We start from the raw sequence: 288,358 nt of genomic DNA, 5'->3' as shown, positions 1-288,358 counted from the left end.
CCTTCAGTGCGACCTGAACTCTTCTTTCAGCGAGATACTGAGAGAGATTTAATGACAGAGTCTGAGAGTGTTTTGACATGAAAGAGCCAAGAAAGCCATTTCACAGATAAACAGTCCAAAACATCCTCAGACTCTGTCTTCAGTCCAAATCCATCCACAGTCAAAGACAGCACAAGTCTAACATAATCACAGAGCGCCCCGTATAAATTAGTAAGCACTCACCCAAACTGTTAAACTCTGGTTGACATCTGTGAGCGTCGTTAAAGGCTCTGCATATAGACAGAAGAGCTTTTCTCTCTTTATGTGTTTACGCGGGGTGTTGGCATATGTACGTCTGTGTAAACAGACAAGACTACTCCAGTGTACATGCAACCAGGTCAGGAGGTCGCAATGAAAGTCACTTGTCAACAAGGAAAGACTTTTTATTTTCTTCTTTTTTTTCCAGGGGGTGATGGCGAAAGCGGACAAAAGAAACTGATCTGTGAAACACTCAAGTAATGAAGTATCTCTCACCGTGGCCTTTGTGCGGACCCTCACAATGGTCCGTGTGATATGGATCCCTCTCAGACGGGCAAAGTGGCCACCTATTGTGAGAGCTGAGCATACAGGATCTGAGGCGAGCCTCTACCCTCAATGCAGCCACAGTAATTATGATATAATTTTTCTTCAGGATTTCAGCAAGTCTTCTCACTTTACTCAAAGGGCCTGGAATTGGGCTGGAGTTAGGTGGTGAAAGCCCCGACCCTGGAGGGTGTCAGGATTTCACTGCGGCTCTCCAAAATCCCCAGCGGGGAGTTTCTCTGCAGTTTCGTCCTCATGCATTTTCCCAGACGTTTGGAAGCTCCCACACAGGTTCCTGATGCAGTTCACTCATTTTCATTCTCAGGTTGATTTTGTTCTAATGACAAGAATGAGGGTGAAAATATCCCCATCCTTTGGACATTAGTGGTATGTAATCAATCAGATCCTTGTCTGCCACAAAAAAAAAGATCGGTTGCTATAGATGCACAGGTTGCATTTCGTTAGGTCTCTACAGGTTTCAACAGCAAGACTTTTTAAGACCTTTTTTAGACCATAATGAATGGAATTGAAGACCAATGTCAAGTACAACAGATATGAAGGAATAGCAGAATCCCAGAATTACTCACACTGAAGAGGAGAGAATAACCCTTGAAAGCCCTGTGTTATCTCACAAACTACAGGCAGAGCCAGTATCTTCTCCATAGTTCTGTAGTTAGACGTTCCAAATCTGGTCTTGATTGTTGTTGTTGTTTTTTTTTCTTTTTAATCCCTTAACCCCTTTAACCCCTTAACCCTTTTCAACCCTTTAAATTCAATTTGAAAAACTGCACCCAAACATTTAACTTTTTCTATATACTTAAATAATTTTTTTACTATTGTTCTAATTATACTTTATTGAATTGTAACATGACTCAGAATGTCACCCTGCTTTTCACTACCTATTCTCAATGATTACTTGCTTAATCAAACTTTGGCCTAAAAGGGGAGTAGCACATAATAGATTTGTTCTTAACTCTTGTATTGTTTGTTAGCTACAGTTAGCTGAGCCATAAGTTAGACACTCAGAGCTTTGTTTTGTGTAGAGTACAGTCAGTGTTGGGGAGTAACGGAATACATGTAACGGCGTTACGTATTTAGAATACAAATTATGAGTAACTGTATTCCGTTACAGTTACAAATTAAATAGATGGTATTCAGAATACAGTTACATTGTTGAAATCAGTGGATTACATGACGGTACTTCTCTGTTTCACGAGTTTAATCACTGTCTCGTAAATCCACCGGAGGCAAAGCCCCCAGGAAGCAGCTGGAGACCAGGGCTGCCGTAAGAGCGCCCGGACCCCGGCGGCGTGAAGAAGCCTCACCGCTACCGGCTCGGGACCGTTACAGGCCCGGTACCGTGGCTCTGAGAGAGTTCCGTCGCTACCAGAAATCTACGGAGCTGCTGATCCGCAAGCTGCCCTTCCAGCGCCTGGTGAGAGAAGACCGACCTGCGCTTCCAGAGCTCCGCTGTCATGGCTCTGCAGGAGACCAGCGAGGCACGCCGGGTTCACACCGGACGCTGAAGCGACGCTAAAATAATATCACCCGTTGACCCAGTAGTATAAAAGCATATGGTCACTTGTTGCTCCAACATTAACTGCAACAGCGTCCCAATTTAATGTCATCCATCTTCAAGAACTTCTCCGCTGTTTGCTCCGTTCAATGTCGGGTGTTGAGGGTAAACTACGTATTCTCCGCCCCCCCCTCTCTTTTTATCTTTATGACCGCTTGTGTGTCTGTATGGAGGGGGGCATTTAATAATGTGATCGGTCAAATTGGTAAATTTAAAACTCCAGGACAACAGAAGGGGAATACAAACTATGGGATGCATGCTTTATCATTTATATCATATAAAATATGTCATCAATATCGTTTAAAATCTTTTTTCAGTTTGTTTCCTGGAGCGATACGCTCGCGTCAAGCGCAAAAAATAGACCCGACGCCGAAACGATCGCTGCACGGCGCGAGGCAGCCTTGGCGCAGGGGGGGTTCAGCCTCCGGTGGGACCGGCACAGAGGTGGGAGAGGATGGGAGCCGGACATCCAGCTGGCCCGCCGCATCTTGCGGAGAGAGAGTTTAAACTGCTGCTGCTCCACTGACTATAACGACGCCGCAATCATACACTTAAAAAATGCAATACAAACCGGAAGTATTCCAAGTATTCAGAATACGTTACTCAGATTAGTTAATGTAATGGAATACGTTACAGATTACATTTTTGTGCATGTATTCTGTATTCTGTAACGGAATACGTTTTGAAAGTATCCTTCCCAACACTGAGTACAGTCAGCTGTGAAAAACAAGAGCGTCCTGAATCCCCGGTGAGAACAGTTTCCATCTTGGCATCAGTGAGAAGTGGGTTTGAACTATTTCCCGACAGTTATTAACTTGTTGTTTGTTGAATTTGGATTTTTTTTTTGTATCTAAAGGTCAGTGTCACAGAGTCAGAAATCATATATTAGATAACATCATCTGGACTGAGTCATGCTTTTATTATCTGAAATCTTGGGGTAGAGCCTCAGAGATTTGGCCTGTGCCCAGTTCTCTCTTTCTGGGACAGTGGCAGAATTTCTACATTTATTGGCTCTAGAATGCACAATGTTTGGTGAATGAGACACATCATTTGTTTGCAAGCTCCCAAAAGTTTTTATTGACGCTACATTTCAAACAACAAGGGCTCCAACTGGCAAACATCATGTTCACAAAAAAGTTTTGATATACAAGTTCTTTATAGATCATCCAAGATAAGGAGATTCTGGGTTGAAACAATGCACTGGTAAAAATCTTAGGGAGCTGGCAAATTCAACTTTGGGTTACAACGGGGAATTTGAGAATTCAGTTGTAATATTACAAGAAAAAAAGTCTTAATAATACAGTATTTTAATGTGAATGTGTGAGAATGAAGTTATTTTTATTGAATAATTAATGATGTCAATATTGTTTGCAGCCTCTAATAGTTTTCCTACAGATGGGACGAAGTGGTTGAGCACTTGACTTGATGATCAACAGCATTAGTTAAGGCGAACTGTTGCAGTACGTCCCAGTCTGTTACAGATGTGTCAATATTTCTTTGTGATCAAACAAGCGACGGTGTGTTCCCAGAGGAAACATCAACTAAAAACAGACGACGCTCTCGTCCTTCATGCTCCAGGTATCAGACGCTCTAGCGTGCAAACAGCATCCAAACACTTTTCCTCTGCACAGATCTCTTCAGGTGATATGGTCAGCAAGTTCCACTACCGTGTTGACACCCATATGACCCGCCACCTGCAGCCAACAGGTTGTTCCTGCTGTTTACACAATAGGTCACGTCTGAGATGGAGTGATAGCAGAGACTCCGTGTCCTCCTGTCTCATCCAGTCCCTCCTGCTGCACAGGTAGACAAATGCATGACAACATGTCTATGCATTAAAACAGAGTCCCGTCAGGGTAAATATGGAGAAGCAGCCACAACTCAGTCCCAGCAGCCTCCCTGGGGGCCGTGTTCACCCAAAGCAGGTGGACTGCGGTGCGTACGATAGCAGGTCCCTGAGGTTTCACGTCAACAAGGAGAGCGACCGCGTATTGATCCCGTCCACAGCGAGAGATAAGCTGTCGCCACTGGTGAAGTAATTTCATGCTACAAGCAGCGTGTTAGAGGAGAGGCGTCCTGTCTGTGTGGACTGTTCATACACTGAGCCATTACACTGACAAAACAAGAGCTTGTTGTGAGCGGCAGCAGAGAGGGTGCTGTGTTCATGCATGAGTTTATTGGATCAGTCTGGGGAGATTTTTCTGTTTGTTAACAAATCCCATGAAAACCAAAACCACCAATGATCTCCTACTAACAAACATTGGGTATCCAGAGCCTGATGTATTTTATTCCTCTGTGTCATAGAACGGTGGGCGAGACGTCTCACACAAGCTCATTCAGGGATGTAAGACCTACAACACAACTAATAAAGCTACAACACAATTTCAAACACAACTACAAATGCAACACAATGGAAACACGATCACAAAGGTAATGAGGGACAATGGATGTTGACAATGAAAGGAGCAAACAGCAGTTACTCTCTGCCTTCAAGTGAGCTGTTGCTCGTAAAAAACCCAGTCAAACCAGTTTCCGCTTAAAATGTGATGCTTGTCTATTTGAGGAGAGCAAAAAAATGTGTGTAAAAGTCCGCAGCTGAAAGTAGTCCACTGAAAATGCACTGGTGTTCCTGTTTGAGTAACATTTACTCTATGGTAATCTGTGGTGTGTTTTAAGAACCCCTCAGGTTAAACTGGACTGAACTTGCAAATACTCATTATGAACTGGCATGAAGAAACTGACAATCCTAGCAACATCAACAACCCATAATGCACCACTGCTTTACTGTGATGTGCTGTAATGATACACGCCTGGTTTTGTGAGTTAATAACTCATCCTAGGTTATGATCTGCCCTCAACCCATTAAAAGATCATTTCAAGAATTTCAATTTCAGGAAGGATAATTATAAGAAAACTAGCACAGAATAGATATTAATCCGCAAGAGAAAGTAGTGCACTTCTGTTTGAGTAGTAAACTACAGTACCCAGCTATTTCTAAAATGGAAACTATATATTTGTGACCACTGGGACGCTCAGCAGGAGCCAATGAGCTTGAAGCTTGAAGTACAGAGAGGTATGGACTATCACATTATTGGTTTTGGTCTATTAAAAAATATAGAACAAGACCAGCCTTACCTTTTCAAACAGTTAGACAAGAAGCCTTTTTACGTCAGGTATCATACTGAAATCTCAGAGAAGAAGTGTTTCCTGTCCATGTTGAAAGTTGCTAAAACCCTACTGAATTACTTGACACATTGTTTCTATACAATATAAATGTATAAACTGGACAAAGTGGTCAAAGCATTAATCACCAGTAGTTTCAGTGAATGTTAGTTTTGGTTTCCATGCAGACCATCACTCAGTTATTCCCCAAGATGCTCTGACCATGTTTTCGGAGCCATAAAAAAGAGGCTGAGGTGAAGGAGGAGGTTTAGGTCTGATGACCAACTTTCCTGTACCTTGTTCCCCTCACTCATCGAGCTCATTGGGGCCAGTTTCCGTTGCAATGCTCAGCGAGCGCCTAAAAACTAAATCCACCCTGGATCAGATGTCATTTAAATTACAGCACAGTAGTAGGCGAAGTCAAAATAAAAGGTGGATTTGTAAGGAGACAAAGCAGAAATAGGTTTTAAGTTGTTTTGTTTCATGAAGCACAGTCTGTATCCTTTCTTTTTCATCCTACTTTTAACCAGCGGTGGAAAGTAACTCTGTCAATTTCTCAAATAGTTTACTTATGTACCAGTTGAGGCCCATGTACTTTATATTAATATGTACAAATGACTGGCTCAGTTGTTTTGAGGGGTTGTGTGCTGAAAATTTGGGAGCCTAAAAAATATGATGCATTTTGGAAGCTCAAACTACCCAGCAGTATATATAAAGTAGTTCAAATGAGCTCCACCTCAGTTAAATGAAACATGCAACTGAATGGAGCCGTCATATTGATCCAAAAACATCAGATAGAATAGTAAAACATTTTACTGCACTATAAGAACTCTTAAGCCGTTTTCAGACATGACCTGCTTGTGAAATCCTGGAGCAGCTGGGTTCAACTTTTACTATTGGTACCTTTACTTTAGTACGGTTTCAAATACAGGACCTTAGTGAATTATTTTTTAAGATTGGAATTAGTACTCTTAGTTCAGTACATATTAGTATCTGACTACTTCCTGTGTAATCAGTCTGCATTAGATAACACTGTCTGCTCGTCTCCTGTTGAGTCCAGTTTTTTCCCCTCATGGATTCTCAGCACACAAAGGGGAGTGACTGACAAAACCGGCGCAGGGAGAGTCAAAAATCCATCTATGGATTTCAGAGTCCTGTTGCTCGGCTACATCCCCCCCCTCCCTCCCCCCCTGTCCCCACTTCCACTCTCCTGCCCTGCCAAATCGATTCTGTGCAGGGACTATATTGACTCAGGTAAAGGGCTTGTGATCCAGCAGTCAATGTCTGCGTCGGCACAGTGGAGGGAGGGATGGAGACACAGAGAGAGTGGGCGGCATTAATGCACCCCCTCTTACTGGGGTCAGGGGACCAGTGTCTGAATGTACCTCTTCAATGCATACTAAAGTGCACATACACATGGATGCATACTTTATGTCTGTGATTGTGCGTGTGTATGTGTGTGTATGTGCGAATTGTGTGTGTGTGTGTGTGTGTGTGTGTGTGTGTGTGTGTGTGTGTGCGTGTGTGTGCGTGCGCATCAGGCATCTTTATATGAGCTAGAGAGGAAGGCCTGTGCCTCGGGGTGCTGAGGGGCAGACATCGATTATCAGGCTCTGTGGAGCCACTGGTCTGTCTCCGCCGCTGGGAGGAGGAAGGCTGGGGCGGGTTTGGCTGAGGAGCTTCTATGGCTGGGGGGGCTGCAGGGGAGAGACAGGCCAGGGGGGTTAAATGGTAATGACGGGTGAAAGGTGGGGGTCAGTTTGGGAGAGGTGGTGGGGGGTGGGAGTCTTCCTGCTCTTTTAATGATTAAAGGAGGATGTGACACCCTCCCTGGAGTCACACAAGCCAAGAATCCACCCTGAGGTGCTTTACTGCTACTGTCCTGATTAGAGCCACTGTTGTCACTGTGCTGATACGCTGTGAGACGCCTCCAGCCGAGCCTAGATGAAAGTCTCCATCACACCCGCAGAGACGCTTGTCTCGTTCATACCTTCCCAGGTTCCAGGGCTTTTAGCTTAGAAACAGGTATCAGCTGCCCTCCTCTGACTATACTTTACATGGACACCAATATTCTGATATTAACCAGATAAGGACAAAGTCTGAGTGAGACACTACCTTGTAAACAGCATTTTCTGATTCCATTAATCTGAATAAGATAGGTGTAGTATTCTGACCTCAGTCACATTATGATGAATCGCAACATCCTATTGGAGTTTTCACATGTGCGGCAGTTACCGGCTGCTTGATGCCATAATCAGCTCTGTAACATTTGAATATTGTATTTCTCTTGTTATTATTAAAATGTTGTCTTATTCAGAATAAATAGTTCCAATAATTGGAATGTTGCTTTCCATGTAAAATAGTCATCGTAGGTTACTTTCAAGTGCTGTAGCTAATACATTATGTGTTACTACGTTTTGACTCTCTTCCAATCCAATAAAGCTTAGATGAAATGTAAAATGTCTTTGCCAAACACAAGCAAGTCCAGTTGCCTGCTCCTCAGTAGTTTTGAAATCTTTTGTCAATTTGTTCAAAACCTGTTGCAGTAGCAGATAAGGAATGTAAATGAATTAGGAAATGTCCACTGTTTTACTATTATTTAGTTTTTAAGATGCCCAATTTTCTACCTAAGGCCAACTTGTTATATTATTTAAAATTTCCATATCACTTTAAACCACTTTAAAGATAACTGAAACATGACATTAAACGTTCCTCTTTTAAAAAACACCTTTTCCCCAGCAGATATTCACACATGTCACATTTGGGTGTAAAATATCAGCAAAGGCTGAATTCTGTTTAGCTGCTTCACTTTCAGAGTTGTTGCATTGTGCGTGCAGAACCATTGTTAATGTTGTTACTAAGTGCTTTTGGTTGTGGTTTGTCAAAATGTGAAAGAGAGGTCTCTCAGGTGACCAAAGCTTTAGTCTCATGCTGCTGCTGCTGCACCGCTCATCGTCGGGTGAAGCCTCCGTCCACCTCATCCCTCTTTCTCCTTCGTCTGAGCCTGTGTTCTGTGCAGCAGCGCCGGTCCCCCCGGTCCAGTCATGGTGCCAGCCTACCTCCACCAGCCCGGTGATCAATAGCGGCCCGACTGCCTTGTCTCCGCTCCCCCCCCCCCCCCCCATTGGCTGCTCTCCGGATCAGGCTGCTCTCTAACCCCTCAATGACTGGAGCCTCATTAAAAATACATCACATCCAAATTACATTGATCCCTTTTTTACTCTTTTCATTTACTTTCAAGGAATCTCTGCTCCCCGTGTTCTCATGTTCTGCTGAGTCATGACGTGGAACAGAAGAGAAGATCTCTTTTTTTTTCTTTCTTCTTTTGTTCTCTTTTCTCACTGCACCATTTTCTTCACATAAGGGCAACTTTCAAAATTGGAATAACTCGTGTTTGCCTGTAAGATGAAAGACAATCAACAGCTGATCAGTGAGTCATTTGTGTTTTTCCCACCACATACCCTGCACTTATTTGGATGTCCTCTGCATTCTTCTTCAAATTGTCGTTTCTCCATCTGATCTCGGTCGGCATTCCTCTGGGAGATAATAATGAGTATAGGTGAGGGCCGCCGGCTCACCTGGGGCCTGCGGGCGAGTCTGTGCAGGTCGCTCGTCTCCATTACGGCAGACAGCGGGCGGACCAACCACACTGTGTGATGTGCTGATACCCAACCTGCCTGCTGCACGCACACAGCCATTCCCTCTCATAATCTGAATCAAGCTTGTAATAGATGTTTCTCTATATCTGAGATTATTCTACAGTTTCAGCTAAAATATTTTCAGTTTAAGGTCGGTTTTCATCTGGTAATTATCTTTATTTTCCTCACTATGACCAAATTTGCAAAAAGTACCAATGACCTGATCCTACCAAAGAGCATTGTTTGTGTTTCTTACATAAGGAATCAACAGTTTCTTCATTAAGGAGGATGTCAATGTCAAAGGTTATCTCTGTGGTTCGGAGCAGAAGGAGCAAGAGTGATTACAAACTTCAAAACGACTTGTAATACGACCACTAATAAATGTAGCTCTTACTCCTGCATGATTTCAGTCCTTGCTGGTACATTAGCCCAGAGGAGCTGTGCCTCTGTTGCATAAGAAGTTTGAGGGAAGGAAGAAGAAGAAAAAAAACACCTTCCTCACAACCTGAGCTCTGCACTAATCCCACCTTTATCCTGTGTGCTGCAGGTAAGCCTGACCAAAGGTTATCTCTCACACAAAAATGTGGGGATTCCTCTTTTGTTTTCAAAGATTTAAGCAGCTGAGCTGATGGAAAACCCAGACCTAAGAATCCTAATGGATCTCATAGTAAACATATAATGTTGTTTCTCATGTGTTTTTTGTGAGTTCAAATGTAAAGTACAAAACTGCAGTTTCACATATTTCCAAAAGCCTAGGTTCAGTTTTCCAATATTCATTCCAATATTTTTAGATTCAATTGATTAATTTCAAGGACCGAAAGAATAAAATAATTCAATGTCTCTGCACCACAGCTCAGACTTCTGAAAATGTACAGGAATATATGTAAATAATTAAAGGAAAGTTGATTATAATAAGTACAATTTTAAAAAGAGAAAATACATCATAAGAAGTCATAACAAAAAAATATGAACCCTTTGATGTATCAAGGTTTCTGCTGTCATTGACATGGCATCTGAACAAATGTGAATTCAGTGAAATAGCAATAACAATCCTTCATAGTACATGAGTGCTCATAAGCATGGACAGCAAAACTCCCTGGGTGAAAGAACAATTCATAATTTCCCCAGGGTTTTGAAACTGTAAACCAGTTTACTTTGAGTGCTGTTGGGCAGACAAATCTTTATCATGTGATTCACTGACCAATCAGAGATGTGACCTAATCATTGATGGTAAAATGAGGAGCGAGTGGAAGAGATAGAGCTGCAGACAGTGACTTCAGGTGAGGTGGTGAGAGGAGGGGAGAGGAGGCTGCAGGGGGCTATGGACTAGCTCAGCAGAGGGAGCCCTTTCGTCTGTGTGTGTGTGTGTGTGTGTGTGTGTGTGTGTGTGTGTGTGTGTGTGTGTGTGTGTGTGTGTGCATGTGTTGCTCTCAATTTTTTTTCACATTTTCACAATTGTTAATCTTCAGAACAATTCCAAAATTAAGCTACCACAGCCGCAGGGATCCAGATCAGAACGTGTTCACATGGAGAAGTTGCAGCGTCACGACTGCACGATTCTTATTTCAAACAACTCGACCACAGGGATGCCTGAGGAATAAAAAACATCTCCCTTAGAGACACTACAAAGAGGGAACCTTTGACCAACCCTGAGCTTAACATGTAAAACACACACACTCATCACAAGTCTTTGACATGGCAAATACCAGTGGCCATGATGATCAAAAGTAATGGACTTTCGGTGTTTTCTGATCAGCGACTGAGGTTTTGTTTTTCATAAAGCTGCAGTCAGTATCTGAGTCTGGAGGTGTTCCAGAGTCAAGAAACCTGATCCACTCCCTTACATTTCTGCGTCTGCCAGAAACGACCTGTTCCCATGAGTTCAGAGAGGAAAAGGTCTTGGAACGTCACACTTAATATCACACGCTCAGGCTCACACACACTCACACACACACACACACACACACACACACACACACACACACACACACAAAGGGGCGGCTGCCGACCACAAACACTGGAGTAATCGTCAAGTCACCCAGTAGTTCTTGTTATCAGAAGTCTCAGCCCACACACCCTGTGACCCACACACACACACACACACACACACACACACACACACACACACACACTCCTACCTATTGCTCCCATCTCTTCCAAACTGCCACAATAATAAAAAAAAAAATTCCACTAATCTACACACTGTGGGAGGGGTCGCCTGGAGGTGACGAGGGGAGCGAGTTTCTATGGCGACAGTAATGAGCGAATGAGGTCGAGTGTAAGGACCCGGGGCTGCGATGCGCTTTGTGCCTTTCTTTGTCCCCTTAACAGTGGAAATTAAGGGACGCAGGAACAACAGGACTGAGTACACATGACCTAATGAGGGTCCAGTGTTGGCCAGGCCTCCAAGGGGGGGGGGGGGGAATGGGGAAGGGAGGGAGGCTCAGGGTAATGTGGGTTGGAGGTGGTGCAGAGAGGTGTACAGTAGAAGAGTCGGGGATTATAGGCTTTATGTCACTTTGGTGTTTGTTTTAACTCGCGGGGGCTTTTCGGTTAATTGTCTGATGTCCTTAATGTAGCTACATACAGTGATGCTCTAAATTGAAAAAGATATTTAAGTCTGTATAAAATCTGTATCCCACCATATATCCATTCAAACTTGTAAGTATTGGTAAATTTGAGAAACATAAAAGATTATTTTCTCCCATCAGAGCACTCAGAGCATGTTCCTGAGATGATATTATGATGAAGATGAAGAAGACAGAGAAGATTGCTAACCAGTTTATTGTGTGCAGGGGAGAAACACACAAACGTTGCACCCAGTCTAAAATGTAAACACACAGATCTCGCACTGGGTCTTAATGTGTTTAATTAGTGCTGTGTTTGTCCTATGTGTCCACCTGTCTGTCTGTCTACCTGTCTGTCTGCATGCATGTGGACAGGCAATTCGCAGGTGCCGGGTTATTGCACTTGGCTGCTCCCGACAACTTAATGAGATGTTTGATTTCCACGTCAGACTTCCTGCCCCACCAATGCTCGACTTTTAGCCCTTTGATATTTTGACTTCCCCTACTCGCCGCTCGAAACTCAAAACAAACACGCACACATCCACACGCATGTAACTACACAAACACAGCGCTGACCTCACATCACCTGCAACACACATTACTCATTTAATTCACTCAAGCATACACACAGAGGACAGGGCCAAAACATACACTTGCTTTTACTTTTTTCGACCGATTGCCTCGATAGTCTCTGCTCAAAGTGTATGAAACAGATCTGAGCAGGGTTAAGGCCTAAGATTCTTTTTAGTTTTGCTCCATGACAGTGAGACATCTGGTTTGTCATCACCTGCAGGCCACGAGGATGACCTACCCGAGAGACACGATACTTTCCACTCAGCAGTATCACTTACACCCACCGATGGCTATCTGGCCGTCAGACATGTCTGCTCTCTATCTCTGTGACATATGATGATAAAAGATGTCTTCTGATTCTCATGAAGCCGTGACCTCCCCGACGTATCCAGTCTGTTTGAATGTTTTGTGTAAAGGAGGAGAATGATTCCATGTCACTCATTAGAGCAGCACACAGCAGCCACTATTTATGTCTGAACCTCTGTTACAATGACTCTCTCTTCATATATATGTATATAGTGAGCATAAATAATGGCACCATAATATATCAACAGCAAACACTTTTTCAAAACCTGTTCAATGCAGGAATGTTGCAACTTCATTCTGATTTCCATGTAGAAGGTTCAGATGGGGGTACAAATGTTATCCCACCTTTATCCCAGAAACAGAGCTAGTTGCATGGAACACCATTTTTGCAAAACAAGAGCTAAAATTGTGAGACATGACGCCAATGCTGTTATGTTTGGGCATGTCTCCATGCGGCCGCCTCCAAAAAATTATGCTTTTTATTGTGTGTGTGACCAATCTAGTTAAAAAAATCTCTTCACTTTTCAGAAACAAGTTTTTCCAAAACATAACATAACATTAAAACGTATGATATGTAGATATTGCAAACAAAAGAAATGGTTAATTATTAATCATTATCATACCAAACATTTGTTACTAGGAGGGCGTTTCATTGATAGCCCTCCTGGTGCTGGCAGGTTGATGATGATTGATAACGATGGCTGATCGTCTTGTTGGCACTCAGTGGTGAATACATGGATCTAATCTAGGAGCCTGAGTTGTTTTCACTTGAATGTGTGACTTGATTGTAACACATATTGACAAAATAAAAGATTCTTGGTGCAATAGCAGCATTTCAGTATGATAACCATGTGGGAGGGAGCAGATAACAAGTCTCGGTCATATCAGGATTGTTATTATCTTCATGAGAGTCTGTCTCAAGGTTCGTCTTATCCCGATGTCAGGGACACCATGGCTCCTCCGAACACTTAACACAAAACAGTCAAATTCTTCGAGGCTTCCCAGCCAGAACTTTACTCAGGCATATAACAAATCGTACACAATATTAAAGGAGTTAGATTCAAGATGCATTAAGTCCCAAACTCCCTCATGCAGGTGCCCCCTCACTTCTCCAATTCCTTTTCTTTCCAGATGAAATCTTGCAACAGCTGCCTTTAACAGAGCTCTGTCCATAAGTAATGAAATATAAAGTCTCATAATATATCTGCAACAAAAATCTTTACGTAGTAGGCACATTTTTTATTGAAAGGTAAAGGTTACATTCCTCCACAAATAGATCAGACTTTTTTGAACATAGCTCTTTTTGTTCTTTATGATCGGTGAAGGCTCCAGGTCCGATTTTAGTGTTGGTTAAAGTTCAGCGTCCACTGCGGCTCTGGAACATGTTTCTCTCTTTTACACAAACAGAGCTCTCTCTATTTGTACTGACAGAGAATTTTCTAATTTCAGGTTCTCTGAGCACAAGCTGAAAGTACAACCGCATTACGACATCTAAATTCGAAAATGCATGCGAAACAAAAAGACCGTGTTTTTTACCCTCGCCAAACAAAAGCCTTTCTGTTTTACTGTAAATAGAGACACAAGGTCTTTTGCTGAATTATGTTGGGATGTAATGATGTGAAGCAGCCCGCTCTGAGTCAGGGTTTGTGCTGCAGTTAAAGTTAAGGAGAGAACCTCTGTCGTCTCATCTGTATTTTAACTTTTTCACACCAGACATTTTGGATGCAAAGTAGAGCAGCTACCTGGAATCAACCCATCATTCATTGTATTATAAACATGTGTTAAAATGTCTAGTGCAAAAATAAGCTTGTCACTCGTCTCAGCAGGGGGCTTTCACACCTTGTTTGGTCCGGACCTTCAGACTTTTTACTTGAGTTGAACCAAGTAACAGGTTTGAAGGTTTCCTTGGACCATAGTCCGGACCAACAGACCAAAGAAGGTGGTCTCGGTCTGGATCAAATTTAACTATTGTTGGGAAAGGTGGTGTGTGAAAAGATACTTCAGAAAAAGAAGCTGAAGCGGCAAGCATGATTGCTTGTATTCTTCTCCTCCGATGATATAATCTTGGAATTGAGGATGTGCATTTTGCTGGTAGGATTACCATTACAGTAACAACGAAATTGACGAATTGAACCAATTGTTCTATTTTCTCCATTCAAACAATTAGTAAGCTTTTTGTATTTGCACTCTATTAAAAAAAGTTGGGGAATACAACTGCAAAACTGAAAAGCTGCTGTCCTCAGACGCACATCTATCTACAAACCAATCAATGTTAAGTATAAGTAGTTGAAGTCCACGTATTTGAAGGTGACAGGATGCGAGTATGACATACAACAGTCTCCCTTAATTGCGATATGAAACAAAAACTACCACGATCAAATATAAACAATACAACAAGGACATGAATCTGGGTCCAGGCTGTGAAAATGTCCTTAAGTGTCACAAGAGCTGCAGAAGATCAGCTGGACGAAAATACAACACAGGTGACTACAGAAAACAGGAGGGGACACAACTGGCTGTAACACACACACTTCAACTCTTTGAAGAAAAAGATGGGTTTAGACTTTCTATTAAAAACAACTTTGAAAGTCATTTTGGTGGAATGTCTCTAATGGTTTTAATGCCCAAGGCATATTTTAGCTTTTTTTTTTTATTATCCAAAATTAACTTTTATCCTTCATTCTAATGTGAAAACTTTAGTCCACACAAATAGTTAGAGGAGAACATCTTTGTATCTGCTCCATCAGACTGGAAGTTGCCTGTAGAGCAAACAAACACAAACCAGCAACTGTGAGCACTCTGTGAACCCTTCAGGCTGTGTGTGTGTGTGCGTGTGTGTGTGTGTGTGTGTGTGTGTGCGTGTGTGTGTGTGTGTGTGTGTGTGTGTGTGTGTGTGTGTGTGTGTGTGTGTGTGTGTGTGTGTGTGTGTGTGTGTGTGTGTGTGTGTGTGTGGTCATGAGGTCATGCAGAAGATTATACATATGTAAGTAAAGAAGCAAAGGATTAAGAAGTGAAAAGGGAGACAAACTTTCTCTGGCACTGTGAATATTTGAGTAAACATGGAGCAAGTGTCAAAAAGAGTTCATCCTTGTGCATGTACACACACATGTACATGCACACGCACATGCACATGCACATGCACATGCACATGCGTATAAACATGTGCATGTGCATGTAAATGTGCAAGTGTGTGTGTTGGGAGGAGGAATCATACAGAGATGGCTCCTGCTGCTCTGGCTCCCTGGACACGTTCCCTCTGCCCTCATTAGATGGTTAACCAGTGTCCAGTCAGGCACACACAACACGGGCCCCTCCAACTGACCATCCGTCTCATCTCCAGAGACAGCAAACAAACCTCCCGGCAGCAGCGACCCACTGCTCCATGAGAACACCCGCTGCAGCTCAAAACAATCCAAGAGGACGAGTAAAAGGAATGAAAGGGCTGGGTTGTTGAGGAAACAGGCTGGGGGGGGGACGTTCAATCGATTCGCTACATATAACCGCATCTGACATGCATGTCGGTAGCTGCCTGCTAATTACGGCCCAAATCTACACTAGGAGGTTGTTGTGTCACCGGATCCCGGGAACAATCTCCTGATTGTTGTGTGAGAAGATTGGTCAGACAAGGGCCACCGACTTTCCCCACAATTATCCCCATTTAGCGGTTCTGCTTCAAGCTGCCTGGACGGAGAGGAGGGGGGGAAAAAAGGAGGAAGCGAAAGGAAAAATTTAAAAGCAAGGCAGAGACGGAGGAAAGAAAACGGTCCCATCAGCAAGGCACTATTTTGTTGACACCAAACTGTGGAAACTTGAACACGTTCGCAGCAATTAGTTTTTTTTTCTACTTTGCAGCAGCGGTTATTTTAAGGCTGAGCAATGGTCCTTGGCCTAATGAGCTCAGCTACCTCCCCCCACCTACCTACCCATCCAGTAGGGGCAGGAGGAGGCGGGGGGGTGCAAAAAGGGACGATTATGAATTGAGTTAATGAGCCTGGATTCGGGCGGGTGGGGAACGGACGGGGCAGGGGCAGCCTGAGAATTCACCCTCTCCCCCCTCTCTCTCTATCCCTTCCTTCCTCGACCCGTCTTCTCCTCCTGACCGAGTGGAGAGAAAAAAAATCTCCTGCAGGTGTTTTCAAAATGTGCTGATTCCCCGTGATGGATTCCTGTTGTTACAAGTAAGACGTGTCAGATTCTTCCGACGTGACAGTAAAGTGATGTGCTCGCCGCTTCCCTCAGATCTCAGCTTCGCCGCTGCTCTACCGGAACCTTTCCTGACCTCTGACGTGAATATGAGGATAGAAAAGTTTTGTGTTTGAAAAGCTCTGTTTGATGCAGATAGCTTCTTTCATAAAACTTGTTTATTGCTATATTTTTGGACACTATATTACAATCTAAATGAGGCATTCACATTTGGTTTACACCGTTTTGTCCTTTAGCTTTCCTGAGTCTGGTGGAATACAGGAACGGACAAGTTGTTGATATATGAGGTTTTGTTTGTTGTCTATTTTGGTTCCCCCCTATTGTTTCCAAATGGTCTGATCCTCCAGCTTATATGTTGCCTTTGTCTCATTTGTCAGGTCACTTGTTTGCGTTAATGTGCTTTGTTTAGCAGCATTTTTTAATAGAAATCTAATTGCTTGACCCCTTTGAATGGACCCATTTATTTACTCAATTTGCTTATTTTCATCTGTTTCGTACTGTATTTGGATATTTTTGGGTTAATAAAAATCACTTCTATTGAAAAGTAATCCTATACTCGTGAGTCCTTTGATTGCTTTGTCCCTGACAAGGTGAAAAGTCGAAACCAGCACCGAGGATATGAATAAATGTTTCTTCAGAAAGTGGGAAAACCTGACTTGTAAACTTTCAAATTCAGTGCTGTTTCCTCCCTGCATTATACAAAGGAGCAGTTCCAGCCATAGCTTCAGTTGTCATGGGCCCAGTTGTGGTCACAGAATCAGACCAGACTGTGTAAACTCACAGCAGCGAGCAGTCATATCATTCATTCTTATGGCAACAAAGTTGAGATTTCAAACGTTTCTTTAGTGACTGCCCACACAAACATCGCACCAATCAAATTACCAGCATTGGCATTGTCAGTCTGAAGCAAAACTTCATGCCCTGTGGAGAACACACGTGTCGGGGGGAGCTATCACTGCAGAAAAACACATTTCTTCTCAACTAAGGCTCTTTTATAATTGCATGAAGGTAAAAGACAAAATGGCTTCGATAACGTAATATTTTATCCTCTAAAATCCCTTCGATAAATTTTCTTCAGAGAGTGCCGCTTGCTCCTCCATCCCTTTCTTTCCCCCCCGTGCTTCTGTTAGAGCGAGGAGGTGAGCCTGTGGACACGGTGAACTCCGTGGCCGAGCTGAGCCGAGCCTGGATGGAGGTCAGTGGAAAAGGGGGAGGCTGTCAGAAGGACGGGAGGGGGGGGCGGAAGCGAGGCGAGGTGTGTTTGTGTTTGGCCTACTTAGACTGATTTCAGCCCCAGCAGCAGCCCCGTTGGAGCTCCCGCGCTTCGCCCACTGAGCTCGCCTCAACACCCCGACTTGATCACTCAACCATGTGACTCCGGCCCGGAGCCAAGAGGACCAGAGACAGACAGACGGGAGGGGGAGACGAGAGGGAAGACACAGACAGAGAGAGGCTTGATTCCACCAGCGGCAACATTGCTCGCATTTATCAATTTAATTTTCAATCTAATAGAGCCAAATTTGGTGGCTGGAGATGTGTATCAAACCACTTATCTGTACAATTTATCAAGGACCCTCAAAGGCTCGGCTTATTAGCTGAGCCCATGGGGATGACACAAGGTCAGGGCGATGGACAAAAAACCCTCTTTTTCTACTCGCCCCGTTTAAACCAGGCTGAACTTTTCCAGCGCAGATAATAGCAGACTGCTGATCTTCAGCTCTGTATCAAAAGGCGGCTGTTTCCCACACTGAGGCCTGTCTCTTTCCCAAAGACGACTCCGAACGCGCCGAGCAGATAGTCTCGATGTGTTCAATATTAGCCGTGCCGAGCTTATCACCATCGCATTCTGACACAGCTCCTCCCATTCATCCCCCCCTGTTTTCATTCTCCCAAACATGCACATTGTTTGCTGAAAAGAGAGAGAAAAAAAAGAGAAGTCAAACAAGAGAGCTCTGTGTGCACCATTCAGGCGCCGACTTCAGTAAGCACAGTGAGATAATAAAAAGAGCTCGGCTACATTGCTTTTTTATTTGCCGCGGCCCTGTTTGCTGAGTCACGCAAATTTTCAAACACCCTCACATGCTAAGACGTTACATAAACAGGAGCATTGTCCTAGATCCGTTCACCTCCGACTGTTGGGAGTTTTCTTGTTTTGATGCACCTCACTGTAGCTTTTTGTTCACAGAGACTCCGACGTGAGAGACAGACGGAGCAGGAGTGGCCCGCTGACATTTCACTGGCGACAGCAGCAACACACTGTGACCTTTCAGATCTGTGTCCTGCACGGAGGGGACACACGCTGCAGGGCCGGCACTGATGGTAGAGATAGTTCTGTGTGCGTGTGTGTGTGTGTGTGTGTTTATGTGGGACACTGAGGAGTAGACACAGCGATGTGTCCATGCGTGCGAGTCTGTCTCCATGCCAGCAGTGATCCAGAACCAGTGCCATCAGGGAGAATGGCACTGGAGTAAATATTACAAACACCGTGCTCACACCGTTTGGATTTTTTAAACTGATATTGATGCTTTTTACAGCTTATCTAATCGACGAAATATCAAGTGTAAATCATTTTTGGCCGAAGTGTCTCTCCCTGGAAATTAAAAAAATGCCTTGAGAATGCAGTGCTGAGAAACATTGCAAACACACACACACACACACACACACACACACACACACACACACACACACACGCACGACTTGTAAATTAGCTTGCTAAAGTTTTCTAGGCTTTCCAGTTTTGAGCGGTAACTCCAGTAGCAGCACACACACTTTCTTCAACAGGTGTCATATGAAGTATAAAGGGCTTCTCGCCTCTCGAGCTTCCTGACGGCCGAGACCACGGTCGTCCCGAGTGATTTGAACCGCCGGCACAGGAGGCTGATGCCAAGACAGACAGGCCTAAAACTTGTCTGAGGAACGCAGTGGTCTTGAGCCATTTGAACTGTTATCTCAGCCACCGGTTCAAATGTGTGAGAGAGAGAGAGCCGAGGGGTAGGAGAGACTGAGGGACGTCACTGAATGGAAGACAGCTTGGTGGTTCAGGGGTTTAGTTTGAGTATAGATTTGAAAATGAGCACAGCTTTCCGGATTCCCACTCACAAGCAGCCAACCTTTGATTAGAGGGTGTTAACCTTTAATTAAAACTATATATAGATGTCAGAAAGTATAGACGTCCCAATCATGTGACTCTGAGAATGCATTGGCCCTAAAAGTTCCGCCTCCTGTCTCCTTGGTATTGAGCCATTGATTAGCATTGTGTTTTATCTAAGGGAAAAGTTCAGTTGGGCCTTTGTGCATATGTCTGAGCAAAGTTCACTACCACACCACTGGCTAATACTGAGGCCTTAGAAAAGTGTGTAGGTTAGAAAAGATGTACTTCAACGACATTCAAAACAGGTATGATGAGTACAGTGATGATATTAGTATGGTCCTGTATGAAGCAGCCTTTCTGTGCAGAAGAGCTTCTGATGGTTAAATGTCTCATGTCTTTTTATCTCTCTCTCTATCTCTCTCTGAATGCACACTGTGTCAGTGTCACTGCCTTTGTTCTGTTCAGCAAACAGGTCAATACTGGTCAAACTGTCTTTCTCTGCTTAATGGTGACTGTATTTCCAAACATGTTCCTGTTGAAGCAGTTTATAATTAAGAATGGCTTTGGTTCCATACATTTCATTAAATGTATACATATACAATGTAAATACCCCCCCACACACACATTTCACTGTATTATGTTGTATATCTTTGCATGTAACAAATTAAAATCTGTTAATCCTGAATCCTGTTTAAAAGCAGATTGAGTTTCAGAGATCAGTTTTCCATATACAGATCATCCAAACAGAAAGATTGTCAAAACGAGGGTCATTGAAACGAGCCTCTGATCATGATCTCTGGTGAATACTATTTTATTATAATTGATAGATAAAACCATGTCTGAAATAAGAGTCTGTAAAGTGGAAGCTAATAATGATATTATAATAATAATAAATGCCGAGATTAAGTTATTAAATCCTTGTAGTGAACTTTCCCAAGCAACTCTCTCGCTATCATCTACGTCGTGTAGAGCATGAAGCACATTCTTAGAACCTTTGAACAGTCAGACCTTTGTAGTGTGGTTTAGGGACATTTAAGCATAGCTCCATGATACTGTTTGACTTATTGAATGGAGCCTTATTAGCACTTTAGCTTAAAATGGCTTCAGCCTCTCTGTTTCTTCCCCTAAATCCTTGTGCGGAGGTCTTCACTCCACTGGTTCCCACAGGCAAACAGAGGTTAATGTGTTGTTGAGCTCAAGCAGCACTCTCAGCAAAAATCTGACAGGAAATTCCCAACGACGATCTATTCCATCATTTTTTTGCTTCTTAACCACGAAATCCCTCATTTGACTCGAGGGAGGAGAGGAAGGAAACTGCCGCTGTGCCAAAACCGACAAGTGAATTAACTGATGGTTTCAGGTTTATATTTTTGTATTTTACCTGTGCCGCCACAAAAACAAGCTGCCACACAGATTGAAAGGGATAAGTCATACAAGCGCTTAAGAGCCATGCAATACTTCCTCATTCCGGCTATCATCATTAAATCCACGACTCGATCCTATCAGATATTTTCTTACACCTCTGAAATGTTTATTTAGATTTGGGTTCATGCAGACCAATCAGGCCTCTATTAAACCCATTTATTTCTGTCATTTGCTTTGATTAAAATAAATGCTTCTCTTGGGTGAGACAGGGGGGGGGGGGGGGGAATGATGGAGAAACATTTAACTCCCTGCTCTGAATGTGATGCTGATATGTGCTGGACAGGCCTCCACAAAAAGGTTATTGTGTGGCTTAATTGCGCCCAGTGGATTGTGACTGTGGTGGAGAGTGAGGTAAGGGTGCTGCCCGGATCGCGGCCCGGGCCGAGCCTCGCCCTGATGTTGCAACGGTTCCACAGCTGTCATCGCCTTATTGTCCCGCCAATTACCCATAATTACTCCTGGCAGCATCAGCGCCATTCAGCGACGCTAACAAAAGAAGCTACCTTTCGTGCCAGTTTGATCGGGGGAAGCCGAGAATGTTACAGTGTTGTCTGGAAACTCAGAGAGGAAGAGCACGCAGACGAGCTGCTTCAGAGGTCAGTGCTTTCGGAAGTCTTCGTAAAACTTCAGTATGAGAGATTTCTTCACTGCTCAGGCCGCACCTTTATGAAAGAAACGTCAACACCTCAGCATATCCATTCCATACCAGGCTCCAAGGTTATAACTTGATTCAGGATGTCCGCTTAACTTTTCAAATAATTGTTTTTAAGGCAGATTATTAGCCTGGATGGACCCAACAGACATGTTTGGATACGATGATGTAGACATTCACAATTGCTTGCTGATTGTGGTCGTGATGTAGCCTTCACTGATTCGTCAGGGTCCTATCACATGACCCCCTTGTGGATGAAAACAACCGACATTAGCCTTGGCTGCCAGTGTAGAATGCGACATGGATAATCCATTACAGCTGATGTGCAGTTAAATTCTGCATTTTACAGTGATGCAATAGTTTACATGCTTAAGAAAACTATTATACGACCGCCGGCACATGAATGAACATGGATTTCAAATGAAAGCAAAGAATTATGGATGTAGCCTTACAGACAACTGTAAACCCCCCTGCCTCACCCTCAACTACTGCTGAAAGATTGTGGTGCTCCCAATAAAGATATGAAGGCATCATTCTAAAAAGGTTAACGAAACAATTCTGATTTTGGATTTGAGTTCTTACAATAACCCATCAAAACTGTAACATTACAGAAAAATATCCTTTTATTGTGACACTCCTAGACATTATTGTCATTGATGCTTATGGCAAATCTATAAAGGATAAATAAATCATTTAATTGGTAATTATCTAAAGTTTGATTTATAAATTGAGTTTATTTACAGCTCTCTTCCTAATGAATAATACATGTGAATGTTTTTTATTAACAAGTCAATAATTTATTGAAAACCTTGTTAACACACAAACTTTTTCATATTATAGAGAAACACTTTAATTGACAATAGCACCAAACACAGTGAGAGATTATTGTTTTCAGTTCCTGTCTTTTTTCTGTTAATTACATTGATTAGTTAAAGGTAAATGTGACATCATGTCACTATTTGGATCTGTGATCATAAAACCCAGCTCCATGTACATCCTGTAATTATTAGTGCAGTGTAGCAATGTGGATAATTGGATCATAACTCAAGTAGTGCTGCAGGCTAGATATAAATCCTCCACTGGGGAGCTTATTGTGATACAACCTCCTGCAGATGTTTCTGCTCCTCTAGTTATCTTGCCTCTATCTGTCTGTCTGCTACTGGTTATCCAAACCATTACAGAGAGCCCAGACTGTTCCCATGCTGCGACTGATTTCACCGTCATTTTTTATCCACGAGTGTCTGGAACGAACTTTACAGCCACAGCTCCGTCGCTTAATCATGTTTTATGGCTCCTCTGACCCCCGCTGCCAAGAGGAGATGGCAGAACATGGCAGGCCGGGGCCTTAGACTAATAATTATAAACCAGCCCCCTCTGTCTGTTTAACAGACAGCCACTTCCTCCGATAATACACAAAGCTGGGACTGTAGCAGTGGCCATATAGAATGTACAGGGGGTAGAGTGAGATAATGAAAGTTTCTGCTCTTGAAGATACTTCACAGTTACAAAGTGAAACAAAATCCAAGTTCAAAAGATTCAATTTATTTATGCCTAAAGTACAGGGTTTTTGTCAATGTCACATTCAAATATGATGCGTCAAACTACATGTGATGAACTCACTTAAATGGAGAAAAAGGATATATACAGTTAATGAATAATCGGCTTGGATATGTCGTGCAAATTAAATTATTTTAAAGTTAAAATTGGACTTTTGAGTAAAGCTGAGCAAACACTCTGCGACTTAAGAAATGTTGTCGTTAAATTTCACCTCACAGTGTCTGACACGAAAACCCAAAACTCATGATTTACGTGCTCACACTATACGTTGCAACAGATCCCCGGTTCAAGGCTGTTTAGTCAAAGAAGTCCAGCTCTTAAGCCAATCTCCTACTATTGTGTTTTGTCATTTGTCTGAACATCATCCATCTCCAAATTTCAGTTACACATAAATATCTCAAGTTAGCTAACATTTGCTAACAGCCGCCATGAGCCGCTGGTCATACCAGACCAAGTAAGGCTCTAACTGAAAGATCTCGGAGTGTGTTGAATTGAGCAAAGCAGTGTTTTATTGCTCATAAATACAACCTTTCATTTGCAAGAAGAAGACTGTGTTATTTCTTCATTTGAAAGCAACATACGCACACTTTAATCTCCCTTCTCTGTGTTTATGTTGTTATGTCTACCCCCTTGTAATTCCCCTGAGTTCAGACACTTTGCGTATTTCACGCACAAGCTCAGGAAACGGTGGCACGACGAACAAGCAAGTTCTATGAAAGTCACAAGTGAATACGACCTTGTGGTGTGACTACATAACTTTTACACCACGCTGCGCCAGCGTCAATAGTCGAAGCCTCCAAACCACACAGCTCTCACTTCCAGGACGCACACTGTGAACTCACAACAACATCTCTTAACAATTAGTTTATTAAGAAGACAGAGCTTCATGAGATCCAATGTAAAGCGAGACCAAGGTCAGCTCCAGACCTGTTGCCGAGCGGGCAGCGCCGAAGCCAACACCCCCCCCAGGCAGGGTGGAGACTGTCTCGAGAAGGTGGGAACTTGCTGGGAACTGCCAACATTTTTAACTTGTCATGTAAGACTAACACACAGAGAACTGTGACTTCTGAGCTGATGTCATGTGTCCTGGACGGCCTCCTTGTTGCAATGACCTGGTGAATTTCATCGCATGCAATAAATTTGTCTTCCAATTTCTGCACAGTGGGCAAGTTCAGGTTTTACAAAGTGTTTGCACATCGGTACGTCTAAACAGACTGAAACACGGCCGCTTTGCTACTGAACGTGAGCCAAATCGGAGAGGACACAGCTGAAGTGACGCCTGCTGAAGCCCAAATCTATAAACTAGGAGACTTGAGCTCCACTCGGCTCCCACAGTCAGACTGAAGAGCCTTTTTATGATCTGTTTATGTTAGTCAAAGCAGAGGCCATTTTCCAGCCCCCCTTCATTTCGGTCCTATGTAACCCCCCCCCCCCCCCCCTCCATTTCAGAAATCAGGAAACTCTGAATCCAGCAGCGTGGGAACACAGAAACCAGCCCCAGCATTCGTGCAGTCAGACACCATCTCTCCTCCACGGCACGTCCCCCTGCGCTGTCCTCACCTGCAGCAATAACTTTGTCACGTCATAAAATAACAGTCGCTAAAATGAACCCCATTTCCACATACACGTTGGCCCGAGGTAGCGTGTGAGGAAACACCTCATGGCGTTTGAGTCAGACTCCATTCGCGAGTCGACTCCAGCCTTCCCCGTGTCTCTAGCACTTGGCGCCGGAGCCTGCACAGTAAACCAAGTCACATAACGGCTTCTTTGTACATGTTGCATGTATTTCTGGCCCTTTGGTGCCGTGATTACACAATGCGCATATTATTTTCATTCACATTATGCACGATGGAAAATGCTTTCATCTCAGGGGCAGACTTTTTTGCAGTGGCACTGCCCTCTCGGCCTCGGAGACGTAGAGCGGAGACCAGAGTCTGCGCCTGACACAAGTCACACTCAATCTGGACTGAGGGAAAGCAGCGGTGGCTGCAGGCGCTCTGCTCGGCCAGGCTCGTCCCAGCCCTGCCTGAGTTTTCCGTTCATTTAATTTACGTTTCCCCTCCAGTTTTATTCCCTGTTCTCACAGAGCTCAAGGGTGGCCTAGAGGTTAAAGGACAATTTAGCTAATATCCACACAGAACGTTCCACGTTCTTCGATTAAGTTTGTTTATTTTTACACTTCACTTGAATCCAATTCAAGCGCTTACATCTCCCCTGATTAATGAGATTTCAACGATCTGCCAAACAGCAATCTTCCAGCATTGCCTTATAGCTCAAAATGGCATCATTAAAGTGGAAGCTTTGCAGGCCGAGACTTAATTGAAAAAGCTCCAAGCTGCTTTTACGCCTGTAATTATGACATTTATACCCCCACCGCTACCTATTCCGCTTTTTTATTTTCTTCAAAATTTTTCCACCTCAATTTCCAGTTGCATCTTTAACTGGTGAAAGGAGCTCAAATTAAGCAGCCACAGTGGTAATCTGGTTCCTATTTCAGGACATAAAAGATCGAAAAGAAAAAAGAAAAGAGAAAAAGAACAGAGCGAGAAAGAGAGCGGGCCGCTGCCTGCCACCACTGAGACTCTAACCATTTCCATGTGCCTGTGTGTCTTTGCTAAATCCCTGAAACCCGCCTTCTCTTTTTTTTTCCGACCACGTCCCGCTGCTTCTTCCTCTCACTAAACAGATTTTAAAGAGCATGCATGGCAGTAGGAGGGACCCAACAAGGTGCAAGCACTTCAGGCAGCCAACCACGGCCGTCCTTCCCAGACTCGGCTGCTCTTTGCCTCACCTTATTGGCTGTGGCAGCTGCACAGATGTTCCCTCTTTAATGATTTTTGTAACCATTAAGTTAATAGTTGTTTATGGCAGTGAAATGCAGGAATGTGGGGGGGGGTGTGGAGGAAGGGGAGTGGGCTGATGGATAGGGAAGTAGGGGACTTTTGAGCGCAGGGGGTGTGTGATGATGGGATAAATATGAGGAGGGGGAACGGCAGACTTTGGGCCAACTGCGGTGGAGACTGTGGGCTGACGTTACAAGAGAGATGGAGACAGGGGCTTCACACATACTCTGTCATGTACATACATTCACACTTACACACAGCCACATGAATGCATGTACATCCTTAGTGGACCATCAAAGTCCTGAAGACAGAGACTCAGACAGAGAGGCTGGTACAAAGGGTAGTTAAGAGCTGTACTATATATATAGATATATATATCTATATATATATCCCTCTGGACAGATGGGCTATGATCTGATAGAAAAGAATAAGGAGGGAAAGTTGTAGTAATTTGATATAGTCTGATTCACCTGCAACAAAATATAAATAAGTCTTCTGCAACTTCAGTCGAAACATTCTAACACTTTTAACAAGTCTTTATTATTTATAAAAAATTATATACCTTTTCTTACATTTCTTCAACTGTAGCTCTGTGGCCTAGCTACCCTGCCTGTTAGCTTTTTGGTTGAGGTTAAGCCTGATACTAACATTAAAGAGTGTGAGCATTGGACATCTCGTCATTATCGCTTTAAAATAAATTCGACACCAAGCCTCTTTTTCTTATAAGGCGTCCTTATAAGTTTAGTCTACGTGTTTTTATTAATGGCTATTCGAAGTCAAAGTTTAAAAAACCCTTAGAGCATTTACCTCCACATGCCAATAACCAATTCACACACAAATTCCAATGCACAGTACAATGATTAAACCATCAGGGGTTCAGTATCTTACCCAAGAACACTGCATATATGAGTTTATGTGGACTGCAGGAAGACTATTGTTTAGGTTAACAAGGAAGGAAATAAATATTATTACCATTAGCAGACAATTTTATATAAATCATGTATGCACCATAGCAGGGTAAAAAGGCAGAGAGGTACGGATCAATTATCTGGGACAAAATTGATGGTTATGTAAAGAAAACAGAGACTCATTGTAGCCACTTTCTTTTTCTCTGTGTGTGTGTCGATGCTTTCATATAATCACTGCAGCACAGCACATATGTACTGCATTACTCGTCTCCCTCATGGTAACTTTCCCTCAGACTTCTGTTATCGTCCCACTTCCTCCTCCTGCTTATTTCCATTTATGTCTACCCAATCCGCACATCTGTCCATTCTGCAGGAGCCGCCAACATCCAAACAAGTTTCAGCGTCTAAACACAATTCTTAATGCCAATGTTCCCACTTAGCTACTGTGGATTTGTGCAGGGAATATTACTCAGCTTCATGCAGGACCAGGTACAACCCCAGTGTAGCTGGGTCACAATAAGTCCCAGGTGTCCCTCAGAATCTGGGTAGTGTTGTGCCGGCAGTGGCCGGGACGGCGGCTATAACTAACGATACTAACACAAACCGTCTGTCACGGCCATATAAACCGTTGCCCCTTGTTAAGAGGGGAAAATAAGGGATGGTGTTCCTATAGGGTCCCTCGAGGGGCTCTGTTGAGCGTGACATGGAGGGATCCAGTGGGTGGAGATCTCCGTAACCATCAATCTGTCCATTGGTCGTCTCTCTGGGGGAAGTCTTGAAATCTCCCATGAATGATTTGTGGAGACAAACCACAGGCACATGTGTGTGAGTCTCAGTGTTTGTTTGCTGATTTGGCAGTGTTTGCTTTGGAATCTGCCCCTTCTGAAGTAGCCTCCACATTCATTACTGGGTTATTCTTGACTCGCACAACTGCAAGAGATTAGCTGCAAACCTCCGCTCTCTGACCACGGAGTCAGTTTTTTACTCACATACATTTCACACACACCAAGTTTTACACTGACACTCTGATAAGGCATTTGAATGCAAAGCTTTGGGGTAACAACTAACTCAACCAAAATATTAATCAGTTTAGTTTATCAAATAATTGTGAGAAATAAAAGTCACAGTTGACCTCTTCAATTTATCTTTAATGGAATTGAGCATTTCAGCATCTTTTACTTATTCATTCAGACTTTGTGATTGAAAACTTCACACTGCGATAAACCTTATTCTCCACTGTCAAGCATCAAATGGCTTTGAATAACTCAGTGAACTGTGGAGCATTCAGCAGCTACACAGGCAGGAACTTCTCTAGAGGAAACCAAACTTGGTGGGAATATATCGGAAAAGGGTCAAAGGTCAAGGTTAACAAATACGGTCTAAAAAGCTTTCCAGGATAACACTGCAAATAACACGGATAAAGTCAAACTCTAAGGCTTATATTGATCTGAGAATGATCAATCATCAACCATATGATATATATCTCTCTTTAGATATCTCTGCTTACTATTGGACTACAGACAGGACCTTAAGCTTATATACAACAAAAAATTATTTATAATAATATGGTAGGATTGGCGTCAACATGACATTATGTTGACAGTTAATCATGTCATGCAACGAGTATGATTAGAGACACAATCTACAACCTGATTAGATTAAATTATCCTTCAGCAATCACTTGTCACTGTAACATGGAATTGTTACAGTGTAAAAAACTGATTGGGTAATATACAACGCGCGCGGAATAGGCCTATGCATTGCCCTCCGATGCTTTGAATCATTTTTGTGTCTGTGAGTGACACAGTAACTTTCTCTTTTCCCTCTTAAACTCTGCTATATAACCTTTGCTCCACGCGACTGCAACCTAAACCTCAATGTTTCAGTATAAACCTCCTCTCAACGCCTCGCTGCTCTCCCCATGCTACCTGTATGTATTGGCCTAATATCTCAGATTTAATGCTACACTTCACCTCCCAGTCTCACCTCCCGAACAGCTGAGCGTCTCGGCGGCTGCCTAATCCTCCAAAACTGTTTCTATCTGCAAGCGAGCCGCGTCCATCAACAGGAAATTAACCCCAGCCCCTCTGTAATGTGAAACAGCATCGGGCTCCATAACAGCAATACTCATTCACAAGTCTTACACACACACATGCGCGTTGTTAAAAATATGCCCTGACACCTGGGACTGGGGTGAGGATGAAGTCATCAACACACATGCAAGAGTTTGGATATGAAATCACACGCACACACACACACACACACACACACACACACACATGTACACACAAAGAGTTACGGCCAGCCACACGCAGGCGGTATTCCCACCACTAACTGGCTGCAGAGACAGCAGTGTTATGGCTTCATTGTGGGCAGACGCACAGCTGGGAATGTGGGACGTGCACGCCGGAATACCTGGCAAGGCAAAAAGTCTGGGAAAGGAATGCCGCATTGACAGGAAGCTATGGATTGGAAACTCTAGATACTGTTTGCATGTAGTGAGAAACAGAGGCCACTGTCGTCAAATGGGATTTCGTTTATGGCTAAAGGTATGGGAGTGTACTTTGATTGTGTGAGGTGGGGAGAGGGTGAGATAAGAACAGAAGTAACTGAAGAGACAGATATGTAGGTTTGATTATAGTGTGGCACCAGTGATGCCGGTAACGCGCTACTTAGTAACGCGTTACTCTAATCTGACCCCTTTTTTCAGTAACGAGTAATCTAAAGCGTTACTATTTCCAAACCAGTAATCAGATTAAAGTTACTCCTCCAAGTCACTGTTTACTATTTTGTCTACTTTTTGTTACTTTTATTGTCATCTACACGAACATGTGCACTTCTCGCTCTTACTCCGTCACTCGCACACATCAACACCACTTCACTTCCTCATTGACCCCCGATCCCCAACACAACCAGCCAATGAGGGCCTGACATCCCCAACACCGCCATCCTATTGGTCCAAACAGTCACATCTCCTACCCAGACCCCTTCACTGACCCTCAGGATATCGGACCGCTCCCTCAACACAGTGTTCTACTGAACATACGTCAAATCCAAACATAAACATAAACCCAGTCCGTTACAATATATTTTATTTTCTTCTTGCGTCTCTGGGAGTGAGGTCATGTAGCCTATGCGACAATTAAGTTGAATCACCCTCGTTTCGTGCCATAATAAACAAGATCCCTACTACTGTCAATGCCGGGCTGCCTCACAGAACAGCTTTTTGTAAAACCACTCCTTGCTTCTCTAATGCTGTGAACAACATTACATGTTCATAAAAACATGTTGAAAAGTTACATTTATAAACAATGTAGATCGTAAGTAGTAAGTTTTTACATTACAGTGTTAACAGTTAAAGATGTCAGGTCAAGAAAGATTGTCATTCTTTTATTTTTTATAAAAACAAGTATTTATGTTAAGTGAAGTCAAGAAAGACTTATGTTGAGGAGGCGGGGGTGTTGTCGGCAGCTGCTGAATGTAACTAATAAAGTAACTTGTAATCTAACTTAGTTACTTTTAAAATCAAGTAATCTGTAAAGTAACTCAATTACTTTTAAAATCAAGTAATCTGTTAAGTAACTAAGTAACTGTGGCAACACTGTGTGGCACAGACATGGTTTTTAGTTTTTAGAAATTAAATTTAATAAAAAGTCTTTATTGTCATTGTACAAGATAATACAACAGAATTCTGAATGCTACTTCTAATCAGTGCAAGAAGAAAAACGGACAAGTTACGACAGACATAAGCAATAGATATCCCAATAAATGATAATGAAAAACTGTAGTGTACTCGTGGCATTTTGTGTGTGACGAGTGGTTGTTGACAAGTCTCAGCTCTCAAATCATGTGGAAGGCAGAAAGAGGCAATGCTTCATAAAAATGTTTAGGTTTTGATGTTAGAGCGTTAGGTTGTTTACTACCAACGCAAGGAGGTCATTTTTTCACCCTTTTCATTTGTTTGCTGTATGGTTTATTTGTAAGGAAGATTACACAAAACCTACTGGACGAATTAGCACCGAACCTTTTGGACTGATGTGGTATGAGACAGGAAAGAAGCCATAACATTTTGGGTGGGGATCCAAGTTGTTTGCCTATTTTTATTTATTTATTCATTTTCACTGTTTTCCCATGAAATTACTCATGGGCAAATTTAGAGAACTAACATCTATGAGTGTGTGAAATTTGTTGCAGCTTGATTGAATTTAAAAGGACTGTTGGGGGTTTGCACGCTACTGTGTCCAATTCCAGTATTTTCCATTTTGTATTTATTCAGTCCTAACTTTTTGATTTGTTTTCTGCAAACAGTTTACAGTAAAAGCCAACAGCTGATTAGTGTAGTGCTGTAGTTTACCATCGCCAGGGCAACTGGTAAACAGAGGGAATGTAATCGCAAGATTATATTGTGATTGGTTAATGAATGAATGGTTATTATTGTTTTGTTTTCTTATTTGAGATTTTGATAGTATGTTGTTATTGTTTTACATTGCCGTAATTTCTGTTGTCATTAAATCCTCCAGAAAGTAAAGCCATGAAGACCGGCTGACTCACATCTGTCAGAATAAATCACCAGGTGTAACATAAGCATGAATAAAAAATGTACTTGGCTGATCCAAGTCCAGCTCAATCACACAGCAGGAAGGTGCATCATCAGTGTTGATAAGGTTTTATTAATGAGTGGGCGACTCCAGGGAGAGGATAAGTATGTTCTGATGTGTTTGTGATTAAAGCAATAAACCTCATGATAAAGATTTATAATGAGGCAGTTTGCACTTTGTTGATAACTTGAGTTCCGCCCTTCTCATACTGTGTGATGATGTTCATGTTAACTAACCTCCTGTTTATATTCTAGACATATTTAATCTGCTCCATCCAAAATATAAAATTATTTCCTCATGCGAGAACAGATTTTCTGCAGGACAGTCCCTCCAGACAATCCTTTGTAATGTGTGTCAAATCAAGTGATGAATGATTTCAAAAAGCAAAACAGACATAAAAAAGAAACTGATGATTAAATATGAACAAATATCCGTTATTCAAAATAGCTGCTTTCAATCATGCACTAAACACTGAACAGTTGCTTCAGACATTCTCATGTCAGCCGCGAATAAAAAAAAAAGTTTGAATGAGCCAATGTGACAGTACAGCAGGATTATGGCCAGAGTGAGTGAATTGAAGACATTTCTAACACGCGACATACAAAAAACATAAAATTTACAAACGATAGGAAAAAGCTGTTATACACGAAAAAGATGTCGACTTGGACAGACGACGAGATTCGAGAACTTTGATGAGGGCTTATGACAAAACAAAAACATGTGATTTCCGCAGAGGAACTTATTTGTGAGTCATTTGAGTTTTGATTACTCACTGTTTAAAACTTTAAATCAAAGCCAAAACCTTTTAATCTGTTTGTGATATCAGATGAAAAGTCAATGTATAAATATAATAATATTGTTGTACACCCATCACAACCTATAGGGCAATATAAAAGTGGCTGAAGTCCAACTCTTTTAACATCAGCTGATTAGAGCAGAACACAACAGATAAAAGTAGGAAGTGATTTCCGAGCTTGTGCAGCCGGATGACGTCTTAAAGTCTGAAGACCTTGAGTAAAGGTGGACCACAAACAAATGCTGAAAAAACACGTTCACACACAACATCTGAATCTGATTTATTTCCCAGCTACTGACTTAAGTCTGACACCAACCAACACATACATACCCGCCACCATCCTGAACCCTCTCACAGTGAAACGTCAACGATATCTCCAAACCCACAAAGAGTAATGTATCTGCAAATCCACTCTCCCCATAGCATGAAATTCCTCGGGATCATTAGTTAACCATAACCTCACAGTGGGTTTGAAAAATTCTTAAATCAAACAACCCCATCCCCTTAAATCCAGTTACAGCTAAAAAATAAATACATGTATATGGTGAACATGTAGGGAGCTGCACAGCTTGTGAATGTCGCAGATCCATGTGGAGCAGACTGGGTCGATTAGCGGCTGCTTTAAAGCTCGGCGCACTTCAAACAAAGGAGCAGTGAAGGAGCAGATGTGGCTGATTTATTAACACAACAAGGAAACAGCTAATGGTATCTCCACTTTATTTGTTTTGCCTAATTACAAGGGAGCAAAGTCCTCTGAATTGACGGCCGTGATAATACTGAGATGTCTGTCAGGTTTACTCTCCCAGAGCTGCCCGATAGTAAATGTGCCGTGGGGTTCAAAACAATGGCGGCAGTTTCTTGGTTTCAATGGGGTGTGCCACAGCTTCAGGTCAATGCGGTCAATGCAGTTCCATACTGTCCTTAGAGCACTTCTATTGTCTGTGGACAATACACTCAAATGGCTATAACACGGTCACTGAACCAAACACATCACACACATTCACACACAATACATTCATCGCTAAACAATAGGGCTGTATGGACTCCGATGAATATATATATATTCAATTTAGACAGAAACACAAGTCATGCAAAACATCTTATAAATAGATTGGTACAAAATTATCATTGACATTCATTGTTACCTAATGATGTTTCCGTATGAATTTGGTGATTCTTTGACTTCTCAGCTAGTGCAATTATAATCACTAAGCAATTTTTTTAACAGCATTATTCACTTCACCTCCTCAAAAAACAATTATGTCGCAAAAGCCAATTAGTGTAGTGTGCGAAACTCACCAGAGAAAGGTCCTAGCACTGATCCGATCTAGCAGGACCATCAAAATGGCAGCTGGTAAGCCTTTGGTAGTACTGGGAAGATGTACAGATGGGAATATAGAGAAGACATTTCAATTCCCCGAGCTATGGGCATCCCCACATGATCTTGTGGTCTTATTTGCGTTGCTCACGTGACAACTGCAAGTAAACACAAATTATCCTGCGACCAAACTTCAACAAGTAACGCAATGCGTAAATTCGCTTCGCATTTGGTGTAAATGCAGCATAGGTTTGAATGAGGATGCCCTCAGGGCTATTTAAAGCTGCATTTTCACCACATGAACTTTCCCCAGCAACTAGGAATTTTGCAATGGTGAAGATGCCTGATTGGTCAAGTATTCCAGTGTTAGTTTTCCTTAGTCTAGCATCTCAGGTGTTGAATGATGAATGATGAATGTGATTTTTAAGTAGTGCTCTTTTTCAATCACCAGCAGCACGATTTGGATCTCCTCTGTATTCATTATTGTTGTAGTGTTGCCAGATTTGTATAGCGTCATCGTTGTTGTATGGACTTCTGTTTCACCACCACCTGATGTAGTGGAAAGTTAAGTTTGGGCTTGAGGACTGCACTGTTTCTTCTTTTAGACAGAAAGCCCAGTTTTTCAAAGAAAGCAGCCAAAGACGTCTACACAGAGAGAAACCATTGAGTTGCATTATGGGAAGCACACATGGCTGTTGACTCATGCTAAAGGCTAAAGTTAAGGACCTCTTGCTTCTGCTGGACCAGTTAAATGAGTCATTACTCGATCATTGCTTGATCTTCCAGTCAATACTGCAAGATAAATGAAGATGGTGCAATTTCTCATCATTCCTTCATCACGATTTCTCCCAAGGACACTTTTCACCGTGTGAAGTGTTCCTCGAAAATGTCAAGACAATTTCTTCACAGCTCTTCCTGTATAAGCCATCAAACAGCCAGTCAAAGCAGGAGTCCACTTAAAGCCGCATGCTAGCCAGCAGTGTAACTGCATCCACCGCAAAAGATCATTTGGTGGAAAAACAAATTCTGGCCTCTGGTTAACAGAGGGATGTTTTCCATTAATCGGAGGAGTAAGAGGCAGCGCTCCCTGGCAGACATGAAATGGACCAACAACCCTTTGTGTGTGTGTATGGGAGGGACACTGGGAAGCAACTAGATGTATGCATGTTTCAGTAAGAGAGAACACGTGTGCAACATGTGATTGCGTGTTGTGGGTGGGGTGACGTGTAATCGTGCCTGTTCACAAAAGTCAATCAAATGTATCTGTTGTGTGTTTGTTTGCAACTATAATAGCTCAGTAAATGTCAGCCGCTGAAAATACAGCTTATTTTCTCAGTGCCACCCATACATTAGTCCTCAACTACCAGGCTCCACCCTAGTGTGTGTGTGTGTGTGTGTGTGTGTGTGTCGGTGTGTGTGTGTGTGTGTGGGTGGGTGGCTGTGTGTGTGTGAGAGAGAGAGCGAGAGCGAGAGAGAGAGAGAGAGAGAGAGAGAGAGAGAGAGAGAGAGAGAGAGAGAGCGTGAGAGAGAGAGAGAAAGAGAGAGACAGAGAGAGAGAGCATTAGAGAGAAAGGGGATGAGCACCATACAGAAGCCCCAGGGAGAAAAAGGGCGGCATCATGGGGTTGCGGGGGTAATTTTCATACCTGTCCCATGGGTAATGGTGCATGGATTTCATGGGGCCCCAAATAAGACTGTGAAAGGATTAAATGACCCTTCACTACTGTGGAGACAAGGAGAGAAAGAGGGAGAGTGAAAGAGAGATGGTGGAAGAGAGTGTGTGAATTCTTTTAGCAAAGGAAACAACAAATGAATATAAACCAGACCTGGAGTGCTGCAGTGCACACATTTAAATAAAATTAGTAAATAGTAGTTTACATCATGGTTTTTTGTCTGACATTAAAGACTAATTATTTGCACTGTGTTGCCAATTCTTTACCACAGTTTGAAAAGTCAACAGTCACTGATCATCAGAATATTTTAGGGGATGAGACACTTACAACAGACCCAGTTATATATCTCCTTAATAGCGAGAGAAAGTCCATGTGGTCTTAACTGCGATAATACAGATCTCTAATCAGTGGGCGGATATAGGATTCTTCTAATTCAGGGGTCATAAAGGGGCCACAATTTACACAGAGGGGCCAGTTATATGTACAACCTCTGTGCACTGTTCCTGATTCAGTGAGTTGCACATTTAGGTCGTTCCTTCTTACTGTCAGCTCTATAGCTTCGAGCAAAGCCACACAAAAATCCTTTTTATTGTTTTTGTTAGTAAGTACGTTTTTTTCAGTTGGGGCCAGTGCCTCCCTGGTGCCGCACCTGGATCCCCCCCCCCCCCCCCCCTGTAAATAATTGAGATGTAATATATAATTCAGTGTGTGTGTGTGTGTGTGTGTGTATGTGTGTCTAGAAGACATAGTAAAGGGCCCCTTGTCATTTACAGTATTTAGGAAAGAGAGACAGAAAGAGCGACTGAGGGGAAAAAGAAGGATCAGGCAGTTAGAGGATAGAGGGGTTGGAGAGCTTGAGGGTGAAAATTGCAGGAGCGGGATTATTGAAGATTACTGTGCAGAAGCAGGAGCAGGATGTGGGGGGGCGAGACGGAGAGAGTTGGCTTTCATCTGGTCACACAAGACAAAAGAGCTGCCAGTGACGAGCCCGTGAAGGTCCCCATGCAGACTCGCTGGATGGTTGATGGGGCGCTGGGGAAATGAAGTTTGTGTGAGGGGGGGCGGGCAAAGTGGTGAGCATGTGTCTTAAGTAATACCAGACTGATGAAAACCATTTTTAAAAATACAACTGATTCTTATGGATATGTAAAAGAGTTTTGAATACAGTGTTGCTCTAGTCCTGTCGCACATCGAGGCAAATAAAGGGAGATAGTTCTGACATTTCCAAAGCATTGACACAAAATGTCAGTGTTGTCTTCTCACACACACACACACACTCACAGACATAATGATGGAGTCAGAGGGGAGGGCTCTAAATAAGTGTTTGTAGTCTAACAGAAGCCTGTCTTTCTCGTGGCGGAGCGCAGGCAGACACTCTAATTACACCTCTGCACCACGCCACCACTGTCTTACTGTAGGGTTACCTCAGATGAAGGGTTTCTTTGTGTGTGTCGGTGTGCGTGTTTGTGTGGGAGAGTGTATGAAAGAGAGAAAAGCTGTGATGTAAAAAGGTGGAGATGAAGTCGGATAACCTTGGTTTGTGGTGTTTTTACCATTTCTCCATATATTTGCTTGTGCCACTTCTCAAAATCCACCTCCTTACGTCCAGGCATGAGTTACATTATATGTGTGTTTGTATGTGGGACAGTCAGGCTACATCCACACCATTACATTTCAGATACAAAACACATCATATGTGCTAAAAAAGGGTATAAGCAAGGTGTCCAAACAACTCCTGAGTTATGAACCACTAAAACAGAGAACTTTGGAAATCTGTGTTTTAGTCGGGACGGGCAGAAGAGGAGGCATTCAGAAATGATGATGCAGATGACGACTTTTACTTGGAAGGCAAACTGTCTCTGTTTCCATCTCTGGATTTCTTTGTTCAATTTTATTGTACAAGTTTGATAAAGAAAGGCTTTGTCTTCATTCAATGCAACAACAGTGCAGGCAAATGTAAACAGTGATTAGACAACATGGGCTATCAAACAATAAGACCATGCATAACAACATTAGTCAATTTTTTTCCCCCTAATGTGACATTTGAAAACATGATTAAATGCAGAGAAATTATACTTAAATTCACAGACCCAGGCGCCAACCCTCACCTGAATGTTCCGGAGACATCTTGCTGTTGTGAAAGCATCTGACTGACAATCTCCTACTGTTTTCTTCATGTGTGAAACTGTTTGAAACTGTCTAATACACATAAATACAACTGCACCTGGGTATTAAAAGGAATTTGAGATGGCACTCTCACTGGCTTATTTCCTGTTACGCCCCAAAACGCACCCATGAAAAATTGAGAGACTATGCACAACACTCCAGAACCATGCGCCCGGCTTCCCTTGTTTACTGCTGTGCCCTGAAGGAACCTGCTCCATGAGCTTTAAACCATGCGCCTCAATAGCTCAAATAGAGCCCTGAGCGTGTGGAGGGTTTACGCTGTGCTATACGCGTGTTTATATATCACTCACCAGCCTATCAGCTATTGCCATCTCTCACACTCATTCACTCACTCAACCAGGTCTGAGAGCAAGGGAGAGAGAGGCTGCCACCGTCATCTGTCTCCGTCTTCCGCTCAGCCGTATCTAATGACCGCTAAAGAGCCATCTGGACTACCTCAACGTACAGACCTTTACTCCCATTTCACCAGCCAGTGTTTACACGCTCCTATACTCGCAAATGTCCGTCTCCCTCCTTCTCCCAAAATTCAATCTTACGCGTCTGTTAATCTATGTCTAAGTGCATTTAAATGCTTTACACGCCCAAGCACAAGCACATGCACAGTTCAACGCATAACAATTAACTGCCATGTGCACGTGCGCAAATTGGACGTGTGCATGCACGCTAACGCATCCAGGCAAACCTGCTCTTTCACACGTGAATAGGAACAACATATAGTTATGACTATGAATATCATTACATCAACATAGGGCCCTATAGCAACCAATCGGACAGAGGTTAAATACAACGATTTCACAACTCTTCCTGGTCTCTCTGTCTTCTCTACCTCTTTCCACCCACCTCTCTCCCCTCCTCCCGACCGGTCGAGATAGATGGCCGTCCACACTGATCCGGTTCTGCTCGAGGTTTCTCCCCAATTATGGGAGTTTTATTTCCTTCCTAGGTCGCCTGAATTGAACTTGATTCCCAAAAGAGGGGGGAAAGACGTGGCAGTATTTTAATATAAATACTGAAAGGACCACACTTGGTTTCTGGATGCTTCACACATGTTTGAGTGCTGGCACCTACGCTTTTGGTCCCTACATTAGCCGATTTGATGCCACTTTGGGGGCAGAGGAAACAAGCTGCATGTGTAACACTGACAAAGTTCACCACATAATTATCTTGTAAGTTGAAATGGTGAATTAGCGATCAGTGAGTTATCAAACAACCACCAGATGTGGACCAACATTAGCATTCATCTAGACTACAGTAAGTTCTTTATTTAGCTCAGTTAGCTGAATGTCCAATACTCTTTCATAAGTATGTGTGCGTTTGTAGTCACAGCTCCACAGTGTACAGCTCAAGATGTAAAGTCACAGGTCTTTCAGAGTGCATAGAACTGAATCTATACACACAGGGTATGCATCGTCACTCTAACTTTGTCTGTTTGATGTAAATGTTTTTGCCGTTAAATGTCCAGCCAGCCATCATGTGATCTACTGTACATTTGCAGGCTTCACTTGACATGCGAGCTGGATATTATAGCCTTGTAGTTTTGACGAATAAACAGTGTACGTTTTGGTATGTGTGCCTTATAGAGGTAGAGAGCAGAGTAAATAGATGAGGTTGTAGGTTTTTCCCATTTTAGAATCAACAGAATGCTTTTTTCTCAAGCATCGAGCCTGTACATTAAACCAAACAAATAGGTCAAAGACCCTAAAATACTACAAAGAGAGCCAAGAGGAAATTTGCGGTGGTGTCATAATAATAAGAACCTAAAAACAAGATGAATGCAGATTTACACTGTTTGATGACTATAGCTACAATGGTCCTGACACTAAGAAATTACATAATGTGATGGGATATGTTGGACACCATGCCTTAATATGGATATTGAGTCAGTCTTCCTCAAACGTATCCTTGGTTTTAAGATACTAAAACTGAAAAGTTCAACTCTATTGGAATTTGCTTTGAGTAAAAAACATATGACTTTATAATAATGACATAAAATGCACCATGGCAGCAGACACCCATTCCTCCAGTTAGTCTCTGCCCTCAGGCCCGTTCTCATCTGTGATGGCCCTCTGTCTTGGGAGAGCTTCAAGCTGTCTCTCAGGTATCCTTCAGTTAAGACTTTAATCTCAGCCAGAAACTAGAGCCACACACAGCATTAATGGGCCATAATGGCTGACAAAAACACATGGAACAACCTGCAGGGGCTCCCTGGCTTTTCACAAGCCGCTAATTCCAGTGTCTCAGCCTCACCCTGGACCCATTCACCCTCTATCTCTCTTCATCTCTCCCTATCCATTCTTCCCCTTTCCCCTTCTCAGTAATATTCGGTCTTTCTCATTCCTCTGATCTTATTCTCTGTGTGTCTCTGCTGGCGTTGGGCAGGCCTGTCAGCAGTAGTTGATTCTATGGACGACTGCATACTTGTGTCTGACTGAAGCTTTGTTTTGGGACCTGCTGACCCCGCTACTTAACGGATTCTTCCAGTGTGTGTGTGTGTGTGTGTGTGTGTGTGTGTGTGTGTGTGTGTGTGTGTGTGTGTGTGTGGTGGGTGGGGGTGTGTCGGAACATCTTTGTGACTGTGTGTTGATTTACCTGTACACGTGTGTAAGCTTTGAATTTGTTTGTGTGTGGTTTTTTTCAAAGGGATGTAATCACATAACATAAATGTGTAAAAATGTATAAAGGATCAGTGGTGAAAAGTACATTGATATTTCAATTTTATGCTACTTAATACTTGCACACCACTCCACTTACACAATTGATAATGTAACAAGTTTGAATTACAGAACATGGATGTGGTTTCTGAGATTTAACAGCAGTGCTTGGCAGTGTTGCCAGATGAACGATAATTATCGTATTTAACCGAAAATGTTGCCCTCTGTATGATGTACAATCAGTGTTGCATGATGTACGACAATTTTATCATTTTGTGACACCTGCTATTATCAGCTGTGATCGGGATAGTAAAATATGGATCACGTGTGTGTAAACGTATCTTTTCTCACGTGACTTCTCTACAGCAAATAATGCATGTTGTGATGATTAATGTATATATGGACGTGAATATTTTAAGCATCTCTTCTCACATGACGTATTTTCATTCTCATTTAAAACACCAGGCAGAGTGGCAGTAACTCCACAGCCGAAGGCCTTCTGACAACAATTCCTTTTGTTGGCCTTTCTCTTGACTTAAGAGCTTTTCTCCTTCAGTAACCTGAACAGTTTATTATTCAGCGGCACAATGCGGGTGTGGCAAGGACTGCAGGAGTAGCAAGAGAGGCAGAGGAGGCTTTGGAAGGTGTGTTTGTTTGTTTGTTGTTGCTGACTTTAAAGCAGCTTGACCTCCCTTGTGCAGTCACCCAGGAGACTTTGTATTCATGGTCAACAGGAGTTTGTGTGTGTGTTTGTGTGGTTAGGATCTCTCATGTCACTACTTTGACGCAGGCAGTGAGGGTGGATCTATTGAACCTGATTTGCCTTTTCTGGGGTCAGGCAAACTCTTGCTTTAGTCAAAGAAAATCATGAAAAGCATCACTAAATATGTAATATTAACTAGAATGGCACTCAATAGAGCACATACTTCCGCCAAGAATCATCCCCTTAAAATTCCACAACAAACTAGGAAAAACCCTAAAATGGTCCTTTGTGGGGTTGAAAAATCAAGATACACATCAAACAAAAATATGCTTTGAAAATATTCTCAAAGAATATTAAACATATTATAGTTGAATGACAGTAGTTTGTTTCCTTCTGATATTCACAAGCTGAGTCACAGTTTTAAGTTACTACGTGACATCCTCATTACACGATTCAGGATGACACATCCTGTATCACGTCCTTGTAATTCATTCCCTCTTCCGTCTTCGTTTTTCCAGTGAAATATTATCATCAGATACTGTCTGAGTCATCTAACCACAGAAAGAAACGGAGCAAATGACAGGCTCCTGGAGCCAGGCAGCATGGGAGGTAGAGTGACAGTCTGGGGAAACCGTTGGCCACCATTGTGTTAAAGGAGACGCCAATTTGAAGCAAACAATGTTGACGACACTTCCATAGACAAACAGGCGTCAAGCCGTCACTCAGATGTGTGTGTGTGTGCGTTCGTGCGTGTATGTGATTGTGTCTATGTGTGTGCCAGTGTTTAACATTTGTTTTCTGTGTTTGCACTGTGTGCACTTACCTCTTTCCAGTTTTAATAGTTGAAGTTGACCATAATCTATTTTGATGACAAAGGGTCAAAGGTCATGCTCTGCAATAATGAAACTCAAACCATAAGTGGTCTGGTGCACACTTTTTGGTATATTAAACATTTAGGGAAATGGGAAATATGTCATATGTCATATAAGTGTGCCGAAATTGCTTTTTAATGTTACTTTTCATTTGAGGTGGACTATAAGTCTAACTTTAACGAACAGTTGAACTTGGTTACTTGGTGCAAACTTAGACTCTGCAGCTTCTGCATTTTTGACCAGACCACCTAACCCTAGTCAACGCAGAAAAGAAAATACCATACGTGTGATGGATTCAACTAAAAAACCTGTGCATTAGTATTTTCAACATGTATTCAAACAAAATTGAAATACATGAGTTAAAAATCAATTTTGTGTGGAGGAAGTATCTCATCTGAGGATGATCCTCTTAAATTGTCTGTAACATTTATCAAAGTCACCCCCTGAGCTTGATGGTACATGCCCTCCCTGGAAGTTTTCTCCAGTGTTTGACTCCCCGATAAGATCAATTAGTCACTGTCTTCTAGCAAAACCAAGCCTAAACAACGCCAGACCCCTCCGAGTCAAGTGGCCTCCCTGGCTTCCATCAACGTCACAGAGAATCTCCCCTTTTTCCTCCCCACTGAAGGAAACCCGGGTATGTCGGGGAAATGAGGTTCTAGGGTTTCATAAATTATGTTTGCCCTCCTTACATGGGGTGGGGGAGACGTGTGTGTGTGCCTGTATCGGTTCCTTGTGTGTAGCTGGACTCATTAGGAGGCCATATCAGAGGGTAGTCTCCCTCCTTGACTGAGAAACCCAGTGCTCCACCCGACCAATCACAACATGACCCTGGAGAGAACTGGTTTTAATCAGTGTGTGCCTGTGTAACTTAATACCTGTACAGTACTCTCTATTATAACTTGTCTTATTTCACTATGCCTCATAAACACATTTCAAAGTAAATTTTAAGTTTGATAGGTTAATAAAATTACATAATAATGAGAAAAAGAAAAGAGAAAAAATATAACAAATGAAAATAAATAAATTATAATAGTAATAATAATTAATGAATGGATTACTCAAACGAAATTAAAAAAAAAAAACTTAAAAAATAAGTCTTGGACCAGACGTTCACATTTCACTACTAAAGAAGAGACAGCTGAAAGATTCTTTGATTTTCAAAACCAAACTACTACAAAAGACAAACTGCATGAGCATCATTTAGGAAGGTTGGATAGATAACGTTTTTCACAGGCATTCTCCAGCCTCAGTTTTGACAAACCAACAAGTTTGTGCTCTACCTCTTCCAGGGGGTTATTCTGGCAAATACTGGACATCTATGAGTATTTTGATGGCCTCCATTCACCCGCCAGCATGACTCCTTCATGTATCGAGAAGCGGACTGTGGAGGACAAGACGAGATGGATACAACATGAAGATATCTGTTGTATGACACAGTCCAACTATTATACTGTATATAGCACATATATACAGTGCATGCAGATATCTTATCTTATTAACAAGGATCCTCTGAGGGCCTTAAAGCACAATCATATTTTTTTAATACAAAAATGAGGCTTCGAACTCTGACACTTACTTTGCTCAGAGTAAAATACATCTGTTAAAAACAAAATATATGTGTGTGTGTGTGTGTGTGTGTGTGTGTGTGTGTGTGTGTGTGTGTATGTGTGTGTAGAGATTCTACTTTCTGAGTAATTATAGTCAAATCTTCTTGTGTGGGTGTTTCATTCGTTCATCCATTGCTGAGACACAGCTGCTAACAGTAAGTGAACATAGCAGGAATGTGCGGATGAAGAGACAGTGCCCTCAGAAAGCTAACAGCCATTCAACATTCCCCTGACAACTCAGACCTTGGCACGACCATTTTGTTTCAATCCAATCTGGAGAAATCATTTGCGGGTCGAGCCATACTGCCGCAGCTTGATGTGCTGAACTGTTTGGAGCTATTTCTGACCAGACTCAAAATGTCCTCCCTCCCTGCGTCTGTGCCGCCCACGTGTGTATTTGGATGTGTGGTATAATCCTGATGAACCTCGGACTGGATACAGTGTTCTCTTGTTTCGCCACCTTAGTTAGCAAGAAACGTCTGCGTTCCTCTTCTTCATCCTTCTTCATTCTTTTTCTTTATTGCCCTCTTTCTATGCGCCTCTAGATCCTATTCTTGCTCGCTCCGTCCCTCTTTTTAGTCTCTCTTTACAGAACAGACTATAATCTTGGCCTCGGCTCCGCCATCTCCTCCTACCCTTCAATCTCATGCAGCCATAATTATGGCCGCACCAAGCAGAGAGACTTCTAAATCATTCAGAAATGGTTTGGCTTCCTGACTCCTTTATTTTTTTTCCCCTCCTCTCCATCTTAAAAGTATTGGGAGAGAAGCTCCATTTGGGCTCGTTCTGAAGGCTAAATTACAACTGTGCCGTTTGATATTTAATCTTGCACTATTTTGAGCACCTTATAAAAATAAGAAAAAAGAGGGGTTGACATCGCGGGAGGGGGAAATGTGGGTTCCAGGCCTCAAACTGACTTTTCTTAACTCTGAGTCCATCTGTCATTCAGTTTGAACTTCTCGACACGGCGCTTTCTGACAATGACTTTTAAGAGTTCAGTTCTTGAGAAGTAACTCTCCGGTGCTGCCGGCCACAAAACGGTTCCAAATATAGTTCCCAGCTCATGAAATCCTTAACTCTTTGAGTGCAAGGCTATTTTTGCCTCATGGTCCTTTCGATCACATCCTCATGGCCCAGGCACCACGTCGTTGCCACGTATTGAATTTCACTATAAGACTATGTTTACTGAAGAAGAAAGCTGAAATTTTTCTATTAAGTTATGAGTAGTGCTCTTTTAATAAGATTCTAAAAGGATTTACAACAGACATTTTACCACAATGCACTTATGAGCTGTGCCCCAAAATGTTAAGTCATGCCAATTCCAGTTTGGGAGAGATTTCAGAGAGATGTGAGACAATTGTTGACGCACAAAAAGAATGATGACGCACATTGACTTTAAGTTTCCATCAGCACATTTGTTTAAATAGTACAATGGCTAAAATCGATGTCCCCCTCCATCCTTTTAAATAACACAATTTTCTATGGTTAATGGGATACCATTTATTTTTTAAAGTCTGTTTTTCACATGTTATAAATCCCTTGAAAAGTTTGACCATGGCTAATTCCTGCTGTTGCTGATGTGAGAACGTCAACTCATTCAATATTTGATAGTTTTTCATTTTTCCTAAAGCACAAACATGTGCAATAATGTGTAATAAAACCTGTTCTGTGTGAAAGCCTTTTGTTAACAGACAAATCCGAGTTTCAGGCAAAAATGAGTTGACCTTTAAAACTAGTTCATGCCTGTGACAAAGTCTTGTCAAAACCCATAGTTGTGCTTGTTAATTGTTGGTTTCAACCATAGTATCACATTTAAGTTGTTGCTACCGGACACACTATCCTAGTTTGTGTTTTAACTTTCAGGGGACGAGGACATCGGTGTAAAGACACGTCCAAGTGATGTTCATGTTAGATGCTTTATTCTGAGTTGAGTTTAAGCTGACTTAACTGTTATTTAGTTTCTCTTCCATTTTCTGTTACACATGTAACATGGAACCAATTTTTGTAGAATAAACACTTGTTGTGACACTGTTTCTGAGCCAATCAGATTTCAACCAGTGACCCACTGGCCCTGCCCCTTGATCCACGCCTGGTTAACAGACATAATGCAATCTTAGTTTCGGGATAAATTGAGTTGACTTCTAAATGTCTACTTGATGAAATTAAAGGTTTACTGTACAATGTGATTGGTAATTTAGAAAAGTGATTTGTGGGATGTGCAAAACTAAAATATTACATGAAAGTAATTTGTAATTTGTTAAAGTGACAGAAAGAAAAGACGATAAAAAAAGAAGTAGAGACTTTTGTGCCTTCATCCTCATATTTCCCACCAAAGTAACGATCTGTTCTGTCTCCCTGGGAAAGGCCAGTGTACTCTGTGGCATGCACTTCACTTTGACCTGATAACCTGCAGAGAGGACAGACAGAGAGGAGGCTGGAGAGACAGCAAGGCAAGGAAACGACAGAGGCAGACAGAGGGGAGTGTGGTGGTGGTGGAAGTATGAGAAGAATAAAAAAAACAACATGAAAGAGAGGAAGGAAAGAGACAAAGGTGGTGGCGGCGGCGGGTGGATGACATGAAAAAGATCCTCCGTGTTTTCTATCGGAGCGTCCATCAATTTGTGATCTTCTGCAAATACATTTCATATAAGTTTATTTGCCCAGAGCGAATCCCTGCGATGGGAAGAAAAACAAAGTTCAAACGCCACTAATGTGATTACGTAGAGATCAGAGCGAAGATCATATCACTCCCCTCGCTTCGAAAAACACAGTCGCACCACGGACTCCACAAGCCCCCCCCTCACATATGACAGCCAAGAGCTAGACGCAGCAGTGTTCGGCGTCCTGAGAGCAGAGAACAAGGAAATCAGTGTGTTCCGATTGGATCAAAAGGAGGTGGTGCAGATGTGATTTATGTTTAAATGTGATGTACAAAGGAAGAATATGTCTGGTGGAGGATATTTCTTAACTTTTGTTGTTGAGCTCTTTTCAGACATGGAATCTACAACATACATGCTCACTCATTTTACAGGTCAGTTTCTGATTTCAGTATCCTGGATAAGCCCTTATCACATTTTTGAGAAACTTGATTTTAGTAGCTGGAGTTCCCGCATAATCCAAAGCCAACGTATAAAAACAACACAAACTTATGAGGATATTTGTATTCATCACTTATGCAGGGAAACAAATAACCAGATTTCTCAATGGTCCATGCAAACACCATCCTGAACATGATGGGCTACTGGGATAAGCCTCACAACTGAGATACCAGTGCATATGTAAGCCGAGTCACTGCCGGCTTTGTCAAAGTGATGGATTTTGGACCTTGATGTAAAGGTCTCTACTGTAGACACGCTGCTCAAACATGAAGAATGCTGCATTACCAATGGTTCTAAATCATATTTCTGCCATGGAAGGTTAATCAATGACCAGGGTGCGTGCAAGGATCTTTCACCCCTGCATGTCACTTAAGTCATTTAGTAAATAAAGTCGCCTATACTGTAGAAGTTTGCTGGACATTTGTATATAGTCTACCAGGAGTGAAGCATGAAAGTGAATCTTGATTTAGTGTTTTAAAAGGCGCTAGAAATTTGATTTCGAAATGTTATAAAAAGCTATGTATCACTTTTATTCAACAGGTGAAGCTGTAATGGTGAAATATTTGCTGCTATTAAATACAAAATAACTGCAATTTAACAACTCACATTTGACACAACATGTATGTATACAGAAGAATTTTTAAGGAACATTTTATAAAATTATAACCTTGCTCTTAAAGTTAAATGACTATATATACGCTCAAAGAGTTATTCTTACAGCCCATACATGTCACAAAGCAACTCCACTGAAAAGGAACAAAATCCACAGCTTTTGTTCTGCTCAAAAATGTGCGCTAACCTGCACTGAATTTGCCAGCTCTACAACGCCAACAGTGAAGTACGTCATCATTCCATGAACTACAATGGCACTCGGTATCGTGCGTACCTCTGTCAAGTCAAACAGCCCCTTGAGAAATCAATGAAAATGTTAAAAAACAGCCCGTCTTGCAATGTTAAAGAAAGTTAAAAAAAATCGGCCCACTCATCAATATTTGATGTGCATTGCTTCCTGACCCATATCACATCATCAATCAATCATCAATCAAATTTTATTTGTATATCCCATGTTCACAAATCACAATTCGTCTCATAGGGCTTTAACATGGTGTGACATCCTCTGTCCTTAACCCTCAGCAAGAGTAAGGAAAAACTACTAAACTACTAAAACTACTAAAAATACGTAGAAACCTCAGAGAGAGCCTATATGTCAAGCAGTCCTGCTGCAATCATAGTCTATGGTCAGCAGCCAGCAAGATCACGATCTACCATCAACATTCTTTGAGTGTTGTGATAATCTGTCCAGTAGTTTTTTGCATAATCTTGCTAACAGCTTGCACAATACATCCAAAAGTGAACCTCCTTGGTGGAGTTAATAACTTTTGACAGTATTTATTTGGTCAAGATTGACTTGAAACCAATCTAAACTCAAAAAGGTGAGAACGTCGCTCTACTTTTTTTGTTGCTGTTTAGTTAATATAGTGGCTTTTCGTTTAGACATGACTAAAAGTTAGTTTATAGTCTAAAGTTTTTATGTACAGTAGATAATTGAGACAATATTGCCATAGATGAATGAATGTGATATGTTTGGAATTTCCCCTGAAGTATTTTACGACAGTATATTATTAAGTCTTCACAGGGATAGGCTGCTGATCATATGCCTCATTCCTGTATTACACCACACACACGGCCACAGTCTCCCTGCACAATGACCCCCATTTACAGCGTCTGCCTGCTCTCCGTGTTCCGACCAGAGGGGCATTAACATCAAAAACGCCATCAAAGCTTCGGAGGGATTTCTATGGAGACGTGAGCTTTACGGTCTGACTCCCGCCAGGAGCTCCCTTCTTAGTTTCCTCACACCTCTGCGTGTCAAACCGAGCGAAGGCTGTAAGGAGAGCACGGGGGTGGGTGGGAGCAATGGGAGGGGTGCTGCATAGTCTTTATATTATATCAGTGTTCATTCATGAGTAAGAAGGGAGGAACGTGCCAGAAGTTGGCAGAAAACTGTTCAACTAGCTTCCATTCACTCCCCCGCTCTCACTCCCTCCTCCTGGATGGGAGACAGGCTGTGTTTATGGCCTCTGTTAGTGATTTAACAGGGTACGTGACCTTGGGGAAACCTGGATTGGAAACAATGTGGGGCAATGTGGAAAAAATCAAAACATAACTCCGGTAGAGCAACACTGTAGGTTATGTAAACACATCCTGCTCACACGGTCGGCGTAATTTATCGACGGTCAGGTACCGGTTATGTGTTTTTGGTGAGCACATGGCGGAGCTGCGGGAGGTACACCGTGTCGGGTTCGTTAGGTTGTAAATTTGGTATTGCGTGAAATCCTAGCATTAGGAAGCTGCATCTCAGAATTATGGGCTGAGAACAATGTGAACATTTTTAAAATTTGCAAAAGATCTGTGGGATTTTTTTGTTTTGTTTTTCAAAACTAACAAAGAGGTCTTGAATCCAGTGCACCCTGAGCAGCTGCCTCCCCATCCACTCACATCTGGATTCATTCACCCAAACATTTTCAATGGTTTGACTGTTCACACAGCTCCCTCCTATCTGAGGGCTTTAATGAATGGACAAATAAAAAGCAAGGCCACTTCTATCTCTGGGTGTATCCTCCCCGGTACAGGTGCACCAGGGTTAAGGCTGGGGGGGGGGGGGGGGACTGTCTGGATCTGCACATGGGTGGTGATGATAGAGCAGCTAGTGATAGTAACAGCTGAGTGTGTGTGTGCAGCCATTGCAGCACCTGCAGTCCCTCATCGCCTCCCATCTGACCCCTGGAGGACGGACGGCTGAGGCACCTGCACTTTGGCAGATAGCTCGGCTAAGGGGGGGGGGCTCTGACAGGGGCACAGTGACCGGGGAGGTGGGTATCAGGGGACAGAGGGAGAAGATGATGGGCGAGACACTGGACACATGGAGCCAGTTTGCCTCGCTAAAAGCTAGTGTCATGTCTGCAGCATCTCTGCCTTGTCATTATCTGCCCCTGCATGCCCTAATTTCAGCCTCAGTGGCTCCCTGGGACACCTATAATGATGGCAGGGCAGAGGGGAGGGCTGGTGCCAGTGGAACAGGCCCGGGGCGAGCAGCGGTGGTGACGCATTGCAGGAGGAGGAATGAGCACGCAACCGTAGCTGGACTTTTAAGACAGACGGGCAAATGAGAGGTTGCATGTGGCACACACACGCATGTAAACACGCAAACCGCCGCCTCCACTTCCAGTCACGTGGCAGATCCATAATTGGCTGAAGACCGTGTCCCTTCGCCTGCAGACCAGGACACCGAGGGCCTCTCTGGGGTTATGGAGAAAGGTGGAGATGCGTTTGTGTGTGTGTGTGTGTGTGTGTGTGTGTGTGCATGAGGTTCTGCACTGCTGAAGACTTAAGCGCTGTATTCCAGGACTAATTCAAAGCTCTGCTGATCCCAGCACCCTGCAGGCACTGCACTTTAATGTCAAGGGGGCACGGACGGTGCCTACGGTGCGCCGTGCAATTATCAAGCATGATGGGACACGGAGCGAGGAGAACATCTGGCTCTGGTGGACGGGGGCGGGACACAACTCCAGCCTCCCTCCCCTCCTCTTCTGCACAGGAGAGGCTTGCCTTTGATCTCCAGTTGGAGCTGTCTGCAGTGCCTCTCCAGATCAATCACGCCGACACGAGATTAGCTTAGCCATCAGTGTCATCGCAGCGTGGCGTGGTCGGCCATCTTGACGTCTAAACTGCACATTAAAGGCTCAACCCAAAGGTTTTCTGGGCTAGGGGTAAAAGCGGGTTGTGTGTTCACCTATTAACCTTGCTCCTGCAGAACACAGCCCCGCATGTCCCCGTCTACTCATATCTGTTTCCCCTGCTGCAGTGTACAGTCTGGAGTGCACTGCCCTGTCTCTGTTTATCATTTCTCCCACTGGCAGACAGACAGGCCGACTCCCAGATACTAAGTAGAGGGTTATACGTTAACTTCAAAGTTCCCTCCGCTGTAACCAATATTGGACATTTCTTACTGGGGGATAATGCACCGTCCAAATGGAAACAAACTGCTCAGCCCGTACAACAAAAGGCCATTTCTGCTTCACAGGCCCTTACTGTAATTAATTCAGATCTAATGATAGAACATATGGTGCAAGGTGAGTCACACAGACCATAACATAACATCTCACCCTCTTGTTTACACGGCTGATCTCTTATGTTCTTCCGGTGATTAGAGCTGTGAAAACATGCCGACGTAACAAATGACAGAGCTCCGCGCAGACATGTGTTCGCCATCTTGTCATGTTTAGGACGTTATAGAGCCATGTGACATCATAGTCCTGACTTGCGGGCACACTGTCCTTTGTCCAATTAGGGATGTTGTGGAGCAAGGTAATGGAAAACGGATGTGTTTTCCTGTATAAAAAAACAAAAGGGATTGCTTAATTGAAAAGTTAAACAAAATAGTTCAGTAAATCTCTGTGGCCTCTTTGAAAGAGAAGGTTTCGATCGACAGTAAGGAATCTATTGAATAAAATAAAAAAACAAACAAAAGGAAAAGGAAAACTTTGCGGCATCTGACAAAGCCTTTGTACTAAATAATCCCAAAAGCTATACAACCCGAAGCACTTTGCCTACATCATCTTGATGGAAACAAGAAATATATTTTTTAAAGTCCCACTTGGATGAGACATAAGGGTTTGTGTCCTATTACTTTGTTGTGTGCAAGTCAAATTGTATCCGATGAGGAAAGACACGTCTTCCTCTTTGTTCCCTTCGGTCCCCCCATGCCCATTACTAAATGCCATTACTTACAGATGTTACATGAAGATGTTTGGAGCTCTGTTGTTCACTTGAGTCCCTTTGTTAATGAAAAAAAAGAAAAAAGAATTGAATTATGTGATATTTCTTTTAAATGGATCCACTGGAAGCTTTTCAAAGCCTCTGTCTTGAGAAGACGTTTTCATTGGAGGCATCGATACGCCAATGAAATACCAAAAAAACATGGAGCGGCTATGAAGTCAAGAGAGAACATCCTGGTTGGTTTACATGCAGTGCTTTAATCCAAATCTTCTTGCTGACTTGCAGGATTTGTTGCTGAATGTCCTTTTCATACACCGACTTGTTTTCAAACACCAAACTTTTGATTTAAAGCCCTTAAATGCTCCGCTCTATAGTTTACTGTGTTCTAAGTGCCACAGATAGCATCTTTCACTTCTCTCTTTTTCTTTTCTAAATATGGGTTTGGGAGTTTCTCGGCTTTCAACAACTAGCTTGAGGCACGTTGAAAGACCATTTTCTTGCTGGCACTCCCTACCTGGAAATACACCTCAGAATAACATGCACAACAGCTAACATCATACTTCTCAGCAGCTAAAGGGAGGTGCAAGGCCTGCAGGTAAAGTGTTCAATAAAAACTTTATGAGAAAAACATTAATATGAATGCATTGTGTAAACATAAATACAATCAGCTCAAAAAGTGTTTCCAGGTTTATGACTCACACTGCAGCTAGCCGCCAAGTGGTGATCAAGACAATTTGGCTTCACTTTTGGGGAACTCTCCTTTCGTCCCTCTTCATATACAGTCATTGATCTTTCTCTAAAGGTTCCAGAAACAAAACATTTTAAAACTATTAATGTGATTGTTTTTTCATAATTACCTATTTATCTATATAAAACACTTTGAGGTCCCGTACCTGGCGTCTTCTGGATCTTCAATGTCCGACCCTCCCATAATTACACATTATGCACATTGTTATGATGCCACACGGCCTCTGTAATACTTGTAAATCATGTCATTACAACGTTTGAACAGAAGAGGTTAGGCCTAATTACACGCCTTCGGGGCAGCCAGAGGTGTTGGAGGCGCCGAGGTGAGCTTCAAGCCTGTTTATGTAACAGGGGAGAATGTGGGGAATGACAAAAGGCCTGCGACAGGAGAGGGGCGAGGGGATAGGTGGAATCTTCGCCATTCCAGGCATTGTTCTCCATCAGACCACAAGAACAGGCGCTGTGAAATGACAGACAGAGTTGGTCGGGCTGTAAAACATTGCGGTTTGTGTGTCACCAAGCTACTAATCAAACAGCGATTTAGCTCCACTGTCGCGCATTCTTTTAAAAAGTTATTTTTTGGGGCTCGTCCGTTTTTTTCCGCAGTCTGTTGTCTTATCATATCACTTCCTCCTCCACAGCACCAATATCTTGACTCTGACCTTATGTGCAATGAGTGAAAAGACAGAAAGGGTTCATGTGTGTGTGATGTGAGTTGTAACATACCTTCAACTCTAATCTAAGGCTTGTGTAAATAAAGTCTCAAAGCCTTGACCACCTCAGGCGCACTTGCACAGTATGGTCTTTGATCAAAAGCCACCTCGCTGCAGTGTTTTTCCAATAATAAAGCGCTGTTACATCACAGTAACTTTATGTTTTTCCTCTTATCTCTGAAGCCTCTCTTTCTTCCTCAAGATATATGATGTCTTCTCAACGTCATTGCCTCCAGACTCTGTCTCATTGTTCGAGGAAGTGGCACCGGACCAGGAGATATCTTCAGTACTTGTCTGGAAAGCATTCGTTCCTCCTCCAAGGAACTCAGCTGAACACTGGCGCACGATAAGCAGATAACAAATGTGATCTCCCCAAAAATGGAACATGTGTTATCATGCAGACAGACGGGGAGAGAGAGGGAAAGGATTGGTGGGTGTAGTGTACCAGTTTTCTATAGGTTAATCTGGAGACTGAACGTTTCTCACAGAACAAGTGTGGAATCCTACCGAGTAATATCAAGAGTTGACAGAGAGTTCAGCTAAAGGAGAAATATGAACTTCTGTTTCTCATGGTAACTCTCCGTCACACAGTCAGGACTCACTGGGACACTCGAAGAGAACGGAGCCATTGTTTGTCCAGTAGCACAGCACCTGCATTTTTCCCGATATGACAGGTCACAATGTCAGCTGAAGAAAAGACCTGTATCATGTTCAAGAATTATGTCAATACGTGTCAGTAAGGTCACACCTGCACAATGTATATGAATATGGCCACTGGTTACATTCAGATTGTTTTTTTTTCTGGATTCATTCAAAGTAGTTATGAACCAAATTTGGTGAAGATTAGTAAAACTTTATAGAGGGAATGGAAATCAGTTTTGTAGATTAAAATAATGTTGGGAATTATGGCTCTTTGAAGGCAGATGGATCTCATGGCTCCGTTTGATTCCGGCAGCCTTTCAAAAAACGTTTTTTTAAGGGCATGGGGGTAACTCGGTTTATCTGCAAAATAACCACTATGATAATGATTATAAAATAGATTTGAATCAGATTCAAACTAGATGTCCCACTGGTTTAGCAGCACTAAATTACTGGTATTGCCAGACCTTATGTCAATAATCTGCATTGTAATCATTACACAAGGTGAAGCCATATCCTTCTGCTTTGTCAGTGACTTTACTTTACTTTGAATTTACCTTCTGTATGAAATGTGTTTTGCAAATGAAGTTGCCCTGCCTTGAATGCAATTAATGCACGCTTGTGCTGAGCTACACACACACACACACACACACACACACACATAGAGCAGACACAAAGAGGACACGTGCGCTCTGGCATTATTCTGATGAAATTAAGGAGATTAACGTACGCCAGATAACTAGCCATCATTTCATGCAAATTACATTTATACAGTTTAACGTTATTTGAAACTTTCCTTATAGAAGGCAACCACGCAACCCTGGCACATTGCCACATCTCAAAATCAGCTCACAAATAAAGGAACGTCCTGAGTTTAAAAGGAACCACATCCACTTGCTGATTGTTTTAAATGGCTTCACATATACATAAAACAATCCCTTGAGAAACAATGGGACATTAATATTGGATATCAATGTAGTTCCCCCTCCCCCGTTCGCACTGTTCACATAAACTGTGTGTCACTGGTGTGGATCTTATTCATTTATGGCAGTGGATGAAATTTGGGCACACTGATAAAAAGAACGTCTCGCAGACAAGTATGACTCATTCGTATTCATACCAAAGAGCCGTTGAAAAGAATCGTCTCGTTTGCAAAAGTTACAACATTAGATGGAAATGAGTGTGGTCTAACAATGTGTTACAGCAAGTAATCTGGGAAAATGCTGCATTAATGAGGGATAGGGTGGGAAAAAACTTTATCCATGTTGTATAAAAAAACAGTGAGTCATAGCTATATTATAAAAATGTTAACTACAGAGATGTATCCTTATTTGTCCTTTATTAATTTCTTGAAATTTATATTTAAGTTATAATTAATCAATTCTTAAATTAAAACTTAAAACACAGTACTTATTTTCTAGATCACTGCAGTAAAAAGCTGCATTTCATTAGTTCAGACTTTTTGTCAGAGCTATTTCTAAGGTTTTCTTTTGTGTTAAAGATACATCTCTTTTATAAACACTCATCTCTTTAATGAAATGCAAAGTAACAGTTAAATCTAGTGTGTGTCATAAAAGGGATAAAAGGTTACATAGACCTCTAATTAACCAGTAAACATTGTGTGTCTCTCCAGGAAATCCTCTGCACTGGATACATCACTTGCTGTCTAGGAGTGTGGGGCAGCCCCTCTCCCTCACCAGGTCTCTGTCTCTAGAATCCAGCTCACTTACACTGGGGCCGGGTACAGCTCGGCTCGGCTTGGCTTGGTCCCTCTGAACCCAAGAGGACAGCTCCGGACCCCAGCGCACACACAAAGAATTCATTGAAAAGTAAAAAGGGAGGGAAGACAGTTTCTCAGGAGAGGGACAATGGGCGTTCTCCTCCATTTGGCTCACCCTTTTATCCTTGGACATCCACAAGGGACGTAATTGTTTGGACACTATGCGATATGGGGCAAAGCTTTAGAAGACGCATCGCTTTTAATTAACTGTTGGTAATGATCTCATTATTGGGGCCGAGTGGGCTCCCCGGCCCCAGCGCTGTGCACGGAGGTGAGTCTGGGGTCATCGTTCTGAAGGCCCCACACTAACTGACAAAACATTTGTAGGCAAAAGGAATTTGTTATGCCACTATGGTCACACTGTCAAAGTGGAACACTTCATACTGAAGAAAGAGGAAACGATCTGTTTTCTATTAGTTAAACAAACATGTGGATGTTATATTCTTCACAATGAGTTTTTTCTCTTATGTTATTTTCTGCACTCTGTTCTTTATGAAACTTTACACTGAGTTTAAAAAATGTAAACTCTGCAAGGCTTCCAAAGATAAACAGACCTGGTCAAAAGTTTACACACTACAATAAGAGACATGTATATTGTGGCAGTATTTGGATTTAAACTATTGCATATAGTCAAATCACTTTTTTAAACTCAAAAGGCTTATGGTGTATGTTGTGAATATATAACCCAAATCTAATAAGTGAAAGTATATAGAATCGTTTTTTAGTTGTTTTTCCCATAATCCATTTCATTCTGTTAGCTACGTTTGAGCCATCAAAGAGCTTCTGGCAGAGCTGTGGTCGCTTCTTGGTAGAAAATCAATGTAACTAAAATTTGTTGATTGAATTTCTTGTGCAGGCTCATTCAGCATAGGCCACAATTTCATCATGGCTGAGGTCAGGTGAGGAAATCCAAATGCCTACTATCCTGTTGGAAGATCCCAGTGAGATATTGATTCAACTTTACAGTTGATGATTTGACTTTGAAGGATTTTAAGATTATTGAATTTTTGATTGTCTGTCGTGATCATCAACAAACCTGAGTGAGCATTGTGCTGCCTTTACATCAAACACGATGCACAAATTGTGCGTCTCTTTACTCACTCAAGCTTGGCAAAAGGTTAATTTGTGTTTACTAAAGCTACTAGCCAAGGCAACGTCAGTAAACGAAACCAGCTAATATTTGCCCGTTCTCCGGAAGAGAAGAGAGGCTATAGTTGTTGCATTGCACTCATTGTGGAAAGGCGAGAAAACCAGTGCTGTTGTGTGTGGGTCCACAAGACCATCAGGAGGTACCATTCGAAGGGGATTTGTTGATATACGTGAGCGAGGGAAGCGGATGACACAAATTTTGCATCCATTTCATTGTGCCATTTGCGTAATTCATGTTCCCTGGCGCAAGTGAAATTTGTGTCTATTCAAATCTTCGCACTAACTTTCTATGTAATCTCATTGTGGCATCTTTCTTGCCATTTTGATGCTCAACTGGCGTGATGGGACTGTGACTTCTCGGTTTTAGATTTTTTTCCTGCGATTAAGTTGTAATTTCTCGGTAACAACCAGGGAGAGTAGAAGAGAGAAAGGGCAGAGTGTAAGATAGAAATAGATGAATGTAGGGGAGGAGAAATGGGGGATTTGCTGGAGGAGTGCACCAGGTCTTATGTGGAGGAATGATCGTCCCCCCCAGGGATGATCCTCAACTACTCCTAATCTTCGTACACACTGACCTACCAGCATTGGTATCGAGTTTGTGTGTGCTCTCACGTGATTGAACACACAAGTACATTCACATGCATCCCCATTCTTTTAAGACGGAGCAACATGGGGATTTTTAAAGTTTTTACACATCTGGTTCATGACCGTACCTCCAGGGTTTGTCCTCTTCTCATGGCTCCGTCTGTCTCACTGCAGAGAACCTTATCTGCCATCACAGAGGTAACACTGGTGGCTCTGTGCGCCCTCAGCCCTTTCATGGTCGGTGATGGGTTGCATAAAATCACATACTACTGAGGATCTCATTGTTTGCCTTTATGCCGTCGGGGAAGAGGAGAGTTGTGCTCGCAGAGAGAGCTTCTGCGTGTTTTGTCTGTTTCAGGGAAGCAGCCACACATCGAGACACAGACTTAATTATACGGTCCGTAATAAAGACCCAGCACAACACACCTGAACGTTTGATGGGTGTGGTGAAAACACTGAATCGATGGGTGGGGCCGCGCTTTATATACCGGCTCCAATTATGGGATAATGGTGTGTAACGTTTGCCTGTGTGCAAGTCTCTTTTGAGAATGGAGCAGCTGGGTGACATGTAGAAGTCATCACCCTTCACAAACATGTTCAAGTCCTCATCTGGTAATGCAGTGTCCCTGAAAAGTCAGTTAGCTGCATGGAGCTGGTCCCTGTCGCTTGTTGGTCGGGTACTTGACCGCATCAGCCAACAACTATCCATTGGACTGGTTTTCAAAGAATCTTTACACTTCAGTGGATGGATTGTCCTGGGGCAAAACTGCGATATTATAAATTTCCAATTTCAGTCTGACAACGAACGTTTGAAGGTTTATTGCAGCAGCAGAACAATGCTATAGTTTGGCGTCTTGGCTCTGACTTCATCACTCCCGTATATATTGTTACATAGACATAATGGGAGTGATGAGCAAATATTTATAACCCCACCTGTCGGAACCTACAGGCGGATGCTGGGATGGTGGGGGGGCTGAAGCAACTGGCGACAATACTGACTCAGCAGCGGTCGGCAATCAAAGGGGATAAACCTTCAAATTGGGAGGGTGTGTACTGGAGAGGATAGATGGGAGCAGTGCAGCTGGAGTTGGCTTCCTGAACTAGCTGGCAAGCATTACTCCATTAACTGTCTCGAGACTTTCCTCCAAGAAAAACAAATGTTGTTTTATCAGAGAACGGTTAGCGTTTGCCTGACAACTTTCACACCAGACTGGGCAAACTGAACCAAATCTGAAACCATCTGCGTCCATTTAAACTGAACCATACTCATTAGGTGTGAGGGCGGCTGTGTCCTGCTGAGTGTTTTTATGGTTAGTTATTTCTGGGCCTATCAGGTATTGAAGCAACCAGTGTTGGCTCACTTTGTGATGGTACAGCAAACCATACCTATGTAGTTAAACTACAGATTACACATGAATGCAATTCATGCAATTCCCGCTTTCCCCCTGTCAAAAAACGAGTTAAGCTTAATTGAAGCGCGCCCTTGTGGCCTAATTGTTATGGGATGGCTTTGGCTGCATGTTAGAGCCAAATTTGTTCCCCCATATCTGCCATCTAACGCCATTTTATCACATGAGGATTTGGTTTCCACTGAATTTTCGTTTTTCCATCATTTATCACGATTAGAAACTATGGATAAATATTCTGAATGTTAAAACCAGCAAAAATCCACATCAGCTCAACATCATAGAGAAGAAACATCTCTGCCAGAAGCCAAACTGTAAATACTTAAATGTTTATTCAGTTATTTTAATTGACCAGTACACATGTGTATCTGTTTCACTCTGACGTCTGGGTTGTTTGGTAGCCAACAAAGGAGCAATCTTGTAGTTATCAAAGCAAAGGGACTCCCCCTTCCTCTGACAAAACTGAAACAGCAACAATAAGTATCGTAACACAAAGTCTTGTTAAAAAGAGAATGCTCCTTTGTATTTCCCCAAAAATCCCAGGGAGTCGTGGCTGAAGGAACCAGGCGCTCCCAGCAGCAAATTTGCCAAATCTCATGTTTTATGTGTTCTCTCTGCGCTGCTCGGGGCTACAAGGCTAATTCAATCCAAGACATCGGATTACTCTAAAACTGCTTTTATCGCCCGCGTCTCAGAGTTTCTCCGTTTTTTTTGTGTGACAGGGATGAATACACACATTGTTTATTTTATTCATTATCTGGAGGTTTGCCAAGGAACCTATTAGAGCTAATAGACCATTCTGTGGCGCATTATAATATAAACAGAATGTTTTACATGCCCATAAAGACAAAATATGAACGCTCCTATAGTGAGGCTCTAACTGGATCCATACAGGCTGCAGCAACTCTAAACGCAGAGCAGGGGGAGATGCTGGAAGGCATGCTTCGACTTCTTAGGAGCTTCAAAGGGGGGGCGTTTCCTGGACTTTTTAAAGACTAAACACAGGGAGAGCACGCAACATGGCATGTGTGTGTGTGTATGTGTGTGTGTCTGTGTATGTTTAGAGTACCTCAGGCTCGGATATCGCACACTCGGACATTGCATGTCTGTGTATGTCGTGCGAGTGAATCCATCTGCGGTCTGATGAGTCGCTCGCCTCAATTCTAAGACCCCCTTTCTAAACATAGTGTGGTGGGCATCCTGTGTCAAGTGGTGCACTAGAGGAAGGAAAGAGGAAGAGTTCCTGATAAGACTGAGATAAAGGCTCCCGGGCTGAGCCGCTAACAGGGACTCAAAAATAAGTCTTTGCAGAATCCAAGGAACCACAATGGGAGGATGAGACAAGTCCATAAACAACTCTCCTCAAATCATCTCTCGTCTCCTCAAACGTGTTTCGCTCCTGCAACATCAAGTTTGATTTTCTTCTGCAGGTGCGGCGTGCGAGTGAGACAGGACTGTGCACAATATCAGTACATGTACATAAAAGCGTGTGTTCAGGATCTGGATGAACATGGCATCCTGGTTGAGGCCAAACTAATTTAAAAGACAATAGTGGATATATGTCCATGTGTATACAAGCAAAAACACAAACTATCGCGTTTAAAGCTTTGCCAAGTAGGATTTGCTGCAAGATTTCCATCCTCCTACAGGCATTTTCTCATTATACTACATATACATATTGGCTTTCATGAGTTTGATTGATACCCTTCTCACATCTGTCTGTAAGAAGCTACAGACAGATGAGCGGCCTCAATCTTCTCATCAAACTCTCAGCATGAGGTTCCCCAAAAGTGGAAATTCGATTAACCCAATATATTTTCAAGGTTCGTACTCTTTTCGCTATCTATCGGTTTTCACTGAAACATCTGGATATTTTTTAGAAAGACCCAACTGGTTCTAATCAGTTTCCTCTCCAACTTTACAGAAACCACACACTCAAAAGTAGTTTCTTTTCATTTCCTGCTGAGGGATCAACACGGTTTACAGTAAACAAGGTCAGAAAACGTTTGATAGAAAGCGGAGAGAGGACTGGGGAAGGGAATGCAAATAAGCTGTGAAAATAAGCAGCAGAAGAAAATAGATGAAAAGAAACAGTAAGTGTTGATGCTGTAAACAACCATAAATACAATAAAACAAGCCAGATTTTTAAAACTCCAATTTACTGAACATGGACAAATTCTAACCTTATGAGGCAGCTTCTTATATATATACACATTCAGTACATGTGTAACAAAACTAGCACACATTTTGACTTGTGCCTCTGGCCACCACCAATACTCACTCCTGTTTTGGTCTCCACCATCTCCTGCTAAAGATATTTGGCTCTGAAGTTGCTGTGGCTGAAAACAATAAACTGATGAAAGCAGCGAGAGTGAATAGAAACATACGAGTTTCAGGCTGTCAAATCAAAACAAGGAGCTGGGAGAAGCTAAAGTGTCAATATGAGTTGAGTGACTCACCACCTCCCCTGACATTTCTCAAATTACACATATTTATTTGACTCATTGTAAACATGAAATTATTGATTTAAATATATTTTTATATATTTATTCTTTGAATTATGATCACCAATTTGACTATTACCTATGCCAAGGAAGTAATGATTTTGTTTCGTCTCCCCATCTGTTTATTTGTTAGCAGGATTACACAATAACTACGATGATGGATTACTACAAAACTTGCTTTAAGGATGTGGAATGAGTGAGGGAAGGATCTTCAACATTGCAAGGTGGTTTTTTTTTAATTTTCATGGATCGTGCAGAAAAGAGGCATTCTTAGGAGATTCATATCTATGTGTGTGTGCGATTTGGTGCAGATCCAAATAAAAATCCAGATCTAGTGTGAATTTCAATGGGGTTTCATGTGGGGACTGTTGGGCCTTGGCCTTGACTGACATAATTGTTTTCCTGCTGCCTTCCTTGTCAAATATTTGAATTGTTAGATCACATATAGAAAACAAAGAAACATCAGAACCTTTCTCTAGTGAGGACAACTTCCCAGCAGGTCAGACAAACCTATGTTTCCAATTGTTTTATTGTTTCAGTTTCTTTTCCTGCAGGACAATAAAAATATCCAGTTTAAGGTCTTTACTCTCTCCTTCCAGAAACACCGATTGAAGCCTCTCCTGCTCAGTATCGCTTGCTGTGACCGCTCTGCGTGTGACAGGGGCAGCCACAACCAAACATGTAACAGACACACAACAAACGGGAACAAGAGGAAACAATTGTCCTCTCATGTCTGAGTGCGCCTTGAGGCCCTGTTTTCTTAAACGCTGGCCGCGTGTGCGCCAGCAGCCTTCATTTGATTACAGAGGGCATACAGGCTATATGTTCTGTTGGTTTCCTGGAGTTGTGATGCCTATTTGTGGATCGTTGTACAGCGAGTACAGATTTCCATTCAGATTAGGGCATTGATACAGTACAGGCAGGGGGGGATTTTTGAAGTTGTTTCTCGGAAGTGTGAGGTAAAGCTTTAACACCTCCGTTCCTCCTTGCAGCACACAAACACACATGTTCAAATATGAGAAGCAAGTGAGTGTGGCTCCTTCCTTTATCTTCCTGCTACTCCCTCCAGAAACAAAACTACTGGGAAGTGAGTTTGCTCATGTTTGTGTGTGTGTGCGCGTGTGTGTGCGTGTGTGTGTGTGCGTGCGTGTGGGGTGCTAATGGCTTTCACATTAGTTGATGAAGACATTAGTTTAAACATCTCACTGGGGGCTGTCAGTGAACAACATGAACACTGTTTACATAATGGACACACACACACACACACCACGTCCCACCCCAGACCCAGCAGTGCCTACACATCCACGACCACAGGCCCACCCTGAAAACACCACTCAGAGTCAAAGTGTAGGAATGGGCTTTAATTAACGCACAAACACACACACACTCACATCTTCAGCACACAAAAAAAGCCAAGCGGGCCTCCCTTCCTCCTGCACCACAGTAGCAGTGTTTGTACACAAGCTACTGTCTGCTGGTGGGAGCAGCTAATTGAACCGCCGCGCCCTCCTCTAAACACCCCTCGTCTTTCATTACACAGAACCGCTGGGAAGTCCACAGACAGCACGGTAAATATTTGCCCTCTATCTGTCTCTGTACTCCTCTGCTGACACGAGCAGAGGAATCCCATCATCCCATCACCCCCTACTTCTCCTTTTTCTTTCCCGTCCCTTCTCGTCTGCAAACACAGAATGAAAGCAGGGAGTCGGCAGGACAAACAAAACGCTGAGGGTAAACATTCAAAGAGCTGCTTGTTAAGCTTAAACACATGTCGCGCATCGCAGGCACGCACCCACTTACACAAACACACACAAACACACACACACAGATCATTGGGAATGCAGCAGCTGCTCTAAAATGCACATTTACAATTATTTACTTCATGAAGACATTGATTTATTTTCTGCTACTTTGCTCTTTTAAGTTTTTTTCTACATGTAAGTGATCCTTCAGCTGTTGTCTGGTAGTTACACTCAAAGCATTGGTTTGCAGTGATGGACAGTAACTAGGTACTTAACATGAATACCCTTTTAAAAGTCTTCACTTCACGAAAATATATTGACTTTAATATATGTTATTGGGGTTTAATTCATTAAATTAAAGCTGCCACACATACTACATAATCAGTTTTATCTTTACAGGCAGTGAAACAACTGGATGTTCTTTTGTTTTTGTTTTGTTTGCAGATTTTTTCCTTGTTAACTTATGACGCTAAAATAATATTAACAGCTTTTTACGTCTTAGAAACAATGTATTAGACAAGATGTAACACTGGCAAGACGGTGAGGTTTCCAGTGCATTTGTGACAATAAACATCAGAACTAAACTGAGAGTGAATCTCCTCTACTGGACGTGGCAAAGGGCTCAATTGCCTTTTTAGCTGATTAACCTGATATCTTTTTTTAAACTGCAAACTCCTGCTAATTTGGGTGTAAAATAAGTATTATGTACTTTTATGAGCGTGTTATTGTGTTCAGCTACTCTTTGGTTTTCTGACCCACATTTACTTTCTAACTTTGTGTCTAGTAGCATCAGGCGGCTGATATTTCCCTCATGATTCGGCACATAGGAAATCCCGGACCTACATCCATCAAGTGGCCACAAACACAACTCTGAGTTATTGCTAATTTCTCTCTACGTCTCCTTGACGTGTAAAACTGCGAGCGTTTGCCGTCAGTTTTGTGTTTACAGTCTGTTCCACTGCCCCAAATAGGAAAAAAAAATACTGCTGGTGTGTCCGAAAACGTGTGTCAGTTTGTCACCGAGTGCCTGTTCGCACAAAGCCATTATTCTCTTTCTACACTTGACCTTTAATCACTCACTGCATCTGCCATTTAAGCCGACATGTTGTTGACTATGTTTTAATGTGACTCTATGTTTAAGTGTCTGGGCCAACAGCTGCCTTTGAGAATAATAGATTTAAACCCTATAATGTTCATGTTTGGCACCTCAGGCTTTGACATCATCCCGCTCTGCTGGAATGGAAACAGTGAGCTTACGAGCAAAGTCACTGCCCTCTGCATGCCAACGCTTCCTATGGGCTGGACAACTGGCACGTACAGTATGTCATTCTCTAAATTGCTATTAATATAATTATCTAATGACACAGTACATGCAGGACTGGGATAGCCGCTTGGCTAACAGCAAAGACTGACGTCTGCAGACATCAAACTATATCTGTGCATTACAGCATAAGATCAACAGAGCCTATTCTGTGGATCTTGGCCCACAGGGAGACCCAAATCCCATAATGATTCATAATGTCAAGTAATGACACTTTTTAAACCTTAAATAAGGCCTCAACAAGTGAAATGGTCCAGGACTTTTCCACCCGTGATGGATCACAAAGAGCCTTCAGGCTACTCTCAAACTTTACTCTCCTTTTATCACTCATTCCGCACCACATGCAAAAATGTTCACCTCTCTGTCTCTGCCTATGTAAACGTCAGGGATCTATGTTTAGTGGCCATTATGAGCTGGCGCTGGAACACAGCCTGAAGGATGAAATGAATGGAGAAACTGAGGGAAGATGAGAGGTTTCTCCGGGGCTCAAATGACAGGCTGTGGGGACCAACAAAAGCCGTCCCAGACACTCCAAACAGTCTGCGAGTGGTGGCAGAGGGCGAGTGGTTGTCCACAGCTTGTGTGTGAGGATTTATACGTGTCACTGGACGGTAGTTTAGGTCGAAGAGACTCCAGAGTACGTATCTTAGAATCATGTTTATATCCCAATCTGATGTTTCCTATGTGTATTTCTCCAATTGTGCACTTACTTCAGCTGCAAATCACATAGAGCAGAGTGATGACTAGGGGGCATGAATGTTTGGTTTCAATGCGGATACTATCATTTAATAGGTGTAATATTTACTGCAGGTGTGGGCCTTAGGAATAGTAATATAACTTTAACTCCTAAAGCCACCCAGGCAGTTCATCAGCCAGAGGGTCAGCGTTGTTGGCTGTTACTTTTCCCATCTGTTATATTAACACTCTATACATCACCTTCTATCTCCATGCATTATTACGGAGTAGTAACATACAGAGTGCTGAGGTTACAGTGCTTCTTGCTGCTGTGAGTTTTGACTGACAGTCTGGTCATTTTGCACTGACCACAACTCAACAGCTAGTGCTAGAAGCGGCTAACACTGTACATGCTCTGTTGTATAATGTGGGACGACCACAGTGCTGAGTGAGGGGGATCTGCCAATGACCGGGCAGGAGTCAGAAAAACATGAATGAAATGTAACATCCAGTCCAAAGCCTTGTCTGCACTACTGCGGATATTATCCCCTCAGTTTGACTAAATATGTCCATCCAGACAAGCATGCCGGGCCAGTAGATGGCGATAAAGTCTACATCAACGATTCGTCAAATACCAGAGAAGAACGCCGTGGTCTCAGTAGTAGGCTACTGGACGAGACTGGATTGTTATATATGGAAATGTGGTGCAGTGTTGCTAACTTTATCTGCTAGCTAATTAGACTTAGCAGTGCTAACCAAACGTAGAGAAAACATTAAAAAGCGGCCATTGTTGTTGCTGTTTGTGGCTCAAGCTCATTACACAAAGCAACAGTGGGCATGTGTGAAGTAAAGCTGTCATCTTTCCCAAATGCTCGGTTGTGTGAACACAGATACACAGTTTTTTCAAAATCTGCTCTTTAAAATGCATTTTTTAAGATCTTAGATTTATTCACTTGAAAAAACATCATTTAATCTCTACTTCAAAAAAGTGAAAATTACAAAAAAATTAAAAATACAGTACAGTTGGCAAATCCAGTTCAACCCCCGAAACCACAACAGATCCACAAAGGCAGAGCTCCTGCTGTAAGTCAGCGTTTCTGAGTTGTCTCCCGAAGCAGTCAGAGAGTCCCGTTGAGCTGGTTGAAACCAGTTTCAGGGGCTAAATGACAGGTCTGGAGCCGCTGGAATTACACTGTTTGGTGGAAAGCTTCTGTTTCCAGAAAATGAAGGCAGAAACCAACTGTCATTGTTCAAAAAACCTTTGGGTTTGAAAAGGTGTGTCCAGAGCAAACGCGCCGTCAGGACTGTCTCGTCCCACTCTACCATTCAGATGGAACCTCCCATAATAAGCCAGCGGTCGCCCACAGTTATACCCTCACACCTGCAGTTTGTGAAGCGAGGGGAAAAAAGCAGGCCAAACTGTGATGCTCGCACTGACAACCATCTGTTTCCTCCCTCAGCTCCCCAGGTCACCAGGTGCTTCTTCCTATTTTCTTCGGTGCTGCTCGCAAACACTAATTACCACGGCAAAGCGTTCCCAGGCCAGGGTGACGTACACATCATCATGACAACAAGAGCCTCGGGCGGCGTAACACGGAGAACAACACGTGGGAGACTAAATGTGTCCAAACAGAGGTGTCAGAATTTTAAAAATGTTTGATAGAGTCTTTTACGAGCTCATAATGTAGCAGGGCACGTTGCAGTTCCAGGATCGTCAATGAGCAGCTTACGGAGAATGATGTCAGAGGTGTGACATTTGGAAAGAGAGAGCAGTGTTTAAACATCCACCCTGCTGAAATGTCCTCGGGTAAAACACTAAATCACTACAAGCAGCACTTACAATAGCTGATCCTGCAATGAAATCAGCCTGTTTCCATCACAGAGAGATCTGTCTAAAGACTGAAGTCTGAACCAGGGTCCGAACTAAGGTTCATGTCTTTGTTACATTTGATCCGATTAGATTTGGTTTCACAAAACGATTTAGGGAGCTGACGAAACATTTTGTATGACAGACATAACTCTGTGGGCTGGGTCCACCTAAACTTAACATTACTTGGCTTATAGACAAACGTGCGACTGACGTTGGCATTTTGTCAATTTTGCTGTCGTATTAACTGTTTTTTAAAATAAAGTGCAAACAAAATAATAGTCTTTCAACTTGAATTGAGTGAATAAACCAGTTTATTTTATACATTTTGTTGCCAATATCATATCATTATGGTATTATTACAGGTAAAATGAATCCTCGGTCGGGGGTGACGAAGACAGACAGGTCCTGATCTGCTTCTTTTTCTTCTTCTATTGTTTACTGCTTTCTAAAAGTATATATGTTCAGAGAATATCCGAACCATGGTTCAGTTTAATTTCATTTCAGTTGATTTCACCTCTTTTGGTGGGACTACATTTTGGTCTGGGCATAGTCCAAGGTACCATTCACACCTGTTACATGGGTTGAGACTAAACTCAACAGTCTGAAGGTCCGAGCAAAATAAAGTCGTTGTGAAAGCCCCCTAAGAGCAAAGGAACCATTCCATGGATCTGACAATCACTAAGCTCATCAAACCAGTTTTGAGTCTCCTTTTCAGGTTTCCTTTGTAGCCATGAGAAAGTTAACACAAAGCCTTTAACCCTAACATAAATAGGAATGTGTACTTTAGTCCTCTAGTTTGGTTCTTTTTCCACTCTTTCTTTGAGTCCTCTGTTCCTGGAACTATTGGGTTGAAAAGCAGCCTTACTGCAGATATGCATGTGACACCAAAAATCTGCATCTAACCAACATCTTACAATGAAATAGTAAAAGTTAAATCCCTGTTTTCAAATACTTTTGAAGTTCTATGATAAACATAACTCGATGTGATCTTTCAAAAGACACATTTATTTAATTCACAGAATGTTTGTATAGCACTTTGTATCCTAAACAAGGTTACAAATTGTTACACAAACTACATGGAAATAACAAGAAATACAAAGTAAAAGGCAAGCGGATGTTAGGGACACATTCAATTCAATTTATCATTTGATCCAAACAGAGAAAAGAGGTTTGATGCCTTCTGTCTGGATTACTGACCCCACCCTGTTTGATATGATGTCACACCACAGTGTGCTGCACATGCTGCACCACAGACAAGTCACATCCACTACAAGCCCAACCTCCGCCTCTGAGTTCGCACAGAGATCAAATATTTATTTACATGAGCAGATTTTATGATTACAACAGCTACACCCATTTATATGTCGCTGGTTAACTGTTGGACTGTTTGCTTTGCTCTATTCTGCTCGTGTCTGTTGGATATGGACGGACGGCGCATTTACTGAAACCCAAAACGACTTGCTCCAATTAAACACACAATTCGGCACAATTATACATAATTTGGTAGTAAATGAGGGAAAACACAGACGGGGCAGACACCATCTTGTGCAGACACCTCCCATACGCAGACAACGCCAGACTTTTAATGTGTATAAACCTGTGTGTGGGTGTGAGTCAGCGAGTGTGTGTGTCGGTGAGGGACAGAATCTCTGTATCACACTGTACACACTTGGGTTCATTTTGCCGAAGCACCCAAACATGCCAAATTGAACTCAGAACCTCGCAATTACACTTTGGTTTGGCGTCTGCGGTAACTAAATCGGGGTCCGGGAATTTACACAAAGCTTCCCCCGGCGTCTCACTGTGTGGTGCGTCCTTTCCTGAAGACTCATAAAGTTGAAAAACAAATTACACTTCCTCTCAGCACCTCTACTGAAGGCAAACACTAAACTGGAACTGCTGCTCAGGCACAAGTGGCTGCCAATGAGATAAATGATTGAGGGATGAAGACAGGAGGGACGCTTCAGTGCTGGTGACTCATCGGAGGACAGAAACTTTAAACTTCACAAGTAAAATGAATTGCCTTGTGAATATTGCAGCTGTATTTCTGATTGGGGAAATGAGGCAGAACTTACTGCAATGGGACAAGACAGTATCAACATAAACAGTGCAACAGGAACAAAAGAAAAATAGAACGAAAGTAAATATATTAGATTAGATTTGTGTGTGTAAGAGAAAGCAATTGGTTGTGTGGAATCCCTTTGTGTGTGTGTGTGTGTGTGTGTGTCTGTGTGTGTGTTTTACATCTATTGTTGTATCCTCGGTTTAATCAAGTTTGTTTGTTGTCTGTTTTTTATCGTATGTTAGTTATTACAGTTATACCGGTAATTTTGAGTACTTAATAGTTTAATGGTTTCCCCTCTTGAGCCTTCAGCCTGTATTTATATAGCTCTTTCTAGTCTTGAGGACCACTCACAGCACATTACAGTACATTTTTGTCATTCACAAATTTATACAGTTCATCGATATGCAGCACTTCTCATATGAGGGGCAATTTGAGGTGGAGTATCTTGCCCAAAGACACTTCGGCCTGCAGGATGGGGAAGACTGGGTTGTAACCGCCGACCTTCTGGTTGGGAGAGAGCCTGTTCTTGTGGGGAGAGGGATTAATTTTTCCACTATATACCTATCCCTATTCCAGACATCCTCCACCAGGAAGATACAGTTTTGAAATTGTGAATATTTAGATCTGAATTTGTCTTGGGAAGAAGCTGAGGACACAATGAGACCGTCACCTTTTCCATTTCTGTCTTTCCCTGTGATGTTTAAATGCGACATTGCCTCTCCAGGGATGTTGCAATATCTGTTTTTAGCAGGGGCCTTGATGCGCCTCTCCATCTAAACAACCCGGCACTCACTGCGCTGTGATGTGTCTGACTCAGACTTTTACTGCCGTCTTTGAACAGCCATGTTGGATATGCGTGTCACGTCTGGGAAAAAACACTGGCTTTTATCATCCGACAAAGAAAAACACATCCCCTTCAGATTTCTCTCTCGTTCTCAGCAGGAAGTCGAGTGGCGTTTGAAACTGTAACCAAACCTGCGTTTGCCCTTCCTCCTCTCGGCTACCCCAAACTTTGATGAGCGTAATTGGGAGTTGGTTCCATGGAAATGAAAAGGTAGGGCAGCCTCAATGATGTATAATCATCGTTCGCAATAAAAACAGAGAAGGACACAAACCAGGAAGGGGAGGGGGGGTGGTTAAAAACAGGGGAGGGAGACGGGGGAGTTTTCAGTCGGTGGAAAACTGAAAAAAAAAGGGGGGAGGGCAAAGCTGTAATGAAAAACAAGGCAACAAGTTTAAATGAGAAACTGGAGACGTCGGCATCTTTCTCTTCCTAATTTGCATCAATATCCTTGTTCCTGCCACTGTCTTCTACAGGACTCAGAGGGGAGGGGGGGGGGCAGAGGTCTGTAAAATCTACAACACTGTAGCTGGTAGGCTGCTCCAGGCTGTAACAGGATATCATAATGAGCCGGCCTCCTGCTGGGCTTTTCTTCCTGTCTCTGCTCCGCCTGACACAGTCTACCTGAAGCAAAGCACACGGCCGGCCTCTCTTTTTCTTTAAAGGCTACATTCATATCACTGTGTTTTCGTTTAAAAACATGTTTTAGGCTCTGTTTTAATCCGTACCAACACGACAGAACTAGCACATCACGCAACCACTCACATTCACTGGGCAAGTGCGTGGGTCGTTACACACTGGAATTGTTCTTAATTGTCGTCATTCTCGTCTCCTACATATGCAAGCAGTTGTATCATTGTAAAAGGAAGCATTTTACTGCACAACAGCTGAAAGCAAAGACAACATGGTCAACAACACTGGGAAATCATTATCAATGTTGCGTTGTACGCTGGTAGCCGAGGATATTGCTGGTTGTTTTCTCATGGAAAGGGGTCATGTGATAGGAGCCTGAAGGATCGGCGAAGGATTCGTCGCGAACTAAAAGACAATCAGCAAGCGGTTGAGAGTTTCTCAACATAATTTCAAAACAACTTCATTTCTGCAGTTTTCATACTAAAATACGGCCAGCAGCTTTAGCAAACGTGTCTGTTTAAGGGGTTTCAAACTCCATAGCAGCGTGGATCACTGGTGTATCTTTAGCTGAGGTTTTAATGTTCTAAAGCATAATAGCATGAACGTGGCATGAATCAGTTTTTTCCATTTTCTGATTGGCATTTTCATGTTTTCTTGTCAGATAAATTCATACATGCTCTTTAAGTCACAGTGGCAGGTTTTTTTATGTGAACACAAAGATACTTAACCTCGCATTTGTTTGTTCAAGTTGGTGAATAACTGTTGCTGGCAGGCTGAACATTATCCTCTCTTCTCTATTTTGTCTCTACTGCTCTGTTTACTCCCTCCCTGGCATTTTGTTCTCCGCTCCACAACAATGTGTGTTTAATTGTCTTTAATTGCATCTTGCTGACACAAAGCATTCATTTCCGAGATGTGCAGCCAGCGTTCCAAGAATAAAAAAAAGAAAAACACAGGTTGCACATGGTAGTCATCATGAGCATGTGAATGTGCAGCTACAGGTGAGTGTAGCTGTGTTGTTTACCTGCCAGTTTTACTGTGTGTAAAAGTAACCTATGCAGGGCTCCCAACACATCTGGAATCAAATCCTGCTGAGTGTTGGACTTACTCACACACAGCAGGAGCAGGGGACAAAGAGGAGGCCACGTCCAGTGAACAGCGAGCCTGTTCACTTCATTTTAATGCAGTTGTAGTGAAATTGGTTGCAGTTCACCCAGTGGGCAGTCATAAGTTAGTTCTCAATGAATTTGCGTGAATGGAGCTGAACAAAGTTTAAGTTTATAAACCCCTTGAGAGTCATTATCTGGGTTTAAATGGGTTCTTCACACAAAAAATATAATGCATCAGACAAATCTCAGGAGTGCATTCTCCCATGCATATTCACACCCACTATAGTTCCCCAATAATGACAAGATTTTGTTTTTGATTCTATATGTGAATTGATATTGATATGTCACTGTTTTCATGAAGGGAGGCTGATTTTACCCATAACCCAACACAATTCTGTTAATGCATGCTGATTGGTCAGTTGAGGAATTACGGCTGCTTGTAACAGGACTTCCTCAATGACACTCAGAGTCTAATGAAGCAGCTCATAGTGGTGTTAGAGCTAGGACTGGTGACATTGGAAAAGCAGACTCTACTTAACCGATGCATCCCTCCCCATTGTGTCCTTCAGCGTCACAGCCACTGGAACTGGCTTAAATCTGAGCTCCACCTTCCTCTCACTGACTGCCACAGTGTAGCTCCAAACATTTGTGAGTCTGGTTTCATTAAAGCGGCGTCTCCTCCCACAGCAGATGACAAGCAGTGAATTATGGGAGGCGCGCCGTTAATGATTTCCCACAGGTTGTCTTCTTGTGATGTCAGGTACTCTGATAAGATCACGAATTGATTACACTCTGATATTGACACAACAAGCTCTGTGTTACTGTTATAATGATGCAATTACTGTGATAGTGATCAGCAGGAAAGGTTCCAACCTCATGTTGTACTTACTAAATAGTTATTAAGCTGTCAGGGGAAAAAGGTGTGTCAGCCTTTCATACAAAGCGAAAGTCACAAGGTTAACTCACTTTCAAGGGTGAATCATATTCAGGCTGACAGAAAATCATTCCATTAATACACATTAAGTTATTAAAGTTATACGAATAATAACAAATGCATTTTATCCCAAAACTTGGTGGAAGGATGTGGTATGGGCCAGGGAAGAAACCATTATATCTTGGTCTGGATCAGTGTCTGGATCCAGGAAGTTGTTTCTCTCTCTCTTTAACACTGCAAGATAAGGCAAATTTTAGTTTTTTATTATGTGAATTTCTCAAGAAATATTTCTTTCATAAGGAGCTCTGCAGTAAGTATTTTATAAGTTAGCTTATTTTTCTTCAGTTGCTATTGGCTAACAAATATTCCTTTCACTTATGTCAGAGAATAGATTGTTTTCCTGTGCTTAATTGAAAAGGTTTGCATGAGTACATGATAAATGTATCTGATGCAATACATGTATATGCAGTATGGCATTGAAGTGGCCTATCAGCCTTGGTGTTCTCTGAGTGCCCTTCTAATTTTCTTTAGTTTTTTTCTGTGTGTAATGTTATCGTTTCAATGACTGTTTGCACGCGGCCCACCCAACCAGCAGACTTCAGACTTTATAACTTGTCGACATGGACAACGCCTTCCTTTTCTGCAGGAGCAGTTTCCTCCTCTTCTTCCTCTTTCTGCAGTTGCAGAGAGTGAGGAAACAGGGGAATGTATACTGTAAAGAGTGGGGGGTGGGGGCTGAATGGTCCTTTGCTTTATGAGAAGCAGGTATGGGAGCAGATTCTAGCGGTGATGTGTGTTGTAGCAAGCGGACAAGAGGAGCTGGTTGTTGTGGGGGGTGGTAAAGCTACCGTGAAGACAGATATGTAGGGGAATGAGTTTCATTAGCAGAGCACTCAGCGGGCCCCTGTCACTCAGGCCGCTACTGGGGCAGAAATACACAACTATTAAACGAGAGGCAGTCTAATTAATAGCACTCAGCACAAGGCATCTACACAATACAACACACTGATGGAAAACAAGCTTCAAAGGCTAAATCTGAATATGGACAACCATCCTTGATGGATTTCTACGAGGTAATGATCACCATAAATCATACAGCTGGAGTTTGGAGCTGCTGTCGCGAGGGTTAAAAACGATCCGGACGCAGAACAAAAACTTAAAGACATTGGTCATTTATAGTGAAATGTTAGATCATGCCGATACAGCTCTGCTGTTTGAGGGCGCTCTCAATAAATCAAAACAGGGTCGAGGATCCTGGTGGAGGAGTTATCCTCAAGGGTTCATAGTGAAGCCAGTTCATTCCATGTTGCACTTACTTGTGTGGCATTTGACAAGTTGAAAAGCTTGGAAGGTGCACTGGGTCGTTTCGGCTGGCGGTGCTAAGTACCGGTAACTAAGCATATTATAAAACCTCGGAAATGCTAACGCCAAGAAACAGATTTGAGAGCTATTGCGTTTGACTGAGATTGACTGACAGAAATAAATTGCTGCAAGCCAGACAACAAAGATTCCAGGTTCTTTCGTAAAGTCCTACCCCCAAAGAAGAGACTTTTTAGGGGATAAAAATATTTCCCTGGAACTTAATTCTAGACACTGGTCCCTGCAGTGGAAGCACACGGAGTCCCTGCAAAAGTTCATAGACCTGGAGAAGGTTCCCAAATTGAACATTTAGCTTTGAGTCGCATTTGATCTCCCTTGACCAGTATTAGAGCTAGGTTGGTATCCCAAAAGAAAAGACCAGGAGTTTCTCCACAGCTCCTGCTTCCAGTCCTGTAATTCTTGGGAGTGAAAATCCGCTGCAGTTCACAGACGGCAATCATATCCTCTTCTCTTGAAAAGGTGCGGTAATGACATCCTAAATGTGATTATAAACCAGCAGATCGTGTTCTCCGCAGGTCGTGAGAACCATCGTATCCCGGTCACGTCAGTGTGTCTCTGTCTCAAATCGAATTAAATGGAAACTGGTTGCAAAGGGAGCTCTCGCTGTCAGTCCGACCTGCAGCCCAGCGCCTTGGACCGCTGTGCAGCTGCATTTATCCTGCAACCGCTGTACCATTCAGCAGGAGAGTGCAGAAGCCTCACCGCAGCGAGAGGCCATGGGAACCGAGAGGGAATGTGGACAGAGATCCAGAATGTGGTTATGAATTTCATTCATTTGAGGCAATTTGCCTAAGCTCTCGTTTTGTGCGAATGAATTCTGCTGGAGGAGGAACTCGTGGACGTGAAGCGATGCTGCAGATGTTGACACACAGGAGACAAATTGTTTCTATGACCCCGAATCCAGGTGGGATTCATCTGTCTGGCAGTGAGATGCTACTTAATTTACACACAAGCAACCCTTCGCTTCCACTAATCTGTAATCAACCCATTTTACTAAACATGATCCTCACCCGGGGGATACGATGCAAAGTTGGACAGTTTTGCATCTGTGGTCAAACTAGCGTTGCTTCGCTTCAGGAGCAGAGAAAGGAAGAGAGCGAGGGAGGGAGGCCTGTCCGTCAGTCTTTCAGCACTAATCGCACCTCATCTGGTTCCTGTTTGCAGTTTTACAGGGCTGCTGCCATGTCCCCCCCCCCCCCCCTCAGCTCGCTCGTGATTTCACCACCACCTCTCACATATTCCCTTTGCATGCACAAACACACAAAAACTCACTTTAGGCTCGAGGGACACTACAACAGGACATAGTGCCGTCATGTCACACATATTAAACCTTGATGAGGATGATGCCGTCTTCATCGAGCTATGATGACATCAAACTTTTATGCTCCTTGTTGCAGCTGCACGTAATTGGACACAGCTTACAGGGTGAAATGACGTTTAGACAAAAGAGTGGCAGAGAAGGAAGGAAAGATGGCATTAGCAACATTAGCAGCTTCATCACTTAGGACGTTTTCAGCCATGAACCCCTGAAAACATCAACACAATGGGGTCCAGACTTTCACATAGATTCTTCGGCCAGACACGTTTACAACAACAGGGTTCGGGTGACATATTTTAACTTCTGACATATTTGTATTCTTTAATTTTTTCTCAGTTGTTTTCAGATTTACCTTAAGCCTCAGGGAACCCTCAAGCTTGCCTTGTATCATTGGTGACAAGGCCAAAACACTTAATAGAAAACACTAAAGACTGATATGCCTGTGTTCAGGAGCTCTCTGACGACCTACATACTGAACATCAAACATTTTTACTGAATGGATTTGGAGATTTTTCAAAGTAAAGTCCAACATTTTCACTGTGGAATAGATCATTTCAGGATTGTCACTGTAGAAAATAGATCATTTCAGGATACTTCCAATATACTTCACTAAATGCACAACTGAAGTTATGTCCCTAACATCCGCTGGTGGCCACCAACACCTGCTAACATCTACTTATAGTTAGTAACCTAAATTGTGCAGAAGACCTTCAAACATACAAGGGACATTCAACATCTTGGCCTATATTCTAAATCCATCTGTGGCTTCTTTAAAATGTCATCAACACACCCTTTCGCTTAAAGTGAATCCTCTCGAGAATCTTGTGCCGTATTCTCACATGGACTCACTCAAACATTCTCCTGAGTTTTTATTCGAGGGCCGGCAAGAGCCATACAACATACGGCCCCTCCGAACGAGAGGAGATTATCCTACGTTCAGTGCGTGTATGAGAGCAGCTCCAAGGAGGCAAAGTCCAGCCAGTTTCACTTGATCTTTACAGTAGGGTCTGTGCAAGAAGCACCAGAGGGGAAATCAGAGGAGTGGTCGTCATTGTGTTTGAAATTCACGGAGGTGACATCACGAGGCCTTGGTCACGATAACAGGGAAAAAGGACGATGAAAAATTCCTGGATGCTGTTGTGAGAACAGGCAGGTCTTGCCAACAGCGGATATTACTCTCTCTCTCTCTCACTCTCTCACACACTCACACACGCAAACTCACACACACACACACACAGGGGCACATTGTCATTCTCTCATTTCCATTTAGGCAGCACACCTACTCAGTGAATGATTAAGTGACCAAAATGCTAACACACACACCCAGCTGAATATTCTGACGTTACTCTAGTGAAGTTCATAAGCTCTGAGGTAATGTTTGCATGTGTTTGTACGGGCATATGTGCGCTTTTACACACACTTCTGTGTGTTCTTAACCTTTAATTTTTCCACGTTTGCAGATTCATCCTTGGTACTTTGACGAAACGACAAAGACTCCTGTTACAACTTGTGGAAATGTCACATTATGGTAAAGGCTCTTTCTTACACGTATGGGAGACTTCTGGCATTTACAAAGTTCTGCATTCACAAACCAGATTTAACACGACTTCTGCATCCCTGAAGCTTCTAGACTAGACTGTGTAGATTCTTCAGACTCAACACGGCTCAACTGTAAACTCAGCATTTTATTTTTATATGAGCAGATTCTCCCTGCAACGCCATATTAAAAGCAGAGGCAGTTAAATACGCTTTATGATTTTTTTTTGTTTTTTCCTCTGTGCCAGACTGAGGCTCTAACACGGCACCAGTTTGTTAGTCAGCCAGCTCACTGTGTTTATGGACTCATTAACAAGAACATCAGTGATGGTGTCAATCACTCATGGTTACATGGAGAGGCAGTGACTGGCTCAAAACAAGATGTGGGCTTGTGAATGGGGTTTTTTTTCTCTTTCATATGGGAACCTACACAGTCTATGATGGGAACCCAGTCAGGTTACTTGTGCACAGGAAAGATATTATATGGGTCATTTAGTACAGTTCCCAAAGAGTAGAACAGAAGAGTGTGTAAGCAGTGTGTAGCAGTGAGTTATTATTTTTCACTTTGATTATTTGTATTATTTTGAGATGTTAAAATGTAATGGGTCTTGTTTTCAGTCCTGTGTGCATTTGCATGTGTGTGTGTACGTGCGTGCGTGATGATTTAGCAATACATAGGTGGATTTTCACCAAACCTGATGGGCATATTAATTGGAAGTGTATTTTCAACTTATTAACTTTTGGAGCCAATTGGTCGAAGGTAAAGGTAAAATAAAAATATGGTCTTAGAAACATATAACCAAGGTATCTCCACAAATGATAAACAATGTAACTCTTATTTTGAAAAGGACCTTTTCTGGTTCTCTGTTTCTGGACGATAGACACTGTCTCTAGTAGTTTATGTAGATCAAAAAATCATGTACAATAAGTTTCAAATGATGTCATCATGTCATCACAATGAAGTAAAAAAATTACATCATATGGTGCAGTAATGTATTACTTTTGTAAACAATCAAATTAGAGACAAAATTTACATTTAATTAAATTAGAACGTAATTTGTCATCATTTTAATTATATGTGTATTGTTATATACAACCCATTACCCCTCTGATACTTTTCATTCTTTTTTTATTGTTAATGCAGGAATAATTTAAACATTTCAATAAATATACATTAAATATAAGCACATATACAACATATTCAAAAATATACACAACAGTGTAGGTGAGCCTCATTATGGTCGGAGCTGAAACTAGCCCAGATCCCATCAAAGCCAAGCCGTACCAGGCCAGGCCGGGCCTCCTGTCATCTGAAAGGGACAGGAGTTAAGCCAGTGCTTCCTGTCAGACTGCTGGGCTCTCAGGTTCCACCTCTGGTCTAAATTATGTCTGTCTGTCCCAGACTGCCACACTAACCCTCACCCCCTCTCTCCCTCTCATACACCATCATCCCCGTGCCCACAGCCCTCTCCCCCTGTCACGACTCCCCCGACGTGGGGTTTGAAAGAGTACCAGACACCCCGCTCGAGCGGAGACTTACAATTCACCTCAGTGGAGTTAAAATTACAGGGTTAAAATAAGCTCAAGATAGAACAGTTTTGGACTATTGCTATTTAAGATGAACAAATTATGGGTCTCAGTAATCATTGCCCCTCTCCATCGCCATGAACAGATTTCAACCTTTGAACAATAACTATACTGTAAAAGAAAACTGGGGACAAACCCACAGCCCTCATTCTGTGAAATAAGCTTCTTACCGCCTCTGATCAGGAAAACACTAGAAGAAACTAAATCTAAAAAAAGACTGTGGCTGCACCCATACTAATACTTTTTCATTTTAAAGTGTTATAGCTCCAAATCAGTTATAATCCCTTTCCATATTAACACACCTGAATACGTATATCACATGACCATTCACGCAGACTGGGCATGTGCGTGCCAACGTAAACAGGAAGGAGATTGTCTACTCCGGAGTTGGCTGCTTCTTCTGAGAAAGTATAAAGTATGAAAAGAAAGAGCAGGGATTTATTTTCTTGGACGGTGTTTCAACATTTTTGCTTCACCGCTGGTCGTCAAGTTGGGACTGATCAATTAATTTTTTCATAATTTTATGTTCTATTATATTGCCTTTTGACTTTCACATGTTCTCTTTTCTACCTTATTTTATGATCTGCTGCCATCACGAGTGACTTTCCCCAGCATGGGATCAATAAAGTTTATTTTATCATAAGAACCAATGAGGAGACCAATGAAAGTTTATTGCATCATATTTAAACCTTTCTGCCTGTCCATTCTAAAATGTTCCCTCTGAGTTTTAAAATGAGGCCGGCAGCATTTCCAAAGCTCTCCATTTTAAGGTGTCCATATTAATATATAATATATAAGTGTAGATGTAGCCTGTGACTGTCACGGATCCTCATTTGGCTTGGCCTACTGACACATCTGAGACCTCATGTTAACCAATGCTGAGCTTCAACTTGAACAGATTCAGTACCAGTATACATACTTAAGGAAAGGTTAACGATTTCTTATTTTCTTGCAGGAAATGAGATTAGAAGTTTGAGACTCTTGCATTTGTCCATTGAATTCAAAGCAACCTCCAGCAACTGCTTAGCTTCTCTTATGGCACAAAGACTAGAAACAGAGAGAATCAGAGTCCAGAGGAAAATAAATCTGCCCACCAAAACAATAATCAATAATTAACACTTAATATTGTGTTTGATTAATTGTGTAAAACTAACACACTGCAGTGTTACAAGAGGGTGATTAGGGAATCTACTGCTTGGTTGTAAGAAAATTCCAATTTCCAATCTCACTCTCAACAACAAACGGGTCCTTTAAAAGAGGCTTGAAAAATTCTGAACTAAACAAATAGTTTCCTCTGATTAAAATCAAATTGCTGATGATGAACTGATGTTTTTGAACACTAGCAGTCTGCACAATTCTCCTCAGTCAAAAGGAGGTTTCATTTTTTTTAATTCACTCCCACCACGGCCTTACCCCACCCCCCCCCCACCCCCACCCCCCTGACGCTGGCTGCAGACAGCAGAGGTCTGCCCAGTGTTGGGGGAGACAGCCTTAATCTGCTTCTCACTCTTAATGCTCCACAGATGAGGGACGCCACCGTGGCTTTAACCACACAGGATGTTCCTGGCTCCTGGGCTGAGCCGCGTCGTGTTAGGGAACAGTTGGGTGATACCGGGCTTTGAAAGGAGGAGAAGTGATGGGCGGAGGAGCAGGAGCTGCAGTAAAAAGCATTTTCCTGTACAACCCACAGGGGGATCGAAGGAGCAAAGACGGGGGAAGGAGAGGATTATCACAAAGATCTTTTCAGAAGGGGGGGTGGGCTTTTAATGTTAAAAAGGTTAGAGTGGTCACATAACCTCCCACACTGAGGAAGAGACCAAATGAATGCCAGAGATCCTGCTCCCAGCTCGCAGGTTATGGAATTATAAAGTTATGTTTAATTCAACATGTCTCACAGGAAATCAAAGTAAATAAAGTGACATTTGCATCAACCCGGGAGGATAAACACGGCTTGAGAGGGCCACAGATAAACAAGCGTGGCGGATGTCTTATCCTGGAAATCCAAATGGGTTTTAAATATCCATTCGTGCCTTGAACTTATGAATCTGGTTAGAGTGGGCTCCTCCCGGCCCCGGGGCAGAGGGGCCCTGCTAGATATGATCTTCAGTGTGGCCGCTGCGTGCACAGGGTGCGCTTTAAAAACAATGGCTCTTCTGAGAGGGCCCGTAAACATGTGCCTGGGACCTTGACCCCGGCAGTAAACAGTCCTTCCACCTGATGATGAATAGCAGAGCTCTGCGGGGCGCGGAGGGGAGGCCTGCTGCTCTCCCTCCGTCTCCCCCGCTTCTCTCCTGCCATACTCCCGACACGGCTAGAATAGGTCAGCTCTGAAATAACTTAACCTCTGCTTTTGAAATGTTTGTCACTGTAAATAATGCCCCAAAAAAGACCACAACCAGCTATTAAAAGGTTCCATAAAAAATAAATATCCCCTGTGTAGTTCTTCCTGGGACACAGAGCTCCACTGCTGAAAACAACATCAGTGAGCCGCACTGAGTGAAATGTTCCTTCATTAGCATAAACACACACTCACACAAAGTCGTTTATTTTGATTCAATCCCACATACACCGTCCTGCTGCCGGAAATACTCACAAGAGGGCCACATACGTATTAATCCACAGCTGAAAATAGTCCCTCACAAATGCTTGGATGTGAGTCATTTTTGCCCAGAAAAGTAGTGCCCAGATGTTTTAAGACTTTTTAAAACATATTTTAGAGATTGAATTAGGAAATTGATACCAGTAAAACATTATCCTCAGATCATGACTGGGAGCACTGACATGAAAATGAGTGTTTTCTTTTGTACCGCATACATGTTGGTCGTGGTCCATCACATGCTTGATTCATTTTGATTTGGATGCATATTTTGTGTTACCTCTGTCACTTTGCTCATCTCTTAGGTTCCATCCACACTGATGTGTTGTCGTTTGACCCTGCTACAGATGAGCATGGAGTCCACACTACTCCAGAGTTTTAGAGCCGCTAAAGTGGAACCCCGTTTTGGTTTGAAAACTCCGGGGCAGCATTATTATCTGGATTGACCCAAATGGAGTTGTTTGGAAACCATGACTTAGACACACATCCACTTGCTGATTGGGTCATTTCTGTCACGACGTTTGAAAACAAAAACTTAGTCATATGGATTTAGAACCAACTTATTGCCGCTGCTACTTGAATGAGAGATTTTTAATCAAACTGAGTCTGGGCCTTTTCTGGTTGAATACTGTTTAACTAAAATATAATTAGAAAAATCTCTAACTTATATTTAGTCAAATGAGGCCTTTATGACACAGCGATCTCCCACCACCACTCTTATACTCACTGTCTGATGGGGTTTATAGTGTTTTTTAACCTCCTGATTCCTGCTTTAGTGATGAGTGGACAGAGGAAGCCCCCCCTCCCCAGTTCAGAGGCGATCCCCAGAGACAAGCTCATGTATCGACATGTTTGGAAGTCGACTTCCCCCTTCTGTCCTCTGGAAAAGGGAGGCACCCTGGGGTTTTTAGTAGAGTGGTTTGTACATCTATTTGCCGTAGAGGGAAGCTTGTAAAGTCAGCCAGTGAGTGTAGAGCAATATTTGGTTTAGCTCAAAGATCAGTCGGAGATGACCTCTCAACTGTTCTTGTTTTCAATATGGAGGTGGTTGCCATAGTTACCAGAGCTCCAGAGGTTTTCATTTGAAAAGTTATGTCTGAAAAGTGAAACTCGTCTCCAGCTACAGAGGTGCACATCCTGCTGAGAGGCTCAAACACTGAGGTTAGGATGAGGTCACTTAACACTAAAACCACTGGCCACACCAAACCTGCCTAGACAAGCAGCCACAGCGCCACAGAGTAAAGAAACAAGCTGTCCTGCCTCCACCGCTCCTCCTCCTCTGGACGCAGGTCTGAGAGCTGCAGGGCTTTGGGAAGCTGCTTCACACACAGATGCAGGGACAGACAGGACAGATAAGCAGAGGCTCTGCTGTTTATCTCTGCTCAGCCCGGTTTACAAACAGGACACAGACTTGTAAGAGCACGGAGAGAACTGGTGCCGGCCTCTAGTCAACTCAGCCGACAGAACAAGTAAACTCTCCGGGTAGAGTTTATTTTCTTCTCCAATAAAAAGAAAACTGTCATTATTGAGAAAGCTTCTTTTTGATGGTAGAAAAACTTCGATGGCATCCGTCATCCACAAGAAAAAAATAGTTTTTATATGTTGTATAGTATGAAATGGTCAAAATGAAAAATATCAATTTTATAAGATTGTGAAACTTCTGCAACTTATTCCAAATGTTCGGTTTGTTTACTTTAAATTAAAGTAACTTATCTGAATAGAATATCAACACTTAATATTTTCAGATTCATATTATCTAGTGTGACATCATAGGAGCAAATGAATGATGTAAAATGAAAGGACAGGGAAACTGTGGAAACCTTTGCATCTTCATCATGGTTTCCTCTGTATTAATTTCAAACCCAGAGAAGTCTTACCTGAGATATGTTACGGTCTTCAAGTTAGAAAAGGAAACACAAACTTATACACTGCATGCTGGGAAGTATTCTTATAATTAGGAGGGCAGTCGGAGAGCACATATCTCTGCCATGGCTAAAATCCTGTATCTTGCAATGTTACAGTGAAAAGAAATTCCAGTATTCAGCCCCTTTAACGATTCACATTCAAAAGTGAATGAGTTCTTTCTGAGTCCACACAACACCTTTTCACCAAGTTTCTAAATATTTGGTTCATTAGCAGCTGACAAACCAACAGCAATGAAAACCCCCTTGGTGGAAGTGATTTCATGAATAGTTGGATCAGACCGATTTGACTGTGTTAGGAGAGTTAGCTGTGATGCTGATTTACAGGACACACACACTTTGACTCCCCAGAACCCAGAAGAGAAATGGTGGATGCCACGACTACAAAAACTACCCTAAAGAGAATCTAGTTCAAATCACTTCGAAATACTTATTTCAGGGCATACAGCAGAGCAAACCAAAATAAACAGACACTTAATTTACACACGAAGAAGAATAAGTACGGACAACTTAAAAAAAACGTAAACAAATAGGTTACATTAGAAAATGCCCAGTCATGGAGGGATAAGGTTAAAGTGCATTCATCGAAAACACAAAATAAAATCGACAGGTTGTTTGTTTGCTCCCGCAGGCCACAGGTTGCCTCGGGAGCAGCACCCCCGACGTTCCGAGATGAAGAATACAAAAGGGAATATATCCTGATGACTTTAACTTGAAGTTGTGGTGTAAATGATTATGAGGTCTGAAAGTTATGAACACAGCCAGAGAATCTCAGTTACCAGAAGTCACTCACCTCTGTTCAAGAGAGAGACTAAGTGGTTCCTTGGCACAGATATGGTTTTCTTTAAATGAAAAGAAAATATGAGCTGGCATGTTGAAGGAGTATCGATAGCAGTGATGGTAATGAAAGTGTCCAGCATGAGAGTTTAACCTCAGTTAACTCCTGTGCTTTTACTTTCTCTACTTAACATGCTGCATATGTTATATTGTTCACTTCCATATTTTAGTTATAGTGTGCATAATACTGACATTGTATATATCACAAAAAAGAGAAATAGGACTTATAAACAACGTAAGTCAATGCAAGAGAACATATAAACCCATGTAGAAACTTTTCAGATTTAGTTGACTGAAAAATAGTTTTTGTTTATGTGTAAATCCAGTAAATGGACTGGTACCTGAAAAGCTGTTTACATCAATATCAAATGATGAGGATCATAGGAGGAAGTATAATTAATTTGAAGTCTATGTACATACACTACTTTTAAAAAGGTAAGTGGTGTGTATTGATATATTCAAGTCATTCATTCATACAGTGCATCTATGTGCAGCACTATTGGCACAGCCATCAGGGGCAATTTAGGGATCAGTACCTATCCCAACACCTCGGCATGTGGAATGGGGGAGACTGGGAATCAAACCACCGGCCTTCAGGTTACAGGATGATCCGTTTATTGAGGGAAACTGTAGAATTTAAAACGGTGCTCAAATATGATTCATTTTAAGACAATATAGAAAGAAATTATATAGTTACCGCAGGTGGAAATTTGTTTGTGTCTTTATTCGTACTGACCATGTGTTCCTACATTCAGATCATGATGGAGAAGGTCCAACTGAGCATTTCCTGGTTTCTAGAATCTCTTCGTGATGTCATGGATGACATCTTTTCTACGGGAAGGTTTGGTTTTGTGACTTTCAAGCAGTTTAAGTATTGATATTGTTAATTTTCTTTTAAAGAGACATTAAGCAATGTGGAAGAGCTTCTGTATTTGTAAATGAAAATAAAAGATTGTCTGTGAAGGAAAGAATACTGTGTCAAACTGCCTGTTCATTATGGCTCAGGCTGAACATGTGACTTGAACACCTTACACAAGCAGATTAACTGTGTTGTTTCAGGGAAATGATGGCACATTGGCGCTTCCCTCCTGTTTGCCAGGTCCGGGCTTCCAGTTAGCCACAGCAATACCACAATCAACCAAAGGAGGCCTGTGTCTGAATTAACAAGAAGTCTGCTGAGCCATCTCTTCGACCCTCACGCTGGACTATCTCAAAAACAGTTTGACCTTATAGAGTATATGTTAGGATGATGATAATTGACTAATGGTTAACTGAGTCATGTGATCTGTGAAAACAAAGGAAATCAAAAAGGACCATTTGTATTTATATAATTTATATGTAAGGTTAAGTAGAAGATGAATCTTCATGCTGCTTTTTCCTTGATGGAGCGTGTATAAGATGATTTGTACTTTGTTTTTGAATTACATTGAATCTAAACTGAAACTAGAGCAACTTATAAAATCAAGTGTCTCAGCTCTGCTCTTCACCCTGTCAGTATATCTCTGGTCCAATCAGGTGTATGTGAGTGGGTTTCCCGGGGCAGCAGATCAGGATATGATGGGGCAAGCATTGACCCCTAAGTGTCTGGGCTACAGGGGGCAGGTTAAGGGCCTCATGTGCTGGATCACTGCCCTAAAGCATCCGGTCCTTCCTCAAGGGAACAGGACTGGACTGACAAGTGATGGTGATGCTGATCTTTGTATCATCCTGTTATGTTCCCTGTTCAACAAAACCCGCCTTCATTTATTTCTCAAACATTCTGCTACACTCTGCCAGGGCTTGAATCAAACAGTTCCTTTCTGGGGAGCCCTATTTTTCATCAGCACTAGTCCAGTTATAGATATGTCATATACATGTACATTTATAAAAGTATGTGCAGTGCAGTCAATGGCAGGGTTAATGTGACAACCATCCTCCTGTCATTACTACAGGCAGTTAATTCTGTCAATCACATTTCAAACAGCTAAATAACAACAACATAAGAATCAAGAAAGTGTCTGCTTCTCATTCACACTCCTTCAGGAACAATGCAGCACTTGAGCAACAGCTGTCTGCAGCTTGCAGCTCCCTCCCTGTCGTTGACTGTCACTGTCCCTTCACTTCCCTGACGTTTCACTTCTGTCTGTGGACTGCAACAACAAATAGAAGCCAAGAGCCAAGAGAAGAGAGAGGAGCCATGTTTCCCTGTTTTTCCACTCACTCCATTGCTGTCACTGCCAGCAGGCCTGGATGGCGGTGCTGGGCTCGCTGTAGTCTGTGCACTTATGGCATCACTCGTCGTTGTCATTGATTGTTTAGTGAATATAACCTGTCCAATGCTCGTTTCCATTTTCACATTCTGACTCATCTGTAAAGCGACCAAAATACAGAATAAAAACACTGCTAGTTTTTACAGTCCATTCAAAGCAAATCAGTGATGAGAAGTTCAGGTGCCTACGTAAACCTAGTGATGCATGGAGGACCACAGCAGTAATAGACACGGAATTGTGTTAATTATTAGAGGTAGATGTTCAGAAATGAAATGAAATGAGTGAATAAACACATAACATTGACGCATTTGCAATTTTTGTCTTCAGGAACCTTATTGTACGTAAAATAAAATGTAATCTGTGACACAAAATTGAAAAAAAATGTGCGCTGCCCCTAAACGTCTCAGGGAAGGCTTCTAGAGGAGTTTGTGTCCTTTTCAGGGGGAGCCGGGCTCCTCTTAGCTCCCCTGTAATTCGAACCCTGCTCATCGCCATAGTGTTAAACGCTCTATCTGAATCTCCCATGGTTAACGTCAACATTTTCCCAAGAACAAATTCCAGCATTTCACATTTTCGAGGAAACGTCATAAAGTGTTCCAGCAGTAAAATAATCACCCAGTGTTCTTTAGCATACAGCAGCTACTAAATGTCATATTCCTGAGGCCCAGCAGTCAACATGTGGTAGCTGCGTCCGTTAGCGAGCGCTCTTACATAAACCAACAGATAAATTCAGGATTTTTAATCTATTGCCTTTTCCCCTAACACGCTCCTTTGGCAGCGCAAAGTGAATCCATGTCAACGTACAGGCCAGAGCATTTCTCTCTGACGGAGGCCTGCACTTGACAAAGCCAGAATAAACATGATGAAGGAGTGGTTACATATGTATGTAGCCATGTAAATTCTAAGCCAACAGGAAACGACACAATACCTGCACCAATGCATGTAATACCAACTACAATCAGAACCAATAGGAAAAAGAACGGATACTCATTGTTTCATGAAGCTGCTTTAATCCAAAAATAACAAAATGTTAACATCACAATGCTAGAATACACTTAGCAACACTAATGATACGGTAGAATGAGTCTGAAATGTGGGACACAGTTTAAATCTTTGAATTTAACTTCCTATATCTGTGCAGGATTAGACTCTATCTCATAACCACATGTTATTTTAGACCATATTTCCTAACCTCTGATAGTGGTTGGAGCCTCGCTCACACACAGGCAGACTTCTCCGCTTTCAGCCCTGTAATCCCTGGGCTCTACACTTACAATGAGCAAGCCTCATCAGAGCCAGCCAGCGAGCATCAGGTCCCAAGGCTACGCTGCCGGCTCAAGGTGCAAAGCTCTGTCGGGATGAGAGAACTGGTCCGCCGCCAAAGTCCGAAAGCTTTTAGGGGGGGTCCTGTAGCCTGCATACAAGCTTCGGGGAGGCCTTGGTGTGTTTCAAGGACCTATCACCAATGACAGACTTTACGCTCAAGATTAATAAAGTAAAAAAGAAACACGAAAGGACCTGTTTAGAGAAAAGGGAAAAGGAGGAAAAGAACTCGGTAAAGGAGGCCAAGCTTCACTTTAAGTTCTCCGTGATGATGGTCTGGTCTGATCCATGAGGAGAGTGAGTTGTCGGTTTTCATGGAGAATGTGATGCTGTCACCTACACCAAGCACGCCAAGATGTAGACCGTGACCGTTTCAGCCGTGGTGTACGCTACGCTTCAGTGGCTGAACTCATTCACCAGCAGCTCAGTGACACATAATGTAATGTTTTCATGGAGAATTGTCAGCCTTCTTTTAAGGCCCAAGTTCAAAGCTTTTCAAAACAAAAGCTCTGGAATTCAGCTCGATACAAAGCATTGCTGCAACCAAACAAATGTTTTACTTTGAAGAAGAATTGCCAACAGGAATTTGTTGAATGGTATTGCCATGACTGAGATCTGCACCCGTTTGCGAATCCATCTGTGTCTTTGTCAGTTCGATATAGTGAAATAAACATTATCAGATTAAATGATTAGATTATCAATATGATCTGGTGGGACTTTTGACCTGTGGTTTGAGCCAGTCGCCGATCGCTGCTGTAGTTTATCCGAGGACTTAGAAGAAGACATGTTCAACACAGTCAAGAGCCCTCACTCACTGTTACTGGTCGTCTGCTTATATCATTTATATTGATATTGAACGAATCACATGTCCAAATAGCACACACGCCAAGAGTGAAGCTGATTAGATGAACGATATGCATTGCACAGACAGATCTTTGTGGATTAGTCAGTAGATGGACCATTAACTGTAAAAACCTTCACGGGTGGGAAGGCCTGTCAAGCTGTGAACGTCCTCACACGATGAAGTGCGATGCTCCATATACAGTCAAAAGAATTTTGGTGCTGGTTTCATGTTTTTGTTCCTTCGCCATCATATGCTCGCACACACATACACACAACAACTCCTACCACTCATGCACAGCACATGGCTCCATTCATGTCATGTTTGAGTGGATGAGTGGTTGGAGGGACTGTCAGTGGAAGGGAGACGACATTGTTCTGCCATCTGTCTTCCGGGGCCCTCAGCTGACAGGCAGGGGCCAGCGAGTGCCCTTGGCAGCCCAGCGAGGCCGACACGCGTCACCACCGTGAAGCTCCGGAGAAAGCCGACCTGCACCTTCAGTGACAGCTCGTCACTGAGGACTAGAACCCTGTGTGTGGGATGCCCACGGGCCTGTGGACGTGCACAAGTGTGTGTTCCTATCAGCCGTTTCATTTATCACCCTTTAACTCGGCTTTGCTGGAAATCCCTTCGTTTGGGAACATAACAAAACTTCTTTTCCTTTGCTATTTACACACGGTGACATTCAGCTTGAAGAAGCCCGGGCCGTCCTGTAAACATTCCCAACGTTATTATTTTTCATTTGGGGCAGATTTCTATCTAAATGTTAACAACACACTGGGGTAAATGTTTAGATGGCGGCGGGGGGAAGGGGGGGGGGACGTGCACTAAAGCCGTACTTTTATCCACTGAGAGGAAATGAATTAGCTAAATATTTAGATCATGTCTTATTCAGGCGGATGTCTGTCAGCACAGAGGACGGCTTGTCTCTGCCGTCATGCAGATTTGTCGATTGAAAATCCAAATTTTGATGTCTTTTGGACGAGGAGTTTTGTTTATTTTCTGGAATGTCTGTGTTTGTTTGTGACTGGGGGACTGGTAAACAGCCCTCAAGTATCAGTGGTATGATTTAGACCCTGACTACTTCACGCTGGGGCCTTGACGTAAGCTGCTTTTTATTATCAATTCATCATATTTCTTAATCAGAGGATTATTTATTCTATAAAATAGTAAAACCTGGAAAATGATAAATGGTCTGTATTTCAACAGCACTTTTCCAGTCTGGATGATCACTCAAAGCACTTTACAGCACACCATTCACTCGCTCACACACATGTGCAGCACTTTCTCTATCACACATCAGTCATATAGCAGTCAGGGGCAATTATTGGGTTCAGTGTCTTGCCCAAGGACACTTCGGCATGCAATATTTATCCATGGATCAAACCACCACCTTCTTGTTAGTGGGCAAGCCACTCCACCACCTGACGCACAGCCGCTTCTTACCCCCAACCTCACAGAACCTGAATCCTAGGGCTTGATATACAGGGCGATGCAGGTGTTGAACCCCCGCCAAACTTATCAAAGCCATTACAGTGAATGAAAATGATTGACTGTTTTAAAACAGAAGACTTAACAGAAAGACCTCAGCCGTTTTTCTTTTATCTGCCTTTTGAACTCAAACAGGACTTCTTGGATCACAAGGTTGTTTTCAGTCAAAACAGCAACTCCACACGTCGCCTGTAATCGCTTTTATCTTACACGAAGGCTGTTGAGTCCAAAACTGTGCAACCTTATCCGGATTTGTGTGATTCATCGCACGAAGGATATAAAGTAAAGAAAAAAGAGAAATCAGGGAGGCAGTGGGCTGCAGACACTACAGAACAACAGGCTCTTCACCTAATGCAACATCGACTGCAGGGAGTCCTACAACACCAAAATAAACTGGAACCTTTAGTCACAGGAACTTTTGCAAGGGACTTAAATGTTTCTGCAGAGCGTTGTTTATCTGCATTTCTATTGTGTTCTGAAGACCAGGTGACATTGGACAATTAGCCTCCTGACATATGAACAGCCAACAGCTACAACAAGCTGTTCAACCAATCTGACCAATCAGGCATCTTCTTCCCTTTAAGCCCCACCCAAAAGGTTCCTGTACTTTCCCCAGAGCAGGGGTTGAAAAGATTCCTGCAAAGGTTCCATGATCCCGAGGAAAGTTCCTTCAGTGAAAATGCAGCTAATGACACGTTGGGTTTATGTCACCTTTATGATAATGATGATGATGATACACAACAGAAAATATCCATGATTTCCACCTGTTAGACTCTGGATACATTTTCAGTTTGCATCATTGATGTCACCGCTAACTGCCTTGTTTCAAATTAAAGCTAGCGTAGGTAATCCTGGAAAAGTAAGCAAGAGACTTTGAAAAGAATGCAACTGATACAGCTCACCCCCTCCCATTGGCTCTTGTATCCAAGCTCCACCCCCAAAACACCTGAACGTGCGTCAACTGAAAACTGCTAGAGGCCGATTTGCTGAGTAGTTCGCTAACTTCTGAAACTTAGCTGTGTCACTTCGGCTGATGTTGGTTAGTGACAGACAGATACGCCAGCCAATCATATGGTCGCAAAGTGTTTATTACAGACCTGCAAGGGCCACAGACACTGGCTTTTTATTCAGACAACTATATTTATTGATAGCTATCGGAACGTGAAGAAGATTTCAACAAATAAAGTGCTTCAGAAAAAAATTACCAGCTCTTCCTTTAGAGCAAATCTGAGTGTGTGTGCTGAACCAGGGGGAAAGAGGGATCTGGTGAATCATGGTGGGGACATAGAGGGAAGAAACCCAAGAAAAGCATGAATGGATTTAGAAAGGTCTGGTAATACAGTGGGAGGTGAGCATCCATTACTGTGCTCAGGTGTTAACAGGTTCCATGTGTGCTTACACTTCATATATTGTTCCACACGCTGCTGCTGCTGTCACAGTGGATACGAGGCCAGAGAGGGAAGCAGGGGAGCAACACGGTGGCAGCACCTCGCACGTAGACCGCTGCGTGTTGTAAAAACCTGAAATGACGCCCCTGAGGAAGGAGAAGGTTGAGGCCTGTGAGGCGGAGGCAGCGGAGGTGAGAGTGACGTTGTGGTGGTGGTTTAAAAAATAGAAGATTTCAGCTGGAAATCGGCTTCAATAATAAAACTCCGCTGGGCAGAATGATAGGGGGTGTGGGGGGGGGGCAGCTTGGAGTCGCTTCAAAACAAATTGGGGCTCTTTTGATGGCGGCTGGTCGGCCAACTCATTAAATTTGCATGTGAATACAAACAAGTCGACCACCTAGTGCTGCTCAAAATGGCCGATGCTAATGACCGTGCCGCCGCCGCTGGCTCGGGCTATTGTGGAGGCCGAGCTGTGACTGCTGGATGTCCGAGAGACGGGGAGGAGGCCTGGCTACGACTGCAGACGCTGGCGTGTTAAGTGTGTGTGTGTGTGTGGGGGGGGGGGTGTGCATGTAATTAACGCACAAAGCAGCCAAACACAGAACAAAGTAGAAGTGTGCGTCCCCGTGTCTCCCAGAATGCAACTACTTTGGCCTCACATAAAAAAGAGATCACAACCAACAGCATTGGTCCTCGTGTGCGGCAGTTTCCTCACGTCTCTGCGGCCACCTGACACCCGGGGGTGAGCCAGCAGAGTGGAATCAGCCCAAAGAAAACAGCAGTCACATTAGGCGAGCCGAGCAGAGGACATTGTTATTATTACAAGGGTAATAGACCTGGGGGAGGCCCTGAGCATGGGCCACGCCGCGCTAATGCGGCCTGCCGTTAAGTGGCTCGCCGCTAATAGTGTTTTCCTGTCGTCCTAATGGAAAGAAACAAGGGTCACCGCTCAGCTCGACTTTAGAAGACTTCCAGGATGTCTTTCTCACTGTTACCACGGTGACAGGAAGGGGGGGAGTGTGGAGTGTGAACTTTTCAACCCAAAGCGTCCTTGTCTTGTTTTGTATGACGCACGCTGAGTCACATCACACACAGACTGCTGTCCTGTCAAGAGCTCTCCCGTATGTTTGTCTCCTGGATGTAAAAATGTAGAGTTTTACAAAGTCGTGAAGAATGAGTTCGACAGATTTGTGATTCCCATCTCTAAACAAACTGCCAGGACCGAACTGCTCCGCTTGTTGCTGTTTGCACACAAGTCCCAGTCTGCCATGTTGGGTGAAATACTTTGTTCTAATAATGGCTCTTGAGTTCTTCTACATTGTACAAGCATCACTGAGGCAATTCCATTTTGAATTGGGGGGGTTTGACGAATGTCGCAAAAAACTTGGAAACCAAAACTAAAGCAATCTGCACTGCCAGATACAACTCCAGGTGAACCAGCCCTTTAACAGCTAAAAAAAGTTTTATTTTTTGCATAGTGTAATAATGCCGTGAAAAGACCCAAATAAACAATGTACCAGTTTGTCTCATTTCCTGCCCCCCCACTTCTCTTCCCCCGTGACACAGAAGCTCACAGCCTCTTACTGACGACATTAATCTTTCACGACTGAGCACAATGGCATCATGTCATAAATTAGCAATTGCTGCACCTGATGGTAAATTTGTCATCCCCCACTACCTCACAAGAGGTTGATTTTCAGGCTGATACCAGCTTAAACCTTGAATTTTAAAACAGTTCAGGTTTTCAGCTCACGTCACACAAGCTGGAGGGAAAGTGTATTTATGTGGAATTATTTTCCGCAGCGTATTAATACAGATTTGGTGCTAGAGGGAGTATTTGGTGAGTTGTGAGATTTGAACAAGGTAAATTGTAGTGTGTGTTTGTTAATGGTAACAAAGGAAGATATGTCAGGTTTTGGATACGCACACTATTATGGAGTATGATTCATTGATGATTTTTTATGGGATTTATTGACAATGAGAATCATATGGAAGTTAATTTAAAACGGTCTGGAGGATAAAGTGATGACAATAATCTCAATATCAAAAAACAAAAATAGTTTTGAATGTAGTCAGATTTATAAAATGTTTTGCTATCAGAAGCCAGGCCTTAACATTGAAGGAAATTATGATATGCTCATCGATATCTACCGCTATTAAACATTTTATGATTTTATTGTTGGGCATATCACACAGCCTGAGCTACTCCAAAAAGAAATGTAGGAATTTAGAACCAAACAAACTAAGTATAATAATATTAAAATCCTTGTTTAGCGACGCCCAGCTTTGCACATGAGCGACGGAGCAGAAAACACCCAGTAGCGGGATTAGAGAAAAAATTAAATAAATAGTTACTACATCCAGGATAAATTAAGTAAGTGAGGTTGTGATGGGGAGAAAGGGTTATTTGATGCTAAAAGCTGTGACCTCTGGGGATGGTTCAAGAGCAACAGCTCACACACCAAGCTTTGAAACACCCCTGGTTGTAACATGATCTAAAACCATTCCATTGTTCATCGGTTGAGGTCAAAACGTTCAAAAAGCACAAGTGTGAATCATGAAATAAATAAAAAGTCACTTTTAATGGAAGTTTTTCTTTCACACTCACAATCAAGCTTATAGTCTGATCACAGAGAAATGTTGGACATTCACCCAGAACAAGACACACACACACACGCACCAGTCAGTTTTATCAGACAAAAATATATATATACATATATATATTTGAAATCTTTACAATAAGTCGAATCATGAAATGTACACAGAGGAGTGTGCACACCTACAGTCAAACACTGAATTGTTTTACTCCTCAAGTCCTTTTTTTGTACCCTGGTGTCAGTGTAAAATTCTTTTTTTAAGCAATGACAACTTTTTGTGTGTTTTTTTTTTACAAATGTGCAAATAAGACAGATTTGGAATCCTTCAGCGCTCAGTGTAAAAGTCCAGGATCCTCAGGAGCAGCAGTGGAGCTCGTCCTCCACCTCAGTCCTGCCCTCTCTCAAGCTTCAACACAGCTTCTCGCTGCTTCGCCTTTCATTTTCAAGTAAAGTGCTCCTCTAGCATAAAAAACCACGGCATGATATCAGTCTCGTATTTTTTCGCCACTGGTTAAAAAGGAAAAAAAACATAAACCCAAATGTCCAATGGACAAAAAACATGGGAATGTCTTTTGAAGGGGGAAAAGCCACCGATTGAGAGGCAGTCCTGTTTGGCTGTGGAGAGGTGACAGTCACCTGGTTCCCAGCAGGAAGTCATACAAACTCCAGTTTGCCATGGCCGCTGTACATCCCCCAGTGCACTAGAGAAAGGATCTTGTCGTTGCTCAGTTCGGCCTGTCGCATCTTGTCGCAGGTCAGGCAGCAGTTCTCGTGGCCCGTGACCGGCACCATGCACTCCAGGTCCAGCTTGGCCACGTGGCCCTTCTTGGTGTGGTGGCCATGGAAGCTGTAGTGGAGCCGCGACAGCATCTGTTGCCGCTGGTCCTGCAGCCGCTTGTTCTCGCTGCGCAGCATTCGCAACGCCAGCATGATGAGCAGCACCAGGATGAGGCCGCCGGCGATGGGCACGGCGATCACCGCCGCCCGGAACCACACCTCCTTGGCCGAGGCCAGCTCCTGGACCCGCGTCACCAGGTTCCTGTTGTTGCTGTCGGGCTGGAACCTGTCTGTGAACACAGAGATAAACATCTGTTCAGATACACGCTCATTCGCTAACAATGCTCCACAACATTAGAAACAGAGTCACTGCATGCGGCTGATTTCAGTGGAAGTCATTGTTTTTGCTGCTCATAGCTTAATGAGAAGGTTTCCCTGCTTCTGCTCTACAGTTAAACCAGAAACCACAAAGAGAGAGAGCAAATAAGAGAGAGAGCAAGAAAGTGAGAAAGGGCAGCAGGGGTAAAAACAAATGAGTCACCTTGTCCTGACTCGAGCGCCAGAAATTAATTTGAACTAATAAACTATAGTCTGCTCTGGTCGGGGTCACAACAGAAACCCCCCCAGGACAGCTCCCCTTCTCCTACATCTCTCTATGCACCCTTTCATAAGTCTGCGAGCTCGTGTTCCTGCCCATGATGCAGACTTGTCGGGGAATATTCGTTCTGCGAAGCACATTCCTACTCAGTGGGAAAATTACATGGTGCACACATAATAAAAAAAGAGCATATCTGATCTCTGTCCAAGTGCTTAAGGTAAACTGGCTTTTCCCTGCCTTCCCAGGCACAGAGCTGGATCCCATTAAAATTCAAATTGAAGTTTTGTAAAGCTGGGTATTAGCAAAAAAATAAGTTAGTGGGGGGCAAGGGTGGGCTGTATGTCCATAAACAGCAAAGTATTTGAAGAACCCTGCCGCTCAACTTATTGCTCCTGGAGCAGGAAAGAGGAAAATGGTGAATATTTGCTGAGGAGGAATCATTAAATCCCCCCAGAGAGGCAAATCATTTTAAAACCAGCTGAAGAGCATTTCATATTGCAGTTGCAGTGAAAAACAAACATCGCTGACAGCCAGTGATTCAGCCCATGCGTTCTCTTTTCTCTTTACCTGTCGAGTCCCTGGTGTGTGCCAGGTCGTGCAGGCCTCTGTAGTTGCACATGTCGTCGTGGCAACACTCCAGCGTCGTGGACAAGGCTCCGCTGAGGGCGTCCGCGACTCTCGAGCTGCTGCCGCCGCTGCACATGTCCACAGCGTTGGCGATGGGGTCTAAGCAGCCGTGGGTGAGCGGCGAGTTTGCATTGAGCGGGTCCAGGACCTTGGTGAAGCAGGCGTTCAGTTCCGATTTGCACATGTACCCGGTGGCTACGCAGTGCGGCGCGTCACAGTAACACCTTATCTCTCCTGGAAATGCAGAGAGGGTAAAAAAAGAGAACGGATTAGGGAAATGTAACACTCAAGTAAAAAGTTATAAACTTTAAAACTATAAAAACAATCTGAGACGTCCCACTGTGGACTGTGGAGTGGGACTGTCAGGATTGAGGCAGGTCATGTTCCCAAAATGGGAAACAGAGACCCTCAGAGATCCTTGTACAGGTTCATTAGATTACAGATATCAAGATGTTGAAGATTCTGCTCCATGTAGTTTTGATTCAGGGTTTAGTTTGCTCCCTGTTATATGCCTGTAGTTTTGTCTTGTCATCTTATCTATTTCCAGATTGCGTTTTACCAGACTCATTCTTATCTAATCCAGCCAACAAGTCTCCAGCTGGGTTCAGAAAGCCCTGGCTCTGCCTCTAGGTCCTGCAGTAACACAGAGATATCAGACCTGGTGGGAATATTTCACACTGCTGCACAAACTCTGAAACTCTCCCCTCATTGAGGAGCTTCTCCTGCTCCTTTTTGTCTGCATTATAAAACAGGAACTGCAAGCTCATAATTAGTGGTTTGTTTGCCAAAGTCAATTTCTTTTTTTTCCCGACCCAAATGGAAACTTGCTTACAAAGAGGGGGAGGAGGAGGAGGGGGGGGACCGGCAGCGGCACAGGAGTTTCCCCCCCAAAGCATTACTTGCGGTCAGGACTTGCCTCGGGGGAGTGGGGGGGTGAGCAGGGTGCGCTGAGGTCCCGTCTACACAGCTCCCGGCAACCTTATCATTATGGGCTGCCTGCTTTTACACGGGCCCACTCATTAGTTCATCCACAGTTTCTTATTTTAAATGAAAAACCAAATCCAGGCCAAGGATCTGCCCTGACAAATCCTAACTTAACATTTTCTTGAAAGAACTTATTTTGTTACCGTTGTGTCACAGGACAATAAAGTTGAATGTTGTGTGCTCCTTTAACATGACATGCAGTGATTATTTGTGAATGAAAATGGGTGTAAACAACAGCTTTACTATAAAGGCTCCCTTAGCAAAGAAATAAAGGAAGTCTTCTCTGGCTTTTCCAGTTCCTATTATGAAAACATGACGCTGACACTACAGCATGTTTGTTCTGAATGTTTCAGAAACACACTGGTGGCCGTGGCCCTCGTGAAGGCACCAAGTCGCCGAGCAGGGGCACATTCATCAGATCAGTGTTTTCCCTGTGAGGGATTGGAGCAGCGGGGCCCAGGCAGGTCATTTGGAGAATATTTCATTAGTGAGGAGAGGCCCCTTTGTGGGCTGGGGGAGAGGGGAGGGAGGTGGAGGGGGGGGAGGACGACAGGCCGGGCACTGAGGCTGTTGAGACCCTGCTCAGTCCTGTATGAATGGCAGTCAGCTCCAAAACTCGAGTTAAACATGAGTTACACAAGTGACACAGGGCAGTTGTTTGGGCTCGATTGTGCTGGAGGACTCATAATAATGTCTCGGAGCTTTGACTGGAAAATAAACGGATGTACTTAGGACAAAACGCATTTGTACAAGTCTGAACCGGTCTTGTTGTTGTTGTTTCCATTGAGGTTATTTAAGGATTTAAACACAAAAATGTGTGTTGATGGATTTAAACGATTTTGTTAGTAAATCCATCTCCGCAAACTTACTGAACTCAAGAGCAAGTTAATTGAAGTTAGTTGAGTTTATTTGCGTGTGCAGTTTAATCCAAGTTTTTCCTTTTAAATGAGATTAAAGTGGTTCATTCAACATTTCAGTGCACTTTAAGGCAGAGTTGAAAGCTGAGCGTAATTTAAAAACGTTTTGTTTTATCGCTTTTAAATAAAATAGATGGTGATTTAAAAGACATTAAGTACAATTTAGGGATTTTAACAAAAAAACTATATTGATCGTTTAAAAAACAAGTAAGTCACTTAAGTCAAAGATTCACAAAAAAGTGAAGAGTTGGTTTTGTTTTATGGAAATAATTACCATCATCTCAACTTATTTCTGCAGATTGATTCAAGTAGTTTTCTCGCATGAAGTTATAAGTTGTTTCAATGCAGCTAATTATAGTTTTCAGAGGACATTTTGACTTAGATCTTGAGAGGAGTGGGTGAGGTTTGACTCCAGTATTGTTATGGTGCTTTGAGATGGTGTAAAGAGGCTAAACGAAGACATGCATGTGTGTGAATATACCTTTAGTGAGAAGGACAGCCATGGCGCAGAGTTCCAGTTGTAGCCAGATGGAAATGAAACTGGACTGTCGATCCATTTACAGCAAATGACTGCGCAGAGACTAGCACTCCTCGTATAGATCCAGTGGCGAGGGTCCGCCGGGCGAAGAGCCGACACACGAACACCTTTACATGGAGCTCAGGGGCAGACCCGAGGCATTCCTGCTCCGGAACCCGCTCTCACAATCCACACGGACACGCCGGGCACCTCGCTGTCTCCCCGGGTCCGGTCCTCAGCCGCATGGAGGAGGACAAGTCAGCGGATAATGTGTTTTTTCTCTTCAAAGGCGGCCCGACATTACCGGAGAGCGGAAAAAAACACGGAGTCTCCTTCTTCTTCTTCTGCCTCAAGCCGAAAGTTCGGGAAAGAGAAAGCGGGGGAAGTGTAGTCCGTTCACTGGGGTCTCCGGTGGTCCTCCGCTGCCTGGGAGTGCGGCCGCTCACCGGGAAGCATCACTTTGTAATGCTGGACAAATGTGGGACACACGGGGACGTCTCCTCCTCCGCAGCTGAGCTCGGCCTGTCTCCGTCTCTCTCCGGTCGGACCTGGGCCAGCGCAAGTGCAAGTAATAGCTGTGGGAGCTCCGCCCCCCGCGCTCTGATTGGTCACAACCAGGAGAGGGACGTCAGTCACGACGCTGTGTCCGGTAAACCTTTTCAAAATACAGCAAGTCAACAGCTCAACTTTTTATAACAGGATGACGGAACAAAATAGAAGAGTGCAAATGAATGATATGATAACACATAATTAAAAAAGTAAATAATTCAGCTGTGAAGTGGGTTTTAAGCATGTGGTATTTTTCAGTAAAAAATAAGATTAAATCAAATGTCAAATGTACCTCATTTGCATTTATCAGAATCAGAATGTATTTATTTTGTATTTATTTATTGCCAAGTAGGTTTACACCTACCTGGAATTTGCTCTGGTTGTTGGTGCATACAATGAAGATAAAAACATTAAAACACAATAAATACAACACACATAAGAAAAAAAAAACAATATATAAAATAAATATATATATAGGCTAAAAGATATAAAAAGTAAAGTAAAAAGTTACATGCAAGATGCAAAACAGGAGAGCAATCTGCAATATGCAATGTAATGCAATATAATAGAATTGAATATGTGTTAATGTACCACATCCTTGAGGTGTGGGGGCGGGATAAAAGACGGAGTTCTGATGATTTAATGGCTGAATAATACAACTTATTGTTTATAAATGTCTATATGTCCCTAGGTCTATACGAATTTACGTCTGTCGGTGTTGTCTATTAAGTCTATTTTTTTTATGATTGCACATGTTTCTGGGAGACACGCAATTCCGTTGTGCTGTGCACCTCTTGTGGTCTGAATGAGAATAAAGTTCACTTTGACTAAAATAATGATTGTTTAATGTTTACCTGACCTTCATCACCACACACAGTTTATCTACACTGATGTGTACATTTCTCTTTTGTCACGAAATAAGGACCTACTCTTGGAAGCTGCAGCTTTAATTTTCATCTCACACTTCTATATAATGGATATATAATATATATATATATAATTTGTTAAGTGAACAGTTTCGTCAGGGCAGTCAAAGATCCTCATAAACATGTTTTCAGACAGGCACGTCAGTTCTGTTTGATCACAGGTAGCTCTGTTGCTTTTTCTTTGAAGGGACAGACTTTTACTTTCTAAGCCACGTCACCCATTTCCCTGTCTCATTCTCTCTGTCTCTGTCTGACTTGATGACTCGGGGTCAAACCAATCCCTTCATTCATCATCCTGAAATCCCGTAATACAATATTCCACACATCACCCCTGGAGCCAGTCTCTCCACCAGGTTAACAAAGTGTCCACAGAGCTCACGGAGACTGTCCTCTGACTGAATAATACAGACTGTGGACTGTGTAGTGATGTAATTTAATTTAATATGGAGACATTTTGAAATATATTCCAACAAACATGTGTCAAATATGACACCAACTTTCTTTATCTCTATACTCACCATAGTTACAGTTCAAACCAAATGAAGTAACATAGTTTTACGAAACAAACCGCTGCTGCTTCTGCTGCCGCGGACAGGAGGAGACAGCCGCTCACACAAATTAGCAATCCATGGCGCCACCGCGACACAGACACACACACACGCACGCACACACACACACGGATACACACACACATTCTTTGCCCTTTAACAATCGGCAATGCAAAACACAACGTGCGATCTGTATCAGCGCCAACTTCTCTCCACGAGACTTGAAAAAGAGCACACAAGGATACAAATGACATATTATTATATTATTATTAGTATTATTATTAGTATTATTACAGTGGAGTTGAGAAACACAATACACCTCTTTGAAAGAGTAGAGCCTGTGTGTGTGTGTGAGCGTGTGCGTGTGTGTGTGTGTGTGTTCGTGTGTCTCCGGGCCTTAACTCTGTCCACCAGACAACAGGATGAGGACACACACAGCTCGAGGGAACACAACACAATCTACACGCTGCAATTACTGTCATTATCCGCAGTTACACACACAGGCGCCAGTCCAACGTTGCGTCATCCGTGTGTGCACCGAGAAGCAGTGCAGGAGGAGCGGCGGGACAGATGTGTTAGAGCCGGATCACTTGAGGTGCGTGACTTACTTTGGACTCCATCGGTTTCACTGATACTGGTTGTAATAGAAGTCTTATTACCAGAGCACATGCACGCGCCTGGGAACAGCGAGAGGCCCTTAATGTGCAATTTACTACGACGTGCACCCATGATCAGAGCATGAAGGTTTTAAAAACATGTGACAGGAGGAGGTTCGTCCACATATGATCAGAAATGTCCCAGTGAAGACAGACGACGGTCTCCTCAGGCCTGTACGTGTGGTGGCTGGATCAACATCGCTATCTAGTGGTCATATCTCATAATATCGTATAATACTGTTTAACCAGGGCCAGTATGTCTCCAACCTCCTCAAGCCCAAGATAACGGTTAATTCCAAATGTAAGCCAAGGTCTAGTATATGGGTCAAGTTCCAAAAAGCTGAATCTTACATTTCCCATCATGCATTTTCGTGTAGTCTATTCTTAAATATTTGGTGTATTATTGTATTCAGCACATTTGGTTTGTAATGTATTGTAGTATAAATATCACTGAAACATCACAACAGCTTCTTTCAGACATGACCTGGACTCTGGACATTCGGTGAGGATGTCAAAAAAACATTTCAGAACTTTTTCGTGTCGGCCCCCAAGTAAAAAGCCTGAGTGATCCCATGTGAGAATACAGCAGGAAAATGTCTGCAAAATTCACAGCTTGCAGGTGGGGGTGGTGATGACCTTTCTAACATGTGATGCATGTGAAACTGAAAAAAAGAAATCCCAAAACAATACAAATATCTCAAGATATAAAAAGAGGCATGGTTACGTCAACTACAACACAGGATTGTTGTGAATCTCCTGCTGCGTTCTTCATATCTCATTAGAAAGGGGCAATCTCTGGAAAATGTTCAGACCCAATTTTTCAAGAAAGTTCCTGCAGTTTGGTTTCTCAGACTTAAGAGGCTCCAGGGCCTCAGGGGACATTGTCTAGCAGTTTTCAGAATAAGAGTAGTGGTCCCTATATGGCCAAGAGACTGAGCTTAATGTGTAAGATCAGGTGAGCGGCCCTCTACTCCATTTCTATTCTGACTGTTCCCAAGAAGAAATGTGCAGCTCGACACAGGCTATTTAACAGAAGGGAAACAAAACAGTGTGTGTTTCCATGCTGAGAGGATGAGCGTCAACAAGCTTTCGGGAGGAGGGTGGTGGTGGTGGGGGGGGGGGGGTTTGTGTAAGTGGCCTTTCAGGGAGTGATTACACCCCGCGGGCTGCGTCTGGTTTCACACATTAGGAGACGCTTGTAGGTGTGACACGGCAGAGACAGTGGGGACTTTGCCTAACAAAAGGAACCCTGCGGGCCGGGCCAACGACCGCTGTAGATGGCTGCTGAGAGGGTGGAGAGGGGTATAGGGGGGGGGGTCAGAGGTCATGTCTACCTGAGATAGTGGACATCAAGAAGTACATCTATCCTTAAACACCCCCACCACCCTTTGGCTTTGAAACAACTCTTTCAATGGATCACAACTGACTTAAAAAAAAAAGAATCTATTTGTGCATAGTCATCCCAAATGTGAAGATCCGAGCCCGGAGGCCGTCCCCCTCCCGTGTTGCAGGAGGCCGAGGAGCAGGTCAGACGGACTTCCTGCGACACCTCCCGGCTTCCCCTCCTCTCTTTGATGTGAGCCATATCAAGGTCTGTGAAGAAGCAGCCAGAGGAGGCAGACTGTCTCCATCCTCTGTCATCCCGCTTTTCTTCTCCTCTCTTCCTCTGCATCAGGGGGCGGAGGGGGTGATGTGGTGTCCCGGGTTCAGCAGGTCTGCGGGCTGGCAGACGAGCATGGAGACCGGTGGAGCCCGGCAGGTTTTGATGTCCCACGCCAGGGTCACGTCTCGGGCCGGGCAGGAGACGGTATCTGAGAGGTTCTTCAACACAGGAAACTGACGGCGCCCACCTTGTTTCATGTGGAGAATTAATTCAGCTCCGCTCTGTGCTCTTATCATCCTCACGGAGAGATGACTCAGCAGATAATATGTGTTTGATCATGACCTGGGGCTGATTATCAAGCTCGGCTGCAGCATGGTGGAGTGTGAGCTGAATATAAAGCATTCTTATTCCTTTTTTTACATTATCCCCATTTTCCGTGTAAATAATTCATGGATCCGGAGGACAAATAAGAATTATATTTCCATCTTTAAATCTATTAGTGGACATATATATATGAGTGGGAGTAGTTTGGTGCAGCCTGATTGGATTTAAGGGGAAAGGTCAAACAGATTGAGAGGTGGTGCTGCATGGTGGAAGTGTGAGCTGACATGTTGTTATTCTGCTGAAGTGTTTACGCAGTTTAAAGGTTTTTAAACCTAATAAATAAAACAGATCTTGGAGCTGAATAAACTCTTTTGATGTAAAATGATTCCAGATCCTCTGCTGTTATTAAAGGCAGTAATTTACCACGTCAGTTTGGCTAAATGCAGTAAGAGTGTTGCACATGTAAACTCTAAACTTATCCGCAGCGGCTGTTAAATAAAGTTTAGTTGTGGATTTTGCTTTCCCTGCTCCTATATTAAAGTGGAATACTTAATTGCAAATTAAGTCAGTTTCATTACCTTGTGTTTTTGCCCATGCTACGTTTTGTTTGTTGGTTTTTATTTTTATTTGTTTGTTTGCAGGATCACACATAAACTGCTAAGCAGATTTCCATGAAATTCGGAGGAAATTCAACATTGCGAAATAGTACCTTTCTTTCTCTATTTCACCAATTCCGAGGGAGTACTTCTTAGTTCTTAATGGAAAAAAAACAATCAAACCTTTACGAGACTTATTTCTATGAGTGTGTGATATTTGGTGCGGGCTGATTGAATTGAACGGCCTAGGGGGAGGTATGTGTTCTATTGAGTGCTTAAGGTAAAAAGTCTTACTCTCCCTTACTCCTCTATAGTATATACTATCTATCTATGCAAGCACAGAGTTGGCTGTGTACACACAAAACATATAATTAGGCCAGACATCTTTGAGCTGTCTTTTGGTTTTTGTGTGACATACATTTTGATTTTCCGTATCTGATGCTGGAAGATGTACTTTTTGAAAATTAGGTGTGTCGAGTAATCCCAGAAAGGGATGCGACCAATGTCCAGTCATGTAACAGTAATAATGTATGTAAGTACTCTGCTGAAGTTTAAAGAGTCCAACTTAAGACGAGGACAAATGAGTTAAGGCTCTTATATACTACTACGTGTCCGTTTCTCGGAGAGGTCTCAGCGGGAGACAAAGAGTCTTTTTGATTTTTACTTCTCCGTCAGTCTACGTCCGGAAAAAATTCACCGCCAAACCCATAGGTGGCGCAACGGAAGACGAGCTCAGAGAAGCCTACCCCATTTGGGAAGAAAAAGTCCACGTGTCTCTGTTGACATGTTAGCTTGCGTCCCACACACTGAACCATGGCAACTAAGAGCTGTCCGTCGGGTCTCCAACATGAAGACGGATAGTTAGAAAAATCAGACGTGTACGAAAAGCTGTCTGACGCCCTCGGAGTGGACGTTTCACGACGGATAGGGCGGTCTTATCTGTCCGTAATAGAAAAAACGGAGAGGCATAAATTGGCCTTTACTGTCCACACCCGGCCCTGTATTATCTGAAAACTTGTGATGTTGTGTCCAAAATGTAGAAGCAGGAAGAGGTTTCTCTGCAAGTTGAGACAGAAGCAGGACGTGCAGGTGAACTTTGATCTGATTACTTATCTCATAGAGGAGGCCTGAGCTCATTGTCTGGAGTGGAAACGGAAGACCACCAGCAGAGGGCAGCAGAGGGCACACGGTACAATTATATTTTTACTTCCCTCTTTAACCCAAATACTGCGACTGCCCACTGGTGGACTTTGGAGGTGATGCAAGTGGGCTAAAAACCAATCTACCATTTAGCAAATTCATCAGTTATTTGAAAAATAAAAGGTAGAAAATTGCTCAAAGTAAAACACAGTGTTGGCAATGACAACAAGATCAGCAAGATGTTTTCTTCCAGAAGTGGGCCGTGTGATAGGAGCCTGACGATTCAGTGAAGGCAACGTTGTGACTGAAAATACCCAATCAGCAAGCTTTTGAGTGTCTATGTCAAGGTTTCCACACAATCTACAAAACTTATTTACACACTGCGCTGCGTTACTCTTGTGTGGCGCTTCAATCTGCCCCTCATGGGGAGGAGGCGAGTCCTGCACTCGCCACCCTCACTGTGTTTGTGGTGTGCCACGCGCCCTACAACGCCTCGCACATTGTGGGGTTTGCGTTGAAGACAAGTGTGGAGTGGAGGGAATACGCTATGCTGACAAGCTCCTGCAATGTTTTCCTGGACCCTGCCGTCATGCTGATGCTGTCCAGGGGCATCATGGGAAGAATCTGGGTTCGGCAAAGTTACTTCAGCCGAATTGAAGGGATTCGGCCTCAGTGCATTAACACCAATGGTGCTGCAAAGGTCAAGGCAGCACCGACGCTCTCTGAGAGGAGCCAGGCCGGGGCGGAGGTGACCAGAGTCAGCCAGGAATGAGGTCACAGTGGAACTCCATCCACACACATGGACCCACCAACAATCCAGAGAACGTCAATGCAGTTTTGCAAGTCTCTACAAATGTGGAGTCGTCCTGTCCCAGAGTTACGTCTGTGGTTTTTGCTGATGATACAAAGTGACCCATTGTCCTCCGAGTGTTTTGTCCTGTGGGAATCGTTGTGTTGGCGACTTGGGTATGATATCATCATTGTTATTACTGCATGTAACTGAAACTCTCTCCGACTCAAGCAGTTCTGAACATGGACCATTCACTTGGAGACAAATGGCTCCATCTGGTGTCAGATACTGTTACAAGAGATCTGTCACGTTCTCAGTAGCAGACGATGACATTGGACAAACAGACGTGCATGTTGACTTTTCTCACGGATGCAAATAAGATGACAACTATGGCTTCAGGTTTGATTCCCTGGTTAACTGGAGATATGAAGGCTTAAAATGTCCTAAGTTTCATTGATTTGATAATTGATGATTGATTGAATAAGCATTATTAATGAGGTTTGTTTGATTAATATAAAGTAGGATTTATTAAGTGTGGCCGGTTGTCTGTTGTTTTGCTGAAGTAAACACAAAAGATAACAAGATGAAAACTAATCTTTACAGAAGTCATAGAAGAAAATCGTGAATAGTTAACAAATCTTAGTGTGCACACCATCACCAAGGTCCAGCAGTCTGTTTGTGAAACACATTTATATGAACTAGATTATTATTTGGATCTGCACTAAGTAACACTGAGTTTTAAATCAAGATCCATGAATTATTTTCTGAGAAATCGAGGGAAATCATGAAAAATCTAGCAATGTTAAGGAAGATAAATCCTGCATCCGGCCCCTCGTGTGGATCCGAGTTGGGTGACACGTTTATAAGAATTATTATGACAATAAATAAAATGAGGTTTGAGAGGTTTGAGTCCACTTTTGTCACGTTTACAGTTTTGACTCAAAAGGATCAATAATCTAAAATCTGTCAATCATACGCAAGTCGATGTGAGGCTACAAATCTATGAACCATTGACTTTTCATTCCAACATGTAAAGAACTTTATCAGATATTTTCTGTTGTTTTGTCAGCTACAAAAAACCCTTTGAACAAAAACCTCCCTGCAGCCTTATTGGAGCATCATGATTCAACACCTACGACAAAGCAGTTCCATGAACTCGTGTCTGTCTATAAACATCTGTATGAACCTCTGGAAAACACCCAGCTTCATCACTGCTTCAGCAGAAGGATAAAGGTCAAAGGTCGGATGAGTCTGACGTGAGATTCTGCACAACTGATTTTAACAAACCCTGAAAATACCCGACAGGAAGTAAAGCTGCAGTCCACGGTTACACAAATGATTCAATTACTGTGAATTGAAATGTGTATTTTGATGCAGATCCACGAGTAGGAAAACAAAGTTAATATACCTGAGGTCAGTAAATATATGATCCGTCAGTTTCTCTTAAGATAATAGAATTAAATCTGGGGAAAGTGCAGCTGTGGAGAATGAGTGTTTCTCAGTTCAAATAATTCAAATAATAAATATATATACAAATAATATATAGGTATTGACTATTTTTTTACATATAAATGTTGGGTTTTCAACCTTTACATGTTTACCAACCATCTTCTGTAATAAAAGAGCAAACTTTCATCTCAGTGAAAAGTCTCTGTTATTTATTCAATAATTTATTTTGTAAGAAAAGTCAGTCTGGAGTGGAGGGCACGAAAGGGAGGGAGGGAAGAGGGGGAGCTCCTCTCTTTTCTCGGAGCTGGCCCAATGTTGGAGTTTACTGAGCTCCAGTTTCTTCACAGCTCTCCTGCAGAGATTCAAATTTCTCCTACTGCTCAATTTTGATTTCCTCTGTCTCAACCCTACAGTCTATGGTCTCAAACAGCTTTCCCTTCTTTACTTTGATCCTCATGTTCATCTCTGCAAGCTTCTTCTCCAGCTCCTTCTCTCTGGCCTTTGCAGACTCCAAACGTTGAGTCAAGGGGATCAAGTCCATATATATAAGTGAGGCAGGAGACTCCATCTGCCCCACCATCCTTCTCTCTGTTTCCCAGGTGAGGTTGTTGGTGGCTGTCTGCTCCTTCAGAGCAAAGTATTCAGCCTCCAGCTCCTTCAGAGCGAAGTATTCATCCACCAGCTTCCTCAGACGGGGGTTTTCATCCACCTGCTCTTTCAGGGCAGTGAATTCATCCTTCAGATCCCTCAGGGCGGCGTTATCAACCAGCTCCCTCAGATTGGGGCTTTCATCCACCAGCTTCCTCAGATGGGGGTTTTCATCCACCAGCTCCTTCAGGGCAGTGAATTGAGCCTTCAGCTCCGTCAGGAGGAGGGTGAATTGAGCCTCTGGCTCCTTTAGGGCGGAGTATTCATCCACCAGCTCCCTCAGACGGGGTTTTTCATCCACCAGCGTCCTCAGACAGGGGTGTCTATCCACCAGCTCCTTCGGGGTGAAGTTACCATCCACCAGCTTATTCAGGGTGAAGTTTATATCATCCAGCTCCCTCAGGGCGGTGAGTTGAGCCACCAGCTCCTTCTGGGCGGAGTATTCAGCCTCTAACTTACGCTTCTGCCTCTTCAAAATCAGGAGGGTTTGGCCGGGCTCCTGCAGAGTAATGCAGCGGGTGCTCTTTCGGGTCATGCCTGTTGAGCTGATGATCCTCTGCATGTTGATTAACAGGTGCTGCAGTGGGACCAAGTTGTACAAAGGGTTTGAAGAGCGATTTCTTGCGTAGCTGCCGTCTTGTGTCGGTGTCGTCAGTGGCGGTGAACGGAAGTAGCAGGAGAGACGTATCCCGTGTGTCTTGTCGTTGACTCGCGCTTGTCGTGTCTGTGGTTCCACTCAGAGACGGGGCTCTTTATAGCTGAGTTATTTGGCTTTGATCTGTTCCTCAACTCCAATCAGCTGCAACGCTTCAAAGCTTGCCTTTGAAGCTGTGAAGAGTAAATTGGCTTTGATCTACATAACTGTGACAACCTGTCCCATGGTAGTTGTCATGTGACCTGGACTGACACACATGTACAGAAGCGTATTGCATTCACTTATAAAAAAAAAAAAAAGCCTTGGGTAAATGAAAATAGTTCGAAAAACCGGAATATTCCTGTTTTTGGAACTTTTTTTTTTTTCCCTGTTTTTCAAACTTTTGTATTTTCTGATTTTACGAGATAAAAAAAACTGTTTTTCGAACTTTTTTATTTTCTGTTTTTACGAGATAAAAATCCTGTTTTTCTGGGTGAAGTTTTCACGGAGAGCGGAGAGTCTTTTTGATTTTTACCTCTCCGACGACTGTACGTTGAAAACAATTCACCGCCAAACCCATAGGTGGCGCAACGGAAGACGAGCTCAGAGAAGCCTACCCCATTTGGGAAGAAGAAGTCCACGTGTGTCTGTTTACCTCTGTCGCTTGCCTCCCACACACTGAACCATGGCAACTAACAGAACTAAATAAAGTGACACCCAGCGGGTCAAAATGCTGATGTTATCGTTTCTTAACAAGAGGTTCCCCGGTCTTGTTTCCGAACTGTGTTGCTGATTCCACAGCTTGAATCTGCTTGAGGCTACATGTAGCTAGAAGCTACACGGAGCTAGCTCCCCCCCAGCTTCCACACACAGTCAGCAGGGACTCCCGGCACTAACTACTACCCAGTGTTTGCTTCTTACCTGACGGTATTATAGAAACAGTGTCATGATAGAAGTGGAATTAAAGTCGTGACGGTGGGTTTTTGCACCGTTACCACCGCAGTTAGCATGGTGGCTAGTCCGCTAGCCTAGCATGCTAGCGCCGTTATGAAAGCTCGTTATAACCGTATGTGACCGTGCACTCCTGCCGTCAGTGCTCTAACGAGCCACCGTCAGCCGGACAACTCCGCTGGCTTAACACACACGTCACATTAATCGTAGAATCATAGTTGTGTTTGGATTTGTTCAGACACAGGGAAGGAAGCAGGAAGTTTGAGGTCCGGAAATGACGTCATACGGAAATGATGTTGTTCGCGGACCAATCACAGCCAAGGTCTGTCCGTTGGGTCTCCGAAATAAACACGGACAGTTAGAAAAATCAGAGGTGCACGAAAAGCTCTCCGAGGCACTCGGAGAGGGCGTTCCATGACGGATAGGGCGGTCTTATCTATCCGTTTTAGAAAAGATGTAGAAGCATAAATTGCCCTTAATCCTGCCTGAAGCTCTCACATGCGTGGAGTATGGTTGCTGCTGCATCAGCCTGACCCTGCAACAGACTAATGTAGCTGAGCGGTTTGTTCTATTATACTGTCAGGAGGCCTCAGCCGAAAGAGGACACGAGAAATGGTTATTGAATCGGAACATCACGCTCGTTTATTTTCCTTCACACTTTTCTCTATCGATAGAACCCCTTCCGTTAGAAACCCTTTCAGTCAGAGTCCTAACCACCAACCTGCTTATAACAGGAACTACACATCCATCTTCTATAATAAAGCCACTAACGGGACAGAAATAAAAACTATCCTCAAACTATCTGTAGCATATCCCCCGAAAGATGGTCGAGACTTTCAACTGATGTTTTCAGGTTTATTTGACACTTCGTCTATGGACGCTATACGTCACTTTCAAAATAAAAGCATGGAAAAAAATTTGAGCGAAAAACAGGATTTTTATCTCGGAAAAACAGGGAAAAAAAAGTTCGGAAAACATGATTTTTATCTCGGAAAAACAGGGGGGGGGGGGTTTCGAAAAACAGGAAAAATCCTGTTTTTCGAACTTTTTATTCTTTTTTCATCCAGAGCTTTTTTTATTTTTTCAACTGAATGCAATACGCTTCCTTACAGACTTAAAAAACATTACACAGACTTAACAGTTTCTGTTGGTGCATGGAAAAGTAACACATATAACAACAATTAGATAGAACATATATAATATAATTATAATAACAAGTATATGTGGATTCATCCGATGATCTGAATCCAGATACAGGACAACAGGGATGCAGCTAATGAATCTATCCATTTCCTGAATCATCTTGTCTACGAAATGTATGAAAGTAATAATAACTTCACAGTGAAATAGTGAATAAAAAGACCCAGTGGTCAAGATAACATCTTCAAATGTCTTGTTTTGTCTGAACAGCAGTTTATTTTCATACACGACAAAAAAAAGCATCAAATCCAAACTCAAAAGAAGCTGAAACCTGCAGATATTTGTTATCTTGCTCAAGACGGTACCGAAAAAATTATTTGTTTATAAAGGATATTTGCAGATTTCCTGTTGATCGACTGATCTGTGAATTGTTGCAGTGATCACAGATCCTTAAAATGAAAGTAATTAATAAAATACATAATTTCTGTAGCACGATCTCTTAATTTTGTGTTTGTGATGACAGATTAATAATTTCTGACTTTTCTATAAATTTAACTGAGACAGGAAGGTGTAGCTTCCCTCTCTAAATCTTGATAACCGTAAATACGAAATAAAAGATGCAATTTTTCCAAGTCTCCAAGTCACCTCCACATGTTTCCTCTGTACATCACAGGGAGCCTTAGTGACATTGCTGGGAGATGGTGTTTGCAGAGTGTGGAGAAAAGAAGTCGTGTTGAGAAGCTTATCAAATTTCCGCTGTATAAGGAGAGATAGCAGCAAGGCATATTAAGCACCGTGTCAGGATGAGATCAGTCAGTCGGCTTCCAGGAGGAGAGGCGAGCAGCCGGAGCCCGGCAGCACCACAGGGATGGAGAGCCTGGTTCCCCAAGTCTGACAGAGGTGAGTTCAATTATCCCACTTTTAACATTTCAGTCTTTACAGGACGTATTTGAATCCTGGTCGGAGTAATGTAAAGACTGGACATTTATTTATGCTTTTTAATTCTCAGTTTCCAAGTTATTTTGATGGTAAAGTGTCTGGTACTTTTTATAATAAGACTATGAATTATAATAAGATTATGTTTATTATAAGATTAACAAACACATTAAAACACAGTTACAAAGTTCTTTACAAGTAAAAGGCAAACATTAGGAAACAATTAAAAGCAACTTGACAACATTACAGCACAAATGTTACAGAAGAGATAAGTAAAAACAAAATTAAATAAAATATAATAAAAGGATTTGAAAGAAGTTGCTGGGATTAGAATTTATTTGAATAATCTTTTGTGAGTAATTAAGAAAAAAGGTCTGGTGACATTTCATATTTCTATTTGTCAAAAACCAAATTGAGCCAAAGCTTCTCAGCTCTGTCATTTGTTTTTATTATCCTGAAAGGAATGTCCTTGAGAAGTAATTTGTCCTCTGACAAGCATCTTAATATTTGCTGATTCCGCCTAAACTTTATTATTGAACCTCAGAAGATGTGATATCTGAAAAATTGTAAATATTCCAGCCCTGTTAATATAAATTGTAACGATATTTACTTTCTTCCATTCAGTGCCTCAGTGAGTGTGTCCGTGCTGCGAGCCATCATGATGCTGTAGAGTCACCTGTTGGTCTCTGTCTACATCCTCACCGTCCTGATGGGGGTCCCTGCCAACATCCTGGCATTCTGCACCTTCTGGCCCAATAGACATCCTCCTCCTCAACCTCACCATCTCTGACCTCATCTTCCTCCTTTTCCTGCCATTTAAAATGAAGGAGGCCTCGGACGACATGGCCTGGCTGCTGCCCTCCCCCCTGTGTCACTTCACCAGCTTCCTGTTCAATTCCAACGGAGTAGCCTACTTTTGAGTTCTTATTAGAAAAAAAAAAAAAATCAAACCTTTAGGAGACTGATTTCTATGAGTGTGTGTAATTTGGTGCGGGCTGATTGGATTGAAGGGCCTTGGGGGAGGTATGTGTTCTACTGAGTGCCACTGCCATTGTACTTAAGTTAAAAAGTCTTCCTCCATAGTATATACTATCTATCTATGCAAGCAGAGTTGGCTGTATACACACAAAAAGTATAATTAGGCCAGACATCTTTGAGATGTCTTTTGATCTTTGTGTGACATACATTTTGATTTTCCATATCTGATGCTGTAAATTGGACATTTTCAAAATTAGGTCTCTAGTAATCCCAAAAAGGAATGCGACCAATGCCCTGTCATTTAACAGTCATAACATATGGATGTATGTTAGTACTCTGCTGAAGTTTAAAGAGTCCAACTTAAGACGAAGACAAATGAGTTGCTGTCCTCACCCGGCCCTGTATTATCTGAAAACTTGTGATGTTGTGTCCAAAATGTAGAAGCAGGAAGAGGTTTCTTTGCAAGTTGAGACGGGAGCAGGACGTGCAGGTGAACTTTGATCTGATAACTTATCTCATAGAGGAGGCCTGAGCTCCGTCTGGAGTGGAAACAGAAGACCACCAGCAGAGGGCAGAAGTTACAATGATATTTACTTCCCTCTTTAACCCACATACAGTGACTGCCCACTGGTGGACATGGAGGTTTTGCAGGTGGGCTAAAAACCAATCTACCATTTAGCAAATTCAACATTTATTTGAAAAATAAAAAGGTGAAAAATGGCTCAAAGTATGATTACTAATATTGATTTCCACATTGTTAAGGTAAAACATTTTGGTGAATATTGAGAGTATGATTATTCATTGGTTTTAAGAACAATATTTTATTGCACTCACATTTATATAACAGAGCAATGCCTTCACTTCAATGCTGTGCAACATTCCTGCTAATGTACAAATTCGTGTATGTGAGGGAGTAAAATGTTTTGCAGAATTTAAAAGTTGTGGAACCCCTTTACTAGTGAGAGTTAATGCATCTAAAAGGACTATTTTGTAAACTCTGACTGAACCATCAGTCCATTTAAAACACCTGTATTTAAAATGGGACCAGACAAACTACAAGGTAAAAGGCACCGTCACAAACCCAAGAACAACGTGGCCCCGGAGAGGCATGTTTTATTTCACTTGTCAATATACTTCAGGAAACAATATACAAAGCAATGATGTGGTCACCTTTACTGAATGTGTGGTGCAGTTCAGTTATAGACTCAATAGATAGTATGGTGAAACCAAAAAAAAAAAGACAGCTTTGCAGCAAATGACCCTGCTCCTCATCAGTGGAGACCAAACAAATCAGAGAGGGATGGGACGTGCTACGAAAACAACCCTGTGCGTAAAACGTGCTTGTTGAAGATCTTTGTCGTTGGTTCAAACAGGAGAAAAAAGAAAATGAGGGATTTTTCAGGTGATTGAGGTTTAAGACTTTCAACAAGGCACTAGCGTAAGATCCAAACCTAATATTCCAATAAAATAACCAGTGCTCGCTTTAGTTTAATATGTTTATTACAATACATACATTTCACATTTGACCTTGTGACCTCTTGTTGCCCTGCGCTGACTGAGGTGATCCACGTCACGTCGGTGAAACACCACTCCTGAACCGGGTGCAAATGAGAATGGGTATCATCGTGATGGGACAGTTCGTCACTACAACTGTTTATAAATAAAAACCTTTTTCGATTCTGCGGCCTCTTAAAACTTCACTTGTTATGTTAGCGACTGTACAAAGGAATGAACCAGTGGTAACACCTCAGCTTAAAAAGTCAGAGGGGGGAAAAACGAGGAACAATAAATGCTGGAACACAAAAAAACAAAAAGAGGAAAGAACAGGGTGTTAAGTGTTGGTGTCTCAGGCTACATCCATACTCCTACGTTTTTGTTTGAAACCCAAGTCAGTTTTAATTCCCCATCCATACCAACACGTCTGAAAACGCACATCACAGGACCACTTGCTTACACTGGGCATGCGTGTGCCAGCGTAAACAGGAAGTACTTGAATAATAGCTTGTCTCTCTTGTAAAATGCAGAATTTAACCGCATTACAGCTGATGGCAATGACAACAAGATCAGCAAGATGTTTTCTTCCAGAAGTGGGCCGTGTGATAGGAGCCTGACGAATCAGTGAAGGCTACGTTGTGACTGAAAAGACCCAATCAGCAAGCGTTTGAGTGTCTATGTCAAGGTTTCCACACATCTCAATTTCTGCCCATCCAGATGCAGCCCTGGAGTTCTCAAACTTCGACAGGGCCACCAGCGTTTCCAAACCTCTGCTCAAGCAGCTCTATAACCTTCGGAGTAGCTTGGACAGGAGGCACATCCGGAGCAGAGTTGATGCATTTTCAAATGAAAACATAGTAGTGTAGGTGTAGCCTCAGGAGACGGTGCGGCAGGGCTGAGGCCAGGGGAGGGGAATGGGAATGGTCCAAAGCAGCACGCCATCACATCTCTAATCATTATTTTTTTGTTGATTTTGTGTGTTTTTCTTTTTAAATCAGTCACTCCACCACACCACCAGGCACTGTCTTTTTTTCAGACTGGGAAATGCGGGGCCACCAGAAGCTGCTAATAGATCACTGAACCCCAGTGAGCAGTTGGGAATCTTCCTGCAGAGAGGGGACGTTCACCCGCCTGAGCACATGTGACTTCACCCAGAGGAAGAGAATCCAGACAGTTGTCAGTTTACCAAGGTTTGAGGAAAATAACTAATTTGGACACCAGTGCGTTATGTTAATAATGGCTTCAAACATCCTCCACAGTTTACATGCAGGCCACACATGCTCACTGGTTCAATGATCTATGAACTGACAGAATGAAGCTTGAAGTCTGCAGACGAGTTAACATGAAGGAAAGGCTAGCTAATGAATGTAGCCGCCTAGGTGTTGATTAGTTTGGATGTCAAAAGCTTTGATAGGCATGGCTTTCCATGGCTTCAATCTACAAAACATATTTACAACATAGATAATAACATCTACAAGAAATCTACATTTTCCGTCGAGGGTTTTTTACAAAAACTTGTAAAACCGCCCCCGCCCTCCCCCTTCTCCCACAGCAGCTCTTCATTTTTTATCCCCCTTGGTTTCCCCCAGCACAACGGTCCAAAGGCGACCCAACTGCAGCTCCTGTCTGTGTGTGTGTGTGTGTGTGTGTGTGTTAAGACTGGGCTCAAGAGGAGCTGAACAACTGCTCACTCCACGCCAGCTTCCAACTATGTGCAATGGGTCTCTCGCCCCTCGTTTCCAAAAGCGCCCGCTTCCAACTCTCAACCAGAAAGTCTCAGACCATGAAAGAATTCTGATTCTTCAACTTTTCGAGTTCTTTGATTTGCTGTCTCAGAAACAGTATCCTGTGGGGAGAGAGACAGAAAGGACAGCGGGTGTTAGAGGTTTACGTTACACGTCGACAGGTGTGTGCATGCTTCTCCAGACAAAGTGGGTTCTCACCTCTGCTCACGCAATGTTGCTTGGATTTCACAGACTCTGACCAGAGACCGGAGGTTTTTGAGCTCAGTGCAGTTCTCGGACATGCAGATGCTGCCCATGGTGTGTGCCTCTTCACGTAGTCTTGACGCCTTTTGAGATAATTTGATGCAACACACAAGGATGAGCTTAAATGCGATGCCAAACCAGCCTTTTATTTTCCATTTCAATCATGCAAATGAAGGTCATGTGTCGACAGAACAAACCTGTTTCTCCGCGTGTTCAGCAGGCCAACCCTGCACATGTTTGATAAGGTTCTCATTGAAGTGGGCAGCGAGGGAGGGGGTGAAGGTGCAGGAGGGCCGGGCTGATGAGGCGGTGGGGGGAGGGCAGGAAGAGTTGTGGGCATTGCTGCTGCTGGACGCAACATGGTTGGGACCCGGGGAGGGACTCCTCTGACTGCTGCAATCCAAAATGTTGGAGAAGAACATAATCAATGAAAGCCTTTCTATAATCACTGACTTTTTACAAGTGTTTAAGCTAATAACAAAATGGAAGGAAAAATATTTGAAGGCAGTTATACAGCTACACATCTCAGATAGACAGTGTTAAGTGTTCCAGTGAAGACACCTGTTTTCTGAGCATTCAATACCTTTTTGTATGGTTAATTCCATTCGAATCCTTATCCAACCAATGCAAGCTTTCACATCAATGAGTACTTTTGGACCAAGGTAGATTTTGTACACGAGTATTAGAATTCACAAATACATTATAACTCAGTGTTAGGGATTCTGAAAGACATCAAAATCACATCCACTATCTCGGATTGCGACCCAGGCATGTTCAGCGCAGCAGGTGCAGCCTTTTAAGATCTCATAACCTTATTGATGTAATAAAAATAAAATTGTTTTCATAATTAATAGCCACATATTTGACTTGGCTTAAGTTTTCACATCGGATTTGCTGTTCCTGATGCAATCTATGTTCGGGGGAGATGAGGATGGAACCGCTATTAAGGTGCAAAATGTTCAAATCAGATGATATCAATGATTATCATGATATATGTTTTCATTTCAGTTCAAAGACTGATATTTGCTCTGAGTGAGGGTTGTTGTTTAAACATCTCTACGCGCAGAGAATAACAATCACTTGATAAACAGCAAAACATTTTACAAATCTGAGGTACACCAATTATTTATAATACCTCCTCAATGTGCTTGCCCAGTGCACAAACCTTATATTGATGGATATTAAAATTAGGAAATATTTATGAAAAGTATACTGCAATATTTTAATTAAAACGGCAATTGTGATGATTCCAAGACTACACGTGCACAAAGACTCACAAGATGGAAACAGCAGTAACTGTCTCATCTGGCAATTACCAGTTAATCATTTCAGACTGACTATATTTATTACCCTGAGCAGAATGAATGAACATCTCTTATCAAGCTGATCACAAACTGGCTCAAAATATTCCACAAACAAATGCTTGACTTCAATGAATGAAAGGCAGCAACTCAGAAAACAGCCCCTTGTTGTTTCATTAATGACCAGCAGATGGTGCCAAAACACTACACAATGAAGTCATGTTCACGAGCTGATGAGAATGGGCTGAGTTGCATTTCTGCTACACACAGTATTTCTACTGACGTGCGTAAAAGCACAGTAATACACACACCAATGCTTAATTAAAACATTACTCCGCTGGTCAACAGATTCTGCTCCTTGCCTATTTTCTAAAGACTCACACTTACAGCTTATCTTTATAAAAACCTGGTGATATAATATTTATGTTCCGGGGAAAAATGGGGGCCTTGCTTCTGCAATAATGAAGTAAAAACAAAACAACAACTGTGCATTGTGTGAATCTGAGAGAATTCATTCTCTCCTGTTCGCTCCCTGTGTGTGTGTGTGTGTGTGTGTGTGTGAATCAACTATGCATCGTCTCTGCAGCTATGCATATATATACGTCCGCATCGCAATGCATCACAGAAACGATTAATTTCACCACCTCTCTGATGGACAGCACAGAGGATTAGGCAGCCTAAAGAGAAACAGAGTCAGACTAAGCTTCGTTAATATACTAACACATAACCTTCATACAGTCACCAAAAGATATTTTCTAGGAAAGAAGACCCATTGACCAAGCTGTCCTCAACAGTATCAAAGACTGTCTATTATTATCATGGTGAGTGAATCTTGTTAAACCTCAGCGAGTTGTGAGGTGGTACCTACCCATGGCGCTGCTGTGTGCGTGGGGAGGCCGTGGGGGCATCATGACTGTGCTGCTTATCGCTGGAGAGGTGATGCTGGGATGTGGGCTGAGGATGAGACGCCTGCTTCGCTGACTGCGTGCTCACCTGAAGGCAACAAGTTAAGACACATTTAATCAAATCATTACCGCTCCACGGGATCAAGACACAAGCTTACTCATGTTAAAAGCACATTTTGTCCAACTGTCCGCAACATTTGTAACAACCCGTCATTTCATTCATAATCTAATTTGAGAACTCAGTCAGTCCACAATACAACACTGTATTTAATATGGAATGCATCTATATCTAGGACTATTCTCTATTCTACATTTCATCCAACTGGAGATTTCAGACTCACGCCATACACACAATGCCTCAGTGAAAGACATACATGTGTGATCTCAGTCACTTTCTTTGCAATGTGGTTCTAGAGAATGTGAGGCCCTGTTCAGACCTGGTATCAACATCCATCCTGAGAGCGCTGATCTCAAGTGAAAAGCCCTGGGTACATCACTGCACACCTGGTATTAGAATGCGTCTCTACAAGCCTCTCCTGTGATCGGATCTCACTTTCCTGCTCTATTTGAAAATAAACACGCACATTAGGGCTAGGAGATGTGGCAAAAATACCAAATCCTGATTTCTTTTCAGGCAGGATCATGATTCACGATCTTATCACAATTTGTTTTCATGTACAACTTTAAAGAATATTTCTCAAGTTACTGAACATGGCAACCAAAGTCATATCCCCATTTTAAAGAAGTATGGCTCAACAAGGTAACAAACATAAGGAAAAACCATAACAAACCATTAAGGCCAAACAGATTTTAATCAAGTGAGCAATTCTGCAACGTGTCAACATTCAACAAGAATTTTGGCATGGTTAAGACTTGTATTCTATAACAAGACTTTTGCATAAACCCCATCCCAAAGTAAACACTTGTTGCAAAAGGTAAACAACACTCAAGTAAAGTGCCCTCTTGCTACTGTACACAGCATTAAAGGAACTGGATTTTGAATCAGTAACCTAACTTTTTCACCAAAGTGAACAGAGGGCTAGTGCTGGTGCAGAGCTTTCTAACATTTTAGGAACCAGTTTGCTTTTCCATTGGCTACAGCCGACATTATATCAACATATTCGTCACTGTCTCTGCACCTCAACTGTATAAATGAACCCAAAAACTGGCACTTGCATATTATATTTAATTATATATTCATTAATTAAATGGAATGGAATTAAAGTCAATGTCTGAGATTCTGAAGATCTCTAAAGGCAGATCATAGACACATTTTAATCGCTTACGATCTCATATCGTCATATCTCACACCTCTAATGTTCATCATTTTTGTTGACAAGACCAAATTATATTCTTAGTCAGTCTCATTATATAAATGTGTTCCTTGTTAATGTGCGAGTGTGTATCTGAGTGAGCAGAGAGAGGAGAGAATGGAGCCAGGAGGGAATGAGTGAATCAATGTGTATTGTTTTTACAGTGAAATATGCTTTTCCCCCATTTGGATAATAATGGAAAATCAATACGTGACTGTCAGTGTAATATTTTGGCTGTGGACACAAATCAATGCAAGCGAAACACTGAGATGTGTAAAAATACTTTCGGATCATTACGAGACGGTAGCGTGTTCTTCATATTTGGCCCAGGACGCATTCACGTTTACACTGCTGAAAGACTGTGTCCAGATGTGTCACACACCACCTCAGGATGTGGCCTGAGGTTCAGATCTGGTATTAGCATCAGTCCCAAGTGATTGGATCACAACCTGGTCAGTTCTTAGTACAGGACAGGTGTAGCTAGTACAAGATACTGCTTCCTCAATGTATCCTGAGATCTACTCTCTCGGACGACATTTGTAGGTGTTCTGATGCATGTGACCACATTGTTTCATTGTGTTAAAGCAAAACCGATCTGGGCCACATCGGGAGGACTAACTACTCAGCTGACGTCCTGGGACCTGCTACAGTTTCATAATAAACCAATCATATTTTTACCCTTCTCAGTGTCCATGCGTTTTTTTATTTTGGACAGCGCCACTACATCAGAAATCACCAACACATATAACTGATACTTAAATCTTTCTTCACAGCACAGCTACATGAGATTCAGTCTCTCTCTACCTCTTTTGCTCAAACCCACACAAAGGCACACACAGACAACTACACTCGTATAGTGACATCGGAAGCACTTCAATGCCAGGTGTGAAATGACAAATATAAAACTGTCCACTTGTGTTCGGATCTCTCAGGACAGATGTTATAACCAGGTCTGAACATAGTCCAAAGTGACAAAACTGAAGAAAGTCTAACGTTACCACAGAGAAGCTTTTATGATCACATGAGCCACTTGTTGAGTTATCCGTCATTTCTCAGAGAAAATGTCCCCAAATTCACACAGCTGGCTACTACAGTCACCCTGCTTAAAACTCTACACCCTTACGGAGGACACTTGGTTTTTAAGGTCTTACTTTTAACTGTGAGATGACAGGCTGCGTGCTGAGGAGGGGCTTTAGAGGACCAGCATTGGTCTGGGGCGTGCTGATCCTCGGAGACACATAGGACCTGGGCGATGAGGCGTCCGATGTTAATGACATTGGTGACTGGTTTGATTGCTGAGCTGCTGGAGACACACAAACAAAAAGTCAGACAATATACAATCATCTAAAATAAATACTAAGCAGGAACATCCCTCTATGAGCAAACATCTTTACTTTAGCCGTCATTGGTTCAAAGTCAGTGGGCTGATTTTTTGCTATGAACTTGATCAGTTTATTGAAGTTAACTCTCCTCTAACTCTGCTCACAGCGGTGGAACAGATTCATGTGTACGTGGGCTTCATTTACCTTGGCTGGAGAGTTGTGCAGCTTGAGAGAGGATAGTAGTGATATTGAAAGCCGATGGTCCAGCAGTGAGGATCTTATGGAGCATCGACTGTAATGAAGCTTGTGTGACAGCAGCTGTGAGAACTGTGGAAAGAAAAACACACCGTTATGTTCACTCTGTATAAACTGAAAGCATCGTTTCTTAGAAAGTGTGATTCTCCATTCAAACAGACAGACTTTAGTGTATTCATCGAATAGAAGTCAATTCACAACATGTAAATGTAGAGGCAGCACACATAGGCGAGGACGCACAATCATGTCAAACAAAAATCTCGAGTCTGCTCCCTAAATTACAATGTGAAACCAAAATTAACTACAATCTAACAAAGTCATGAACTTTGTTTCAGACTTTGAGGTGTGAAAACTTCCTGAGACGTTTTTCAGACATGACCTCCAGGTAAAATCTGGATAATTGGCTACAGAGTTTACACAGTTTTCCTTTCACACATGCACAACGCTGCAGGAGGTTTTCTGCACAGACAAGTTCTGCACAACAGCATCAAATCCTCCGCATTATTCAGACGAGAGGTTGAGCAGCCGGCTGCAGCAGACAGAGGCAGGAGGTAACGTATCAAATCTGCTGTGTAGATCACGTGATCATGTTCACATCACCTCAACACCGTTGTCGGCTCTTATCACCTCAAACGCTTTACAACACTGTCAGTGTCTTCTATGTGCGATATTTGTGAGCCTGTCTGAAAGCTGCTCAATGAGTCAGATTTTCTCCACACCGCAGTTGTTTTTCTTTCTCCTTACGTATTCTCCTTCACACCTTTCCTTGATCTCATGGCATTTAACATTGGGGTCAAGGAATAGTAGTTAGGAAAGGAGTTTTTTTTAATACTCTGTTGTCTTACTGAGTGACTCGACAAAATGTTAATAAGTCAATGATCTAGAGCTTAAACCGCAGTGCACATGAAGTGGCCCCTCACAGAATAAATGCTTTAACTTAAAAAACTCATTGACAGTGCCACAATCTATGGCTGACAAAGTCAAGTGGCTTGTTAACATACCCCCCAGCAGCATCCCTCTTAGAAAGATTATCTGAATGTGTGTAATTGTATTCCTATATTTACATGTATTGTATGTTGTCTTTGTCAGTCTCATCAAGTCTGACAGCTTGAACAGCTTTTCTTTTGCCTTAAGACATTTTGAGGAAAAGGTTATTTTCAAGAATACCCCAGCCATGAAGGATGCCTTCTCAACACATTCAGACAGCAATAAAAACAGTGTACTATGCAGATATCAAGTAAAACAGCATACAACACTGTGCTCAGACCAGCTGGTCAGATTATCGTGTCATGAGCCTTTGACACGGAGCAGTCAGAGAAAAAAGCCAAGAGCATTCAAACTGTTTCCATGTAATCACTGCTCATCAAAAACAAACACTGCAGCTATTAGAATACAGACAGTGGTGGGATTGTTTGCCTCTTGGATCTGCATTTTTCTTACCTTCATTGATTTTCGCCATGTCCACACTGGCGTTGTTGAGCTGCAGGGCAGTCTGAAGTGCTGGGAGGAGCTGGCGAAGCAGGGTGGGGTCCTGAAGTAGTGGAGGGGCTGACGACTGCAGGACCGGAGACACCGGCACCGTGGACGCCGACGATCCAGGGGGCCCTGATGACAGGTTCATGCTCCCCGAGCCTGAGGATGATGACTGAGACTGGGTGGCATGGGTCGCTGCGGGCTTCTCCACCTGGGTTGACTCTGTGAAGACAGTAGAGAGGATTTAATTTCAGCAGGCAGAGACAGTCACTAATCCATACAGATCCTTTTTGATAATAAACTGGCCCACAGAATGGACTCAAGTTTCAACCTCACACCCGTATGCTCCATTCAGACCACAAAAAGTGTGATAGCAGAAAACCCAACTTTGATGTGAACAGAGCCAGTCTCTGTTTTAGATCTTAATTCCCACATAGAGTCAAATGTCTGAAATAAAAAACTGGGCTTGTTATGTCTTCTTCGTGTCATAAATAATGCAATTAACTTTCATAAAGCTCGGCCAAGCAATAGGCATCTTCAAAGGTTTCTGGTCCCACATGAAACTCTTTGACAAGAAGCATGCAGGGTCATTACAGTGTGAGCCAGTTTCAACTTTTTTTTGACAGCCTTGTAATGCAATGCAGCATCATCTCTCGAACACTGGAGGCCAACCAGGTACAGGGGAGCGCCAATTCGTATTACTTTGTAAAATGCATTACTACAGTTTACCTCTGGATTTCCAATCAATGATATAACAGTTGCCGACGTGCCAACATTCCAGAGTTGTAAAGTCCTGTTTAAGTATTGAGTATTTTGGTATCTGGTATGACTTTAACATATTGATCTTCTACTCGGACTGAACTTCTTGGACCATATTTTTATTGACCTTCTGGAACCTTGGAAATCATGAACCTTTCTTTGAAAAGCCCTCTGTGCTGTTTTTACTGCATCATCACAAATTCAAACAGGGTCCATTAGTTCATATTAAATTTAGATTTTTATTATTGATGCTAAAAAGGAATTTAAGCTGTACCCACATGTGGCCTTAATGTCAGAAATGTCAGACAAAATATTGTAGTTAAACACTGGTTCAAGCAAATACTAAAATCCTATTAAACTGTAGGGTTGGGGTGACCCTTGGTTCAATAAAATGAATGGTGAGCAAAATATTTTGATTGTTATTCCAGTTCACCAGCTGCCAAACTAACTACTGCAGTCTTATGCCAAATGGGCTGCAAATGAAATGACTGTTTAAGGTTTGTTGTCTTACGACAGAAAAAAAAGCAAGGAAAGGTGCATGAGAGAACACAGCTGTTTTCTAAGGTTCTGAGCTTGTAAGGTGATTTTTTGAAGTCATGCAGTTGCCTTAAACTAAAGTAATTACAAAGCTAATTTCAAATAAATAAATATGTAATTTGCTGACCAACATCAGTGATCTTATTGTTTGAATTGTTTTTATAAAACCAGAAGTTGGTTTGTATGTTCTGGTGTAAAGGGGAGAAAAGGGGTTAAATAAAAAGAAATGTTTGTTGTGTTATTAACTTCATGTCTCCAGCAGTGGAGAAAAGCCTCTCCTCTGAACCAGTACAAAGCTTTACAAGCGCAGGGCCTATTCAATGTAACAGACAATGGGCAGAGTTATTTTCTTCACTTAGAGTTAAATGAAGTTTTGTGAAGAGCTGAGGTATGTGAAGTTCACAGGTCTCATTTGTCAAAAGGGTCAGTAATCATTTGCAGCTAATTGTTAAACAGTATTCACAAAATACGTCACCATGCCTGTAACCAAATGCCTTTTTTGGCATCCGCCGCTCCAATGTCATTTGGTTGCATTTACGCAGCTCAGCAACCTTCTCATATTTTGAAAAGATTGATCAAGAAAGAAGAGACTAGGAGTGACACATTGCCAAGGAGAGGTGGAGAGAGAAAGAAGCAACAGAAAAAAAGAAGCAATAGACAGCAACGAGCACTACAATAGTAACTAGAATCAGCATATAGACAATTTATTAGAGACAGGCTTGCCGCTGCAAAATTGTTAACCTGCCACACACACACAACACTATACACACCCGACATTATCGATTATTAACTAAACACAAGTGATTGTGCTTGTTTGTGCGAATTGAAGAGCGACTAAGACGGGCAGACACACACACTCCTGCAGACAGAACATTTTTTCCCCGCAGATTATGACAACGCAGTGTTTGGACTTAATTGTTGCAACGGAACGTAAAGTCAGCAGGTTTTTATAAAGACCAGAGCAACGTGTGAGTGATTAGAAAAGAGCAGAAGAACAGAGTCTCTGGTTGACTGGTACTGCGTAATGCAACTGGAATCAGTGGCACTGCTAAGAGGGACCACCCGCATACATACACAAGCCTTAATGCATTGATGTGAAATAGTCAAAAATAATATCACTATTGGTTTTGGTATTTATTAGGGATTGGCATAATTAATCGACGATCGATTAATTGATCATAAAGAATTTCGTCGATGACATTATTTTGTCATCGACGAAATTCTGTTGCTTTCACTGCCAACACTGCGAAGCTATACGTCTCCATGAGCGCATGAGTAGGAGGTCAGAATATCCGAGTTGCCTGAACGCAGCACAGTGAAGATGTTAACAGCTGTAGGAAGCAGCCCGGAGTTATACTCGACAAGCCCCGCTGGGGGACCGTCGGCTGGCCGCTGGGAGCTAGATGGATTTGACTGTTCTGGACCTCTCAGTCCGGTTGTTGTCATGTCATCAATCCCGGAACCTCACCCAGACCCGGGTCTGTCGGGGTCCCCTTCCCCGTAGCGGAGGCTAGCTCCAAAGCTAGCCCCTTCGGACCCGGACAGGGCCGGGTCTGGTTGAGGGGTTCCGGGAGTGAGGACGTGACAACGGCCGGAGTAGGAGGTCGAGGGCCGCGGAGTCCGGCTGGCTCTCAGCGGCTAGCTGCTCTCTCAGCGGGGCTGAAGAGTACAGCAGCGCATATTTTCAAGTGTAACCATTGAACGGATCCCGTTTAACTGCCACAAGAGTTGTTCATCTTGTAATAAAGACCTCAATGAGGAAACACGCTGTGTTTTTTTCTATTTTCACTGCATTTTAACAGCCCATAAATAGTGAATTTTAATATAAAAATATTAATGATTAATCGAAAATTCGTCATTAACTCTCCCGACGATCGATTAAGAAAATTTAATCAATGCCCATCCCTAGTATTTATAATGAAGGACGGACCACCCACACTGCTAAAAGAAATCCCAGAGGAAAACAACTTGACTTTAGCTTTCCAAAACAAATGAACTCTTTCCCACTGTGTCGACAGAATGTCTACTGGCAAAAGGGCGAGTTTATGGACAAGGTTTATTGGCAACATTTATTATGAGATATTTAGAAACAAATATTTCATGATTAATTAAATATATTTGATGGCAGGCTTGAGGAACGATTTAAAGAGGTCTACAACTGTGCAGCAGAAATGTTCAGCAACAGTTTGCGTGGAATAGACTTCAGTGAAAAAACATAAATAACAAAGGCACAGAGCAGAAAAAATACAAGGTGATTCAACTATAAGCAAAGCACTAACTTATGTTTATATTTTAAAAGATTTATGAGAGAATGCTGCTTTCTTTCATGAGCAACAAAAATATCTAACCATGGTGTCCTGCCTGTCGTGAGTCACGTAATTAATTTGTGTGCGCCGTGCGCGGAAATCTCTTGCGATGTAAGAGTTATCTGTAGTATATCTGTTTTACTCTTTAGGTGTGCAATGATGCGTGAATCCTCATATTCTATTGCTTATGCTGCTATTTGTAAAAAGTAAAAGTCAACCCGTGTTATATACGAATTAAGTGTTGGTATTTGTTTAATGTGTTCAAGACACACGCAGAAGTCTAAATACAAATCTAAATTTACATCCCTACGTGGCACCAGGGTTAGTGTTACAACGACTAGAGATTAAACCTACACCATCCAGATAAAAGCTATTTCCTCCAAGATTTTGTACAAAATGTTGACAGATAGACAGCAGCACAAACTTACTGAGTAAATACACAAGGCAACACACTGGACAATATCCAGACTACAATCAGAATAGTCCCGCAATAAATTCACTGCAATCAGTCATAAAAATTGAACCGAAGCAGATCAGGAGCATTTCCCCCCAGTTTTCCTTGTTAATGTAAAGCTGTGAGCAGAGGAGAAATGCTGGATGAAAAGCGGTGTGCAACAAGAACTCTACAGAGAGCTGGAGGCGAGTGAATGTCACAATGGTGAGATGAACTTCCAGTGACCTGTTGCTCTACACCGAAACCTAATCAACTCAATTAAAACACAATTCCAACTGTCATCTGGTTTCAGCTTCAGTTCAACTGCTCACAAACACGTAATATTCTGTGCTGAATCTTACCATAAGCAATTTGTTACACTTAGGTTCATTTGAGCAGAATTGGTTTTAAATGAACCCTCTAACACACAATCATTCGATCTCATTACTGTAAACGCCCCCTGTACAAGACTGTAAAGGATTCAACAGATTTTAGTGAACACCTGCAGTTCTTTGTTTGTAGCCACAGCAGCGTGCACGGTGCAGCTGTTTAGTCTCAGTCTTTTGGTAAGCAGTTCCTTAGCATTCATCAGCCAAACGTCAGCTCAACAACAGTCATCACCGACCAAACAATAACAAGAATATTACTGCAGCTAAGGAGGATTGAAATGGAGAAAGCTCATCCTTTATGTTTTGGAAAGAGCAAAGAAAAAGACTGATTTATTAAGATCCATGTATGCAAACCGGCGAGGAACAAATGTATTGTAATAAAAGAAGACTTACTGGAACCAGTCGGGGCTGCCGATGCTTGCATAGCCTCCCTTCTGTAGTCCCTGTCTTTGGGAAAACTGTTGACAACCGCAGTCTTTGTTGCCTCTTTTTGCCTCTGTTCTCTGTGAAACACACAAGAATACAGATATTAGCCATGTTTCCGGCCTGACAGTGATTAATATGGGTTTGGGTAAAATAATTGCAGGTACCTCTCAAGCCATTCTTTGGGCTTCTCCCACTGGGACACTTCGGTCCTGCAGTTGTAGTAATATTTCTTTCCAGAGGAGCTGATGTGCTCTGACCAGTCGTCACCAGGTTCGTGGGACTATAAAAAAAAGGAAAAAGAAGCAAATGTTTATGCACAAGAGGCAAAGCAGTATGTGTGTTCAGAGAGTCTGATGTAAGCTCTTGTAATGTAACCTGAATTGTATGGGAGATTGGGACTTTATGGCAGTTTGCCTTATCTGGGACAATTTCAGAAGGCGCTTTTATCAGGGAGAAAATCTTTATTTAGTTTTTATTACAGAGACAGCTCCAAATATTTCAGGTAACCAATGAGAAACACTTTTCTCATTTAAACAGGACACTGTATTGTCTTAGGTCCTGTTTTCAATTCATGCATTTGGTTACCATTTTAGGCGGAGATCACAGGCTTTTTAGATTGTATAATGTTTCACATTTGTTAAGCTGTCAAGGTCAATTGGAAGGAAAACACTTTTGATAACACAAAAACAGTGTCACATATCCTTCTCAACAACAGATAAACGCATCGGTTGTTTGGTCCTTCTACACAGAGACTTAATTTATAATTTGTGGTCAAGTACTTCGTGACTCTGCATCAAGGCAACAGTGAAGTGGAAATTATGCAATGATTAGATAACTAGATATAATATATTAAAATGTTAATTAGGTGCATACATTTTGGACAAGCACTACAATAGAAACTAGAGTTAGCATAAAGACAGTTTATTAGGAACACCTTGTTGCTTCCGATCCCACTGTCTTGCTATAAATTAAATTATCCCTTTATGACGGATATAATGTTCTATGTTTGTAATAACTTTACTGAGGTGTTGATTTTGGAGACTGCAGTTTGGGATGCTGCTGAAATTTTTACCTGTAAAATACAATTCGGCAGCACCATAAACTACATCCTCCTCCATGACACCTTCAAAAGGGAGGATAAACTTTAAGACTGTTCTATCAGATTGCATTAGAGTAAAAATGGGTGTACAATCATATAGGAGTAAGACAAAATGTGATTTAATTTTGCAATTTTGAAACAAGCTTTGAAGAAAAGAGCTTTTATATGTTGTTTTGAGTTGTGTTATCTGCAAAACATTTTAATTAATGACAAGACAATGACGTAAGGAAAGTTAAGCATTAAATAATGTTAGTCTATGCGCACAGTTTTCCTTTGATGACACATTTCCCAGGATATATCAATAACGTGAAAGCTGTCAAAATATTGAACGACAGCAAATGCAGAGAAACAATTCGAAGCAAAACAAGAAAAGAAAAACATGTTTAGGCCATAGTCTGGCTCTGTGCCAAACACTTACTGTGTCTGAGGTCTTGCTGGGGTTTGAATGAGAGTTGGAGCTATGAAGGGAGGTGTGGTTGTGAGAATTTTCTTGAGGGGAAAAACTGGTCCCTGCAACAAAACACAGCAGAGGATGACACCATCAGTAACAATAGACAACAGCAACATGCTGAGTTCAAGGACATAAAACATCTAATTTTAATACAACAACTTCTATTTTAGTTGTTGCTACACCCGTTTGCCGTGCAAAGTATGTTTAAAGATGTGTCCCGGAACAAGTCTACCTTCATCACAATAGATCTGAAAACAACGCTGCCACCCATACAGGTAACAAAACAAGCATAGCAATTAGATGGCAAGACTGAACCCGTTTTAGCTCGCTCTATCCTCTCAGCTCTGCCCAACTGTTATTAGAGGCTTCAAGTGTAAGCACTTCCAGATATTTTGACATTTGTAACATTTTCTAGATTGTTTTGGGGATATAATTATGTCGGTGGCGGAAACCAGAAAGGGGAAGGCATGCTTGAATGAAAGACCTCTGGTGGCAAAGTCTTCTCACAAACAGAGATGACAGACACACTGAGCAGCACGGTCATAGATTTATTAAATTCTATGACCGTAATAATATGAAAATGTTCATACTTAAAGTCCATTGTTTGTTGTCAGTGCACTGCACATTATTTTTAGATAAATACATTTCCTAAGATGCTGCGTTGTAAGGTTTCTCACCTATTTTTAAAACTTTAATAAATTCTGTGTTGTCTCAAACGGGACTCAGAAACCAGCAACAACAAGCATCCAACGTACTCAACAACATACAGATTGTAAACCTGCTGTCATACAGAACTCCAGACATTTTCCTGAACTTGTCAGGAGGAGGCTGTATGTGAGAAAGTAAAAAGTCTGAATCAGCTGCTCTAGACATTTTCCTGCCAGCCCCCTTGTAAAATATTCAGAAAATGCCCAAGTGAGAATACAGCAGGAAAATTCACAGCCAACGAGTGGGGGTGTTGACGTTTCTAGGGGGTGTTGACATTTCTAACATGCATTGGACACACAACTGATACTAAACACAACACAAATACCACAGGATGAAAAAGAGGAGCCATACACATAGAAGACCCTGACAATGAGATTTGAGAGTTTGATAAGAGTAGACACAAGTGTTAAGGTGCTGCAGTGTTTCCTATTAACTGTGGCAGCCCTCCATATTCTTAAATCGAGTTTCATAATGAAATAAAGCATTTCATAACAACCTAAGAGATCTCTAATTGCCATATTTCTATGATCACGTTATTGTCCATTGAGTTTTCCTCGTCCACGCAGTCAGACCTCATAGTTTCAGCTGCAGTTGTGTCATACAATGCAGTCCTTTATCTTGCATGATAATTTATCTTTCACTCTTGTGTGTTTTGATAGCATTTTAACAGTTTGGTTCAATTTTTCCAATCGATAAAGACTCAGCAGTCGTCCTTAGCAAGCGTGTTTAAAAAATCCTAATTTTAGATGAGACCCGTTAACACCTGCTGAAGCTGAGAATGTAGGAAATACTTTTCAGTGGCCATCTGGAAGAGACCTGTTACTACAACCCTAAAACGAGTGAGCTGCACAAAGTAAAAAATGTTAAATTCATGTATCTGTTGCATTGAAAAAACAGATGTGGCTTCCTTACTTTGCACCCTGGATTTGTTTAATCATACATTTGGCATAAATCAGCGTATAATGTTAGCATAATGCAAGTTTAAGAAAACAACTGCTTTATATGCATCTAGCAAAAAGAGGAAGATTCACTTGTCTTCACCAATCCCTGAGAAAGAGCTGCTAAATGCTTTGCTAGGTTTACTTGCTGTTCTCTGTCTGTCAGTTAACTGTTTGGTGCTTGGTGAGAAGCGTACACAGCGTTGGCCGCCTGCTGCGACTGGAGACAGGACAGATGACAGAAGAGAGTCTACCACGACAGCACAGTAAAGCAGTAGGCCAGATTACCAAAACAATGAGCTGAAGATGCAGAACCTCCTCAAAGAGCTGTGGGGGGTTGCAGAGTTGAGTGATCATTCTTTGTAGGTACATCACTACAGGAAACTTCTTTAACATCACAGATAGTCATTTGATCTATTGGGCATGTACACAAGTTTCAAATAGACAGTGACACTAAACATCATCTGACGGCCTGTTAAGAGATGTGGTACTGGGCGGCTGCCATCGTCTCATTTGCCCTGCTGCAGTTTAATCACAATTCAAGTTCTTAAACTCTTTTCATTATAACAAAAGATCAGACTATTTGTCATATTGTTGCAGTATAGAGCCGTGTGCAGTGTTCTTTGCCATGCTGTTGCTCTCTCACACAGAGACACACTGACCTTCTGTCAGTCAGACTGACCATCGATAGCAACGGGATCAGTTCGGCCACATCAATGGCAGACCTCTGTGTGACACCTTCTATCTTGTCATGCCGGTCAAATTAAGAGTTTACACTATTTGCATGTTCACATTGAATCCCCTCAGTCCTCAGAATAGTGGACAGCTCGTCTACTTTCATTAACATAAATAGCATTTCCACATGGGGCTGGGCGATAAAACGATAAAGATAATTGTCCCTATAACTTTTCCTCGATAGAAATATAAGACATAGAAGTAACAGACAACCCGAACAGCCAATGATAATGAGAATAGCGCCGCACCGAACCGATCATGTGGCTGGAATAAAATTACAGCCACGTCAGGATAAGTTGACGCACACAGCGCTGAGTGTAGGAGCAGCAGCCGACAGCAGCACGTGCCAATGTTTGGGTTACTTCATAAAGGTTGACAACTCTGCATCGATGCAGGAACTGAATATAATCGATTCATGTTTTCTGCTACGTTCATTGTTTTAGCGGTTTTCCTACGCTGCATAATTATAACCACCGCTGCTCCAGGATCAGGAGAGACGCTGTTAAAAAGGTCCGATCGTCCTGTGTCAGAGTCTCCTGTCTGAGTCTGCTTCCTCCTCACTCCCTCTCTGACCTGCGCTCACTTTACACTTTAACATTAAACACGAGTTTGTGAGACTCATGTTAAAACCTGCTACGCAACACGAGATGCACCGTGCACAGACAGGACATCAGGGTTAAAGTGACCGAAACTTTTCTGATTCATGATACGAGACCATCGATCAATAACTACATAAATGTGATTATGTTAATGTGTGAAAAGGGACAGAGACAAGCAGACACACACACATACACACACTCCTGCAGATAGAAGAGAAGTTCTTCCTGCAGATTACGATGCAACGCAGTGTTTCAACTTCAGTGTTGCAGAAGAAGCGATGTCCCATTTATCCAGGAACATAAATATGAATTCTGCAGGTTATAATAAAGATCAGTTCAACATCTGAGTGTGTAGAAAACATCAGAGGAGCAGAGTCACTTGTTGACCTGCGCAGAGTAATGTGCCGCAGTGCAGTGACGCTGATTTGATTTATCGACTGATGTGAAGAAAAAAAATCATTGTGTTAAAATGTTTCCCTATGTCCACATGCTGAAAGTTTCATTACACTTTAGTGTTTCCCATATATTGATTTATTTGGGACCACTATCACAATATTAACACTGGCTGTCAAACATTGATTTCTACTTAACCATTAGTAAAAGATTGTTTCACTGTGAAACTTCGTGCTCTGTTTTGTTTGAGTGTCTTCCATGTTCTGTTCCGCTTATTTACAAATTCTCTGGTGTCTGTTTACTTCAGAACAAGTGTTATCATGTTGGAGTTGGAACCGATAGATGTTGACGAGCAAGTTATTTTTCTTAAAGAACTGCAAAGAAGAAAAGAAAGCTGTTGGAGGAGCTGGTTGGTACGACCACGAAACCGAGCAAGGCAAAGCAGGAGATTCCACAAATACTGTTTGCTGGAAATATGATGCTACAAAGTGGACCAATCACAGCTGTTGTAGTCTGTGTCGCTTCAACAAGCGGTTTCATTTTTGGGGAGGTGAGGTGCAAGTCAGGGTTTTGCGTAGGGTACGCCGGAGCTACGGCGTGGATTTGACACAGAAGTATTAACAGGGTCTGACTAATCTGGTGTTACATGTTTGACTGAGCTCAATCTCGAAAATGGATGATACATTTTGGCAGATAATGGTAATACTTACTTCAAACCTCGATGCAATATTGTGTATATTCTGTTTAACTAATTATCTTTACTTGAAAAGTAACAAACAGACCTGTGATTTAATGACCCAACAAGCAAATATTGTAAGCTTAGACCGATGCTGTCTAAGCCAAAATATAGAAATAAAATAACACCAATTCTTAGGCAACCTCTGCCTCTGCCAGTGTCAGAGGCTGTAGCCTTAGACACAACATCAACCTCAAATATCTGAAAATATAACACAAAATGTTGTCTTTTAAAATCTTTGAACCAACTCCAATAACTTCATTTACCGACCTCAGGGACATATTCTCAATTTTGTATCAACATCTCATTCTCTTGGCAAAAAATAACAAATCATTTGTGGATGAACTCAGAGATGTTGCACACAGAGCAGTAATTCTTGCAATTCAACATTAGTTCTGTGGATACACAAAACATTGTTTGCCAAACTCAACTCTAGCAAATTAACATACTGCTCTCTGTCAAAGCTTATGCCCGAATCACAATAAAGCTATCTCATTAACCATCTGTTTTGAGGAATAATTTGTTTCCTCCCGTTTAAGTTAGCTTGGAAGGCAAATCACTGACAATATTTTTTACTGAAACAGATTTAAAACCATCACCACTCTGAGTTTTCAGTGACCATCTGTCCATCTTTGCAAACCTCAAAAAAGACTTCACTTCCAACATACAGTGATGCTGGCAAATGAACAAATGTGGATATAAAACCTATAGCAAGCAAAACGATACTTAATCCCCCTCAAACAATATTTCCTGTGAACACACGCATGGACATTATGCATGTTGTTAATTTTGATGAAACTGCAACAGAATGTGCATATGTTCACAGCTAGATTTGTAGTTTTTATAGAACCCCCAATCAGCTGAGGAAAGCTGAGGTTTATTCAACTGGTTAAAATAAAACAGGGATCTAGACTTTTTCATTTACTACCAGAACATAATTTACGTGCACCCAAAACAATTTCACTGGGCATTGGCACCGCAAAAATACCTTTTTTGACAGTTCCCATATATATTGGTAGCTTAAGTAGGGCTGGGTATCACCACCGATTTCCTAAATCGAATGAATTCTGATTCACAAGGTCTCGATTCCAATCCAGTTTCATTCAATATCGATATCGTTAAGGATTTTCCTTTCTACAACACCAATTTTGCCGGGATATGAAAGAATTTCTCAGAGACCTAAAGCTATAAACTGAACATGGAAACCTCTCACTTGGAGGAATAAGAATATTGTGGTAGGCCTGTCTCAGTAACACATTTTGTTGGACAATATTTTGTCCCAGAAATTGCTATAAATTATGCTATTACAATTCCCAAACCATTTTACACACTGTTATGATAATATTACAGCATAATCATGCAAGTAAACCCTTTCAAAAGAGCAATGAACTTAGTTCCATAAAATATTCAGTCTGACATTTGATTTAGAATTTAAAATATATTAAATAAATAACATATTAACCAGACAACCAAAACAATAAAGAAAATTGACTCTCTGGCCCTGTCAACCAAAACTTGCTCTCGATTAAATATTTGGCTCAGGATATGTTACCATCCCTGCAAACCAGATGGGATGGTTATGATTTAGCTTTGTATTGTATTTGGTTAGTGTTCCAACATTTCACCTAGGATTGTGTGTGTGTCCGCTTGTCCTATGTCATTGTGATTTAATTTGTGCCACAAACTTATGAGCGAATCAAACAAACACAAAGCAAACTTCAGTATTTTTTCAGGTCATAATAACCTCTGATTAGTGTTTTCTGTTGAAGTGTAAAATGAGCACAGGTCAGCAGGAGTATGGAGAGAGGATACCCAGACAGGAGACTCTGACGCGGTTCTAATCAACCGCTGCTTCTGCTCTGATCCCCAAGCAGCGGCAGTAAGCATTCTGTCTTCGAGGTCTGTCGCGCAAACCCTGTATTAAACTGTTATTGTCGCCACTGCTCGACATTTACCGCCTCGTTCAGCGCCTCTCATCTCTCCTTCACTGTCCGAGTGAGTGGGGGGCGGGGCCAGTCCCCACTCCTGTGTGTGAGTTTAAAATGCATCTTTGTAAACTACAAATATGTCAGATGCTGCTAAAGTTCAATCGTGCATCCACTTTAGCTTGAGCTTATATGATCCAATACTACAACTGGAATACTTACTACATTATAACATTAATAAGCTGTTTGCAGGTGGAACTAATGTTTGCCGGTCAAAAACGTAGCTGCAGAGTTATTGTATCAAAGCTCTTGGCTGTGTGAATTGTACACTTGTAGGGAGGGGGGGGTACAAGACCTCCCATTTCCTTACATGACAGCTTCATCCGAAGTCATTAAATAAGCAATGTCTTGCTTCACTCTGAACCCGTTTTATTCTGCACAACCACTGCGTCTCACCTCCATCTCGGTCTCTGGCCCGGTGTGTGTGGACAGCCTTTGCTCTGCTGTGCCCCGTGCTGTCCATGTGTTTGTTTTCAGGACTGTCAGACCTCCGGAGCATTTTGCAGGGAGGAGTGACATCTGAGGAGTCGCGGATCTTTTCATGTCGGTGGTCCCCTCCTGGATGGCTCTTCGATGAGTATTTGAGAGTCTGTGGACACACAAATGAAGAAAAACCAACCTCACTACAAATCTAGTGTCTTGTATGTACAATGACGTGGTCTCTCCACTCTCTTAAGTGTCAGCCACTTGTCTAACACCATGTTTGGCTATTTGAAGAAATATAATATCAAAGAACATATGAATGAGCGTTATGTCAGGTATTCATTTGCAGAGTTTATCACACCCAAGCAGCTAATTATGTATGATCTGTGAGTCATTATAGCAATTATTTCTAATGCCCCATTGATGATGCCATCTTAGCTGTGCTGTGGAGTAGTCTCTCACTTGAAAACAATGTATGCATCCAAACTAATACATTAATAAATTCGGATTAAGTCCAAGTAAACATCAAATTGAATACATACGAGTATTGGCAAACTTTATTATCCAATATGTGGATTAAAGCTTTGCATTAATGTATTAGTTTGCAGTTCACATCTCGAGAACTTTGGTGTTTAGCGAGCCTTGCCAGCTGTATCCCTAAAATGACAGACTGCGGTCAGGCCCTAATCGGACTGGCTAGCAGGCAAGCTAACAGTAACAAGCTAACATTAGCTTTGAGCTGCTATAAAACTCGCCTGTAGCCTCTTCTAAAAGCGCTGAGTTCGACGAATACATTGAGTCAGCGTCGTCTTTACTTGACAATATTTACGTTGTGGGATATTTACAGGGCTTGTGTGGCCATTTCGAACATAACCGTGTACTTTTCACGTTATTTTCCGCACTGACTGGGGCCTGCTGTGCTCCCTGGAAGCCTGAGCTCGAGTGTCCATTTTAATCTTATTTGCTGCTAGCTAGCTGGCTAGCCGGCTACGTCAAGCTAACAAGTACCTGATAGGGCTGAGAATCTCTTCGGTCGCACCTGCAAATGGAAAGAAAACAGCAATAAGTCCAACTTTCAAATGTCAATACCGAAGGAACAGCGAGAGGCGCCGCAACTGCGGAGCGGACAAGTTTCCAGACACTTATTTTGGTTTCAGTAAAAATGGCGGATTGTCAAAGCGTAGCTGAGAGGAAAAGGGAAAATCTGAATAAGTATAAAAATAAAAAATGAAAGGATGCTTACCCATCGCCGAGTCTCGGTTGTTTCCTTGCATACATTACCATCAATGCCGTGTTAGTGTGTTGGGAGTGGGAGGTGAAAGACTGGAAACGGTGCCGTGTTTTTCTCTTGTTGATTCTGCGACCTGGGATCGTCAGTGATCGGAGCCTAGCTTGTGGGTATTCGAATGCTATCGGCAGCGCTGGTCGGAAGAGCGCCCTCACTCAGTCCATCTCCCACTCGCTCACTCGGCGTCTCCAGCTGCAGACTGAGCTGCACTGGGGCTGGAGCCTGGGTTGCCACATAACAGGCGGGGGGGGGGGGGGGGGGCGGCTGCGTATACACCAGCGATCAGCTGAGATGGACCGCACTACGAGCCTGTCACCACATCCCCGAGGAGAGTTGATTGGATCGACCCTTACAACTGCTTCACAGCATCAATAAGCATATTTACTATATTTACTGTGTCTGCCTTTGTGTTTTGCCTTTTATAAAAAATATATTGACAACTCCGGAAAGTAGTATTTTACAAAAAAAAATTAAGGGAATACAACCATTTATTATCCAAACTGTGTGGTGCCGGTCAGCGGGATGTTTTCCTGCCAACACAAATCCAACATAGAAGGAAATAACAAACAAGTACCATTGGGTATGCGGGTTGTGGTACAAACCTGGCAACCTCGACCGCAAATCCTCCACCTCCCCCTTCCGACGAACATCCGGGACACACAGACTGGAGTCACTCAGCCTCAACAACTTGTAGACACTATTGCACCGGGTCCACTCTTTTATATCATGTATTTACCATAAAGACCCACTTTTTATGTCCACTACTACATGTTACTGTTAGTGACAACAAGCACATCGGACGCTACAGTGTTTACCTGCCGCTGGAGGCGCACAAGCAGGCCGTGACTGGTTCTCTTCCGCCATCTAGTGCTTATACTTTAATATCGCAGGTAGGCTTGGTGATAATTGAAAATAGCCATAAAGCTGTTGATTATAACAAAACATTTAACACAAATGGGTATTTCTAGCTACATATAATCCCCCATGATAATATTAATGATAAGAATAATAGTAACAATAATAATAGTATAATACATGTATGCAGCACCGTTCAAAACAGTTGTCATTAAGTGCTTTACAATATAACAACATAAAGACAAAGCGTCCAAGGTTACTAGTAAAATAATATCATTTGAACTAATTATTGCGAATAAAAGAATGCAAAGACAACTAATATAATAATAATACAACGACATCTAATATTAATGGCGAAATATTACATGTAGTTAAGGCAACAATTTGTTGTAATTGTCAAAGGGGCAATTCATCCTGTTTAAGTAATTCAGTTGAACAGATAAATGTAGCAGTATGTTAATGACAGAGTGAAATATAGAAAGATAAATCATATTAAACTTAATTAATATCCTACAAAATGATTAGAGTATCACAAAATAGTCAGAAACTAGGACAACAAACACCAAAATAAAGTTTGTGAGTACAAAGCAGCCTCTTCACATTTTGTGGCTGTATAAAGGCTCTATCGATGTTTCAGGGTGAATATCCATCAGAGGAGGGCTGCTGGGCCCCATTGTTCCTGAACAATAAGTCCCACATCATATCCCAGACCAAGGACAAAAGAAGTTGCAGTTCAGCGTTTTGGCACACAGCACACTTTAATGTGGGGACAAGAGAGTACAAAGGGGGGTGTTCCTATTGTTATTACTTCTAGAATCTGTTCACACAGACAGACAGAAAGACACGCCATTTTTTGTGAGTCTGTATGCTCAATCTTACAATGATCAGATTTTCTATTTGAATCCATTTGTGCATGATTTCCCCATAATCAGTGGTCAGCAGGATTAGACATTCTTATCGGAAAATAAACTTTGATCCAAGACAAGTGATTGCCCTTTTTTTTTTTAATCAATTTATTCAATAGAAAATCTGGGGCAGAATCCACTCACATCCTCTTCAAACGTTGATTCTGGTCCCAGGCTACTTGTTGCGTACTGTCTTAACACGGACTTTAGAGGGCGCTATTAAACCACTTTCTTTTTAAAAACCTTTGGTACAGAAGTAAAAAAACTCCCCAAACTAATACTGACTTATATTACCCGACCACTCCCAATTAACATAGAATAACTTGAAAAAAGTGAAGTTGTCTTTATTCAAATTTTATCATGACGAGGAGATCTTATCTCCTAAGTTATTTGAAGATTTCTCAAGTGCATATTTCCTCAACATTCCAACATATATATGTGGTTGTAATGTCTGTTTGAAATAAGGGGAAGTTTGACTCTTAAACTAATAAATATATACATGATTAATAACTTGTAAAACTCAAGGTAAATAAATTAAAAAGCTTTTCACGATGCTGAGAAGAAGTTGTGTGTATCGTGGTTTCTTATGAACATGAGTAGAAACTATATTTCTTAGAGATCTGTGACGTCATGTCAGAGTTGTGATTGTTTTGTTTTCTTCCGCAGGCGGATTAGGCGAATTTACGATGGAGGCGTTCACCAATGATTGAGGAGGCTGCAAACCAATAAGAACGCAGATTCAAACTAGTGTGCAAGCCCTCGCAGAATACAGGCCAATGACAGGACAGAGTGGGCGGGTTCCTGGGCGGGAGCGTAGTCCGGCGACAGATCTCAGACCAGCGGCGTGACGTCACACAGTCACACGCCGAACTCGGCGGCCAAACACGCAAACCGTTCCCAGGCCAGCGCCTCCACACACCGCGTCATCCGCCCTGTGGCCGAGCCGAGGCGTAACATTTTGAAAGGTTCGAGTCCCGCACACATCGGGCTCGCACCGCGGGGATGAGAGTCAGGGAGGAAATCAGACAAGTTTAAAGTACTAGACTGTTCTGGAAGGAGCCGCTGGAGTAAACACTGCAAGGAGCCACTCAGCGGAGACCTCCCATGCGAAGTGAGTAGCAGCGTGATGTGTTGAGCTGAGAACTTGTCTCTGGAACAATGAAGACAACAAAAAGGCAGCAGCACCAGTGAGAAAGTGTAAACACCACTGGGCTTTAATGGAGGATAACGAGCTACAGCACAGGGACGTTCACCCGGCAGCGTGCTCAAGTTCAGGATATTACACTTAACCCTCAGGAACAATAGCCGCTTCTTCTTCTTGTTCAAGTAGTTTTTAACACAATATTTAAACCAACTCTCACACTTTACGCCCACCAACCAGTGTTTCTCAGTGTGTGCTTTCAGTTTCAATGAAATCCCACCTGACGTCATGTGTAAGAGGCCTGTCTTCGTGGGAAAATTATGTCGTTGTGTTGTTATTACAATGCTAAGCTGTAGTAGTAACGTTAGCAAGCGTACTCGAAGCTAAGGTGCTACCTGCAGGGACCGTATGTGTGTGTGTGTGTGTGTGTGTGTGTGTGTGGGTGTGGGTGTGAAAACTTGGAGCACAGGTACAAAATCTCTTCCTGACACAAGCCCCCCCACTTCCACCACCAACACACACACACCTTCAGCGCAGAGAGCGCTTCCTCAAAACTCTCCAGGAAGTACGGTGTGCCAGTGCCGGTGTTTAGCCTGGTCCAGGGTCGAGGTGGGGGGGTCAGTGCAGAGCCCTGTGTAAGGCTATAGAGTCAAGAAGGATGACACGGAGCTTGTCACTGGCTGACAGCGACAAGAGTCATGAGCTGCCACTGCTCAGAGACTCAGCACTTGGCCAGCCTCCATCACATCCCGGCCTCAGCCTCTTGCATACTTTGGACTTTGTAGATCATTATGGTTTAGTGCACATTGTGTTTTATTTTTGCCCCCCTGAAAATGATTTCCAAAAAGACATCTTTCGGCCATGCTATCATTATGATTGAGGCATTGTCACATGGTGTAGTTCTTCTGCATCTGTTCTTAAAAATGAAATTGCCTTTAAGGGATAGTTCCCCCCCAAAATTAAAAATTCACTCATTATTTACCCAACAATATGCCAATGGAGGGGTGGGTGAAGTGTTTGAGTGCACAAAACACTTTTTGAGTTTCAGGTCTTGTTCATGGTCTTGCCCTAGACATAGGCAATACTCACAAGTTCTTGCTGATGTCATCACGTGGATGACACCACAGGAGGAGTATGGAGGCATTTTCAGTTTTTTTTCTTCGGTTTGAAGTTTTCCCCCAGTAACTTAAATTGTACTGGATTTGGCTGCAGCGCTGTTCACCCCTGAAACTCCAAAAGTGTTTTGTGGACTAAAATACTTCTCCCACCCCTCTATAGTGGTGAGTAGATAATGAGGGAATTTTCATTTTTGGGTGAACCATCCCTTTAACCCCCCCTTAAAAGCCACACTATCATCTGCTTCTTTATGTGGTAAAGACTCAGAGAGACCCAAGATGTCAGTAGTAATTTCTTGAAGATGGGAATGCTATTATGTTTCATTCCACTGAGTCATTTATTCCTGGTGACAGTCTGCATACTTCTTGAATGCACACCACATGGCGATCATTTAGCAGAGGAGTGATGTGTGGGGCTCGAGGGAAAAAAGTTGTTTATTCCTTTACTTAAAGTTGAAGGAGCATCTCTACAGGCAACATTAAGCAACCAAGACTCTTTAAAGTACCACTTTACTTCACTGTTTTGCAGAACATCAAGTTCGACTTGATTCTTTGAATTCTGTTGTGCAATATTGCATCATCAATAATGATGTTGTTGTTTTTTTGATCCCCTCTTCAATACCATTATTGACTGAGAACACAGGAGACTGTGAGAGGATGACCTTCCTGGCCTTGTTTTTGAATGCCATAGGGAGGGAATCTCCAGAGAGCCCACATTTCACTCTGTAAACTCTGAAACCTCAATGGTTTGTCAGCAGTTTTGGCCAGCTCCTTTGCTCTCGGTGGGAATAGCACAGTTCCTCTTTTAAATCTTGCCGAAAAAAAGGTGGGAGGCCTGTAGTCTAAATTCCAACGGGGTTGGGAGAGTCTCTCAGGAGACTTTGATTATAAGTGTTTTGGTCATGTAATCTCTGGTTTCTGTTTTTGAGGTCAGCAGCTAGGCATCATGATAAGTCTGTGCCCTCTCTTCACATTTTTTTTCACTGGAAATAAGATAATATTCAAGGTGATGATAGCTGCTACAGTTGGCCTCCTGGATTTATTCTCAGCTAGACTGAAAATGGATGCCTGTTTCTTCATTGAATGCTCACAGTGCTGAAGTAGGATCTGACAATTTAATGTTAGGATTGATCTCAGATGTCTCTGAGGACATCAGATGTCCACCATAATAACGTAGATTCCCGCTGCATCACACACCAACATATTGATCGCCTAGATGGCTCCACTGAGGTAATTTAGGAACTAATGCTGAAAAAGCACTTAACATCAATATCTGACTGGTAGTTTTCGTTGCCAGATATTTCTCTGTCAAGAAACGGTCAACACTTCCAGAGATAATACAGTAAATCTATGAAAACGCCTTAAAGTGACCCACCCAAAGGAGCGCTCCATGAGCGGTCAGCTGGATTCCACTCCACTTATCTATATTTTACATGGTTTTGAAATATAAACAGTGTGTTATCTAGATCATTGAAAAAATATGATAAAAGCAGAGGTGACTGAGGTGATCACATTCTATCGAGCTAAGGATATTGTGCAGTTCAAAGCTGTGGACGTGTAGATGTGATTTAAAACAATATAGCACATGTAAGACACACTGTATATTGTCATTGTTTATAAAATTGAGTTTTAGATGATGCAAATGAATAGTTGGGGTCTTAATCTTCTGAGCAGTACATTTCAAAATTGGAATAAAAAGATCACATTTTGAGATTGTGTGCTAAGAAGATTGTGGTATGATTTCCTGGGAAGGTCGCCCACCACTGTGTCTTTGTAGGCAGCCGGGGTAAGGGTGGGGTCGGATGCAGCGGCTCAGACAAAGCCCTGAGTATGAGGCTTTGCCCCTGGGTTGGTTGTCTGAACAGGTGTCTTGGAGCTGCAGCTCCGCATAACTCACATTCCCAGGGTTTTGTTCCTAGCGTGGAGGGTCACTCAGTAGGGGGAGGAAGGTGTGGGAACAAGAATGCTTATGTGCCCAGGGTTCAACTCTGAAAATGAGTCTGAGCAACCTGCTTATGGAGACAAACACTCAACGCCATTGCAACTGCCTGACTTGAGTTGCCGAGATACCTGTCACCACGCCATTGTGCTGTCTGTGGTCAGCTCACAAAGCTGAGAGTTGGCGTTCCAAACTCCTCGTCAGCAGCAGGGCTATTTTCTTGGAGCTCAAGGTTGGGTAGGATACAGTGGCTTAAGACTCTTAATCCAAGCATTAGTTTGGATCACTATCAACTATCTCAGAATCACAGGACAGTGCCTTATCTGAGAAGAAACCTTGTCCACTACATTGCACCAAACCTCTCTTCTTGATTTTAATGCAAAGCAGCAATGTTTTTCAGTTTGATGGTAGGTCAACAAGTCAGGAAATACGGTAATAAAAGAATGTGGTCATTCTGGTACTGAAGTAAAGTAGAATAAGCAGATGTTAGAATGTAAATAGAGGTTGTCACATTGCTCACGCTGCCTTGAGACTCAGTTTCCTCAGCGTTGGCTTGTAATGAGTTCACTGCCTCTTCATTAAACACTGAGTGGATTCTGAGTCCAGGTCTCTGAGCGCTGCCGACTGACATGTTGAGGGGAACAGCCATTGCTAAACTTGGCAACATATGAAATATGAATACAAGCATGTTGTGGCTGTCACTTAATCCAATTGTACAATATGAAGATTGGATGATCAAAATATTTTCATACTGGGTTTTGTGTTTTGGTCTGAGGTCTTAGAAGTTTCTCCATGATTGCCCTTGCGCAAAGTGTTGCGGTATAATTTCTTTCTGAAATGGAATAGCTAAAACATGATGAGATTACTAAAGCAAGCTTCTATAAACTACAAGGACATATGTGTTGTCAGTAAAAATATAATTTGATTCAGTCTTAGTTTTTCACTGAGGAACTCATAGTTATGGTTGTGGTGAACTGAGCAGTATATAAACACAGGGTAAAACATACATCTGCTCATCCAACCATCCTTATACACATGGACACACCTGGCTCTCCATTCATTCATCCTTTCATTCCATTCATTCATTCTCCTGCTAACAAAAACAAACATTTGTCTCTCATTTCATTTATCCATCTTTTTGTCTGTGCTTCCGCCTTTCTACGCTTAATCACCATCTTACTCCGTTTTATCACTAATCTCTGTTGCAAGTCTGCAGTGGACCTATGAGCCTCCCTCTGCACTGCTGATACCAGACAGAGGGATTAAAGCCATGTACTTTGCAGGGTCTCTGGTAGGGTAGCAGTTGATAAGCATCACCAGTACTGATGTTGCTGTGTTGCTTTGCCCCTGCCTGTGCCCTACTGAGGTGTAAGATTTCCCTTTGCACCACCTAACTTCCGCAGTGCTGCACTGGAATGAGCCCAGCCAGCAGATGCCAGCCATCAGACACCAATGCTGGCCACGTTGTATTCCAGCTTGTGTACATAAAACGCCGCCCTCCTCGTGGAGGCATGCTGCTCTCTTGACTCACTTATCGTTTGATGAAGAAAGCAGAGAGATAGAAAACAGCGGGTGTGGGAAAGCAGGTCGGACCCTCAACCCCCAGGAAGAAGGTTAACCTATGATGTCTGAGCTCGTGTTTTAAGATTTTAGCTGTCAGGTTTGTGGTGCTCTATTTGCGAAGAACAGTAGTTGTCTTTTTCAGCTATATCTGATGCCTCACTCCATGTTTGCATTTACAGCCAAGGACTAACTGTATGTCTGTAACAACTATGTTTTAACCACCACTCACCTGTCAGGGAAGGATGGGATCTCTTGACTGATGTAAGGCTTATTTGTCATATGTTTTAATAATGAGGGTTTTCCATGCATGGCCCCCAGCTAGCATTACAATGCCTATTCCCCTTATGGCAGCTCTGTGAATAATTCAACACACTGCGAGCAAACAGAGCCGAAATAGATCGAAAGCGTGTTTGTGGTTCAATTCAGCAAATCACAGCAACTGTGGATAATTTGTGTCATTAGTATGCTGCTACAGTGTGCTCATGGTAATGGAAAGTAGGCTGAAGGAGTTCAAAAAGTCAAATGGTGTAGATTTGAGCATAAGCCACTGACCAAAATACCACTTGCCATCTTTGCCACATGATCCAACAGCCTTGAGTGTGCGCTATCAGCATGAGAGGAGCTGTGTCATCTCTTGGTGATGAGTATCGGCTGCTGTATTATTGGACCATGAGGCTGCAATATTTCCTGCATTCCTTTTGCATGCCTTGATCACAAAAGCGTACTACGGTATTAACTTACTTAGATATAGACTGTCATCCGTCTATGGCTAATAAGGACACACTTATTTTGTAGCACACACACATTACGGGCTGATGTCGTTACCATCTGCTGCTTGTTGCTGGGAGAGTTGTTGCTATATCAAATAACAGAGGGGATCACAACTTTGTGACGCAAACACTGTACGTTTTAGAAGTGTAATGGTGAGAGGGTCTAGATGTTAAGGTCACATGAATAGTATGTTCACTTTCAGGAGAGATATTTGTTCTTTGTTTGATAGAAATAAGCTCCCTTCTCCCTTCTGCTGTCGTCTGTTAGAGATCACTCCAGGTAAAGTATCCTGCTGTCACCACATGACACCTCATGGCTTTCTAGCTGCAGTATAATTTGAGATCATATGCAATAAAGAATAGTGCAGATGGTGAAGTGTTGCTTACCACTTTGCTTTTTAATCTCCTTGTAAATCTAATATTTACACACACTCACTCCATGAATGGCTGCATATAGTTATATCATGCTTCATATCCTCAAGATATGTAACCTTGCCGTAGTAAGGCCATAGCATTGGTTTGTAATGTTGCGTAACTATTTAAAAAAAATGTATAGTACATACTTTTACCTGCGCCTAAATGGTGCCAGAACAGATACCCTTTTGTTCAAAAGATTGCAAAGTGATGATAGACAATAACAGTTTTAATTAAAATTTAACATGAACTCTTAACAGTTAAAAACTTAACCCAAACTACAATAATTTAACCCTAAATAACAGTTCCAGTGCCTGATACAGCAAAATTCTATAGCTTCAATCTCGCCATCAATTGTCTCCCCATCGCCAGGACCAGCTGTTGTGCTTGGCACATGGTTATGCAAGCAATCAAACATCATCAATCTGCTTTCAAATGTATCCTGTGTGGTGCCAGGTGCTTCATTATGTTTGTGACGTCCCTCCTTCTACACTAAATTATTTTCAAACCTTTGCTGCATGTCCTGGTGTCGGAATCCTTTCATGTGATATGCAGCCACACTTCCGATCGTGTAGCTCTAGGCATTTTGTTGTCATGTCAGCTAGAGTTTTAGGTAACCACAAGCTAGCTGTTGGCTGCCAGAGGCATTTGAGAGTCTGTTTGCCACCAGAGTTAAGTGTAATGTTAACTAGGCACACATGGTGATGTAAATGTTGCCTGTAAGCAGGGCAACTATTTTAGTATATATAGCTCAGGCAGCAAAATGAGGCACCAAAACCTGCGTTGTGATTCGTTCCAGAAGGTCCTGAAACTGGCGCTTGATTGGCACCGGATGTTGGTACCCAGCACTATTAATTTGATGACTCGTAGGAAACAGGAGGAAGAAATAGAGATGCCTGTTTAATTTGGTTTGCAGGGTTGTTTGTCACGGTGGGTGGGGTCTTGTAGAGGCCTTGAGCCCAACAGAATGGATCTGATTAGCCCAGGAGGTTTTTTCTCTTGCTGTCTGTTTCTTGTCAGTTGTCAAAGGCACCCTCCAGACAGAAACACTGGCTTTCACCGGCTAAATCCCCACCTTTGTGCGAGGGCCGTTTCAAATAATGTCAGCTGTAGCTCTGTACACTTGTTGCTGTGTTTCCTGCTACCTCCTTCTGGCTGCAGGGCCCCCAACACCCCTCCCAAGGCTGCGTTTTAGTTCGCCTGTTCTTCTGTACCCCTTTTTGCCTTTCGACTACACCAAACAATACATAATTGATTGGCAAAAGGAGGTCTGTGTATATGTGCGTGTGAATGCTCACTTTTGTCTCTGAACTTGAAAACGTGTTCTCAAGCCTCTGTGTGTATGTTTGTGTATGTGTGTGTCAGACAGGCATCCATTCATCTTCAGAACAGTATAGACCCAGTCTTGGCGTATTCCCTTGTTGCTCATTGAGTGCAATTAGAGCAATTTGACTGTGAAAACCCCTTCACAACAGCCTATTAGAGCCATTCACCATGCCATCTTCACCCTTTGATGACAAGGCCTATGTGATTGAAACTAGTCAGGCAGGATGATTGTAGACAAGAAGATAGGAACGTGAGGTGTCTAAACAAATGAGAGACTATGTGCTGTACTCTGTTCCCTGTAAATCAATGTACTTTTGTTGGACACTGCCCATTATCCTGCCTCATAATAGCCATTTCTTACAGTACATTGTTCACTAACTGGAGGGTTTAACGTCTCTAGTTGTAACCCTAGGCCTATAAGAGTAATTAGGTCTTATCAGATCTAGTGGAAAGAATAAGCATTTCTGTGACATAGAGGGCTTAACCATTGCATCTTAAGAAAACATAGCGTATGCACTGAACATTTATTCAACAGCAAAAAATTGGCCAGTAATTGAAATTCCAGTATATAAAACAATATAACCACGTCCTATGAGAACACAATGCAAGCATTATCAGCTAACTTGACCATGGTACCATGTGTTTACCCCTTGGTTTTCAATGCCAACCCTCAAAACATTTGAAATTATTGATTGATTGATTGAATTTGCAGACACCGCAAGTAGCCACTGAATTAATTGGCATGGCAAGCGTGAAATACCTCCAAACAGCTTACCCTTTGTTTTTAGCTCATTTCATGCTATGTAAACTCTACTTCTCTTTAAATGCACAGGAGCATTGCTTATGCATGACGTAGTATGTGTATGTTGAAGAACCCAACTGAATTGAAAAGGTTGGATCTGAGTTGGCACTATATCGTACTGATACAGGATCCAGCTATTTGAGATGATATTTATGATGTTATTGAATCTGTGCTTCCTTACTGACTTCCTATTAATTGTGTGAGTGTCTGTGTGTGTATATCATAGAATCTTAACACCCTTTCACCAAGGGTGAGATATATATTGCTTATATATTTAAAGTAAATCTTAAATTAGAGTAGGGCCAGTGGACAATACCATTGTCCATAACCAATGGCTGACAGTCATCTCAGTGTTGAGCCCAGTAATGGCACTGCATCATAATTCACAAATTAGCAAACCCTTTGCAGATATTTTGAGTCGTCAAAGTAGGAAAAGCAGGGATGTCATTAACAAAAACAATGGCACTGTTCTATTCAAATGTTCCTTTAGGCTGTGCAAATAGGTCAGTACACAAAACAACAGGCCTCAGACACTCACTGCGGTTACATGTGTCCGATTGAAACTCGATTTCTGGCGTTGTCGGGTTTCAATCGAAGATCCATGTCATGTAACTCCACAAATCTAGATTTCTTGTGTCCGACTGAAGTCGGATAACCACCCCCAGATAAGTGGATCGGATTTGGCTGTATATCGGACAACGCGCGCATGTAACTCTGGAAGCTAGACAACAACTGGAGATGACGTCTTTGCGCATGCTTGAGATCCTGATTTACTCTATCCTGATACTGTATTTGCAGTGATTTGTTTCATCACTGTGATCTACTGGGTCAAACTGGTGAAGTTGTGGGCAATCAGGTTGCTTTATTTTCTAGTGTGATGGGTTTTCTCAGTCACAATACCCAAACTGCAAAAACTACCCAAACACATTTCCTTCAGTAACCATGTACTCATGTTGTAGCCAAGTGCCAGTTTTGCCACATTAGTAGTTAAGTGTTCAAAAGCTGTCTTTGAAGGTTCAGTGTGTAGATTTGAGTGACATTTAGTGGTGAAGTTGCATGTTGCAGCTGAACACCCCTCACCTCACCCTCCCCTTCCATACACAAAAGAGAAACTGTGGTAGCCTTAGTTCTCATAAAAACTCTAAATGGTTTTAGTTTGTACAGTTTGCACTACTGTAAAAGAGAGCACCTGCTCCCCATGTAAATATAAAGGATTTATATATAAATTGCCAAGTCTAGGGTAAAGAAAACAACAATTCATAAAATTAGATGATCACACAATATAGTGAAAACATCACCAGTATTATTTTATATTCAATTTCTGCCAATAAAGACCTTTAAGTGGCATAGATTATACAAAACCTGCACGAGTAGCTGCCATAATTTACATCTAAACCTGCCCCCGATATAATTTGGTATTTGCCCTTTACTTAAGATTTAAACAGCTGGAATCACTCTCTGCTGCCTGTCATATGGTGCTGTAGTATCAAAGGGCAAGCTTCTCTGCTAACTTAGCTCTTAGCTCACCACTAATTGCTAAGTGACCCCCTGGAAAGGCCTTGGAGCGGAGGTTCTTGGCTCTGGTGAAATTAAAGTGTGATATATATATAGTTTGCTTTGGAATGGCAGGCTTTGATAACAGAAGACATGTGGTGTTGGTGCAGCAGTGTGTGTAGGAGTAGTTTACTTTGTCCACAATGGTGGAAACGGGGCCATCTTGTTGTTTGATGAGTCAGTTTGGATTTGAATAGACTTTGAATAGATGGCAGGGTGGAGCTGGGGTTTGGTTTACTGGGTCAAAGAGTTTATGGTGCAACGGACATTAAACAAGTAGAACAGAAAAAACTCAATACACAATATAGAATATATAACGTACAATTAGTACGTTCAGTCGCTTTAATCAAGAGGACTTAATGAGAGCACACCATATTAAGTGTTTTTCGGTTTCTAGATTTTACCCTCCTGTCATCTCATTTCATGTGTCATCACACAGACACATGATATCACGTTACACTCTGAATTAGTTTCACCCATTTTAGGATCCTTAACACCAATAGCTGATATTAAATGGATTCAGTTCTGTAAGCAAAAGTAAGAGAAGTTTTTCTCCAATAATACGACAAACAAGGACAGATCAATCCAGATTTGGGAATATTTTATCAATCTTTTATTAAGAGATTATAACCTCCATTATAATCTATGCAAGACCCTAAAATTAGCCAGACTGTACTTCCTCATGACATTTTAAGTTTCAGGTGTTGCATAGTATCTGCACATGTTGGTTTGGTGCTAAAGGATATAGTTTTGTTCGTTGAAATTTAATATTTTTACTTTTAGCAACCCAGTAGGTGAGACAGTCAATAAACGCATCCACAAAATATAAAATGATTTGCTAATGGAGTTGGCTTTCTGTCGGATTGACATGTTGCTGAATAAATACAGCGCCTGCTACTGACTTGTCTTGATTTCTAAAGTGTCAAATCAAAATCAAGTTTTCTGAAGGGTGACAATAAAATTATCAACAAGAATTATAAGAAATAGGCTATTCATCTTTTAGTTTGTCTCTTTTAAGATATCTAATGTGATGTATGAAATGATATCTACGAAGATCCTTAAAGCTTTGTATGTAAGTTCTCTTCCAAACCCGCTCTCTCACAATTGGACATTATTATATCTCTAGAGTTTTTTTCTATCCACCCAGTTTCCTCTCTTACTTCCGGGGTTGTCGGCACCAGATCAAGACAAAGCAGCTCTTTCTCTGGCTGTTTCGTCCCTTCAGCGGCTGGATGCTAATCTGACTGACCATCAGCAGCTTCTGTCGCGGTCAGGGAAAGAGAGATACAGAAAGGCTGCGATAGATAGCGAAGGAGGGGTAGGAGCGGAGGGGTGCTGTGGCATGGAGGGTGATGACTGGACCATTTGGCATCCGGTGAACAGAGACTTATTGTGTGCCAGTGACACACACTGCTTCTTTACAGGAGGAAACTGGTGTTAAAGCTCCTAATGCTGATCTGCCAGGGAGACATTTCCCAACCACACACCTGACAACAAAACACTCCGAATTCACATCTTCAGGGATATGATATTAACAAATGTACAATATTTAAAGGGTCAGTTTTCATTAAACGTGCCTGGAGATTTGTTTGAGGGTCTGAAGTAGAATATCAGGCTTCATGTCAAATCTGCAGAGATAAACCTTTGGCTGTTGATCTGACAGGAAACTGCCGTGGAAAAAGTCTCATGTAAAGTATCATCATTAGTCAGTGTCATAGGATAATGCTGTGAGCAGGCTTAATATAGAAACACCAGTCATAAGGGCAGAAAAGGTTAAAGATTCAAGCTTCGTGTGAGGAAGAAATGGTCCTTACTTCTTAAAAGATAATCTAATTTAGCCAGTACACTGTCTTCCTGTTGTGCTATCTTGAGACATTGACTTGCAAACATTAATTTGAAATGAAATCTGAAAATGAGTAGATTGCATTTTGAAATTGAGCTCTTATGACATCTTTGCTCTACGTGACCTGCAAAAACCTAGTCTGCTGCTACCCATAAGACTGGTGACAGAGCTGCTTGTGTTGCAGAAAGGATTAGAGTTTATTTAGGATGGGCAGACTTTACCAAAGCTCATAGTGAGGCATTGTTCTGCTTTCTGTCTGTCAAAACTAACCTGCTGTTGAAATTTGTTCTGAAATCCAGGTGTAAAAACTTCACACTAAAAGCTAGTTTCCTAGTATTACATTACATGTCATTTAGCTGACGTTCCTATCCAAAGAGACTTACAATTATTGCATTCAACATCGATAAGGTTTCAGTTTCTTGCCCAAGGAAACTTTGGTTAGATTGTTTCTACAAATCACTCAAATGTATAATATGTAACAATTCTTCATTACATTTCTTGAAAAATGACCAGATCTATGTTTAGGCCTATATATATATATATTTTGTTGACTTATGCAGTGTTCAAACCCAGAGAAATCCATTATTTTATTCAAGGCAACGGGAAAAAACTCGGATTATTTCATAGGCAATGACATAGTTGGTGTTCTTCAACATGTTTGAGAGCATACCTCATTTTGCGTAATCAGCTGACAGAGGGGTCGGATGTCAAGCAAAGAGGTCAGCTAGCTGTTTTAGGCTTGGGTTTCAAACCAGTTTATTGTTTGAACCGTACTAAGCAATGGGTCTCAACTGTCATGACCCTCCTCCGCACAAACTGTATTCCAAACAAATACTGTAGCGGCTGATTTTGCTGAGTAGTACAACTTTAGCGAGAGGGAGGAACTGATAAAGAGTGAGCTCAGCTCTTGAAGTGTTTGGAATAAAAATAAACAAAATCTCGGGTAAAGTGTTGAGTGCTGATGACGTAGCGTTTTTAACCTGATAAGATTAATCTTCTGCTTGTCTGTTTGTGTCACAAGTTAATTTTAACATTGAAAAGCTCTGAGACAAGACTGGCACGAAAAGCTGTAACCTGGTCAGTTTGCAGTGAGTCATATCAGCTAAAGTCTCATATTCAGAGCAGCTGCTTGATGTGAGGTCTTATCACTTCCTTCATTCCCTTCTATCATTATATCAATGACCAGTCCAGTTTTGCTTTACAGTCTGGAGACAGCTGTTTGCAATGAATGAGTAACCAGCACTGAAATGGTTTCTTTGTTATTCAGTGTTTTTTGTTCATCCTTCTCCACTAGATGTTTCACACTGTGGGTTTGTTTGAGAGCCCAGATAAGACAGATAAGAACTGTAGGGAAGATTTAATGTCTCTACATGATTTGTATTCCCTTATTATAACATTTGCGTACCTGCAGAGACACATGTATGCATTTGGATGATACTGTCGAGCATCTTTATCTTGTCATGTGATACAAAGTGTTGCTTTGTATAAGAATTGTCTGTTAATAGCAGCAGTTTTTATTGGTAGGGAATAAGAAACTCTGAAGAGGCTCCCTTTAAGATTATACATTGAACTGGTTGGAGATATTTGCAGACTTACAGGGCTAGTTCACAGCAAAAATAAAAATTCAGTCATTATCTCCTCTGTAGATGGAGGGGTGGGGGAAGTGTTTGAGTCCACGAAACAATTCTGGAGTCTAATACAATACATTTGAAGTCCACCTAAAAGTCTCAATGTCCTCTGCTCTTGGGTGCGTTCACGTACCCTCAGGCACATGGAACACCGCACATTCCCGTTCAAGGGCACACTCGGTGGTGTGTGCTGGTGTGGCTGCGTACACTGGCTACTAGGGATGAGCGAGTACAGCATTATCTGTATCTGTATCTGTATCTGTTAACCAAATGAATTATCCATATCCGCATCCGTACTCGGAGTGGGCGGGGCCTAACCCGGAAGTGGGTGTGATTTAACCCGGAAGTGGGCTGGTTCAACATAACTTTCTTTTTTAACTTTGACATTTTTTTATGATTTTTTTATTTTTATTTTTTTTAAATTTATTTCCACACCAGGTGTGTGTGTGTGTGTGTGTGTGTGTGTGTGTGTGTGTGTGTGTGTGTGCGTGTGTGCGTGTGTGTGTGAGTGAGATGCGAGGGACGTTCACTGTCTCCCGGAGAAATGAACACTGTGTTTTTAGTATAGAAATACGTGAATTATATTCGTTCACAAGTCATACAGACTGGTTTTGTTATTTTCACTTTACATTAACACTTAAAGTTTAGTGCAGTGTAATTGTTTGCCGTAATAATTAAATGCCAGTGTGATAATAGATGACAATTTCAAACCATACAAACTGTCATGTTGTACTGTATTTAATAGAGGTTTACTTTACTGTAAAGTAAGTGTAAATGTAAAGTGAAAATAACAAAACCAGTCATTATGACTTGTGAACAAATATAATTCACATCTTTCTATACTAAAAGTGTTAGTGATGCTAAAAACAGTGTAATTTACCTCGTCTGGAGTCGAATATGAATGTTGGGGCTTGCGGACACTTAGATGAAACCACACGAGAGTATGGAGGCATGTTGTATTTTTTTTCATGTTGTTTTATTACATCTGAGGAGGTCGCCTTGGATGAAACACTGTTTACCCCTGAGACTCCTGAAGTGTTTTGTGGACTCAAACACTTCACCCACCCCTCCATTGGGATGGTGATGATTAGATAATGAGTGAATATTCATGTATGTCTGATACTACAACACTGAATATTTAAGATGTCTCAAAAATCTCCGCTCAAGGCTGCAACAGGGTGAAAGGCTGCAAGACAAACTCTTGTGCACACTGGGTTATATTTGCACATCATGTCTGCTGAAGTTCACCATGCTCTTCTCTGTCAGTCACACACTTGGGAAATTCTCAGTCTGACCTAAGACTACAAAAAGGAATTTTCCCTTTCGGTGTCAAAAATAAATTAACTGCAAGTTGGAGACTTTGATTTGCAATTTTGTTTTACTTTTGAGAGTTTTGCGTTAACACGAATTGTTCGTCTATGTCAGTCAGTGAAGCTCAAGGCCCGTCAAATTCTTGAGTATGACACGACATGCGTGATTTGCAATTACAAAGTGCAGACATGAATGAGTTTTTGTGTAATGAGACATCACACCATTTGTTTGTCTATCCATGACAGCCTTATTTTAACCATTCACATACAATTTGATAAAAATCAAAAGTGAAGCCAACTTGCTGGCTGCAGTATAGTCATATATCCGGCCTCCTCCATGTTAGCAGATGGTGCATGGATGAAACTAAAAACCTCAAATACATTTTTCACAGATTCTGTTCTCATCACACTGATGTTTGTTCATGTGTTTATGTTTGTGATGAGTTTGGTTTTTACTTACTTATTTTATTGATAGCTGAGACTGACTTTATTGGTCAAGCATGCGTATCAACAGGACCGTGCTACCACAGCTCCATCCAACTACTACTACTACAACTACTGTAGAGACTCGTGCTCCAAATGCTCAAGATGGCAGCGTTCGTATTCTGGCTTCATTTCTGGATAATGGACACCTGTCATCCATCTTTTTATACAGTTTATGGTTTTACCCATAGTGTAATGACTTTAACAAGGTTGTGCTCTTTGTTCACAGTTGACGTTTTGCAATGTGCTCGCTTCGTGGGCCACATAACTCAGCATTACCTCAGTTACTCTGGATGATAGATGCCAGATACTCCTCCACTGCTCATTAAGAGTTATCTGGGGTTTCTCAGTAAAAGGATGAGGGTATTTTTCCAAGAATACACTATCTAGAAACATTTAAGAAGTATCAGTATGTTTTAGTAATGGCCACTCCCTAGTTTCACTGGGAAATCTGGGACATGTAGATTGCTGTTGTGTTTCTGCAGTGCCCTGAGTATACTCTCAATTCCTAAAGTTTTCACAGGGTAGTCAATTTAGTCCTGGTCTTGTTCCTTCTTGTGATGCTGAGGTGACGTTAGATCCAGTCTGAATCATTTAGTTGTTTATTTATCATCTGCAAATTTTGCAAATAAGGTGGTTTCTTCCTGATTTGTGATGAGTCATGAGAACCATTTGAGCTTATAAGTCAGTATTTCAAAAAAACTCCTGAGCCAACTAAGGTTGAGACTGCAACAAACCAGCAAAGTTTCACATTTATTGAGCTGATATTGGCAAAACACAGCAAAAAAAGAAGACGTTTGATTGAAGATCATTGAATTTCCACATTCATTCTATTGTTCACCTATAAAATTAACCTAAACAGTTGAAGGACTTGAACATTTTAACCTAATCACACATTTTGCTTGTGGTTTTTCTGTAAATACATTGTAGGAAACCTTAAGAAAACCCACCATATTTTAAGGACACTTTAATTTTTTTAATCCCAGGCTTTACAAGCTGCCTCTCCAAGTTCTCCACTTTCACTTACAAAGCAGCAGGGAGATGAGATGCAGGCTGTGGTGGAAAGTGATACCATTCTGCTTGAGTGGAGGAGGAAGTACTGGCTGTACGTCACTGTGTGTGTGTGTGTGTTAGGAATGTGGAGGAGAGAGCGCTTCAGAATGTGGGAAATATAAAGAATATGGAAAGGTGTGTGTGGGATTCTTCTGTGTGTATTATGATTATCAGGCTGCTGACAGGTGCTGCTTAGCGTCTTTGGAAAAGGTCGGTGTAGACATGAGGATAATTATTAGCCCAACAAAATGCCTTTTAGCCCACAACACACTAACACGTGATGCATGTGACAAAGGAGGGCACACATAACTGAAAAGAACTGTAGGCAATCACCTCAATTACAGGAACAGTGAATAGAATGTCTGAATCTTTAATTCAAGAAGAACCACACATTTGATCCACTGTGGTGCAAAGTGCCCCGTGACCCTTTTCATTGCATTGTTACACTTCAGTCACTTAAAGACTTATAGTATTTAAATGAGGTGAGTCACATTCAGAGTTTGGGGCACCACTCTGGATACTCAATTGAGGCATTGTTGTTCATGCCCCCTCCCCACTTTCCTCCTACTCTCCTCCTCCTGGCAGCCCACACAAATTGACTTGGGGTACCGGGAAATGGGGCTGCAGACCCTTGTTTTCAGTTATCACTCTAATATGTTCTCGTAACGCATAGCACGGTGGAGGAATGTGTTAATTGGTGGAAGTGACTGGGAGATAAAATAGCAGGTCTTTTGTTGTTGGACCCTCCTCTTCTCTTTCCATTCCCAGCCTCCAAGGGAATCCAACACAAAGTTGTTGAGCTGCTTTACTGTACATCAACCTCCACTGATCTCTCTGCTAAAACCTGTTTGTCTTTTCCCCTGAACTCCACTGTGTTTAACTGCTAATTGCATGCAATAACTCGCCCGCTGTTGGTTTTGTTCCCGTTCTGACGAGTGTGAAATTACCAGGAGCAAATGATTCAGTGCAAACACAGAAAGTAATGACTGAAGATGAAACATGCAGCAATGCTTTGCTTTAATATCGGCCTCTCAGTGGTCCAGAGTGAAAGTAATTGTGACTAAACTATCACCCTCTTTATAGATCCTCTTTCTGCTGGAGGATTTATCATTTATTTGGATTCTCTTCTGCAATGCTGCAAAAATCACGGAACAAAGAAGCTAATAGTGTCAAATAGTCAATAGTTCTTCATTTCAAGTAATGAGCGTACTCGATTTTCATCTTTAATTTACCATGTTACTATTTGCTTCAATCACAGCCAATTACATTATTTGTTGCCATTCTAACCTTTTGAGCACAGACATGTTGTTACAGGTCATGCACTTTGTTGCGTTGCTTCCAAAGGTTAATGAATTGAATTCAATCCAGCACATCCAAAACACACACATTGTGTTGTAATGTTGAATCAACCCTTTAGGGCTGGAAAGTCTGGACCAAGGTACAAGTACATATCTTAATTGTAACAATTTGATCTGGTTAGTATTGGTTTTACTTTGTAATTTCGGGAGCACACTAAAAGCTTTTATATGACAAACGTACATCCTGTCGTCATCGCCTATCTGGGCCGCTTCCACCTATACTTGACATTGATTGGTTTATAGATGACTGTGTGTCTGACATCCGTGTGTTGTCAATTTGGCGAGGAGCAGTCTTTCCGTTCGGATGAAGAATGATTCATTTAGTTAATTTCATTGTCACTGTGATATCATTATGGTATTATTACCAACACCAACAACTTCAGGTGCAGCACTCGATACTCGTTCAAATGAGCCGGATGAACATGCGTGTCGTTCAAACATCAGTGCAATGCAACAAGCAGCCACAGCAAATGACAGAAAATAAAGTTTTGTTGCTATTGTATCCTGCTGCACACAGACCTGTTTTTACATGCAATTACCTGAACTATGTTACTGCTGTGCTTCCAAAAGATTTTTATCTTGTACACCTAACCTGCACAACCATATTGTTGTAATGCAACACCAACCATGCTTCCTGCCTCTAGTCAGATCTCTGGTCTAAAGCCGTTTTTAGACATGACCTCCGGAGGAACTCTGGAGAATTGGGTCTGGATTTTCTCCAGAGGTTTCCATTCACACATGAACAACGCAGCGGGAGATTCTCCGCTCAGATGCATTAACAACAACACAAATCCTCCAGAGGATTCAGATGGGGGGCGGTGCAGCAGATAGAAGCAAGGTGTAACATACTAATTCTGCTGTGGAGATCACATTGTGGTTTACATGTCACCTCTAACTCTCTACATGTCTTCTACCTGTATGTGACAGCTTTTTCTTTTGTAGTCTGTTATAAGCTCCCTCCCCCCTTCCAGCTCCCTCACTGGGAATCCAGTGGAGGATTTCCTGCTCTGCTCATCAGCTCATACTTTAAGCTAGGAGGTCAGGTGGAGAAAGTCTGTAGAAACTCCTAGGCTCTCACTTGGACATTTGCGTTTATAAATACAGCCTTTGCGTATAAATTAAGGAATATGACCGGGCCTCAGTGCATGTCTGAAATCAGACAAGGTGTGAAATAAATGCTGTGGAGCCAAATAGATGTTCAGATCACATTGCAATCCCTTGTTCTTGCTCTGACAGGCTCTGTCAAGCCCCAGCCCCGTCCATCTAGAGTTACAGCTTAACACTTATCTAATCAAGAACCAGAAAGGCAGGACTCTGTGGGTAGACAGGGACACACACATAAAGTGAGTCGCTATCAACCCCATCATCCTTTTAGCCTACCAGCTTTATCCTGCAACCTGATTCTAAAGCTGCTTTGACTCTAGTAACAGACCAAAGTCTTACCAGAGCCCCACTTGGCGCCTTGTCAATCTCTTTTAGTAAGAGGAAGACAACTGGGACTTATACACTGTACTGCAGGACACATTTTAGATCTATAACTCCCTTTCCAAACTAAAAACAATCATCCAGAACTCGAGGCAACAAATACAAGATGAGCAACAAAAGGGCCACAATGTGGCTGTTGAGCTTTTGTTGCACTTGGCATGTGAGCACAGTGTATGTGTGATCACAGGGAAAATCACAGAGTTTAATGACGTTGTAATGGTTGCAGTGAGGATCACGGTCGGGGTGAGCAATCAGACTAAAAGAGATTAGGTAAGGCCGAAGGTTTGGCACCTCCATGCACTCACACATCCTCGCTGACACACTTCTGGAGTATTTGGTTGCAGGTTGACCAGTGTGGGATGGTAATTCGGGAGGTGTTGATCCTGGACATTATTGCTGCTGCCAATGGGCCAGGGGACCACAACAGCTTGTGCAGTGGAAAATGCTGCATTTGCAGTCTTAAAGGTCAAGTTGTGCATCTATATGACATAAAATTGACATGATTGATTCTGTAGATCTGTCCCATCTGCTCACAGACGCGTGTCGATGTCAATCTCTTGGGGATAATAAAATCTAGAAAATGTGATTTGCTGAAAGGATTAGAAGAACGCACACATGCTGCTCTAATTACATCTTTGTGAAAGACATTGGTTAACGCCATTCAAATATCTATTATTTGGCGCTTTCACATCCATATGAATGCAAACCAATACTCTTAGCGACAAGACCACCTCTATAGTTTTATTTTAACATGAAAATATCTTTCAGAAGATCCATTACAGACACATTAAGGTGTAAGATTTGAGTTGAGACTTGGATGTTTGGGTGGAGTCCTCATTTGAGTGCACATTTTTGGAATGTGCCCTCAGGTCGCTGGGGCTGGAATGATTTGCTAACAGTAGCGTATACAGCTTGCATTGGATTTTATCTTGATTTTCCACAAATTTGTGGTTTACAGATTAAAATCTAAAGTATTTCCCAACAGGGTTTCATGATTGTGAGTGCAAATCCCCCTCTGCTTCTGAGTTGGGTTGTGAACCCTCTGCCATTCACAGTTGTTGTGGAATTATTTTCTTGATCCACATTGTATGTTTAGTTAATGAAATTGACATTGTGTTATGCAGCACATTCAAAATTAGATTATATAATTGAATTTGAAATATTCAGGAAATCAGCAGTAAATTTAATCAACACATGTGACGGGTAAAGCAGCAATACATGTAACCAGTGAGCATTAGAAGCAGAGAGAAATTTGGATTCCTTACTGTTTCTCCAGCCAAGAATAAAGACTAAAACAATGACAATAAATATAGATATACAAAATATATTTATGGGTGAGTGTACACAATACAGTTTGTGAAAACATACGTGCATCATAATACAATAAATCAAAACATAAAAATGCAGTTCATTATAGTATTAATTCTGTGTTAAAAAGTTTTGCTGAGGTCAAGTTGTAAAGAAAAGTGCAGAAGAGTGCAAGTGCAGTTTGAGCACACAAGCAGAGCAAATCTAAGCACAAGCAAGGGCAATTTAGTTGCGAGCACAGGGATTTGAGTGAAAACATTCCAGAATCTGAATGTGAAATCAGTAAGTTTCTCAAACTGAAAGACCACGCTCTTAAATATAGAGATGAGAAAACCCTATATGAATCTCCCATCAGACTGATGACCCACAAGCTGTTTCTCTGCACACACTGTCACAGAACTTGTCCTGCAAAGCCTGAATGGGTTTGATGCATGCTAACCCAATTGTTTCCATGCCAACAGTGATAATATTAAAGCTTGTGCAAATATCTGAAGGAATTTGCATCATTGTTGTCTTCACTATGTCAGCCACAGGCTTCACTGTGTTCAAGCTGGGAGCTTGCTGTGCACATATAATTGTGTGTATCACAGGGCTTATGAGAAATTCAATTGGCCGACTCTAGTGGGTGTTTAATGTTATTGGGGTCTGCTAACATGCAGGATGGTGTGATTTATGGCTAACAGAGTGTTTCATTCTTAAAACACCTTGTAAAAACATTTGTTACCTCACTATAAAAATACACATACTAATATGGTAAGGTCTTAAAATCAGCAACACCTTTATTGCATCTCTACTGCACTTTGCTGCTAGGAGTTACATTGTAAGATATGTCAGGCCTCTCATGCTTTCCTCTACTAACCCACATGCAGGGTTGCATAGTTTGGATCCTCATACTCTTAAGATTCCTCTTAGTCAATAGGGTGAGTGAGGGGCTCAGCTGCTGGTCGCTGCTGCACATCTGTCTTTCTGTCTGCGAGCTCTCATCAGGGTCAGGTCTGGGTCATCTCGAAGACTTGCTCCAATACTCAATAGGATCATATGTCAACATAGAGGGGGAAATTAAAAGTGACGAATAGGGAGCAGAGTGGAAGTGGCTGCATGGGCTGGGGGTGGAGGAGAAAAGATGTGTTTTTTTGCCTTGAAGAACAAAGACTTCAATGCCTTCTCTCTCTGTGGGAAAACTGGGTGAACTTCTTCTGAATCTTATTTTAGTTATCTGTAACCATGCTACTGCTTTTCAATCACGTTAGCTCCTTTATCTTCTTTGTACTATGCTCTCAATTGTTTTTTGTGCTGTTATCATAACTGTAGTATTTGCAAAGTGTTTATGGTAATATTTCCCTGTAAATACTAAGCAATTTAATTATTTTTTGTTTTATGTTAAGGTTTCAGATACAGATCTTGCATACTGGTGGAATACAAAATATTATATTGATGAGGAATTTTGGAGGCAGCCAGTGACTGAAAGTCGACTGATGCTAGTAAAAGCGCAAAGCCAATGTCCCTCAATGTAGCTTCCATAACTTAAGAACCTAATTACCCAAAGATGTCGATTAAATTGTTGTCATACTTAACTTTATCCATAGAGGGTTCAACTGTTTCAATGCTGGCTGCTGCATTACGTGTTGCCTTTGCATTTTACATTAGAAATAATGCAGCATTGGACACACATCTCTTTCACTTTCAAATATCAGCAATGTTAAGTCAATGTGCTAATGTTCAATGATGCAGAATCATGTGACAGGTTTAAGCTTACTTTGTCACTACACACAAATCAACAGATTGCAGAGACTGTATCGAAAAAGCTGCAGTGTAGTGCTTGCGTGACAAACTCATCGATAAACCATATGCACTGACCCTGAAATTCCTTCGTCCTTTCAAAGAATAGAGAGCATCATTTAGTGGCTTCAAACATTTCGCACTTGTTGTAGATTTAAACATTAGATTGCCATTTTTGCTCATCAATCTAAACTGAATAACCCACAATAAAATTGTACATAATCTAAGAATTAACTGAAGTCTCTTATTTACTAAAGTATTCAGATCAGTTCTTTGAAGAAGCCCCTTTGGCAGCAATGAAGTCTTGGCAGATCCTCTCGAGCTCTGTTGGACTGGATGGAAAGTGTCTCTGAACTGCCATCTTCTCCGCAGATGTTCTGTCGGGTTTAGGTCTGGGCTTGAGACACTCAAGGATAGTCAGACACTGTCGGAGTTTACCGGCTGCATGCGTCGGGCCATCGTAGGTCATGATGGTTATTAAATCCATTTATAATTTAATCTACAAAAAAATTAACTGAACAAATCTTTATACTTTCAGAAGCCAGTCTGGGAAATGGGTATCCTTGACTTTCTACTGAAGCCATTCTTCTTCTGATAAAAGCAGCAGTAACATTAAACATTTCAAAACTTTCTGCCTTCTTTGGACATTGTATCTTCTCCTAACAGTGTATCTTTGTCAACCCTTGGCCTGTTATGCACTTTGTGGAATCTGTCTGGGTTGGTTTTGGCATTCTTCAAAACTTTTCTCACACTGTTTTTATAACCACTCTCCTTTTCTCAGACACAGGCATCATTTAAACCTGCCTCTTTTCATAACTGCTTCACAAGAGGCCCTAACTGTCTCTGGGCGCTGTGTGGGAGGCTGATTGAGGATGGGGGAGCATTGAGGATGCTCAGTGGTTTGGAATCCTCGCAGTGTGAGTAACAGTGCGGATGCGAGAGCCGTCACTGTGGCTGATTTACACCCGTGTTTGGGTCCTGTACAGGACGAAGGGGGTAGAGAGGGCAGAGCTGCGCCCTGTGTGTGTGGTGGTTTATGGGAAGAATAGGCTCCTGTGGTGGCCTACAGAGGGAAACACCTCCGGGATGAATGCAGGATTTGGTCACTGGACGATAAATGTGGTATGAAATTGTTGTTATTGTTTTTCGGTTTTGCCTGGAAAGACATTTCATCTTGTTATTGAGGAGGATGTGGATTTTCTTTGTGTGAAAGACAGTTTCCAATTTTTCTTTTCTCTCTGTTGCATTTTGCTTTTCTCATAAATGGCCTTGGTTCTGTGCCCTGTTTTTATAAAGCACCCTTTGAACAAATGCAATCATGGTTACAAAGGAGTTATAAAACATAGGATGTTAAAAATGAATTCAAAATGAGTCAAACATTCGGAATTAGATAATGCATAACAAAACAATAAATACTAGAAAAGACTGCAATAAAGGCAAGTTAGGGTAATAAAAAATCTAAAACAGATTAGGCTGCAGGATTACAAATCTTACAGATTTTATCTTTACCTCCACCAAGGTGGTTATGTTTTCATATTTGTTTGTTTGTGTGTCTGTTGTTTAGCAAGCTTATGAAATACCTATCAAAAGGATTACCACAAAACCTGGTGGAAGGATGTGGTATGGGTCAGGTAAGAACCCATTCAAATTTAGTGCGGATCCGAATCAGGGGACGGATCCAGGATTTTCTTTCCTCTGTCTTAAATATTGCGATATAGGGAGTTTTTCAGCATTTTGTTGCTTTTCCAAAGAATAATTCCTGGAATCCTGAATAAAATCAGGCTTCTATTGGGGTTATATTTATGAGTGTGTGCAATTTGATGTAGATCCAATAAAAATCAGGAACGAGTGAATTTAAAAGTGCTTTCATAAAGGGACTGTTGGGCTTAGGTGGAAGAGCGAGCTCTCCGAGTGACATTATAGTTTATTTATAAGGTATCAGTAATGAAGTATCTGTCTTGTTGTGTATATCCACAGTTTCACTGCAGAGCATCTACTTATTGCAGACAAAATGATGCAACAGCATCAGCTGGGTGGCATCTAGTAATTGTTTGTTTTCTGTCATAAGCAGCTTAGCAGGAGGATTATCAGTCACTATACAAGTACTGCTTTTGTGTTAGAGCTAGGGTGAGGGCCTGTGTCTTATCTGACAAGCCAAAACAGAGAGGTTGAGTCTGGGGATGCAACTAATAACTATTGTATTTTCTGAGTAATCAACTAATGTTTACTATTACATTTCAAAAGAAATAGTGGGGACAAACTGTGGAAAATACATTATACCAAAGTGACTACTTCAACCGTTAATTTGTTGACCAACATTTCAAAACTGAGGAATATTTAATTGAATATTCCCTATAATAAAGAATATCTGTAAATCATTGTGTCAAAACAAACAGCAAGTTTGGTATTTTCATATAACAATCACTTGATTGTTAAACTCAAAACAAATTCATTTTACTATAACTTATCAAATAATCGTTTCAGCTCTAGCTCTGCTTTTACTCTGTATGAATATTTATCACATCCTTGCTGGGAGGAACTTCAGTGCTGCTGTGAGAACCGGGCTTGGCTCTATTGTTAAGGTCCGGGTGAAAATATAAAAGGACAAAAGAAAACCTCTTTTCAAATACCTGTAACAGGTGAATGTGGCACAGGGTCAGGGACAGACTGATTTAATGGGTTTTATGTGTCTGCAACAGATGTGGCCTGAGCCTTCATGCTTCTATTTTTTTTCCTCCGTCTGTCATACGTCCCATCCTGTAATAGCAGTTTCTCAAAAACACTTTCAAAATTGTATTATGTGTGTTTCAAATATTCTCTTGGACTCAAGGAGGAAATCATTTGATTTTGGAGGTGAATGGTCAAGGCCACTGCGAAATTAAGCATTAATATGCTAATTATAGCTAAATATTGTTTGTACCTTTTATTAAATTCCTTCTAAGTATTTCTTTATGCCATATATTATGAAGCCCTTAATTCTAGTTAAAATACAACTTAGTCTGGGTGTAACAAAATCTGGCCGAATTCTTATTTTAGCATAAAGAAAACAAGCCCTTATTCAATTCACTTTTGATATTGATTCCACCCAAAATGGAAAACGATCACATTTATCATCATAGCCACCTCTTTGGGGATTAACCAAATAACAGCTCTATATATTTAGGTTGCTCTCTCACAGTGAGGTGGCAGTTCTGACATTCAGTAGCTGATGCAGATGAATGTCTAACTGGTGCTGATTGACCCAGTTTAGCTTTAACTTGGTTACTGGGTCTGAACACAGTAACCATGTGTGCTAGAATCAGTGATCAGGTCAGTAGGCTAATTGTTCTTGTGTCTCAAACTATATCTTGCATTTTAGTATTTCTGTCTCCTGACTGTAATAGCATGTAAATTTGGGTCTTCATTGGTTTAACCCTAACCTGGTGTCCGACTTTGACCCCAGTAACTCTGTCATCTAAGCTCTCATTGCCCTTGAAAAACTCATTCAATTTACAGTAGCATTATATGTGCTCTGTGTTTAGCTGCTCGTAAGGCTCTCAACTCTTTGGTTCTCTAATGAGGATGTCCTGAAGACACTTAAGATTGAACATTACATTGGAGACTTATGAACAAAGAACTATGCAATGGCAACATTGTTTCTAGATTACAACAAAAGTATTTGTGGGAATCCTTTAGTGCAGTTTCTTGCCAACAGGTGTGCATGCCTACATGGGTAAATCTTCAGGATAAATGTGAGCGAGCCAATATCAGCAGTTAACAGCGTCTCTGAGGATGGCTTCATTAACGTTAGTTATACTGACGTGATTAGTTTTGTGCCTCAAGTCTACAATATTAACCACAAATGCTTGTTGATAGTATGAAGGACTCTTTTTAGAAGGGGATGAAGGAATGTTGAAATAGCTATTTTTGTACCAAAGATGGCCAGACAGCCTTAGTGTGGTCATGTACACAGCTCTCATGTGGACTAGATGGAGTCAGGGACTTCTAGATTTCATTTTCCCGTTTCAGTCATTCATTCCTCTTATTTTCTTTCTCTCCTCTGGTCTGTATATCAATTATGCATCTATTAATAGGCTCACTTCCACTTCCCACCGTGGCTCTGTCAGCTCGTCCTGTAAACACACCCAGCAGGGGTGCGTGCATGTGTATGCAGCCGCGCAGACGGAAGGTTGCAGACCTGACGTTACCCTTTAGACCTCTCTGTCTGTTGCATCACTGCTTCCTTACATGCTTCATCCCATCTGTCAGTATGTCAAACCAGCTGTCTCTCTAGTTTTCTATCTGTATTTCCTGTCCCGCCTTGGTCAGAGTGCTGCAGGTAGAGTATTTCACTCCTATGGTATCTGCCGAGGATGTAGGTTACCCAGCGACACTGGCATTTAGAGGGACGTCCGGATTAGTGAGGCTTATGTCTACCTGCTGTTCTCTCTGGGCCTCTCATTGTAGGCACATTGCTATTTGCCTCACAGATGTCGTGGGAGAATCTATCATCATCTAATTAATGGTGGTGAAAGGTGGAGTTGCAAAGTACATATGTGGTAAATAAATTGTTTGCATAGAGGATTAATGGGTTGTGTCTCTCCCTCCCTATAAATAAATACAATTTAATTCAGGCACCCTGGGTCCTGCAGGGCTTAAGTAAAGCAGTCACGTCAATGGTATTTTTTGATTAAGCAAAGTGTGGATTTTTACTCCTTTATTCCGAGCACCACTATGACCACCAACCCATCCACCCTTTTGTCTTTCTTTCCCTCTGTAGAGTTTATTAGGATGATTCATTGTCTCCCACTTCATGTCCAGTATTAATTGAATTTGTCATTTACAATTACACATGTGACCCGCCAAACTGTGTGTGTGTGTGTGTGTGTGTGTGTGTGTGTGTGTGTGTGTGTGTGTGTGTGTGTGTGTGTGTGTGTGTGTGTGTGTGTGACAGAGAGGGGGAGATTGAGGGAGGAATGTGTGAGTGGCGACTGATAGTGCCTCCTCTCCCTGTTAATGGGTCAGAGTGAGACAAAGAGCTGCTCTGTGTGCATGGGAACCAGAGGGGCAAGATGGGAGGAGGACAAAGAGGTGGAAGAGGTGTGAAGACACGGAAGTGTATGGGAGAACAATGTAGGGCTGCAACTAATGGTTTTAGATATTATGAATTAACTATTTCATAAAAACGTGTCACAATTATTTAGAAACAACAAAGTAAGGCCTTCCCATTGCATCTTATTCCCCAGTAAATGTTTATATTTTGAATATAGTTGTTTTCCTACATTAACATATTGTATGTATAATAGTAATAATAATAATGTATCATTATAACTTACTCTGTGTTTGTCCCTGTCCCTTGGTTGTGTGTTGGTTGCTTTGTTTATCAGCAGGATTAGGCAGAAACTGCTTAACAAATTTTCATGAAACTTAGTGGAACGATTGGACATGGCCCATACAGTTTGGGGCAGATCTGAACAGAGGGGCAGATAACTTTTCATTAGATTGTTAGATAGGGCGTGTTTATGTATTCCCAAATTTCCGAGGCAACAATTCATGGCTCTAGATGAAAGAAATCAGACATAATCCGGTGACTGATTTTTAAGTGTGTACTATTTCGCGCCGCTTGATTGAGTTCAAGGTTTGGACTGTTGGGCCTTTGTGGGGTTATTTGCTCTATGGGGTGCCCTTCTAGTTTCAGTATTTGTTCATGTTATTTCATATAACTACATCATATTCCTTTGCATTAGCGACCTGACCAAAATGACAACATTACCAGTTAATATAGTCATATAAAAGCACACACACTTCATTTACAACATTCACACACAGCACCATTAAGAAGAACACTTGACTGTTTATTGCACGTCATGTCATTTGTGTCAATAAAACAAGTCGATTTTCTATTTGCATTTCCCTGAACAACAGGAAACATTATTAACCATCATCTCTTAAACAGTTAAACTATAGAATCCTGTTTGTTACAACAAGGTGCTGCAAAACTGTTCGGCTAATCAACTGTATTGTGATCAGATTTTCAGTCAGGATATGCATATTTTCTGTGTCTCTGTGCAGACACGACCATCAGAAACAAAACACACTGCTGTGCATGTGGCAGCCCGCTTTCAGCCTGTGTGACCCCCTCCTTGGTTATAGTAATAACGGGGCCCTGGCAGACAGAGGATCGGATCACTGGCTCCCATCTTTACTGACACATCTGAGGTCGTAAACAAGGCAGAGACAAACAAGCTGTGTGCACAAATACACACAATATAGACTCACACTGTCTGCTCCTTCCCTAAAAAAGAATTCCTGCACAATATTATAACTGGACATTTATAGTAAGGTGCTTGCTCCATCTAGTGGCCATTTGTTGTCACTACTCTTTGAGAGGTTGAGGAGAGTGTCCAGTGAGACACATAGTCTTATCTGAATCTAGTGCTGTTCTGTAAAACAATTATATTAAGTAATTAATTGCTATTTAGATTAATTAAATAATTTTTAACTATTGTTTTGCGTTTCCCACAAATGTAAGGAATGACACAGTTATAGGCTTGTACCAGCGCAGTCAGGGAATTTGTGAAATATGAACACTTCTTTAGCCCTGAACCATTTTTTATTTATTCTTAAAACTATATTAACAAGTGGGAGAATAACATTCTGTAAAGCCTTGATTTAGCTGAATAGCCATTATTACAGTGCAAGGGTTACACAGGTTAACACTGTTTACCTTTGAGTCGTCCTGTAAGGTGAAAGAGGGCGGAGCACCGTGAGCAGGAACAGAAACTTGAGTATCAGGTCTGTTCAGGTGAGCCGATACACCTGCTGTGCATGTGTCTTCCTGAGTGGGAGGAGTCAGTGAGCGTGCACTGTAATAACAGAGTGGGTGTGCCCGCTGCTGTTGTGTGTGGACCTGGACCCATGTTTTTGCTGCAGGAAGGAAGTCATCTGGTAAGTCCCTTGCAAGCTTTTGTGTCATTTTACTGGTGGCGTTTAATAACCGGTGTTAATATATCTTAGTTTGTTAGATCTAAATGATTCGGCTGTATTCAGTCACTAAGTGTGCCTGAACAGATGAGTTTCATTTCATTGGTGCACAGGTCTTTGTGTGGTCAGAGGAATGTTTGCTAGGACAAAGAGAGTTTGAGCCGCGATGAGTTATTATCCTTATCCGTCATATATTTATTAACAACCTTAACATCACACCTATATGTAGATGACATCAGAATACGCCTTTTTATTATGAGCTTTTCTTAAGTAAAAAACACTCAACTGATCTAGTGGTGTGAGTAGTGGTGGTCAGAGCCATTGCAAAGTCTCAAAGCAATTTCGACAAATCCACCAGCATCTCTTGTAACCCTCTGTAATAAATATCTCGTTCTCTTGAGACTTGTCATCATCTTTGATGTACTCAGAGCTCCCTGACTCATATATTCATCCATATCAGTGAGCTCTGAGTTCCTGAAACACATCTTTCCGTTCCTCTTGTAAATGTTGTGCTGAATCTTCTCTTAAAAGTGATTTTATTTTTTAACAACAAAACACTCCTTGTGTGCTGTGGTGATTGTCAGGAGAGAACGATTTCAGATGTTTTAGGCTCTCAGGAAGGACTGGTTGACCTAAACACAGATTTATGTCTGTGTGTATGTGATTCTGTGAGAGAGAGAGAAGAAAACACCCATATATACACATAAGCAGATGTATTTTATGTGGAAAGCTGTGATGCCTCAAAGCAACACGTGGCAGCGTGCTGATTCTGTCTGAGCTGTCAGAAAAATCCCACCTGAGATGAGGAGAAGATAGATCACTTTTCCCATTTCTCTATTAACCTCTCATTTTGAACTTTCCTTCGTCATGGCTTAACAGTGTTCAGTGATATTCCACATTTGCTCCCCTAATCTGTTTCCACATGTTTTTTACTTGTCTGCGTGTACTTCTTCCTATTGCTCATCGTCATTACTGCTCCTCACGCAGTAAGTCCGTCCAGGAACACTGGGCCATGCCAGCCACCGCCACGACTTAGTTTAAGCAGCTTCAATCCCTTGTAAAGCTAACGATTATTAGCAGGAATTCGCGTGGCACATGCCTGAAAACACAACCCTGTCCTGCCAGCGTCACGCACATTACACTTAATAGGAATCGACATGGTGACATCTTGGCAGTGCCGGCCGCGGCAGGAAAAAGACATTATTCAACAATTGTTTTTCCACCGAAGTAACAGAAAAGGCAAAGGGCTGCCCAATGCAGCTGGCATCAGGAGGATTTTCGGTATTTCCATCTCGAAAATGTCATGTGGATGATCATTCCCCTCAACCACAGTTTAATACACTGCAATTATGCACAGCCCATTGAAATGTAGTTCCACTGTGCGTCTGAGTGTAAATGAATGTTCGCTTTTACCACAGTTGGATCAGCTGAAATTATACTCTTACGACTGTGTCATGTACGGTTGTGTGCATGTGGCTGTAACTCTATCTACTTCTGTCTGTCTGACTTTGCACTCTGTGGTCGCTACAAGCCAATATGATGTAGAGTAGCTGAAATACAAATTGATTTTACATCCAATCTGTCTTCACAGCCACTCCATACCATCACCCCAAAGCTGAGGCCCACCAGTCGGGCTCGAAGTAGTAGAGAACATAGTTTTCCATAAAAGGAGCAACTTTATGAATTCTACGAAAAACCCACATGGTAGTGCACATCTCTTCTTCTTTCTGTGTAGCTCAAACTCCTGCTTTCTCTTTCCTAACATCATCACAGCATTAATATGAATGCCTCTTTGTATGGAGGGATATTTGCTTTTTTGTTATCATCGCTGTAAATCACAGAAGCTCCTGTGAAAACAAGTCAGTACACCCTTCAACATGCAGCTTTGAATGAAAGTGGGAGATGTTGGATATTTTGTAGGATCTATGAAGTAGAAGGCAGCAGGCTCAGATAAAGGGATGAGTCTCAGAGAGTGGATAATAACTGGAGATTGGAGCTTCATTAAAATATTTATGTATTTGTATTTTTGCATTTACCACAACACTTTCTTCCATATCTACTTTCTACTGTACTAACCCAAGTACGAAAAACGTACAAAAATAAAACAAGTACGTTGTCCTGGTGCCACAACCAGAAATCGGGTGTTGCATTACCTGTAGCCATGAAATGAAAATAATATTCAGACGTTACAAAGTGTGAATTCTGGAGGGAAAAGTAGCTGAAGATCATAAAGGTCCATGAAATCAAAGGCACACTGGTCAATAAAACCTAATCTCCTTTATCTCACAAAATACTAAAATAACTGCAGGGCAAAAGCCTCACAGTGACAGTATGTAATTGGTAACGTGAGCAGATGTCACACTGGCCAAATAGCTCCATCATGTGACCAAGGACCAGTGTAGATAAACTCATTAGACTGGAGTGAGTCCGCAGACACTGGAGCTGGAGCATAGCTTTGGAGCAAACTGGTCCTTAGAGCTGTAACCAGAGCAGGTGTGACAGAGGTGGCTTTGGATGTGAGTCTGTCGTGTGATGAGGCGGATCGGTGTCAGTCATGGTGGCCTAGTAAAAGCTGTCCTTCCTGTCCCTCGATCAGGGACAGTCCCGAACAGAGTCCAACACGCCAACAGCACCCCGGGGAGGTTTTGGTCGCGCTGAATGGCAGAGCCGACCATTGCCGCGTCACCAGTAGCACGTCCTGTCCAGGTGCAGATGGAGGCAGTGTGAGTGCAGAACCAATTCCGCCCAGTAAAACCATGTGAACGTTCCGAACAGTGACGTGTTTTTCTACTTGTTTCTTTTCCTAATGAGGCTCTTGTTGCCTTTTGGCCACTTGCTGTGATTCCTTCACTGTCAAATCCATTCTTGGGAGGAAGAAAGAAGCAAAAGATTCAAGAGTAAAAAAAATGGTACAAGGTTGTAAACTCAAAAGTTGGAAATTGTTGTTGCGGCCTAAGGTGAGATGAGATTATAGATCTTGTGTCTTTCTCCTGACTCTGTGGTTTCTCTCAGAAACTTCATCAGCATCCAGGCGAGAGTCAGGCAGGATGGACTTGTTTTTGACAAAAGAAGAGGAATAACAGTCTTCTTCACCTCCCTGCTTCTATCTGTCCACCAATCAATCATTCCCTCCAAGCTGTTTTCTCTGTAAACATTGATTTGACCTCAGCGTTTGCTCTCTGAACAACACTTTGCGGACACAGACAGCGTCTCGTGAGACACAAACATACAGGTCTTTGTTTGGGAGAAGAGCTTCGAGTTGTGTCCCAGCAGGGATTTCAGCGTGACTACTCCCTGCAGTACCAAAAGCTTCCACTAGATGGCTGCAGAAGTATACTAACAGGTGGAAGTGCACTGGGGTAAACGGAGGAATACCTCATTACAATTAAAGCGTATCCCATCTCTCGTCCACATGGCAAAGTGTCCCCTTCACTCCCTGACCATCTGATATTGTGCGAGCTGCACAAACCCAGTTAGAGCATTCTGACAGCGGGGAATGTTTCTCTAATTCTGACTCTTATGATTCTTCTGGGTCATGTAAAAAAGTCCCAGGTGTTCCCGGCTCGGCAACATGCTTCCTGGCCCTCAGAAAGCTCCCCAAATGGAAAGATGGATCCTTCCACAGATCAGGGATCATCTGGTCATTACTCTTTGAATTCAACAAAGGGCTAAAAGACCAATATTACAGCCCGGCATACCTTAATAGTATTCATGCCCCCTCCCTTCATTCCTGCTTCCCTTGTCTTTCCTTAAGTCTGTCATTTCAATCACAAAGTCTTATGACAAAACCGTGCCGTAGCCCTCTTTCTGTGAAACACTGAACTGATTTAGCATGGGTCATTTCTCTTGGCATGAACCCGCTGGCTGTTACGTTGGGTCCACTGCCCTTCTCTGCCGGTCCCCTTAACCTATTTTATTGCGGTACACAACAGGGTTGAACAGCACCACACTCCCCGTTTCAGCAGGTTTTTCATTCGTACTTTATGCTTGTGCAAAGCTCGGGTAGACAACTGACAAATCTGGCCTACAAATTGGTGCTGGCGTGACATAGGAGCAGGATTTGGAATTCGTCTCCCAGATCGCCTCTCGTTGGAAAATCAATCCCTCCTTAAGCACTCTTTTGATGAATGCACCATATTTTGTACATCTCAATCCAGGAGAAAGATATTCTTCTTCTGATATGCTCTCAGTGGCTTGCTTACCTGCTCACTCAGGCATCTTAAGGACTGTATTGGCGAGAAGTTTTTTCCACAAGGTTCCACCTGGGGTCTGTTTGGCCCTGAGGTGAATTCACATCACAGTATGTCAGACAGGCGTGGTGGCCTTTTCGTTACATAGGCAAATCATTTCTGATTCGAGCTTCGACCTGTGTGTGTTGTGGGGCAAAGCGCCAGGATCATACTCACTCCTGTGCCGCCGACACTGCGGGGGCTGAGTGAAACATTCTTCACAGAAAATACGTTTTGAAGGATTTTCTGATCCACTGTTTCCTCGCTGAGATGCACCTGAAATCAAAACAGTTTTGTGTGTGGCTGACGCCACCTAACCACTGACGGGGGTCCTAATGAGCTGGAAGAGCGCAGGCGTCTTGGTCTTCCCTGTCTCCAGCCGAGTGGTTCTGTTTCAGAATAACCGTAATGCACTGTGACTCAATCTCTGCCCTGAGCCAGCTTTTTACTACACTGAGCAACATGGGAGACACAGAATGCAGCTTATGTCACTGCTGTTGTTTCTTGTGAGCATTTTCTGTCAGTGAGGTGAGCTGCTAATGGGACCCTCAAGGCCCTACAGTTTAGGTAACTGAGTTTGATTGGGCCACGAGTCATGGCAGCTGACATGTAATGGATCATTGAGCTGACCGCTGAAAAATATCTGAAAGGATTGTACCAAATTGTTTTTCATTCTCCTTTTTTTTTTTAGAGAAAAGCTGGCAGGATGTAGCTGGACTCATGGATTGTTCAGTTTATGGCCTTTTAAAAACAGCAACTATGAATGTACGTATGTATACATGGTATACTGAGGGAGGGGGTGGGGGGGGCTATTACGGGTTCAGTGAGTTTTGGCTGAGTCAAGGCCAGGGTAGCACAGATTAGTTTGGGCTGAGGTCATCCACTGAGACCAGTCAATCACTTATACACAGATTAAGTAATAGTGCTTAGTAGCCATATTACCATACCTGATCAAGTTATGAGGTTGTTCCTAATCTGTGATTAACTTGCACTTGCCTTAAAAATAGAGTGACAGTATATTGGGGAACTGTTTGAGGAGGACTCACAAAGGAATAATTCTAAAGTCGCTCACAGGCCAAGTAAACATCCCAATCTAAACAGTCAGGTTTAGAATGGGCACTGCACTGGTTAAACTAGTTAATTTGCCTTTCAAAGCCGTTTGTGTTGTTTGGTAAACTGCTAAATTCTAGCTCTTTCAGTGCTTTGTTAGGTTAATAACAAGGACCGGTTGCCTCTTCTTTGCAAATTAATGCATATTATTAGCTGTTTGAATGTTTTTATTGTACGCTACTAAATATGTGTGTGTGTCTGCACATGTTCATCCACTCCGGGGGGGGGGGGGGAGTTCAATGAGCCACAGACTTTGTATGTGTGTTCTACGTCCCCTCTCTTCCTGTTCCTGCTCTATCTGGCTTTCCAGTTGAGCGATGTTATTTACGAAGCGATGCTTTTCCACGCCTGCTTGATTTTTCACAGGTCTGTTGCTTTCAGATGCCTTCTTTCCCCTCGGTGGATAAAGTTCCCCTTGTTTCCGCTGGAAGCAGAATAAAGTGTGGGATAGCTGCGGATGCGTGTTGCATGTGTGTCTGAGTGCGTGTTTAGTTTGGCTCATGTACAAAGCATGATGTTCATCAGCTTGGGAAAAGAAGTGTTGGGTTGTAAACACCCAGAGCCAACTGTGAATGTACTGTCAAAACACACACACTCTCTCTCAGTGAATCAGTCACTGTCCATTGTTGGTTCACCTGCACACAAATTCATATACAGTATTTGCTCATATGGGAGATATTCATAACCATGGCTACACTACCCCATAACACACACTCAAACATAGGCACACACAACCTGGAGCTGACTGACACACGTGTGTGTGGCCATTCTGCCACTTGACAAGTAGCCTCTAAAATCTTGTTCTCTTGCAGGGCTCCATGGCATAAATCCTGTCCTCACATCCAGCTACTCCCGGGGGAAAGCTGTTGAGAAGCCCACTGCTCTGACGCCCTGCTGTCATTTTCCACAGCCTGAGGGGAAGCAGGAAGTAGCCGGCAGGAGCCATGCCTGCCCTGGCCACCGGAGCCGGCCACGAGCCAGGTACATACCCCTCGGCCAGGAACACAAGCTGTAATTCAAGTTTTTCTGCACATAACACAAAACCAGTAAAATGTTTTTCCAGCTAAAATTGCTTAAGTATTTTTGTACTGTAAATCACATTTTTACATCCATTATAACGAACATGGCCTGAAGACTCATTTATGCTCGTTAGATACATGTATGGAAATGTACTCTGCTTTCGTGCACGTCTTCTGAAAGCTCATGGATATCGATGAAACAGAGCAGTACCACGGGACATCGTGGAGGGCAGCATAGCCAATAGTTCAAGCAAAATGACCATTGGACACGAGTGAGTAACTTCAGCAAAGGCGACTTTTTAAGGAGAGGCGTTGCAACTTGGTAAGGAACTACAGACGCTGTATCATGTTACTTTGCCTGAACACAGGCACAAAAAGGTACGGTGGAACCGCTTGTTGGAGAACCTCCTCCACCGTCGCCATGCTTTTTGTCAGAAACTCTCTACTTTGTATTTCCCTCCAGTGGAAAAACGTGCTAATATAAAGAATGAATGGAAGTAAGTTGGCAGTGACGGATACATCGTTTGAAATGGACGGATCTCTTTTCATCCGTAAAGAAAACTTAGATGAGCCCTTACAATGAATCATATTATCTTTAGTCAAATAAGGTGTGCTCACCACCTTCTGTTATATTTGATGTAAAACTTGAAATCAATCACCCACATTTTCCCTAAGGCTGCTTTAGAATTTCTAAAACAGTAAAACTCCCTTTTTTTGCCCTGCAAAATTGAAAAACACACAGTTTCAGATATACAATCCAACACCATAGAGCAAAATATCATCAAGGTGTGCATCCTGTACTCTGTCTCTTTCTTTTCACCCCTCTGTTAAGCGGAGTGTGTGTGACCGAGCGTGTGATGTCAGACGGAGGAACACGTCAAAGCTTGTCAACGCTGAGACAGCTGCCAGAAATCACCACCTCTCCCCTCAGGAACACTTTCCTTCTCTCAGTCTGGCTTAATGGCCGGCTGCACCATCGTGCACACACAGATGCAGAAGGGCAAGCACAGAAAGGACAAAAGGAGGACAGACATAAAGTCCTGCTCTGATGGATAAAGAGTGTGTGCGTTACTGTGTCCAGACTTTTAACAGAGTTACTGTAGCCCCCGTCGTCCTGGAAATTTGCGCAGACAAAGTAGAAAGCCAGACCGTCAATTACGATTAGAGTCATTTTGGGCAATTACCGGCACGGGCTCAGGTTTCCAAATAAAACACGTAAAGACTCCTCTGGCCCATCTCCTCTGCTTCCCCCTTGATGGTCCTGTGAAGTTGTGTGCGCAGGTGAAACATGATGAACATTATGAATGAACGTTAGGTCACTGATCTGCAGGCCTGGTGAACTCACGAATACCTGTGGCTGGCCTGGCACTGGGGAGAGCCAGAATTGTACCAACGTTTACACAGGGTCCTGGAAGTATTACACTTGGTATTAAAATAATGTTGTGGATTTAAGAGTAAAGTTCCACCAGGAATGATGGAAAAAAGTGATGCATTTGTAGTGTCCTATAAAACACTAGCCTTTCAGCAACATCTGTTCTCTGTCAGATCAGAGGGATTAAACCTCATATTTACCAGGTTATCCATCAGAAATAACAGGGTTTACCTGACCAGTAAGATGAACCAGACTGAAGTTATTTCAGATATGGACTCAGACAAAGAAAGAGAGTGTTGGTCCTTCCAGATTTAAATGCTATTTTGGTAATATGTAACTCGATCCCAAGTATTCCTTGGACTAAGATTAATATCACTTACGCCATATCAAGATTTCCCGTCCAAGTAAGAATATATTTTTAAAAACAGATAGGTTTATGGGTTTTCCGCTGTAACAATATCTTTTTCTTCAGTTTACTCTTTTGGACAATCGCTGTGCCGCCCTGTACATCAGTAAGAAAATATAACTCACTGTCACATAACCCACCAAAGAACAGACAAAAACAATAAACACCAAAAAGTCTTTGCTATTGATAAAAACAAAAAACAAAGAGGCGTAGGAGAGGAAAAATAAAGCAAAAAAGAGATATTTTAATACATAACTAGAGTGGCACTCAGCAGAGTGCTTACCTCCATTAAGGCCCAACAATCCTCTTAAAATACCACATAAAAATTCATTATATTTTGATCTGCACCAAATTACATACACTCATATCAGTCCCCTGAAAATGTCTGATTTTTTTCATCAAGAACATTGAATTGTTTTCTGAGAAATCAACAAAAATGTTGCAGAAAGTGAAAAAGAAAATCCTTGATCCGCCCCCTAATTTGCATCCGACCCTAAAAGAAATGGGTTCACTTGATCACATCCTTCCACCATGTGTCATAGAAATCTGTCCAGTAGTTTTTATGTTGTCTTATTTGCAAACGAACAGACAAAGCAACCGACAAACAAATGGACGAGATGACAACAAAGAAAAACAAGTTAATGACTTCTGTCTCGGAACGACTTGACTACTGGGCAGTGCCACAATAAAGGCTTTTAAGCACCCGCAAAATTATAAAATATTTATTTAAAAAATATCTACAATTGTTTTTGGAAACTAGACACCTCAGATTGATTACAGTTTTGTGAATGGGAAATGATTTAGCAAAAATATCAGACATAGTTGAGGCATGAGGCAGGCTGAGAAAAACGTTTGTAAAATGATACTAAACACTGGATTTATTAATGTGTCAAGCTATTTTTGCTCCTGTTGATTTACAGGCCACTGTAGTGGCAGATTTACTGTGTTGACTTTCAAACCGTCATTCTCGTTTCGTGCAGTGTTGTTAATTCCTCGGATAAGTAAACATGCGTTTATCCTTTTATTTACAACATTTTATGTACATTTTAGAGGTTCTTGCACATCCGCTACAGCATGAACCTTTAGTAGTAATGGAGCTCTGGCGTGTATGCAGCAATACGTCAGCAGACAAGCGTAAATCCAGAGACAAACAATAACTCCTCCACATATAGTGGCTGCCAGTAATTACACAGACATTACAGCATCTCACCAGAAGCTTAGATTCTTTTCTTCAGCAGCTCTGCCATCTCCAGACCCTTCAACATCAGCGTCACTACACACACACACACACACACACACACACACAGAATATGAAGCAGTGTGCTGAGACTTTTACCGTAATGGGGGGAAATATTATCATTGATATAACTATCTTTTAGTAGCAGATCTCCTATTCCATCACCAGATTTGGGCTGGAGAGTGGTGAGTGTGGATCTTAATGAAAAGGTTCATTATTGGAGTGTTTAGAAAGCAAACACATGGGCAGACAAATGAATGGCACATGTGAGATCATACCATCCCTCTGTCTCCCGTATTTCTCTTTCTCTCTCTCTCTCCCTGTCTTAGCCCAAGTAAACAGCAGGCCCTTGTATGAATTGGAGTCTAATAAATGAAACCAAATAGTGAAAAAATAAGCTTGAAAAACGATGAAAGATTGGAAAAAATGACCTTTGAATATGACTGTGGGGACTGCTGGAGAAGCCGTGGTAGTGATTGGGTTTTCTGTGGACTCTTCTGACTTTTATGTTTTTTTTATTAATGCTTTGGAAGCACATTAGTAGCAGGTTTTCTAGTTGATGATGCTGGCCCCGCTCTTGGTGTTTGAAACATTCTGTCTGAGTGAGTCCAAGCTCTACTCTCCATCCTTCAACAGCTAGAAAACCCTGCCCCATGCTTTCAAGAGGTTGTGGTTTTGATGTGACATTTTGTTGGCTGCTATTCTAAGGATCCAATACGCATTAATTCATATTCTAACAAGGAGGCCAAGAAGAAAGAGAAAATTAGTTTCTATCTGTGCAAACACTTCACAGGTCTGATAATGTTGAGCGGTTCTTCGCAGTGATGTTCAGACGATAAATCAAACCTCTGCACAGATGAATTAATCTGAACACTTCTCCACACATGCACGTCTGTCCTGCAGCTGGAGTTTAGTCATTCCTCCTCCTGTCCAACGCTGATGGACTTTTGTTGTGGGCTCAGTCAGGGACAGATAACTGTTCCGCCTCCGCTCAGTTTGGCTCGGCTCATGTCAGTTTATTTCATCCTCACATGGACACGACCAGCCCACTCCTCTGTCTGCGACACACCATCAATCTCCCTTCCGAACTCCATTAGCTCCAAGGTTAAGTTTCAAGTTTTAATTCCTTTTGCACTGTGTGTTTTTTTAGTTTTTTGCAGCATCACAGGATGGCCGATCAACCTCAATGACAAAGAGAGGCCCCCATGCCAAAAAGATGCAATAAAAGACGCAATAACTAATCTAGAAAAAGGGAACGGATGTTGAATTTCAGTGTTGTTTCATTTCAAAATTAACATATGGAAAATGACTTGGCAATGTTTATCATCGCTGTCGTACAGGAACCAATGACAGCATTCACTGCATACACAGCATGTCAGTATTTATACAGTCTGTCTTGTAGTATTGGCTTTTATGGTAACGTCAGCTCACTGTCTGCAGATGAGGAGCTTCCTCCTTTTCTCAGCAGCATCTGGTTTATGCCATTAAGAGGTCAGTAAGCCCCCTGATGTGAGAGTGGGTGTTTGCTCCTTTTGGCCCCATTTTCTGACCTGTTTCTGGAGTTATGTGACTGCAGTCTTTTGGTAGAGTGGTTCGGTTGTGGGGGAGACGTTGCATGGGGGGATAGCGTCGATTAGACATAAATCTTACCTGACTTGTACCTGTGTGTGTTTCAGATGAGATTTGCTTATATTGCTCCTGACTGCATACAAACATAATGATATTTACAGTAGTGCAGGGACAATGTGTCTGCCAATGTTAATATCCCAGCTATATCAACATCAGAATATAAATTCAGATATGTTTGAGATAATTCGCAAACCATGAATCCACTGTACTGGTTGTTCATCAGAGGGCACAGGGAATTCATTTCAAATGTCCTGTTAATTTGGTCACAGTCGTAAGGGATCCAAAATGTTTGTTTATGCCGTATCATATTGTACCATATCATGTCGTATTACGGGGGCTGTGGCTCAGCAGCGAGAGCGGGTTGTCTACTAAGCAGAAAATCGGCCGTGGGATGCCAGGCTCCCCCAGTCTTTGTGCCAAACTCTCCTGACGCAAGTTACTGAACCCCAAATTCCCTCTGGCAGCTGTGCCGCTTATAAATACAGACTATTTTTCATATATATATTTTCACATATTCATCCATCCATTAGTTGTATTTGTTTATCAATGAGGGGTGGAGGCTGGGGCCTTGGGAACCTATTCAAACGGAGAACTTTCTTGCTTTGAGGCAGCTAGGTTAACCACTGTTAACCATTTTATAATGTTATCTTATCCTCTAAAATATGTATATTAAAATCAGCCTTGACGTCCAGTTAACTGTCTATCAAAATGTATATATTTTTTTATATATATTTATTTATATATATTTATTTCGATAACTTTTAAAGACTATACCAGAAATATAGGTCGACAGTGTGTTTCTCTCTTGTATCTGGTTGATTCAGTGAAAGAGACATTCATTGCTATGATACATTATATGTCGTGATGTCCTACAAAAATCACTTAGAGCTACATAATGCTAACAGTTTAGTGACACACTTTCCCCAATGTGCCATTACTGTCACTACGTGGTGCCCCTTAAATCATGCGCCCACTTAAAGCCTTGCAGCGACACTCTCAAACTGTCCCTTCTAAAGACCCCGATGCCCTTTTATTAACCTTATTAAAGTTAACTGTGTTATTCCAAGCCGTACCTGCATGTTCTATCAAGGTTTACAGTCCCCCCACAGCATTAAATGATAAGGGTGGTGGTTCGGCCGTGCACACAGCTGCGGAGGAGGTGGCAGACACACGCATGAAAAGACTGCACATGGAAATCTTTCGATGGGACAACTCTTTTACCAGATATGCTAATAACTTACTGGCAGCATCTGTGCATGTTTGTGCGAGAACGATAGATGAGCGATTCCAGCCATCTTATTCTGTCCAATCTCGAACACCCCCTGTTGGAGAAGGTGATGGCTATATAATGATACTGGGTAATGAGATGCAGATATTCCTATGGTGGAGCACTGTGTCACTTCACTGTGTTATTGCTCATACACATACATGCTCTAATATAGGAAAAATGCTCACATATATAGGCTCCGAATAATATGAGCAATATGATAAGGATATGGCCGTATTGTTTTTTTCTCCGTCAAGGTCGACAGTAAATTTTTCCATCCTGATGTCAAGAATCCCGAGCATCTGGTCGTGGCTGGTCTCAACTCATGGGAGACATTGGGGAGGGCCGGGGGAGGACTTTTGTCTGTGCCGGGGTTGGGGGTGGCAGTTCCTCTGGGAGCTTCCAGCCATTTGTCGTGGTCCCTGGCCAGTAGCCGGGCTGTGTGCTGCGGTGATACAGTACCGAAACACAAGGATTTGTTGCCACTGGAAGAGCTCCCTGTTTCCAGTTACATCAGAACTAAAATTTCCACATCGTTTTACCAAAAAAATAAAAACACTGTCAAGGGAAGCAGATGTAAAAGAAAGAGACTGAGTGTGACTGAGAGTGGAATGATAGCTTTTATTTGTTTGGATACAAAGAATTCCTTCTCTTTGAGGTGGGATGACATCTTCAACAGCTCTCGTCCAAAGCATACAGGGCACTAAATCGGTCATTGGTGGGCAGGACGTGCACACTTGCATTAGATACAACCTGAAAACAGCTTTACAGCCCATGTGCTCCGTTTGAGAACCAAGGAATGGGATGTTGAGTAATAGTCTGCACCTCTGAGATTGAGACAGAAAGATTTAGTGTAAAGTTTTAGCACAGATTTTCACAAGTGCTCCTATTAATGTATGATCAGAACGAAAGGCTTTTAGGTGGATTGGTATGTCTGCCTCCTGATATATCCCTGGAAGACTTTTTAGAAGTAAGACGCTGGCCACAGCTTTGGACAGAACATGCAGTCCTCTTCCAGAATGTCTGTTGCAGTTCTATTGCCACAGTAAGCAGAGGTGGCAGGTCATTTGCATCTGGCTGGTTTGTTGCGGCTGCTGTTTTTTGTCTGCTATGTTAGAGAGAATGTAAGCTAAAGAAGTTTTCCTGCAAAATTCAGGACCTTCTATCCAAGTATCCAACTCCACTTTGGCTACATCCATTCTGCTATGTATTGGCGTTTTCAAACAAAAACAATCTCTGTCCAAGCGTTTTGGCTCATTATCCATTTTAATCCCCATCCATCCCACTGGGCATGCACACGCCGGTGTACACAGGAACTTTCATGTATCTGGCTTTATCCTTGTCATTACATTTTCGTCTCGCCAGGTATTCCTGACCTTCTTTTCTTTTTTGTTCATGTTCGTTTCTTTCCGTCCTTACATTATATATCCTTTGCCAGATTTTGAGAAGTTTTGTAAGAGGGCAGTTTAACAACTCCGGCAAGATACCCAGTTCCATTTACTGTATGTTACTTCGTTCTAGTCCTGATGCAGGTGCTTCTGCTCAAGCTTCACAAGTCTCCAGTGTGATTGTTAAAACTGTCGTAGCTGAAATACTACTGGCTCCTCAGGTGGTGGATGCACCCTGCAGGTTATATGCGTTCAATTGAGTTGATTGGACTTGTCCTTTTGTCCTGAGATCTGTTTTCAATATGTCGACAGCCCTTTGAACAAGGAAGGTGTAACGAAGCGTGGAGCAGAGTACCGGGTGAGGACCGTGATATTCAATGGTGTATTGAAAATCCGTTTTGAAAGGCTTGGCCTGTCCTGGCTCTGAAATGGAACTTCGTTAAGCTCTTGCAACCTGGATCCTTTTTACTTCCCAGAATGAGACATGATCTCAGCAAAGGCCACAGATTCCTTGTAGGCCCTGAAAAGATATTCAGATTTCAGCGAGTGGCGGTGAAACAACTGATGTATGATTGGAGTGACGCTTGATTGCACCTGGACTAGCCCTTAGTACTTTAATTCATTTTTCCATGCTGTGGAGGCCTAACTAACATCTTGCAAAATGTACTTGCTCTTTTTTTCCTCTCAAATGATGGAGTTAGTCAGGGACCGTGACTCTGTAATATCATTGAAGATGATCTTGGAGGGCTCTGTCCCCTGACCTTTTTTAATGTGGGGAAGTGGTTTGGTCTTTGGAGCTGGTAATGGGAGGATTGTGGGCTTGAATGGAACGCAGACTCCTGCTGATGAGTTCCCGGGCCAGCTTTATAAGTTGCGTCTCTCCACGCTCTTCCACCGTCTCCCAGTGTTGTTTTTCAAGCAGAATGCTGCTTGACCATTACAAACTATGTTTAAAAATCACAGCATCTGCTCAGCTGATATATCTTGTAATACTATATAATTTAACGTCTAGAGGTTGATGCCACACCAGTCAAATAGTCACTTTATCCAGACATTTGATGTTGCAGCTGGTGTTCCATGCTCCTGTCATCTCCTTTAGTTAAGAGAAAGTTTGAAAAATGGTCCTGCACAGGTCGTCTTCAGGACAGATCAGATGCTGCATGGGGGCAGTGGACTGATATTCTGTCCTGTCCGGCTTGGCTGTGAACAACGGGCCCTAAACACTTCTCCTTACGTTGCCGCCTGACTGCAATCTGTCTTCCCAGCCCACAGTCTGTCTTCATCTTCTCCCTTCTGAGAAAAATCCTGTTTGCTTAAATGCAGGGATCATCATCACTGCTTATGGAAAGAGTTCCTTCTGTTTTTAGTGTCATTACTCTTCTCCTGTCTGCACATACACTTTAATCAGATGTTATTTATGTCAATGTGTATCTCAGATGTTGTGTTGCTTTTTCTCTCTCCTTTTTGTCTTTGTCTTGTTTTGTTATGCTTGAGGTAACCTTCGCCCTTCTATCAAATGTAGAATGAGGAGGTAAAATAAACCTTAGGCTCCACAGTCGCAACACCTCTATCTGCCAATATTTTTCTCCACAAATGATCCTCTGTGGCCCAGGTAACATATGCTTCAAGTGATGCAGTAAAGGTGTGAACATATTTTAGATTTGATCACTCAGACCACATTCAGAGGTGATCTCCGATTCACCTGGCTCCATTCTTTTAGCAGCATGCATGCAAAGTGACAAACACACATACTCACAAACACAAATGCATTGGCAACGGACCCATCATGTAGTTGGACTAGTACATTGTACTTTTAAAACAATTTTTGCTTTGTTTACATCTGGTATCCACACTACTCCAAAGATTCTAAAACTGAGCCTGTTGGAGAAATATATCGCCCCATTTAAGTTTGAAAACTCTGCGTTTTAGTCTAAACGGACAGAACACCGACACAGTCACTCACGCTTTCTTCACATCAACCACAACGTATTCTTTCCTGATTCATCACAAACATATCATGTGACTATTTTCCTGTGGAAAACCAACTGCATCAGCCTCGTTTATCCAGCCTCATTGAATGGAATTCTGGAACAAATTACGAGAGTTGGTCAAACATCTCGTCAGTAACAATTCCAAGCAAAGAAATCCCTGATGACTTCTATAGCTGATACTTGTTTGTAGTATCTTCTGTAACTAACCAACCAACTGCAGAGAAGAAGATCTGCCTTCTGTAACCTGTTTACCTTGGCCCAGTGTACGTGAATATGCATTTGTCATAGACGCGATTCCCTCTGAAACTCGGCTAAAATGCTCGACTGGAATGGATTGTTTTCATTTCAAAACACTTTTAACATGAAAACACATTAGTGTGAACGAAGCCTAAGAAAACTCCCACATGTTGTCACAATGCTCTTGCCTTTGCAGTCTGGTGAGCCCCATGAACATTATATATGGGGGAGGTCAATAACTCATTCAGCACCTGGGAATAAGTGCAGTGGGGGTGTAAAACCCAACGTTCATTTCCTGCATTTGAACAAGTTAATTTTCGGCAGACAGACAGACAGTTTGTCTTTATGTGTGTCGGTTACCAGACAGAAGTGAGGTCCCTCAGCATTGGTTCTGTACAGACACCAACAATTAAAGTCAGGAGCAGACTGATTTGTCTCACAGCAGCCTGCTAGTGTTCCTCTACTGAGTGTGTAAGTAAACAATTGTGTAGTTCCAATGTCACGGTGAGGGTCATATTTTATAGCCAGTTAAACTCTGTGTTGTTAGATTAGTCCCTGTAATTTCCCCATCTTGTATTGCTGCAGTAAAACCCCTGAGGTTGTTGACCTATGTGACTAGCAATTTGATTCGTATCATGTTTAATGCATTTCATTGTCTGGGATTTTTTTGTTGTTGAGTGTGTGTGTGTGTTTTACATAAAAGGGATCCGTGAAATACACTGTTATTTTCTTTAACCACTGTGGAGGTGTGGGCGTGAGAGGGGAAGTGCTGTTTGGCAGTTAAAGTGGTCACTTCCTCTGTACGGGAAGCGTTCAGAGGCCCTGGCCTCTCCGGTTTCTCTGAAGACGCTTTTCGGCCAACGTGTGCAACATGGTGCTGGTCTCCAGGACCTCTGGGCTGGTCCAGCGCTAGCCACAACACAACGTAGTATTCCAATACAAGGCGCTGCCAGGTCCACTACATGCAGCCGCCGCACAAGAGGGTCCGGAGTAGTCTGGCCAAAACAAATCAAAAGCAGCCAGACCAGCCCTGAAAGCAAGAAGCTGGTCCACTCTTTAGCGGTGCAGAGTTGGTCAATTTGCTTTCTTCTTATTCTTTCCCCCTCTCTCATTTTGTCTCTCATTGTCTGTCCCGGACACGGTTACTGATGTTACACATCTATGCATGTTTCCATACATCTGGCCGCAGATTTATTTCTCTTCACTTTTTATAGTGTCTACACGCAGTGACCACTGTGGTTGTTTTTTTGGCTCCCTCTTTCTGCTTCCATTTCTTTTCTTCGCTTGTCCACCCATACAATCTTATATTTAATTTCAGCTTTGCAGAGTCCTTGTTTAGCTCTTGGATCCTCTACAGCTTTTTCTGTTGTTGTTTGAAACTGGGATTTCTGAGGGTCACTGGGTTCATCCTGACACACTGACCCCAGATCGTGTCTTTTATCACATCCCACCATTATTTTATTATATCTGATTAGCTAATGGAGTCAATGTATTTCCCATAATGTGCCATTGGCACCGTTCATGCAGCATCTTAAGTTCTTCGCAGTATGGCCAAGGAGGAATTGGTGTCAGAAGGAATAAAGTATTGAATGTTTGATAGCGTAGACAGGAGTGGAGACTTTGCACCTGGGGAGGATCACGCTTTGGGGATCTTACTCTCTCCTTCCCTCCCTTGTTCCCTTCATCCCCTCCTACCTGTATCTCAGCCCTGCCAATAGTAATGACATTACCATATCTCTTCCCCCCACTCTCACTGCCCTTTCTAAACCCCTCACCTCATCCTCTCATCTGTCTCTTTAAATCACGTCTTTAATACATAATGTGAGATGTTCTGCTGGGAGTTCCGAGTTGTAAATGATTGAAGGGGCCGGCGGCCCTTAGACCGGCTTGTTTTAGCTTGAAAGTTAGCGGTGATGAGGATGACAGAACCGAGCAGCGGATGATTGTATAGCAGGGACAATATCGCACACTAAGCTTGTGTAAAAACCACGGGGGTTGCTTTAATAAGACTGCTGCACATGTATGTAAAATCTCTCCCGTCTTCAGTGGCTTTTACTTTCCTTTGTAGCAGTGAGGCGTGAAGCGCTAACACGACACAGAGTCTTTTTTTGTGAGCTGGAGAACAGGTCCGGATATCTCGATATATCCTGTGTGTGTGCTCAAAGATATCAAACCCCAAATCACCTGCAAATGGAAAGCAGAGGGTTGAGAGAGTGGCACGTGACTCTCCATCTCTCTGACTGGCCAGCAGCAGCAGCAGTGCATGACATGAGTTAGTCAGCCATAGCACTTTTGCCAAACTTCCTGAGCTGCCAGCACACACTTGCTTTAACCCAGTCGGCCGGCCGCTGCCAGTTCAGTCAGTCAGTCATTCAATCAGCCAACGATATCAACCAGTGTTTTCAATCAATCATTCTCAGCTATGAATTACTTGAGTTGCACTTGTGGTGTGTTTTTTCATCCCTCTCTTTCCTCTCCTCAGCTCTGACCTCTGATGAAAGACGCCCTCAGAGAGGTAGCCAAGCCGCTAGTGTTTGTTTTGATGTTTCGATGGCTCCGCCGTGAACGTGTTTAGATTTTTCTCACATGATTGGTGTTGGTTCAAAGGGGTTTCGAGCGTTGTGTGGCTCTGTCTGAGAAGTTTGAATCTGGGGGGATTTTCTGGTGCATTAGTGAAGAGGCCTTTTGATGCACATAATCCAACTTTGCTGCACCAAGCACGGGCCTGACCTTTACTGTATCTATGGGTTTAGTGGAATCACAGCCACGCTGAAGACCAGAACAGAACAGCAAACAAGTATCTGCTACTGCTCTCCATCAGTTTTCGCTCCAGGAGTCTGTTGTGTTTGGAAGGAACCCCACTCACTCGCTGGTTTTCTGCTCTCTCCCACTGAGTGCTTCACCTCCCCTCAGCCTAATCTTGAAACCATCAGCTCCCCAGTCTGTTTCTCTTTAAATTGAATTTGAAATATTCCTACTTTTTATAAGTCGGGTTAGTAAACCCCAAAAGGCCTTGTAGGCAATTGTTGTTTTGAGGGGATTCAGATTCAGCTATGGTCTTGCTGTTCCATGCACCCTGTTTCTGTCACTGTCACCAGATGATGACCTGTAGAGAGTCCAAATAAAGGCCTGGATAGAAGTCTGCTGTCCCTGCAAGCTCATGACGTCAGCCATCTCTGTTCACTTCACTTAACATTGAATTCACTTCTTTTAAGTGCACGGTTCAATTCCATTTTAAGCTTTTTATATAAAACAAACATTTATACATACATGTATACATGACATACCCACAGCACAGCAGCCACATAGTCAATTTACCTGGAGTATCTCTTCCGAACCTCCAGTTTGGCAAACACACATGCATTCACTCCAAAGACGTGATTGTTCACAGGCATCGAAGATGTGTTGTATGGGAAGCCTCCTGAAGCCTGTGTGCCATCTGTTTTATTACACTGATCAAAACTTAGATTTTTTTTTTTTTTTGACATGGAGTTTTTGGAGCCGTTTCTTACCCGGGGAGAGCAGTGTTCCTCAAACAACAGGAAATGCCAGAACAATAGTGGGAAGTAGAGAGTGGAGGAAATGTGGTGGTGCCTCTCGTATATCCTTTTGCCACCTGAGGAGCAAAAATCCAGATTTTTATTTCTGCTGAAAGAAGCTTATAGCTTTCTTCCACAGATGCACAAACAAACAGAGCATCCACAGAAAAAAAATGACAGGGCATCTCAACAGTGAGTGACTAAAAGCCTGAGTATTGCCATTTATTTGCCTGTATACACATTTCCTTATGTGTCTGTCTCCAATGTGTTCAAGGTTACAGTGTATGCATTCCTGCTCACTTACACTACTTCTTTTATGTATCAGTAAACCGGAGCTGTTTGAACATCTGTTTCTATGCATACGTTTTCTGTGTGTGTCTGAGACTGCATGCATGCATTTAAACCTCCCACTGCCCTGCCGACTATCTGTTTCCTCTTCCCCCTTCCTTTAGGCCTGTATGAGCTGCTGGCAGCTTTGCCCTCCCAGCTGCAGCCCCATGTCAGCCGCCCAGAGGACAACACCTTCCTCCAGGACATGTTCGGGGAGAGGAGCCTCCACTCGCTGGTCAAGGTAAAACAACAACACCAAAAAAAAACACGTCTTTCTTTTTCAGTACAATAGAACAGTTATTTTTCTCTACTGCTTTAAGAGTGTAAGTGTTTTTTGTCCATTTTTTTAAAGCCACGTTGGTCTTCCTAGGACACTGTGGCTGCCATAGAGCGACTTCATAAGGTGGTTGAGGAAATTCAGTTCTTTATTAAAGCAACCAAACAATATCAAAGAAGACATTTTCATGTCTACAATGATAGAAAATGTTATTTTATTCAAACCATCGTATAATCTCACATTTAGTATTGGAGGAGCAACAGTTCCATAATCATGATTATTTAAATTCAATTAGAAATCTCCTCACTAGTAATTCTCCTCTTCTTGAATCTTTGATCTCTATTGAATGCTGTCTGCCTTACCCACCTTCATCGTCACATCCTTCCTTTCTTGTGAGATGGGACCGAACCCAAACCGCCCCTCTCCCATGACACCCCATCCCTGAGACAGACCTCTGTTACTAGAATATAAAACAAACCTTTGTACAACACTGCTTTATTCAAAATCCTTCTCTCCATGTCTCATTCATACAATATCAAGTTTATTGTCATTCCACCCTACCCACCCAGATCTTCTAACTGTCCCTCTGCCAGCACGAATGGGCTTGCGGTTGAGTTACTGCCTGTTAAATTAGATAGCTGCAGAGTTTGGGGAGAAGATGAGCGCACTTGATATCTTTATATGATCGCAGACAGACAAGGGTAATGAATGTAACACATTCTGTCTGTCTGCCCTAACCTCATCTTCACTTGGGATTCTCTGCAATCTGCGGCCAATCTCCTTCTCAGTCTCTTGCTTTTGGAAAGGAAACATGCTTTTTTTTAAACTCTAAACCGGCTTGTTTTTCAGTCACTATTCAAACTGTAAATACATATCATCACTGCTACAACTGTTTCTCTATTTAACTGAGATTACTTTATTAGTCAATTTACAAACACAAATCTAGATGTTAGAACTGTGTTTGCCCGTGTTTAGTATATGATTGCCTTTTTTTGAAAGAATGCCCAACATGTCTTTCACGTGCTGGCTTGATATATTTCCTCGTTCGGTGGTCTCTGTTTCTCTGCAGCCAAGAAAATAACGTCACAAAGACAACTGAGGAAAATTCAACACAATTTTCGTCCCCTCTCTTTAAAGCAATCTTTTTCTTTGCAAGCGTGTTTGTTCAGGATCCAGGATTGTAAGGCGCAAATGTGAGCATGTAAAAGTGTCTGAATTATGGTATACCTCAGGCGCTGAAGTAAAACCCTAATGTCGGGAGCTGAGGAAACCAGACGGGTTTCATTTTATGCCTGGATTGTTATGGATGGCCAAAGAATAAGGCATCTTGAACATGGATAATGATGGGCAGGGCCTGCGCATGTTTGGGCTCTCACTCTTGCTGGCCCCAAAGAAAACACTGCGTAGTGTGGGGCAGACGGAATGATGCTAATGAAGGTGGCATTATATTTCTGTGATATTTGGCCAGGCATGAGGGTGGAGCTCCCAGACTTCTCTTCGCCCTCTAACCACCCCTGATTATACCTGGCTAATCTTTCAAGAGGAACCCAAAGGGGAGAGAGTTCAGGTGTTGTTCAGTCAAGAAAAGCATAACCTTGTGGACTCAAAAGCAGAGAAAGCTTTGTATTTATTGCTTTACAAGTCCCCCCCCCTTGTGTTGTCAGCTTATCAGAAAATGTCCCTCTCCAATATTCTCCATCAGATGGACCAGGGGGCTCATGGTGGAAGCTAAGCATGAAGGGGAAGCTCTGGATTTCCATTTTTGAAGTTTGTGCAGTGACCTAAATAATCAGATTGCGGATGCAAGCAATCAAAATTGGTTGTTTTTGTAGTGTTGGCTCACTTCTCAAAACATGGTGGACAAGCTGGAACTGAAAGGAACCATTTGATGTTGTTCAGGCTCAATCTCAATCCTATGGTCCCTGAATGCCACCCAGTAGAGGTATTCCAGGCACGTCCAGCTGGGTGGAGACCCAAGGGCATATGAAAAACACAAGGTATTAGAAATCCCACCTGATTTAGGAATGTCTGGGGATTCCCCAGGTGGAGCCTAAGATAGTAGGCAGGGAGAGGGAAAGTCTGGCTTACAATGGTGTGCTTCTAATAAGTAGCGGATGGATGGATGTCAAAAACTGTTAATCACTACTTTGGGTGTATGCATGAAAGAAGGGTTGATTGCCACTATGAAATCTGATTACCGCTTTGTTCATGTGCCAGCTAGATGTTGAGTGGCTCTCTTTTTGGGACATATGTCAATGCAATTCAGTAAGTTAAGTATTAGTCAAGGTCTAAGCTAATGTGACCCAATTCACTCTTGCCACTGTGACAGAATAAGTGCACCAAATACAGTACTGTTAGCACAATCACTACATGATCAAATACATCAGTGTAACATCAAAGAGCCACATTGTTTCTTCACTAGAATGAGCCCGTTCTACCCATTTTCTTATTACCACTTTTTTCAGTGTAGAGAACCTGAGCTGCTTTAAGCGTCTCTTATTGTTAACGTGGAGGCATAAATGGAAAATGCTCTACTCCAGACAAGCAGAAATATATGTTTCCTCTGCTTTCGACTTGGTACTGAGACATGAGCCAGCCTGTCACCCAGTGGGCCAAATGGACAGACGCGTAGACTTTGAATCACACAGAAGTACAGAACAACCATCTCACCTTACAGCGGAGACCAGCACTCAAGATGCAACATTCAGGTCAACATGGCTTACGTCAGTGGCACCCCATTAATAAAGCCATAACTGTCCCATTCCTCTAAAACCCCACCTCTGAATCTCCACAGATTCCACCTTTTATTTCACAAGGCTGTGAATGGGATACTTTGAGAAAGGCCGAACAGCAGAGAGAAAACACACACACATCATGTTAATCTGACAGACTTTGTAACTCAGGTCTCCCATATGGAAACACTCAGACCTCACCTGAGTAATTATGAAGCATCAGTTACTGGTCAGACTCTCTAGAGGGAGAAAGAGGAACCTGAGGAGGAGGTGTCAGATATGGGAAAAAGAGACAGAACAAGAAGAAAGAAGAGAGGATTAAGACCCACAACAAGACTTAAACCAGACTTAGGACATTTTTGTCTCTCCTCACCTTCCACCCACTGGATGGTTGGGACAACCTCTCATGTCCCACATATAACCAGATTATTTCACGGAGATATACAAATTGATTCTAATATAATCTTTCATTATGGCCTCTGGGGCTTGTGGGGTCACCTTAGTTTTGTAGACTTGTCGGTACATTTTACATGAAATGTGAATACTGGGGTGTATGCTGCAGCTAGCATAGCTAACGATGCCTCATTTGAATTAGGGGACCTACTCAAGTGCGCTTTTTATAAATTCCACTCACTGTTCCTTGCCAAGTTCCTACTCCAGAAAAAGCCACAGGAAATATATTCAATTTCCACCTGCCTCAGGTGGGGCTATCCTTAAGACCAAATTTCTGTCAGCAGGCCTTTAGCCAGTCCCAGAGATCCCTCATTTTGTGGTCAGTCTGTTTTCCCTTAAATCCGCTTCTGTTAGTGGCTAATAGGCTTGGCACACTTACATTGTTACACAGCAATATTGATGTGGGTTTGCCAGTTTGCTCTTCAGTGCTACAGGCCTTTAATGACATGGAAAGGTGCTGCCGCTGACACTTATACCAAGCGGAAAATTACAGTTATTTTTGATGAACAAGCTTGTTTTCAGACAAACTGGACTGTATTCCTTGAGTACCAGACTCTGTATCCCATGAATAACTGGATCAAGCTCTAGGTACACCTCCAAGTTTTATGACTCACCCTGTAATGTCCAACTATTCAGCTCCATGACAGAAACCCTAGACATGCCCTTTGGGCACTTACCTTATTCTTTCCACACCCCAGAACATACCTTGCTCCTAGTCCCCATTACAAATGAAGATCATATAAAAGAAATAGTTTCGAACCTCTCACACTGCTGCAATAGCTTCTGTGAGTTGTTTAAGCCACATGCACTTAATGCAGAAATAAAACACACTCAATTGTCTGGTACAGGACTCACCCTATAAACTTACATCACCTAATAGATCCACTAATATTATTTGTGGTCTGCACGCCCCGCATTTGGTCACCTCCGGGGTCTGTATTTGTTATTTCAGGGAACAGGAGCCCTCATTGGGAGCGAGCAAAAGGAGGTTCCCTTGGAGAAGGGAGCTTCCCTCCTAAAAAAGAAATACCCTTCATTTTCATCTAGTTCCCCAAGCAAATTAGTTTGTCAACTTACTTTAGTTTCTTATATTTTAATTGAAAAAGATTAGGGCTTTGGCAGGCAGTGAAAGAAAGCTGTGCAGACTTCGGTTACGCTGATTCAACTTGCCATTTGTTGCAAGAAAATATTCTTTTTGACACAAACTGGGTGGTAATTTATGATTTCCATACCTCACATAAAAACCGAAATAAATTCCCTGCCTTGCAGTGTTTTGTGTGGTTTTTTATAGGAGTTTAATGATTGACTGCAGCATGAAATCAAGAGATTATACTCAGTGTCCGCAAATAAGCGTGTATGAATTGAGCCAGAAGAGTTAGATGAATAGACATAGGATGAAGAAAAAGGGCTAGCTTGTCAAGAATAGAGGAAAGAGAAGGGGAACTCTTCAGCATACTGGCTGCAGTTTGGCCTTTTGCCCACTACTTAAAGCTCATTGACTCGAACCATGTCTGGAGCACTGAAGGGGACAGTAAAAATGAGGAGAGGCCTACTGGTCCACCAGTCCTCATTCTATCAGTCAAATGTCTGCATTGGTAATCAAGGAAAATCTCTGGAGTGATCCCTCAACCATTATTCCAGGTCACTTTGGTTGACCCTGATTCTCTATTCTTTTAAAAAAAAGGACTCAAAGTGAAACCAGAAGGTCTACACAATACAAAGCCAATCTTAATCGGACATGGAACGTCTGCTCCATACACAATATATGGAAAATGAGGTTCATGGTGCCATATGGTGTATTTATAGCTCCCTAATGGCCAGGGAACTGTCTCAAGACATCACCGGCTCATCTGGAGCTTTTAAAGATGGTCTGAACAAATGTCTATGTTTAATTGAGTACATGAGAAGTACCCAAATCAATCTGATTCAATTAGTCCGATGTATTTGTTTCGGCTCTTTGCCCTCGTTCATTCACAATACAGTTCAGTCTGTATCACATTAACTTAATAACTTGATAAATGTTTAGTTCTTTGAGTATTTAGTAACTCTCTCTCTCGCTCTCTCTCGCTCTCTCTCTCTCTCTCTCTCTTTCTCTCTCTCTCTCTCTCTCTCTCTCTCTCTCTCTCTCTCTCTCTCTCTCTCTCTCTCTCTCTCTCTCTCTCTCTTCTCCCCCCCCCCCCATATCAATTGGAGCCATTTACAGTCTGTAAACTGTCACATTCTCTGGGGCCTTTTTCCACAACACCAACAGATGAGCTCAAACACCAGACCTCTGCTGGGGGTCTTGGTGATGATAAGGTGCTGGATTTGTTTTTGTGAATTTTTTGCTCCGCAATGTCAGTGGACAAAAAAATAATCATCAGTTTCTCTATTAATCAATTGTAAGGCTGCAACAAATTAATGTTTTCATTCCACCAATTAATCTGATGATTATTTTCTTCATTAATTGATTAGTTGCTTGGTCTGCACAGCCCAAGGTAACATCTTCAAATTGCTTTGTTCGTTCCACCAACAGTCAACAAAGCTAATTATTTCTATGAAAGACTAAGGAGGGAACAGTGGTTAGCACAAAATCCCTGTTCGACCTGGGTCTATCTGTCTCTACAGTCCAAACACATGAGTCTCTAAATTGTCCATAGGTGTGAATGGTTGTCTCTGTATGACGCCTTGCAATATGCTGGTGACTCCGCCCCCATCTAAAACCTAGTTTTACTAGAATATTGAGGGATAGTATTTCAGTAGTTAAGTTTTTTGTTTTTCAACTATTGAATTAATCTAAATCTTGCGGCTCAATGCAATATTGTAGGTTGGAACACATTCCAGGACAAGAGGACTTTAAGTTGGCTTCTCTTAAGTGCCTCTTAAGGGAGGTATACTGATTGTCCAGGACAAGCATTTATGATTCAAATCGTATTGACAGAAATTGGCTGAAGTTACTTTCGTGCTGTTTATATTTCTAATTCTAAAGAGTAGATTTTTGTATCAAACGCCACAGAAAACAACACAAGGTAACTGAGATGGTAGATCCATGAGGACAAATGGTTTAATTGTCTCCCCTTGTGTAAACTTTGCTGTCATTTTCTAACAGCGTCAACCCTTTGATGACACTGGGCTGACTTTAGTTGCCATAACATTAGGTAGGAGGAATGGCCCATTGTGCCCTCATCACACTGATGGAGGGTAGCACTCAGTCATTTAGAGGATTGTTCACAAACCGCAGCACAATGTCCTGGACCTCATGCCATCTTGCCAGGGCTCAAGCCAAGACTTTGCAAAGTGACTTGCTATGACAGGAGAGAAAGCAAATCTACACTTCTCTTCTTATGCTTCTTGAGTAAACATATCATCTCACAACTATTCCAGTTGAAACCCTGCACGTCTCTTTGTTCCTGTCTCCCTCGATTGGTCTAGTCCACCAGGCCGGGATGGCTTGACAATGTGTTCTGGATCAGACCAAAATATCAGACCCAGGTGGATTAATGGGGGCTTGATACTGGATCTGCTCCAGTGGGAAAATGTAGAGACAGGAGTGGGAGAAAGAGTGTCAGCTCTAACTGGTCCGACATTAAGTTTTCTGGGTAGTGGACATTAACCAGAGGCATTGAGCCTACTTGCAGGACTCACAAAGAGAAACACTATCCAGCCCTGTGATCTCCAGACCTCTCCTTCTCCTTCCATCAGCAAACCTCTCCATCTATCAAGCTTTCGCTCTCTTGCACGCTCTCTTCCTTTCTCTGTGCCAGATTCCGCTCACTGCAGTGTGTCTGGGTTAGTGTACGTAAGGCATGTTTTTTTTTTATCTTAGCCATACCTCCACGTTTATAATCGAGGCTCGAGACAGTCATTGTCCTTCTTTCTTGCATTTTCACGAAAAGAACATAGACACAGTCTGGTTGAATTTGACTTAAAGTCTCTTGAAAGGTCTCCAAGGTGTTTGACCCTTAATCTGAACCTTGATCCTTGGCAGTGGTTGGAGTTGAAGGTGAAGATGGATGAATGTTATGTTTTTGTTTCTGTCGATTCAAATTTTTTTCACATCAATTCTTTCCCAGATTTGTGTTTTTCTTCATATGTTTTTTTTTCTCCTCATGTATTGCTGTGTGTATTTTAAACACACAGGGTATTTCTGGAAGCAAACACAACTTAGTCTGTGGAGACTGGGCGCACACTGCTCCTATTGTAACGTGTTTTTCTTTTTAAGCTCAGTGAAGGTGCACATTCATTCATCTTTACCCAGCCTGTGCTTCAGGGGACATGCCTTCAGTTTTGAGCATTTTGAGCCTTACTCTGCTACCTTGGTTTAGACTGAAGTTCCACTACATTTCTCATCAGAGGAGCTACAGAATCCCAGTCTTTGATTGGGCTGCGTGTCCAGGAGTTGCGCTCCAGTTTAAGCTAAGCCATCCTTGGCTGAAGTACACTGCCTCTTGCTGTTTTAAATTCCACCAGGCCACTTCTGCTGTTTGCCAGGACTGTGCTGCCTCATCAAGAGGACAGAGAACGCGCTATACAAAAAAGCAGGGTAATGACTTTAAAATACATTACTGCGTCATAGACAGGCACTTGGAAAGTGTCCTGAATTGCAAATAAAAGCATTTCAATTGTGCATTTGCTCATAGAGCAGAGGAGAAATTCCAGAGTAACTAAGTAAGTTGAGGTGGTGGAGCAACAACTACCTAAGCAGATGTCACTAGTGCTGTGGTTTGTTGGCGCACTGAAGACCCTGGTATCCTGTCTCATTTATTTCATCTGTTTTCTTACAATGATAATCAAGACAGATGAAGTAACCTGAGCTGCCTGCCTGTCCTCTTACGGCCTTCTGCTGTAGAAGAACAGACTAAAGAAGTCAGAGCCCAGGGTGGAGTCGTTGAGACTTCAGGAACTCTAGAGATGTTCAAATGTGACGTGGCTATGTGAAATGAAACCGATGAGGATGAACATTTCCGAGAATTGCCAGTGTCAGTCTTACATTTGATGCCATAAAACATGGAACATACTTAGAACCACTCCAAGCTATTCCAGTCTTTATCTCTGTCCGCAGCCTTATCACAACTGTTGGGCAAGTTTCTGTTCCTCTCCAGCTTTCTCTGTTTGCCATCATCTGTCTAACTTCACATCCCAGCTGTCTTGTTCTACGGTCTTCAAGTCACAGCTTTTTGCGGTCTACAGCTAAGCTGAGCAACCATCAGCCTCCCTCAGGCCTTCAACAGATTACCTCCATGACACGCCTAATGCACCATGTTTTATAGCCGAGTAATGTCGGCTTTACACAGGGATTTGAACCTCTAAGCTGACCTTGAAACATGGCTGCTCTTTTGGCCGAGACACTGTTCTAACAGGCCGTGATTTATCACCGCAGTCTGTCTGGATAAGTTGAGCTGAAATGGCAACTCGTTTAGAGCCAATCCAATTCCGATGGCCAGGGACGGTCATGCATGTGCACAGACATTTGACAGTTCTGTTGCATTTTTCTGACCAGAAAGTCAAACAAGTGTCATCGGAATGCTCACATTATCTATCTGTTTGTATTGTGTTTTGAATGACATCAGCATTTGGATTTTAGGATTTGGTTTTCCCTGAGCATCATTAAAAACAGATGACAGCTCTAAAAAAAAAGAATAATAAAAAAGCCGGAAATGAACTCATCTATACATGTTGCATTTTTCTTTGTTAATCAGCCGAGGGACAAAAATACTGAAAGATATTTCCAAGGGGAATGTGATTAAAAGAGACAGATCCCATCCTGTGATTATGTAATCTCACAGCATGCACCCCACTCCGTCTTGCTTTCACAATATCCACAGAGCTGCTACTGTAGAATGCTGTCTAGCTAAAACATCTTTTGTGTATTGAGTAGGAAAAAGCTTGTTTAACAATCTCTCGACAGATGTTTTAATTGCAAACAGCATCTGCAGCTTCTCTCAATGTGACAGCAAACAAACTGCTTTTCGTGTCTCCTCTGTCCCATTGAAAGATTTTTTGTGGCAAATTGTCACTGCTCCATCTGTGAGTGTGTACATGTGTGTATGAGCTCCCCACATGTGTGGCTATGGCCCTGCAGACGCAGAGCTGGCCCAGGGGTTTCTCTGTCACTCTCTCCCCAGCCAGAGGGCCTTCTGTTCCACCATCGTGCTGGAATGCTTTCTAGGACATCCAGCTGGATCTCCAGGCCCAGGGCCCAGCGATCAGTCAGACCAATGGCCTAGCTCCCCTTCAACATGCGGCACTAAGGAGAGACTCAGGAGTGGCTTTTGAGTGGATCGTTGTCCCTGTCTGTTCTCTGATGGGACCCGACAGCAGCCCGTAGGCTGTCAACACATTCCTGCACAGCTGCTCTTAAATCACACATGGGATGGTTGTAGTTTTCTTTTGTGTGTCTGTCTGCGTGCTTGTGTGTGTAGGCTGGAATACTTGTGTGCGACTATGTTTGACTACGTGTGCGTGGGCACAAGCATGCGGCCGTGTGCATAAATTATTCCATTTCTGTTCCACATATCAGTTTTTGAGTGATGAAGTGTTTTTGTGTGTGAAAATGAGTAAACGTTAACACATGATTTGGGCCTACTTTCCATTTTAGTAACCCTCCAGAGATGCAGCTTTGTCTCTCAACATTGTGCAGTTGCAGTGTTGAGGCTGATAAGGAAATGTTTGGCCAATTTAACCAGACTGTTGAAATGATTTGGAATCCTTACCAGGCCACTAGGGCATATTGAATGCATGGTGGAAAGCTGGATTGTATGTATAGAGGCTAAACTAGCTGAAATACTTAGAATAATCTGCTGTTCTTAGTTAAGGGAGTGTTGTTTGAACGATGTGTGTTTGTACTCTTGGTGTCTGAGAGCATGATTACGAGCAGTTTGGATCCGGTGGGAGTCTGCGAGTGTGAGGTGGTATGGATGGAGGTTGTACATGTTTTCATAAATGTGGGTTCAAAGCAGTTAACATTGGTTTTCGAGTTCACTCGCTACTTACACGTGTGTGTATTTGCTCAAGGAGGCCTTGCTGTGGCCTCTGCAGCGTAGTGCTGACCTTCTTCATGTCTTGCTCTCTCTGCCTTACTGATGAACACAATCCTTCCTTTCAGATCCATGAACGGCTGCAGCATTTCGAAAAGAGCAAACCCGTCCCTGTCCAGGACAACGCAGCAATACTGGCCCATGAAGTAAGTTCCTCCCTTGGAAGAAGGTCTTCAATTTGTTTGGTTGCAACTACCGCTGGGTAACAAATGAAAGGAAAAAAAACAACATTTGGTGATAAAATAAGGCGTTGAGCCATTAAGGCTGTAATTTTCTCCAAAAATCAAGTTCGACAACATTCACGACCAGTAATTAAATTGTATATATTAGCTCAGGACGGCTTTGCTAGCTAGCGTCCTTCATTTTCGTATGAAATAAAATAACGTGCTGTCTTTGATGTTGCTAGTGAGCGCCCTCTGCTGGATTAGAGGGCAAACTACTTCAGACTGTCCGATGCACTTCTATCGAATGTTAAAAAGTGACTGCCCTATAAGCCACCATGCACCTCCAAAACAGCTTTAATGCTCATTGGCAGATATTCTTCTAGTTTGGAGAACTCTACTGAAGGGATGATCCCCATTCCTCTAATAAGTTTTGATGGTATTGGTGGAAAACACTGTCCTGCATTGCTATTAAAAACACTGAAGACTGGCGGCTGACTTAATGTGTCCTTTTCCTCGAGTGCAACTGCCGTTACTGAGGTGGCAGAGTAGAAGTAATCACATTTACAGTGACAGTGGAAGCTCATATGTTTGGGGAAGTCACGGTTTGACAAATGATGGTCGTCTGTGTGTATGTGCAAGTTATTCCGTTTGAAAGACCAATCTGAAAATGATTATGACACACAGTGTTTGGGAAAAAGAATAACACAGATGAACCGCTTCTGTCCGACCTTCACATTTTGGATGTGGGAGTGCTGTGTTGCAACTGATTAAACCCAGCAGGAGCTTGCTAGTTTAAGCATCAGATCATAAAATTCCACGATTCCTTGCTTTGAAATCAGAAGCAGTACACAATTTAGTACAAACTGGAAACCTTTCAGCCAGGAACCGTAGCAAGTTACAAAGCTAGCATAAGATATTCAGGGTGGCGGTTCACCATCAGCCGCGTGTAATGGGATCAGTCCCTCGTCGGCCCTTTGTAGACAAGGCTCATAATGTGATTGAAACATGAGGATTCAATAATAATGGAGATTAACTGAAGTCAAATTGATTTCATGGAGAATAGAAGTTTTGATTTTCCTTTTTGTTTTTCCAAAAGTCTCAGTTTGTTGTTGGAGCAGCTGATAACACAGCAGGAAAGATGCCGAGCCATCTGTGAAAACTAGACTAAATGTTGATGAAAAGTTGTTGAGACTGAGGTACTGCCACAGTAATGGCTACTTGACCGTTTCCATCCATAACCTAGATTAGTCTCTTGGTGTCTGACTGGATGGGAATCAGGTGACCTGGAAGTCCACAGCATATGATTCACAACATGTTTATGCTCATCAAACCATTTAGTGAGTTCTCTTTTCCTGTATGGAAGACTTAACTAATTTATCAAGGTTTTTCCTTTAATTTGTCTTTAAACTGTCCCCTGCATTTACATTACGTCTGTTTATTGCATGCTCTGTTTGTCTTTGAAAACCAAGCAGACTTAATTTGCTTATACTCATATCCAGAGGGATTTAGTTAAAGCAGGTAGTTTGTCATGCAGTTCAACATCTTAATTATGCAGGAACTTCAGATCTCTTTGTTGTGTTTCTGTAACATGTACAATAACAGAGTTACATGCACACACTCTCAACACCCATCCCAGTAGCGTGCAGAACCGTGACAATGTTTATCGTCTTGCACCTCTTACCCTGAGGTGAACTCTGCACTGTCCCCTTCTCATTATAGTTGTCAGTTTAGTCCCTCTGCTACTAACGCTGGAGTGTCCTTACTCAGCATCCACCGTCTACCCTGCCACATGGGCCAGACCAGATTTGTAGCCATACCATGAAATCAAAAACCCAGCTTTGTAAAGACAACCTGATCATTTTGCTGCGGCAGAGGCCGTATAGAAGAGCCACACATTCATGGTCGACCTTAAGATGGATGGGCACGCAATAACAGGACGACAGAAGCAGACAATGATTGAGTCCCACTCAGGAAAGGAGAGGATGCATGAGACGAAAAGGAACGGACCACAGCAGCATCGCGTGCAGGCCGTCTTCACTGGTCAACCTGTTAATGAGAAGCCATGACACGGACAATAATAGTATATCAATAGGTCCACTGATGATGATTTTCCTCCACTGGCCCAACCTCAAGCTGCGAAAGAGATTTAGTATGATTTATTACATTAATGTCCAGTATCCTGACATGTGTTACAGTATTGTTCATCTGCAATATTTATTGAAAGCCACATGTGCACACAACACACACAGACACAGACACAGACACACACACACACACACACACACACACACACACACACACACACACACACACACACACACACACACACACACACACACACACACACACACACACACACACACACACACACACACACACACACACACCTGTGTAAACCCAAGAGCCAGCCTGGCGTGGTGAATGGAGAGGAGGGAAAGCCCTTTTTACTGGTGTGTGGTTTTGTTTGAAATCCCCAGCTCTCTGTTTATTGTAATCAAAGTGCCTCCGACTATTCCACCCCTTTTTAAGAGCCCACAGCCATACATCATCCTAATTAGTACTGAGGCAAGGGAAAGACGAGAGAACGAGGGGCTGAGGCTCTTACAGTCGTTTGGGGTGAGAGCAGGAGAGAGTCCAGAGTGTCCTGAGTCCGTCATGAAAGAGAGTCCGTCCTGTGGTCGAGAGCGGTTTTCCGGACTGTGCACGCCGCAAATGTCAGAGCGGTAGCCAGAACGTTCCATCCTGGACGGTATACACATACCAATACAGATGACAGGCGTCCCAAACCACCCAGGACCCCGAACCAAACTTGGATGGCTGAGCCTAAAACTGTGGGGACAATATTCTCAAAAACACATTAGACTCTTCTTTCTGTGTGCTACCCTGCTGTTAGTGTTGTCAAACTGACACTGCTAACCAGGTAACACCAGATCGAGAACTCCACTAGCTTCACGCAGACAACACAGTGTGAGGGATCGCTTCTGTTTCTCTTGTCTCAGATTTTCCCTTTCTCCCCATGGCTTATGGCAAGAGTCCACAGACCTTTAAAGAGACCCCCAACAATCAACCCACATGTTACCCTCCCTCTAACAGTTTTTCTTTCCCCCTCTTTTTTTGTCAAATTACAGACTTTCAAATTTAAGCTTCCTGGTAAATGCCCCGCAAAGCGTCTCCCTGGGATTATCAGGTATCGCTATGAAGCCCAGAGATGGTGTATCAAAGCGTCTCACAGCACACTGCAAACCAAAAGTCCCTCTTTCCTTAGCTAGTCCAGAAAAAGAGAAAAAGAAAAACTCCCAACCTGGAGCGTTGCAGTGAATTTTTAAAGCGGATTGTTTTTCACCCATGTCACCGCTCAAAATGAATGCTATTGAAGTGGTGGCTGAGGACTGAAAAGCAAATGGGAGAGATCTAGAGTTAGATGAAATTCATTTGGGGCTAGGGTTACGGGTAATGGAGGCTTAATTTATTGCCTAACATAAAATGACACTTCAACCCTCGTCTGCCCCCGGCTGCACTGTCTAGTGCACTCAGCAGGTGACTGCCACCGCTCAAGCAAACTTGCCTCGCTTAACGCCGCCTGAAATACGATCAATCCTGGGCCAGGGCAATAGGTGCTGTATTACATACTTATAAAGACATATCAGTGAGGGACTGTGCACACACGTTCATGGATGTATATAGACATTTATTACTGCTCACACAATCTTCTTCCAGTGCTCATTAAGTCTGAAATGGAAGCACTCTTGCCTCATTGTGGATTGTCAAATACAGTATTACATGAATCAAAAGAGGCAAATCAGCCTCACACACGTGCCAGCTCTCTGTAAGTTCAACTTGCCACATCAACAGTAGGCTGAGCGCCAGCCCCTTGTCCGTCGCTTGGAGTAAGACTGCCGGTCCTGGTGGCCAATTTGTGTCCTTCTCCGCTCAAAACACACTTTCCCTCCTCTGGCAAGGTTCCCAACATCTTTATAATCACCCAAAGACCTGCTGTTACTCGATAAGACCACTGGGTGCCATCAGAGAGCACTGGTCTATAATTCTAGCTTTGACTGTGGCAACTGGTCCATCATTGCAAATTTGTAAATGAAACACAGACCATCAGGATATGACGGTTTTGAGATGTTAATACATATGTGTGCTACTGCTTTGCATTTCAAAGTAAATGGTAACTGATCTGATCTGTTATCTGCAATAACTCGTAGCATTGCTTTTGTGAGTCGGACAATAAAGGCAACTTTCTTTGATTGACAGGTTTACTTTCCTTACGTAAGTACAATTTCTTGTTAACTTATTGTTGGAAATTTATCATGTTTTTTTTGTATTAATATATAACAATTCCTTATTAATATGTCCAGACCTATGTTATAAATTTAGTTGACTTGTCCAAAATGTTTCCAACAATGTTCAAACCCATTTTACCTGTGGCTTTGCCTGTCCTTCATCAGGTAGAGTTTCATCGGTGGGGAAGACAGTAACTCCCATCCACATTGCGTCACGACATCATCAAACTCTGACTTTTCTTATGGTTTTGATTGAGAGACTCTCAGCGTTTTATTCTTGCCATCGCAGTTTTTTATTACGTAATCTAATTTCCATTCCATATGGCTCACACACAGCCGGTAGTGTGATGTCCTTGTATACATACATGACTTTTTGAATTTAAGCTGCCTGCAAGTGACTGTTGCCAGTCGAAATACAATTGCACCATAAATCTTCCACTGATGTACTCTGTGTTTTCAAGAAAGACCCCATTAAAGTATATCTGGATTGAAGTCACTCACTTATTATGCTCACTCTCTTTAAATGAGAAAAAAAAATCTTGTATTCATTTCCTTTTCATTTTTTATTTTAAGGCATATGAAAGCCAGTATTATTGACCATGAGACATTAACACTTTTATTGAATTCTATAAAATATAATAATAGGAAAACATATTTTTCCATAATAACTGATTAAAATCAAATCAAAATGCTGCACATGAATTCACTGTAGTCAGCCAGTGTATTATTAATCAGTGACATAACAAATCAAGCCAAAGTGCATTTTATCCCTCGTATGAAACTGATGACGCAGACTGGGCTAACATCAGATTTTTTTGATTAAAGGCTAATATGTTGAAACAGTTTTAATAATAGCTGTTAAAGAAGGTCAGCTTGATGAATTGGCAGCTGTATAAAAAAGCCTGTCGTCGTTCAGGGTCGAGACAGAGCTGTAAACCGACAAGCTGGGAATCAAACATATCTGAACACTGGGTGCCTGCCATGACATTTAACAAATGAAATATGCACAGTCCCAGAGGAGACCAGCATCATTTTTTTGCCCCCTCCCTCACTTTCGGTGACGGTCTGAGGATGGAAAATGTGATTCTAACGGAGAAGCACGAAGGTAGAGAGCAGTCAAATACGTCCTGTCTGTCGTCCTCACTGACTTATGGGATGAGGTGTTTTCACAGGACAGTACAAGGGAGTGGAAACGTAAAGTCCCCCATCCTCCTGCGCCCCTCTCCCTTGCTGTAAACAGCCTAGTGATGAGATGATGAACGGATGCTGTTTAGGACCAAGAGATGTTCCCTCACTAAAGACCCTGACCCCGACTCACCTCAGCCTCTACCTTCCTCTGTTTTTCTCTTTTCACCTCTTTCTCTCCTGCTCCCTTTACACATGTGGTCTCCCTTTTCTCTTACTCTGACCTGGCTCTCTCAGAGTTCATTACCTGTGTGTAGATTTGACAAAGTGAAGTAATGTAGGGTTGAGTGGAGGGTAACGCTAGAGGAACCTTGACCAATGTGACTATTCGTTTTCTCATTTTTCTTTTTCTCAGCCGTATGTGCTAAACTACCCCAAGAGACACTAATGGATATATTCAAAAGGCACACACACACACACAGGCAAACTCTTTCAGGTACAGTGACATAGCGCCCTCCCTAACCCCAGTCTAACCCATGCGTCTACCACTGCCTCACCTCTGTTGCCTTATTCCCACACCTCAAGGGTCATTACTCACACACACTGTAGGTTTTTCCAACCTCTGTCATCGTCCACTGCAGCATCCCATTTAAATGGCTTCGTTGTGTTTTGGAGGAGATCCCCCTGTTCAACTTATCTGTTACGTGATGACAGCAAGAGGCCCCCAAAATGATCCATGCATCTCCTATGCTTCTTTGTTACACTTCTTTTTATGCAAAGGCTTTTATAAATGGAATATGTGTTAAAGTTTTAATCATCAAGCTGTACTATCTTATTATAAGCGAGTGACTAGACTGTGTAGTCACTAATTGATGGATTTAACTTTTTGACCATTAAATCTATCATGTATGGGTTATTGTAGGAAATATGAAATATTGCTCAGTGACCAGTTTTATCCACTGAAGTCATTTTTAGTTTGAACAAGATAGAAGAGACAGTAGCAGTTGTAGAATGGCGTCATGGACAAACAAAGGTTCATCAAATTTCAGTAGAGAAATTCCAAACATATGTTAGTAGTATTTTGTAAATATTTATTACTCTACAGCAAAATACAGCTCCTCTTTTACAAAATATTTTAGAAAATACAAAAATGGCATCTTAATCAAAAGTCTAAGACAAAAACTTGTTGATAGTCAATATCACATCATTACTGGATGTTTTAAACTCTCAAAAATTGATATGAGAAGTTCATTGTCAGGCGGCAAGCAACGTCTGCCTCTGCACCAGATGTTACTTCACACTCATCTTGTATTTAATTCATATTTGAAAATAATTGTTGGTACTTTTCTGTTTTCTTGTCCCTTAAATCTCTAGTACTGTTAATTCCTGTGATTATTTCAGACTTCATAGACTTTGACATTGTTCAAGATGTCCTACAAGTTATATTTTGTCAGGGCTTAAACAAATTCTTATTTCCATTATTGTTTAATCAACCTTTCTTTGCTTGAGCAATAGTTAATACTGTAAAATGTCTTAAAGGCTGGTGTGCAATTGCATAAATAACCTGACTTTTTACTTTTAAATATACTCTAATGTTGAACTATCCCACCTGTGGGGCAATTCATATAGATGTGATACAAAATACACGAACATGTACAGTATGACCAGCTGTACACATGTGCTCATACATACAAGAGAAGAAACATGACTATGATAGCTTTCACTTCCACCTACACACACACACACACACACACACGCACACACAGACACACACACACACACACACACACACACACACACACACACACACACACACACACACACAGACACACACAGAAGCCTCAGTCCATGACGTCCACTGGCCCTTTGTGAGGAGCCGACTTTAGCTCCTGATCCCAGTTCTCAGAGCACAAGCAGCTCTTTGTGTGGGACGCTCTCCACACTCACTCCACATCCAGCAGCATCCAGGAGGACCGTCCATAAATCAGAGAGCAGACGGAGGAGCGTGGCCTGGGCTTTGGAAGCAGAGTCACTCGACTCAGAGACATTCATCAGTGTAGTCCAGCTCAATCCCACCACTGCTACCACAGAGATTCTCTCACTGCTCACATTGTTTCCAAGCGGAACTGCCTGATTTGTTTGGTTACTGAGATTTACATTGAACAATGATCAGACTGAATATTAAATGTTATCAAAAGAAATGTGGTGCAATAGGAATTTTAGGGCCCATGACATCATGAGGCCTCACCTCTCACTAAAATGCATCTGATTTATCACCTTTACTTTTCCCATGGGATGTTTCCTGTTGCTTTTCAGCTGTCTCAAAGCCTACATGAATAGTGCCTTTGAGTTTACAAGTTCTGCTGAAGCCTTACAGAGGATACTTTGCTGTTACACTCTGCTTATCTGCATATAATATACTTTCTTTTTTTGGATATTCAGAAAGTAATATGATCAGTTGTTTAATGAAATTCAGTAACCTAAATAAGGTATAGGAAAACAGGCCAGATGTGACAAAGAGGGATGTACATTGAAAACCACTTCAATTATTTAAGTTGATTTGTTTTGACTAAAACATTTTGTATTCATATTTTCTCTAGGCAGTGGTGGCAGTTTGATCCCTGGACCCACAGTAATAATTTGGGTGGGACAAGTAAAAGAGGAGTTCTTTCTCCATTGCCTATTGGCACTTTGGTGACCGTCCCAATTTTTGGTATTTTCTGATGACAAAACTCTTGTGCTGAGCTGTTTCCAGATGTGAGTGTTTGTAAAGGTGAATCTATAGCTGTGCAGGTCCTTGACAATGAAACTACACACTGAAGCTGCAGCGGCTACAGATTTACAGCCAGAATTATGATTGCTTTGCTTGTCTGTCGGTTTCTGTTCTTTTCTTGTGCAAAGGACCTTCTTCTTCTCCACTGCTGCAACGTGCTTGCTCACTGTGGGAACTTGTTGGGTTTCTTTTGTATAATATTGTAAGGTAACCTGATCTGACTTTGACCTTAGTCCTAAAAATTGCCTTAAGATAATTTATGTCATGGTTTAATGCTGTATAATTCAAACCAATTTTGGATTGAATTCAACTCAAATAGGCAAAATAAAGGAACACGCATATCTTCTTCTTTCCAGAAATATAGTGGAGTAACACATCAATCTCTCAAACCTGCTCGCTGCAATCACTTCCTCTCTCTTTGTCCCAGTGAATGAAACACTCATAATACAAAACAAATGTCAACGTACTATATATATAATGTAATCCCTGGTATCGCCTGCCAAAGATTTTAAACAAGAAGCACTTATAGCCTAACAGCATATAACCATAAACTATACAGATACTGATGCAATGGAATTTCAAAGGCACATATCTAAATGTTAACATTTTGTACATTTATTATATGGTTCAGTATATAATTAGCATATCATGGAAAATATTGATATATGTTAGTAATTAGATTACCTCATCACATGTAGTAACCTGTCAGCCCTCATTTTAAGTCTGTTTTGTATCTAACATGTACAAAGGACTGTGGTGTTTTTAATTTCCTTCCGATCTGTGTCTTCTCCTCTTTAGTTGTCTGAGGAGCTGGAAGGGAAATCGGCCAATGAAGAAATTAAAGAGCTTCTCAAACTACTGACCAAACTCCACATCGAGGTGAGTTGGACAACATTCCTTTTTGTGGTGGATAACAATGTCTTTAAGAAACAATAAAATATCATCCTGTTCTGGATACCACAGAGTGAGTTAAATACAAAGTTTTGCTTGCGGATGTTGTCTGTTTGTGACGCATCAGTATTACAGTGATGTTTTTATCCTGCTGTACTGTTAAAGCCAGGTCATGTCTTATATGCCTCCACTGAGAGGCCGATCCTATTGAACGTATTATCTCGGTTATACCTTGAGGGAATTTCTTCGAATTTGTCACTTTCATTTGGGCTCGGAGTGACCTGAATAGAGTTTGGTAGTTAAAAAACCAAGGTCACTGTGACCCCACAAAACACGTTATTGGCTTTGTGAGCATATTATCTCAGGAATGTCTGGAGGGAATTTCTCCACATTTAGCACAAACGCTCACTCAGACATTTGGATGAAATTGTTAGACTTATAATATTTTGGTCAAAGGTCAAGGTCACAATTTTTGGCCACATTTTAAACATTCATATGCTAATAATGACAACATATTGAACTCCTCTGAAGTATTCACAACATATATAATGTGGGTCTGAACCGTCTATGGTCTGGACAAACGTGGATCTAAACTTGGCGTAGGCATACAACAGCAAGACGGACGGTAACTCTTATCCTCTTGGCTGTAGCTGCTGGCCTCATTAGCCAGACGCAGACAGCTTTAAAATAAATGTACACGTTTTTATTTTCGAACGATAGCTCTGATCATCCATCAGGCCCCACAGGTGTCTCAGCCTCAGACAAAGCTGCCTTGATGATGGTGGGACAGAAGCAGAGCTGGGCGAACTCCTTTATAATGCACTGTCATCATGCTTATTTGGGCTCTGCCAGAAACAACAGCTCAACATCACAATTCACTCACTTTTTAAGCATACAATTATTCCGAACCAAAATGTCTCAACATCAGGTTTTTGAAGGGACGGGGGTTCCAAAAAGGACTTAAAGTCTTCCCTAGTGATGTAATGATGACTTTCTTGAATTCTCCTAATATAACTGTGTTTTTATGATGAAAGAATCCAAAATTCTACACATTGATATACAGTATAATGGTGGATATACACTCAAATACACTCACATAGCCACTATCCTGAAGATAAATGTTTGATATTTATCACAGTCTTGCTCTCCTACCTTGCTATTAAAGGACATTGTGACCTTTGTCTCTGTCAAGCCTGAAGTGAAATATGGTGACAAACAATCACTGCACTTGCAATGAAGCATGCCTGTGTCAGAGAGGCTGCATTTATTACTACTATTAGGCTTACAGTGAAGGTATTTGGCACGACAAGGTATAATCTATCAAACCGTTCAGCATGTGAAAGTTTTGTGAAACTGTTTTTTGTGTGCACTCGATGGCTGTTTATCATTGCTCATCAATAAGCCTTTGAATTTACCTTTAATGACATGAAAGAGCAGTTTAGCAGCTGAAAATCTCAGGATTACCTCCATTTGTTTAACTGGTTCGCAGTTATGAAATGTATCGCATGGTGTGTCAGCAAACTGGGACATCACTGTGAGGTATGGTCACCAGGGACCAAAAATTGTAGAGGTGAGGCCTCAGGAGCACTGGCCCAAACTGAAATCTGATTGGCCCCTGAAGTGCCCCTGTCTTAGTTAAACTTACAAACAAATAATTATGACAATTTGTTTAGAATTAGTATTTTCTAAACTTTAAGAACACAATGTGCTTCGACAAGGAACAATTTTCAAAATGTGTTCAAAGCTATAGAGCTAACAAGGAATAACCTGAGGAATTGTGCATGAATGTTGGACATATAATTGGCCCCTCTCTGTAAATTGTAAACTATTTAGAACAATCTTAGGTCGACCACTGTAGACACAGCTGTGAAATACAGCCTTTCAACTTGGTATTGAGTTGCTCTTTAAATCAGCCTAATTGAAACAGATTCCCCTAACTTGAAATTGCTGAATGGTAAATCATCTTTATTGATAAATAAATATTACAAAAACTTCCAACAACCTGTCATAGCTTTGTACTATTAGGAAGTACACATGACTCCTTAACTCATAGTAAACATTACCACCTCTGCAGTAGTACCAAGTCCTCTCTCGAACTTCAGCTTTATCTACCAAAGAAGACCCTCATACAAAATCTACTGGTTTTTGAATTCCTCTATTCAATACCATTGCTCTCATCTCCCTCCACCTCCACACACGAGTCAGCCAACCTCGGCTCCAGTGCAGAACGAGGTCAGCCAAACAATTCTACACGAAACAATGGAAAATATTCAGCTACTGCTTCCGCTATTGCTGGCTGTTCACATCGGCAGATGTCATAAGCACAGAAGTTACTGAGGAGAGGAATCTGCTCAACAAAAGCACTGCTATGCAGCACTACAAGTCAAAGACTCTCAAGGGTACAATGTAAATAGCAGTCTGTGCTCGGGTTAAAGAAAGCAGGAGTCGAAAAGCTTCAGAAATTCTGGTCTTTGTGTTTGATAAAAAGGTTTTTAAAGTGTAGTGTTCTGAACTAAACCCACATCTACATTATTTCCTGTAATTGTGGTCATTTAAAATATCAAAGAAAATGATATTCTATACAAAAGTGTGTCTGAGATATGTGAGCTTCAGTTTATATGTATTTGATGAAGGGTATCAGGCCTATCATTTGACATCTGCACGTGTTCACACACTTGCACATTTTCTCAACTTCATGACCTTGACTCTCGCATGTTGGCTGGACTCCATCAGCAGGTTTTGAGCATGTGGGCCTTAAACCAGCGAGCTGAATTTCCCTGCTGCATTCAGAAGGAACACTGGTTTGACAATAGATTGACTCCAGTATCGCGGTTTGGAAGAGCTTTGTTTGTACCACACTGAAGCGTGGAGGCTCATGCCATTTTATTGTCTATGTGTCTGAAAGTGTAGGCAGGACGTTGCCTTCAGGAGTGAAGCACTGCAGCGTCTCTCTCTTTCTGTATCCATCTGTCCTCCAGGGCACTTGACACCGTACCAGCCAGCCCCAGTGTAAATCACAAGGCCTGGGGTGTAAAACACAAGCAGATGGCTGTTGCCTTTGAATGGCGTCTCTGTGCGATAGTAACTGTATCACTCTTAATTATGGTTGAAATGATCCATTTCTAGGGTGGGGATATAAATCAGGCTCCTTAAAACTCCAGTCTCTCTTTCTCTTCGTTTCTCTTTCTCCACTTCCTCAATCTTTCATTTACGATTTGCACATGAAAAAACAACGTTCGACCGTATTAGCCCCCCTCAGCAAGACTAATATTGACAGTGATGAAAGTGCCAATTATGATGGCCGGCTGTTCCTGCAAGATTATGTGGTGGTAGGTTTGTGTATGCAGGCTTACAGTGTTTGACACTGCGTGCTGAGGTTCAAGGCTTAGAGACGGGGGGCGGGAGTGTAATTTCCAAGCTGGGCATATACAGCAATGCCTCCAGGGCAGAACGCTCACAACAGGGCCCTTAATAACTGGGTAAAGCAGTTGCCCTGCATCGATCCTGCGCTGCTAGCTAAAAAATTAGTGGTCCAGTGACAGGGCCGGGGGGGGGCTTTAATGAGGGGCCAGTGCCCGGAATGTACGGGCAGGTTTATTTTGTCAAGTGCAGTGATCTGTTTTTCTAGGATCTCTATTATACCTAATGAACACAAACACATGGACTGAGAAGGGACCGGATGCCTGGAAAACAAGGGTGGTTTTGCTTGCCTTCATCTTTCTTTCCGTGTCTCGCTTTTCCGTCGTCTTCCTTTCCTCTTCAGGCTTCAGCTGCAGGGCCTGTACAAGGACATGACTCCAGATTTGATTAGGCATTTAATCCACAAACACTGAGGCATAACTAGACCCCCTGACATATATCTGCACAGGAAGTAAGCTTCCACATATCCAATGTTGTGTAACACAATTCTACCTGTGTAGTAACCAATGTCAATGGTCACCAGCCAGGGCATGTACCATGTGCTACCTATTAGCATAGAGCTATTATTGCTCCTTACCAGAAAGTTTTTACAAGGAATTAGCTGTGGCTCTGTTACGGTCGGTTAGGCACAGCAGAGGGATAGAATTTGGCGGTGCAGACCATAGCCAGACTTAAGGAAGTGCCATCATTGAGCGGACCCTCAAGGGTCACAATACTGGGCCTGAGCATGATAAGGGAAAGGGTAGAGAGAGACAGAATAATATTTAGTTGAAATTGACTAATCCTTAATATGTTAATGAAATATTAGATGGCCATTTCAATATCTCAACGCCTAAGCTTTCACGGTCACATTTCTCGTTTGGTCACATAAATTCGAGGTTGGTAATACTGAAAAAAAATGGGAAGACCAGGCTACACCTAAGCAGCTTTCAGGCATGAACTCGAGAGGGAATCCACACTTTTTCCGGTGGAAGTACAAACACAAATGTCCGATTGAATGCCTCCGGATTAAATGCAGACTTTGTCCGCCTGGCCCCTTACTATAAAGTCAGGAGAATCAGATGTGAGAGCACATCGAGCGAGTTTACCCACAGGTCATGTCTGAAATGGCTTAAGAATATAGGCAAGCGGTACACTCCTTCCCCTTGGCCCTCTCATTAAAGCTGTGCCCCCAAAACACATGAGCGTGCGACTCCAAGAAGCCAACCTTTCTGTGACTCGCTTGGTAACTTCTCAGACTCAGCTGTGTATGTCTCTCCGGCCTGTGAAGACTAAGAATTAAGAATGCGTAGGGTGTGTGCAGGCAGGCATTGTCTGTTAATGACATTCATGTTCAATTCAGTCTGTGTGAAATGATTTGTCCTGTTTATTACAAGCTGTGAGGGCAACAGCGACTTTATTTCAATGATGGCTGTCAGGATGTGGAGAGGTTTTCAACAAATAAAACAACTTACCCTCTCTACCTTTGATAGTTAGATAGTTAAATCTCAAAAACACAATCCAGATCATTTTTGATATTTCAATGAAGTGTTTTATCTCTTAAACAGTTGAGATCAGGTTGACATTAAGTTTTACTTGCATGCACAGGTGGACATCAATCATCAATCAGTCAGTGGAGAACAGGGAACAAGGGAAAATCCCTGATTATTATCATTGTTGATTAATTTTGAATTCTTTCAAAACAATTTCAATTTCAATCTCGGAACTCGGAAAAAAATTGTAGTTGTGCTTCAAGGGCACCAGGCCCACGTGGGTGTGAGAGGCTGATGGATGCCCAGCTGACCCACATGTTTTCCCCAACACATATCAGGTGCTGTGACAGACAAAATACCATAAAGTGACCCGCAACACCACATGTATCTAACCTCAGACAAACTCAAAACTTCTTGAGGAGAGGTGAAAACAGAAAAAAGTAAGAACTTTTCCTCTGTAAATCTGTTAACAATTAATTGCTTCTTCAATTAATTTGCCTTAGCTCCATTTCATATTCACATGTGATTTTTGCAGTTCTGTTTGTAACATAATTGATCTCAACACAACTTTGAGAAAACCAAAATTGCAAACTCTCCATCCATCCGTTTGCTTGAACATCATTTATTTGTTATATTGAGCTCTGGTGTGAGATTCACTTTGCTTTTTTTTGTCCTCATCTGCAAACTGTTTCGGTTGTCAGCGTTCCAAGCGAATATTTCAATACCATAATGACAGTATCCCTATATATAAACTACAACACAAAGTGTGTGTTTATGTATGGTGCAGATGAAAGCCAGGAACACATTGTTAGGCCTCTTCTGAGAAATGCACAAAGTGATGCTGGGAAGATTTTGGGAAAATTCCATGAAAGATAAAAACTGAAGGAGAACCAAACAAGTAAAAGAGAGAGGATTAATGGCATCTGAGAGGAGTTTGGACAAGAAGACCATGAAAACAGGAGAAATTCAGGGAGAAAATATGAGAAAGAGAAATATGTAGAATTACTTTTGTATTCTTCTGGGATTTGAAGTCATCTTTTTATGATTTGTTCCAAGCGAATATTTCAATACCATAATGACAGTATCCCTATATATAAACTACAACACAAAGTGTGTGTTTATGTATGGTGCAGATGAAAGCCAGGAACACATTGTTAGGCCTCTTCTGAGAAATGCACAAAGTGATGCTGGGAAGATTTTGGGAAAATTCCATGAAAGATAAAAACTGAAGGAGAACCAAACAAGTAAAAGAGAGAGGATTAATGGCATCTGAGAGGAGTTTGGACAAGAAGACCATGAAAACAGGAGAAATTCAGGGAGAAAATATGAGAAAGAGAAATATGTAGAATTACTTTTGTATTCTTCTGGGATTTGAAGTCATCTTTTTATGATTTGTTTGGTCTCCATTTCTCTATTGGATTAGTTAAAAGTCAGAATCCTGTTTAGAGTTAATATTAGATTTAGAGTAAGTTGAATTTTTCTTTATAAATCCATCTAAAAATATATGCGTGGTTTTAAGCACCAAAATAATGTCATTGTAGTTTTACATCTCTCTGGAGCTCTATGAAATCAGATCAGTCCGCCAATCAGAGGAGAGGCCGACCACAGGTATCAGCTTATCCCTTTTTCAGAGCTCAGACTCTAGCTTCCCTTATGCTGTGAGAATGCAAGTCCACAGTCCACAAACACAGCTGTAATAATAGCTGTTTGTGTAACTCATAAACTATAATGATTGATCATAGCCATTTAAAAAAAATGTAAAAGCTGAAAAGAAACACTGAGCCCTAAATATGCCTGATATTTTTCAAGATAAATGAATTAATCCCTGGGAAAATATTGAGGATGAAAAAAATGCCCAGTCTGGCAATGTTAAAGAGGGTGATGAAAGAAATGTCAGGGTCCGCCCCTTTGTTTGGGTTCATGTCAAATTCTTATTGGTTCCTCCAAGGACCGAGACCCATCATAACTCTGGATTTTGTGAAAATCTGCTCTGTAGATTTGCGTCATCCTGCTGACAAACAAACAATAGTACAGCAGCAAAAACACAACATTGAATAGTAGGTCGGCCATGATGGGAGCACGGTTTCTGAATACTGGCAGTGTGCATTTGTACTGTGGTTAAAAAGTTTATATCACACCCAGACCTACATTAAATTCCAATAGGGACATGGAAATCTCAATTTCAACCATATGTGACCTTTAACATTGTTAGTGGAGGATAACATTATAGGGGACAGAGTTCATCACTTTCTTCATGAATTGATACAACGCTATCAATTCTGTTGAATGGTTTAAAACTGCATAAAGTTGTAAAAGACCAGAATCATCCTTTAAGGTTGCCGTCAGTACTAAGGGAAAAAATAGAAGCAAATTCTCACAACTACACAAGATAAAGTCTATGTATGTGTGTTTGTGTATGTGTGTGTATCCTGCTCCGTTTGACTGTCGGTGGATGGCAGCCACAGAGACCCAGTTTTGTCTCCTCCTCTCATCTGCTCCCAGTTAGCAACATCTTGAACACTGTACTGCAGCATGCTCCCATGTCATAAAACACACTGCTCCTCTTCTCACCATATCCTTCTCTCTGTCTCTCCCTCCTCCTCCTTCTCTCTCGCTCTCTCTCTCTCTCTCTGCTTTTTGTCTGGCACATGAGTTGGAAGACGTTTTTCTCACTCGTCTCCCCCCCCTCCCCTCAACCACGGAAAAAGCAGCACGCGTCCAGCTGCATCTTGGTCCGGACACGGAGTCGTTAAATAGTTTGAGAAATGAACGTCTCAATGGCATCATTCTTGTCTGTGTCCCGTCTCTTTTTTATGTCTGCTCGTGAACGTGTGAAATTTCTGAGGCGGCTGAGAACTTCATTACTTTGAGCTCGCCGCCGTAGGTGCGGAACATCACCTTGCTCTGGAAATCGTCGGCAATGAAAACAGTCACCAAAGTCGCCCCCCACTCCCCCCGACACACACACACACACACACAAACACACAACCTTCCACTTGCATTAGCTTGTGAGCAATAGTCCAGGGCTTGTTGCCTTTTAATCAGAGAAATGTAAGGAGGAGGGAGCTCGGGCTTAATAACAATTAAAGCATGCAGTTACACGCACTGGCCCTGAATGCTTCCAAATCCATCACCCAGCACTTGAGGGAGACACCCCAATTCATAACCATCCTCCCTGCAGTCTCTGCAGTTTCTCTGTCCTGTTCAAAGGAAGAAATGATAGATTGAACTCCTAATAGCCTGTTTTACTCTACTTTGTTTTGCTAATTATACCAGGGTAAAGTTAAGGCCTTTATGGTTTGACTGATAACCCTTGCCTATTGTTTCTTTCCTCTCATCAATCCCTCCTTTCCTCCCCTTTCTTCTCGTTCTAGAGCCTTCTGAAAGTCCACGATACAGTTGCCCTGAAGAATTACGACCCCGAACTACCTCCACTACCTGATGACATTGACGATGATGAGGATTCAGTAAAAATCATCAGACTTGTGAAAAACAAGGAGCCTCTTGTAAGTAACTTTGTCTGTTATAAGCTGCTCTTAAAAACATGTACTGAAGCAAAGACATTTTCCTGAAATTTCTCTGGACGAGCTGTTTGTGAGAACTAAAATGTCAGAGTCGTTTCCTGGAACTATTCCCGCCACCCCTCTATTGAAATGGCCAGAAAATGTCTGAATGGGTTCATATGAGAATACAGCAGGAATATTCACAGTGAGTTAGTTGACATATTGGTGACGTTTACAACACATGAGAGACACAAAAAGAATACAAATATATCAGGATGAAAAAGATGTGTCATTGACGTAGAAGAGCTTTTGGCTTTATGAGCCGACATTGGTGCTGATGTGCTGTAAACACATGCAGGTGATAACCGTAGCAGAATTTATATCATGTCTTGCCTTTAGTATGCTCGAGCCAGACCCCCTTACCTCAATGTTCTGTACATTTTCCTGTTGTCATAAACACATATGATCTGGTCAATCTCCTGCTGCGTTCCTCTTATGTGCCAACTAAGATGTTGGTTGGACCCAATTTTCCGGACATTCACGTCTGAAAATGGCTATATTGAGAAATGATTTATTGGATTTGTGGTTTTCAACAGATTGTAGAAGGTTTCAGGAAGTTAAAACACTTAAATCTTTGGTGCACCCTAGTCGCAAAAAGTGATGTTAAGTTGCAGACTATTGGCCACAACATTCCTGGATGGAGTCAGAGAATGCCCGGGGCTTTTACTATCAATTTTATAGTACATTTATAAAAGTACTTAAAGCTAAAATGTCTCCAAAACAAATTGATCATCAGGCACCTCATTATTTAAGTTGAATATCCTTATATTATTAAAATCGTGTTATCTATCTGTTGTTCACTGACCCCTGGATTTCTAAAAAACCTCTTGTATCAAAGCAGTATCCACACCACAGGTCAAACCGATACCATAAATGCTTTTGCTTTTGAGGTACTTGCCTGTGGGAATGCAACCCACAACCTTGAAGTTGTAAGCACACCAAAGCTGACCTCAATTACCCGGCTCTTGGCCATGAGTATTTTCAGCCAGTCTAGGCTTGGTGTCTGTGAACGGCTTCCTTTTCTATCCTGGTCAGTGTTGCTCTCTTATTGTAACATGCCTCACATGTCAGTGCTCTGCAGACACGGTCACAGGAGTCAAAAAACCACCCATCTGTCTAGACCTAGGGCCCTAAGCGTGCAGGAGCGACATCTTGGCTGGCATTCTCATTTTCACCACATCCCTCGACATCCTGGGTGTCTGCGTTGTTAGATGACTGCCATACCATGCATTCCCCTGGCCATGTCAGCCAGTGAGCCACATTTGGGAGTGGGCTTCTGTAACACCACCAGAACGCAACTGCTCATGTCTTCAATGGTCTGTGAAAGGCCTCCATCTGTCAGCACGGCATTCTGTTTTGTGCCGTGGCCCTGCCCACCTTCGATTTGTGCCGGACATGTCCTGGACCCACAGCCGCCTCTATTTTCACTTTGTGGTTTTCGCCCTGACCACCACCTTGGCTCCAGGCCGGCGCACTCCTCTCACCACACCCTGGGGAAAGGAGAACACACCTAGGCCATTTTTGGGTTGCTGCCTGTAGCATGTTCTGCTGCGGAACGTAATAATGTGGCTTTGAGGAATTCTCGCTCTTTCTCACAACACACATTGTCGCGGGTGCTTCCTGTTAAGGCCTCTCCCGAGCCTAATGTTGGATCACGTTGCCCGAAACCATAATGGGATTTACACCCATCCCAGTACGCTTAATCATCTAGCTGGTGTTATTCCATTACGTAGTAGTAGCAGCTTTTTTCGGTGCCAGTGATTTGGCTCCTGAGTTAATCTGAAACACAAATTTATGATGTGTGATGCTGTGTATATGCACAATATTGAAGGTGTTTCTAGACTAATATAGTTGCTGAGTTTTAGTTTATAGGTTCAGAGTGCAAACTAGTTTTTGAGTTAATATCTAATTAGATAAAACAATGTAACTCCACTGTTTGATTAGGGTTCAACACAAGGTAAGATTTATAAGTACTCCTCCAATTTAAGAAACGTCATTCAACGTTTTTCTCCAAATACAATATATCATTAGAATTTTAGGTTGGCGGTTCGATCTCAGCCTTCCCCATCTGAATGATGATTTGTCTTTGGGCAAAATACTGAACCCCTAATTGCCCCTCATAGAACAAAATGTGCTGCCAATAGATGCACTGTATTAATCTGTATGTGAATGGGTGAATGGCATAAAGCTGTACTGTAAAGAGCTTTGAGTGGTCATCAGTACTAGAAAAGTGCTATATGAAATACAGACAATTTACCAAAATTTTTCGGCAGTCTTTGATTCAAAGTCGTCTACTAGTTTAGATTTACAGCAGCAAATAACTTTCAATTTGCATTAGATTAACTACATTTCTTTCATTGCATTTAATTCAGCAATATGAAAACCCAAATCAAACTACACAGAAACATATAACAAAGCAGAGTAATGAGCCGGAATTTCCAGCCTATTGCTGTGGAGTGATTTCATTCTGAGGAGCCATAGCTGCCCTCTCCACTGCCCAAAGGACCCACAGGGCACGACTGCTGCCCATAATCTCCTGTGGCTATAATTTTGGCCTAACCGTGGTGTAAACAACAGTTGGTTTCTACAGCATGGCATGCTCTTTTCCTGTTTGTGCATGGAAGCAAACAATGAATACTAAAGAACGGCTATTATGGCAGTGAGCCACCTCAGAAAAGTCCTGTGTGATGGTTTTGAATTTGTTCCAATGTAAGAAAGACCTGGCCTCTTTTTGGACAAATGCTTTGAGACCTCAGGGACAGACAGTGCTTTAAACCTCCATCATTGTTTTGTCAGAGCCTATGACTCTTCTTTGTCTTGTGTCCACTGAGGAATTAATATGTCCCAAGAGAATGAGACATGCATTGATCAAGTAGGTCATGTAGGAATAGAACAAATCGCTGTAGTAAGTTCCAGAAGAAAGTGAGATATTTCTACAGTTATTTGGGATTGGGGATGTGCGTCTCAGTCACTGAGGCTGATGGGAAACACATCTCGATGCTTTTCCAACAAACTGATACATGAAAGATGAACAACTACTAATGTGTTACTATAGGATTCAATCTCTCCTACTATGCTTATACATTTACTGTCTGCAGTATCTATTGAGGCCTTAAAAAAAAGTCACTTTCTGTTATTTTATTTATCTGAAGCACTTTGTGACTCTGGTCTGAGAAAGGTAGAATATAAAATAAACGTACTTCCTTACTTAATACAATGCAGTGCAATTTATCATGCACACTTTTTAAGTTTTTTCCCCGACTAATCATGGTTATCTACTAAAACATAACTGTAAGTTATTGCATTCTTGATTTGTTAATTCAATTTTGAAACATAAATTAAATTGTTTCTTTATGAAAATATAATTCAGCGTTCCAGCACTGTTCTTGCTCTGTCACACCATATACATATATAAAAAGGTGCTGACATGGCATTGACACAAGTCACAATTTTACACTTAATGGGCGATTCCCTAATATTTCTTACTAAATAACCTCATGGTACTTTCTCATTTGTGTAGGTGAAGTCACTCGCTTTTGTGACCCTTTAATCTTACAGGAAATTTTAAGGCTCTGTTTTTTACCTGTGGCCCCTTGAAAATTGCCAACCTGTAGATCTATAAGGGAGATGGACCCTAATGAACAGTTAGATTGTACATTAGGGAAACAGCCAGGGGGTCAGATGCTCATGGTGAAGTCACAGCCATTCACTAACCAATAAAAATCCTCTAATTTTGCAGGGTCCTCATTCACCGCCGCACCAAATTGATTTGGAAGTGCCCTTTTAACTCGCAATTTCATATAATCAGCCTGAAATTCTCAAACTTGACATCATAACAACGGGTTATACGATATCTCATTTCCTTTCTGTCTCTTCTTACTTTGCTCTTTTGTATTTCTCTCTTTCTCAGTCAGCCTTTGTCTCATTCTATAGTTCTGGGCGATATAGGGATTTGGATGTAGTTAGCATGCAGGCCCCTTTCCTTATGACTCATCCATTATGTTAATTGCGATTAGTTGAGTAGTTTGTATTCAGTAGCTCTGATTTATTTGTTTCATTTCTCAGAGCGTGACTTCAAGCCACAGTTCAGTGAAATAGTAAAAACTTTATCTTCCAGGACAAACTCCCTCTTCCTTTTCTTCTAACCCCTTTTTTTCTGTTGTACTCCCTGCTCTCCTGCTGCTTTCCCAGACGGCCTGATTTAGTAGCTCACGTGTTGGGAGATTAAATACCTGTGCTGCATAAATGCACGGTGTAGTTGATATACTCAAGAAATGTGCTTCTGTTGATAAAGGCCCAAGTTTAGACTGACTAATAGGAGTATTGTAGACAAAAGTTGAAGGAAGCCAGAATTCACCGGTGTTACACAATTCATGTCCAGGAGTTTGTAGCTTGGATCCAGACACCCTAAAACATGACCTGCAAAAACATCTAATTCAAAAGTTATATAGTGTTATAGCTTAAGTTGTTATTAATGAAACCTTATGCCATCATTTCTCTTGATATTTGTCATTTTCTTGGTGCTGGTGTAGTAATCTGCCATAGTTGACCATTTATAATCATCACTCTGTGACTGGCTAATTGATAGTTCTCAGCAGTGGAGGAGTCACTACGTCATCTCAAAGCATTCTGGAAATTCCAAGTCCCCACACAGGAAATATGTTCATCGGCAAAAGACGACTTTGGGCGTCCAAAGGCGGGTACGCCGCAGCAGCCGGGTGACCATCGCGATGATGTGAGAACATTAAAGACTGACAAGCCTGCTGTGGTCGTCCCTGCTCCGCTCGTTGGGATGTTTTGGAAGGCCTGTGTGACGCAGATGTAAATAGCAGGCTTGGATTGGAGATACTCGCCCATGTGCCCCCACTGTGTTCACGTTCGTTTTATGCATCATTCGTCGTCTCGCTCAATGTCACTCATTGGGTGCCGGACCTCATCGCTGTCGGAGGACTCGTCATTCACTTCTCCCACTCAGTTCATCTTCAAATGTCCTCCTACTAACACGCCATATTTCTCTCTCTTGCTCCCACTCGTAAATTCATCTGGTTTTTCTATCAGGTCTCTTTTTCTAGGGAGTCTTTGCATTTAGATATTTTTATGTAACGAATTTTGTTTGTGGCATTGTAAAGAATTAAATGCTTTGAAGGTGTTACAATTGTAATGCATTTCATTGTCTTGAAGGGTTACCCTCTCTCCTTCTCTGCCATGTCCATGTGGACACCTGTTACTCTGAACTGTAATATTTTGTGCTCATTTCTTTCACATTCCTGTTGAGGTTTTGTGCAGTATTACTCCATCCATCCGTTCCTTGCTTGATTCTTCCATTTCAAGTTGTTAGGCTTCATTAGCAGCCATAAAACTGCTACTGCCAGTTATGTGACCGAGCCAATATCGGGCTCTGTCGCTCCCCTTCCTCTCTTCTTCTCTCTGCTCTGTTTTCCTATCATGACTGGGTGTCATTGGGTGTAACTACATGGAAACGCTAGACTGCAGGGTCTCTGCCATCCACTTTGTCGCGCCAGCCTACATGGCATCCTAACTGGCAACAGCTAGCACCAGTCAGTACGACCATACACCGCTGGGCTCGGCCACCCAGCCACCCCAGCCACTGGATACTAGGGGATCAGCTGGACTTCTCATTATAGACCCACAAATAGCACTGGTTTGACTTCAGAGCTGCAGTAGTCGCTGCACATACGAATATAGATGACATGTCCAACATTATTATTGTAAAAGCTCCAACTGTATGATTGATGTCGGTGGAGTTTCTTTTCTTAATAAGGGAGTCGATAATTGCAAAGAGACAGGAAAGTCTTGTGATCGATTCAGCTTGGTTTTCCATGGATGGCAGTGGCTGGAATGAGGTATTGGCAACTTTACATGCCATGCTTTTCTCATCTTTTCTCAGACGCTCCGCCTCTTCTCCCTGACACAATTAGGACGGTCGGATCGTGGCAGCTCTGATTCCATTTGTCTGGAAGCCTTTACAAATGCATTCATTCGGATAGTTGCACTCAGTGTCCTTCTCAGCAGAGTCCAGAAGTCATCCACATCATAATGTGTTAAATCTGTGCTGTCATGAATGTGCACAAACACGGGTTTAGAGGGTGAATACAGTTTTAGAGTTTTATTGCTTGAGTAAGTTCTTAATTGAGAAAGTTAAAGGACACATCTACATATATGTGTGGGTTTTTCTTGAAAGTGACTTGTCCATTTTGCGTCAGAATAATGCAAGCAAGGGGAAAGTAATGTCACTGGCTGTAGATTAATGGAGCAGTTAATGAGATTAAAGCAGACAGCACACATGTTAGTGTTTTGCAGATAGACCCATGTGCTTTAAAAGCAATTCATCTGCCACTTGATGGATTAGGTTGTAGCATCTTGGGAGTGCTGCAGAGGAAGATGGAGCACTGCGTTCGAAAACATCCAGACAAATGGAGGGCGCTGCTTTTGTTGACTGGCTCTGTGTGCCATTTTGTCTATCCAGCACTAGGTTCAACTGCTTGTGTGTGTGTGTGTGTGTGCATTGGTTGCATCTCTGTGTGTGTGTTTGTGGTATTACCTGCTATATCCAGGTGCAAGATAGAGTCCAGAGGATATACATTTTGTTTATGAAGGTACAAATATATGGCCCATACCCCTGTCCATTTGTTAGTTGGTTTGTTTGTACGCAAGATTAGGCAAACCTACACAGATTGCCACACAACTTGATAGAAGGAAGTGGTATGGGTCAGGGCAGAACCCATCCAACCCCTTATTTTTACATTTTCATCGATTTCTCAGGGATTAAGTGAATCTCGATGAAAGAAATTGTGGATCTAGTTCATTTAAATGTGGCATTGGTGAAGGTATGCACCTCACACAGTGCATTTTTTACAAAGTAACTGAGGCTAACCATAAACTTTATTATAAATAAATATGAATTAAAAGAAAACACAAATACAACTTGTGAAACTATCAATAACACTCATAAGAGCAGTTCTTTTCTCACTGCACTGTATATTGTCAAATAGCCCACACAGATGGAGATGAATGTCCTGTAAATGCAGTGTGATAGACAACCTGACCTGATAGGATCGATCCAGAATGTGTCATACACATGGTGTTTACTTTGCACAACTCAGAACTTGAGTAGGATCCCCTCTCTCCTCCTAAGTGTTCAGTTAACGGATTAGAGTCCCACTGTATACTGTGTGTCAAAGTGACACACAATAGAATTAATTCAGAAATGTCCATATTATTTCTAGCTGCTGAGCCAAAGTTACTTCAAAACTTCAAGCTGGGGATAGAAAGACCATTTAGGCTGCACTTCTTACAGCCAAGAGCTTAGAGGATGATGTCATTTTCAATGCCTTTATTGGATTTGAGGTATCAAGTGAGTAAATGCCTTTAACAGTTTTGACTATGGCTTTGGATACTTGATGAGACACCTCTTTTATCCACGGTCAAATAGAAGTCAAATGCCTAAAATAGTCTGAGAAAATATGTTAGGAGTAGATTTTCAATCTAAGATTTCTCTGATTAATATTTACCAGGTTATCATTGAATATGTTTGGTGGTAAAACTGAAGTTTAATGCATATGTGTCTGGAGGATTGTGTGAGTGTCATGGGAATGAGTCATTTGGATAAAAGTACATACATGTTTCATATTAAGTTATTACAAATACAATAGTAAATAAAATCAAATTCAACTTACATAGGAAATGAGAAGATGTGGAAAAGCTCTTGAGCCTGTTCTTTGGTGTGTGCTTGTACAACACTCAGGTCCAGCTGCTGTTTCACCGCCCTTGCAGCCTGTTGAGTTGTGAATGTGAAAACACGCACAGCTTCCAAAGCCACATCTGAGGCATTCCCAGATCCTAATCTCATGGCCCTCTTCAATATAACGTCTTCCTCCCATCGTGTGCAATCATACACATGGACACACATACCCGACACCCCTCTGCTCGTTTCTGTTTGCCGTTCGGAGAGGCACAGAGCCCGATGGCTGAATGTGGGCATTGTTGCCCCGCCGGGCCAGGCGCTCCTCGGCGGCTCTGCTTCTCAGCCCACTTTGGAAATGAAAAGTGACATGTGAAAGTGCTGTTTTCTTTACTTGGGATAACGACAGGGAAAACGCTAAACAATCCCAGAGCAGAGATAGACCTCTCCTCGACTGTAACACAACTGTCTCTTTGTATGCGCTCATACAGCTCATGCAGGACAAGAATCAAATACACACACACATATAGAGTACATAATGACTCAATATCTGGCACTGTCCAGCTTGTAGCAAAGGGACGGTGATTCCACTCAGTCTACATGGTGATTCATGTGGACAGCATGGAAACAAATACACACATTTGGTGAGATAGTCATACACTTACACACATATTCACACACCCCAAATTCGCCGGCACCTGTCTGAAGTACTGAGGTGGGCCGCTAAGTGTGTTTTCGTAGCAACAGCGTAATGACTTGTTCTAACATTAAGGTTTAAAGAGGCAGCAGAGGAAAAGGAAAGAGGCGGTGGAGGAAGACAAATGAAGGTAAGCCGTCCAGTCAAAAGGCCCTCTGCGTTAAACTACCTGGCAGCCGCTCCTGGATTCCCTCCTGCTTGCCGTAATTATCATAATAATGACCCGCAATTTTCCTTTTTCTCAGTATACTTGTTAATTATGACTGGTAGGTCAAGACCAAGGTTAAGGAAATAAAAAAGGGAAACTAGAGCCTGGCTTAGGCCGAGAGGCCGGCAAGGAATGAGGGTAGGGTGGGGAGGGGGGAGCTTTTATTAGTTGCAATCACAAGTGATTTAATAAAACAGGTGGAAAGGCATGCAGCGGGTCACCCAAAGGGGACTGGCCATGCAGCAGGAGCTGTGTTGCATCAGCTAGCAAAACGATTTGACATAAAAACCTCAAGTACCTTTCACTGCTCGCCGGGCTTCTTTCGTTTTTTTTCTTTCTCTTTGCAACAATAACGTGGATTTTCATCTGGCCCCCTGCTTATTCTTTACAGCGCTGTATTAATCTTTATAGGTGACCATAACGCTAAATGGATTTTTTGATCATGACCGAATGCCCTAATATTAGAGGATTTTACTCTCTCTGAACAGCACCAAAGCCTGTAGCATACGAGAATGTCTGTAAGAACTCATAAATAAGTTGGACTGTAGTGCGTGGAACGGTCATGTGTGTTATATGTGGGGGCTCTATGCCATCTTGGTGAGGTAAGATGAAATGACACACTCCAACACCAGATATGATTGGAGGTAATTGTATTTTAATGTCCAAGAGGCCCTTTCCCACTTTGTATTTGGTTCTTTCCATGGTCGACATCTGGTGTGAAGACTGCCAGCATGTGTTTCCACTACACTCGTATTTATACCTCTAAACATACCAGTCAACACAGCAGTCGGCAGGAGTTTATTGTCGCCGTTACACTTTTGCTGTTAAGTGACATCATGTCAAAACACGTCGGCCTCTCTGCCCAGGCCGCTTGTGTTTGTTTTCCCTTGTCGCTCTCAATTTGGAGGGTGAAATAATGTTTGTCAAATGCCCCAACGTTCGATTTGGTTCACAGGGCTATGTTTTGAGTGGTGGTTACGGGCAGAGAGCTTTTTCCTTTAAATGGAGCAACCTGCTTGTAGGTATATTGGAGTGGCTTGAGTTGTGGCCATCGCTAAGGAAAAGACAGTCTAGGATCCCTTTGTCCCACTGGGGCACTTTGTAAACAGACCGTACAAAGTCTGCCCTAGACCCCGAGACTTATGACGAGCCAAGACAACTAGCCAGACCTCTCGTCATCCATAGAACCATAGTACAAGCCAGCCAGCTTCCATCATGTCATCCAGCCATCCATCCAGTCCATCAGCCAGAGGCCACTCTAATTGCCCCATAAAGACTTTGCTTGCCATAGCCTTTCTTTGTGGCGGGTTCTATAGCCAAGCTAACACGACGAGACATCCAACATCCAGCTTGTCTTACTCGTCTTATCTGCTGAAGTTTCATAGCACTACGATATGCTGACAGTTCTCTGGACAATCTTGCCTCCATTTCATTCTGTCTAAGAGACGCACCCTTTTTAATGCAGGAAAGGATCCAAATTTCAGTCCTGTTTTCTCTCTTCTTTTTCGCACTGTATGAGGTGTGAGCCATTTGTCATCACATACTTAATGTGCCTGCCATCTCAGCATGTGTGCTCCAGTCAGTGCATGCGCTGGGAGGGCTGATGGCTTGATACGGACAAGCGTCACTCCAGCTTTCTTCATCACACAGCAGAGAGTGAGCCATTGTATCTGGGCCAGCCCAACAATAACAATCAGGGGCATTTATGTGTTAGGAATTGAGGAATAGTGCTAGGAGCGGTGGCTGCATATGGTGCTGATCACGTAAGGAGTGGAGTCTTTGGATCGCCTTACTAATGACTAATTGACCACAGCTCGAAGGCCCTCCCTGATCCAAGATGAACCCCCTCTGGTCTCTGGCTGTGTATTTCTGTGCATTCTGCCCTTTAGCTGGTATTTTGTGAAGAGACATGATCTTTTTTTTTCAAGCAAACGGCAGTGGTTGACAACAGAAAGAGAGAGTCCTTAACAAGTTTGTACACTGTCTTGTAATACCCATTGTGCTATCTAGTTCCTGTGCAAATAGTGGAGTTGATCTACTTGATGGTTAATTGGCGCCTCCGTCTCGAATTGCTAATACAGCTCATTCATCAGGTTTAGTGGCTGACCAGCATCAATCATCCAGTCTTCTGAGGTTTCTCTTGGGCCTGTTTGACCTGACTTCAGGTAGAAGCCCACCGCCACGCTCTCATAGAAACACACACGCAGACGTGCTTGCATGCACACAAAAACACACTTACACATGCTGTCCCTCATGCGTGTATGTGCTTTGACAGACATAGATATTCCCCTTCTGACTTCCTGCACTGTTTTCATGCAAAAGGAAATGGCTGAAATGGCTTCCATGTGCCAGCAGGCGTTGAAGGCTGGGTGTAAACCCTGTGCTAATGCTTAACTGCTACACCAGGAAGTCCATCTTTGTGCTTGAGGGTCTTCACCTCCCTTGATTCTTCCTTATGTGTGCTTCCCCATACACAGTGTGCAGCCTATTTAGGTTCTAGCCAAACTGTTTATGTATTTGTTTAACAGAGCAGGGACTCCTCATTAGTGGTCATGCAAGGCTGACTGCTGATGATAGTACCCACAGGGTATCAAGGCACAGGGGAAGGTGGTGCTGAGTTCAGGAGGTTGGATTTGAACGGCCTCTCTGTGTTTCCTAGGAATTCGTCGGGCCTCCAAGAGAGGCTGTTACACCCCTGGAGGATTGAAATAGAGAATCAAGGTGGACGGTAGATGAGGTGAAAGGAAAAGAGTGACTCAAAAAATCAAGGATAGGGGAAATCGGGTTCTTCAAAATTTGAATATTAGGTTTTTATGTTTTTGTTCAAAAAAACTGGCTTTGAAGTCACTGGTGGTAAACATGTCATCTTAATGAGCTGCGTTTCTGGATATTTGATATGTTGTGTGACAATAGAAACTGAAAACCATGCACATGAGAACAGCTTTATTGGCTGCATTAAATATGGTATATCTGAGCACACAGAGGGGAGAAACAAACAGCTGAAATTGTCTGACATTGAGGAAAATGCAACTTTGATGCTATTGCAGAATGCTTATTATCATATTACTGTATATATAGTAAGTTTGTTAATCTAGTTATTCGTTTTTGAATGGGATTTAGCTTCTTTCTATTGTAAGTAGGTGTTTTCCCAACAAAACGTTGTCCAGCTATGTAGTAGGTGATGATCTTGTTTTCTTACATTCTGTCACCATTTCTCATCATATTCTTTGAGTCTATACTGTATTTGCCTCCTAATCTCACGCACACCCACACTACCTTTCAATCCAAACCCCAACCCTTGTCCCCGCTGTCTCTCCCTCTCTCTGAGTCTACTTGGCTGTCCTGTCCTGACTCTCCTCTGGTCTTCCAATTACCCTCCTTTTTGGCTCTCTGGTGTTGCCACTGGAGCGTTTTGGCCTCCTTCAGCTATTCTTATCAGACAGCGCTCATTTGGCTACCGTACCAGTGCTGAGTTCAGGCCGGGGCTGGCCAGATTATGACGGGGGGTTCCCCCTCCCTCCACAAATCTCCTGCTCGCTTGCTGCTGGCTTTGCTGAACCATGTGGACCCTTCACTTTGGAGGGCAGTGGGTCAGATGAAAATTGAAAAGTATAAAGCTTAAAATGATTACGATTTCTTTTAAACCGTAAGAAGTCAGAGAGGTTTATAGAGGAAACCAAATTTGGCAAATGCATCCATTGATGCTCGAGTTTGTTTCTCTACTGGTGATAAAACATATAAAGCGTGGTGGTTTGAATGGGAATAAAATGGTCTACTCGCTTCCCAAAGATTCGGGTTCACGATCCCATCTCTTTGTGTTTGTCTCTAGATGTGCTGCCCTGTAATCACCATTGCCACTTGCAGTAAAAGTCATAAAAGTGGTGTTTCTAAATGGCATCAGGGTTTCAACATGTGATTTAAGCCATATGTGTCAAAACACAATTTATATCTACACACCATATGTGAGCAGATTCCATAGATAGACATGGGCATGTGGTGCAGCAGAGTTTTTGCAGCCTATTGTCCTCACAGACTTTGAGTCCAAGGCTCCCTCTCTAATGTTTGGTTAGCCTTTCGACTGCCAGCATCCACCAGGTACCCCAGATGACAGTTAATAAAAATCCATCATACCCTTGGTCATCAGCCAACTCTGGAGAAGCAGAAAGAAAAAGTAAAGAGAGGAAGGTAATGACCACATGTCTGAATACTCCTGTGAGATCTCCTACGAACTCCCCACCTCACCCTGTTGTCTGTCACATTCTGTCTCTTTCCCTGCAGCAATCTTCTCTTTCAGACACACATAAACAAAAAGCTCTCTCTGTCTGTCTGGGGGCCCTTGCATCACAGACAGCTGCTTTAAGTCACACTGCTGGGGTTTCATGTGACCCTGACACAGGGGTCCGAAAGTGCCTTCCCCTCTTGCTGACCTGCTCCACTGTCTTCTCTCCTACTGCAACCTCTCCCATCGCTTTAATTACCCCTATTATTCTATTAGACTCTCTACAGACACTACTACTGTCTTATCCTGATGTCTTTCCCTATTTTTCATCTCTACCTCCACCCCAAAGGCCTTGAGGAAACCATTATCGAGGAGGAAAACCATTAGGTGTGAAAAGGTCATGAAAATAACCAAGATGACATGTTAATAGATTGGTGAAGTGGCACAAACCAGAGGCCTCTTTGGTCTTTGAGGAGGTTCTTTTGATATCTCCTGCTGTGCTTCCCATCCATGGTAGTAGCCAGAAGTACTTCAGGCCTGTCAGTGGAAGGCAAACAGGAAAATCTCATGAACCAGAGGGCCATGTTGTTGCACTCATTGGTCGATCCAGGCAGCAATCGGTTCAGACAGCTGAAATAAACCACGGCTGGTGACCGGGGTGAGGGGAGGCTCCTACCCTTTTGTGCAACAGTAATAAAAACAATCTTCAGGGATGATGGGAAAGGCAGCCAGGTAAGGATGGGAGGATGAGTTTCAGCCGCAACTAACTATGTGTCGACTAGACAACGCAACTGTCTGGTTCGCGTCGTCAGGCCCAAGCAAGGATGACACTCACCAAAAGCTTCAGTTTGCTCTCGTATTACAACCCCGATCCCAGCCAGGCTGGTGCCTAACTGGTGTTTGCGGGACGGCTGTGACAGGTTGGCACCCATTCAGTCTATTCTTTTATTTTAAACCGAAAAAGTTATTTTAGGTTTTCTGGTAAATGCATTACCGATGAACACTGTCATTTCACAGAAGGAAGTTGAAACACTATCCTCTTCTCCATGTGTCTTTTTGGCTGAGCACCAAGGCTTTAACAACTGTGTGTATATATGTGTGTGTTTTAAGTGTAGTACCTCGTACCTGTTTGACCCTTCCGCTTTCCGTCTGGTCCAGCTCTCTTTGTAAAGATTGATACTTCTCCCTCTACTACAGCAGTGCCAATGGTATTAAAGGATGGGTAGTGTGAATCACTTGGTTTAAAATTTTTGATAATTTCACATGCATGCTCATGTTGTTGATGTGTTATTGTTGCTAAATTTAGTTTGAAATGTGTTAAAATGTTTACATTTTCTTTTCCTGATGTTTTGGTTTACAATTTAAATCATATATCACTTATGAAACCTTGAAGGTTTAGAGCATTAACTGTATATAAATCTTGTCTCATCCATGTTAGTGAATAGGACATGGACCAAATAAAAAAGCCAAAGCAAACATAAAATAAGTGATATGGTTTCTGTATTCTTAGGTTATTCTTATCACATTGATATGTACAAGTCCTTATTTTTCCGGGAAGTTTGGTTTTATTAGTTATTTGAAGCTATCAAAACTGGATGAAATGTCATGATTGACAGCTGGGACTGAGTCACGATTGGCCGAGCTTGTTTATTAGGGTCTCCATTCTCCAATCGCTACTGAACAGACCCCAAATGCACAGGATGACAACATTAGGTGGTTATTTTGGCATAATTTCAGGATGGTGGGAGGAAGTGGAGACAAGTCGTCCATCTTAACATACAGTCGAGGGTTTAAAGTAGTTACTTTATTCGTCAAGTATTTAGTCTTTGCTTTGGTGATGAGTAAACTTGCCTGACAGTTTTTCGCCACCTTTACAATCTACAAAATAGATTTTATCTTTCTGGGATCTAAAAACTACATTTGATATGAGTTTAAATCAGCCATTTTGGTACAAATGAGCATCCTGTATTCAGTTCAAATCCTCCAGATAACTCTGACTATCACTAGACAGAAAATATTAATTGCCATCTTTTTTTCCTTTGTAGGGAGCAACAATAATGCGTGACGATCACACAGGCGCAATCCTCGTGGCCCGGATCATGAGAGGAGGGGCAGCCGACAGAAGCGGTCAGTTCCAACACTTTTTGTGGGTTCAGCCATGTGAGTCTGGAATCACGTGTGAAAGTGATTTACAGTACAACTAAGTCAAACCCAGTGTGCAGAAAAGAAGGAATGTTTTCAGGAATCATCTATGCACCTGATTTTTCTACGTCTGTCCATAGATTATAGCTTTTCACTTTTTAATATGAACAAATGATAGAGAGAAGCTCTGTTATGTTGTCCACATGTTTTCTGTTTGACTTTGTATTCATTGTGTCCAGCGCTGCCACACTGAAGCCAAAGGCAAATTTCCACATGTGTCGACAATAATGTTTTGATTCGTCTCCAATCTCAAATGCCACCATGACGATAAACATTAATCTGCTGTAGTGTACACATCTGCAGGCTTTGTAAGCACTGGACTTTTACACAGTAGCTCACTTATATTAGGACATGAAAGTACTGGATTATCAGAGCGATTGAAGATATGCAGACTTTGTGTTTTTTGTGTGGTACAGGACTGATTCATGTTGGAGATGAACTGAAGGAGGTCAATGGAATCCCTGTAGATGACAAGAAACCAGAGGAAGTCATTCGTATTCTGGTAAGCCTCATTTCCTTGACTGCAATCAGGCCCTGTGTGCGCGTGTGTTTGTATGAGTGTGTGTGTGTGTGTGTGTGTGTGTTTGTGTCTCCAAAGGTTTCTTGGTGAAATTAACATTAGCTCTTTGTGATGGCAAAACCCTCCCCTAACATATCTATGACCCTGTGCCTCCCGTCACTGTGCTGAAAAACAAAAACTGACCTTTCCCTACAAGTCTTTCCTGGCCTCTAGACCACATGCATTGAGCCGCACAGTCCCCTGGATGAGCCTGATGCTCAGTAGTTCCGCCAAGCGGGCTCTGCCGCAGGCCTCAAAATGAGCTCGGTCACGGGCCAGGAGGGACAACTGGAGAGGAACGAGAGAGTATCTTTAAGTCTCATACACAAAGGCCTCAAAGGCAGATGATCGCTCTCAACACTCCTGTTTTATTCCCCCCCCCCCACACACACACACTCTACCCTGTTAGACAGAGTCATCTAATCCTAATAAACCTTCCATTGCTGATGAATCAAACTGTGCTTTCCATTGTGTGACTTTTACTGGATTAGGTGTAAAATATTTGCAAGGGCAGATGGCTGATGTTTCCATCTCCTTCATCCTGACAAAACTTACTGTATCTGTCTTGTCGTTCTAAACATCCAGGCACAGTCCCAAGGAGCCATTACCTTTAAAGTTGTTCCCGCTTTGAAGGAGGAGGCGCCAACCAAGGAGCCAAAGGTAGGTTCTGTCCTGGATTAATCGTTAAGTTGCTTTGGTTTCACTTATTGACACAAAAAAGAAAACTAAGCGAACTTCTCAGATCCAGTGTGATACCTTTCTGGATGCAGAGCATTGTTTTTGAGCCACGGTGAGGAAATGATATATGTACAAGGGAAGATGGGAGCTGTGCTCTACAGTGGTGAGAAGTAAAAGGAGAAAGAAAAATAAAGTAACCAAGCCCTTTTAGGAGTTGTCACCATTATTAAAATGTTTTGACACCAGTGCTGAAACACTACCTGAGTTTTAGTACCATTAAGAGAATAATACACTTGGCAATATCTTACATTGATCATATAACTTGTGATTTTCCCAGACTTATTTGAAATGCTAGCTTAGTTTAGCTCAGCAAGACTGTAACAGATGCAGCGGAGGCATTCGACAGGGGTAGGATCGGGGATGTGAATGAACATTAAACACCAAACAGCCCTAAACAGTGATCAGCACAATCAACGCTAAACTGAATGTGAAAAGACCGTGGATATTAGCGGAGTGGCTTCTGGGATACAAGTGCACACAGTAGAGTGCCTATCTCCGCAGAGGCCCAACAGTACCCTAATGGAATCACTTTTAAATGTGGATCTGCACCAATTTGCACACACTTAGAAATATCAGTTCCTTAAACTTGCCTGAAAATTATTCACTGAGAAATCAACAGAAATGTTGAAAGAAGCCCTCTGAATATTAAAGAAAGTGGGTAAAAGTTCCTGACCCCCTGACCCATACTGCATCCTTCCACCAAGTTCTCTGTGAATCCATCCAGTATTTTTGCATTATCTTGCTAACAAACAGACAAACAAAAAAACGCTGACAATTATATAACCTCCTCGGCGAAGTTAATGATTTCCTTGCACCAGTAGACAGTACTTTGTAGCTATCCATCCTAAAAGTTGGTTTAACTTCCACTTTAACCAGCGTACCATCATTCTTACCCACTGAGGTGTTGATACACCATTTCTCACAAGCTCATCTATCAGGATCGGACAGAAGCTGGATCCTCTCCCCCGGTTCTAAGCTTTCGAAGTCAAAGGCAGTTTATCATTGTTCACAGGTCAGCCCACCCTGCATGTGTAACAAAGGCTCTGAGGAGGGTACGCCACTTACATCCTTTGTCATCATGTAATGGTTGAAACTGTCTGGCTCCTTAAGGAACCCATCTGAAAAATAGTCTGCCAGTGCCAAACACTGAGAATAGCTAGTGCACTTAACGTCAGGTAGTGTTGAGGCATCAAAGGGCAGATAATTGGCTGAATTCATACAGGCCCAAAAAGCTGAGCCAAGAGAAGAAAGGTAGCAGATCTTAGTAGATGTATATATTTTGCTGTTTAGTGGCCAAAGCAGCTTTTGTTGCCCCTCTCACACTTTCCTTCCCTCTCGGTTTTTTTCCCTTTGCACATGTACTGAGGTTATCTTAGTTGTGATAACTCATTATGACACAACTCAATATGGACTGAAGATGAAACAAGGTGCCCCAGGTTGTCTCTCAGCACCCACAACTGGAAATGATGTTGCAGATTTTTCCACTTTTAGATCCAGCTTCCTCTGTGTTGATGCAGTGTGCCCCAACCGCACTGCCAAAGCAAATGAGACATAATCCTTAAAGAAAGAAAACAACCAGTTTGTCTGTGTTGGTTTGGTCATTGGTGTGGAAAGATTACTGATATAAGCTGGTGTTTAGAAACGGAGAAAGTCAGAGGGTGAACGAGAGCACATCCAACTGGAGGCTCTGACTCAGGATATGTTAAGTCTCACCACACTTGGAAAACAGTGGCAGGGATCAGTCCATACTAAGTGTTGATGGAACAATATGGAGAGACTAACTTGGCCAGAAGTTGGTTTCAAGCTCTGATTGCTGTGACCTTTCTAGACAAATCAACCTGAGCGTTGGTGAAGCACCTTCTGTGTTTGCAGTGTTGACTTGGGGTTCACAGTCCATGAAATGGAGGGAAAAGTAATTTACAGCGAAACGTAGCTTTTTCCTGTTGTGCCCTCAATCCCGCTCTTTGTTTTCCTCTGTCCCCCTCCCCTGCTGCATGTCCAGGTGTTTGTGAAGGCACTCTTTGACTACGACCCTAAGAATGACAACGCCATCCCATGTAAAGAGGCTGGACTCGCCTTCAAGAAGGGCACCATCCTTCAGATCATGAGCCAAGATGATGCAACGTGGTGGCAGGCGAAATTTGAGGGTGACGCTAACCCCCGTGCTGGCTTAATCCCGTCCAAACAGTTCCAGGAGAGGTAAGAAACAACCCAACTAGACCATCCTCTTCTGTCTGCTGTTGCTTCTTAACAAGCCTGGCTCAACAGTCTCTTCTCCTGTCACAGTCATATAAGTTTTTATCCCTCTTTTACTCCGTTTTTTTTACTTTCTTCACACTGCCAAAATAGTCTGGATTTCCGCACAAAGTCTGGCCCGAAATGAGTAATGACAGAAAATGATAGTGCTGGTACTGATCCACTTTGGACAGCAAGTGGATGGAAAATCGCACATCAGTGTGCGCTCGGACGATCGCACTTGATGTGCAACACAGAGCTCAGGAGGCTGGGGCAGTTTCTTGGCATCGTCCAAAAGCACCCCGAGGTGGAAAAAAAAGAAATGCACACATATAAAGATGAAGGGAGGAAAAAGAAGAGAAAGAGAGAATCTCACAAACATTGAGATTTATCTTTAGTCAACAGCAAGTGTGTTTTTATTTCAACTTCCCCTCTCACGTCTTTGCTTTCACTCGTTTCACCTGACAGATCGAACCTGGTGGATACAGACGAGTGGACTCTCTGTAGTGTTTATTATTCCCAACGCAGTCATGAAAACTGATGGTTCTATTTTCTTTTCTTCCTCTTTTTATTTAATCCTCCTCTCTCTTCTTCCAGGAGATTTGCACTGCGACAACCTGTTGCGACTCTCCCATTCCAGAGGACCTCGAGCAGACGATCATGTAAGCATATATTGTCTGCTGTAAGGCCCCAGCTAACCAGAACACAAGACACTCAGACACCAGTGCACTGCTGGTTGGGGGCTCAGGGATGATAATGCAAGGGATTGACTCAAGCTGTTTTCAGACAAGAACTCCCGAAACTGTCCACACAACTTTCTCCAGAGTTTTCCTTTCACACATGAAGAATGTCCACAGCAACTGACTCTAACGTTCCCATATGCAGCCCCAGGATAATTTCAGAAGATTATTTGAGTTCAGTGCATGTCTGAAAGCATTTCAACAAAGTGTATACATCAAGCATGTTAGTCAGAACTCATCCCTGCTCTCTGCAGCCCACTGTGCAGTTCCAGCGCTTCACGCCTGTCATCAGAGGAAGTGTTGTGTCTGGATTTACCTTCCTTCTTATTTTCCCGTCTGCTCCGTGTTTCACTCTCTTGTCTCTCTCGCAGTCTCTAGCCAGACTTTCCTTCCTCTGTCCGTCTCTGCTTTGCCATTTCTTGATGTGATTTAAGTCATGCAGGAGGTTTAATGCAAACAAGGAAGAGGTTCGCACACTGGAAAACCTTTCGAACCCTTAACACCTTCCAGCCAAAACACCAGGCACCCTACCTATCCAGCTCACCTCCTCACATCTCAGTTTACCTAATGACAGCTTAATGATCTGATAATAGACTTACAGATGTGATGGAGGTGCTACAGTTTACTGTGGAGCACATTAATGTACCTTACCATGGGGGCCTGTATATTAACCCTAACTCTTACTGTTGCTCTTCAGTAGAGCAAAGTTAGTGAGAACGCATCAGCTGGAGTACTTAGCAGAAATGTGTTATAACAAGCCTGGATGTAGGAGATCAGGAAATGGAGGGATTATAGCTAAATTACCCTTATAAATCAAAGATGGTTGATTGCCTCATAATGAAGACAGGAGACATAAACCATGTCACACAAGAAAGGGGCAGCAGCAGAAGCGATTAGTTATGGCCTACAGATCCTGGCTTTAGGTTTAAGTATAGTGAAGAGGAGGTTCATTGTAGTGGTGTGAGAAAAGCTCACACACCACCACAGTGAATATCACCAACGTAAAATGACAGAAAAAGGATGATGGCCTAGCTGTCTCACATGCACGCATAAAAAGAAAACACGAATGCAAAAGCCACAACTCAACTAGAAAAGCGGTTACATAACAACAATGGCATTCAATGGATGTTGACAGTGAAATTAGTTTCTTACTGCAGTCAAATGAAATTATGAGGCTTGTTTATCTGAGGGTTTTGGTTCAGGTTTTAGTCTGCATCTGTTGTCGCTCACTTTGTTTTTGTTGTGTGGCATTTGCTTTCGTTTTTTTCATCTCGTAGAAAAACTGCTTTAAATCAGGTCGCCTGATTTCAAATATAGGGCAATACCAAACAGGTAAGGGGCTTTATGGAAGGTGTGAGTGAAAAAGTTAAAAAAGACCAAGGTTCCCATTTTCGATTTATAGTGCTAACAGTAGAAGATTATCTTTTAAAACATTATACATGCCAACTGGAATATCTAGCAGCTTTTCCTCTTCACACAAATCTCTCTAAAAGAGAAGCCAACAATTCTTCACTCTCATCAGTCACCAACAACAAATGTGTTGCAGGTCTAAACTGTGCAGCCCTTGTTTTGGTAAAACAGTAATCAGTGTGAAATACACTCAATCTCTCTTGTCCAGCTGCTGACTCCAGTCACATTTCTTCTTCCCAATGACTCACAACACTGTGTTTCCTTCAAAATTAAACTTTTCTTAAGCCAGAAAAAAATTATTCTGACCCAAGTTGGTAAAATGAACTGCATAAACCGTACCCACCTGTTGCGGCTGCTGTTTATGCCACACGTGCAATACTTTCCGTTGCACCTGACTGAAAATCTCTGTAAGCGATTCCCTGAAATGCATTTTCATAATGACAAAGACGTTAGTTGTTATTTACAAACAGCTGCCAAATAACAATTTGGTTTGTATATGGTGAGCTACAGTGCATGAAGCCATCAGCGTGGGCCATACAGCTGGCATTGTGGCCTTGCATCACTGCATGACTTCCTGTGCCTGCCTGGAGGAGGAGGCCATGCTGCCAGTATCTGCTGTGTCTTGCACCCTTTACTAAAAGAACCAAAAAAAGACACAAAAAAAAACTACTTCCTGCAGCTTAAACTCATGATGTGAGCTTGTCTATTGCAGCTTCAATATCAGAGTAATAACAGACAGTTAACCTACGTATATACTATTTCCCCACAGTTACATATATGCTCCTCATTTAAATGTCTCATCTGCAAGCCTATTTGCAGACACCTCTTCTCTTACTCCATCCTTGCATCTCTGCCTTATTTTGTCATTTGCACTAATCCCTCTGCCGACTGTCAATCACACATTATCATATCATGTCATATAATCACCCTAAATAGCACACAGACCGCTCCGCAGTGCACAGTTTGTGTCCCTCCTTTCATTTGGAATTTCCCAAACATATGAACCCTCAGAAAAATACATAACATTTGTAATTGGCTTTAAAGGCCTGTTCTGGTCTCACAATGACCCCATTGAACCAAAGCCTAGTTCTTATTGGCCATATTTTTCACTGTAGATTACCACTTTGAGGCAGACATGTCCATTTGACTGCTCACTTCCCCTCAACATGGGGGTGAGCCCTTAATGTAACGTGACTCTTTCAATATGTAGCTCTGAAATAACCGACAGAGCTACACTGACCACGTCTAAACTTAGCATTAGTCTCTTTTACCTCACATTCAAACCCTCGGTTGAGTTATGGATGTTGTCATTTCCTGGTCATGTTCAACCGCACACTGGCATACATGGTGCAGGATGGCCAAAAATATCCTGCTAAATAGTTTAAAACAGACAGTGCTGTAAGGTTGCCTTACTATTTCATTTTAATGGCACAGTTCCTGTTATGAGTAATGGGATTTTTTAAAGCCCACCCCTTGAAAACCCCCTCCACCTCCCTGATGCACAGTGGGCAGGTGTAAAGTGTAGCAGAGTCAGCAGCAGCCCCTACCAAAGGAATATAAGTCTCCTTTTGAGCTACAGCAGTACTTAACTGCTAATGTCATGCACACTGTCAGGATTAGTTGTGTATGCAAGATTAGTAGGAAGTCCCTTGACAAGGCCCTCTCAGGACTGAAGAATTAACTGGGGGGATGATAACGGTTCACTTGCAGAGACAAACACACATTCATTTCCTAGTGTCCAAAATAAAAAAAATTTGCTTAGAGAATAATGTTGGATCCAGTTGGAGTGTAAGTAAAGAGTTCACTGGATAAAAGTGTACTCAAATTTGAAAAGAGTAGATGCAGAAACGTGAAAAGGTTTTTTGATGGCCTTAGGGAGTAATAGATGGAGAGAGAAGGAGTCGAGGGGTCACATTCGGTAGCAGATGTGAGCCCGTGCAGAGGTAGTGGCTGAGTAAAGATAAAGGGGGACAAAGTTTGGATCCTGGCCCCATACACGCTGGCCCAGCTGGGCCCCGGGGCCATAAACTACAACCTAATTGAAGGATGCCGTGGAGACCCCACTGTTACCAAGTGGAGAAAAGAGGTGGTGATTGAGGAGGGGGTCCCTTTCGCCTGCTCTTTCTCTCTCTCTTTCCAGCCCGGGAGCTCCGTCGGCTGGAACAATATTGGTCTTGGCGAGGGGCTACGGCAAGCATTGCCTAACCGTGTCCATTTACGCCTAACATTTGCAAGATATAAATAATCCCTTTCCTGACTTTTGCTCTTGCCGCTTTAATGGATGCATTCCTCAGTTATGAATCTGATGTTTAAAGTGCAATTAGTTTCACTGTTAAAGCCAATTATTAATTGGCTGCAGGCTAGGTAAACCATTTTGCCTCTGCACAGGTCAACCTGGTGTACCCGCCTCGCCCCTCTTCACCACACAGTTCCCTACCATTGGCTCTTCTCCAGCCTCCCCATCTGCTCCCTCTGAACATACTGACGGCTCTCTGGGCTTTCTTACAGCATGTCTGTTCCTCTGTCTGACATGCAAATCTCTCCACTGTCTGATTGTTTGGTTTGGTTCGCGGTCTGCCAAACACGTGGACACACTCATCGCTCACCTTGGGGTCTTTCTGCCGCGCTCTCTCCTTGCATTATAGGGCTATCCCTCTTACGTTTGCTGCCTCTCTCTACAGCGAGCGCCTGAACCATTGCGAAATGGCACCCAAGATTGGTCTTAAGTGGCCCTGAACCTGGCCCTGTGTTCAATTTAGCCGTCCATTTAATTTTTTCGACTTAAATACTTACAGACACAGGAGTGGATTACAAAGCATAATGGCTGCAGGAGAAAATTTCCATTTTATCCTCAAAGGTTAGGGCCAGATAACCCCACAGAGACCACCCTTAAAGATTTATAGAATCAAGTTATTACTACATTAAAGCTCCTTGCATCTAGGTTCACTATCACTTTCCCGAAGGCAAAGATGCTCGTAACATTTTGTGCTATACACAGTCAGCCTTATAATGCAGACCAGCTCCCTTCTGTCATTCATTCTGTTCCTTATCCTGACTTTCTATAATCAGCTGAGCATTTAAAGGCCAAAAGTTTGACGATGAAGATCTCATTCTGCGTCATCTGGAAAAATCCACTGCTCTCATGTCTCCGCTGTTTAAAAGAAATGGAGTAAGATGTAGGGAGCAGAAGAGAAAGAAAGTGACAGTGTCCACTTTGTTCATGGAGAAGGCTGGTTGTTTGTAAAGGGTGACATCAGCTTATAACTCAGGGCCATTTACAGAGTGCTGACTAGGAGTTATTCCTTTGTCTCTTCCTCCCGTGTAAGGAGATAGCTAAAAGATTTTCTAGCAGTCGTGCGCCACTGAAATGCTGGAAGGTCGACTGTGCCAGGTATAATCCATAGAGCTCCAAGGCAACTATTATCCAATCGTATACAATAGACCATCCAATACCTTTCATTATTTACCCAAGGTCAGTCTAGTCCCAAACTGCTAAATCTAACTAATTGCTAAATCTAATTGGGAGAGAAATTGAAGATGAAGAGTGCAGTTGTTACCCAAACATCCATCACAGTTGAATCCAGCATATTTGCCGTCGTTGTGCATACACTGTTTGTTGTGCAATAAGGGATTGCCGCCAGCAATTTGTATCCAGTCTCTTTTGGTTTTACTTTCAAATAAATCAAATTAGTGCCACCTTTCAGAATGTTTGACCACTCATACGTCTTTCCCCTTGAGACTTAGTGGAAATATTATCATGTTTCTAGGTCTCAACTTCTACTGTGATGTGTACCAAATTATTATAATTCATCAAAACAACATCCAAAACTAAAAAAATCAGACCTAGAATTATTCTTAGACAAACACTACATCCAGTCATCTTTCTCTGCCATCGATCCTTTCCTCTTTTTTTTCCAAAGCTACCCTACCCTCACCCCCTCTGTCATCCTCTGCGGTGAATCTTTGGTATGTAGGTGACATGTGATATACCCCTAAGCATGCGTCCCTTTCCAGGGGGATGGTCTGCCATGAAGCATCCAGTAAGGCTGGTTCGCTGACTGGTGGTAGACTGATCGACTGCACTGTGTCTGCGAAAGTTGTCTGCCACAATCCGGGCGGCCGTGGCTCCCTGCGCTCAGTAAATGACAGGCTTGGCTGCCACCATCACTGCAGGCCTGGCCATCCTCATATACTCACTTCACATCATGACTGCTGCTTATTCTCAGTGCTCTCAAACTGTTTCTCTGGGCAGGCGGGTAAACTCTACTCTCAGAAGGGCCAAAGACAAGGTTTTACTTCCACCATTTAAGAAGTCAGAGACTGACAGTGCCCTGCCCATTTACATTCTACAGTGTTATCGCAAGGTGTTTCATTAGAACAGGAATGCTGGTGTACAAGGTTACAAGGCCATTGGCCAATGTGGATCATTCCTGCGGAAGATAGGCACCAGATGAAAGCCTTCCCGATTGAAATAAGGGCAGCACTTGGAAGGATTTTAGATAGCTTTATCATTGTCATATTGTCCTTGTTGTTTCCTCTTTCAAGTTTCCCTCCGTCTGCCCCCACCCCTCCGGTTACTTCTCGTCCGACTCAAATTGTGGTTCAGGTGCTGGTTCAACTTAAAATGTCACATTACAACAGGAGGAGGGCAACATCAGTAGGAACACTGCCTTGAACGCTAACATGTGAAACAAGATGTCAGATAAAGGCGGACACGTTTGTCTCCACACATCAAAACAATCACCGCTCTCAGGCTGGAAGTTTCAAGCATGAAACAACCTTTGCAGTGATTGGTCCTGACTGCTGTTTTGGCTAGCCATTAACTCTAACTGTGACGCAACATCTCCTTGAGCTGCAGTGAGCTCTGGGAAATGAACACAGCGCTGTAGAAGGCGAGCACCAAACTGTGTAAGATGGTGTTATGTATGTTTTGATTTAACCCTGTTTGGCCGAAATGGGAACATGTGACGCAGAGGAAGCATCTATAAGTGCCTCCAAATGTTAAAGGCATCTTGTACCAAACACACACATACGAACAGTTCATACCTTGGCTCCTTTTTTGAATCATCTTATAGCTGTTTGGATGATGTTCTTCAACATCTGGAGTCATTTCAAAAGCTTGCTTGAATTTGAATGTACTGCATCTCTGTAAAATGCATTCCCCCTTCAAAATGGTAGGGTCAAAATGTCCACTTCGGGGTTTGGGTCTGAATTGGAGAGAAGTGTATGAATATTTGTGGTTGTCTGTTGGAGCTTTTGACTCAAAATATTTTTCTCTTTGTGAAGTTTCACTGGATGCAACACAGACATGTGTCACCGACTATGTCTCACTAGGTAACGATGAATATAAAAACAGAAACAGTAGAAATATTAATTTAGCTTGAAAAGTGATTGTTATAGTTGAAACAAAGAAACTAACTCATGTCCTCTTACGAGCTTTTACCAAAGCTCTTATTCTTAGTTGTTATCACATGGACATGAGTTTGGTTCAAACTCTCCAATCTGTGGAAAATACTGTGAAATGTGGCTAAAATAATAGTAGTAGTAGTTGTACTAGAAACTAGTAATCAACCCTAGAGTTGATTTTCCATTCCTTTATATATAATGTATAGTTATTTTATTCCTAAAGTCAAAGTTTGATGTAATTGTGTGGTAGTGAAGTTGCGCTTTTTTAACTCTCAATCACAACTTTAGAGTAAAAGTTTCCTCTTATCTCTTCTTGTCTTTTGTTTTGCTTTTCTAAGATGATGTGGCGGTAGAGTTTGGTAGGTTCCTTCTTCTTCTTCTTATCTCATCTCTTCCCTCAACTTCCCTTTACTTACTACAGTATTTTCTCTAACTATGACTCATTTCCATCCCCTGCTTCTACTGCACTCACAGCCGAGGAGATTGAAGGTACTGCTTACATCTCCTACTGGATAGGGTTTTATAGTGTTACAATACACAAACGGTAAAACCATTTGCAGAGACTGGTATCCCTCCATAATTTTTGTATGTAATGAAAGATGTACCGCTCACCTCTGCTCCCCATCCTTCCTGTTTTCATTTGGCCTGTCTTCTCACGTCAAAGTTAAACGCTCTTAAAGGGAAACATTATATGTCACTTCCAATTTCTCCTCTGAAAACTGTTAAGAGTTTGCAGGTCATTGGCTCTCGATTATGCAAAGCTTCATCTTTCACCTGCTTACCTGTCATTTTCATTAAAGTGGACATCGTTTTGGAGACTCATCAACTCACTCATAATATTCAAATATTCATAGACTTCCAAAATAACATCCAAAGCAATGGCCAGCGATGTAGTGAAGTCTAATCCCAAATTCACTCACAGTTTTCGATTTGAAGAGTAGGGTTTTTTTCATTTTTGGGTACCCTAAATCTTCTGATTGTTCTATTTTGAGGAGAAAATAAATATTTCTTCTTCATCAGAGCTTTTGTCATGATGATCATTAGCTGAAGGGTTAATATTTAGCCCCTCTTCTTTTTGTACCACTACATCAATGGCTATCACTCTGGACAAGCTGGACATAATCACCGCAAACTCTAAAGGACCTATGTCTTATTAACTCTACCTGTGTGTACTTTTTGTACTTTTGTGGACTATGGACATTATGCGGTTAAAGGGGTAGGTACCTGTCACTTTCTCTTTAACATTATTTTGTGCCTCTGTTCTGGCTTCTTCCCTTCTTTCTCTTCTCATCAGAGGACGATGAAAATAGTAGCGGAATTCATCTAGGTGAGAGATGTTATCTTCTTCCTTTTTGTCCTTTGCCATTATGATGTTGCAGTTAAATCAACACATACACAGTAAAAGACAGTGCCCGTGATTTTACTAGATTTCCATGTGTCCTCTCCTTAAACACTTCCCTGACTGTTCAGCTCTTTTTTTCATAGACTAGTCTTTATTTTCTGTGCCATTTTTCACAAATAAATTGTTATTTATATAATGTAATTGAAATGCTGTTCTAAATCCCACAGTGTTTTTGGTACAACGGATTCAACTTGGACTCCCATGTGAAAACACAGCATAATTTGGTCGTGGAACACTGAACACAGGGTGCTATTTCTGCCCCTTTACTGACAACATGAGTGCACTGGCAGATCCGGTCACAGATTTGCAGAATGTAGTAGTTATCCTGATCTGCCTCTGCTGTGGGTCTGAAGACAGCTTTGAGATGGGTTCTGGATGCATTTGAGTTAGAGGGACGGCTTGTTTTCCACGCTTTGTTCTGGAGCTCCGGCCGAGGGCCGGCCTGGTTGATGTGGTCCCAGTCAGACTTAATGACAATTACCATGGCCTGCTTTGGTTCGACAGCCCTTCCCAGAGAGCTGCTTCCAATTCTCTGTCTTGTACAGAAAATCTTCCCCATCGTGTTTTTATTACCACTGTCATTTTCCCGACAAATCATAAGGTATCGTCCCTCTGGAGGACCACAGGCAATCTTAACTGGCTTGTACACAAATGTGCGTTCATCTCTCTGTAGTGTATCCTTCTCTCTTTCCCTCTCTCTTTCTTTCTCTCTCTCTCTCTCCCTCTTTCTTTCTTTCTTTCTGTCTCTCTCTGTCTGTTACTCTTTCTTTCTTTATTTCTTTCTTTCTCTCTCTCATTCTCTCAGTCCCCCCCTCTCCCATTCAGTCTATATTCAGAATTTGAGGTCAGGAGGTGAACTTGTCCTTGCACTCTACACCATTTAGTCTCACAGATTTCACAGGATATCCAGTGCACACATGAGTTTATAAATATATAGTTTGAGCCATGTCTCCCAGGCTCAGTCGGGGTCACTTCCCAAGGCTGAACTATGCCAAACGCCACTCAGTCTTTTTCCACTCCTTTCTTTCCCCTTCAATCTTGCCCTTACTGTCACCCTGCCTCCTCTGTTAGGTCAATGACCTCAGTCTCTATTCTTCCACCTCTGTACCCGACGACATCCAGAACTGTAGTGGGTAAGCAGCATTTTTGGACTCCAGCAGCCCAGAACGAGGTTTAACTGAAATGAGAGAACCTCAGGAGGAGGAGGAGAAAAAATTGTGAGTTATAATAACATCTTGTCTATGAGAGTACTTGCTGCATGGCTTTTCTGCCTGTTGGATGTGGTTGTGTGATTTAATGTTGGCCCGTCCCTGAAAGTTTGAAATCCTAGAACTTACAGATGCTTTTGCAATGCTACTGAGGTTGCATGGGGAAATAAAGGAGGCGGTGGGAGGGGGTACACAGTTGTTGTCCTTAGTTTTGGGTTTGTTTTCCCTTCATGCCTCTCTCAGTGATGCAACGTCTGTAAGGTCCATTGCCAAAAGCGATCCTCGAGCACTACTCGGGGGCGAGCAGATTCCTGTGCTCAGATGTTGCTTGATTTTAGAGCCAGCAGACTAGAGAATGAAGCCAAACTGAGGAGGAGGGAACCTATGTCCCATGATGCCTTTTTATCAATTCTTTCTAGAAAGCAGTGCTTAAGATTTTTATTTCCATCCAAAGCATTAAGGAGTAGTTTTGACACCCAGAGGGAATTTTTGTGTTCGGAAAATCCGCTAAGAGATCTTTTTTCCAATGATCCTTCAGTGTACTCGGCTTAAAACATAACCAGAAGATCCATACATCTGCAATGAGATATGGATGCGTTTAGTGACATTTCACTTGAACATCCAGAGAGAAAGACAGCGGATGGATGGATACAGGGCAAGCAAGAAACTCCAAATCAGTTAAAGCTGAACCGAGAGGAGCTGGGATATCCATCAGCCTCTCACAGTCCAATTATGTCCAAGTTGTGGAAAAAATGAAAAAGTGTTATTAACGGAAATAAAGAAAGCTCCATTTAAAAAATGAGATGAGTTCATCAGGCTCCAAGTTCAATAGTTGTGGCTTTGCAGGGGCAAATACATTAGGTTTGGTGAGTTTTTCCCCCCAGTGCATGTGGATTATAAGATTAAAATGATATGCATTTAAATTGACATCCAACGTTCATCAAAGCAGGTTCATGCACTGGCTTGACAGGTGTGTTTTTTATTAGTTTTTCAAATCCAACCATTCCAGTTGTTTAAAGAGTCAGAAAAGTGATGTGGAATTGACTGTGGCTTGGTTGTAGAGCATCATCTCTGTCTGAACATCAGGCTGATGAGACACACAGGAAAGCCGGCATTAGGCCTAATTACTTTTGGCACCCAATGGCCCCATTTGCCATGTTGATAGTGGCTTCAAGGACTCCAGAAGAAGGAGAGGTACATGTGTGTGCGTGCAAATGTTTTTTCTTTTTTTTTGTTGCCAACATAAGGCAGCAGGCATCGTTTTAAGAAGAGACATTCCTGAGCCCAAAGAGCTGTGGGATAAGACACAAGGGAAAAACAAATAGCACTTGACACAAATGGACTTCTTGCAGCCAAAGGTCTGGAGTGTTATTTCACCGTATAAGCCTGTAACACTTGGGTTAGGTGCCACTTTCCAACTGCTCAGTGCAATGGCAATGGAAACTACTCCCTGAATTTGTTCTCCCCAGATAACACTGTAATGACTTCTCCACAGTGGACTCCTACATGTACATATTTCAAATGTCACACCCGCGTACCTCACCTTTAGCTTTGATTGCATTTACAACCAGAGAAGTGAAGTACATCAGCTGGCCGGAACCCAGCTGGAATAGGTATTCTGTATGTACGCCACTGCCGGAAACATTAAGACACTTTATACAAACAAATATCCCCAGATCAGCAATGGAGTTCACTTTACTACTGTAGCATAATCCTTTCCACAGATGCCCTAAAGCAGCTGTGTGGAGGGAGCATTTGAGGGACACACGCATGTCTGTCTGGATATGTCCACTTCCTTCTTTTCACTTGCTGTCCTCCCATCTTCTCCAGATTCCTCTCCCACTTGCTCTGCTCTTTGCTCCTGTTTCTTCGCCTCTCCTGATTCCCTTTCTGTTTCCTCCCCTTTCCCAGTTCACCTCCTCCTTGATTCATCTCCCTAGTCTTCTCCTACTCATCTACTCCTACTCTCCTCTCCACTTCTCAAGAACTTCTTGACTCTTCGTGAAGGCATTTTACAGAACATTTCTCCGAACCACATTGGCATTGTTCAACTTCTTTCTTCACAATGATCTCAAACCTCCAGAAATTCAGGCATATTTGGCCTTGAGAGTCTAGCATGCTTCCTTGTATTATGCGAGCACATCAAATTAGTAATAAATCAAATCAAGCAGTCCTGTCTACCCAAAGCTTTGTATTTTTGTTATTATGAGCAGCAACACATCTCTTCCTTTTATTCATTGTTGGGGTAATAATAGCTGACAGTGTGGAAAGCGTTTTCTAACTCCCGATCATGAGCCTTCCCATCCCTTCCAACCAAGCTAGTAATGGGCACATATAATCAGGCTGAGGGAGCCACTAATGCTTCCCACATTTGGTACCCACGAACAGGACTTAGTGTTACAGCGTTAAACCGCAACGTGTGGCATCGAGCCTAGGGTGTAATGCCTGCCTGATCCCCAGCTGCCATGTCTGGTTAATTCCATAGATGTCATCTCCATTAGTCCCAAGGAGAAAGGTCCCCCGCTGGGAGAGTCGGGAGGGCCCTGCAGTTGGTCCCTTGTAGGCAGGGGCCTTCACTTCAGGGGGGGCTATGGCAACAGGTGATTTCACCTACTACTGCTCCATCACACTTGTTCCCTCTCTGAGAACAAAATGAAGATTGATTGGAGGTGAAACAGCACTCATTTTGATCGCCTACACGTGACATCTGGAAGACCTGATGCTTGTACAGTTCTCAGGCTTCTTCTCTTTCAGACATCCACTGGCAAATGCAGGACTTGACTCTTCTTCTCGTATGTTTTTGTTTTTTTTATGAACATTTGTCTTACTGCACTGTGCTACAGTTGTAGCCATTTCTTTTACAGATGCGGTATTATAGAAATTCACAGGATATTAGTGTCCGAGTGGGCAGTTTGCATTCACAGTTTGCAAAGGCCTCAGGGCGCTTTCTTTACGCACATGCTGAATTTCCTACGTGGCTGTAAGATATTATCACACTGGAAAATGGGCTCGCAGGACCGCTGCCGACTTCCAAGCAATTGTGTGTGTGTGTGTGTGTGTGTGTGTGTGTGTGTCTGCATTTGTGTGTGTGTGTGTCTGCATTTGTGCATAGTCACAGCATGTGTTTACACTGTGTTGAATATGCTCATCTTTTTTTCCTGCACTTTATTATTGTTTCTGTTTTCCTGGAGTGTGTGTGTGTGTGTGTGTATGTGTGGTGTGTGTGTGTGAGATAGAGAGAGTGCATGAGAGAGTGAAAGCATGTGTGTGTGAGAGAGAGAGCGAGAGAGGGAGAGTGAGAAAGAGACTAGGACTGAGACAAAGTGTGTGTGTGTGTGTGTCTGTGTGTCTGTGTCCGTGTTCATGCCAGTTTTCAGTTGCCTTCCTGGCAATCACCCAGTCACGGCCTGGTGCACCCCATTATGAGGTGCGTGCGTGTATGAGACTTTAACTCCATATCCCTCGATACACAAGGCTCCTTCGACACTACTCGTATCGCATTTCAGGGAAATTCGAAACAGAACAATTGTCAACAAATTTGATTCGACCTGTCAAGCCATTCAATGAGGTATTGGATCTCAGTGCCACACATATAAAACGTTCCTTTTCTCCTCGTAACCCTTACGCTTGGATCGTCTTGTGACAAACATGACGGTGTTCCAAGTCTTTTCATGACAAACAGGCAGACTTTCTTCATTTGAACAAGACATGAATCATCCCTTAATTCTGGATCAAATTAATTTCCATCCCCTCTCTCAAATTCAGTCTCCATCGGTACTGACAAAGAGATTGGTTGTTATGGGGAGACGTTTGGTGAGGGACGCATTGCTGCTCGCTGATGCACAAGGCTTTTATTTGTTTACCGTTAGGCAGGACTATGACGGGGGCAGGATAATTCTCTCCCTGTTATTTGGAAGCAGCTGTCATGGAAGGTTCAGGTACAATTGAGGAACACTAGATTACTGAGACAGGCGGCAAGGTGGAGCTTTCTCCCAAAGTCCAAGGACATACAGATTGGGCTCAGGTTAATTGGAAACTCTAAATTGGCTGCATGGGGTTAGTGATTGGTTTGTCTCTGTATGTTGGCCCTGTGATACGCTGGCAACAACCTGTCCAGGGTCTACCCTGCCTCTTGCCCAATGTCAGCCGTCCAGCTCACCCTTTGGCCCTCAAAGGATAAGCGGTAGAGATAACTCATGGATGGATGGATGGATGGATGGATTAATAAGGCTTTTATATTGATTGTTGAAGGACACATGCCTACCCTGTGGAAGTAGTAGATCACGTCCTTAGCCTGAGCCAATAAGGTGGCAGCTTGTCAGACTCAAAGACGGAAAGAATTAATGATTTTTATAATATTATTTAAAGTCACCAGCAGTGAGTTTACATTGCAATAAATAACTCATCACTTTGGAAAATCGACAGGTTTCTTTCAATGGGATCTCATCAAAATGTTTATTGGTATGATGTCAACCCTTGTGGATATTGGTTTCTATTGATGCCTCTGCAGGAGACATGCAAATCAGAGGCGTGTGCTTTCCACTGTGCCGCAGAGGGTAATGCTCCCCGGTTGGGGGGGAGTGATGGAGGGGAAGCGGGGGTGCGGGTGTTGAATGAGTTGATAAACCACAGGAGAAAAATGGCACAGACAATGTAAGCCAGGACTCGCTCACAGTGGAACAAAGTCTGCCTCAAATGTTCAACGTAACACTATAGTCAGTGCCCGGGCATGTGTATACACTCATATGTGTATACACGAGTTCATGCAAAAACATTATTATTTCTGCTCCAATGACTTACAGTGTGTTTCATTTGTAAGTCAGTAGCTCCGTCCCTTATTAAGGGTCTGTTTGGGAAAGAACAAGCGAAGAAGAATGCAGACTCTCCCTCTCTCTCTCTCTCTGTGCTGAGTGTCTGCTCAGCTCCACAGCGGTTTGAAAATGTTGTGGAAAGTATTAAAGGGTGGGTATCAGGAGTCTGATTCTCCTCTATGTCCATAATTTCCATGCTGTCTAAATCTTACTCGGGCATCTTATATCATACTTTTGAGTTCATTAATTACTGATTAAGTGAAATAATGAAAGGAGAAGCTGAAAAAAAAAACATGAGCATATGCAGAAATAGGATATTATAGACATCCCGGGTTCTGGAGATTTACCTCCATTTAGTTTTAACCAACATCTGTCATAAATATAAAACCTTAGTCCTCAAATTAGGGTTAAATTCCTCCTTTTGATACTGTCGTAGATCATCAGATTTAGGCGTGCGTGCTGGCGGATCTGTATTTTAAGAAACCTTTGCGAGGCCAGTCCGAGGACACGCCATAAACCAATTGAAGACGACAACTGTTGTAAAGTATTCCGACCCAAACACACAAGGAACATGAGGAAAGCGTGCCAAACAACGCTAAATGACACACACATACATACCTCACTATTTAAAACTCTAATGTGGATGGATTGCAAATCATAACGGGACAGTTTGACAACCAACTAGCAGTAATTTCAAATTCTGTAGCTGTCGTTTACGCGATAAGAACATCTAGTTTTTACTGATTTACAAAATGTAGAGACCAAGACTTTCAAGAGCAATCTACAAGAACAAAGATGAGTCATTCTTACCATGATTAAAACAGCAATGTACTGCAGTTGACGAGGAAGCATTCAGCAATGCTTTTTATCGCTTTTCACAAACATTAAAGCCATTAAACCCCCACCAGTCTCCAAGACATATTTGTAACCTCCATTACATGTAACCAGGGAAAATGTGAATTAAGTGTTTGAGTGTGATTTCCAGGGAAACTGTTTGGCAGAATGTTGCGCGGTACTTCTTTCACCTAAAGAAAAGATAGCTGTCATAAACCTGGGCTGCACAATGCAATATGAGGTATTGAACATCGGGCTGAGTGGAGGTGTTTGCCAAGACGCTGAAACGTCCATAAATCGAACCGCACAGCTGCGGGCTTATGTGCACATACAGTAACATTGGAGCGTACACACATCCTCATTGACACACACACCGACACAAAATTCTCTTTTTTCCCCCCTGTACATTGTAGATTAATGTGTTTTTTCCCGTCTCCTCTGTCGTTTCATCCCGACCTCCAGCTGGGTTCAGGAGAAGTTTCCGTCTCAGCAGGAGAGACAAGAAGAAGACCAACAAGTCCATGTACGAGTGCAAGAAAAGCGAGATATACGACACAGCCGACGTGCCCACGTACGAGGAGGTGGCTCCGTACAGCAGGCAGAGTGGAGCAAAACACAGGCTGGTTGTCCTCGTTGGTGAGTAGAGAGCGGGACTCTTAACAGCTTACCTCACACTTTGTTTTTGACTCTAGGGCGGCTCTCTTTCTGTGAAACCTGGCACTGGAGAGGCCATCAATTTTAATAATAACTCTCACCTCCCAGCATGGTGACAGATACAGATCACAGAATCGACTGTGTGACTCAGAGTTTCACAGCTCCAGGAGCCCCAGGTGGCCTGGCCTTGCCCTCCCATGACCCCCCGAAACAGAAACAAGCTTCCCAACACAGCGACTCCCTCAGTCATCCCGGGCCTCCTGAGTTTCTAGACTTTTTAGCACTCGGTGGAATCGACAGAGCAGGCCTGATATTAATCAGTCACATTTAATACTTTCATTTACGGCACCTCACTCTCAATGTCCTTTCAATTTTTTGAACTGATGGAATTGTTAACACTTGCCTGGAGGGAGCGGGTGTTACAGAGCCCTCCAAAGAGCTTTATAACGTGCCAAGGTCTTGAAATGAAGTTAGCAGTTTCTCGTTCTGTATATTTTCGGCTGGAAGACGAGCATTGCCAGAGAGCGGCGGAACAATATGCTCGGCCAGGTGCAACAGTGAAGTCTTGAATATTTCTAACTGTACCATTGGTGAGTTTCAGGATTTTCTGCACTTTTCCTCTCTAGGTTTGTTACGTGGAACAAAAAATGACAAGAATGTCCCGGACACGGACGGAACAAAACATTCCCCAAATCTTGAGGGCGAATCCTTCAAATCTGTTTCCATTCATCAAAAAAAAAGAGATGCGCTCAAGGAACGAGAACTCAGAAGTCTGTCTGTCTGCAGAGTTGAATCTAGAAATAAATACCACTGGCAACAGGGTCCCATGCTCTCTGCAGAGTTGTGTTTTGAAGCCTGATTAACTTGGTTCGCTTTAATGCGGCACACGGAGCATGGACTTCATCAGGCATGTTGCTAATTAGCGAGCCCACTTCCCTGCCAGTGTGTCACTGCCTCACACAGAGGATTCTGAACCTCTCCCACCTGTCATCCGAATGTAAATATTTTTCAATTAACTTCCATAATTTGGAGGACAACCCATGGACAGTTTCACACATAACGAAGCGGAGAGCCAAGGAAGGATCTGCTTTAGGTTTTTCTGCCTCCCCCTCTCCTTCTTCCTCTCCCCAGAGTTTCTTGATTTTTCTTATTAGAATTCTTTTCTTTCCAACTCCTTTTCTCTCTAGCTGCATTTTTTGCTTTTTCCTGTTACTCAGAGACACTTCTTTCCTCAGTTTAAGCATTTTCAAATCACCGTCCACCAGGAGGATCTGCTGTTCGTTTAAGCTATTAAAGCAAGTTGTATTGTCCAGATATTTCAACACACACACACAACCCCACCTCCCAACTTCAGACCTGTACTACGTATAACGTTTAATTTCGGCTTCAGACATCACATGATTTTGTTTACAGCACATCAACATAACAGTGTCGGTTCTTATCACCAAAAGCTTCTTTACAGCTTTGTCCGTGACTCCTCTTTTCATCTTGAGGTATTACTCTTTTTGTTCTTTTTTTCAGTTCTGTGTCATTCGCGTGTTAGAAATGTCATTAACACCCCAACTTACTTGCGGCAAATCCTCTGGATAATCTCCTTCTGTGTTCTCACATGGGCTCATTATCCTGGGTTTTTACAAGGGGCAACTCTGGAGAAAGTCCGTAGCCGCTCATTCATTATAAGTGTTCTCACATACAGCCAGGAGATTACCAGCAGTTCAGTGAAAGCAGCTTTTGGATATAATATACTATTGAAAGTATTAATATATATGAAGCAGTGGATCCTTAATTCCACGCAGAGATAATAAGGTGTAGGCTTTTCATTTGTAGCAGGCGACTGGGGACTTTGTTGAATCCATTGACTCGTGTCGCTGGCAGATTTAACCAGCCGTACTGGCTTCACGCTTTTCTCCAGAGGAGTAGAAGTCAAGTCTGTATTATTGTAGGACTTGCAGACGGGACACAACCCCTCCGTGCCTGACTTGGCCTCAGTCTTGTACTTTTCCGCTCTGCTCCAGCCTTCTACCCCTGACATTATTTTTATATCAAACCCCCCCCCCCTCTCCTGGAACTTTTCACTTCTACCCTAAAGGCGTTTTTCATTAATGTGGACGCACAGGTCCACACTACCAGCTAATGAATGACCCGCTGCCCACCTCCTGCACTTGAATGTAGCACAGAGTTCGAGATCTGTTTCAAAAATAAATCAAGATGCTTATCTGGGTTTTCATACATTTGAAATTAGACAGCCAATCAAAACATATTTATAGATTTGTTGACCCAACCGCTGATGGTTTTGAAAGATATCTGATTATTTAACCTGACAAAATGGTGTGCTTATTTCCACATGTCCGTGTAACTTGACCCACTAAACTTACAGTAAGATTTTGATGAATTGAAAGTTTTTAGTTTGGGGTTTAGACTTAACATATTTCAAATACACTAATGCCTAAGTGAATGTTTATGTGGTATCCAAATGAATAAAATTAGAACTCTATATCAAGACTTTCCCCTGCTTAAAATGTAGTCACAGTGGATTGTAAATGTTCTCTAGTTACCACAGTGCACCACTGTCATCTTATAAATGTGGTAGCACCGAAATATATAGCCCGCCCTGGATGTGAGGCAGGCTGGGAGGTTTTAGGCCGGGTCAGGGCTCCTGGGTCCCTGAGCCGGGCCTCATCGGGCCTGGCCCTGGCCTAACTGCTTGCGATGCGCTCCACGTTTGGCCTGGAAGTTATTACGCTTGCGATAGCTTCTCTAATGAGTGCGGTAATGAAGTCTGACACTTTTACTGGCACAGCAGAAGTACCGAGGGAGGCCCAGTGACAGAGACAGATGGAGGAAGAAAAAAAACACATAAACAATATTAATGCTGCAGCCTCGTCCAAATTTTTTTGTGAGTTATGCCTTTTTTTTATTGTGGCGTTCGGATTTGTAATGTTGCTGTAGCTGTATTGGGGCATTGTTAAACACAAACAATGCACAAAGAGGTGGCGTGTTTAAGGTCAGATGGTGGAACAGGACCAGCAGGACTGCTTGTAAAAAACCTGGTGGTGGGCCTGTTGGCCCCCTTTGGCAGGCGGAGGTACAGCTGGAATAAGCTTTAATCGTCGTCTGAGGTATTCTGAAGAAGTTCTGCTGCCATGCGCCATTGAAGTCAAGAGTGGCAAGCAAGGGAAAAATGTAGAAGGTGAAAATGGTTTTAAGGCATGCGATAGTGGCACAGTGGCAGCTGTACAAATGGCTCTGCCGTTCGCAGAACTTGGACTCTGATAGGAAGTGTCAGATTGAAGCTAACAAGGCTTTGTGGAGGTTTATGTCCTTCTGGGCTGACCTTCCACACTGCTGTGATAGGGTTAATAAAAGTGGCTCTGTGACCACGCTCTGCCACCTATAGCCCCTCCAACAACATCGGTCCACATCCATGTTCAAACAGCACTGCCACATTCCTCCTGAGCTCCCGAAACAAATTCAAAATGAACTCCATTTCCTCATCTTAATAAATCACCCGTGCTCTTATCCCCCATGCAGGTTCTCCTGACTTGACTTTTTTTTTCTCTTACAGAAAAAGTCCCTCTCCCCTGCTAAGATTGATTGCTGTCTTTGCTTGGCCATGTGCTTGTTTATGTGAGACGGTAACCACAAAATGCCTTGTGCCGTCGCTCCACAGAGGGTCGGGGTTTTTTTCCTTATTTTTTTCTCCTTTTGAATTCACAGAAGGGCATGTGTGCGTGTGTGTGTCTGAGCACACTGAGGAAACAGCTTTTATCACTTACAGCAGTCGCACAATAGGACTCACATCCATGTGTTGCTGGGTGCAGAAGCAGAGAGTTTAGAATTCGTGTATGTTTGAAGCAGAGTTTATGCTCAAGAGCTGTGTTGTCCACATCTATTTATCGGGCTGTGGATCACTCTGAAATCTTCACACCAGATAAAATGTGGTGAAAGGGCACAGAGGAGCATGCTTTCTCCAGAGCTTGGGTTTTTTTGAGACATTTTATTTCTCCATCCCCTCCGTCTCTTTCCACCTAAGCTGCATCACTAAGTGAACTCATTGTCCATTTGTTTTAGAGGAGCAGCCTGCTAAACACATTTGCCTGGAGAAAATGAATTTCCAATAGGGATTGATGCGATTGTAGTGCCTGCCCAGAACGCCAGGCATGTGAAGAATGTCAAGCCCAGATCAAGTGCTGTCTCCAACTGTCCACACACTGCAGAGAGGCGGTGAAACACTGCAACACCGAGCCATGCACTTGTAACTCCAAAACGGATTTCTTGTCCAGTTCGTTGAAGGCATTTATGCCAGTCAGTTCAAATTAGGATGATGTTAAAGCTGCCTGGTAACATCCAGCAAAACACTGGAGGATAACTTTCCAGAAACAAAGAGCAGAAAATGAGATGGAGGGAGAGCAGCAAAAACATTTCCACCAAATCAAAACCAGTGTAAACAACGTTCTTACATCAGAAAAACATCATAGCCTCTGTATCTACTGACTGTATTTTGCATGAAATTACAATATATATGAGATATTCGCTTAAAACTGTTTAGCTAAGCTGCCAAATCGTCTCTGTTCCTAAATATCAAAATTGAATTTATTTCCTCAGTCTGATTGAACTTTACCATCTCCACATGTTGGCCTCGGTAAAATGCTGGAGGGACGCTCAGCCTGTGGAGCCACAGATGCATCAATAGTCAATACTCCAATAGTTTCTCCTTCCTTCTTCTCTCCCACTCGTTGCCTCCGTTCCCCCACTGGGAATGTGATGGGAAATCCAGCCGACTCACGACATTGCCGGAAAAGGTCTTTTTACCTTTTCTGTGACCTTGCAGTATATTGAATGTTTATGTTCTGCCAAACTGCAACGAGAGATGAACTGGTTAAAAGAAACAGACCGTAACTATAGAATATCTGTTGCTTTGTCATATTAAATCAATTTTCTTTGTTCCAAAGGATTTTCCTGGGTTGATTGTGTAACAATTTGATATGAAATGAAATTCACACTGTGGTAAATTGATTTAAAATTACACACCAAAAAATACAGAAAGAGTCATACTTTCATAGAGGGGGGAAATACTGATACTGGTGTTGAAGTACACGCGTGGTCAATGTAAGTGAAAGGTAAAGAAAAGTTCAAGAGAAAATATCATGTTGCAGCTGCAAGTACAAAAACAATAATTAAATGGTGTTAGACAAAGTTCAGGTCTTATTATCTTTTATTCATCACCAATTTCACACATTTATTTTATTAGATTTTTCATATCATCCTTTTCAAATCATCATTATCTTAAGGATGTCATTTTAGTGACTGTCCTGTGTGTTGACTTGGCCTTGAAACTGCACATTTAAAACAGAGAGCTGGGGTTTTAAAGTGAGGTTTCTTGTTGAGTCTGTAACTAGTGCAATAATGAATTGCAACAATCAGCCTAAAAATGTTAATTGTAATGCTTGATATTTCCATTAAAATGCTGCATCAATTTAAACATATAATGATGATCTTTTTTACACTAGGCGACATCAAGGGAAGTCGTTCAGCATGGCCCTGTCACTCTCTGACCTGCGACTTATGTCACTTTCTTGTGTTTCTGTTTTTGTGTAGGACCTTCAAGTGTCGGTCTGAACGAGCTGAAGAGGAAACTGTTGATCTCTGACCCGCAGCACTTCAGTGTGACTATCCCACGTAAGTCCCCTCTTCTCTCTGAGGTGGAGTCGAACCCTCTGTCTGTGCATGTGTCTGGTCAAATCCAGCCTTGGCTGAGCATCTTCCAGTAGATTCCATGTGTCTTCCAATCTTTCCTCTGGTTATTTCTCCTTTCTTATCTGTGTGTATGTGTTTGTCCTGTGTGTGTGAGGGTGTGTTTTATACATTGTTCCCCCATGAGTGCTTTACCAGACCACAGTTTTAGATCTGCTATTTACTGGCAAATAGACAGCGTTTGGCCTTCTTCACATGGTGCACACAGGTTTATAAGTCAGGCAGATGGACTGTGAGACGTTAGAAAACAACTCTGAACTGTGAAATTAGCAAAGTGGCCAATGAAAACAAATGTGGAGGCAAGTGCTTATTCATAAGTGTTACTTCCTGATAAAACTCAAATATCCTTCACGGTGTTTAGTGGGGCTCATTTTTCGTAAAATAAAAAGCATTAAAACTCTACCTTAAGATTCAATCAGGGAATCAAATTATACCACCGCAAAACCAAACTTCATATCTTAATTTTCTCATTCTTTTTCCCCTAATTCTATATTTAATCTTCAATTGAAGAAGTATGACAGACCCCAAGTTGAAGGAAATAAATTATTGAGATTTAGATAATAAAGTCGTGATATTACATGGGAAAAAAATTGTAATTTAAATTTTTTTACGTATTTTAGTTCCTTCTCAATTATGATTTCATGACTGTAATATTCTAACTTTATTCTCACAATATTATGACTGAGACATTAGACGAAAGAGGACAGGACTGTATTTCTTATTATTCAAGATCTGGTTTCAAGATCTCATATAACCAATCTCCATGTTTCTAAATTTTAGACTTAGCCGTTACTTTCGAGTGAACAAAAAGTGGCTGTAAGTAAGCCCACTGCATAAATAATGTAACTGCAACTTTAATTGTCATAAAATAACAATTAAAGAAGCAAATTGATTTCTTTCTTATTTTAAATAGTGTCTACAGGATCTTTTTTCTGTTTGTGAGCCCCCCGTGAACATTAAGTAACCGACACCAAAGCTGTCTCGTGTGGATCATTCACCTCTGACTCAGATCCTCAGAATCCCTGCACCCAAGAAGCTTCTTTTACATCTGTCCACGGAGACAAACACATTGGAAACACATTCACGGAGAAATGTAAGCGCACAAGATGCCAGATCAAATTCCGACTACACAGCAACCCGGTGCACCCTGTGAGTTTTTAGCAACAAATCAAAATAATCACTTTAGGTGAAAGGATGTTTAGCTCACTGGTTCCAGTGAAGTTTTCACAGTGTGTGACAGTGCTTGTGTTGTTTGAGCGATGGTCGTTCTGTGTGAGACACGCAGCAGCGCACCGGGGAGCAGATCTCAGGCAGCGCGGCCGCCGCTCTCAAGGCCTTCGACACATGGTTCTCCCCGTGTGTAATTGTCAGCTTTTCACAGTCTGCCTCAACAGCTCCAAATGACGTGGGAAATGGCATTTTTCTACCTCTGAAGACTTGCCACTCCACTGCTTCACGAATTGGCAGAGAGCTTCTCTTTCTCCTTTCTTTGTCAATTTCTTTCGCACTTTCTTTATGTCTTTTTCTGTCTCTCTCTCTTCGCCCTCTGCCTCCTCCCTTTTTTCTCCTTTTACGGACCGAAAGACAGCTGCCGTAATTCTGAACACCATCCAGCCGCGTCGCAAACGACTGGCTCTCCGCACTTTGCCAGCATTTTTGAAGTTTTTGCCGTTCTGAGATGTCCCACAGCCTGCACGTTGGGACAAATAAATCTCATTGATTTATACATCTAACCAGGGCAACAGCATTAGTAATTGTGTTGTTACCATCTGGAGCCTGAAGGCAGACCACGAGTTTGAGAAAGTATAAAGTCCGCTAATATTAATTGCCGTGTTTGTTACATGCCGTGTGGCATAATGGATGTGTCCCAGTGGAAGGCTGACACGTGAAATGTCCGTGGTATTAAAATCCCATCGTTTCTGCCTTTTTTTCCACACGGGCTGTTAATTGCTCTCAAATGTGACCTGTGATGCTGTTTTTAATAGAACCCAGACACTCTGATTGTGACCCTGTATAGAAGACGTATGGCACAAGCGCTGGCTCTCACTGAGAGGAAAGAGACTCGGAAAGTATCTCATCTCAACGTTTGATTGCTGCCAACGGACACATGGATGCGTTTAACACTTGCTGTTGTTTCAGATTAAGCCCCGAAAGCATTACCCCTTTTTGTTAATTTGAAAACCGGTGCCGGGGAGACCACCGACTTGTGGCCTCGGTTAAACCTTGGGTTTCTCTCAATCCCTCTCTCTCTCGCTCCGTCTCTCTCTCTACTTGTTGCTGTCAAATGTAAACCAGCCGTCTAAGAAACACAAGGAGCATTGCAATAAGCCATTAGAGTAGGGGGGTTAAACATTTCAATTCCAGTCCAAGGTTACTGATATTTTCCATGATTTGAGAATGAACGGATGCACATTCTTTTGTTGCACTGTAATTATTTTCTGTGCCACAAAGCAGATGCCAAAATAGTGCATGGTGGATGGTGTTGGTCTAACTATCGAGGGGCCGTTTGGCAATGTGTCTTACACGTTTCTGAATGGGGTTGTTTAAGTATATGTTATCTTGTGAGAAGGCCTGTCTGGCCCCCGCCTGCTCTTTTTCCTACCGTTGTCTGAGGCTGAGGACAGAAAGTCATTGATCTTCTTCAGCGTCTTCTCCACCACACTTGGATTTATCGCCGTCTTCCCTCCTGCTCCAGCAAGTGACACATTGTATAAATCACACAACTGCTTTACCATGAACTCTGTAGATTGGTCTGGACCTTATAAAAACGAAGGCACCGCTCAAACACGCGGGCACGGCCTCAACACGTGGTGACAAAAAGAAAAGCAGAACTTGGCGGTTTTGGTTGCAGGTGATAAAAGTTTAATAGTTTGTTTTGGAAGTGCTCACAGTGTCAGATGGGTGCTCACCTCTCCCCTTTGACCTTGTGAAGTGCCCCTGAACCAAGCGCGGATGTAAGTCGACCTCTTGACCCTTACAAATCCTCAACCCCGTCCGACTCACGTTCTCTCCACGTGCCGCCCCGGCCATTTTACAGCGCGGCTTTATGGTTAATGGCCAAGTAAATATAGAGACTTGATGTTAATGAGCGCACCCAAACTCAATTACCTTACTGCGGCTAACACTGTCGGCTAATGCCACACTTTCTGTTCCTGCAGCCACATAACAAGAGACAAATTTAATAAGACACAGTAAACCTCAGCTGAATGTCAGTTAAGTGTCTGAGTTTGGTGCTGCAGCGCTACAGGTTATGTATTTTATAGTGCCATTACACAATAATATATACAAGGGTTGGCATGGCCCAGCGCGCTGTGTTTCAGACTTCCAGGGATGTTAATAAGGGGCTGAGTTTAGATGGTTTCTGCCTCAGGAGTGAGTCAGACAGTCTGGGTTTGAGGTAATCACTCTTCCTCTTCTTCTCTCTCAGACACGAGTCGGGCCAAGAGGAACCAGGAGAACGACGGCGTGGAGTACCACTTCATCTCCAAGAGTCTTTTCGAGACGGACATACAGAACAACAAGTAGGCACAACTGGGGCGGGTATAAGTTAAAGGAAAAATTGTGATTGTACAAAGAGTTTATGCAGTAGATCCATTGGACAGACACTAATGATGGCAATATTTACAATTATAAACGCTGAAGATCTACATGTGCTTTCCTTTGTGAATAATACATTTTACGTTTGGACGGGCTCTCACAGCAAAGTTTAAACAAGTGAAAATAAGGTCAAACATTTCTTCCTCCATGTGCTGGAGCTACCCCCACTGCACATACCAAGCATTTGACCAAGTATCAATTATTAGGTCCAGTTCACTTAATGTCTTCATTTCAATGAAGTGGAAAAACAAGACTACATATTTTCTTGTCCTTGTTTCACGATACGTTCGCCTTCACGCCGGCGACAGCTGTGGCCACAGGCATTATGTTTTCGGATTGAACAGAATGACTCAGGAACACCAGGGGAGATTGTGACTGTATTTACTGCAGCTCAACTGTTTAGTGGAGGCAAGGAACTGTGAGGCAGTAATTCTATTTATATTTCTCCAAGTGTAATGTGCAGATTTGTTGCAGGTTGAAATCCTGCAAATTTCTATGCTGAAATCATATATATTAACATATATGTTTAAGAAAGTAGTCAATAAAAGACAGAAATGACGTGGCAAAATTTAAGATTTTCTCTTCAGTCAATTTTGACTGAAGTCAAAAGTGGTTTATTCCATTCTAGTCCTGACGAGTCTCAGGTGTGATTACCTCTGCCATTGATTTCATTGAAACTTGGTGGATGTGTGGGGTGGGGGCCAAGGAAGAACCAATGAAATGATAAATAGTTCATTCAAGTTTTGGAGCAGATTCACTTCAAGGGGCAGATCCAGGATTTTTTCATTAAATCTCTCTCTTGAGCATCATTTTTTTACATTAGTATCAATTTTCCAGGATATAATTCATGGATCTTGATGATAAAAAACAGGCATGGTTAGGGGACTGATATCTATGACTGTGTGTAATTTGGTGGACATCCAAATAAAAATCCGGATTTAGCCGTTTAAATGTGGGCCTTGGCAGAGGTATGCGCTCTTCTGAGTGCCATTGTAGTGTATTACAGTATGTGCCCAAGACATTTGAGACCCCTCACCCTAATGAAAACAACAGATCACCACCACGCATCCACTCCTCCCTCTGTGCTCTAAACCACTTGAGGCAGTGCTGCAGTTAAGTCAGCAGGCCGACTGGTCCAGTCCTCGCTGCCACTGTCCAAACACATCCTTCCCGCTGTCGTCTGTGTGTCTCTGCAGCCGAGCCTGAGCTGGTGTTGACAGGGCCCAGCCCTGCGTTGGTAACAGATCTCCAGACGCTGGCCCCGAGGTCTCCTGGGTCAGCTTCCTCTTTGCCTCAGGCGCTTTCTCTCTCTGTGTGCAGCCACACGGCCCGCCTTGACATTTGTGGCCCACAAATTGAAATGCAAGTTGTAATAGTCATAAGAATGATTGATGCCTTTTCTGCCGGTGTCACACGAGCTGGAGGGTAAAAAAAATACAAACTGCAGGGTGCACATGCAAAACATTTATGCACGCAAACACACACACGCTAACTATGACTAAGAGAGGAGTCTGTGCTGCCGAGTGCATATTCAGTGTCAGAGCATGCAGAGAGAAGAAGGGACAGGGGAGCTGTATATTTAGGCCATGTTGCGGTGTAGGTCGAGGCATGCAATGTTTTTCAGGGAGTCGGAGGGGTGAGTGACAAGGCTGTGATGTGGGATGGATGCGTGGGACACTCCACGCTGAAATTACAAGGCAGCAGTGTAGAGCAGGGGTGAGATGAACTTGTTTGTGTTATGCCTTGTTGCATGCAGCAGAAACAATGCCCTCTGTGCAGAAATGAAAGGCCTCTGAATTTGGGCCACAACAACGTGTGTTTAGCTGGAACAACTTTCCCAAGGGAAGCCTTGTTCTCCGTCAAAATGGCAGCAATCCATACTCTCGACGTATCCAAACCCAAACTGGCAAGCTCTGTTGTAATCTATATACCTTCTCCTCTGACGCCAGGAAGCGCAGAAAGCTGCAAGGTGTGAGTTTTTAAACACGGGCTACTGTAAGCTCTTAAATGATTTTCCCATAACGGAAAATTAGGTTTACTGAGATTGAGGCTTGCCTTTTAAAATATAAACGAGAAGAAGCCGAGCAAAAGCGTCTTACATGGGGGGAATTACCATAAAACCTTCTTTTTACATGGCACTGGTCACAGTGTGGCACTCATTCGGTCCGACGCTCGTCATCAGCAGACTGCGAGCATACCACTCCGTCCTATTAGCTTCAGAATTCTTTCCACGTCGTTACTCCGCTCGCTGCCTTTTTTTCCTCCTTGTTTTTAGCTAAAAATACACCCTTCCTCCTTTTTTTCTCTCATGACATCTGATTGGTGTGAAAGGGGGGAGGATTATCTGGTGGAAAATAGTTTGATTGCCTGCACCCATGCAGTCGCTGAAGTCCCGGTGGATCGAGGGAGCTTTGCGGTCTCTCTGGAACAAACAGGTGTTACTGATTGAGAGGGTAGCATGGGAGATTATATAAAAAACACGCTCAAGCCAAAGTGTCTGGTTTTTTAGTTTTGCTCGAGAATGCTATCTTCTGATCTGTCTGCGGTGGAGAGAGTAATCCGCCTGTCTCTGTGGATTTGTAGGTTTTTTTATGTCATTATTTCTAAAAAGGATTCTCAGGAGTGTGCTGACACAGTGGACAAGATTAGGACAGGATTATAATTTCACACCCAAGGGACATTAATGTGCATTTAACATCAAAAAGGCTGTTTTCTTGCTCAACAACACTTCTCTTTTCCTTTTTCCAAACTCTTTCCATCTCACCTCTCAGGTTCATCGAATTCGGCGAATACAGAGGCAATTATTATGGGACAAGCTTGGACTCAATACGCTCCGTCCTCTCCAAGAACAAAGTGTGCCTATTGGACGTCCAGCCTCATGTGAGTGACACAAACACTTCCTCTGCATCTCATCGTCCCACCATTCCTCCCTTCCCGGTATTTTTAGCTCTTTGGCACCTCTGCCGCTGCCTATCTCGGAAGCAGATCTCTCTTCTCTGGCTTTTTGGCTTCTTGGCTGCTTACTGGGTTACCAAAAGCAGCCTTTTTTAAAAGGGGGCATTTTGAGGGAGCAATTACTGCTAATTTCCTCTATTTGAAGATTTCCTCTTTGGCTTATGTGTCTTGGGTGGTGGCGATCAGACCCTACACAAATGGCTGAGCTTGCTGAACAATTCCCATGAATCCAGGGCTGGGTCCCAGTCGTCCAGCTCCTGCCCCACCAGCCCTCAGTTGTTTTTTGTTTCTTTTTGTTTGTGTTTTGTAGATAAAGTCACACATGCACAAATATATAAACCACTATAGAGTTATGCCTGGCATGTTCTCAGTGATGAGACTCACAGCCTAGAGCCCTCAGGTAAAGCGTGTGAGAAAACATCTGGACAAGCTGATGTGGGTTGAGGTACATTTATTTATCTACCTTGTTTTGAGCGTGCTTTTGCAGTGGGGTGGTGTAAGCCAATAGTCGTCCCCCCCCCCCCCCTATCTTCACTATGAGCCCATTATCCCATGGATCAGATCAGTGTCAAAGCATGTTATTGCTCCCATGTTGACTTGCAGAGCAACTGATGAAAGCCACAATAAACGCCTCCCAGGGGTTCCTCTCCTGTCCCGGCCTTAGTTTTTTTTATCCATACTCCCATCAGTTGTGGGTTTGGGCCCACTGCCTATTAGCACAGTGAGGAGCCTTGATCCCGGTGCCAGAGCCAGAGGAGGGCCCTGAAGCCTGACGCCACCACTAACCAAATCTGACCTCACTTTTACCTCTGGAGCACCAGGTTCATGGCGTTGGTTCATGTAGTCGTCACCATGGGTTGTGGACAGGAATGTTTCCCAACATTTTTAGTTTGAACCCTGAAAACGCAGCAACCAGTTTCACAAGATATGACCAGAAATATGTTTTTGAAATTGCATCGAAATAAAGGACCATGTTAAGATGTACAACGCCTCTCCACTACCTGCCACTATCTATAAAACAGAGAAAAGAGGAAAATCTTCAAATAACAAGAACCAATTCATCGATTATCAAAAAAATTTCGTTTTTTTATCCAAGGCAACTGAGCTAAAAATATTTAGTCAGTTTCCTTAATTTAACACTGTGACAATATATCTCCTCATTTCATTCACCTCATATTTATAAATTATTGTGTTAACACTCTCCTCCCTTCTCGTTTCCTGATCATAACACCATATTTGTTCCCTTTTGTCTCTCCATTCAGATGATAAAGCACCTGCGGACGGCGGAGTTCAAACCCTTTGTCGTGTTTGTGAAGCCTCCGACGATTGAGAAGTTGAGAGAGACCAGAAAGAACGGCACGGTCATATCAAGCAAAGACGACAAGGGATCCGCCAAGCCCTTCACGGTGAGATAACACAGCGAGAAGAGAACCTTTAGTTCTCACCCAGACTCACATTGATCAACTTAATATGCTGTTTAGAGCGGTTAAAAGTGCTTGAAGTACCAGATGGGTCACGTTGGCCTTAATATGCCATTCAGATTACATTAAGTAAGATGAAAGTTTAATGAACCCTGTGAGGAAATTACAGCAGAAAATAACAGGATACAGCTAATAAGGGGTACATTAAGTAAGGATAAAGGGGAATATAAAACATGGAGCCACAGACCAAATGTACTTCAGACACAAAGGGCTTCCAAACAGACAAATTAAGTTATTTACATCAAATAAGTTATTTATTGTACAGGCTGCAAGAAGGTAAGAACTCTAAGGATGTAGCTGGTGAACTCACCAGGTCGATGATGATGATGATGATGATGACGATAATGATGATGAAATGGTATTATACTGTAGAAACACATGGCTTCACACCTAACAGATTAGCTGCAAAAGAAATAACAGAAACACTATCTGGACCCTGTGTGTACATTATGTGTGTGTGAGTGATGAGGTCATCCTTCACACACCTTTATCCCTGCCCAGCGGGGACGCAGATGAAACCAATTAGACAGTGTTCTGCACTGCTGTGAAGCTGAATGTGGATGATGGTTTTCCCAGCCCCACCGGGCCCAGCGCTCGCTTGCTCGCGTGTCTGCATCACCACAGGCAACTTAAAAGGCTGTGATCCCGGGCAGCAGCACACCGGGGATGGCCTGGTGTGCCGCCAGGAGGTGAGAAACATGAGGAGGAAGGGGGAGGAAGCTGAGAGAGAAAGACAAGGCTGTCGGAGAGATGGAGACTGACTAGCTGCAAGTCTGCGCTTGAGTCGGGCCGTGAGGAGTGAAGTGAAGGGAGCAGCAGAGGAGGCAATGGGGTGTGAATTGGGGTTTGAAGGCGCAGCAGGATGGGCAAAGTGTTATTTATTTATGTTTTATCTGTTTCTCTATTAGGAACATGTGCAGATTCTGAGGCCAGACATTTACAATTTTACATTTTTCCTAGTTTTTGAAAACACTCCTCACCTCTTGCTCACTTGATCTTCCACTATCTTTCAGTCCCTTAAACCCCCCAGGACACAGCTGTCAGTCAAACTTTACCATATACATACAGATAAATGTTCAGTATCCTTAGTTAACTGTATCTTTTGTAAGTTGGGTAAAAACAATCCTTCAGTTATCATGAAGTCTTGGACAACAAGAGAAAAGGTTACCATAACCCAATCTGGAAACAATTCAAATTTAGTTTTAAATGCTTCTTTTAATTTTCACTTGCATCTTAAAGACCTCGTGAAATGAGAGTATGAAGTTCCGAGAAAATCCTCACCACCCTGTGGTGACCTCATGCTCCACAGAAAAGTCCCAGCTATAAAAGTCACCACAAAGTTTTGATGTCCTCCTCATTACGTCATGTCGAACTGCCTTTCAGTGCATAAACACTTGGTTCACACCTTTAAGCTTTAAGCCACTGGCTTCACTTCATTTTCAATGGCTAGGCGTAAATCCCTTACAGTGGGCATGATGGGATATCCTGTTGTGAGCAATGCAAAGTCTGAATAATGAATCCAAGCAGGAAAGAAATTGAACCATAATAAATTACACCTGAGACCAGTAAGCTGAACTAACTCCCTGATAAGATGCAGCATCTGCATCGGTCTGTTTTATCAAGAGCTCTGATGGAAATTCAAAAAAGTTGGTTGAGACCAGGTTGTCTTCTGTGAGTGTTATTAAAGCCTTTGCAGCATGAGAAGTCGTGTGAAAGACAAAGGAAACTGTGCCCCATGATTTCAAGCTGGGTGCATACACACGCACAAACACACACTTGGTAGGAAAATGATAACACAGAACCAGTTCAAACTCATAGGGGGATGTGGCAATAGGCTATACCACCAGGGTCTCCCAGAGAGGAACCAGTTGCTCTACAGCATCCTTTTATTAATATAACACAGGCACAAACATACATTTCTATAACTAAACTTTAAGTGGCCTGCAGTTTCTACTGGTGTGGCAGCTCAGCTCAGTTTCTGCCATGTGTCTCTGTCCTGTGTCTCTCTGAGTTTCTCCCTGTGTCCTCATGTGAAAGTAAAAACAACAAAAGGAAAACTGTGATCTGAATAGACACAATGAACTAGTTTTCAGATATGAACTCTGGAGAATGTCCACACACAATTGTGTGAACAGGAGATGAGCAGGAGCTTTTCGGCTTAGTGTTCTACGTGTGCTACAGAGATCAAGTTATTTTGTTGATTGTTGTTATTGACACCAGCATCAGACCTCCTGCTGTGTTCTCCAGACATTATCCAGAGAACACTGAGCTGTAGTTATTAGAAACATTATGATTGATAACAATCTATTGCAGTAGCATGTATTCAGCAGCGCCCATTTATCAGCCTCTGCTGTTCTCTCATGTAATGCAAATACAACTGAATGAAGCTGTGTGACAGGGCGTCATATTTTAGCCACACATACAAACCAGGGTTCCATGTAAAGGTTCATGTACTGACAGGACTTCAGCTTCGACACATTTACTATTGAAGGCTCTGCAAGAGGAGCTGTTTCAGAGGTGAATCGTCTGAGCCAGATTCTGTCCTCTGGCAGCTGTTTTTCTCTCAGAGAGACAGGTCTGCTTTAATGATAAAGGCTGAGGAACAGTCGTCTCATTGTTTTCGGCTCAGCGGACTGACTTTAGCCCCATTGTTTGAGCTGGCAACCAGTCAGAGTAGGAGCTGAAGAATGATGGAGAAACAAGCAAAACCTAATTTGCAGAGATATGTTTGTTTTTTTAAATGTATTTAAATAGGAAACACAGGTGAGTTTTATTGGCATCAATTAATCACATTTGTTGCCGAGGATGTGGTGTGTGCGTGTGTGTTCGTGTTGTGTTTTATAGATTGCCTGTTGTTTTGTGCGATGAAAGTGTTGAAAAAGGTTTATAGGGTTGGGGAACAGTCAAAGTACAATCCGAATGATTAAGTAAAGAAAATAAAAGTCATAAAGGTATTACATCGTTTATAGCCCGTAGCAAGGAGAAACATCAGTGGTGAAAACCAATCTTATCTGAGAGTCAACAGCCTAACAAAGTGCTTCAACAGGCATAAGACACTACATCATTTCATGGGGAAATTAAGCAATCTAATGGCTGTGGCGATGAATGAGTCCCCGGTGCTTCTCTAGTTTGGCCCTCCAGAAGTGGCATCAGCTCAAACTGCCCTCCGAGGAGAGCGACCCAGCACAGATCACTGGATGCCAAAGAATATCCACTGGCTCCTGCTCTGCCCAGCTTTCCACTTTCCACTCTTTTGCTTTCATTACATTCATTTCTCTGCCCTTCATGTTTCACCCTTCATCTATCTTGTTACTCCTTTTTTTTCTGTTTTCTGATTCTCTTTCCATCTCCCTGCCCAGCTTGTCGTCCGTTAAGCGGCGTCCTGCTGTGATTAATGTTCTTTTACCTGGAATGGCCTAACTAGAGACAGACTCAGACTCACTGGTGGACATGGAAACATCACACGCACGGCACAGCAGACGTCCAGGTTCCACTTCGTTGCCAGCACAGTTCAGAGGGGTTGTCTTGCTGGCGCTGGTCACAGTAGTCCAGCATTGGAAGTCCTGCAGGGACTGTGGTCCAGATGACAGGATATCGTCCCGCAGTGGAACAGTTTCCTCCACGAGTCAACAAACCTCCTGCCCTCTCTGAGCCGTCTTTTAGTCTCAGCCTCTTCTCCTCCCGTCGTCCTCCGCACAGGATGATAAAAGACATCTCTCTATCTGCACAGAAGACATGAGACTCTGAGGTGGCATGGGTTGGCTTCTGCAAGATGGATACATGCTCACCAGCCCTGCCAAAGAAAGCAGACAGGGCCTTTGCTAAGTGACACAGCGAGTGAGTGTTTATATTTAGTTGCGCTGCTAATCCATTATGAAGCGGAAAACCACCAGAAACATTGTGAAGTAACTTCTGGCTGAGAGGAGCGTCTCTAAAAACTGAGCCTTTCAGGAGGTTTTCAGCCTCAATAACAGTGTGTTTATGTGCGTACACATTGCTCACACACACTCGGCTTGATCCTGCGTGTTTGTGGGTGCGGGAGCCTGTGTGTGTGTGTGTGTTTGAGTTTCTGCGCATGAATGTGCATCTGTATGTATTTATAATTGTGTGTTTGGCAGGAGGGATTCACTGTAAACCGTATCTGTCCAGAAAATGCGTTGAGTGTTCCCAGTAAAAGCATGAGGCTAAATCAGTGCGGCAGCCGCTTCAGCCGTGCTGCTGCGCCGGGAGCGGGATGAGCCAGAGCCCACACAGCTGAAACCAGAAAGCCTCAGAGGGACCACCATGGAGAGATATATACCTGTGCTCTTTCAGAATACTCTATCTATGAATACTGGAGCCCCAGGTCGGCAATGTTTACCCCTAACCTGATTCAAAATATGCTATTTGGTTATTCCTCTCAGTTAGCACGTGGTTTTATTCTTTACACTAGAAGTCTGATCTGCATATATACATGGAAAACTCTCCATCCTCTGGAGGAGCCCTGTTCAAGCCTCCATCATGCAAAGGTTTTACGAAGGTCCCTCCTCTTGTCCTCATCATCTTTTATTGGATCTCACACTACCAAAGAAGTATAGGCTCCTAATGAGGTTGAATCGGTTAATATATGATAGAAAACGTGTGCAATTAATAATCCATTCTTAATTCTTGTTTATATTTGTTTATATTTGTGTTCTCTTTTTATTTATGGTTATTTATAATACATCTTATGTTTAAATAGTAAAATATCAAGCCCTAATTACATTTCTTTATCGAAAATACTTTACTCCCTACTATCAGTATTGACATCATCTCCGAAAAATCTATATCTGTTGGTCTCCGCTCTTAATTCAGACCACAGTATTTCAGTTTTAATCTACGGCTGCTTTCAGAAACGCAATGAACATTCTCTGTATGTGTGAACACAATTTCCAAGTAAGAGCCTCCAGACTTTAGCCATTCGGCCCCCTAGTGTCAAGTCCACAAAAAGTTCTGAGGAGCCTTTATGAGAACACAGCAAGAGATCCTCATCAGGATTAGCTTGGTCGTGTTGATGACCATTATAACATGACAGATGTAAAAAAAAAAGCAAATATCTCAGGATGAAAAAGTTGTGCCACACACATAGAAAACACAGACAAAGAGGTTGACAGAGCTTTGGTGTTAAGGACAGATGCCGGTGCACCCCCGTCAGCTGGATCCTCCAAAGATGTCCTGCTTGTTGAGAACATGTCTGAGGGTTAGAACCTCCTGCTTCATTGTGCAGGTGTGAGGCAAACTCCAGAGAAACTTCAGACTCAGACATTCTGTACTTTACCATGATATCCATTTATCACACAATGTTAGTGAGCATGATAAACTTTCCTACCTCCACTTTGGCAACAGACATGGCAGCATTATTTTTTCAGGTGTCTGTCTGTGCATCCTGCCCTCGGGTCACACATATCTACAGTACATCTGTCCATCCCACTCTCATGAACCCAATTTCTCAGGAACACATCGTTTCTATTAACTGCCTGAATTTGTCCGTCATACGAGCGTCAGTGGACGTAACTGGAAGGTGGACGACACACATCTCAGACCAAACTGCTCTGTAACTGTAGCCTGGTCTCAGGTCTTGGCTGTAAGGCTCTGAGCCAAGTCCAAGTCCTGAACGTCTTGTTTAATGTGCCACGCAAGCAATGACATAGGGCGGCTGTGGCTGAGAGGTAGAGTGGTCGTCCTTCAACCTGAAGGTCGGCAGTTCGATCCCCAGTCTGACCCATCTGCATACCGAAGTGTCCTTGGGCAAGATGCTGACCCCTGAATGGCCCCCCATAGAATAACTAATTGCTGCTAATAGATGCACTGTGTGAATGGGTGAATGTAAAACTGTACTTTAAAGCTCTTTGAGTGGTCATCAAGACTAGAAAAGCGCTATATAAATACAAAACCATTTACCATTTACGTGTCATTACCAAATACCAGTTTAAAGTTACATTTGTGAATGAATTTATTAGGAAATCTTAAAAACAAATGTTTAAATGTTGTGGTTTTTGCATTTATATAAACAGTAGGTGGATTGAGCTGTTTTCTTGGTTTGTGGTGATGCTGGTTGCAGCTTTCTTTATGAAACTGTAGAAGTGACCTGCACTTATTGAGCCAAAGCAAGTAAATCCAACTGCAGGACTCAGTCCATAGAACCCTGAAGCTGCACCCCCGCTGCTGCACTAAGAGCTGATCACCTGCTCATTTGGTTCAAGTCCAGTGGAGCTCCACTCAGTATGCAGGACCTTGAACTGGAGCACCAGATGTCATAGCTGTAGCGATAAATGCGGCCATTTTATTCAAAGTTTATTAATATTAAACATGTTTATTCATTCACATTCAAATCACACCAAATTCCACACTGGACTTCCCTCAGTAATACACATGCCAAGTGTGATTTCACAGACAAATGCAAACTAATGAGATGCACTTCTGTGTGTAACTGCGCTTTCACATCATTGATAATAAAGCATCTGAATCTGTGGCATCACCTTTTGTCTGATTCATCAAATTAGTCCAAAGACACGATCACTTCCTCCTTTGGGTAGATTCCCTGAGCAGAGCAGCAGGATGACACTCCCTGAGCTCTCAACTGAAACACTGTCAGCACGCTGTCATTTCCCACTCACACATAAAATCCAGGCTAACAATATTGCACAGTGTGTTTAACACGCCCGTCTCCTTAAAATTATGGTTATGTTTTGTCTTCTGCTTATTTTGAGGATATTTTGTTTTCCTTTTGATTTGGATAACCATGTGTACTCTGTGGAGGAAATGATGAAAATTCCTTGAGGTCAGGTCGTTGCATGGAGGAGTTTTAGTGTGTGGTCAGTGCCAGAGTTCATGTCTCTGGGAGGTTATAACCGGCTCCGTACGAGCCACTTTGTGCTTATTTGTGCCTTCAAGGCCGTGCAATTTGTGTTTACCGAATGTGAATCATCTCTCCTCCGGTTTACGGTGGCCGGTGCCTTCTCTTTGCAGGCGGGCAGCCCTAAAATGAACGGGCAGCCCTAAAATGAACGGCTTTTCATGGTTTCTGCAGATATCTATTTTCATTATTTTCACCTCCATCCCTTTCTCTCCACTCTGTTCTGCAGGAAGAGGACTTTGAGGAGATGGTGACCACGGCCCTGTCCATTGAGCTTCATCACGGTCACCTGTTCGAGAAGGTCATAGTGAACGATGACCTCTCGACGGCCTTCGGCGAGCTGCGGTTGGCGCTAAAGAAAGTTGAGATGGAGACTCACTGGGTTCCAGTCAGCTGGACTCACTCCTGAGACCCAGAATTTCTGTAAAAGGGAAAAAAGGGAAGGGGCTTCGACAAGAATGAGCAGGTTTTTGTCTTTTTTATATCAGGGATGTGGGAGGGTTAAAAGGAATAAAACAAGACTCCAGACGGTTGTACCTGTGGTGCACAAGGCTAAAAATAAATTGCCGCCTGTATGGGATCAGGTTGGATTTAGATCTCAGCTGCGGTCTGGACACAAATCCCCAGGTCTGACCAGATCTGACGAGGTTGCGGTTGCGGGAGTCCGTCCAGAATATGGGCCTTGGACACCGAACTATGACCATGAGTTGGAGCCCTTCGTTCCAAACCAGAATGTGGAACGAGCCTGGATCATCATAGCACCAGCAGTCCTGCCAGCACATCAGCGACACCGCCAACCACGGCTGCTTTTTCAGTGTGTTTATTACATTAGACCATTAGAAACCAAAGGAATTGACAGATTTCTTCTCAGCGGACAACTTACATGCATATGCCTGTAAGAGAACACGACCTCTGAGGGGGAAATGGGAGAAACAAAAACAAACTTGCCTTCTGTCTTGTTATACGTCTGTGCTTCTAAAATGCTTCCATGACTGTAACTCCAAACAAAACATTGTCAGGTACACTCGCAAGAAAGGGCAATAAGTGTAATTTAATTTAAGAGAAATTAATATATTTTCTAATATCAACTTTTTTTGCATATCTTTTATAAACATATCTCGACTTTTAGAGAATCCTGTTTCTTAATGGTAGCCTCGTCCTGACAGCTCTTTACTCTAGAGGCATCTCTTCTTTCAGTCAAGTGTTTTGATTTCATCGCCCTAGTCTAGTTTTCCACCTACAAAGCACTGAAAGAGCTATTTTATTTTGGTGTTATATATTCCATTTAGGAGCATTTTGAAAAGCCACCCTTCAAATGAAGGTGCCCAGCATAACAGCTTTGCTGTTTAAAGTCCCAGAACTGGACACTCTTGGCCGTCTCCTAGAAGAAAATGTTCACCATTCTGTTTTATTAGGGTGGGGGCTCTATTTTTATTCACATAAAAATGGCTTCAGCGAAGCTGCTAATGGTTGGCACATAGCGCACTTCCAGGATTTTAATTTAGAGTAATGCTAAGTAGCCGCTCCTGACTTTATGAGCATTAGACGTTTATTGCAAATTTGAGTCTCCCATTCCCAGTCTACCTTCTCATTTTTTTATTCAGTGCTTTTTCCTTTTTTTGCTTCTGTTATAGTAATACTTTTCTCTAATGTCTGAGAGACTGAATTTAAAAGCAGATAGTGGTCAATCATGGCTCTGTCATTAGCATTAGCATTATTACAGCTCTTGTAGATCATTGGTTCTTTGTTAATAATGTTGTGAAAACCTGTGTAAGAAATGTATTTTAAAGATTAAAAGGTCAACAATACATACATCTATAAATATAAATACATGTACTATATGTGGGCCAAGCTTATCGTTGCTGGAAACATCTAGCATGACTCTTCAATGTTAAAAAACATGGCGACTGATTCTTCTAAATATGTGTTTTTATGAACTTGTTTTTCTCTGTGAACAGGAAACATGCTAACTTTTCAGATGTAGAGATACTGATGAGAATGTCTATTTGAAGTTATAATCCCCCAAATCATGTCCATGTGCTTTTATTTGACCTTTTTACTACTGACTACAATATTGATGTTTGATTTCTCCATTTCACAAAGGGTAATGAGGGTATCTGCTCTTCAGGATGATAAAACATGTTTTAAAGGGATCGCTTAGCTTGTTGTTTTTGTTTAAGTTTTTCCAATTTATTATGGGGTTTTTTCTATTTGTTCATCTCTTCATATCTGAACCAGCCGCCATCAGTTGTATTGCTCCAAATCAGATTTGTACATTCTCCAGAATATATTTTTAATTTCTTGCTGTAAATGAAATGCTGTTCTTGATAACTGCTGCATTTTATATTAAAGGAGATCCAACTAAACTTGCGTTTCTAAGGTGATACATTACTTAAATTCATGACTGAGCAACGAGACGGAACGGTATGAGAAAAATATTCCAGCATTTGTGGGACGTCACATTCAGCTTTGTTCAACTTTGAGAAAAATATTCCAGCAGCATCTGTCAGCTGCTCCACAGAAGTTCACTCCAAAGTCCAGAGTCGCATAAACACAGCTGACACCTTTCTTCTAGAGAGCAGTAAATATCACTTATGAGCCATCACAGCTGATTTCTGTGTGGACGGTATCTGAGTTACTTTTTCCTAGAATGCAGTTACATGAAATAATAAATGTCAAATAGTTCTTCTCAAGTTGGCTTCATGGTGGCTCAGTTGGCCTTTGCCTCTTCAATCTGGACATGTCAAATAAAGATGAAAAATCTTACAAGCAACCTTTAAAAAGTGTTCTGTCACTGCAAGATTTTTAAAACAAACTGTGCATTCAGAAACCATTTCTCAAATTTAGCAGACCTTTAAAAGAAACTTCTTGAAAGGGAAAATGCAAATAAATAATTTTCAATGCACTTTGTTTAGATGTTACCTGGAAATCCAGGTGGAGCGCTGGAAATAGACGTAGATTTTCTGAATCAAGAAAGAAGAAAAGGGCCTGAATGCTGCGAATGCTAAAACCAGCAGAGCACTGCAGCCCAATTAAACCCCAGTGTCCTGCTACAGCTGCGTGCCAAATTACTAACTCAGATGTCGCCGGACCTTTGAAAAACAGGGGTTCTGTGAACGGGCGGGGGTCCGTGGGGGTGGTGAAAGTGGGCTCTGGAGAAGCCCAGCCTCCAGCCAGCAGCCTCCCCTCCGGAGGGTTCGGCAGGCCTCCGCTTGATGGAGTTCCAAAAAAATCCCCCACCGATCCAAATCAGTTCGTCTAACCTTCACATTTCCTCCTTTCCACAGTGCTCACTTTGATGGCTCTGTGGAGCGGGGGGGATGGGGGGGGAGGGGGCGTTTACAGCCGAGGCGGATGCTGTGAGGTGGAGGAGGAGGTGGCAGAGAAGGTCAGGAGGAGGTAACGGCACTCGCTCCGGCCGACGGGAGGAGCCGTCTATTCCATTCCTCACTTTCTCTTTGTGTCTTTGTCCCACTCTGTCTTTCCTCCTAATTAGGAAAGCAGAGTGCCTGGGGGGGGGGAGACTCTTAGGCTGCCAGCTCTGCGTACAGGAGCAGGGCGCTGGCTCATTGTGCCCTCTGAGCTAAGGCAGACTGAGGGAGCCAGTGAGCCAGTGAGCAAGGTTTTTCCCTTCCAAAAGCCATCAAGCTCAATGGTCCATGTTTAACACGGGACAAACGCCACTCTGCATTGTCTCAGGGAGTTCAGTGGTTCTGGAAATGCTTGGACACCAACACATGTAGGTTCTAAGTGAGTGAACTGACCCCATTTCCACTCTGTTATGGAAATTTTCATACCAACGACAAGCAAAACAATTATCAATCTGGAAGTTTATTTCAAACACTGCAGTCGTGGCTCAAAGCTCATAACACGGTGATAGTTATGAGGCAATGGCAGCGAACCAAGGGAGATCCATACATTTACTGGTTAAACTCCTCCTCACAGCAGGAGAAGATGGTAGTCCAATCAGCTCCCTGGATTTACTGACAGAATGCTCAGTCATTCTGTCTCCATCAATATACAAAGAGATCTGCTTTGAAGTCTACAAGACAATGACATGAGGTTTCTGCTCAGACACTCACTGCGGTTACATGTGTCCGATTGAAACCCGATTTCTGGCGTTGTCGGGTTTAAATCGAAGATCCATTTCATGTAACTCCACAAACCTAGATTTCTTGTGTCCGACTGAACTCGGATAACCACCCCCAGATAAGCGATCGGATTTGGCTGTATATCGGACAACGCGCGCATGTAACTCTGGAAGCTAGACAACAACTGGAGATGAGGTCTTTGCGCATGCTTGAGATCCTGCCTCCCCCCTCCCTCCCGCGCTGTATCACCACTAGCTGTAATGAAAACAGCGCCACCTATCGTAGCGGGGTATGAAATGCTTTCGGACAAGAGTCGGATTTCTCAGTGCCATGTACCCTGAGATAGAGCAGTTAACCCCCCATGGATAGAGAAACCGGGCTTCAGCCGAAATCGGGTTTATGCTATCATGTAAACGTAGTGATTGAGAAGACTCTAGGTGTGAATAACCTGCTCCGTCTCCTTCAGTGGCCCCTGCTGTGTGCTTAGCGACACCTCTAAGTTTATGAGCAACTCCCTTGACATAAAGTCTAAACCACATTTGTCATTACTATATACTTGTCTGTTATTTCATTAAACATATCTAAATACAGAAATCCCCACTACAACTCACACTGTAAAACCAAAGATAGATGGGACCTCTTTCTTTACTCGTGGGTGAAGATGCCCTCATCTAAGACTTTAGGGAGTCGTCAGACCTGCTGCCACCTTCTCCATCTTCTGTTTTCAGGTTTCAGCCGTTTCTCTGTGATCTTGTTTCACTCCACAGTTCCACCCATCATACTTAAGATAATATCTTTATGAACCCCCTTTCTCATCCACTGTAGTTTTTTCCTTGTGTTCTTAAGGCTTTGCCTGACTTCAGGTGTCAAGGGTGTTGAGCTGTGTTTTGATAGCACTCCGGTTGCCCTACAGGTACGAGACACTCCCTGAACTCCCGGAGTCTTATCCGTGACAAACGACCAGCGCCTGATGATGTGTCACTGACGGTACTGACGGACCCGTTGTTTGGTTTTCTCTGGTCTGTGACGTGTCATCAGCCCACGCCTTCAGGAGCCCACGCCATTGTTAGAGTAATGAGAGTGTTGAATCAGCCCAGATCCTGTTCTTTATTTGCTCTGAGCAGAGGAGGACAAGAAACATGCGTTCTCAGATTAGGTTTCCCCCCCACCCGACATGGATAATGAAGGGATCAGCCACATATGCAAAGGCACTTCAGATGAGTAATGATGTAATAGTTAAAAAAAAATGTCTGTGTACATTCGGGTCGGTGCATTTGATGAAGAAACAGCAGGAAATGGCATTGCCCTTCAGTAAGTTGTAACAAAGTACGACACACTTTCATAAATCTTAATGTAGTTCTATAAAATTCTGGCTGCAGCCTCTGACTGCTCTAAAATAACAAATCTCCTTCTTCCTCTTAATTCATCTTTCTCTGTCCTGCCCCTGACTAGTGAGCTGCCATGTGCGTAAAGACCAAGCAATGGCTTCACCAGCTCAGGACCAGAACACTGGCGTTCCCCAAATCAAAAACCTGCCCTCCATCCATTCGCCTTTGTGGTCGGACGACTCTAATAGTTTAACAAGACGCATTAGGAAGCCAAGGATTTATAGGAAGTTAGGTTCAGCTTTCATCTCAGATCATGGAGATTAATGTTGCCCCTGTTGCACTGCTGTAAGGTCTCATGAACCGCTCTCTTTCTTACCCTTTGTTATGGATTTATTTTCATGTCCATAAATCCATGTATTGAGTGAACCCATTGTTTAGCAGATGAGGGCCAGGGCCTCAGCAGCGGGCTGAGCAGACAAACAGACAGGATTGAGCCGTGGAAAAGTCAGAAGGTCCGTCCTGTCCCGAGCCCAGCGACTTGCCAAACTGGGCTCTTACAACGTCCCCCCCGACGCATTTCGAAAACCATTAGAGCTAAATGTCTCTGTCTCACGTCACGATATAAGCTGCAATCATTTTGATTTACAACGTTAAAATTAAAGCTTCATGGCCAATATCCTGTGCGTGGCTCAACATGATAAGTCCTGCCTTTGTCACATGACAAATTGTACATCACGAGCATCAGAAGTGGTTCGGCAGAAGAGGGAGGGCCCCCCCGGACTCCTGCTGGGTTTCCTCGTCTTTTTCTTGAATGAGCCTTTCTCCCAGAGTCTTTCGCTTCCCCAGCGTTCCACCATCCGGCCTGTGCCCAGTCTTTCATGTGGTGACTCAGTCCATCACCATATACCGCTGGAGCATGCCAGCGATGCCGCTCTGTTTTCCCCATCCTGGCGTAAATGCCCTTGACCATAGGGAGACTGTACCGTAGACTAATGGGACTTCAGGCCGGGGGCTTCCGCCCACCCTGTCTCCTCAGCCTAATTAGTTTCACCATTACCTCATGTCTCTGAGCAAAGGTCTTAGGGGCATGTTACCTTGAGCTGTATTTCTCAATTACAGGACTTTAGGAGCTGCAGGGCGGGGAGTGAGACGTGAACAGGGGATGCCCTTCGCTCCTCCCCACGCTGAGAACACCTTTTCAAGCTGATGAGAACGTGTGGAAATCATAACAACACGCTCAGTCTAATAGCCGTAGCCCAGTTGGTCATTAATGCAGGGTGGCATATTTATACGCCGCCTGCCAGGGCTCCACAGGTTAACTCAACTCTGTGTACATTTGTAAATGAGCGCAGGGGGTAAAAGTTCACCTGGAGGGTCCTCCGCATTGAGAATTCCTCTGACACATGTTGAGCTAAAGCAGCGAACAGGGGCAGAGGCTGCACAAAGGCACTGACTATGTTAGAGGAGTACGGAGCTGTCCACCTGTATTTTCTTAAACTTTTCGCTGTGGCCTTCCCCTGAGCCTTGTTGGCCTCTACTGAAGCAGTTTTAATTACACAGACGCTGAACTGTCATCTTTGGAGCTAGAGGTCACACAAGGAGTTCACGACCCTCCCCGTGTGTGCTACAAATTAGTCTTGAAACTGACATGATTTCCCCGTGTTAGGCTGAGTGAGCAGTGGAGAAAAAATATCACCTGCATTCCAAATGTGTCTGTTTTCATTGCAGTGAAGCATTCTTTTTATACTCTGTATTATCCTGATATGTTTCCAGCACCGCTGTCAGTTGAACAAGTCCATGCAACTTTGTAAAATCCAGTACATGCAAAAATAAGTAGCAAAACGTGTTTCTCCATCTTCCAACGATACACCACTCAAATGGAATGTACCAGTGCGTCCAGCTGGGGTAGCGGCGGTAGCCATGCTGACCCGGTGTAATGGCAGTAAGTGGATTACAAGGAGGCCCTGGTCACTGGTCATTAATATTAATTCCACTAGAGTTACCTTCATGTGGCAGCAGCTACACCACAGGGACTGAGCCCCAGACCTCCAAGATACCTAAGAAGCTCATTGCTCTGCGTCGGGCCTCAGATGAGCCGACGGCACTCTGAAACCGAAGAGAGACACATGAGATCCAGACCAGCGAAGTCAGTTTGTTTTTAACTGACGGTTGAGTAACTACGAGACCAAAATCTCTATCTCTAGTTGTACCTTTGTGCTAAACTTAATTCAAAATCTGAAAACATGCTTTTAGATTTATTTTGTTGCATTCGACAAGACTTAATGTGGTACATAATTTTGCTGTGACCAAGTAGTGATGAAAACTACCATTGTCTTGTCCCTTGAGATTTGGATGTGGCCATCACAGTATTGATCTACATTGTGTGGTTTATTGGCGGTCGGCCTGTCACTGGCTAACTAACATGTCATCTATAGCTAGCCACAAAAGATACATGCAGATGAACTTTACTCTGGATGATTACCAGAACAGAGTATAATTCAAACCTCAAAACCTGGCAAAGTAAAAACCAAGTAAGTACCTGCACCTGCTGCTGACATGGCTGCTCTGTGGCATTCCCTGTTCTATAGTAAGCTGCATCAGATCGTATAAATCAGCTCACAATGGCTGCACATTAGTGATATAAATCAATTGTTTTTATGATTTATTTGAATATATCTGGTCCTTTGTGCAGGACTTTATGGCTTTTGCACAATAGCCCTGATTGCCAAATATAACATGAAATACATGTGGTCTCGACGCCTTAGAGGACATGTGTGACCTAATCGGGGGAGAATGCTGGATTCCCTGTATGTGGAGACATAGGTCTGATTTCATACACCATAGATCCACAAGGACACATCATCACATTATGAATCTCCTCTTCTAAGAAAACAGGGGTCGACTTAACGAGCTGTGTAACAAGTGCTCCTGTGAAACCAGAGAGGTTGATAGAATGTATATCTTTTCTGCAATGCCGGGGTCCTGCCGCACGTAAAAGCCTTGTGATGGACTTACAGATTTCACCCTGTTAGCCGCTTGTTCTTTGAAACATGGTGACATGTTAGGAGCTGTTGGCATCTCTGTATCAACACGGCGAGGAGCTGACAGCGGCTCAACCCTGATCCCGACATCCACAGATGTATCGGCTTGTTCCCGGACCCTAAAAGCCAAGGCCTGGCCCCTGAACCTGCATGCTCCACGTGTCATGTTATGACAAACTGTCATCCTTTTTCTCTCCTTGGATGGTGAGGTATGAGGAAGGACGCTGGGTGCCTGTGTACTCACTCATTAGGGGATGTTTGTGTTTCTAATCAGGGGCTCTTCCAGCCTCGATGACCTGCCTGCCCACCTGGACGGTATGACGGACTCTCACGTGATCTCAGAGTCAAGGTGGAAAGAATTAAAAGGGGACTAAATTAGAGGAGAGTATTGTAGACTTCCTAGAATAGAAAGAATAACAAGAAGCAGTGTGACTTTATAGTTGTTCACGTCCCTTTACGAGGTGATGTAATTTCCAATAAGGAGCCATAGGTCCCGGTGAGGATGTGGGTATATTATGTGCAGAGCAGACCGGGGACTGAGCTACCGGGTCGTGTCCAGGCCAGACCTGGTGGACTGAGGACAGGGCTGTGAAAAGGTCTAAACTTCCAAAGCAGTAGAGAAATCATGCGGCAGGGCCCCAAGACAAACAAACCATAATGTGGTTTGCCTTTGCCAACTAATAATTAATAAGTTTTACACACTAGAGTGATAACTTTTGGAACTTCTGAGGTGTTATTGAGGAAATGCAGCATGAGGTCAAAAAGTAGTGGCAAATGAAAAGGGGCACCTGACAAACAAAGGCTTCAGAGATGCTTAGGGCCTTGTTAGTCAAAGGCCGGAGAGCAGAGGGGAGTTCTTTCCAGCAGTCCACTGGAGCCTCCTGTGTGTGATGTGTTAGCAGGTGTTGATGGCAGCGACCGGTGCTGCGGCAGCTCGGGCGGTAGTAGAGATTTTGGCTTGGGACCACAGGCCCTAATGAGTGACACTCCACAGGGGCCGTTTCACAGCCACTCTGGGGTTGAGAGAATGGAGCGCCCCTTTAACCAAAGCCATCAGAAAAGAGGAAGTGCCCACGGTCCAAAGTCTGGCTACCTGGCACTCTGACCGCTCTCCAGAGAGTCTCTTGCCGCTAGGCTTATACCAAACCCCCCCGAGTCCGAGCAGCAGCGAATCTCACACGCAGCCGCAGACAGGCTGATTAGTCCTCGGAGCTTTGTGATTACACTACACTGTTTGCATTGGAACGGCACAAGCACCGACTGCCTTTTCCTGGCTTGTCGAAATCTTGTAGAAAAACATATTGTTTTTCCAAAATTCTTCCCTGAGTGCAGCTGTCCTTTTCTTCGAGCATGAGAGAGGCTACTGTTTGGGAACAATAAGCAAGTGATGGCGATTGCCTGATCGTCACGCTATGCCTGGCAACAACTTGAGCATAAAATAAATTGTAAGTTACCAAATTGACAAAGGGTTGCCATCTTGCCGTCAAGAGCAGATCTCAGAGCCCAGGGCAGCAGCCCATTCGCTGTTCACTGTTGACAGTTGATCTAGTTTTCCATGCGTCAAATTTTTAGCCGCACAAAACACAAACGTTGATACTTTTGTAGGTGGTTTAGGTCCAGATGACATTTTTTGATAGTCTCTATTAAAACAGCTTTCTGCATGTGACTGCAGATAAATTAAAAAGCTGGTAAACAATGCATTTTGGTGGACGTGTTCCAAAAAAGTTTTGCCTCTTTTGCTCTTCACTGTTTATTGAGGGGGAACCAAAGCCTGCTTGAACGTTATCGGTTCTTCAGGCAAGGGTTAAGAGATTAAGATTGAGCATCTCGGCTATATGGATTTTACCATTTTCCATTAAAAGGCATTCATGTACAGTTACATGCTCAACTTAATACCTCATACTGACTATTGGCAGCCAATATTCATGTGCAGTGACCCTGCAGGCCACCCTGGCAGCCTGCTGATCCCCTGTGGCTGCCTGGTAGAGCAAAGCATGGACTAAAGTGTCTTCCAAAGCAATGATGATTTCTCTCACCTTGTAAAATGCAGACTGCACTGTATCCAGTACAAATACAAAGTGAATAACAAGTGCTACAAAGCTGCTAACAGTAGTTCTGTAACTTACTTGCATCAGATCAAATCTTTATTAAAGAACCACAAATGATGCAGTGTCAATACCATCATCACTATTGAACTAGCACCTTCAATACTAACACTAGTTCAAAGCATTCAATAAATAAGAATTGAGGTTTAAACTCTGGTGGTGGATTTTAACCAAATGATTATTGAGACTCTACAGAGAAGTGACAGAGGTTTATGGTTCTGTGCGTAAATGATGTGGCGGACAACAGAGGCAAAGTCCTTCTCTGAATTATGTTTGTCTGTTCACAGTGACGCCTTTTTGCTTTCGAGCCTTTCACGAGTACATGTCACAATATTTCCAAGGAGCAATACTCCTCTCTGATTGGGCCTGACTGTGCCAGCGCTGGTGCTGCGCCAACATAAAGGTCTCAGCACCCAGCTCCTCTGATGACAGGAGGACTGAGGAGCCTCCTCCTCCTCCTCCTCCACATCTCACCGCACTTAACAAGTCGCCCTCTTTGTCCGTCCTCACCCTCTCCCTTTCTCCACCTTTTCCATTTCTCGCCACCACTCAACATCTATCTTCATCTCGGCTCACTCGTTTTATCCATGTGTTCATCTTCACCTCCTTCCCACTCACTCCTCTCTGTTTTCAGCTGCTACCTCAGCTTCCCCCCTTCATCCCGACTCAGGGGAGGGGAGGAACAAAGGGCCCCTGATGTCTTCCTGGAGACGTTATGAGGTAAAAGTCAAATTGTATTAGAGCTCCCTGAGCGTTAGCGAGTGAGGCAGTGCCAAATGTGGACGGCCTCTCAGACCGCACTCTCAAAATAATAATTACACTGTAAGAGATGAAGCGAGGGAGACAGAAGGAGCAAGGAGGTGATGGGAGGAGGAACGAGAGAGAGAGGGGAGATCTGTGTTTTTATTTAAGTGTGCTGAAAGTCTTGAAAGAGTAGAACCAGCTGCTATCTCCGGGCAAGGGGAAGGGGGGAACAGGGGCAAGGCAATCAAGTCTAGCAGAACGGATTTTGCCAGCTCAAGGGTATTTAGAGTTCTCTATCTGGTAAACAGGTCAAGGTGGGGGCAGCATATCCTCACATGAACCAGGCCAAGACGGCTTTCACGTTTGCTTTCATCAGGAATTTGGGGGGCTTTTTTATTTTTATTATTTTAATTGACCGGAAATGAGGGAAGACAGGAGAGGGAGGACGTCCAACCAAAGTCCTTGACCAGTCTCTAACTAGGAATTTTACTATAACTGTGTATGGTCAGTGGTCAGCAGGAACAAAGTGGGCAACAAGTCTCTACAAAACTTGTGGCTTCACAAAGCCCTGAGGCCGCATTTTATTATTTATGATTACCACAGTTGGTTTTCTTGTTTGTCTGTTAATTTGCAGGAATACACAAAAACCATGTGACGGATAACAAGGATGCAGCAAAGAAGGCATTACATTTTTGTGTGGATCCAGGAGTTAGTCTTTAACATTTCATGATAGGGTATTTCTCAACATTTTAAATTGATTTCTCAGATATTATGTGCAGATCTAAATAAAAATCTTTTTTAATTTCTTATGGGGACGGTTTGGGACTTGCACGGCAGAGGTAGGCTGTTCTAGTTTATTTTACTATCATTTTTATATTAATCTACAACACAATAAATCCAAAAAATGAAGCAAAGCAGTGATAGTCTGAATACTGAAATGTCTCCTAAGTTAGTGGCTCTGTCTGTCTCTCTACTTTTAAGATGTTTATAATGTTACAGGTTTTTATATTGTGTTCTCATTGTGTTTGTTCCTAAAAATAGTTATTTTCATCACATTAGCTCATATGAATTGCCACACAATGATTCTGGACCAGATGGAGTTTTCCAGTCCTGGTTGATCCTCAGGTCTGTAACTACACAGTCTGGGGATCTGAAGATGACACAAAGCACAACGTGTGTCTTTGGGTCAGGACGGGGCACAATAACAAATTTTACCCAAGGACACAGGTTTTTGTGGCCATGCGCGATGGACTTGCTTTTTTTCACACAAATATTTCATCAGGTTTTTTATTTTCCAGATGTGATGTGTTGTATTTTATTATTCTGGAAGAGTCTGTGGAATAATTCAAAGACGAATTAGACTAACTTGCTGTGAAGTAAGCCATAGTCTCTCACAAGTCTGCTGGAATGTGGGAAATTGTATTTTGTACAGTATTACTTTTTGTAATACTTGATTGTAATTAGCAATGTCATCAGTATTAATTTCAACCATTAACCTAATTTCATTTTTCAGCTCCTGTTTCCAGTCTCTATAATTTAATTTCACAAATATAATTGTTTCACTATTCATTTAAGTCACTGCCCATCAGTGAGGGATCTCCAGTAAGGTCTCTGCACTGGTTCTCCCACTGCAAGTAGCAGAACAGAGCAGGGTTTATTAATATCTGCCCATGCAGGTGCAGATACCGATTCAGTGAATTACCTAAGAGCTTTGGCGCAGGGTGTTAGCTTGAAGACTACTACTTGGCGTGAAATATTTTGTATTTGGCCAGCTGGGGGAAAATCACTCCTCTAACTATAGAAAACTCTGCCACAAAAAGACCTGGCAGTGGCTGACGCAGGGGTCAAATCCACAGCCATGGAAATATTAAAACACCGTGCACTGAGCTCACAGGCCCCGTCTGATTTTATGTATAACATATGATATCAATTGAAGCTCTATATGGTGCTTGTTAAGATACGCAGCAGGCTAGACAAGCAAATCGCTGCGAAATTTTCATATTATTTACAGAGATATATCCAATACAGATTTAAATTCCTGCGATAATCTCTACCACAGAAACACACAGCCCATCCCATCCCATTATATCTATGCTGTTACCATGGCTGTATTTTAGCTTTTCCATTTTTACATCAAATGACAACCTGCAGAGTCAAAGAAAGCACAGTTTGTAGATCAGTGCAGTTACAGGAGCTGGGAATATTCAAGTTTATGGCGATATGATTTCTCCAAAGATATGTTTTGTGGTTGCATGGGCTCTTTCCGCTTTTCTGGAAACACATCAGAGCTCTAGTAAAGTGCATTTTGCAACAGGAGCCCAGTGTCGCCTCGCAGGATTGCAGAATAAACAAAAAGTGTTTTAAGTCATGTAAATGGAGACTTTGTCATTGGCTTCCCCCCCCCCTGAAGCCCTCTGGCCATAAATCCTGCGTTACGTCTATATTGGACAAGCGTCCGTCCACTCCAAAGAAAGCACTGGCACTATGCGATCGCCACTTGAAATACATACTGTACACAGTATTTGGAACCCACAATTGCAGGTTTATGTTCATCAGAAGCTCGAGCAATGATATTGTTGCGAAAAAAATATTCTCAGCAGTATCGGGTTTTGTTTGCTGAGACTCATTTAGAACCGATTTTGATTAATTTCCGTTGAGTGAACTCTGTGCATCAAAAACCTTTCGTAAAATTCTGGCAAAAACACACAATTACTGGTTAATGTGGAGATGATAATTTTTGTTCTGAGCGAGGAATAATTATGTTCATTTTTCTTTTGCTTCCATCGCTTCCAATGGAAAAAACAATTTTTCCATTGGCCTCCTTAACCACGCTACCTATTTAATCAGTCAATAAACAAGGCAGCTGCTCATAACAAATGACCTCACCAGTGTTTGTCCAATTAAAAATAAGAAAAGCTAAGGTGAACTGTATTGATAATGACTCAGAGTGTATTGCATAGCACCCTGTGTGTTCTTGGAGGAAAGTTACACTACAGTTCTTCAAGCTTCTTGCCCTTGTCTGAAATCACTGGCCCGTTCTTCTCCTGCCTAAAAACACAGAGGATTATGGGAAAGGACAGATAGGATTCTGCACCCTTTACAACCATGGGATGTGGTCACGGCCTCATGTTAGACTCCGTTTTTACTGTTCTCCCTTTTCCACAAGGACTCACCCGACACATCCCTCCCTCATTACGTTGACCGGTGTCACCCTTGTCCTTTCCCTTTCTAGCTGCGTCGCCATTGGGCCGCGCCGACCTGGATTTGACTCAAATCCTGTAATAACACCAGAGCTCTGCGGTGGACGAACCCAAGCCTGGATACAAATCAGGAGACACAGCTCTCCAGGCCGCTCTCTCCAAACCAGGAGCAGGAGCAGTAGTCCAGTGCACCTCCATCCCTCTTCCTACTCACGCACAGCCTCCGTGTGTATGTTTCAGTCGAGTGTTAATGGAGTGTTGTGGAGGTCGGACCCACTGTTTAAACGGATGCAATCACGATGTCCATCTGTACGGAGGCCACGGAGGCTTGGCCTGGCGCTGCCTCTCTGCCTGGGTCATCAGACTGTTTCCATGCTGTTCAATCAGTGACTGAGCTCTGAGCACTGGAGAAATGGCATGGAGAGCAGTTGTGTTTATTATGCTGTATTAAGTTTTAGTCAAAGAACATCTGAGGGCGAGCAGGTGCTTCTGAGCTCGGGGCGTGTTTGTTTTACTTTGTAAAAGACCCCGGCTGGGGAGAGGGTTTCATTTTATCCCTTTTAACAAACAGCAATTAGACTCACTAATGAGACCATGGGTTAGATGTATTAAGATTCTCGTTTATCCTGCTTTTTCTTCCCCCTTTTTACTTCTTTTCATTCTTCCATCCTGCTGCACGTCTTTCTTCCCCCCTCAGTGTTTCAGACAGGCAGAGTCAGACACGCACGCGCTTTACGTCAGCTCCGTCTGAGTTCTCTCGCTGGTATGTCTGAGCTCCACCAGCTTCCGGACCCCGTTGCAGACTCTCATTGCTCTTTCAGTTCGACAGCTTTTCCCGCCTAGTTCCAAATAAAATACCAGGAGGGGGGGAGGGAAACTCATAAATCCAGCCCTCGACAAAAACAGCATCCACGGTGATCTTTCTTGATAATAGAGATGAGCTACTACCGCTCTCCTCCGGGGGATTGCTGCTGATTGATTTACATTCAGGCTCGGTCCAACTCACCCACAAGGTTTAGGAGATAAAGTAGTTCCACCTGCTGTGTAGCCATGAGTGCCAGGAAGAAAGGGATAGGTGGCAGACAGCGTGCCAAGCAGAGATACCGGAGAGAATCCCAGGTTTCACTGGCCTTTCGCTCAGGCAGCCTTGGGACAGGTGGGCAGCCGCCACACAATGAGGAAAAAAATATTTTTTTCCATTTAAGTGCAAAAGAGTTTCATCTGTCTGTATTTTATTTATGAATCATGTGTCTGGGAGCATGTTTGAAGTTGTACAAGCTGCCTGCTGAGTCAGACACTGTCTCTTGTCTCTCTGTCTCTGTTTCATATCACTTTTGAGTGGTTTCAGTGTGCACAATAAAAGAGAATCAGACGCAGGGTTCTCTGGAACATGGCTTTTGTCGTAAAAAGAGAAGGGTTATTGCCTATCGCGTTCAGATCTAGAATTCGGTGTCACTGGCTCTTCCACTTGGAAAGACTTTTTATTTCCCTCGCTTCTCCGTGTCAAGAATAAGGTTTAACACACGGAACCTGTGAGGACTGACATTATAGCTTTATTAACTCTGAACTGAGTGAACTCATTTGCTGCGTCTAAACAGAGTATCCACTCAAATAGACTGTTTTCACTGACCAATGTTTGTCTGCAGGACAGCGCCAAGCCAGCAGCGAGAGAGGAAATAGGCCCTCAAATATGCGGTCATGTGGACACTCTAGAAGGGAGGCATACAGGGATTTTTTTTGTGTTATTATGACAACATTTGATTTAACGTTTTAGAGCCTCTGGCCACGAGGGTCACAACAACATTTCCAAAATTAGATTTGCACAGGTAGGAGAGAAGAGTGGGCGGTGCCGATCTAATCAAATCATTTTTGTTTTTTCCTCAGTCTGAAGAGGAAACCATCTTGTATTTCACTGCAAATACTCTGGACTGTATATAAACAAGCTCTATACACTATAAATATGTGACATATGAACCCAAGTGAATTTACATCTGAATACTGAAGATATTAATGACACATGTATGTGGTGTATTACAGTATAGTGTGTAGTATTTTAGATCAACAACATCCTTCTTTTCTTACATTTCAAAGTTTGGGTTTGGTGATTTTTGACCCAAGGCGCTGCCCGTAGTGTTTGGATGAATCGTAGCAACCACACACGGGGAGGGGGGGCGGGGGGTACGAGCCTGTCGTTGCCATGGACACCGTTGATAGTTGAAGAAGAAGAGGAAGTTGAATCCGACGGTAAGTTTGTTCTTCGTCTCATAATTTGCACGACGCAGTTAATGTTAGAAACACACGATGCTAGCTAGTTAGCTGGTTAGCTACTTAGTGACTGACGCACAGACCACACGAATAACACAGGTGTAGTGAAGTCACTGGAAACACCGTTACACCTCCACATTAATGAGATCTATTAATAAATGATGCCTTCGCGTTTTGGTCCTTTGAACTCATGGCTGCTCACACACAGATGTGATGAATTACCTGATGTAGATCTACAGTCTGCATGTCTGTGGTGTCTGTTGTCTAAAAGTGTGAGCTTAGTTAGAAAGAAATAATTAGTTTAAAGAACACAATAGTCAGGCTAGAGCTATGAGGAATTGTAGGACTAGGATATAGTCGTACATTGATATATGAATACGAGTAAAACATTTATTTACGCACTTATTTGTGAGTAAAAGTAGTTTTTCTGCTGATTGACTAGTTGTAATCAAAAATGTTGGAAGTTAGGCTGGGAAGGGATGCAGGGAAATACAGTGGGCGTTGTAAAGTCCTTTAGTAAAGTATCTATTGTAAATACTGTGATTGGGCATAATCTAAGGAATAAAGAGCATAAACAACAAACCTGCAATGTTGGTATAAAATATACCAAAAAACCTGCTCAAAATAAAACATGATCCACATTTTAATTCACTAGATCTGAATTTTTATTTCCACCAAATTTGACAAACTCTTAAATATCAGTCCCCTA

At 42.5% G+C, this 288,358-nt stretch overlaps 3 protein-coding genes across 4 annotated transcripts; 1 reads left to right on the top strand and 2 right to left on the bottom strand.

The window, feature by feature from the left end:
* Positions 1 to 93,091: 93,091 nt before the first annotated feature.
* On the bottom strand, positions 93,092 to 98,070 carry bambia (BMP and activin membrane-bound inhibitor (Xenopus laevis) homolog a). Its single transcript, XM_061093809.1, has 3 exons — positions 97,510 to 98,070; positions 95,068 to 95,361; positions 93,092 to 94,192 (listed from the first exon to the last, which is right to left on the bottom strand). Exons 1-3 carry the CDS (start codon positions 97,583 to 97,585, stop codon positions 93,780 to 93,782), a joined length of 783 nt encoding a protein of 260 aa, XP_060949792.1. The 5' UTR covers positions 97,586 to 98,070; the 3' UTR covers positions 93,092 to 93,779.
* Positions 98,071 to 114,453: 16,383 nt separating this feature from the next.
* On the bottom strand, positions 114,454 to 135,878 carry waca (WW domain containing adaptor with coiled-coil a). 2 transcript variants are annotated; one of them, XM_061093778.1, is made up of 13 exons: positions 135,625 to 135,878; positions 135,390 to 135,420; positions 134,355 to 134,547; positions 127,832 to 127,923; positions 126,479 to 126,594; positions 126,282 to 126,391; positions 121,432 to 121,686; positions 119,941 to 120,063; positions 119,566 to 119,717; positions 117,065 to 117,189; positions 115,093 to 115,288; positions 114,851 to 114,978; positions 114,454 to 114,753 (listed from the first exon to the last, which is right to left on the bottom strand). In XM_061093778.1, exons 1-13 carry the CDS (start codon positions 135,663 to 135,665, stop codon positions 114,684 to 114,686), a joined length of 1,632 nt encoding a protein of 543 aa, XP_060949761.1. In that variant the 5' UTR covers positions 135,666 to 135,878; the 3' UTR covers positions 114,454 to 114,683. The 2 variants fall into 2 exon arrangements, with proteins under 2 accessions (XP_060949761.1, XP_060949762.1); XM_061093779.1 differs by having other exon boundaries at positions 119,566 to 119,714.
* A 2,583-nt stretch (positions 135,879 to 138,461) lies between these two features.
* mpp7a (MAGUK p55 scaffold protein 7a) lies at positions 138,462 to 273,190 on the top strand. The gene is made up of 17 exons (XM_061093825.1): positions 138,462 to 138,540; positions 173,415 to 173,583; positions 187,140 to 187,258; positions 197,564 to 197,641; positions 206,642 to 206,722; positions 215,001 to 215,132; positions 230,061 to 230,142; positions 230,634 to 230,719; positions 231,362 to 231,436; positions 233,517 to 233,713; positions 234,347 to 234,411; positions 250,023 to 250,196; positions 255,813 to 255,893; positions 259,396 to 259,489; positions 262,337 to 262,445; positions 263,783 to 263,926; positions 271,105 to 273,190. Exons 2-17 carry the CDS (start codon positions 173,547 to 173,549, stop codon positions 271,282 to 271,284), a joined length of 1,734 nt encoding a protein of 577 aa, XP_060949808.1. The 5' UTR covers positions 138,462 to 138,540; positions 173,415 to 173,546; the 3' UTR covers positions 271,285 to 273,190.
* Positions 273,191 to 288,358: the final 15,168 nt, after the last annotated feature.

The sequence above is a fragment of the Limanda limanda genome, chromosome 20 (assembly GCF_963576545.1).
Source record: "Limanda limanda chromosome 20, fLimLim1.1, whole genome shotgun sequence".
Classification (NCBI taxonomy): Eukaryota; Metazoa; Chordata; class Actinopteri; order Pleuronectiformes; family Pleuronectidae; genus Limanda; species Limanda limanda.
The sequence above is the reverse complement of the archived record's forward strand: the minus strand, read 5'-3'. Positions and strand labels throughout refer to the sequence as shown.

What these genes read in the sequence shown, in the direction of transcription:
- mpp7a (XM_061093825.1), top strand. Translation starts at nt 173,547, where the DNA reads ATGCCTGCCCTGGCCACCGGAGCCGGCCACGAGCCAG. An exon ending in CGCCAACCAAGGAGCCAAAG is followed by an intron (nt 231,437 to 233,516) that starts GTAGGTTCTGTC and finishes CTGCATGTCCAG; the next exon opens with GTGTTTGTGAAGGCACTCTT. An exon ending in CTTCAGTGTGACTATCCCAC is followed by an intron (nt 255,894 to 259,395) that starts GTAAGTCCCCTC and finishes CTTCTCTCTCAG; the next exon opens with ACACGAGTCGGGCCAAGAGG.
- waca (XM_061093778.1), bottom strand. Translation starts at nt 135,665, where the DNA reads ATGGTAATGTATGCAAGGAAACAACCGAGACTCGGCGATGG. An exon ending in GGCCAGAGACCGAGATGGAG is followed by an intron (nt 127,924 to 134,354) that starts GTGAGACGCAGT and finishes GTTTTGTTGCAG; the next exon opens with GGACCAGTTTTTCCCCTCAA. An exon ending in GGCAGCCCCGACTGGTTCCA is followed by an intron (nt 121,687 to 126,281) that starts GTAAGTCTTCTT and finishes CTGTCTTCACAG; the next exon opens with AGTCAACCCAGGTGGAGAAG.
- bambia (XM_061093809.1), bottom strand. Translation starts at nt 97,585, where the DNA reads ATGGATCGACAGTCCAGTTTCATTTCCATCTGGCTACAACTGGAACTC. An exon ending in GGCTGTCCTTCTCACTAAAG is followed by an intron (nt 95,362 to 97,509) that starts GTATATTCACAC and finishes CTGCATTTCCAG; the next exon opens with GAGAGATAAGGTGTTACTGT. An exon ending in ACACACCAGGGACTCGACAG is followed by an intron (nt 94,193 to 95,067) that starts GTAAAGAGAAAA and finishes CTGTGTTCACAG; the next exon opens with ACAGGTTCCAGCCCGACAGC.